Source organism: Crinia signifera, chromosome 2 (assembly GCF_055691185.1).
Source record: "Crinia signifera chromosome 2, ASM5569118v1, whole genome shotgun sequence".
NCBI classification, from domain to species: domain Eukaryota; kingdom Metazoa; phylum Chordata; class Amphibia; order Anura; family Myobatrachidae; genus Crinia; species Crinia signifera.
The window spans coordinates 134,656,110-134,925,793 of NC_139218.1; the positions used below are offsets into that span (position 1 = coordinate 134,656,110).

General features: G+C 44.1%; 1 protein-coding gene across 5 annotated transcripts; it reads left to right on the plus strand.

Moving 5' to 3' along the window:
* Positions 1-74,990: 74,990 nt before the first annotated feature.
* Positions 74,991-225,477, plus strand: ATP2B4 (ATPase plasma membrane Ca2+ transporting 4). Of its 5 annotated transcripts, none has more exons than XM_083172858.1 (22): positions 74,991-75,269; positions 133,309-133,785; positions 179,635-179,832; positions 182,388-182,645; positions 182,735-182,860; positions 182,949-183,077; positions 184,721-184,756; positions 186,956-187,117; positions 188,458-188,672; positions 189,455-189,697; positions 190,354-190,595; positions 190,793-191,027; positions 191,926-192,105; positions 200,907-200,994; positions 202,166-202,272; positions 202,416-202,607; positions 205,170-205,383; positions 207,414-207,625; positions 209,975-210,082; positions 210,244-210,426; positions 214,490-214,606; positions 220,400-225,477. In XM_083172858.1, the coding sequence occupies exons 2-22, from the start codon at positions 133,590-133,592 to the stop codon at positions 220,691-220,693; spliced, it is 3,735 nt and encodes a 1,244-aa protein (XP_083028984.1). In that variant the 5' UTR covers positions 74,991-75,269; positions 133,309-133,589; the 3' UTR covers positions 220,694-225,477. The 5 variants fall into 5 exon arrangements, with proteins under 5 accessions (XP_083028984.1, XP_083028982.1, XP_083028980.1 ...); XM_083172856.1 differs by having other exon boundaries at positions 74,994-75,269; positions 214,490-214,667; positions 220,400-220,538; XM_083172854.1 differs by lacking the exon at positions 214,490-214,606 and having other exon boundaries at positions 74,994-75,269.
* The last annotated feature ends 44,207 nt before the right edge of the window (positions 225,478-269,684 follow it).

A 269,684-nucleotide genomic window follows, 5' to 3' on the forward strand; every position in this document is an offset into this window, starting at 1 on the left:
CCGGGATCACCGTGGGAGTAAGGATGATCATGTCCTCATTATCTTCATCTGAATACACCCCCAGACCAACAGGTGCGGCCAGAACCTCAGGTGCTGGTGTTGGGGCAAGTGGTGGAGAACACGAGAAGGACCTGAAAAGAGTGAAATAACAAGTAATTTGCACCACCTAAAAATGCATGTGTTAAAGATATCCATGCTTTCGTAACAAACAAAATGTCGACATTTCTCTCCTCCAAGAGTCCTTGATCCCTACCAAAGTGTCTAAACTGGCAATGTTAGGTTGGTGTGAACTTGCTTCCAGTCCCATTACCTCCAAAGCACGTGGCATGGTGATCTTGATTAAACGCTCCATTCCCCACAAAGTACTCACTACACTTTCTGACCCTGAGGGTCGTTATGTTGCAACTTCGCTAAATATCAAAGGTGTACCACTCCTCTTAGGCAATATTTAGCCCCTAACATTTATTCTAAGCAGTTCTTTCAAAACTTGACAGTCTTATTTACTCCCTACCAGGACACCCTCCTCGTAATTAATGACTTTAATTATATAATCTGCAATACTAGACAGATCTTCTTCCTCCGCCTCCCTTTATAAACTAGGCATTCCCTTATTCTCAAAACAGTTACAACTTTTAGAAATATGAAGGACCCCCTGCACATAAACTGTGGAGATTCCCCTCATATCTAGTGAAATATTCTGATTTCCGAGCGCGCTTGGAATCCGCATTTATTTTGAGATAAGAGAGTCAGGTTAATGGCTCTGTATGTTAGTAGAAGTATTTTATATTGAATACGGATCAGCAGACATTGAATGTCTAGCCAGTAAGATCAGCCTTGCAGCTGCAAAATGTATTGTAGTGATGAGAGACTTTTCTTGGGAAGACCGGTAAGGCTACTATTGCCATAATCAATGCTAGAGATAATGAGAGCATGGATTAGAGATTTTGCAGTGTCTTGTGTGAGATACTATACACTGTATCCATTCCTTTTGCATACAATGTATCATATGAAATCCCTGCCAAAGGCTTGACAATGTAATTTCTACAGTGCAGCACGTGCAATTTTCTGGCTAGAATGCTGTTAAAAAACGTATTATATGTCTCTTACATTCATTTGTCCCCGAATAGGCTAATAAAGAAGAATTTTACACTGATTTAGGTTACTACGTTTAAAAGATGGAAATTTGTATGTTTATCCATCAGGATGCTGAGCTGGTGGACAGTCCCTGCTCGTAGCTGGTGATGTGAATGTTCAAATATTCTCTGTAAAGCGCTGCATAATATGTATGCGCTATATAAGAAACTGTTAATAAATAAATAATGCACAGGAACTCGTCTTCTTCCACCTGTCTCGCATCCTCACGCATCTCATTGGTCATTTACATTGTAACTGCTTTACATTGGTAAAAAAAAAAAATGATGTTCTTCACATCATGGCAGCATGTGCTGACTGCACTGGCAGCAACCGTGATGGTCTGCAACATGGCTTTCTTGAGGTATGCTAGCATCTGGTGTGTGAGTTCTTCCAGGAGCATTAGAAACACTTCCAAAATGGCATGCCCAACATGCAGTTCTCACCATAGGAGAAACAAACATTTCTCCCAGTGCGCATCTTCCCAGGTGCAGCTGCTTCCTCAGCCTCCTCTTCCTCCTCATCCTCCTCCTAGCTTTCCCCTGTCTGTCTCTCATCCTTCAGCATCTCCAATCTGCTCTCCTCTTCAGTGTAACCCTGGGTCACCCTCTCCACATTGTGATAGCAAGAGCAACCCGAAGATCTCTCTCTCTCTCTCTCTCTCTCTCTCTCTCTCTCTCTCTCTCTCTCTCTCTCTCTCTCTCCACTCCTTCACTGTATCCTTCACAAATCTATCAAATGTCAAAGCTGGGACTTACACAGGGTGTGTAAGGTACAAGTCAGGTGACTATTGTGTGCTAATAGTGACTTTCTTTAAAACTGTGCACCTCTCATAACGGTGGGTCAGAAACTTCCATGCTAGTTTGAATTCTATCAAGCGGTCACGTGTGATTTGCAGGACAGACTCACTGACACCTTCAAATTGTGTGAGAATTCAGTGGAGTCCCTACAGCCCAATCTAAACCTGTCACAGCAGCCATTGTCCCAACTGTCCAGTCTGAACATGTCCCTGTATCTTCTTCTGGCTCCTGACTCCAGTGACCATCTGAGATTGAAGGCTACACAGGCAGAACAGTCCCCTAGGCTAATGCATGTATGTACTTGAACACTATATGCAAAGTATAACCAACAGTTAAAATACCATCTTAGCCCTCCCCCATATACCCTATCAATGCGTGCCCCTGTTTCCCCTTATTTGCTATCCTGCGTGCATAAGAACAGCAGAAGCTCACGTCTTCTTACTGTTGATACTCAAAGTCAGCATCGGGGGGAGGGGGGGGGGTGATATCCAGGCGACTGGGATTGCCCTTAAGCCACTTACTATTTTCCAGATGTTTATGGTGGAACAGACAAAAACAGTCCAGCTAAGAAGGAATTTTCCAGAAGGAGTGAACCAGGCCCAGTGAGTGGCTTAAAACAATTTGTTGTTTGTTTTCAAATGCTATAAATTGATTTGCACTTAATCAATTATCACCAGTTAGACATGTCCCTCGTGATAACCAATTACTTTTCCTGAATATAATTGATCATATGTATGCTATCCCCTTCCTCATTTACTTCTCCGTGACTATAGTCTTCCAGCAATACAATGTACTCACGCATAAAAAGTTATTCTCCATTATGCAAATACATCTCATTAAATTTTTTTTCTTTTTTGTTCTCAGAAAAGCAACTGCAACATCAAATCTCCTAAAATACCTAATTATAAATATACTGTAGATAATCCTTAGCAAATGCCTCATGAATATTTCCAGAGGTAATATTATTTTGCTTGTGATGCTGCTATCATGTGATAAATAGCATGGATTACATGTGATGTGTGCTGTTGTTTCCTACTCAGGGCTACTGTACATTCTGGTACATCTCAAGTTCATTCTGACACTGGTATTTGACAAGATCTGAGGAGAATCAAGAACATTAACTGTAGGCACAAAATACAAAGGTAGAAATACATTTCTATAATAAACTGATTAGGCCAGCTCCTAGCACATCTACAGTCTAGAACAGTGGTGTCAAACTTATGGCTCTCCAGCTGTTGTGGAACTACACATCCCAGCATGCCCTGCCACAGATTTTATATAATGGATTGCTAAAACTGTGGCAGGGCATGCTGGGATGTGTAGTTCCATGACAGTTGGAGGGCCATGAGTTTGACACTACTGGTCTAGAATGTAGATTAAAAGTAGAGTAAAAAGTAGCGCAATTAGGGCCTTATTCAGTCCTGTTCACTAGGCTGTGTATGTTCGAAGCCTAGCGCCAGTGTAAACGCCATCCGCCTGCCACCCGACCAAATGCCTGCCCCCCCCCCCCCACCACACAAATCCCTGCATTTGCATGTGAGGGGATGTGTACACTTACACATCCCCTCACATGCGATCAGGGCCGGCAACAGAAATCTTGGGGCCCCATACACTGATATTTCTGGGGGCCCTCACCCCCTCAAGCACTAGTAGTTGTGTGGTGCAGGGAGGAATGGTGGGCATATTGGTGGCAAGGAGTCCCATATAATTGCTGCCCCCAGCGCAGATAGTCTCACTTCTGAATTGACAACTAATACACATTATGCCACAAATCGTGATGCCTACTACATATTATACCACACACCTTAATGCCCATTAGACAATTGATGTTACGCACCATGGCAACCGCCGCACGATGATGATGCTAACCAGGGTTGCATCACCTTTCAAGTGGCGTGAGTTAAGGTGCTTGGTGTTACACGCGTTTCCATAGTAACTGACAGGGTAGGATGACGTCATCAGCGGGCGCAACCACTCTGTACGGATGATGCGGGAGCGGTGTTCTCACTGGTGCTGGTATGATAAAGGTATGTGATTTTCACCCATGTATTATCCTGATGACGATGTGGTAAAATACATCGAAAACATTTGAACTTCAACTGCATGATTTCCTTCTTTCTTATCCATGTGCGGCCTTTGTGGAGTGTATGTATATATATATAAATATATATACATACACACACACACGTGTGTGACCAAATTCAGATATTTACTGCCAGATTGAAGCCATACGTCCTTAGAGACCAATTCAAATGCATTATGTTAAATCAAAGCATTGACAAGAGACTGCTATCCAGACCTGAGCTAACACTAGACACAGCCCCGAGAAGCAGCAGTAGAGACCCAAAGTGCACCCCACATATAAAGATTTCTCACCTTAGATGATGATGTTTATAATGAGCACCCACAATGGTCTGGGGACATTCGCCGGGACACGCAGCTCTTGGCTGCCACGAAAACAGCCTGTGGACGGTCCGCCGGGACACGCAGCTTCCGGCCGCTGCTTAGATACACTGACAGCACCGGTTCATGTCAGTGTGTGTAAGCGCCGGCGGCCGGAAGCTGCGTGTCCTGGCGGACCGTCCACAGGCTGTTTGCGCTGCAGCCAAGAGCTGCGTGTCCCTGCGAATGTCCCCAGGCAGCCCCCATGTACTGCAGGCTCAATTGTCTCAGCGGCACCACGGTAACGCTAACAGTCAGAGGATGAGTGGCCTGGCTGCCAAGCGGGGGCTGAACTTGGGGCCCCTCTGATACTCGGGGCCCCTAACAGCTGTACCCTTTGACCCTTCCTGTCGCCGGGCCTGCATGCGGTCGCACGGGCAAAAAATCATTAGATGATTTTCCCCCGTTCGCAAATAAAAGTCAGTCTTAGCCTTTATTTCTGGCGGAGATGGCCACCCACCTCGAGCAGGGATCGACCCGCCTGCATTCCCAGTCAAACAGCCAGCGTTTTCATGGGGACGCTGATCTAACTAATTTTCGCAAACCCTACTCAGCAATTCCAGGCTTATATGGGTGAGATTTTACTCCAAAAACTGGCAGCCCAGAGATCAGGGGCCAGATTCTGTAAGCTTCAAAAGTGATAAAATGGAGAGTGATGAACAGCCAGCCAATCAGCTCCTACCTGCCATGTCACAGACTGTGTTTGAAAAATGTCAGACAGGAGCTGATTGGTTGGCTGTTTATCACTCTCCATTTTATCACTTATGAAGCTGAGAGAATCTGGCCCCAGGTCTGAATAAGGCCCAGAAGGTGCTGATTCTGGGTGCCATAGAACTGCAGCATTTGTGGTCTAAAAAAAACTAAATACTGAAGATGGAAATAAAATGATACAACAAACTTTTATTTTCATCATTTTAGGTAATATTATATGTTCTGTGTATATTGAAGTGCAGCGTATATACCTAATGTTAGATTTGAAGTCCAGGACCAAATGGAAATTCAGCTGTTTCATGTAGGTTATAAACAGGATGCATCCTTGTCAACATATCTTTATGCACACAAATCCACTAGGCTGAGGCTGAAACATGAAACACTGTAATCAAGTGTGTGTGTGGGGGGGGGGGGTTGTTTAACAGTTACACCAGGGTTGCCGACTTTTTCTGTCTCCTCTCCGAGAGAAGCCCGGAGAGGAGACTTGCAGCTGCAGTTCGGGGGGCGGGGCTTGAGCTTTACATCATTAAGCCCCGCCCCCAGGATGGTAAAACCCCCCAATTCACGGATCTTCGTGGAGGGGCGGGGCTAAAATGACGCGATATTAGCTCCGCCCCCTCCTCTGAGACCCGCGGATTGACGGATGTCAATCCAAAAGTATGGGGAAGACGACGCAATCGGGGGGTGGCGTGGGGGTTCCCCCGGAATCCGGGAGGGTTGCCCACCTTTCCGGGGGGCCGGGAGGAGGACCCGATTTTCGGGATCCTCCCGGTAATTCCGGGAGGGTCGGCAACACTGAGTTACACACATATTCAATTACCCTCTGAGTTCTATCTGTCCTGAAAGATACTAGTTGCTAGCATCCACTGCAGAGCCGGCCCTAGCCTAAATGATGCCCTAGGCAAGATTTTGGTTGGTGCCCCCTACCACCGCCACTAGTTCCGCCTCTGACCCTGCTCCCCTTTCCCAGTACCATCAACAATCATCATAGCAGTCATCATTTTGGTGCTCCTACCCGCAATATTTTAAATAGAAACAGTGCACACATTTGGTGCACAGCCCAAACAGGGGTGTGTTTTTGCTGGGAAGGGGCATGGCCACACAATAGTACCCCCAATTCACATTATGTCACACAGTAGTGCAACTTTATTCACATTATATCATGCGATGGTGTCCCTTATTCACGTTACATCACACAGTAATACCACTTTACCTTATATACATTTTTCCTCACATTATTCACATTATACCCTTAGAAAAAAATCCTGAGAAAATATTGTATTTTAAGCACCTCCATGGCCACACTGCAACCCAGCACAAAGCAGTGTGTGCTGGGCAGAGGAGAAGAGCTTCAGCTGCTGCTGACTTAAGGGGAGGGGGCCCGGGGCCCCCACTGGGCCCTTCCATCAGACTTTGGCCTGGGTAATTTGTACCCCCTACCTCTTTCTCTCAGCATCCTTGATAATACCACACAGCAATGCCGCTTACACATAACACACATTATTAATGTCCTTATAACCATAATGCCCCTTACACATTATGCCAACCTTTATTAATGCCCTTCATACACATAATGACACACATAATGCCCCTTACACATATGTTGCACATTATTAATGCCCTTATACACATGACACACATAATGCCTGTTACACATTTGTCGCACATTAATAATGCGTTTATACTTGACACAAATAATGCCCCTTACACATATGCCGAACACTATTGAACAGCCAACCCACCCGCAGACAGCACTCGCACAGCCGCTAACACTGTGACCTCTGCCTCTGCTTGGATACAGATGTTTCCTCATACATCTTGACTCAATAGGCCATGCAGCTCCTGGCCAGTTCTGCTAACGTTGGGTGTCTTTTTTGCTGAAAATTCGTCTTATTTGCATTGTTATGACCAGCACACACAAGGAGTTTCCAATGATTAAAATAATATGCGGCATGCCTATATTCTGTGAGCGACTGTGGCTGTACCTGCATACGGAATGCTATGTTACAGTGATTTCCATGAATACACTATTTCATATGCAGATACAGCCTCACTCACACACAGAATATAGGCATGCTGCATATAATTTTAATCAGCAGAAGCTGCTGATGCCCCTAGGCATTCCAAATGCCCTAGGCAATTGCCTAGTTGGCCTATGCCTAAGGCCGGCTCTGATCCACTGACAGGATGCCTGGATAGCACTGGCATTGCGCGGTGTGGTTGGATGCTGTCAGGAGAGACTGGAGACAGATGAACTCTGTAAATTAAATTAGCTAATCTGATTTAAAGCAACAATTTGATGCACTATTGCATCAGTATATTTCTTTTCTGGTGATGTTAAGGGAGTGCCTAAAAAAATCAGACTTTGCTAAATCTTATGAATTTATTTTTAAAAATATATAATTCCTCCACCTGCTTTCTTGTGCTAAATATTGATTTTGTTGTTATCATTTCATATAGAGATCTTTGGCAGTGATTTTGTATAACTTTGCCACATAGGCTTTTTATAGGCCAATAACATGACCTTTAGCCTCGATTTCTTCAATTTTTTGCATATCATGCGCCAGTTTCATTGCAGAGGAGAGTTCTTGTGAAGCTTTATCAGGCATGCAGGAAGTCCCTTGGAGATGAAACACAAATGATAAAGACTGTAGAACCCACTTGGTACTAGGTAATTATACCCCTAACTAAATGGGTGACCAATATAAAATTTAGGAGTGGAGTTTTCTTCAGAAAATCATTAATATGTGTATTGTATGATCTATGTTTTGCAGCTCTGAGAAATCTACTTCTAGGGACGGTTTAAGAATTATGGAGTTGAAACAAAAAAAAATCAGAATTTTTGTTGGTCTGTCTGTTTGTTCCGGCATTATGCAAAAATCACTAGATGATAGTATGTGATATAGCACCATGATAATACACAAGTACCGAAAAATGAGTTCCCCCACCTCAGAATGACCACTTTAAGCCCTGGCTATATGCAATGCGCACTGTATCTGATGCACACTGTATCTTACCCATAGTATATCCCACACTGTATCCAGCCCACTCTGTATTTAAACTGCACTGAATCTAACCCACACTGTGTCCAACCCACACTATATCCTGCACTGTATCCAGCACTGTATATAATCTGCACTGTATCAAACCCTCACTGTATCCAGACCGCGCTGTATCCAGGCGCACTGTTTCCTGAACTGTATCCTGGATTGAATCCATCAGCAAAGGCAGAACTACTATTGGTGCAGCAGGTGCATTGCACTAGAGCCCCTGAGGACTAAGGGGTCCACTGCTGCCACCTACTGCTGTGTGGCATATTGTGAACTTGTGGATGAGGGGGCCCAAATTATATTTATGCACCTTGGCCAACCAGGTACAAAATGCTGACATGGAAATGGTTGACGCAAAGCTTTATTGGAAGCCATTTATCATTTTAACCAACATGTGACCCCAATTGGATTACTGCTTCACTCGCCACACTTTGGGCATGATTACTACTCCCAACCGCATGGATGGTGAATGATGAAAAAGATTCATGAAAAAATAAATTGTGTCTACCATGATGCTGACCATTTGACCTGTCGACAGGTTGTACTTGGCAACCTTAAGCAATTTATATGTCAGCCTTCTAACCATATCATACTTGCCTACTTTTGAAAACTAGTTTCAGGGAGATTATACTTGGTAGTACAATTTTGCACAACGCCCCATTAAAGGGGCGTGTCATGCTCCACCCCAAGGGCGTGTCTAGTTCCATATATGGAGAGATTGTAAAAAGAGATTGTGAACGTGGCACCTAGAAGCGTGGGTGTGTACTGCTACATCTGAGAGGAATCTTGTAAAATGACTTATATCCAAATGTAGATGAGCCCCAAAGCAGTTAGTAATAGATACTATACTTGGTAAAGTGCTGGCAAATGGTGCTGATGATTCAATGTAAATGTATTTGTCTCTCATTCCTTTTTTCCAAAAAATATAGCCGTGTAATCAGTGGCGTAACGCAAATTTTTGCTCCCCCCCGCCGGGACAATTTCGCGCCCCCCCCCCCCCCAATTTTGCCGCTGCCCCCCGCAGGGGTCCGTTCGGCGCGGAGGTACCTGTATTAATTTCAGGGAGAGCCTGGAGGTCCCTGCGCCTGCGGCGCTGAGTAGGATGTTACCGGCCGGGGTCCCTGCAGTGAAGTGGAAATAACGCGCTATCTCCGCCGGAGATAGCGCGTTATTTCCACTTCACTGCAGGGACCCCGGCCGGCAACATCCTACTCAGCGCCGCAGGCAGCGCGTTATTTCCACTTCACTGCAGGGACCCCGGCCGGTAACATCCTACTCAGCGCCGCAGGCGCAGGGACCTCCAGGCTCTCCCTGCCTGAATACAGGTACCTCCGCGCCGCACGGACCCCCCTGCCAGCTCCCCGCTGCACCCACAAGCAGTGGGGAGCTGGCTGAGAAAAAATAGCGCCCGCAGACACCCGGCGCCTCCCCGCCACCGCGGGGGCTGCGTCCCTATAGTTACGCCAGTGCGTGTAATGTGGGCTAGGTGACATGAAGGAGATTGCTAGACTAATGAGGGAGAGAGGTAGATTGCTGCTATTTTCTGGAGTCTCCTGCAGAATGCAGGAGGGTAGGCAACTATGATGTAACAGTGTAATGTGGGCGAGGTGACATGAGGGAGATTGCTAGACTAATGAGGGAGAGAGGGAGATTTCTGCTATGCCAGGGAGTCTCCTACAGAATGCAGGAGGGGAGGCAACTATGGTGTAACAGTGTAATGTGGGCTAGGTGACATGAGGGAGATTGCTAGACTAATGAGGGAGAGAGGGAGATTTCTGCTATGCCAGGGAGTCTCCTGCAGAATGCAGGAGGGTAGGTAACTATGAACCATATTGACTTTTTGGACCTATCAACCTAATGCATGTCAACCATATAGGGTCAACTTTTATTATTATCTGGATCTTCTATCTATATACTGGGGCACCTCAAAATGCCTCACCTCATTATGGCTAAATAATAGAGGGCAACCTAGTGTAAAATAAATACAAACTGCAATCTATTGACTTTCATACAGTACAGTACAGAGAGCATCCTTGTGCCTGTCATCAATACAAACAGCATCCAAGTGACCATTGTACAATATACAGTAGATATCATTCTAGTAACCAAATTATAATATAGAGAGCAGATATCATACCCTTATCTACAAAGTGATATTAGTACTGTACAGAATACTAATCAAAGCAATGATCATTTTAAATCAATGCTTTGAGTCATTGGAATGTGATTTTGTAACACACCGGGGGAGACATGTATTGTACCTATAGTTCTGATGTTTCATCATTCATTTAATTCCCATCCCTATTTATAACAGTGCAGTATAAAAGGACTTAAGCAGCTGGGTTGGACTGAGAAAGTGCAGCAGGTGTCAGGGGCAGTGATATGGGAGTCAGCATAGCCAAATTAATGGGGGCACAAGGAATACTGTACCTCTAACCCCCCTCTGCCAGGCTGAAGCACATTGACATTACTTGCTCTCCCTCATGGGCAACAGCAGAATCAGGCACAGAATGCAAGCAGGGCAGCACGACTATTTCTAGACAATTTGTCTCCCAGTGCGCAGAAATAAAAATGTGCCCCCTCCCCCTACATAATTTGTTGCATGCCACAAAGAAGGGGTGTGGCTTAATATAGGTCTTAGTTATAAGGGCTGTGATCTAGCAGGCAGGGGTGTTGAGAGAGAGGGGAAGAGGCAGAGGCAGAACTCTGGGAGGCAATGGAGTCATCTGCCGCCGGGCTCCTGCTCTCAAGGGGGCACCTCTCCTCCCCTGCAATTTTAAATCCATTAATTGAAAGCCATTTATATCACTTCGGAGTTCTGAAATATGTGTTCTATCTCTCTCTCTATACATATACTGTATATATGCCTGTTATATTTCATAACAGACATACAGAATATACAGTATATACTGTACTTTATATAAGGTTTTGTGTGTATATGGGGGGGAGGGGGGGGGGGACAGACAATACACATCTTTCCTCCGGGCAACTGGGACGAACTGGGCACTGGGAAGAGGGTACTAATTACCTGGGCCCAGGTCTGATCGAGGCACCCAGTGGAGCCCCTATTGCCTGACAGCAGCAGTTGCTTCTGCAACTCTTCTTAACTGAGCACACGCTGCTGTGTTCTGCTGCAGTGTGGCCAGGGAGATGCTTAAAGTGCTATTTTTTCTGTATTTTATTCTAAGATTGTATGGGCATGTCTCCTGTCATTGGACCAAACACTCTGAAAAAAACCTGGGCCCGGCCAGGCTCTCTACTGCCCTGTTAGCCCTTCTAGCAGGAAAACAATTATGTTACACCATTGGTTACTGCAGGAACACATTATGCTGCACACCGTGAGGCCCTTAAACATTATGCCACACACCATGATGCCCATTAAATTTTATGCCCATTAAACATTATGCCCATTACACATTATGCACCACACTGTGATGCCCATTACACATTATGTCTCACAGCGTAATGCACATTACACATTATGCCCGACACTGTGTTGCCCATTAAACATTATGCTGCACACTGTGATACCCATTACACATGCCCCACACTGTAATGCCCATTACACATTAGGCCCCACACCGTGATGGCCCATTACACATTATGCCCCACTACACATAAGTGCTACCTACTGACATGGTAGTTGCCAGGAGTTACATGCTTGTTGCCATTCAGGATTTCCTGCTTGTTGCCTTGGGGTGATTACATGCTCGTTGCCTGAGGGGAATTTAATAACCCAGGGGGTTACTGACGCACTGCGGGACCACCTCTTAAATTTAAAAATAAGACTAGCCGAGGATCGTGGCTGTCAGGAGCTCCCCTCGGCAGGGAGCAGATGAAGGTGAGCACCTGGCAGCAGAGAATAGCTACCGTGTTTCCCCGATAATAAGACACTGTCTTATTTTTCACTGAGCAGCAGCCGCGTGATGTGCGCGGCGTGATGTGCGCGGCGTGACGTCACGCCGCGCCTACCGCAATGCATCCCTGGGAACGGGAGCCGCGGTATTGCAGGCGAGGTGAGCGGACGTGAGAGGAGGTGAGCGGAGGTGAGAGGCGGCGAGCGGAGGTGAGAGGAGGCGAGCGGAGGTGAGCGGACGTGAGAGGAGGTGAGCGGAGGTGAGCGGACATGAGCGGACGTGAGAGGAGGTGAGCGGAGGTCAGCGGAGGTCAGCGGGGCTGAGCGGGGGCTACACTTGCAAAATGGCAAAAAATACATGGGAAATTTCATAGGTCTTAATTTCGGGGGAGGGCTTATTTTGGACAAATGTTCCAAATCTGGGGTAGGGCTTATTATCGGGGTAGGTCTAATTATCGGGGAAACACGGTAGCAGAGGTGAGCGCCTCCCTCCTCCCGGCTGACCCAGCGCCCCGGCTTCTACGGAGGGTCATGGGGCAGCTGGCGTCCCGGCAGCTATTGCAGTGGTGGACAAACTGGGCAATCACATGGTGGCAGGTGCGCTTGTCCGCCTCTAGAAACTTTCCTCATTGGCAATATGTAGTATAGGCAGAGACAAAGAATTACCAGGTTTCACAAACTACCAAAAGAGCATCTCGGCCTGAGGAGAGATAGGAGGGGAAAGAGCCATTGTCATCTCTACTGTTCAGTGTCTACCCATTCTGCAGGCTTGGTTGGTGCCAGCGGTGCGCCTACAGTGCAGATGCGCTGTGAACAAGGCAACGCTGGGAGACACACAAATAGTTCTCCTTAAAGCTGTCCTTATGTGTAAGTAGTACAAAGCCTGTTGCTTTTCTTAAAGTGACAAGATAAATTATAAGTTTTACTGCTCTACTAGCTGGAATGACAGAATAGTAATGTCAGCACCAGCAGCCGTGTGCACCCTCTAGTGGCCGCTGACTCACACAGCAGTTACATTCCCCCCATAGAGGTGAGGAGCAGCATTAGCCTTTTCTTATACAGGATTTGTAATTTAAGGCTGTTTAAGTTGTCTTTGTTCACATACTAAAAAAACATAAAAATAATTATGCAAGTAAGCAAAATGTAATATACAACCCAATCCTTCCCTTGTCTTTAGTGCCCTGACACTCCACAAGGTTTAATCCGGACTTGGGGGTCAGTGATTAGTTGGAGCAGCACTCTGCACTCTAACCACTCATCATTGCACAGAGCACAGGCAGTGATCTTACTATTTATACCATCCAAGTCACAGAGCTTTGAGTGACAGATCTGCCAGCCCATCCCTTGACCTGCCCCTGCCTGGCACAGATTTATGTCTTCAAATTTAGCTAGCATGTGAACTCTGCACAACTCTTTGCAAAAACAGGCAAGTACCAACCTCACACCCATACTTGCTTATACTTTCTGTCTCCTTTTTGGTAGGTTCAGTGATAGTGGGCCAGGGGCACTAAGATTCAAAAGTGATAAAATGGAGAGTTATAAACAACCAACCAATCAGCTCCTGCCTGACATTTTTCATACACAGCCTGTAACATGACAGGTAGGAGCTGATTGGCTGGTTGTTTATTACTCTTTATTTTATCACTTTTGAAGCTTATGCCCCTTTCCCACTGCAGGCTTTACACGGTAAAATGCCGTTTTTTTAGCCTTTTTAAACGGCTAGAGCTGCAGTGGGAAAGCTCCAGGTTGCTTTACCCGGGTAACAAATACCGGTATTTGTTAACCGGGTAAAAAGCAGTGTTTTACCCGTGTAAGAGCCGTTTTTTTGGCAATGGGAAAGGGTTTTAAACGGTATTTAGAAATAATAATAAAGGTTAAGAACATGATTGGTGCATGTGATGTTTTTAATGACAGGCAAGGTTTACTAGAGAGTTTAAACGTGTTGCTTTGTGGTTTACACGGGCAAGTGTGAATGGGACATTTACTGCTTTTAAACGGTAATTTACTGTTTAAAAGCTGCAGTGGGAAAGGGTCTTTGTGGCTCTTACCCGGGTAAAGACCCGTTTAAAAAAAAGTGGGAAAGCAGCATATGTGCATCTGGCCCTTTGTCCTTATTCTGCCTTCTTCACTAGAAAGTGGGTGGTATGCAGGAGATACACCATACTTGCCTGCTTTTGAAAACTAGTTTCAGGGAGATTATAGTTGGCAGTGTAATTTTGCACAGCGCCCCATTAAGGGTATGTGTTATGCTCCATCCAAAGGGTGTGGCTAGTTCCATATACAGTATGTGCTTAAATTCTAGTTGCAAAATATTTCAAGATAACATTAGTAACTATATACTTTGGGAAATGTAGCAATTAATGATAATAACTTGCTAATAACTGCTGCCTGCAATATTGGGTTATTTGTTTGCAATTATTTGCTGTGATGTTTAGTTTCTTCTCTCTCAGTACAGCAATGTGATGCCTATGTAATAAGTTCCAAGTGCAAATTCCATCTGATTGTACATATATCTCTGATTTCTTTTTTCCTCCCAAAAGGTAACAGCTGCATAAGGTTAGGAGAAATGAGGTAGATTTATAAGGGGACATTTACTAAGAATACGAATACGATATGCAGCCGTATGCAAATACGTGTTCCGGAGAGAAATTTACAAAGCAGTCAAATATGACTGCTTTGTAATCACCGATGTCGTATTGCTTCGGATAAGCGGTCATATATACTGCCGCTAATACAAATTCGTTTAGGCAGTCTGCACGGATCAGTCAGATCCGTGCAGGCTGCAATGTGTAAAAAAAAAAATAGAAAAATAAATAATATTTAAAAAGACCCCCCCCCCCCGGGCTCCAGGGCCGGGTCTGAATAGGGGTCCCCCATATTTTAAGAACCAGTCCCAGGCCCAACCAGCCAGCAGGGTAATGTCACAGCCGGGGGACACTTATTATATAAGCTCCCATGGCCAAAGCATTTATCCCTACCGACAGTCACTCTGGGAAGGGGTTCTGGGGGAGTGGGGACCCCCCAACGAAGGGGTCCCCCCCTACAGGACTTACCTGCCAAGGCTGAAGTCTGGTGCTGTCCCCAGTACCCCTGGGCTGTGTGTACCGGGCTGATAAAGTGTAAAAAATAGATTAAACCATTGGGTTTTGTTGTGGAACTATGAGTCCCAGCAAGCCTGGAACGCATACTGGGACTTGGAGAACCACAAGTCCCAGCATGAGGCCCATTAATGGGCTTGCTGGGACTCTTAGTTCCACAACAAAACCAATAGTTAAATAAAAGCACACTGACACATAAGAAAAATAAAACTTTAATACACACGGAGCCCATACATACTGATACTTACCTATCTTGAGCCCGTAGGTAGCCCTCGGTCCTGGTCCCGTGTCCTGGGGTCCTGGTGCAGTGTCCTGGGGCTCCAGGTCCGGTGTCTGTGGTCCAGGTCCGGGGGTCCGGTGTCCGATGCAATCCATAGGGATACCTGTGGAAGGAAATTATACTTACAAATGTACGGCAAAGATCACGTCCTCTTCTTTCCATGTAGGCATCCAGGGGACTTGGCAAAAAAATAAACCAACACTACCCGAACCCAGACGGACTGAGCAGGAGCCACATGGTGTCTTTGTTTACACCGTGCAGCTCCGCCCCCGAATACCGCTATTGGACGGCTTGTGGCGCATAACGGACAATCAGGAGCCGCTAGGGTGCAAGCAGGCCAATAGCGGTATTTGCGGGGCGAAGCCGCACAATGGAAACAAACACACTGTGCGGTGCCTGCTCAGTCCGTCTGGGTTCGGGTAGTGTCGGTTTATTTTTTTGCCAAGTCCCCTGGATACCTACATGGAAAGAAGAGGACGTGATCTTCACCAGAGGACACTTGTAAGTATAATTTCCTTCCACAGGTATGCCTATGGATTGCGCCGGACACCAGACCCCCGGACCACGGACCCGGAGCCCCAGGACACCGGACCAGGACCCCAGGACACCGGACCAGGACCGAGGGCTACCTACGGGCTCAAGATAGGTACGTATCAGTATGTATGGGCTCCGTGTGTATTAAAAGTTTTATTTTTCTTATGTGTCAGTGTGCTTTTATTTAACTATTGGTTTTGTTGTGGAACTAAGAGTCCCAGCAAGCCCATTAATGGGCCGCATGCTGGGACTTGTGGTTCTCCAAGTCCCAGTATGCGTTCCAGGCTTGCTGGGACTCATAGTTCCACAAAAAAAACCAATAGTTTAATCTATTTTTTTTACACTTTATCAGCCCGGTACCCACAGCCCAGGAGTACCGGGGACAGCACCAGGCTTCAGCCTGGGCACGTAAGTCCTGGAGGGGGGGACCCCTTCGTTGGGGGGTCCCCACTCCCCCAGGACCCCTGCCCAGGCTGACTGGTCAGTAGGGATAAATGCTTTGGCTGTGGGACATTATATAATAAGTGTCCCCTGGCTGTGGCATTACCCTGCTGGCTGGTTGGGCCTTGGGCTGGTTCTTAAAATACGGGGGAGCCAAGCCAGTTTTTAATTTATTTATTTTTCTATTTTTTTTACACTGAAGCCAAATACGCCAGGAAAATGAAGTGTATTTTCCTGGCGTATTTGGCCGGCAATTAGTGGGCGTATCCCACTAATTACCGGCCGTATTGAAAAGTAAATTAGGAATCACCATTCTTTTGAATGGTGATTCCTAGTCGTATTCTATCGATGGTGTGTTCATTCGTATTTGTAAATACAAATAGGAATGTCCCATCAATACGAATACGAATATTCGTATTTTTGGCATAGTAATTTCAAAAAATACGAATACACCCCAAAAAATTGCATTTTAATATGAAAATACGAATTTTTTTTATGAATTTAGCTTAGTAAATCTCCCCCATAGACTTTTCAGGGAGGGAGGGAGAGAGATTGATCCTATTTCAGGGGGCCTCTTGCAGAATGCATCTTTTCCTTACCAAAAAAAAATATATTTTCTGTTTACACATTTGAAAAGTGAGAAAGAAAAGTTTTACTGTCTCGCCAATGTTATTTCAAAATGTATTTATTGTTTTTTTAACAATCAAAAGAACAATGATGCAAGAGGACAAAGTTCCTGATCATTTGGTAACAAATAAAGAACATTTATATGCATTACAATACAAATAAAAGAAACTGAGCACAGACATACAAGGAGGTCAAATGTAACAAATAGACTGAGTGTCAATAAAGAAATTACTATAAGAACCGAAGCTCAGTATCAGCCAATCATTTAACTAGTCACTGCATATGACCAAAGAATATATCATACAATAATTATCCAAATAACCAAGACGTACATAAAAGAATGTAGAAACCTTTGTCAGAAAAGAAAACAGAAGGTGAAACAAAAGAAGGGTAAAAGGGGTGGGGTAGAAGGAAATGGTTAAGGAGGGAAGGGGTGTATTGGTGACTGTTCAGTAAGGCATCAACCAGTAAATATAAAGACACATTAAAAACATAAATATCAAATCAATGATTAAGCAAAATCTGTCTATAGAGGAATCAGTTCGTTGACTCGAATAAGGACAGCACGTGTTGTAGTTGTGAGTTTTCCAGCGTGTCAACAAAATGTCCCCATTTTCTATAGAAGTGAAGAAAATTGAGTTTGTCTTTCCAATGTTACAACATTCTTCCACTCATTGCATTGTTTATTGTATGAATATACTTGCAGACTCTGTCTGAGAAGAATATTTACATATTTATCACAATTCATATATTTAATGTGGATGTGATAAATGTTTTTCATGTACATTAGGATTATGAAAATGAATATTTCTGTGTGAATTTACCATTATGCAATTGGCAGTAGATGAGCTCCAGTAAAAGCTTTTGAACTGAAGGGTGTTCCATTTGTAACATTCCATTTCGTATACAGATACAGGTGCAGCCAAAAACAGAATAAATCCATGCCGCATATCATTCTACTCAGCATAAGCTGCTTGTGTGTCCTATTTATTTGCATCATTTTGAGAATTTTGCATTTTAATGGAAAAAGTTGCACAAAAAGATGCTCATTGCTGACGAGTCATGCTACAGTATAGTGTTACTAGAAGGACTGTGGAAGGTGCAAGGAGGTTAATGTATGTGGACAAATTTGTTCTGGCAAATGATTCACCAGCTAATTCTTCGATCTTAAATCATATGCACTAGGGAGAACAAGATCTACTCCTTGGGACAACAGAGTTGCCAAGTTAATACAGCCATCACAGACAACATAACACAGAAATCTCACCAATTGAAGGACACGGGCCAACCACTTTTGGTCCTTCCAGGGGAAACTACAGATGAGCTCGTTCCATGACCCAATGAAGACATGGATCGATCACTGGTGATGAGCCTTTTTCCATTATAGTACTTAGCAAGTTAAGGATACTGACCTGGATCAAGCCTTTAAAGTGGTGACAAAGGTAAATTGGGTGCCCCATGTATGCCCACCATCAGCAGTAGGACCCTACTTTATGATTAAATATAATTGCCTGATATTCTGTGAGAGGATTGTGGAACAATTAGTGGTTCCCCAACTACATGTCCCGCTGATACAACAGCACATACATGTTAGAGGGGAGTATCTGGATGAGGACAAAAAGGTTTTATTGGCCTTGAAAAAGTTATGTCAGGCTTGCCTAGATTACAAAAAATCCTACCCTAAAACCTTATTCTGGGACCTTCTTGTCCAATTACCATTGATGCAGGTGCTTATTGATCAAATTGGTATGGATTTGGTTGGGCCTCTAGAGAAGTCGGCTCAAAGCCATCAGTATGTATTGGGGGTGCTAGACCACTTAGCATGCTATTTATATCATGTAAATTTATTGGCATGATGAGAATATGGTGCCGGAGTTCTTTACTACAGTTTGTGGAAAAGTCATTCATTACCATAGTTAGTCAGCCTACCCACTTACCCTGACCTTTCCTTTACTCTCCTGACCACATCTAAATCCACTGTTCTCCCTGTTAGTCTTACCCTTTATTTGTGTCTATCTGCTATCTCCTTCCCCCATGCATTTGTCTCTTAGCCACTATTCGTATGTATCTCTACCTACAGTAACTCTGTCTCCACTGTATGTGTGCCTTTCCCTTGTTTTCCTTTGCTACATTTCTATTGTTTTCCATGTTTCCAAGTGCCTATTTTTCCGATGTGGCACATCTTCTCATCTAATTTAAAAAAGTAATACAGAAATATACAAATAGGATTTTCCAAACTGTATGAGGCGCAGAAAACTGTCCAGATGTTATCCTAACAGTCAAATTTTCATCCGATCTTCCTGACCGTTACACAATAGGTCTCGGAGCGAATCAGGAAAAAGAAGAGAAAGGACCACCAATTAGATATAAACTGGATCAGAAGACTTTTACTAATAAAGTCAAAAAGATTGAAGAGCACAAGCGGGCGTACCCAACTCACAGTATGGATAGCACTGTATGTGCACGTAGCGGGTACTTGTTCCGTTATTTACGAATCTTCTATATTCTCCCTTAGCTCTCAGTGTTGTATGCACCATAAAAGAAATTTGAACAACAATGTGTGACTCTGGATAAATCAATACTATATATATTATTGTGGCAGGAGAAGAGCTTTGTAGGCGCACCTCACTCACTTATATCAGGAGGGAGGCACACATATAAAGGTTTCTTTTCCAGTATTACTGCATCAGATATATGCACAGATGAAGTGAGGAATAGTAGGCGTACCCTACTCACGGTAAAGGTAAGATGATATAGGCCCGTAGCAGGTTCTTTGCCTTTCTTTTCAAAAAATTCGTGACTTATTCCACTAGTTGTGAATCTTCTGTATCACCCCTCTTTGCTCCCGGTTTTTTGTGTACCATAGAAACAAAATTAAACAACAATGTGTGACTCTAAATAAATCAATACTGTGTGTGTTTTTTGTAACGGGAAATAAGCTTTGTAGGCGCACCTCACTCACTTATAACAAGAGGGAGGCACACATATAAAGGTTTCTTTCTCGATATTAGTGCATCAGATGTGTGCACAAGTGAAATTAAGAATGGTAGGCGTACCCTACTCACGGTCAAGGTAAGATGGTATAGGCCCGTAGCAGGTTCTTTGCCTTCCTCTTTCAGAAATTCGTGACAATTATAGTTATCTCCGTCCCATACGTGTGGGTCAATGATTATGGTGAAGTACTGTGTGTATCCGTACCAGAACTCACACAAAAAGGTGTTCTCAGATTGTGCGTAAAGGTATCTTTTGGTGCTCTTAAACTGTGAGTAGATATCCTCCACCAGATCAAAAGAAGTTTCTATACCCCATGTGAATGGAACATTTTGAATGTAGATCGTATCGGCGTACCCCGACTTACGATTGAATAGATGTTTGTACTCCTGTAACGTTTTCTTTATGCCCTGAGTTGTTGGTATTGTGCTGGAGTTTTCTCATCCAGGCATATACCCAAAACGTAGAGGGCAAAAAAGAAAAAATAATCCAATGTCGGATAGGATAGATGTGATGGCTGCTCACTTTCCACACAGGCTGCCGACGCGTTTCGGTGTAAAACACCTTTATCAAGACATGTCCTTTATCAAGGATGTCTTGATAAAGGTGTTTTACACCGAAACACGTCGGCAGCCTGTGTGGAGAGTGAGCAGTCATCACATCTATCCTATCCGACATTGGATTATTTTTTTCTTTTTTGCCCTCTACGTTTTGGGTATATGCCTGGATGAGAAAACTCCAGCACAATACCAACAACTCAGGGCATAAAGAAAACGCTACAGGAGTACAAACATCTATTCAATCGTAAGTCGGGGTACGCCGATACGATCTACATTCAAAATGTTCCATTCACATGGGGTATAGAAACTTCTTTTGATCTGGTGGAGGATATCTACTCACAGTTTAAGAGCACCAAAAGATACCTTTACGCACAATCTGAGAACACCTTTTTGTGTGAGTTCTGGTACGGATACACACAGTACTTCACCATAATCATTGACCCACACGTATGGGACGGAGATAACTATGGCCCTTATTCTGATCTGTGCGGAAATTCCCGCATTCTTACGGAGCGGTCCGCACGCCACGGTGTTTTGCCGCGTGCGGCCATCGTCCGTAGAAACGCCCACGTGTCCTCCGCATTCGGACGGACTCACTCTTTAAGAACAGGGCGTGTTTACGGACGACATACAAACCATGCGTGTGCGGGAGAAACACTCCGATTCGGCACGGTATTACAGAGTATTACAGAGTATGCTCGGGAATACCGCATCCGACCGGGAGCCAAGCGGTGCTACCGCACGTAAGCGGAGTATTTACGCCAAACAACCCACTATGAAGTATCTTCTGCAAGACATCACATGACCCACTTATTCAATTACCTATCCTCATAAAAAACTGCTTATTTGGAAATGGAATCAATTAGATTCCAATATATCCTTACAAGCATGCCTAACACATGCATTGCACACATTAACCCTTACAGCAATGTAAGTGCAATGCTTTGTATTACACCCTGTGTAAAAGATTAATATTCTGTCATGTCAATTGTTAGCAGTTTTTAAGTGTGGGACAAGTACAGCATATGTGGGGGATTACTAAGGTTTCCTTGAAGCAGCAATGGTTTCAATTAAAGCACTGACAAGCGTCCTATTAGTGAGTAATGAGTAAAGGAGTAGATTGTATTGGGTTCAGGTGTTAATGGTTGTAGTCATTAGGCGTACGTTCGCCTACCGCATGAACGAGTGGTGTCCGCAAAGCAATAGTACACTTGTGGACACCGCACATTTCAGCCCTTTTTGCTCGCGTGCATTCGGAGTGGTTTCCGAATGTACGCCCCCCAACATAAGTGTACTCCCCCGTGTCCGCCCATGTTTCCGCCCCGTTTTGCCCACTTTGAAACTACGCCCATGTGTCATTCCGCATGACGCCCATAATACGCCCCTATTTCCCGACTGATTGCGGGGACCAGTTTTGGACGGGCTTTGTCCGAACTGGTACCGAGTCAAGGCGTGGCACATGCGCGTAGCGTTCTCCACGCATGCGCAGACGCCGTAAAGACGCTATCCGTAAGAACGCGGTAAAGTCCGCATCAATCAGAATAAGGGCCTATAATTGTCACGAATTTCTGAAAGAGGAAGGCAAAGAACCTGCTACGGGCCTATACCATCTTACCTTGACCGTGAGTAGGGTACGCCTACCATTCTTAATTTCACTTGTGCACACATCTGATGCACTAATATCGAGAAAGAAACCTTTATATGTGTGCCTCCCTCTTGTTATAAGTGAGTGAGGTGCGCCTACAAAGCTTATTTCCCGTTACAAAAAACACACACAGTATTGATTTATTTAGAGTCACACATTGTTGTTTAATTTTGTTTCTATGGTACACAAAAAACCGGGAGCAAAGAGGGGTGATACAGAAGATTCACAACTAGTGGAATAAGTCACGAATTTTTTGAAAAGAAAGGCAAAGAACCTGCTACGGGCCTATATCATCTTACCTTTACCGTGAGTAGGGTACGCCTACTATTCCTCACTTCATCTGTGCATATATCTGATGCACTAATACTGGAAAAGAAACCTTTATATGTGTGCCTCCCTCCTGATATAAGTGAGTGAGGTGCGCCTACAAAGCTCTTCTCCTGCCACAATAATATATATAGTATTGATTTATCCAGAGTCACACATTGTTGTTCAAATTTCTTTTATGGTGCATACAACACTGAGAGCTAAGAGGGAGAATATAGAAGATTCGTAAATAACGGAACAAGTACCCGCTACGTGCACATACAGTGCTATCCATACTGTGAGTTGGGTACGCCCGCTTGTGCTCTTCAATCTTTTTGACTTTATTAGTAAAAGTCTTCTGATCCAGTTTATATCTAATTGGTGGTCCTTTCTCTTGTTTTTCCTGATTCGCTCCGAGACCTATTGTGTAACGGTCAGGAAGATCGGATGAAAATTTGACTGTTAGGATAACATCTGGACAGTTTTCTGCGCCTCATACAGTTTGGAAAATCTTATTTGTATATTTCTGTATTATTGTTTTGGTTATTTGGTGATAACTAGGGACGAGTACGCACTAGAGGCAGCATTGCGCCATAGAGAGGCCATATCCCACAACCTGTTTTTGTATAATTTAAAAAAGTGTATCCTGATTGAAAGGTTGCTTCATGCAAATAAACAAAATCCTTCCTAAAGAGCTGAGGCTATCTGTATCCATGACCCCATCCCCTCAGCCCACGTGACAGAGGGCCACAACAAAGAGATAGACACTAATTGGCAGGTGGGAAAGAAAGGAGAAGAAGGAGAGGCTGCTTGACTGAGAAGGAGAACAGTGAGGGTATATAGAGAAATTGTAATAGGAGACAAAGAAAGCAGAAAAAAAGAAAATGGAGAGAAATTACAAGTAGAGCCCCTTAGTAGTCTCCCACAGTAGTGCCCCCATCGTAGTGTCCCCATAGCAACCAAAGTAGTGCCCCCATAGTGCCATAGTAGTGACCCCATAGTGCCATAGTAGTACCCTCATAATATCAGACAGCACGGACATGTCCATGCTGTCTGAATTCAACTGCAGGGATGAAAATAGCGCTGATCCCCAGGATTTATATAGAGTTGGGGTCTCGAAAGAATCTGACAGTGGAATGATGACGTTCGCCCTCGATTTGGATCCAGAAAATTGGTGCCAAGGATCGAGCAGCTCACGAGCCACCTCAGATCAGGTAAGTTCGGGGAGTGGTGGGTTTCGCTTCTCCAGGATATTATATTGTTATATTTGTTTATATTTTATTCTTATTTTACTAGTGATAGTTCCATTTGTCTTTCCCCCGGCCAACAGGGTGAAGTTATGTCATTGCAGTCCTGTACAGTAAATGGAAAAGTGATGGCTGATTAAGCACAGAGGTTACATAAATCTCTAAAGGGTTCTGTGATGCTGTCACTTTAAGTAGCTAGTGTTAAGGCCCCCATACATTAGTCCGACTTGTCCTAAGGACAAGTCGGACCTGATTTCCCCCTGCAGCTCCCCGGGAGGGGGACACACGATTAGGCACTGATGTGCCAAGTTTTGCAAATGATACATCGCATGTGATGTATTATTTGCAACTCCCGGGGAGCTACAAGGTGGAGGGAGCAGGGGGGCAAGGGACATCCAGGTGGCAGGTGGAGGACACTGCAAGGTGGCTGGGGGGCACTGCTACTAGCCCAGAGGCAGCGGACGCTGTGGGGGACACAGGCGGCAGTAACGTAGAGGCAGGCAGGGGGAGCCTGGAGCTGTCAGCGCTGGAGACAAAAAAAGCCCATACAGTGAATGGGCGGCCTGTGATTGGCTGAGCGCTCTCTCAGCCAATTGCTGACTGGCTGAGAGAGCGCTCAGCCAATCACAGTCTGCCCATTCATTGTATGGGCTTTTTTTTTTCTCCAGCGCTGACAGCTCCCGGCTCCCCCTGCCTGCCTCTACGTTACTGCCGCCTGTGTCCCCCGCAGCGTCCGCTGCCTCTGCGCTACTAGAAGCGTCCCCCGCCCCCCCCCCCTGCTCCCTCCACCGGACGGAGCATTGACAGCTCCCTGCTCCGGCTCCCTCTGCCCACCTCCCTCGCCAGCATCCGCCGCCTGTGTCCCCTGCCCGGCTGCACATAAGATTTAGCAAATCTTATGTGCAGCCGTTCCGACCTCCCGACTCTGACCCGATGTGCACGGGACCGCGCATTGGGTCCGACCGGGTGTCTATACCTGCGATTTGGCCCAATTTCACTGCCCGATCCATCTGAATCGGGTGAAATCGGGACCAAATCGCATAGTGTATGGGGGCCTTTAGTTTACTGTGAGATCTGATGATGGAGCATTGGCCAATGGGGTGCAAGAGGGGAGGAGTGGGAAGTTAGACAGTGAAAGGAAGTGATCTAACAGCCCTCTTTGTGTGTTTTCCCTCCCTCCCATCCCTATGTTTTATGTTGGGCGGCGGTAAGGAACGGTCGCTTGTTATATGTATTCGTTTAAGTCAGCGGTTCTCAAACTGTGGGTCCCCACCACCTCAGCATGGGGTCATGACTCTATGTTGCTGATCATCAGGCTAATGTGTCTGTGGAGGGGGAACAGGGTATAACTCATTAAGCAAACACCCACTGCTTCCTTCTTCCATCCCCCTGTCACAATTTTCCATCCCCATTACCCTTTGCCTCCCAGTCACAGAAGCGGTCACTTCAATGACCACACATGTGGCGCCAATTCATTAGTAACTTGGTGGGGTCCTGTAATAATTTTTATTGTCTGACGGGGTCCCAGAGTTTGAGCACCCCTGGTTTAAGTAGCTAGTGGGTGCGCTCTCCCGACATTGCTATATGTCATTAAACCCATCGTCCTGGACGGGAGATGGGTTACACCACCTGCACGGGTGGGTTGCCAGTTGGAGAGTTGCTTTTCAGTGGCTGTTGGGTATGTGTGTGTGTGTGCAGATATGTTACCATTGACATTCTTTGATACCGCCACCACGTATAGTCAGATCTAATCGTCAACTTGTCAATCAATAAATTTGACATTAATTTGAAACGCCAGCACTTTTGTACGTGTCTTCTTTTAGGGGTCAAGGGTTTAAAGTGTTAAGTAATTTTGAAGTGTCATGCATGAAAGTTACCCAATGGTGATTTTTAAATAAAACAAAGATGTACAAGCAATAAGGTGATGTGTACAAAGGTGATAGAGCTCTGCAGCTGCATTTTCTGTGTAGCAAATGTACAGCTTAGACAGGATGTTTGTTGCTGAACTCGACAGAGTTCTTATTTATTGACAGCAGATAACTGTACCTCAGGGTTGTCTTTAAAATTAAAATCCGATCAATTACAAATAGCTATTGATAACCTATAGCTCACAATCTGTCAGCTTCAGAATAAAGTGTGTATGGCTACATTTGTAATTTTTTCCTGTGTGTGTGTGTGTCTGATTTTTTTCCCCAAGTAATAGCCTCTGAGTTCGGCGGCGATGAGGAATGCTGCACAAACTCGAATATTTTTTTTAAAGGGGCAGTCATTTACAAGGCATTGTTTTGCCTTAGAAATGATTGCCCCTTTAAAAAAAAGTCCATGTTCGTCCAGCATTCTTCACCACTGCCAAACTCATAGGCTATCAGTTTTGGCCCTATATGTTGTTTTGTCTCTGCCTATGTTGTTTTGTTTTTTGTCTCTCTGCCTATGCGTGTTTTTTACTTATTTGTGCCTATGGGCCTTATTCTTGTTCAATCTTAGAGGCAAATTCCTTCTCAGATGGATAAAACCATGTGCACTGCAGGGGGGCAGATGTAACAGGTGAAGATAGACTAGTGGTGCAGATAGACTAGTGGTGCAGATAGTGGTGCACCGTGGCACCTAGCTACACCACTGCCTATAGGCACAACATGTTAAAAAACCCAGAGTGGTTTAAAAACAACAACAACAAAAAACATTTGGTTTAAACCAGACAACCTTAGCACGGATATGGAATAGATAAACACATAGGGGGTTATTTTGGTTCACTCTTTCTCACAAATTCCTTCTTAGATGGACAAAACCATGTGCACTGCAGGGGAGCAGATGTAAAATGTGAAGAGAGAATTAGATTTGGGTGAGTTATCTTGTTTCTGTGCAGGGAAAATACTGACTGCTTTATTTCTACACTGCAATATAGATCTCACTTTGAAGAAAAACCCCACCCAACTCTCTGCACATGTTATATCTGCCCCACCTGCGGTGCACATGGTTTTGTACATTTGAGAAGGCCCTTATGGGGGTTACTTTGGTTCACTCTTTCTGACAAATTCCTTCTTAGATGGACAAAACCATGTGCACTGCAGGTGGGGCAGATGTTAATTTAACAGAGAGAGTTAGATTTGGTGGGGTTTTACTTCAAAAGTGAGATCTATATTGCAGTGTAGAAATAAAGCAGTCTGTATTTCCCCTGCACAGAAACAAAATAACTCACCCAAATCTAATTATCTCTTCACATTTTACATCTGCTCCCCTGCAGTGCACATGGTTTTGTCAATCTAAGAAGGAATTTGTGAGAAAGAGTGAACCAAAATAACCCCCTATGTGTTTATCTATTCCATATCCATGCTAAGGTTGGCTGGTTTAAACCAAATGGTTTTTTTTTTGTTGTTTTTAAACCACTCTGGGTTTTTTAACATGTTGTGCCTATAGGCAGTGGTGTAGCTAGGTGCCACAGTGCCCGGAGCAAGGGTATGTTTCGGCCAAACATTATACCCACAATGCCCAGTGCACATTTTAGTGAACTTTGGAATACCCTACACATAAAGCCACATGCCATAATGCCAATTGCACATAAGGCCACACATGGTGCCCATTACATACTATATAACAAACCGTAATGCCCATTACACATTTGACACATAAGTGCCACTTACCTACAAGCTCATTGCTAGGAACCTCATGCACGATGCAAAGAGGCTTCATGCTCAATGCCAAGGGGGACTGAAATTGCTCATTGCCAAGGGGGACTAAAATTACTCATTGCCAAGGGGGACTAAATAGCTTGTTGCCAAGGGGGACTGCAGACCACCCAACCCCCCCACTGTGCCCAGCTGAGCTGCCCTGTCTGCCGCTATTTTCAATTCAGACTCCCGCTGGACTGCTAGCCAATAGGCGCTTGCAGTCCAGCAGCCATCAATGCTGGTTCTGATTGGCTGCTGGACCACAAGCGCCTATTGGCTAGCGGTCCAGCGGGAGACTTTAACATAGAAGATTTTTAGAGTGCTAGTTTTTTTGGGTGTGAAATGGGAAAGAGGGAAGAGACTATGCAAAACAGAATAATAGAATAATAAATTAAAAAATTAAACTAAATAAAATAAACAAATTAAAATAAATGAAATTGAATAAACAAACAAATATAAAAACAAGGACAAGGCAATAATGTTTAAGCTCTTTTTAAGTGTAATTGCAGGTGCTGCAAAGTTTTTCTATTCTTCACTATCTAACGCCGGTAATTGCCACTCCTGTCAATAGAGGAGACAGAGTTGCCGCTTGTTGTAATTGCGGCTGAGGGACAACGATGACGCTGGATGAACCCTGGGGCGCTGATGTAGGAAGCTGCTGGGAGACTCAAGCAGTGGCTGGGAGACTCGGCAGTGTTCTCTCTTCTCCCAGTACTGTTAATGGACGGTCGGCCGTCAGATATGTGGTAGCGGGAGACTTAATTGAAAATAGGGGTGGGGAGCGGGTGAGCAGGGCTGGGGAGCCAGCAGTGCATCGGTGCCCTTTGATCTCTCGGCGCCCAGAGCTTGTGCTCCGCCAACTCCGCCCTCCCTATGCCCCTGCCTATAGGCAAAACACTGTGACAACTTATACTGCTTTCACCCTGCAAAACCTGCTTTGACCCAGTTTTTGCAACGTTTCTTTAACCGGGTCAGAGCAAGTTTTACCCCTTTCACATTGCATGTTTGCCTGCTCCCCCCCCCCTTTCCCTGGTACTTGGTAGCTGGCAGGGGCGTAACTAGAACTTAATGGGCCCCATAGCAAAATACTGAAAGGGGCCCCCCCAGGGACAGTGGCAGGTATTCAATGCGGCCGGCGAGGGGGTTAAACAGCGAGGATTGCAGAAAACCAGCGATCCTCGCTGTTTAACCCCCGCACCGGCCACTCGCTCTATTCAACGTTCTGGGGAAATCCCCAAAACAGCGAGACCCGCGGCTAATGCAGAAAACTCGCTGTATTTAGCCGCGAGTCTTGCTGCTTCTGGAGCTGCATATGCCAATTCCCCCTCAAAAAATGGAGCAACGGGTAATTGGCGTATGGGGGGGCTGCATTGAATACTGACAGGGTGAGTGGAGACAGCGAGCAGGAAGTTCTGCTCGCTGTCGCCGCTCGCCCACAGCATTGAATACCTGCCAATGTCGTGAGAGATAGGGAGCGTTAGCGATAGGAGAGAGGGAAGGAGCAACAGTGATGGCGAGTGAGGGAAGGAGCGAAAGTGATGGGAGAGGGAGGAGGAGCGATAGCGATGGGGAGAGAGGAAAGGAGCGACAGCGATGGGGAGAGAGAGAAAGAGAGAAGGAAGTATAGTGACAGGGAGAGAAAGAAAGGAGAATGATGGGAAGAGAGATACATTGAGTTGTAGAGATCTAAAATATAATTGTGCAATAATGCAATAAAATAAATAAGATGTCACATTTATTGCCTAAGAAAACCCCACCGCCCCCCATGCCACTTTGGGCATAAAAAAGGATTTGCCGCAATATCAGGGCAGCAGCACGGACGGGACACCAACGCTCAGCAAGTCCACTCCTGCAGTCAGTAGACGCCGGGGGCCTCAAACTCTTGTCGTGAGTGCTGGAGTCCCGTCCGTGCTGCTGCACTGCCCTGATTTCAAATCACTTACTCTCCTCCTTTCCTGTTGTAGTCTCACTCTCCTCCCGCGCTCCGCTCTGCTCAGTCCAGCACCCCTGGTCCTCCTTCACTGCAGACGCCATATCCTTCTCCTCCCCCCAGTGCTTACCTCACCTTCCTGCTGGTGCCGATCACTCACTGCGCGCTGCACGGGGAAAGCAGCGTCAGGTGCCTCTTGATGGTCACTGACACATTGTTGCTCTGGTGTAACTACTGAGTACAGGGGGAGCTGAGGGCCCCTGAGACAGCCCGGGCCCCATAGCAGCTGCACCCCTGCATCCTCGGTAGTTACGCCACTGGTAGCTGGTATGCCCGCCCCCCCCCCCTCCCCTGGTACTTGGTAGCTGGTATGGCCGCTCCCACCCTTCCCCTGGTACTTGGTAGCTGGTATGCCCAGTCCCCCCTCCCCTGGTACTTGGTAGCTCGCAGTGGTCCGGCCAGCGGTGTTCATGAAGTGGGCGGTGGGGTCCGTTCGGCAATTGGGAAGTCATCGGCGAGGTCCCTGCAGCAACTGACCCTATCCCTTTCCCAACTACCTTGCATCTAATGGTGGTTGGGAAGGGAGCAGGCATCTGGCCCTATCCCTTCCCAACCACCTTGCATCTCACTATCCCCTCTATACCGCCTTGCATCTCACTATTCCCTCCTTATAGATTCTGATTGGTTGCCTCTCTTAGTAAATAAACCCCAACATTTTGTATACTGACACTAAACTTTCCATACACCCACTTCAAAATTCCCACTTCGACCACTTATTTACCTCTTTTGTCACATAATAAAGGCCCATACACACTGGGCAACTTTGAGCTGAAAGCTGCTCAAAACAGCAAATTTTCAGCTCAAAGCCTCCCAGTGTGCATGTCCCAGCGATGAGCAGTGATCGGTGGGAAAGCCGCTCATCTGCTGGTATTACGCTATTCATTGGTTGGTTGTTTATCACTCTCCTTTTTATCACTTTCGAAGCTTAGCGCATCTGGCCCTATCCCTTCCCAAACACCTTGCGTCTCACTATCCCCTCTATACCGCCTTGCATCTCACTATCCCCTCCTTACCTTTCTGCTTCACACTATCCCCTCCCTACCTCCCTGCATCTTACTATCACCTTCCTACCGCCCCTTGTCTCACTACATCCTCCCTAGTACCCTGCATCACACTAAATTCCTTTCTAGCACCCTGCATCTTTCAATATATCCTCCCTCTTAAAACACCCTGCATCTCACTACATCCTCCCTAGTGCCCTGCATCTCACTACTCCCTCCCTACGAACCCTACATATCAATACATCCTCCCTAGCACTCCGCGTTTCCCTACTCCCTACCTACTGTCCTGCACCTTACTACATCCTCCCTAGTGCCCTGCATCTCACTACTCCCTCCCTACCAACCCTACATATCAATACATCCTCCCTAGCACTTCGCGTTTCCCTACTCCCTACCTACTGTCCTGCATCTCACTACATCATCCCTAGCGCCCTGCATCTCACTACAACCCGCTAGCACCCTGCATCTCTCACCTTCCTAGCATCCTGCGTCTCACTACTTCCTCTCTAGTGCCCCGTGTCTAACTACATCCTCCCTAGTGCCCAAGCCATTATCTAACCATCGGTGCACCATCGGTTCCAGATGCTCTCCATAAGGTTCCTAGTTATTACCTGTGGTTCCCAACTCCAATTCCCATCCTGTTCTAGTCCGGTTCTAGTTCTCTCTCATACGTACATTATAGACTTGTTACTGTATACCCAAGCACCTACTTACCTTCCAGAACTCCAGTAACCATAACCATGTCTTCGGGCCCAGGACTCCAATTCAGACTGTGAGGTCTACCCATTACTGTGGGCAAAGCCAAAAAGTAATCCCAACTTCATTTTTTAACCAAATTAATCCTCCAACTAACCAAGTTCAACACTGCGGTCTGACAACTGCATCCTCCCTGGTGCACTGCATCTCACTACATCCTCCCTTAAGCCCTGTGTCTCACTATCTCCCCTCTAGTGCCATGTGTCTCACTATCTCCCCTCTAGTGCAATGTGTCTCACTATCTCCCCTCTAGTGCCCTGTGTCTCACTATCACCTCCTTACCACCCTGCATCTCACTATAACCTCCTTACCACCCTGCATCTCACTATAACCTCCCTACCACCCTGCATCTCAATTTCACCTCCCTAGTTCCCAGCATTTCACTATCCCCTCCCCTCTCTATTCCCTCCTTTCACCTCTGTACGACCCCTGCACCCCTCTTTCTCCTCCCTACCATCTTGCCTCTATCTATTCCCTCCCTATTGCCCTGCATCTCTATCCTCTCCCTATGTCTCTCTATCCCCTACTTACCGGTCTGCATATCTCTACTCCCTCTGTACCGCTCTGCATCTCTCTAGCAGGTAATAACTTGTGCTGCACTGTAGTGTGGTGCATAGGGAGTAAGTCTGCAGTGCTGTGTATTATTTATTTTTTTGATTGGGGGGCCTTTTAAGATTTTTCTATGGGGCCAACAAAGCCCCTGCAGTTATGCCCCTGCAGTCATCTTCTACCACTGTCTTCTCCAGAGAGGTAAGACTTCATGGACTTGATGGGTGATGTGCTGGGTCCGATGTAGTCATGTTCATCCATCCTCATGGCTGGTGCAATAGTGTGCCCCTGTCTTTGATGAGCCCATGTGAACACATGCATATGCTATTGACTTCTATTGAGCAAAAGCCATCTATGTCTAGTGACAGCACAGTGTTCACTTCAGCTTGCCACTATGCGTGTGCCCATGTGTATGCATCATGGTATTGATAAGGCTGGCTATATCTCTAGCAGCGGTGCTAGTGGTTATCAGCCAAAATCTTGCCTAGGGCATAAAATTGGTTAGGGCCAGCTCTGTCTGACCCACACTATATCCCACACTGTGTCTGACCCACACTGCATCCTGCACTCTATCTGAGGCACTCTGTGTATCGTACAATATCTGAACAACACTGTGTCCTCCACTGCATCCGATGCACACTGTGCTCTGCACTGTATGTGATGCATGCTGTATCTTGATTTGTATCCAACCTTCACTGTAACTGGAACTGTATCCAGGGTGCACTGTAAAGGTGCCCATACACTTGTCCGTTTTTGCCCGATCCAGATGGATTGGGCAGAGAAATTGGCCCAAATTGGATGTGTCTCATACCTATGTGCACACACCTATGTGCAGCAGCAGGGTCCAGGCAGCGGCGACTGGGAAGTGGCATCCATGCGGCACGGGGTGGGCAGCTGGGTCCCTGCGGCACTGGGCATTAAGTCAGAGGGGCCCGTGTGGCGGCTGGGAACTTACTGCCCAGCGCTGCAGGGACCCCGCTGCCGGCCCCGCGCCGCAGGGACCCTGCTGCCCGCCCCCCACCACTGACAGCTCCCTAGGGAAATACATGCAATAAATCACATGCAAATTTTAATACATCGCCGCCCTTTGCCACCCTCCCACCACGATGCCAGTGCATATGTACTAACATATGCGGCTGGCATCGCGGTGCGGTGACGGAGGCCCCCTGTGATACCTGTACTGTGGTGTGCAGGGGTCTCCGTCATCTCCCTGTCGCCTGCTTCTTCCCTCACGACGGGGACAGCTAAGCAGGCTGTCCCCAATGCCTCCTCTTCCCCCCTGCAGCCGGAAGGTCATCCGGCTGCCTTGCTAGGGGGAGGAAGGGCTTACTTTCCGGGGTCCAGGAGGAACTTTCAGGAAAGTAAGCCCAATGGAGGGGGAGAGGGGGGGTTGGCGAGCGGCGGGGTTGCGTCGAAGGTGGTGGGCGGTGAAAAGAAGCCCATAGGCTTCTATAGGGTATCGCCACCCAAAGGTGGCGATACCCTACAATGCAGTATCGGTGAGGCTGGGTTTTAATACATAGGAAAATGCGGTAAAACCGGGGTTTTACCGCATTTTCAGTTTAATACATCTCGCCCCAAGTGAGCAAATCCCTATAAGTTAATTTTTTAGTTTGTCTCCTCATTGTTCTGCAATAAAAAATTAATTAACGTACTCACAGTCTACTCTCAAGATTTATCGTGTAACGTTGACATAATTTACTTAACTGGCTTAACTACTGCATTAATCTCTCATGAGGCACATTATCAAAAAGGCATAAAAAAGTAAAATAGGTCATTACTATTACTGCATCACCCTGGTGTAAGTTTCAACTTGTTTCCATCTACAAACAGATATGTTACCTCAGGAGGATGATAATATATGAAGGTTTTTGCATAGCAAAGTATGCTGTGGCAGAACTGGAAGATGAAAACGTTGGTTGCATAGTTTGTTTTAAAAAAAAAAGTAGCTTGTCCTCACTGCACGGGCACGTACTTTCATTGCAAATGTGTTGAGTGTGCGGGGGAACAAAGAAGCCAATGCCGAGTCCCGGTGGGCCAGCAAATACAGGAAGACCCGAGAACCATTGCCTTAGCATAATAAAAATAAACTATGTTTTGGGTGAATGGGTGGTCCAGTGCACCCCCAGTTTTGCCTGTGACCATAGTCTACCATGCACTGGCACAATTGTGTGCACCAGTACACAATTCCCCTTGTACGTAAACTGGATATTCCACCTCATTTTCATCTTCCCATGGGCAGAAACAGCAGGCCCCTCCTACTCCTCAGGCTGGGTGCCTATCACCTCCTCCTCCTGACTCTGCTCACCCCCAACTCCGAGTCTAAAACCTGTATAACACAAAAAAAAAAAACTCTCACAAAGCTCCTCCACATCTATAATATCCCCTACACAAGCTCTTAAAGAAATAAATGGCAGAAGTGGGACTCACAAAAAAAAATGCAGTAAACAACTCACATATGAATCTTTCCTTCCAGTTTGTGATATTTTTATGGACTCTGGCAACAGAAATATTGATTGATGTCACATGCGAGTTACATCTGCAACTTGAAAATCAGGGGTAGATTTATTAAGCTTGGTGAAGTGATAAAGTGTCTGGTTTTATCACCGACCAATCAGCTCCTACCTGTCATTTTTCAAACCAAGCCTGTAACTTCACAGTTAGGAGCTGATTGGCCGGTGATAAAAAACAGACATTTTATCACTTCACCTAGCTTAATAAATCTGCCCCACTATCTGTTACATATATTCAAATTTCAGATCATTCCCACACCAAACTTGCAGTGGGAGTCTGTACTCACACAATAACTCACACCCTGTTGCCTGCAGTTTCTAGTCTAGTGGTTACTTTTCAACCCTAAAATGAACCACCTCACAATTCAGTTAATGACCTCTTGTTAGTCACTCGTCCTATACTTTAAGAGAGCTAGGATATGTGACATACTATATGGTATTATGCATTGGCGGATTTTACCTATGGGCTGCAGGACTGCATTGCCACATGCATTGCCCAGCCTGAAGGAATAGACGCTGTGCACATGCGCACAGCATCTATTTAGCGACTGTGTGGATGTACAAGAGGGCATGGGCAGGTGTGGACATCATTTGCATATGGTACACCCATCATTTGTATATGCCACACCCCTTTTCAGGGGTCCCGCTTCACAGATACAAGAAGTTGGGAGGTATGCATGAACTATCTTTACATATACTACACACCCCTAGTAAAATCCACCACCCTGCTCAGCATTAATGAAGCAAGATGCAGTCCTTGAGACTGCACTGACTTCACTGTGACTTTCAGTGACTTCCTATTGGAAGTCCTAGCAAAAAGAAATTGCAGGCTATTGCAGCGCTCATATTTTTTAATGATTCAACCACATATATTACTTAAAAACAAAATTAATTAATAAATGTATAAATACAAATAAATACAATGAAACAAATGTGGACCTGTCAATATACAGTATATAATAAAACCTGCTCTGGTCAATCAGAATCCCAGCATGATTGGAGGAGTGAGACCGACGGGTTGTTGGAGTCCAATAATTGTAATCCCAAAAATTGCTGCTGGAGGTGTCCCAGTCCTGGGAAGGACTTGTTGGCTTGTGGGGTTCCTCTCTAAGGTGTGTTTTTGCTTATGGGAAGGATACTCCAAATTAAAATCCCAAAGATCTCATTTGAGGTGTTCCAGTCCTGGGAAAGATTTAGATACAAGTGAGGGATCCTCAGTAAAGGGCACTTGTGCTTGAATGGTAAAGTGCAACAGTTGTTGGGAAAAGTGTAGCAATGTCCAGATCAATTAGCAGGTGCAGGGCAAAGTAACCAAGGCAGGTCCCAATGGAACACCAACGCGTTTCGCTGACACTTCAAGGACAGCTTTTTTAAGGTCAATACCTTCTCAGAGTCAGACAGGAAGTTGATTCAGACAGTGATCTGATCACTGCAGTGTGGAGCCTCAACATGTGGCCAAGCAATTTAAGGCAGTGGTTCCCAAACTGTGCGCCTAGGCTACCTAAGGGTGCCTCGGAGCACTTGCAGGGGTGCCTCAGGTTGGTGGTCCAGAACCAATTCAAATTGTTTATGGTCAATGTAATGGGCAAAATCAGTGCTTGTGGCTTTCAGTTATAAAATATGTGGATAAACAGAAGTGAATCATGTTCCTCACCACATAACTGGACCTAAGGATAACATTTAAGCACAACTTATTTAATTTCATTATTATTATTTTTTATTATTGGTAAAAAACATTTGGCCTAGGGGTGCCCTGAAAAATACTTTGATACTCTAGGGCGCCGTGATTCAAAAAAGTTTGGGAACCACTGATCTAAGGTATTATTTAAGTTATTATAAGGGGAGGGGGGGTGACATTTTAATTTCAGAGGACAGGGGGCCTGTTAAATTAAATATTAATGATACTACATGGAGGGGACGTTAATAATTATACTACAGGGAGGGGGCTGGGGTGACATTTTAATTTCAGAGGACCTGTTAAATTAAATAATAATGATACTACATGGAGGGGACCGTTAATAATTATACTACAGGGAGGGGGCTGTTAATAATTATAGTACAGGGAGGGGGCCGTTAATTAATAATTTTAGTACAGGGAGGGGGCAGTTATTAATAATTATAGTACAGGGAGGGGGCCGTTAATTAATAATCATAGTACAGGGAGGGGGCTGTTAATTAATAATTATAGTACAGGGAGGGGGCCGTTAATTAATATTTATACTACAGGGAAGGGACCATTAAATAATAATTATACTATTGCCAATCACCGCCGCCATGGCCCTGTGTGGTGTGCGCTCAGCTCCTTACCTGCAGCGGGGCTCACAACAGTGCTGACGAGCATTTGAAATATGGCACTTGGCCACCAGCCTATCAAAGCTCATGGATTGGCAGTTAGCGATTGGCTGCCGGGCTGTGAGCTCCGATTGGCTCACGAGCCTGTGCCATATTTCAAATGTCTCTCGGCCCTAGTATGAGCTGCTCTGCAGCATAGGAGCTGAATGCACACCACACAGGGCTGTGGCAGTGAGTGCTCTCCACCCCTCTTTTCTTCTCTCCTGCAATAATATGGAAATTCTGTAAGGGCACTAAGGTGTGCATTGTGTAAGGGCCACTACTGGGGGAATTATGTATTAGCCTAGAGTGGCAGGAACCTTTAATCATGCCCTGGAGGGGGTTGCTAAATAATAATAAAAATACAGGAAGGCTCTTAAAATAACTACAGTGATGGGGCATGGAGGGTGGGCACTTGGAAAGAGACGCAGGGAGAAATGATAGAGAAACGCAGGGTAAAGGTTGCCATACACTACTGTGATGTATCGCAGCAGTGTATGGCCAGCTGATCCCCTGCGAGCCGCTCGGGTCCTTTCACATGTGATGTATCTCATGTGACCACTCTTCCACACCGCTGTGAGGGTGGTCAGAGATCAGCGGGCTCAGGTACGATGTGCACAGGATCAATGGATACGATTTAGGCCGATTTCTCGCCCCGATCCGTCAGGAACGTGTGACATATGACCAAACCCTGTGTATGGGGGCCTTAAGAATAACACTTTCTCTTTTTTTGAATTATGACAAAAGGTTTTCTGTGAAAATTGTACTTGTGACACACGAGACGATGACTGGTTGTCCCCTGGACTTATATTCTTTTTTTAAGAGGAGTGTTTGGCAGCACACTATATTTATTTATCATCTTCTATAGCAGAGGCAGTTAAAACCCTGCATGTCGGCAGGCTATCGGGCCATAATATAGCCCGATGGCCTGCCAACGTGCTGAATTGGATCTTTGAATATACACTAATGCGCCAGGCCAAACTGCGATAAAATGTTTTTCTGGAAGTGTGAGGAAAAGCGTGCCCTTGAAATTTGCAGTAACCAAAACAAAAAAAACACTATGCTTGGGGTGGGGGGCCCAAAGCATATTTTGGCACCTGGGCCCACAACTCATATGTTCTGCCACTGATGCTGTCATCTGTGTTGTATAATTCCATGTGTGCCGTCATGTGTGCTGTATCAGTACAGGGGTGCCACCATCTGTGCCGTATAATTCTTGGGTTGAGTGAAGTCTGCCGTATAATTCATGGGGTGCTACCAAGTGTGCCATATCAGTCCAGGGCTGCTACTAAGTGTGCCATATCAGTCCAGTGTTTGTGCCGCCCATTTGTGTCACTGTGCATAGTCATCCATCTACCTTGGTGCAACCTTTTGGCCTAAAACATCATTGTGAGGTGTGAGGATAGACTGGAAATGAGCAAAAAAAAAATATTCTGCGATTATAGCGTTTTTATGTTTATTCAAACAAAATACAGATCCAAAACACGAAATACAGAAGGGCAGCATTTTGGAACAGATCCAGACCAAAAACACGGACAGAGATACAGACTCAAAACCCGAAACACAAAAAGTGCCCGACGCACACCTCTAACTTGGACATATACTGAGCTGATTTGGGCCGATTTGGGCCGATTCCGACGAATCGGCTCAATTTGATGTCCCCTTAGGTCCAATGCGCGGTCTCGTGCGAATCGGACCTGAGTAGGTGGTTGGACCTGCTGGCCGTCTGACCACCTGACCTGGGACCTCCCTCCTGTCGGCTGGGTGGGCGGGGAGAAGGGAAGCATGCAATCCAACATAAAAAATTATGATGGATCGCATGCATCCCTCCCGTCTGGGAAGGTCCCGGGCGGCTTGCAGGGAATCGGGTGGCCGTCTACTGCTGCAAGACATCGCAGCAGTATATGGCCACCGTAACTCCTATCCCAGCTCATGCTTTGCATAAACACAGATGTGCTTGAGGTTCCCATCTCTAACACAAAAGCCACCAGTAGTGACGCTGACTGATATTATCTGCCACAAGGACTGAGAACAGAGAGACCAAAAAAAAAAAAAAGAATTGCATTTATTATCATTTAACAAAAATAAAATAAAAAGCGGATAGACAGGGAGTTACATCCACTTAAAAATTAAATAGAGATATGTCAGTTTCTCACCTGATTGCAGGGAGTATGCAATCCTAGGGGGTTCTACTTTCAGGAGAATACTTTTGAATTAATCAACTTGAGATAACTCTATACTGAACAGATGAACAGAAATACCAATGACTATTTAATGCGGCTGCTTTACAGTTGCCACGGGCACTTTTTCCACCAACAGTTATACAGTAATTGTAATTCTACTAATGTATCAGATGTTCCCCACACCTCACAGATTTTAAGCTCATTTGTCTAGGACCATCTTTACCTTCTGTTTCATGTCTTTGTATAAAATCTGTTTGTGGGATGATTCTCTAAATGTACTGTGCTGTGTCTATATAAATAAAAGAGAATAAAAATAAAAGGCACAAAACAGGAAGATGATAGCATTCAGTTGAATGTGTATTCAGCATTTTACTTAAGGACATATGACCTTGCTGTACTAATTATAAATAGGTGCTGTATATTGATGGCAGAAGTTGCCTATTGCCATACACTTTGTCATACAGGAAGTGCCTCTTTTCAGCCTGACTTGCAGCTAGTAAAGTCACACTTCTGCAATTCTCCAGGATCTTGTGGTGATTTGAACATAGAGCACTTTACATGGTGTCCGAGGTCTGGCTGTTAAGTTCTTCAATACATTGATCTGGATGGAGGTATCATAGATGACTGGCCCAAGTTCAAGAAGTAATGATGCATATACTTCTGTGCCAGACTCTCTAACAAGCCAACAAAGATACATCTACAGTCATATACATTGCTCAAGCTAGATGTAGCCGAGGCTGTTTATAAGGCAGACATGTTTGGATATTCAAATAAGGAAAATCTTGAGAAAGCAAACATACTACTTAATACATATGATGAGGTATGCTTATCAGTGAAAATTTTAAAGATAGACAGAAATGCTTTTGACACCTCTATGCAGACCCCCTCTGAGAATATCCATCCATACTCTGCCAGATTCACGCTACTAGCAAAGAAATGTGTTTATGGTGCATTAGAAAATGAGCTCATCAGGGGCAGGATTGTGTGTGGAACTTATGATTCTGTAACTCGTGTCCATTTATTATGTGAGAAGGAATTAACACTGGGCACTGCTAATACATATATAGCTAATATGCCATATGCAAAGATATTCCCACTGTGGGTGCAAAATGTGCATACTGATCGATCACATTCGCTAAGGAATTATCAATGCTCCCCACAATCATGACACCTGTGGGCAGTAACATTTTCCACTGAATGGCCTACAGCATATGTACTATCAGTGAATCATTATTTATTTACAGTTTCTTATATCGCGCAGCATATTCCGTTGTGATAAAACAAACTGGGTAACAACAGACAGACTTGGAGGTAGGAGGACCTTGCTGCAAGCTTACAATGTATGGAGCATCTTTTTGAAGGGTACCCTTGAGCATGTGATCGAGTATACAGGTCAGGGTTACCGGCTAGCACATTGGAGCACAACTGTCAGCTGACCAAGGTGTCATGGCGGCACCCATGCAACGGGGAATCATTGTGGAAACGGCCTGGGATGCTGACTATGGCCATGGGGACCGCAGAAGACATCCCGCCATTGACTACAACCCGAGGACAGCGCCACCCACAGACCTGCATCGCAAGGTGCACCTGCGTGCAGACAAGCAGATGCGGACACACACTGCGATTCCTGACACATGGAGGGAAAAGAAAGAGATAATCTGCCATTAAAACAAGGTTCAATGCATTTAGAGCAGCCACAATATAATCAAGAATACAATAGAGGCTGCAGATTAAGCTTTCGGGGGCCCGGTCACTTTAGACAGGGGGGCCCCCTCCAACTTGTAATTACTGGCTGCAAATTGCATGGGAGAATATTACACTGACAAAATGCAAAGTAAAGGCAGTATAAACTTGGTCGATGGGTAACTGCAGGGTGGGAGATTAATATATATATAATATTATATATATACATATATATATATATATATATAGAAGTTTGTGAAGGAAGCGGCACTCGACAGACTTGGTATGGTGAAGTAAAAAAGCCTTTAATCCGACGGCGTTTCGGGCAATGAACCCGTTCTCAAGGACATACAAGTGCATAGTAGTACAAACACAGTATAAATAGCAGATAAATCCCACCCCCAAAGTAATCAGGTAACACCTGAGCTTACCGGTCTCGCTGCAAGCAGCTGCGGTTGATAGCGTCCGGGAGCAGGCGCCCGTCCATCATGTCGCAGCAGAATGACGCACCACGCTGTAACAACGCGCGTACGTCACCCCGCCGTCCATGATGCACAGTATAACCCACCTCCAATCAGCCCATACAACCTGCACGTCACCATGCTGCGTCCCGGCATCTCCCGCGTTACTAAGCAACCTACAAACAATAACAGAAAAAAGAAAACATGATTGCAATGATCACATTATACTCACTGTTAAAAACACTGTTAAAACATTATTGAACTTAATAACACACTGTCATCGCATCTTTGGGCTTGTAGTTAAATGATTATAAAGCAGTGTGGAAATACCGCATGAAAATTTATATATATTAGTAAGACGTACATGGATAAAGATAAATAATTTGGGTCCCCAATTCACCAAATTGAGGATATTATATAACCGCTGAGATGATTAAATAACATCGATGTCACATAAGCAGTAATTACCCATACATATATAATAAAACTCAAAGAAAACATTGCAAACCCCACTGTTCATTTAAGCCTTTTGGGGCCAGTGTCTGTAGATAGTAAATCCATCTACATTCCAACTGTAAAAGTTTTTTATTTCTATTGCCCCCTCGGAGAGAGGCTGGTACTTGATCGATGATCATCGACCGCATACTAGCCACACTATGCCCAAATTTTATACAGTGGCGTGCCACTGGTTGGTCACTGTGACCACTTGACAACCCCTGATGTATACCTGACCTATGTAGGGCCATACGTTCCTTGAACGTCCGTTGGGTTTTCCCCACATAGGTCAGGCCGCACGGGCAGATCAAAATATATACAACATGGGTTGAGTGGCATGATAGAGGAAATTTGATAGGGATCCGTTTCCCAGAGTGGGGATGATTAAAAGTGGCTCCTACTGCCATGGATCTACACGTAGTGCAGCCCAGGCAGCGGTAACAACCATTTTTTCTACCAAGGAAATTTGGCCCTGGAGCTTTATCCCACCCAGAAATGTCTAATTTAACAACCTGGTCTTTTATGTTCTTACCTCTAGTTAAACTAGGTAGAAGTTATCAGTTGAAATGGCGGGCCAGAATTGTTTAGCTTTCCTAATGTTGGTTTTACTTCTTGTAGAAAATTGGTTGACCCAAGGGATTTTATTATCAACCACTACATCACCCTGTCTTTTGTTTTTAAGTAAATCACTACGCGGGATATTCATGACTTTCTTCTTAAGGGTCAATAATTCTTTATATTGGTACCCCCTATCCATAAATCTTGCCACCATAGCATCCAAGGCAGGTCCAACCTTAGTGTCATCCGAAGTGATCCGCCTTACCCTCAGAAATTGAGAGTAAGGCAGACCCTTACGGGTCGACACGGGGTGAAAACTTTCATTCCGCAATACTGTATTGCGGTCTGTGGGTTTGATGAATAAATTGGTATGGATAAAAGTATCAATGACCTCAATGTTCACGTCAAGAAAATGTACTGTGGTAGGATGTACTTCAAAAGTAAACTTGACCACACTACTGGTCAAATTGTGTGTCGACAAAAGTTTCACCAACTGCTCAGGCTCATCCCCCCAAAAAATCAACAAATCATCGATAAATCGACGGTAGAAAATGACTTCTGATTTTAAGGTACTTTGCTGAAAAAATAAACCTTGCTCAATATGACACATAAATATGTTAGCATACGCCGGGGCCACTGGGGACCCCATAGCGCAGCCAAACACCTGTAAATAATATTTACTGTCAAAAATAAAATAATTATGTGTAAGGATGAGACTGAGCAGTCGTAGGACAAACATTACAGGTGGACCATTGTAATCAATGTTGGTTTCAATGAAAGTACGTACTGCCTCCACACCTGCACCATGTGGGATACAGGTGTAGAGGCTAGTAACATCGGCTGTACACACACACAGTGGAAAGATTTCAAACAATCATTATTTTGCAATGACTCAAAGTTGGCCAATAGAGTGGTAGTATCTTTTAGATATCCCGGCATCTTTTGCACCAAAGGATTCAAGATACTGTCCAGGTACACAGAAATAGGATGAAACAAGGACCCGCGGGCCGAAATGATGGGCCGGCCCGGTGGACACTGCGGGTCCTTGTGTACCTTGGGTAAGGTGTAAAATAGTGGCACGACAGGGTACTCCACTATCAATGCATTGCTTAATTCATTAGAAATTACTCCCTCACTGACAGCCTTTGCTAAAATAGCATCAACTTCATTTTTATATACCACAGTAGGGTCCTTCAAAAGACGCTGATACACATCGAGGTCAGAAAGCTGCTTGTAACACTCACTTTTATAATCGTCCAGGTCCTGTATAACCACAGCCCCCCCCTTGTCCGCACTCCTAATAATAATATCCTTTCTTGCAGAAAGATCTTTAAGGGCCGTTTGCTGTTGTGCAGATAAATTAAATCGACATGGTTCTGGTGTCGACATCGGCTCCCCCATCTGTTGTAGCAGACGGGTATAGGTTTTTATCGAGGGGCTAGTGGACACGGGATCAAATCTGGACGCTGGTGTAATTTTTCTCAACTGGTGTGGTAAAATGTCCTTCTCGAGCTTTTTCTTTGGGTTAAAAGGCTGTTTCCCAAAATGTTCTTTTAATTTTAGAGTGCGATTAAATTTAAACGTATCAACTTGCCATCTAAAAGGATCCATCTTGGTGATAGGAATATAAGATAGTCCTAATGACAGCACCTGCTCTTCACATGTAGTGAGTGGAACTTTAGATAAATTAAATATCAGTTCTTTACTTTGCGGGGAGGACAGTACCTTGTTTTGTCGGCGGTTCTGTCCCGCCCTCCTCGTCCTCTTCCTCTTGGGGGGATCGCTTGCGTGCGGGGATCGACCCCTAAAGGGCCGCTTGCTTCACCCACACTTGACGGGAGGGATTTGTTCTCACTCTGAGAGGTGCTGGTGTCCTGGGGTCGACTTGGTCCCCTACGTTTATGGCGAAAGAATTTACCTCTCTCTTTGCCCTGCTGTTGCAGGGGGTTGATCCAATTGTAGACTTGTTTTTGATCATAGTCCGCCTGGACCTTCCTCATTTTTTCCCTTTTAAAGGCCACGAGGTCTTTTCTGTATTTCTCCATTTGGACTTGTATGCGGTCCAACCAATCAGATCCCACATCTTTTGCCAAAGTATCTTTATGTAGGGTTTCAAACTCCAGGATTTGTTGCTCAAAAACTTTCTGTTCGCGTGTTGCCTCCTCCACTACCAGTAAGATCAAGTCCATTGAACATTTATTAAGGACTCCCATCCACCGACGGCAGAAACCGATGTTATACTTACCGATAGTGGGGCAATTTTTAACGCGGAAGCCGCGTGGAATTTGCTTCAGTCTGTAATAATCAGAAAGCGTGATAGCATGATAAAGAAAATCACATTCACGTTGCTTGAGCTTAATCAATTGTTTGAACAGCAAATCAGCCGACATATTAGGACCATCATCTTCCAATCGACGGCTGGATAAGATTTTATCAGCTTCAGCTTCACTAAAGGACACCAGCTCACGTACATCCAACTGCATGAATTCTGCAGCCTCATCCAAAGTAAGACGTATCCATGTACGTCTTACTAATATATATAAATTTTCATGCGGTATTTCCACACTGCTTTATAATCATTTAACTACAGGCCCAAAGATGCGATGACAGTGTGTTATTAAGTTCAATAATGTTTTAACAGTGTTTTTAACAGTGAGTATAATGTGATCATTGCAATCATGTTTTCTTTTTTCTGTTATTGTTTGTAGGTTGCTTAGTAACGCGGGAGATGCCGGGACGCAGCATGGTGACGTGCAGGTTGTATGGGCTGATTGGAGGTGGGTTATACTGTGCATCATGGACGGCGGGGTGACGTACGCGCGTTGTTACAGCGTGGTGCGTCATTCTGCTGCGACATGATGGACGGGCGCCTGCTCCCGGACGCTATCAACCGCAGCTGCTTGCAGCGAGACCGGTAAGCTCAGGTGTTACCTGATTACTTTGGGGGTGGGATTTATCTGCTATTTATACTGTGTTTGTACTACTATGCACTTGTATGTCCTTGAGAACGGGTTCATTGCCCGAAACGCCGTCGGATTAAAGGCTTTTTTACTTCACCATACCAAGTCTGTCGAGTGCCGCTTCCTTCACAAACTTCTATATTGGAGCCATTGCTGCTACCTAAGAAGGCACCCCAGCAATACTTAAAGGGAAATATATCGAGTGCCGGGCCTCCAACCCACGTATATATATATATATATATATATACACACCACGGTCCGGCACTCCACTACTCAGCAACTGCTCCTGTGCCCGCATCGAAAGGGGGTAAATATAGACAAAGTAATGCGTCACTAGGAGACTGATTTGAAAAATATATTTGCAAAAACGTGTCACACCTAATCACAACTTTTTTCAAGGTGTGATAACGGTTATCACACCTTGGAAAAGGGGTACCATATATATAAGCCTACTTTTTCAGAACATTTTTTCTGCTGAAATATATATATATATATATATATATATATATATATATATATATGAAACAAGACAGTAAAAAGGTGCGCTCAAACTGATCAGTAACTTCCGGTCCTAAAAGACAGCCTGAGTAGCACACAGGTGTAACCAGCACCAGAGTTCCAAACGAAGAACCCGCAGCAAAATCTTCAAAATGCCTCTGGAATCCACAGAGGAAGGACAATCTATAGGGGAATAGAAGAAATGCGCTTCATGGTGCAGTATGTAAGAATAAACACACTTTAATATTCGGAGGTCCACAGATACAAAAGCAGGGACTCGTACCAAAAGGTAAAACACTGTGGGCTGGATACCACACGGAATATACAATAAAACCAAAGGCAGGACTGCTCACGGTACGCCGGGGATCATCAGCCGATTCTCTGAACGCCGTACATCTGGTATGCTGCACGGCAGCAGGATCAGTTAGATGGATGTTAACACCGGTCCTCGTGTCAGCCAATCGAGCGTAGTAGGCCACGCCCTGACGCGTTTCGTCATAAGACTTTGTCAGAGGGCGTGGCTACTACATACGCTCTCAGGCTCTATATACCACCTGACGTGTCACTCAAAGGAATGACACAAAAACGCCCACCCCTTTACGGGGAGGGAGAATGAGTAGAGCATATAGCCCTCCACTAATGGGTCAATTTAGCCCCATACAGACTATGCAATCTATAACGTGGCCATTTGTTAAAAAACGAACCGGAGTAATCGTGGGCAATTCTGCCTGTACAAAGACACAATTAAACACAATATAATAAAACCAATGCAATTAATACATACAAATAAAAGTATGGTAGAGCCCTGCGGGAAAAAAACTGAGCCCGCTAAGACACGTTATGAACCATATCGTCAGTGCAAAAAATGATACTTGCGTTACTAGGCAATTAAAGGAAACCTATACATACACCTGGCTCGCAATATGAGGAAAAAGGAAAGTCCTTTCTCACACTGACAGCAACCCACAGCTGTGGAGTACGTCCTTAATTCCATGCACCCTGTAACCATTAACGCGTCTCAACATTAGAGCTATAACGCAACACACAAACTGACGGGGGGATATCAATTTCATACCAAACATAGGACATATAAAAATTGTATCCAGCCCTTACATTTGTGCCATATAAGGTAAACATATGCCCTAGGGCAATACCACAATTAGGTTAGAGATAACAAGAAAAAAAATATATAAAAATATATATAAATAAAACACATGCAAGGATATGCAAATGAGTCCGACACACGATCAATCATAACTCGAAGGAAAAGAGCTACAAATCTTGCACATATTGTAATATACATGGAACCACTAGTGACATATATAAAACAGAATACCAGACTAATGGACAAGGGGAGCATTAAAATACATGTATAAATACCAGCATTTTAATCGATTAATCAATTTATGAATGGGGTGATCTCGTACCCCTCATTTAGTCCATTCGGTACAAGTGCATTTAGTCTCAAAATCCACATAGTTTCCCTTTTCAAAAGAAGTTTTTCGTGATCTCCACCTCTATTTCCCTTCTGAACAAGTTCAATCCCTTTAAAAGAAAGGCTGGTGGGGTCACATCCATGGACCTCCTTAAAGTGTCGGGAGACACTATGATTAAGGATCCCATGCCTTATATTCCTAATATGTTTGAGAATTCTAACCTTCAGGCACCTTTTAGTTTTTCCGACATAATTTAGCCCGCAGCCACAAGATAAGAGGTACACTACGAAGGTCGAATTACAGTTAATAAAACTTGACACTTTTAGATCCGAACCCGGGATGGTATTACCCTTCTTCATTTGTGGGCAAACTTTACATCTGTTGCAAGGAAAACTTCCTTTTAGGTTTAGAAACGTGTCACTTACAGGTTTTTCAGAAATGGAGCTAAGCTGGCTTTTGGAAACAAGAGATTTTTGCCCTTCTGTAGACAATCCTAGGCAATTCAGGTAAATGGCCCGATAGTACTGGGTCCATGTTTTTTCATAATTCTCCTAAGGTCCCTTTCATGGGTGTTATACTGTGTTATAAACATAACATCACCTTTAAGAATCTGCTGTGTAGAGGTGTCTTTTTCTGCTAGGAGAAGTCTCCTGTCAGTGTTTCTTGCACGTATAAGGGCCCCCTCCACAATCTTATCAGGGTACCCCCTTTCTTCGAACCTGTTCTTATAAACCAAAGCCTGCTCCTCAAAGGATGTAGAACTAGAACAATTACGTTTCAAGTGGAGGAGTTGAGAAAAAGGAATGTTATTCTTCCAGGCATCATAATGGCAGCTGGAAAAATCCAGATAGCTATTTGCGTCCACTTTCTTAAAGAAAGTAGATGTTTCAATCTGCGATGTTACAGGGAAGTTTTCAGTACTCAACACCAGATCCAGAAATTCAAGTCTGGATCTATGAAACACAGATGTAAACTTCAAATTAAATGCATTATGATTGAGACCTGAGACAAACTCATCAAAAGAAGATTGGTCGCCTCTCCACACCAAAATAATATCGTCTATGTAGCGTTTTAGTAGAACGATATTATTTCGATGTTCCCCATTCAGGGCATGGGTTTCCCAACTCTCCATATAAATATTTGCGAGGCATGGGGCACAAATCGTCCCCATCGCCGTCCCGCATATCTGGAGGAACCAATCCCCGAAAAATTCAAAATAATTAAACTTAAGGACAAAATTTAAACATTCACATATGAAATCTCTCTTGAGGCTGCTAATCGAGGAATCATTGCTCAAACGCTGATTTACAGCTAGCATCCCCTTATCGTGCGGGATGCTAGTGTAGAGTGCCTGCACATCTATAGAGGCAAAGGAGAGATCCTCACTCCATGTGACACCATCTAGTATCTGTAAAAGATGGGCAGAATACTTAATATATGTCTCTATTTCAGGCACATACTTCTTAATGGTTAAATCAACATATTCTGATATTCGAGAAGTAAGGGTCCCCACCCCGGCGACGATGGGACGGCCAGGTGGGGGGAACACCCCCTTATGTATTTTTGGCAGGTGATAGAACGTAGCCAGATTTGGGGTATTATTAAAAAGATATTTGAACTCGTCTTTATCAATGATCTTATCACTCAGCCCCTTTTTCAGTATTAATTCTAGTTTAGCCAAAAAGTCAGACGTTGGATTGCTTTTAAGTTTTACATATGATTTCTCATCTAATAAGAGTTTGTAGGCTTCAGCCACATACACGCTTCTATCAAGAATCACAACGCCTCCCCCTTTATCCGCACTTTTGATGACTATCGACTCATCAGAGTCCTTTCAGTGCTTTTTTTCTTTTAAACTAAGATTAAGTTTAGTAGTTTTTTTATGATTATCAATTTTTGCAAAGTCTTTTTTGACCAACTCAGAAAAAAGATCAATATATATATATATAGCTTGAGGGTGGTGGTCCGGCACTCCGCTCAGTAGAAGCAATGTGCTCCGGTGCCCACAGCCAGTGTTAGGTAATGGCTGTATTTGGTTTGGATTGCTGCGGCACAAACGGAGACTGACAGCTGTGCAAAAAAACTAGTTTAATGTGGAACAACACATATCTCGGTGTCCAACGTTTCCTTGAAAACGGGGCACACGGGACCCCTAAACGTTGGACACCGAGATATGTGTTGTTCCACATTAAACTATTTTTTTTGCACAGCTGTCAGTCTCCGTTTATGCCGCAGCAATCCAAATACAGCCATTTATGAAAAATACAGCCTTAATGAAAAATTGGGCCTTGGGCGTTTTTTTATGATTGGATGTTTATATTGTACCCTTGATGAATTGGTTATAACCTGTATATTACATTGATTATGTGATGAATATTACATTGATTATGTGATGCATATTGTTCCGCCATTCTTGCTGTTTTTAATATGTTTTTTAACTTTGTTTGTTTCGCGGCTCTATGGCAACGGCTACTGCTCCTCCCCATATACTAGACGCCGTCGGCGCGGTTGTCATGGCGCCGGACGCGGGTAATTGACGTCATCTTGATGCGTCTGACCATCAGTTACGGGACCGGACGCCGGGCGCACGTGACATTGGTGGGGGATATAAGGTGAGAATTGTACACTTATATTTTATGTTTGCTTGAAAAAGATGTAATAAACATCGAAACGTCGCAATATCCTTGCCTTCGTTCTCCGCTGCTTATCCTCTGTGTGCCGCCGTACTTGGAATATATATATATATATAAAGATGAGTGTCTGGCGACACAGAGGGGGCGGCACTCAAACGGATTTCAAGAATCAATGAAACACAGAACCATAATGTAGTGATCTAACGTTTCGGCAACCAAATGCCTTTATCAAAGACACAGACTGACAAACAAAGACACTTACTTATAGGAGGTGACATCCATACTGATTCCGGTGCTCCCACGCTCGCAGCCCTGCTGGCGCATAAGACTGACGTCATCGGGTTTCTCCTCTGTGCAGTCAGCCGCTCTGCTTGGCGCGTTGCTATGGGAACCCTCCGGAGCCTGCAAAAAGTGACAAGTGTACAATAGTGAATACAACAAAATGGCATGATCTGAGCAGTCTCTGAAATGAAAACAATGTGTGGTCGAAACGACCAGGCTGATGACATAAGACCAAGTCAGCAATAAGCAAAAATAAAGCATTGAGAGAGATCCAGGATGGCAAAAACAATATTTACATAAGCACAGTAAACGGAATTATGCTGAAAAATAAAAAATAAACAATAAAGAATAAAGTATAAAAAAAACAATACTATAACGGTCAGTAGGGAAAACAATGGAGCAAATAGAGAAGGGACAAAGAGAAAGTGCATGTAATTACAGGAAGCAATTGAGAGAGGAATACTCATTGAGACCTGCTGGTGCAATAACGTTCAATTTGAAAATCCATTTTGCCTCTAATTGAAGCGATTTCCTATCACGATCACCACTTCGCACACTGGCGGCTACCTGATCGATCATTTTGCATTTTAATGTGGGCAGCGTATGACATTTGTCCCTGAAATGCCGCGCCACAGGTTGTTCAGCTGGTTGACCCTCGAGCGCTTGCTTGGTGGAAGAGCGGTGCATCCCCATACGCTCTTTGAAAGTTCTGCTGGTTTTACCCACATAAACCAGTCCGCATGGGCATCTTATAATATACACAACGAACCGGCTCATGCAGGTGAAGGTCTGCTTGATCTTATATCTATGTCCCGTATGTGGGTGCGTAAATGAGTCACCCCGTTCCAAGTAACCGCATGTGACACAGCCTGTGCAGCGGTAGTTCCCAGGCTTGCGTGAGAGAAAGTGGGCTGTTTTGATGGTGGTGCCCAGACCCGTCACGTCAGCTTTGACCAACTTGTCACGTAAGCTGGTGCCTCTTTTATAACAGGGCATTACAGATACATTTTTGAGTGCCGGCAGTTCAGGATCCTGGCTGACCAATGGCCATATCTGTTTGACCGATTTAACCAATACAGAGCTAGCCGTCGTATATGTATTGATAAACGGTACTTTTTCTGTTAATTTAGATTTAGTCTTGCTGCATAAAGTGTCCTCTCTGGGAATGGCTAGAGCTTTAGCTTTTGCCTGTAACAACATCTCACGGTTGTAGCCTCGATTTTCAAACTTGTTCACCATCTCATCCATTTGATCTGCCGCCACTGCCGGTACGCTACATATTCTTCTTACACGTAGCATCTGGGAGAACGGCAGGCCACGCTTGGCAGATGGAGGGTGATAGCTCGTTGCCTCCAGGAGGGTATTCCTGTCTGTTGCTTTATGGAACACAGATGTTGACAGGTTGCAATTGTCCATAGTTATTTGAACATCCAGGTAACTGATGGTTGATGCGCTGTGCTTTAATACACGCTGTTGAAAACCCTTGGAGTGCCGCTGTCTGTTCCTTCCTACGAGACTATATATATATATATATATATATATATATATATATATATATATATAAAAGGGCATTGGAGTACACTATGTTTTAGTACCTCCAAGAACAACAATGTATAGTAATTAAAATAAAAAATTAAAAAATTCTCCTGTCCAATCTTTGGATGTATATCCAATAAAACTGCAAACGTCCGTTGTTAAGATGTGGTAGTTTATTAATGAAGGTATCCAACGCGTTATGTCACCACGACTTCATCAGGGGTATTAACAACAACACAGATCTTTAGCACAAGATCCTGGATGGACTTTTTATGGTATACATAATAAAAAAAATCGGGTTTGTACTAAAATGGATATACCAAAGATTTTTGTGTGGTCGCAGTCAGACTCACTTCTAGATCATAAGGGGACAATTAACCACAACAAATCAGGATGCAACTTATCATATCAAAAGACAGAGAATCTTTGTCGTTCTGGGAGGTACTAAAGCAGTGGTTGCCAACCCGTCGCTCGCGAGCTACCGGTAGCTCGTCTGAGCAAAACGGGTGGCTCGACCACTGTTGCCAACCTGCATCTGCCGTCTGGCCGCCCATGTGTCTGGCACCCGCTTGTCCGTGGCTTGAGGCGGGCTGGAGGGCAGGGTGATCATTTCACAAGCTAGGACTCATCAGCAGCCGGCGGGCAGGGGGTCCCTGCAGCGTATGTGAGATCAGCAGCGGGGTCCCTGCGGTGGATGGGATCTCTGCAAATATATCTAATATACATACCATAGCTGCATCTTTGCACATGTAAATAGAATAGCTGCATCTGTGCACAGGGGGCACAAATGGGTAACTACCTGGACCAAATGGGGTGGATAGTTACGGGAGCATGGTGGGTGAGAAGGGTAATGTAAGAGGGGGTAGAAGGGGCAAACGCAGGATTTTCAGAAGGGAGTTTCCAATGGGGCGGAGCAAAGCTGGGTCAGTTAAAGTATTATAGATAGACCTAATGTATATAAATAATAATAAATATATATATAGTGGAGTGGGCTTATTATTCATAATTTTCTGGTGTAGGACAGCTTGCTTGACTGCAGATATCTCCAGTTCCCGAAAATAGATTTCTTAGATTTTAATGGAATTGAAAACTAGAGAATCCCACCTACCAAATAATATTGGGGACTAGGGGATCAGAGTTCAGGAGGCAGAGCAATCTGCCAACGAGTATATAAAACTACATACCAGGTGTGTGGAGCTGGAGCAGTAACCAGCTGCTGGAAGGCTGATATCTCTGGTTCTGGGAACAGTAGAGACACACTACTAGTGTCCATCAAAGGGGGAGAGTCCCAGCTTTTGGAATATACCCTCATAAAAACTCTACATCAGACAGAACCTGAAATATCTGACTGGAAAAAGCAATTAACAGGCTTGGATGGGACCACTGATTTGAAGTCAGATATCTCCGGTTCCCAAGGGCCGATTTTTAAAATTCTTGTACCCATGGAAAGAGGGGACCCTCAGCTTTCAGGATAGGGTCCTTAGACTCATGGGGGGGTTCGGGGTACTCAGAAACCCCCCCTGCGTGCGCTACTGGGTAGGGGCTTGGACCATTGGGGTGATGGAGGTAACAGTGCTAAAAATATGGGCTGTTTCTGTCATGGCAGGTGCTGAGGTTGTGGGGGAGGAAGCGTTAATAATGGAAGTCTGGGGGGGAAATAATACAGCTTGCATGCTACTTATGAGGATATGTACTGGGCATTATGGTGTGTGGCATGTTGTTTAATGGGCAATATGGTGTGTGGCATAGTATCAGGGGCATTGGCCAAATTTTAGTAGCTCTACGGGAAGTTTTTTTGTCTTTTTTTATAAAGAGTAGCTCTCGCTCAATTAAGGTTGGAGACCACTGTACTAAAGCATAGCGCACTCCAATACCCTTTTTTGTTTGAAACCATTGTCTGTCTCTCACTAACAGAAGGGACCATTTGGAGTTGCTGCTAAATGATTTATTAGCACAATACAGGGACCACACCAATATATATACCGTGTTTCCCCGATAATAAGACACTGTCTTATTTTTTTTTTACAAACAAAAAGCACCATAGGGCTTATTTTTGGGGTAGGGCTTATTTCTCATCCCCAGTGCTCATTAATAAACATGCCCCAGTGCTCCTTAATAAACATGCCCCAGTGTTCCTGCCCCAGTACTCCTTAATAACGATAAGCATGCCCCAGTGCTCCTTAATAAACATGCCCCAGTGCTCCTGCCCCAGTACTCCTTAATAACGCTAAGCATGCCCCAGTGCTCCTTAATAGACATGCCCCAGTGCTCCTTAATAATGGTAAGCATTCCCCAGTACTCCTTAATAAACATACCCAAGTACTCTGTTAAATAAGGGTAACCCGTCACAGACACCAGAAGTTTCCAGCTCTTCCAGCTCTTCTTTGCTGCGCCACAGCTCCGTGCCGTCCTGCAGCCGCGTGATGTGCGTAGTGACGTCACGCGCTGCCCGCAGTGCATCACTGGGTCCGGGAGTAGAAGAGGCTTCAGTAGAAGCCAGTGCTCTATCTACACCGTGGAGGTGAGGGGGGTTAGGGATGGTGACTGGGGGATCAGGGGGGGTTAGCGGGGGTAGAATTTATTGCCTGAACAGCAGATATGGAAATTTAACTAGGGCTTATTTTTGGGGTAGGGCTTATTTTGGACCAGTGTCCAAAGTCAAGGGTAGGGATTAATTTCAGGGTAGGTCTTATTATCGGGGAAACACGGTATGTATGTGTGTGTGCAGGGCTATTTTTCTGCAGGCTCCAGCAGGAACTGTGGCCCTTATTCTAGTTCACTCTTTCTGACAAAATATTTCTTAGATGGACAAAACCATGTGCACTGCAGGTGAGGCAGTTGTTACTTGTCTAGAGATAATTAGATGTGGGTGGGGTTTTACACCTGCAGTGCACATGGTTTTGTCCATCTAATGGTGTGTACACACGGGAGCAATATTAGGTAAAATCGCTGGGAATATGGTCGCTGAGCGACCATATTGCCAGTGATTTGGAGCTGCGCGCTCCCGTGTGCACTCCCTACTGGAGCATGCTCCTGCGACCAGCGGCTTTCCCCGGCAATCACTGTGCCGGGAGGTCAGCGCAGCCCAGTGCCGCTGCTCCCTCCCTCCTCCCTTCACGGAGGTCAGCGCCGGGGAGATCAGCATTGATCTCCCCAGCCCCGTGCCGCTGCTCCCTCCTTCCTCCCTTCAAAGTGACAGCAGCAGCGTCTGCTGCTGCTGCACTCCCCCTCCGTCCCGTAGCAGTGTCTCCTTTTCATCGCTGATGAAAAGGAGACAATGAGCAATATGATTGCTGGCAATATATTGCTAGCAATATATCGCTAGCAATCATATTGCACCGTGTGTACACAGCATAAGAAATATTTTTTTAGAAAGAGTAAACTAGAATAAGGACCACAGTTCCTGGTGGAGCCTGCAGAAAAATAGCCCTGTGTGTGTGTGTGAAAAGCCTGTGTTTTCCCTTTGTACAAGGGACAAGACCTCACAGGCTCAGTGCTGCCTCTGATTAAAAACCCTCCCATGACGAGGCCGTTGCTGCTGCTATCTTCCATGGGCCTGAGAAGCATTTGATGAGCTCCATCAATCAGAGCTCAGCACAAGCTTCTCAGCCTCTGACCTCTTGTGCAAAGTTTAATGGGTCAACTCCCAGTAATGCATTACACACTTGTGCAGTCAGTGTGCCTTGGTTTCCGATGCTCTGCACCATTAATCATTGTCACATTGGCAGATAGGTGAAGCTGCAGCACTACCCCACTCCCATGCACAAGACCTTTAGCTAAAAAAAAATAAAAAATAGTAAAAATGCTTGCTGACCGCAGGGGCCCTAGATAGTGGTGTGGTATATTTTCCAGACAGTTGGGATTCTGACAGTCATTACTCAGACGTCAGAATCCCGACTGCACAGCGTGGGGAGCACAATGAAGCCCCTTGCAGGCTCGCTGCGCTCATCACGCTGCGCTCACCACCTATTTTATTCTCCCTCTATGGGGGTCATGGACCCCCACGAGGGAGCAGTCGGGATTCCGACACCCCTAGATAGAGGGGCGGGGGGTAGCAGTGGTACTGACCCCCTGAGCAGCCCCCTCCCCCCCCCCACCCCTTTATCAGGCCCTGGTCCGATCTAGAGACAACAGTTTTAATTTGACTTAAATAATAATACGATCTTTTACTTTTACATTAAGTCCAGGTCCAACCTGCATCATTGTACACAGATTTCAAACTTGAAACCCTGTCTACACCATTAGCCAAACCCAGGTTATTGCTGGGACTTTGCTCTGCTGGCACCTGCAGATGACATCATATCCATACCTCTCAAAATGACCCTCTCCAGGAGGGACACAATGCTCTGTTCGGAATCGGTACATCTGTCAGAATGAACTTAGGTCTACAGTCATTAGGTCGACCCCACTAGGTCGACTGGCAGGAAGGTCGACCTGACTTAAGGTCGACATGGGCGAAGGTCGACATGACTTAAGGTCGAATTTGCATAAAGGTCGACATGAGGAAGGTCGACTGGTCATAAGGTCGACCTGGGTTTTTCACTGTTTTTTTATCCGAATGTCGACACAGTCGACATGGACACAGTTGGCAATGAGAATCGGACCCTCGCATCACTCGCTTCGCTCGCAATGCTTCGGGCACGGTGGCTCTCTTCGCTCGCCACAGCTTTAATAACCTCCTCCACGCCCTAGTGGATGGTAGGGCATGAAATACCGCCTGTCGGCACATGTCGGCTCAAAAAACAGTGAAAAACCCCATGTCTACCTTATGACCAGTCGACCTTCCTCATGTCGACCTTTATGCAAATTCCACCTTAAGTCATGTCGACCTTGGCCCATGTCGACCTTAAGTCAGGTCGACCTTCCAGCCAGTCGACCTAGTGGGGTCGACCTAATGACTGTAGACCTAAAGGTGCCCATACACGTACCAATTACCCGGTACTTTTTGTGCTAAAATAGCATCGTTGTACATGCAATGCTATTTTAGCACAAAAAGTACCGGGTAATTGGTACGTGTATGGGCACCTTTAGTTCATTCTAATAGATGACCGCATCCCCTCTGTTCCTGGTCTTCCCTCTTAATTTCTGATTGCCATTACCTGTGTTGAAGCACCTTTTTAGTAATTACCTAGCTCACCACAGGTGATGGCAATCATACATTACCAGGAAAGTCCAGGAACAGAGCATTTTCTCCCTGAAGGAGAGAAAGTAGGCAACCCTGACCTATGCATGAACCATTTAAAATTATTGTTGCCTCTTTTTTTATCCCATTTTGCTTAACACTAAAAAAAAAAAAAAAACAGCAAAACATAAATTGCTGTGGACCAATTTGGGGCCAGATGGGTGCTGTTTGTTTAGCATTACCTTGGCAGATGCAATTACAAACCCAATGAATGGAAACAAATGTGGGATACAGCGAAAACAACTTATCTATGGCAATTAAACATTCCTATGGCTAGACACATTAGGAACCAACATGTTTACTTAAATGGGGCTAAAGCAGGAATGTCAGGTCAATAGGAAATCCCCTGTGTGTGCACATACAAGGAATAATACAAACACTACTGAAGCATAAAGTAGGTGAACAATGTTTATTCACAAACATGGTATTGTGCAGGAAATAAACTGATACTTAAGCTTAGATTTGCCATACTATTCCTTTAAATCATGACACTCCGGAATGACACAGGTTTTGTGGCTACTTGACCTCATACTGTACCTGCATTTTACCTGGTTTTAATCAGCAGCAATCTACTGAAGCAGGAATGAGGCAGGCTAATAAAATGAGATATAAATATGGGTACTTGTGTAGTTTCACGGCTCCATGTACACAGTCAGTTTAGCTTCCCTGTCAGCATCAGCATCGTGTTCCTACAGCCAGTGTAGTCAGCGGCCCTGTCAGCATCAGCGTCGTGTTCCCGCAGCCAGCGTAGTCAGCGTCCCTGTCAGCATCAGCACGCGTCGTGTTCCCGCAGCCAGCATAGTCAGTGTCCATCAGCAATAGCGTCATGTTCCCGCAGCCAGTGTAGTCAGCTTGTGTCTGTGACTGTGTGTACGTTCGCGGCTAATCAGAGCTTACGCAGTTAGCGTAGTCAGTCAGCGTTTTGTCAGAGCTTATTACATTGTGTGGGAACCATTGACCATTTTTAACCTGCCTGACATGACAGGTGTGAATGTGTCCCTGAAACACCCCCACTATCCACGTCAGCCTGAATCATGGTAAGCGGACGCGGTATGCGTCCTCCTGACCTGTTCATACCCCCATTATCCACGTCGGTGTGGAGTTGACTTTATAAAGTGTGGCGAGTGCAGCAAGCCACCGAGCCCCACAAGGGGATGTGGAAAACGAGCCCGAAGCGTGGTGAGCGGACGCAGATTGTACACACAGTGCAATTTTGGATAACCTTCTAGGTCAGACATGTCCAAAGTATGGCCCTCCAGCTATTGTCCCATCATGCCTTGCCACAGTTTTGCTATTAGGAATGCTAAAACTATTGCAAGGCATGCTGGGATGCATAGATTCACAATAGATGGAGGTCCATAGTTTGGACATACCTGTCCTAGGTGACTTTGAATCGCTTGGCCAAATAGTGTGTACATGGCTTAAGGAAGTGGCTCCCAAACTGTGGGGTAGATTTATTAAGCTTGGTGAAGTGATAAAGTGTCTGGTTTTTATCTCCGGCCAATCAGCTCCTAGCTGTGAAGTTACAGGCTTGGTTTGAAAAAATGACAGGTAGGAGCTGATTGGCCGGTGATAAAAACCAGACACTTTATCACTTCACCGAGCTTAATAAATCTACCCCGTGTGTCTAAGCACCCTGGGGTGCCACAAGGTTGTTGTAGGGTTGCCATGGGTTGCCAAATTATTTATGGTCAACATAATAGGAAAAATTATGGCTGCCAACGATAAAACATGTGGACAATTAGAAGCAAAACTGTATACCACCACAAAAGTGAACCTAAGGATGACAAGTAGCAACAAATGACTTTGACATTTTTTTTTTTCTTCAGATTTATCAATAAAGATCTTCCTAGGGATACCGTGAAAAAAAGTGCTGATACTCTAGAGAGCCATGATTCAAGAAAGTTTGGGAACCACTGGACTAAGGCAATAATATCAATGGTACCAGGCAATGGATGATGGCAAAAAATAAATAAATATATATATATATATATATAGATTGGGGATTTGAGCCGGCACTCCGCTGCTGCGAGTGGTAATTGCCCCGGGTGCCTTCTGATGAAGATGAGGTACGTAGAAAAAGACAGCGTCACTCCAGGGGTCTTGGTAAGAAACTTTTATAAAGGTAGTAATAAATCACATAACCAACACTACCAGTCCACCGACGTTTCAATGTCCGCAGACATTTTCCTCAAGGTGTGGTGTGTGGTAACAAACTACAACAAACAGATACATGTCTTATATAGGTACTCACCATTCCAGATGATTCTGACCGGCGGCCGGGTGCGCCGGTAACACACCCCCGGAAGTGAGGCGTGAGAAGCGCTGACAGCTTCCTCTGTAGGTCCGTTGCTAGGTGACGCGTCAGACCAGAGGCGCTGTCCCCAGCCGCCAATCAAAACAACCATACGGAATACGGCGTGGACACAGTGACCTGCAAAAATGACAGGGGGTAAAGACACATGAAAGACAGTACTTTAAATAGCAAAGCGGCCCTGGCTGATAAGCCTATAATAGACGGCCGAAAGTAGGCATTGGCTGAAAACTGTAACAGTAATACTATGCCTTATGCTATATAAATAATTAAAGAATACGATGGATGTCACACTCGGGGTACACTGGTGGTAATGCAGATAATAGATGCAGATAATTAGTACAAAATACTCCAATTAAAACGTTCGTTCAGACCATTTGGTCTCACGGTTTGTAGTCTATGGATCCATCTAGATTCCAGTTTTAACAGAGATCCATCTCTGTCTCCTCCACGGAGGAAGGGGGGAATGTGGTCTATGAGAATAAATTTGATATCTGACACTGTATGTCCCTTATCAAGGTAGTGCCTGGCTACTGGTTGATCAGCTTTTCCTGAGCGAATTGCTAGGTTGATTGCTGATCTATGGAGGGCCATTCTATCCCTTATCGTGCGGATTGTCTTGCCGACATAGAATAATTGACAGGGACAGAATAGGAGATAGATGACGTGTGTCAGTTGGCACGTAAGGACCTGTTTGATGGGAATGATGGCTTCAGTATGAGGATGTTTAAAAGATTTGCACACGACCAGGTTCTTGCATGTCGTGCAGTTGAGGCAGCGATAGCATCCGGGAGGTTTTGTCAGAAACGATGTATTGGCCATAACCTCTCTATCAAACCCAGTTATGTCCGTGTGGACCACTTGATCTTTAATGTTCCGCCCACGAGTGTAACACGACATTGGGCGAGCTGTCTTGAAACATGGTAATGTATGGTCGGATTTAACTATCGGCCACAGTGCTGTAGTGGCTCTCTGGACTATGGGGCTAGAGATTGTAAATTGCTGTTTCCACGGTATGATGTTTTTATTGGACCGTTTTTTGGTAGCCAGCAATGTTTGTCGGGGGGGTGGCCAAGACTTCTTGTTGCTGGATGCGAAGGGTTCTTAAATTATAGCCTCTCTCGGCGAAACGCTGAACAACCTGATTGGTGCCATCAACTGCTCCTTCCTGGGTGCTTGCTATTCTAGCTACCCGCATCAATTGAGATTTGGGGAGTCCTTTCTTTAAGGGTTTTGGATGGTGGCTAGACGCCAATAACAGGTTGTTGCGATCAGTCTCTTTTGAGTATACTTGTGTCCAAATTTGCCCATCTTGCAGGTTTACCTGTACGTCCAAATAGTTAATCCTATGCTGTTGTATATTATAGGTATATTTTATAGGGCTATCACTGCCATTGATCGCCGCTATATGGTCTTCTAACACCTTAGTAGGACCTGACCACAGACAAAATAAATCGTCGATAAATCGAACGAAGAAGACGATATGATGTTTAATATGCTGGTTACATAAGAACTTCTCCTTTTCTTCTGAGAACATAAAAATGTTCGCCAGGCTAGGCGCCACTGGGCTCCCCATGGCACACCCGTTGTTCTGTTGGTAATATGTGCCGTTATATAGAAAGTAATTCCTTACCAATGTAAGCCGGAGTAGATGTAAAAATAAGTCATGGTCCACATCTTGGATGTCGCATTCTCTCATAAAGTGTGCTACTGCTGCTACTCCTGCTGCCTGAGGAATTGAAGTATACAGGCTATTGACGTCCAATGTTACTAACACTGTATCAGCTGGAATTGATGTCAGGGCTTGTAACCGTAGCAGGAAGGCCGTAGTGTCCTTAATGAACGTTTGTTGTTTTTGGACCCAAGGTTGCAAGACAATATCCAAAAATTTCGAAACTGGCTGATATAGGGATTTATTAGCACTAATAATGGGGCGGCCTGGGGGTTTGGCGATATTCTTGTGAATCTTGGGCACAGTGTAAATTATCGGAGTCACTGGATGGTCTTGGCTTAACGCTTTTGCTAGTGCTGGATCCAAAAGTTTGGAAGACACTGCGGTTTGTAATATGAGATCCAGTTCTCTTTTGTACGCCCTTGTTGGGTCAGTGGTCAGTTGGGTATAAGTGGATATATCTCCTAGTTGGCCCTCCAATTCTTCCTTGTAGGCCACTAAATCTTGGACCACAATGGCCCCTCCTTTGTCCGCCGGCCTTATGATAATATGGCGGTAATTCGCCAGAGTATTTAACGCCTGCCGTTCTTCTTTGGATAGATTGTAATGTGCTGGAGGTGCTGCTGCGTTGTATTTCTTGACAGCTTCATCTGTTAACCTCGAGAAGGTGGGCAGGGAGGTGTTTGTTGATGGGGGGTCGAAGTTGGACTTTGTTCTAGATCTGATAAAATCCTGAAATTGAGATTGGCTCGACTCAGTGAGCTTATGCTGGAAATGTTCACGGAGGCGTAGGTTCCGGTCAAACCGGTGGCGGTCGACTTGCCATTGCAATTCATTGTGTGGGTTCGTAGGAATAAAGGATAAACCCTTGTTAAGCACAGATGTTTCTGCTGGGGTTAGTTGGTGGGTAGAGAGGTTATAAATTATGTTCGCATTAGCGCCCTTAGTTCGCGCTGTCCTCTCATTCTGGCGCCCCCTACGGGCGGGCGTCCTCTTCCTCTTTTTTCCATCTATTATAGGCTTATCAGCCAGGGCCGCTTTGCTATTTAAAGTACTGTCTTTCATGTGTCTTTACCCCCTGTCATTTTTGCAGGTCACTGTGTCCACGCCGTATTCCGTATGGTTGTTTTGATTGGCGGCTGGGGACAGCGCCTCTGGTCTGACGCGTCACCTAGCAACGGACCTACAGAGGAAGCTGTCAGCGCTTCTCACGCCTCACTTCCGGGGGTGTGTTACCGGCGCACCCGGCCGCCGGTCAGAATCATCTGGAATGGTGAGTACCTATATAAGACATGTATCTGTTTGTTGTAGTTTGTTACCACACACCACACCTTGAGGAAAATGTCTGCGGACATTGAAACGTCGGTGGACTGGTAGTGTTGGTTATGTGATTTATTACTACCTTTATAAAAGTTTCTTACCAAGACCCCTGGAGTGACGCTGTCTTTTTCTACGTACCTCATCTTCATCAGAAGGCACCCGGGGCAATTACCACTCGCAGCAGCGGAGTGCCGGCTCAAATCCCCAATCTACCTACAAGGGTCTATCAGACTCGCCCGGAGCAAGGCACCGCAGAGCAGAGATTCTCTGCTTGCTTTTATTTATCCCACCTCCTAGATCTACCACGGAGCACAACATGGACACACAGGCTAATACTGGATGCCGCACCATGCCGTCCACAAAAGGTGTCTTGCATAGCTATAATGATGCCGAAGCTCAACGCATACTTTTTCAATACACCGATGATGAACTAGCGATGGAAACATCTATTGAAGATTTGGCACATCAAATGTTACAATTAAGGAAGCGCGAGGTCGACTACCTTCTTCATGGGACATCATTATCAAAATATTACCGTGAACAGATGATTCCTCGCGGATTCCGGATCCGTAATATGATGACAATCGGCCGATTCAACCCAGAATTCTGCACCAAATGGGTGGGAATTTTGAATAAGTGCAGCAGCGACCTAATGCTGCTGGTAATTGAAGAGTCATCAAGGGAGTTACAAGTCACCAAAGAAAAAATCACAGCATTAGAAGGCACCTTTGATATTCCCCAGATACAGATTGACAACCCTGAGTGGCTAAGTAATTTAACAACTAAAGTGGAGACGTACAAAAAAGAGCTCCAGAAATTTAAAGCCAACAAGTATTCCATCGTCACTCGTGATTACGAGGAAAACAAGGTATACAGGTGGCTGATGGGCGGGGAACCCGCTGCGCAATTCCCCAACCGCAGAGGGGGTAACTATCGGCGCAGAAGGGAGAACCAGACCAGAGAAACTGCCACATCTAACTCTGATAGTGATTTTAGAACCCGTGACTCCGATGATATCCCGCACAGTGGGGCAATCCCTTTAGAGGAGGCATCGCTCATCAGCAAAAAAAGAGGAAGAGGACGCCCGCCCGTAGGGGGCGCCAGAATGAGAGGACAGCGCGAACTAAGGGCGCTAATGCGAACATAATTTATAACCTCTCTACCCACCAACTAACCCCAGCAGAAACATCTGTGCTTAACAAGGGTTTATCCTTTATTCCTACGAACCCACACAATGAATTGCAATGGCAAGTCGACCGCCACCGGTTTGACCGGAACCTACGCCTCCGTGAACATTTCCAGCATAAGCTCACTGAGTCGAGCCAATCTCAATTTCAGGATTTTATCAGATCTAGAACAAAGTCCAACTTCGACCCCCCATCAACAAACACCTCCCTGCCCACCTTCTCGAGGTTAACAGATGAAGCTGTCAAGAAATACAACGCAGCAGCACCTCCAGCACATTACAATCTATCCAAAGAAGAACGGCAGGCGTTAAATACTCTGGCGAATTACCGCCATATTATCATAAGGCCGGCGGACAAAGGAGGGGCCATTGTGGTCCAAGATTTAGTGGCCTACAAGGAAGAATTGGAGGGCCAACTAGGAGATATATCCTCTTATACCCAACTGACCACTGACCCAACAAGGGCGTACAAAAGAGAACTGGATCTCATATTACAAACCGCAGTGTCTTCCAAACTTTTGGATCCAGCACTAGCAAAAGCGTTAAGCCAAGACCATCCAGTGACTCCGATAATTTACACTGTGCCCAAGATTCACAAGAATATCGCCAAACCCCCAGGCCGCCCCATTATTAGTGCTAATAAATCCCTATATCAGCCAGTTTCGAAATTTTTGGATATTGTCTTGCAACCTTGGGTCCAAAAACAACAAACGTTCATTAAGGACACTACGGCCTTCCTGCTACGGTTACAAGCCCTGACATCAATTCCAGCTGATACAGTGTTAGTAACATTGGACGTCAATAGCCTGTATACTTCAATTCCTCAGGCAGCAGGAGTAGCAGCAGTAGCACACTTTATGAGAGAATGCGACATCCAAGATGTGGACCATGACTTATTTTTACATCTACTCCGGCTTACATTGGAAAGGAATTACTTTCTATATAACGGCACATATTACCAACAGAACAACGGGTGTGCCATGGGGAGCCCAGTGGCGCCTAGCCTGGCGAACATTTTTATGTTCTCAGAAGAAAAGGAGAAGTTCTTATGTAACCAGCATATTAAACATCATATCGTCTTCTTCGTTCGATTTATCGACGATTTATTTTGTCTGTGGTCAGGTCCTACTAAGGTGTTAGAAGACCATATAGCGGCGATCAATGGCAGTGATAGCCCTATAAAATATACCTATAATATACAACAGCATAGGATTAACTATTTGGACGTACAGGTAAACCTGCAAGATGGGCAAATTTGGACACAAGTATACTCAAAAGAGACTGATCGCAACAACCTGTTATTGGCGTCTAGCCACCATCCAAAACCCTTAAAGAAAGGACTCCCCAAATCTCAATTGATGCGGGTAGCTAGAATAGCAAGCACCCAGGAAGGAGCAGTTGATGGCACCAATCAGCTTGTTCAGCGTTTCGCCGAGAGAGGCTATAATTTAAGAACCCTTCGCATCCAGCAACAAGAAGTCTTGGCCACCCCCCGACAAACATTGCTGGCTACCAAAAAACGGTCCAATAAAAACATCATACCGTGGAAACAGCAATTTACAATCTCTAGCCCCATAGTCCAGAGAGCCACTACAGCACTGTGGCCGATAGTTAAATCCGACCATACATTACCATGTTTCAAGACAGCTCGCCCAATGTCGTGTTACACTCGTGGGCGGAACATTAAAGATCAAGTGGTCCACACGGACATAACTGGGTTTGATAGAGAGGTTATGGCCAATACATCGTTTCTGACAAAACCTCCCGGATGCTATCGCTGCCTCAACTGCACGACATGCAAGAACCTGGTCGTGTGCAAATCTTTTAAACATCCTCATACTGAAGCCATCATTCCCATCAAACAGGTCCTTACGTGCCAACTGACACACGTCATCTATCTCCTATTCTGTCCCTGTCAATTATTCTATGTCGGCAAGACAATCCGCACGATAAGGGATAGAATGGCCCTCCATAGATCAGCAATCAACCTAGCAATTCGCTCAGGAAAAGCTGATCAACCAGTAGCCAGGCACTACCTTGATAAGGGACATACAGTGTCAGATATCAAATTTATTCTCATAGACCACATCCCCCCCTTCCGCCGTGGAGGAGACAGAGATGGATCTCTGTTAAAACTGGAATCTAGATGGATCCATAGACTACAAACCGTGAGACCAAATGGTCTGAACGAACGTTTTAATTGGAGTATTTTGTACTAATTATCTGCATCTATTATCTGCATTACCACCAGTGTACCCCGAGTGTGACATCCATCGTATTCTTTAATTATTTATATAGCATAAGGCATAGTATTACTGTTACAGTTTTCAGCCAATGCCTACTTTCGGCCGTCTATTATAGGCTTATCAGCCAGGGCCGCTTTGCTATTTAAAGTACTGTCTTTCATGTGTCTTTACCCCCTGTCATTTTTGCAGGTCACTGTGTCCACGCCGTATTCCGTATGGTTGTTTTGATTGGCGGCTGGGGACAGCGCCTCTGGTCTGACGCGTCACCTAGCAACGGACCTACAGAGGAAGCTGTCAGCGCTTCTCACGCCTCACTTCCGGGGGTGTGTTACCGGCGCACCCGGCCGCCGGTCAGAATCATCTGGAATGGTGAGTACCTATATAAGACATGTATCTGTTTGTTGTAGTTTGTTACCACACACCACACCTTGAGGAACATTGAAACGTCGGTGGACTGGTAGTGTTGGTTATGTGATTTATTACTACCTTTATAAAAGTTTCTTACCAAGACCCCTGAGTGACGCTGTCTTTTTCTACGTATATATATATATATATATATATATATATATATATAGCAGCAGTGGGAGGTATAGCACTCCTGGCGACTTACTTGTATAAATAAAGCAGACCACACATTTATACAAGTAAGTCACCAGGAGTGCTATACCTCCCACTGCTGCTATTTACAATTTATTGTATGGGCACCAGGCGCAGAAGTATTTGTATACAGAGAGCCGGATCCCCGCTGCCTACTATATATATATACCGTATATACTCGAGTATAAGTTGACCTAATTTTACAACAAAAAAACCGGGAAAACTTATTGACTCAAGTGGGACCCTCACTCGAGTATAAGCCGAGGGGGGCTTTTTCAGCATAAAAAATGTTCTGGAAAAGTAGGCTTATACTCGAGTATATATATATATATATATATATATATATATATATATATATATATATATATATATATATAAATAAATAATCAATGTAACCTACAACTGCTGCTTTCAGACCCCAAAACTGGCTATGACCAGGTATTTTAACACATTTCTAAAAACGGGTCTGCCAACTAAAACCCCTTTCACACCGCATGTCTTTAAACTGTTTTTCAGTGCAGTTTTTGTCCTTAAACGGTACTTCAATGCAGTTTTTGTCCTTTCACAACACTGAACCCGTTTTAACCCATAGAAAACAGTGGATGAAAAAAAAACAGGTCTGAAACGGGTAGGACCCTGCTTTATTACCGTTCAGAAATACCAGTTCAATAGAACCGGTAAATTCACTCTGCACCTTTCAGACTGCACAAATTACCATTTTAAAACGGTAAAAAAAACGGCAAAATAACAGGTAAAAAGTGAAAGGGGCATAAGAGTGCACAAATACGTGATTCTTGTCTATTGTTTAAGATGGCTTTAAGGTGTCTGTCATACCTTTTTAATTAATAGTAATTTTATTCGTAAATATAACAATTAGGTATATTATGTGCCCGTGATGTTAGTACCTTGAGACTGCATCACTCATTATTCATCACATGACAATGGAAGTAATGTAATGTCAAGAGTTGCCAACAGTAATTTATGGGGAAATCCCAATCAGTGTGTATCTACAATGATCACACTTAACTTGGCATCCCAGAAATTCTGTGTCTATGACAGGTTATTACAAAATCAAGTGATGTTGTTAAATGATTGTTCTTTATGTATATAGCTGTTTCTGTACACAGTTATGTATGAGAGTGCTCTCCCTGGTTACCATGCAGGAGTGCCAAGTATTCACCACTTCTGGCTGCGCCGCATTTAGAAAGTGGGTTCCATTAGTAAGATCCCGCTACAGGCATACATGTATGTACTGTTAAAGTCTAATTACATATACGCCATTTTAGAATGGTATGGCTGCCATTTTGGTTCGCAGAGTTGCGCAAATAAAGTATAATACCCAAGTTCTGTGTAGCGAAGCGAGCCTTGAGCGCAGCCATACTAATACACATAAATTCATATCCCACACTTACACGAAATAAAATATAGTTAAATGTAGGTTTAGTTCACAGCACATAGTTTAACCAATAATACACGACTGTTTCTATTCATGTTTAGTATCTTTATGTTCTGTGTCCTATGCGCAGCACTCCGGTCGTAGCGAAAAGTTTGCAAATCCTAATGTCTGATAATTATGGACAAAATCCATAATCTATGTACTTTTGCCATGTGAACAAAGGATCAAGTCGTAACCAGTTCTTGTGGTTGATTTACGACCCCCCATGATGATGCCAGCTAACAAAGGACACAGAAGTACATTCACTCTGCACCAATCCACTTAAAGTGCATCCCCTTTGCTCCAATCCAGGAGGACCTGACTTTTGAACTCTTGGGCCAATGAAAACTACCTTTGACCTCTTTGTGTGGACACTATAAAAGTAGCGATCCCTGGCTGGCTCGGTCACTTCTTCACCGCTCCCCCCCCCCCCCCCCCCCCTCCATCCTGACCGGGCTAAGTTCTATTTAAAACCTTGTGAGCTCGACCGGACCGCACTGCGCTATTGATATGACGGTAACATTTGTATTCCTGTATGTAGTTATGGCTGATTATATTACGTATCTGTTCTTTTTACCTAGTAGTGTAAGCATATTTAGTATTGTTAAGTCAACTGTTATCTTGTGTTATACTGTGTTCTTCTTTATGTAACCCCCTGCTGTCCGTTAGGGACTAAATACATTATTTGGAGACTCAATCTCCTTACTTTTGAGTTAAACCCTTGCCTTGACTTTTATTCGCATTTAGCGACTAAGGTGTAATATGGACATTGTCCTTAAAAGGTGTACTCAGTTTGGGTACTAAGTACTGCAAAAGGATATTGATTTATAAGTGTCGGTATAGCTCGTATTAATACACGGACAAGGTTCGCTACGCTGCGTTACACTTGGTATGCTTGTAGCTAGGAGTAAAAGGTATTAGTTTACGGACATAGTACGTAAACTGCGCACTTCACTTATTGTCCATCTGGTTATATTTATATCGGTATTGATAGTACATAAGACCCAGTGGTGTACATAAGACCCGGGGGCAAACGCAGAATTTGAAAGGGTGGAAGGGATGTCCAGATATGCAGATAGGTGACTTTGACAGTTTCTTTTTTTCTAGGTTTGAACCTCCTCATTGATCAGACCTAAACCTGTATACTATACATATAGTTGACAATAGTCAACCTTTCAGCACACTTTATCACAGCTCCTTCATCATCAGGAAAACTTATCCTGATGCAGGTACCGTAATAAGGTGCGCTGACATGTTGACAAAGATGCTGTGGTATATATGCGCACACATACAAAATATACATATACACACACACACATAAAAATAAACATATGTACACATAATTCCTTTATGATACTACAGAATACACATGTTATTACCAAGTTAGGATATTGTTATATATAGAACCTGTGTAGAAATATATGTGAGATTGACGTGATATGATGTAATACCCTGTGAAGGTACCATTCTGGCCACTGTACACTGTATATTGACTGTGTGATTGACACACACAGACGTACACATTAATATAAATGCAGATACATAAACTCCTACTTAAGTACAGTATCTGCACCTGGAAGCTCATGTGACAGACATGAAGGCTAAAAGAGCAAACCTGTGTAACTAGGGATGCCAATCCCAGGGCTCGGGATTGAAAAACTATCAATCCCTAATTAAAAAGATGCCCCCCCACCCCCAAGCGGCTGTGTTGCACATTTACTTACATGTGGCCAGGAACGGGGTTGGAGGCCCGGGGCTGCTGCCAAAAGTTGGCAGCCAGGTGCAGGGGTTACGCCAGAACGGGGTCTGGTGATGTGACATGGGCAGCGTGACCTCTGACCATCACACTATGAAGAGCCGCATGCTGGGGATCGGGAACAGGCAGGCAGTGTCTAAGCGGGTGCTCAGACGCTGCCCAGCATTAGACTGCGCATATGTAGCCTAATCCTACAATCCTGGTATTACAAACTCCAATTCCTGGGATTGAAATGCAGGCTATTTTGGGTCCAAATCCCACAATCCCGCCAATCCAGATCCCAGGATTGGCCACCCTACGTGTAGCCGACAACCCGTCTCCCCCCTTGCTACCACAGTGCTACTGTGTCACAAGCTGCTGTGGCGGGACACCGCGGCTAGGGTACTCACCCGTCCGTGTCCGCCAGCAGCTAGCTTGTGTGCAGCTGATCCCAAATGCTGGCGGCACACGACAGGGGTGGCGGGAGGTGTCCGGCAGCATGGGGAGCAGGGCACGTGGTCTGGAGGCGGAGTAGTGCCTGGTGATGCTGAGAGGCCGGCACCGTCATCTTTGATTTGGACAAAAGAATGTTTAGGCCAGGTTAGGAGTTCCTGTTCCCTGACTTTTCAGCCAATGGCAGCCTTCCCCTAGGTATATAGGGGAGCTGCCTATGTCAGTGCAAAAAGTCTTCTGTGTATGTTGTGCCTCTGGGAGTACTCCTGACTATTCTAGTGCCTGCTGCTATTCTTAGCCTAGCTATCCGTGCTCCACAGCTATCCAGCCTTCCTTGCTGCTGACTCTGTCCAACCCGGTCCGCTGCTGCTGGTCCTGTCCGACCGATCCTTCTCAGTCCCATTTCCAGTGTCTTCATCTTCAATTCAACTTCAGTCTTCTCCGTGGATCCAATTGTCTCCTCTGCCAGCCACAGTCTTATATGGTACTCTGTCATCTTCTTCTTCCATCACCCCCGCAAGAACTTATTGCTTCATATTTAATTTGACCCTTCATTAACCCTCAAAGAAGTATTTGAGAACCTTTCGGTTTGTTTCCATTTATGAAAAAATCATTAATTAAACCTGCTCGTTTTAATCCTACCTCCTCCGACTCATCTGCTGTTCCTGTGACCCACACAACTCCATCTAATCCTTTACCTGTGACATACCGATTGCAGTCCAGCTGAGGGCCTGCTGTTTACACTGCTGCAGACAGTCTGAAAGCAAAATACTCTCACGCGCAGAGCTTTGTCCGAGAAACTGTCGTCTGCCATGAATGTACGGCAGCAGCTCAATGTAGAGGCGGCGATAGCCCTGTCTCCAGCTCAAAAAAATTAAAAAAATCAGCCCTCCAGTGGGGTTTCTGGGGACTCACAAACCCCCATGCATGCACCACTGAGCCATTGGGTCCATATATCCATATATTAAATCTCTGACATCTGCAGAATGCCGACCTTAAGGTTAGGATTTGGGGTGAGTATTAAGATTAGGAGTGAGTGGACCAGAATCCTACATCACCTGACACAGAAGAAATCACTTTGAAAGTGGCCATGTTCTCAGAGACCTGTGTATGCTCTATAGACGCTTGCACACGGCTAGAGTCTACACTGTGGACCTTATTCAGGTCCAATTGCTCCCCTCTGTGCTTGTGCAGGGGAGCGATGGTGAGTGACTGCGCATATACATTTATGCACATCTGCAGCCGCTTGGTGTGAGAGGGCGTGGCGAACTACTGCTTCACATTCCGTTCACACCTAGCAGTGTGGGGTGGTGGCGACACTTGCGAGAACTTGCAAAATCATTCGATGATTGGTGACCATCAAATGATTTTATCCCAGCACACAAGGCTGCGAGTGGATGTATATGCAAAACATCCATTTGCATGCGTGTGGGGGAACTCGGTGTGAGGGGGGGGGGGGGGGTAGAGCAGCCGGCATTTCAATGAATTGCACAGTTGTGAAATTTGCAGCTTTGCAAGTCAACCAGAATAAGGCCCTGTAACTGTGCAGTCAGGAGGAGGCAGCTGCGAAGGGACTTCATGGAGACTGCACATGGACTCACTCACAAATAAATAAATAGTATCATTTTACCGTTTTAAAAGTGCGATGTGAAAGGGGTATAAAAGAGCTGGCACAAAAATTCACTAGGGTTTGTACTTTGGTCTTGTTTGTGCTAGGTTAATGTCGAAGCACATTATTATCAATAGGATCTGTGTCTCCAGTTGTGTAGAATGGCACAGCTGATATACACAATTACCAGCAGCATGCAACAGAGGATGAACAAAACATTCCTTAAATAATGCTAAGGAAGTGACTGAGGAATAATTGTCCGTGTGACATTGTAAAATTAATCTTGGACACAGATATAATTGTCACTCAATACCAAGAAATAATAAAAGATCTGCTGTTCCCTCAAAATAAAGAAGTCTCTTATAATGGATAATATGACTGAAGATAGGGACTGATTGAGAGATGGGCGCCGTTCGTATAGCAGCTGTGCCTCTCTAAAAATATGCAAAAGCATCAAGAGGCATCTTGTGTACATTGATGCCTCCCGTGTGCTTATGCAATCCGTAGGTGCAATATTGAATCACTTGTGTGAACATCGGCGCACTAAAGACCTAATTCTGGTAAACACGCAAAGCTGCGAATTTCGCAGCTTTGCGTGTGGATGAAACGCCGCCGACATGGCCGGCCCCCTCGCACGCCAAGTTCCCCTGCACGGCTGCGAATGGATGTTTATTATAAACATCCACTCACAGCCTTGGGTGCGGGGGAGAAATCATTCGATGGTCGGCGACCATCAAATGATTTCTACAGCGCTCGCAGATATAGGACACCTCTCCGGTGTCTTACATTTGCAAGCGCACTGTGCGGGAAGTGGGTGGGCAGCTGATATCCCCTGATGTCAGCTTCCCACCCTCGGCACCCGTATCACGGGTGCATTTACCTGGAAACGCCCAACGGCAGCCCATTGCTGCCACTCCACTGCTAGGTGGGAACAGGACATTGAAGTGCCCGCTTGCACCCAGTGTCTGCACATGCACATAAATGCGCATACACCAAACATCACTACCCCGTGCAAACCTGCGGGGGAGCGATGCAATCAGAATAAGGCCCAAAGTCCCTCAGGTTACGCAAGATGGCCGTCCTGTTCATGCTGCTCAGGCCAGCAAATGTGTGTTAGATGATGACCCTAGCTACGTCACTCCTAGAAAATGGGGGGAGACATGCCCCTATTGTCAGGAACACTTTTCAGCTCTGCCTATCCCCTGCCCCCAAAGAAAAGCCATCGCTGTCTTTTGTGTACTATGATCTGTGCACCTGCGCATTCGTTAGATAATCGCTTAGGCTGCCATGCAGCCCAACGATGGGTTATGGATTGGCCCCTATAAGCAGAATGCGTACAAGGCAAAAACGCAGTCAAACCTTTGAAAATGCTGGAGGTTGAAAGTATTCCTCGTATGCACCAACCGTCAGAATGCAAAACTTCCCAGAGCTTGAACCCGATAGAAACTTTCTCTGCATTTGTCCGACAGTGTTCCCTTCCGATCAAGCATACACAGAACAGTTAGAAGTCCAGAAATCCTTAGATAGCAACGGACAACTCCTATAGGGATAGCTGTCCTACGATTATAATTGCAATTGAATAAGCGTATGGTGTTACTTTTACACTGATATGCTTGCAATCATTTGTGGGATGCATTACATGCAAAATGAGATGCTTAATGGATCCGGCGCCATACATGAAGACTGATAGCATAAATCGCTTCAAATTTTTGTTACAGATATTAAGCCGAGTATACAATAGATGATGGGTGAAATGTAATAGGATGAGAGAATCAGAAACTGAGAAATTTGGTAAGAAATCTCCAGTTTTATTTAAAGCAGCAATCATTCACACGGCAAAATCAAACTGGTTTTGCAGTGTAAATGATTGCCGCTTTAAATAACACTGGAGATATCTTACCAAATCTCTCAGTTTCTGATTCTCTCATTCAATGATATTTAAGCTGATATGTCTACATCTTGCCCAGCAGGGTATACTCACTTGCCGATGCCGGCTGTGATGAGTGACAGTGGGGCCCATGCTGGGGAAAGTGCTATCCTCCCTGCAGGAGGATTGTTGCTGATGATGCGTAGGACTACTCATGTTCAGTGACATCAAGCGTACACACTACATGATATTCTGATATTGTAAACAGAATCGGCAAAATCATTAGGAATATCGTCCAATCTGTACCCAGCTTAAATTCAAATACACACTAGGTGATATTGTAACAATATCGCTCAGAAAATTGCTTCTGAATGATACATTAACCATATCAGACACCCGCGGCCGATATGGCTAACTATATCGGCTGCGGCCCCTCTCATGTAGTGTGTGTGTATATGGAGGCTTTAGACAGGGATAAACCACCAATCAATCAGCTCCTACTTGTCATTTTTTTAATCCCAACTTTACAGAGACAGAAAGAGGGACAGCTGCGCACGCTTGAAATTAGGGTGTGGCTTAGCAGCAAGGGGGCATGGTGTGCAAATAACATCACGCCCGCAAGGCCATGCTCCGTTTTCACCACTGTGGGGGCCTGACCAGCGGCTCTGTAAGCTGATGGCCAGCCCCCAGCCTCTCTGCTGCGGAAATAGATGTTGTGCGCATCTGCACAGCGTCTATTCACCGGAGGACTCCCAACTGCCACCGCCCCCGCTACCCCACCTCCCCCGACGCGGGACACTGCTGGCCCCAGGCAGGATGCGGAACGTCCCAGTGGAAAGCTGAACAGTTGTGAGGTATGCAGCCGGTGGCATGGCAGTTAGAAGCTGATTGGCTGGTGGTTTATCACTCTCCATATTATCGCTTTTCAAAGCGCTGCACATCTTCCCAATCTAAGGGGCGGGAATCTCTAATAACCGTGGCCGCACATCGCCGGCATTCACATTGTTAATAATCGCATTTGCACTAACATATGCAATTATTAACGCAAAGGACAGCTCTTGCGTTAAGAGCTGTCTTTTGTGTTGTGGCCGGCCACAGGGCTGCCGAGAAGGGGTGGGTAGTAATTACCCGGGCCCAGGCCAGCTGGAGGGGCCCAGCGGAAGCCCTGGACCGTCTTCCCCCTCCATCCCTCCCAGGTGGCAGGAGCAGCACACACCTACAGCATGTGCTGTGCTGACAGCAGGCTCAGCATGAGCATCTCAGCAGGCTCAGCATGAGCAACAGTGTGAGAGTTTGTGCTGAGCCTGCTGTCAGCACAGCACATGATGTAGGTGTGTGCTGCTGAGGGGGGGAATAACACTCTCCACTCGACTTTAGAATGTTTTTTCACCCCCTTATCATTTTGGGTTGGTGGCCTTATCGCAGGAGGTGGCCATACCTTCCATGATTAGGCCACGCGCCCAAAATTTTACCAGGGCCCAGCATGCCTCTCGGCTGCCCTGGCCAGCCATATGCAGCGGGTACCCCCTCCATCCCTGGACCCTTACCCGGCTTCCTGAAGCGGTGCAGGGAGGAGGTCACTGTTCTGGGTAGCACAGCCGGAGGCTGCCCAGTCACAGGTGAGGGGGGGGGCAGCGTGGATCATCGGGGTGCACACGGGGTGACACAACGGGAAGCCCACTGGCGTAACCCCCCTGCAGCGAAACCCCAACGGTGGGGCTTTGCTGCCTATGAAAATGCGGTAAAACCCCCGAAAACTGTGTTTTTACAGCATTTTTTGTTTGTTGCATCTCGCCCAAGGTATTATAACTTGTGAAGCAGAACCTAAATGGAGATAAAAATACCATGGCATAGACTATGAATGTTCTGCACAAATAGTGCCAGCACCTGGCTGGGAGATGGGAAAGTGGAAGAGTAACCTGTAGGGCTCCTCATGATGTGCAGCTACACTGATATTAACCAGCTGCACAGAAACGCTGGGCCTGGGACTTGTAGTTCCACAGCAGCTGGAGATCGCCCTTTGGCACTGCGGATGACGCAGAGTAACGCTGACAGCCAGACACCGGCGGCCGTGCTCTGCAGCTCTACCTTAAATGCACGGCGGGCAGGCCAGTACCCAGTAGCAGCCAGCAGCGAGGCCACCTTAAATCACTGAGGACTCGGAGAGAGACGGCCTGTTCGACGCAGCGCTCTGCCCATTCCCCGTATCGGGAGCCGCCCCCGGGCGGGGCTGTGTCTGCCCGAGACTGATTTGGTACCGACACGAGCTCTGCTGCTGCTGCTACCGGTGGGTGAGGAGCTGACACCTAGTCCCCTGTCATCCTTCCCCCATACGCCTCACCGCTGCGGTATACCGGTGCCGTGACAGCCGCAGCCCGGAGTGCCCGCTCCCGGGGCAGCCACGGTAAGTGCCACATACGTGCCCGCCCTGCCATGTCCCCGACCACGGCTCTCGTTATCTGTAAGCCTGCGGATGTGCTCCTGTACCACGCTACAGGTACTGAGGTGCAGCATGCCAGGCTGCGGCATGTGTGCGGTGCCCGAGATGGCATGTGCGTGCCCACACCGGGCACATTATAAGCTGGCTACACATATTGCGGTGCATGCAGGACCCTGTCCTGAAGAACTTACATTCCAACCACCACCCAGTGTAGCTGTGCTGCATTGGGTAACGTGTACAAGTATGGGCGTGCTCCTTGGTGTGCTCAAAATATGTGGGTTTGTGTCTGGTGTATGTTTACCAAGTATTTACTAAAGTGTGTAACAAACATAATGCAGCATGATGCAGCTGTGTGTGTGTGTACTGCATAGCATACTAAGCACCAATGTACGGAGAATCTATGGAAATGCTGTGCAATTATTTATAGTCAGTATATACTCCATATATAATTGTGTAATCATGCTGTAACAGCTCTTTTATATAGATTGCATGGACGTGCTTTTTCTTATTTAATACACTGATTAGATCTGATCAAGTGTGCGGGTGTATGTGAGCTCACCATATAGCCCTCACATATACAGTATGCTATTTTCACAAAATTTAATTTTGAATTCTAGCATTTGCATAATGATGCATTGAGAGCTGAGCTTCAGTGGACCTTAGAGCAACATGTGTTCGCCTTTTATGTCACTGTAGCATTATAAGCAAATCTTATCCAATTCTGTTTTCTTTATTTGTGACAGGTTTTTTTTTTCCTCCTATGCAGCGATATATTTAGGTAAGCGTTGCCATGGTTTGCATTAAGTGTTTGGTTGTAACATAATAACTGCAGTATCAGGGCCCCGGTTTGGGCTGACTTTTTTTTTTTTTTTTAGTTCCAAGTAATTATGTGCTATACTGTACATTGACCTCCCCCCTTTTTTTTTTTTTTTTGTCTGCCTCCGGAAGGCTTGGGGTTTCCCTGTCACCAGATCTTGTTCCCAGTGGGAAAAGTTGCTCAGACTTTCCAAGTACAGTAGCTGTGTCTGTGCTGGAATCTGTTGCCTTTTGTATTATGTATTAAAGTACTGCTGGAAGATAATAATTTTAAATTGTTTTAGTTTTTATTTCCTGGAATGTGTTTGGAATATTGAATGTGGCTGTCTGCCTAAATAGTATGTTATGTAGTAAGAATTATCTGTTGTTTATAGATCATTTATGCTACCTTCTTCATACTGAGTATAGACAACAACAAACAAACAAACAAACCCCATTTGTTTATTTTCATAGCACCAGCATATTCCATGGCGCTGCACAATCCCCAGATTTTTTTTTCTAATTCATATCAGTTCTTGCCGAAATGAGCTTCGATTACAAATTCCCTATCACATGTGCACACACTCGCATGACTGTCATTTTGACATAGTCCTGTGATCCTGTTTTGGTTTGACTTTGATTTGCATTTACTGTGTCTCAAAATAAGGCAGATGCAGTCGGACTTGTAACTAATACAAATAGCCAATATAGCTTTATACATCCTGTAGTTCAGTTTTGAGGAATCCATCCTTAACCAAGGAGAGAATGATGGAATACATTTCTCAAAGATGAGTTGTCTACTGTACAAGTAGAATTGGCCTACTTCAGAGGAAAGTGAGCCGTAGCGAACAAGATATCTTTGGATAAAGCATTTTGCTGGGATTCCCCATGTCTGTCTAATGAGGACGAGGACGTCATATTTTGGAGTGCATTGGGCTGTAATTAATATTGTTAGCGCTAAATCCTTTTGAGTGTGCTGTCTGTATTTTGATCCCCTTGAAATCCATGCGTGTATGTATAAGCAGATGAATCTCACTGAGCTGTTCTGCTGATCGGATAAATTGGTTCACTCAAAGCTAGGCTAATACTAGTGATCCTAATTATATTTGTATTGGTAGGTGATATAAAACCAGTGATCCTACTCCATGTTTGCAGGGGAACGAGCTGTGTTTATGTACGCTGGGCAAGGGGAATTCAAATTGTGATACTAGTAAATCCATGTGTATAAGAAGATAGTATTGCTGAATCCTATATAATATTGTAAAGCTATACTACGCCTGCCTATCCTCTTTTCTCCATCTGTGGGTACCCACAGCTGAATATTTATAGTGAATGACTGAAGAGGGTAGTCCAGCATTGGGTATTCTCTTCCTGTGATTGATTCACGTCCAGTCTTATGCTAGGTACACACCAGAACGATCATGATCGTGAGACGACCATACGATGTTTGCACGATCTGCTGGAGCTCATCGGATCGGAATCGGATCCAAAATATGCCCAAATATGCCCAATTTACATACAATCGGTCGATATTGTATCGGAATTGAGGCCAAGTCATTCTGGTGTGTAGCCAGCATTAAGGGTTTATTTACTAAGATGGGCGTTCTATTGAAGATATGATGTTGCCCATAGCAACCAATCACTCTTTTTATATATTTAGCACTTAATAGATAGAATCTGATTGGATGCCAATAGCAACATCCCATCTTCAATAGAACTCCCATCTTAGTAAATAAATAACTAAGAACACATTTTTCAACCAGGTATTCCCTGTTGTGAATAATTTCCCTTTTACACCAAAAATCATTTGGAACACGGATCCAAGCCAGGTCGGATCCGGGATTTGCACCGTTTACACTGCCCGCAGTGTAGACGGAGGCAGCACTTGGAGATGACCACGATCACCCCCGCTGATCGCCACGCTGGGGGCTAGCCCAGCACCAAGATCAATCATCGTTCTCTGATGCTAGCAAAATGTTTCATATTTGTTAGTTTTTTTTTTCTTTGTTACCCAACCTTATCTTCCTCTGATCTCTCTCTTCCTCATTTTCCTTCTATCTCTTTTCCACTCTTCCCTCCATCTCACTCTTATGGGGCCTAAACACGGTGACTAGGGGTGGGATGTATTAAAATACATCGCCGCCTGCCCGCTGCGATGCCAGCGCATATGTACTAACATATGCGGCTGGAATCGCGGTGCGGTGACGGAGACACACACACCCCCGCGCGATACCTGTACTGCGGTGTTCGGGGGGTCTCCATCATCTCCCTGCTGCCTGCCTCTCCCCTCACACTGGGGACAGCTAAGCCGACCCCCCCCCCCCCTGCCGCCAGAAGGATGTCCGGCTGCGTTACAAGGGGGAGGAAGGGCTTACCTTCTGGGTCCAGGAGGACCTGGACTTAGGTAAGCTAGAGGGGGTTAGCGGCGGAGGTGTCGGGCAGCGAAAAGAAGCCCATAGGCTTCTATAGGGTATCGCCACCCAGTGTTCTCACTGGAGAACTGTGGCCCTGTCTGATTGCTCAGCAAACAACACTGACAGATCGCTGCACAGCGCAATATGCTGTGCGATCTACATTGTTCATGTCCGCCCCATGTGTAAGCCGCTTTTACTTTGATGTCATTGACTCTTCTCCCATCCTTTCTTTTTTCCCCCCACCTCTCTCACTCTGTTCATTCATGCTCTCTTCCTCTTCTTGCCATTTCCTGTGCAAAGCAGCTAAACCTGACTAAACTAATGGGCACAACGTGAGAAGTTGCTTTTGAAACATTTCAGCTTGTCGTCCCCATGGAGGAATGCTGGTGTAGATAGCTGGTCGTGCCTGACAGGAACAGCAACTGAATAGCACTATCAGTCATACATGAGATTTGGCTGCTGGCGCTACAATTGAATTCCCCTCCATTATGTTCAGAACAAAGTATTGGAATAATTTTGTACTCATGACCTAGTATCTTAATTTCGATTTTTCTTTTAAAGCTGACTGATCTCACTCAGTGGCGTAACTATAGCACCGCAACCCCCCCGGGGGGGGGGGGGGGCGGGCTGTGATGCTACAGTTAGCCCCCTCCCGTCTGCCCATCCGCCGCTTGCTTGCCCGCCCATCCGCCGCCCGCAGCCTTACCTGTCTTCAGTGGTGGTCATTCTTCTGCTAGTGAGACGGACCACAATAAAATGTCCGCCCCATATAGCAGACAGTTCTCTGAAACTGTCTGCTGTATGGGGGCGGACATCTTGTGTTGGTCCGTCTCCATAACAGAAGAATGAAGCCAGCAAGGGAGCCGGGACCAGCAAGACAGGTAAGGCTGCGGGCGGGGGATGGGGTGCTGCGGGGGGAGGGGGCACCCAATTCATTAACGGCAGGGGGGCGCCCAATTCATAGTTACGCCACTGATCTCACTATCCTGAAAGAAGGGGTCTTTATTAGTAGTAGTGCAGTGCTAGAAATCAGTGTTACTAGTTTTGTTTACACGTTTTATTCAATAAATGCAGTCTAGAGTATGGAATCCAGGTATCTGTAAAGGCCCATACACACTGGGCGACTTTGAGCTGAAATACGCTCAAAACAGCATCACATCAAAACAGCTGCTGCGCGCTTCCGCATCATCCCTGGGAAAGCTGCTCATCTGCTGGTAATACCAGCAGATGAGCGGCTTTGACGATGGCTTTGCATAGCGCTGCGCTATGCAAAGCCGTCCCCTCCATCGGCGCTGGGCAGGGGGAAAGCCGCTCAGTGTGTATGCACTGTTAGCCTTTTCCCAAAATTTGTTAATTTTTATGTAGCAAGTTGACTATAAAGATTATTGTGTGAAACAAAAATGCTTGTGTTATGTAATTGCTAAGTACATTTCTGTATAGGGCATTTCTGTGTCTTTTCCAGATCTGTTCCCTCATAAATCACACTTCTGTTGCACCTCCTTTTCTTGGTCACAATTTTTGTCATTCCAATGTTTTTCTGCTGCCCTTGAGGTCACGGTTGGATAGCTGGTGTTGCCTGTTAATGACAGATGTCCATTCACCTGCTCTGCTTTCCATTATCCCAATCTCTGCTAAAGCAGGCAAGCTAATGGCCGTGCATAGTTGTTTAGACCTTTGGACGTGAATTAGATTACATTTTTAAAATGATGCCTGGTATACGGTTTTTCCCATCATATGGTTTTGTGTTGAAATTCAGTCAATGCTTTCTATTTTATTACTGCAATGAATGAATAACTTAATATTATGTGCTTTGTATTGTGCATATGCATATTTATGGCATGGTTTTTGTATGTGCCAAGTCTATATGCCTTCTCTGTTTTGTATTTAATTATTATTATTTATTTCTTTGCATGGGCAATTTGAGTATAAATATTGTTGAGTTCTTTGTTTATTTGTTCTTTGATTGTGTCATTCTTGGCTCATGCTGTTGGTGATACCTGCATAACAGATGTTTGAGAGCCTTTACAATTTTAATACAATACATTGTCAGTCGTAATACAGTTGTAGACATGCTCGATATATTACCCCTCTCTGGTGTGAGTGTTCCCCACCAAATCACAACATGATGTAGGGCAGGGCTGCCTGACCTTGGGGCCATTTTGTTGTTTTCATCCATCTTCCTGATGACATTAATAGAGTTGAATTCTTCATATTTGTTATTAGGTTTTTTTTGTAAGCGACGTGCTGCCCATACATGCTCTTCCTGTATTTCTCTATGGGTCCAATTACATACTTGGAAGTAGGTTGGATCTTTGTATGTGCATGTGTTAAAGTTGTGTTTTGTGTATGGACATGTATGTTTAATTTCACCCCCATTAGAAAGCGTACGTAGCTGCTGTATGAAATTATGATTAGTGACCAAATACAAAGAAGCTCTATAGTGAGACGTTCCCCAAAGATATACATATGTAACTTCTTGTTGCTCTTATATTACCCTGTCCAAACCAACCTTGTTTGTAAACCTAGGGTCCCGGGCAAAAATCGCTCAGTGTGTTTGGACCTTAACTGAGGTACTAATTAAGTCACCTGTGCTCAAGTATGGCTTTTCTAAAAAAAAAAAAAACTGGACTGTGAAGCCTTGAACACACTATACGACATGCGGCACTGCCAACATCATTAACGATCACTGGGACCCCCGCCGAACATGCAGTCATTTGTCAGATTTCACTGCATGTTCAGACAATAAGGGTCATCGTTAACAATCCGCGGGAGTGCACATCATTATTGATATAGTGGGTACACTCTGAACAATATGCACAATAATACTGTTAATAATATCCTTATCGTGGATATTGTTCATGCAAATCGAATAGTGTGTTCTAGCTTTAGTGTGCCTTGAGGACCGTGGTTGGGAAACCCTGGTCTATAGTGTAAACAGAGGGAATGGGGTGAGGGCCTAATGTATTTATTTGTTTGAGAGCCTATCTAATACCCCATTCACACCAGCCTAATTTCCCGGGTTGATTCCGGGAACAACCCGGTACTAGCGCTGGTGTGAAAGGTTCCCGGGACAAAATCCCGGGCTAATTTGCCGGCAATCCAACCCGGCTTGGTAGCAGGGTTACTCCCGGGTCCTTCCCGGACTACTGGCTGGTGTGAAAGGTGCAGGGACATGTCCCTGCTTCCCGTGTTGCCTCTGCTCATGTCAGCTTCCCGTGTTGCCTCTGCTGATGTAGCAGCAGCGCCACAAAGTGTCCGCAGCGCCGTGCATAGCAAACAAATTACAAGGTAATGTACAGGGTGTGTTGATAAAATACAGCATAAATAGGGGTATAGCAGGTAGAACTAAAATCTGCATCAGTTCTGAAGTAGGTGTCGAAATTGTCGAGGAGACTGAAGTTGAAGTAGAGGAAGGGAAGAACAGGACAGGAGCACTGGTGAGGTAAAGAGGTAGGGTGAGTACATGAGGAAGGAGGGCTCTACTCATAAGAGTTAACATACTAAAAGGAGGTGGGTGGACGAACGAAAAACAATAGGATAAGTAGGAACGGATGGAGGGGTAGGGTAGACAGGATAGAGGTTCGGAGGAGAAGGGATAGGCTAGTTGGAAGAAGTGGGTTTTGAGGGAGCACTTGAAGGAGGTAAGGGAATCAGAAAGCCTGATGGGTGGCGGGTGGTTGTTCCAGTGCAGGGGGGCAGCGCAAGAGAAGGCTTGGACACGGAAGTGGGAGGAGGTGATTTGGTGAGAGGTCAGCGGCAGAGCGAAGAGGATGGAAGGTAGTGTGGATAGAGATCAGTGAAGAGAGGTAAGGAGCAGTGGAGGAGGAGAGAGCCTTGTAGGTGGTTGTGAGGAGTTTAAAGAGAAACCAGAAAGGAATGGGGAGCCAGTGAAGAGATAGACAGAGGGGGGAGGCGGAGGTAGAGCGGCGGGAGAGGAAGATGAACCTAGCAGCAGCATTAAGAATGGATTGGAGAGGGGCGAGGCGGGTGAAAGGTAGCCCAGAGAGAAGGATGTTGCAGTAGTCAAGGCGGGAGATGACAAGAGAGTGAATGAGAATTTTGGTCGCGTCAGTGGAGAGGAATGGTCTGATGCGCGAGATGTTGCGGAGGTGAAAGCGGCAAGACTGTGAGAGAGCACGAATGTGGGGGGGGGGGGGGGGGGTGAAAGAGGGAAGAGTCAATGATGACACCAAGGCAGCGCGTTTGGTCGGTGGAGGTGATCTCGGTTTCAACAGTGCTGATGGAGATAGTTGGCGAAGAGGGGATGTTCGGGGGATGGAAGATTAGAAGTTCAGTTTTATCCATGTTTAGTTTCAGGAAGCGTTGGGTCATCCAGGCTGAGATGGCCGTGAGGCATTCGGAGACCTTGGACAAGAGCTGGGGTAGCTAACCCTAGTCCTCGAGAGCTACCAACAGTGCATGTTTTGCAGGTCTCCTCACAGAATCACAAGTGAGCTAATTAGCTCCATCTGTGTATCTTTAAAATGTGTCAGTGATTAATGAGTGCAGCTGTGCAGCAGCTAGGTTGTCTGAAAAAAGGGAACTGTTGGTAGCGCTCGAGGGCTAGGGTTGGCTACCAATGGACAAGAGTGGTGGGGATAGGTCAGGGGAGGAGAGATAGATTAGGGTATCATCAGCATAAAGGTGGTAATGGAAGCCATAGGAGCTGATGAAGGTTCCCAGAGAGGTGGTGTAGAGGGAGAAGAGGAGAGGGCCAAGGACTGACCCTTGGGGAACACCGACTGGCTGTGGGGTTGTAGGAGAGGAGGAGTTTGGAGTGGAGACTGAGAAGGAGCGATCGGAGATGTATGAGGTGAACCAGGAGAAGACCGTGCCAGTGATGCCAAAGGATAGAATGGACTTCAGCGGCAGTGGTGGGGTAAAATGAGGACAGGGGTGGGATGGAGGGGAGTGGAGATGTAGGAGGGGAGAGGGTGAGGTCATGGCAGCAGTGATGGCAGTCCTGAGAGAGGAGATTTTGGTTGAAAAGTAGGTAGCAAAATCAGCGGCTACGATGGAGGACGGAAGAGTTGGAGGAGGGGGGGAGAGCAAGGAGTTGACGGTGGGGGTTGGATGATTGGGAAAGGATGAGGGACTTAAAGTAGGATTCCTTGGCCAGAGCAAGGGCAGATCTGAAGGAGGAAAGAATGGATTTGAAATGGAGATAATCCGCGAGGGAGCGTGATTTCTTCCAGAAGCGCTCAGCAGTGCGAGAACACTTTTTAAGGAATCGGTGATAGGCGAGTGCCACGGTTGGGGGTTGGAGCATCGAAGGGGGATAGAGGAGGGAGGGCAGGCAGAGTCCAATGCTGAAGATAGGGAGTAGTTATAGAGGGAGGCGGCGAGGTTCGGGCATGACATGGCGGCGATTGGGACGAGAAGAGGACACAGTGTGTCTGAGAAGGCAGCAATATCAAGTGTGTTGACGTTATGCCGTGAGACAATGCGCTTTGGAGAGGGGGAAGCAGTGAGTGAGAAAGATATGAAGTGATGGTCAGAAAGAGGAAAAGCTGAGATAGTGTAGTCAGTAAGGGAACAAGAGCGGGAGAAGACGAGATCAAGGGAGTGTCCTTGGATGTGGGTGGGAGAAATAGTCCACCGAGATTGGACAAGAGAGAAGTTTAGAGGTGCCAGGATCACCGGGGTTATCCAAGGGGATTTTAAAGTCACCAAGAATGACAGAAGGAAGGTCAAAGGAGAGGAAGTGTGGAAGCCAGGCGGTGAAGTTGTCAAGAAATTGGGAGATAGGGCCAGGGGGACGGTAGATTGCAGCGACACGGAGGTGGTAGGGGTAGTACAGATGGATGGAGTGAGACTCAAAGGAGGAGAAGAGGAGAGAGGGTTCAGGGTGAATGACCCTGTAGGTGCAGGAGGCTGAGAGAAGAAAACCCACACCGCTATGTACAGCTTTAGCCATATGCAATCTCTTGTCAGAGTGCACTTTTCCAGTGGAATTCTTATATACAGTCCTATGGATAGCAAAATGTAGGTTCTCTTGCCTCTTTGTTATTACCCAGGCAGACTTGTTTTAATGCTGTGATGTTCTCAGATCAAAGTACAAAGGAATAAGCTGGAACCATATAAGTAAATGATGTCAAAAATAATAATAATTGCTTGCAGATCCCATGTTGCATGGCCTAAAACAAACAGCAGTCACAAACGACATCATAATTTTGTCATGACAGGTGAAAGATGCTAGCGGACAGTGACTTTGGTCTAATTGCATTAAATGAAGCAACTGATATACATGAGCTTTTAACTAGTACATAATAGGGTTAGTCTATAAAGAAATCTGATGTAAATAAAATCATCCTTTTGTAGCATCAAACTCGACTGACTCTTTCTAAGCACTATTTTGGATGTGCAGTAAGTGCCTGTGACATTTGTCTGCATTATGTGAAAGTCATGTGTAATATTTACCTGTGTTGTGGGGTCTGGTATAAAGATTGAGAAAAAGGGTGGTGTTGACCATGATATCTGGATGGCTGGCAGATAATGTCTAGGTCCACTTGCATCAAGGTCAACATTGACAAAAGGTCGACATACGTAAAAGATCAAAATTAGTTTTTCATGATTTTTATTTACCTCCTTCATTTTATTGATTTTTATACTTTATCATCCATGTGGACTCTAAAGTGGCCCGAAGCTCATGTCGACTTTTTCCATGACGCATTTTTGTTTTTTGTTTCCCTTTTGTGAAAATTGACCTTGTACATGTAAAGTTTTTCATGTTGACCTATTGACTGTCGATCTAGACATGGTGGTGGGGCGTGGGGAGTATTCAATCTGGGACCCGACTGTCAGAAAGCCCGACAGTCGGAATCCTGGATGGTTTTGGGCAGCTCCGATTATAACTAGACAGTTGGAATTCAATGCTACGAGTGTCGGAAAGTCCATGGATCAGCGAAAAGGTGTCCATTTAGTAAACCAATGACAGCAGATTCGCTAATTAACATCAGTTTCCGATAATACCGATTTTTCTTCATAGGGAAGCGGGTCCGTAGCAGGCGCATTCCAGACGTGATTGAATATTGAACTGCCGATATTTTCACTGTCGAAAATATTGGCAGAGATTGAATATCCCCCATGGTCTGTGAGCTGATCCACACCCATTGGCTATAATGACCATCGGATGTGTGGGTATAGTTTTCTAAGCAGCAGGAGAAATTCACCAGTTAGAACCCGGTGTGGATGGTCGTCTTTCCTCTTTATTTGTGCTCCCTGTTGACTTCCACAGTGATGCTTGTTTTTGGTTGAGGAGCAGTTTAGCTGCTTACGCTAGATGGAATGTCGCATAATTAGTGTGGATTTGCTTGGTGTAAGTGAGAGATCAAAACCTGTTTTGTTGGAGAATGCTTTTGTTTTCTGTGTGAGCAATGACTAAAAATAATTAAAAACAACCCCCCCCCCCCCCTCCTCTCCACCATTGGACAGAGTAGGTGTGTGAATGATTGAGAAATTGCAGAAGGTTAGTGAATGAGTGTGTGTATAGAACAGCTGATTACTGAGCATGAACTGCCAACTGTATCTCCAAAGCTTGGAGCACAATGTCCATCTAAAGCCAGACATGTTTTGACAGGTCCCCAGGACTCCTCCCTCTAAAACTGAGCATTGATCTGTCTCTCCCTCCCTCACTCACTGCTTTATACGTGTACTTAGATCTGGCCGCTTTACATCTTTAAACACATTGCATTTAAGTTTAGTCTGGACACACACTAACCTATGCAATGTCAAACGTGTGTTTTGTTTTCTTTGCTTTTATTATCACCATTGTGTCTTTGACTTCCCTTCTGTCCAGCTAAACTGGTCTCTGACCCCTTTCCAGAAACACATATTCCACTACACTTCCTTCCTCTATCCCTTTTCTCTCTGTCTTTTGAGCATAACCCCGTTTATGTTTCCTAATTCAGCCTTTCTCTCTGGCTTTTTTTCTGTTTGTCCGTTTCACATACTACTAAGTGTCTGGGCCAGAAGCCAGCTCCCTTTTGTAATTCATTATATCATTTGGTTGTCGCCTAGCACCAGAGATCAAAATTGTGTTATAAAAAGAGAAAGGAGATGGGGAGAGGCTCAGGCAAGGATGTGTTGTATGCTTTATGTACCTTTTTATTGTTACTACTAATATTCTTATTATTTATTGTATTTTTAATATTAGCAATCTACAGTACTTGCCTCTTGATAAAATGGACTAACAACTTTAGTTCTGCTAAAAGTGTGATTCCCATATAGATCCTCATCACAATTACATAGTTTTCCTATGCTGCTCTCTTTAACCCTTTCTGTAGGCTTATCTTCATGGGTATTTTATGTTCCATTAGTGCATCATATGAAACTGACAAAATATAACTTTTTTTTTTTGCTAATCCCATTTCAACTTTTTTTTACTCTGTTACTTTGTGTATTATATTCTCTCTCTCTCTCTCTCTCTCTCTCTCTCTCTCTCTCTCTCTCTCTCTCTCTCTCTCTCTCTCTCTCTCTCTCTCTCTCTCTCTCTCTCTCTCTCTCTCTCTCTCTCTCTCTCTCTCTCTCTGTCACTGGACCTGCTTACAGCATGGAACAGTTTATAAATGGAACACGGCCCCCTCGTTCTCAGGAGCAAGGCATGCTGGGAGCTCTGCTTTATGTTTTCCAGACTGTGGTTTGATTTTTAACTCTTGCAGTGCAGCAATGGAGGGTGTGATACAGACGCAGGAGACTAAAGAGAACAGGGTGTGTCTAGAACATATGTATGATCAGAACACCTTCCTGTTGTTACAATTCCTTTTTCAATCTCTTTTTCTGTCTGTATTCATGTTTTATTTAATAGAATAAATGCTTATTTTATGCATCACTGTCTTAACAGTCTTTCCTTGCTGGTTTACTGATTGTATCTTTACATTACTCCTCGTCTTTCTCTTCCCATTCAAATACACATAGCATTTTCTCCTTCCCTGATCATACAGAAAGTTGGTACAGTAAAAATTAGCAGATTCATATCTAGGTACAGAGTGCTGGTTTATGCATATGTTTGTGCAGGTATTAAAATGTGTTGGGTGGGTGCATCAATTCCATGGATACACAGCCATCCAACAATCCCCTCCTCATTCATTCTCATGTGTGGGCGGCCCTGCAGTCTTACCAGGAGACTGGGGGGTGTTGGAGCATGTGAAATTTAGAGATGTGATGAAGACCTAGGCAATATTTTTGTGTTTCTTTTGGTTACTTTTTAGCTACGTGATTCTGCATGATGTGTTCTATCTTGAATCCTTAGAGGGCTTTAAGGATCGGGAGTCTGATTTTATTATTATTATTTTTTTCCTAAGGGTTTCCCATTAGAAAAGCCCTTCACGGCATGTCTGGAGTATACTCTTCGTTTTCTGGCATCCTTCCACCTCTTCTGGGGCAGCAGGGCAGGATTCCCCCATCTCTTGCAGTCATACTGCTAAAAATAGCACAAAGACACACTTCTGACTGTGGTGTACCCAGACTAAAGAAGGGGGAGTTAAATTTTAAAGGCGCAGTCCTACAAAACTTCCTGAAACCAGCATGTGATTGCAAAAGTGACTGAATGGACACTTTTGTGCATAGCGTGACAACAAAATCCTATTTCGGGTACAGATCATTTAAATAGCTTAACATTTCTGAGATTTACAATAAAATATTGTATATATTTTTTATTCTCCTGTGCATGGGGTGGGAGCTAGAATTTGGGAAACATGAATAACTATTTAAAAACAGAGTAGTCCGATCAGTGATTTCTAAAACCTAGATAATAATATTACATATTTACAACAGTAGTGTATTCAGAGTTAGAGACAATGCAAAATTATACCCCTTTTACACCAAAACGCCGGGTCGCACCCGGCTTTTTTAGACCCAGGTTCAAGCCGGGTGCGACCCGGCGTTTAGTGCCCGACCCGCGCGGATTTTTCGGCGGTGTAAAAGGGGTATTAAATAACCTAGAGATCAGAGCTTTATATTATTAGTGTTCTGTGAAGACCATCTGAATGCAAAGACAAAATGAAGTTTTGCTTATAGCATTTATGCTCGTACTAGTCACCAGCTCGTCAGAGCGGAGGCACAAATAACCGTAATGTCAGCATACAAAACACTTAGCGTTAGCATTTTATAATATAGAATGTAGCAATGATACAGCAGTATTTACCTTTCTTATCTAAATATTGTTCTGTGTGGGCGATGCTTTTGGAGGTGGAGTTTTACACAACAACCTGACCACTTATTAACTTCTGGGACCTTATTGCTCATATGCATCACACACCCTATCGAATGACACCTGAACCATCCAAATCGGTGTTGTCATTGCAGTAGCTGCTCTAAAAAAAATTGCTTAGCCTTAGCCAATTGCATCTATAGATTCCTCCTGGGATCCTGCCATTTATCTGCTGTAGCTGTCCTCAGTACACCCTTGTACTGGGTCATCTGCTAACAGCTGAAATAAAGAAATCCTATGCAATGGATCAAATAATACCTAGTTCTTAAATTAATGGTCAGTGTACTAAAAAGCTGAAATCATTTTGACTATTGCATTTATTTGTCACTAGTTTGAGGTAAAGGGAAGGAGGTTGTGGAAATCGGGTGTGGTATGATTCATCGACAGTCGGGATCCCGACAGTCATTAGCCGTGGAAATCATTTTAATGTTACAGATATGTAGCAAATTGATTGTATTTTCATGTATACTAACTTGTATTTCAGGTTCTGAAGTGCATTTATTTTCTCTTGAAAAGTAAGATTTGATAAGACATGTAGAAGATAGGCCAATAAACTCAAGTCTGAACTTTATGCTTGAATGGAGGTTTTTAGTATGTTTATCAATGATTTATGTAAATTCCACTTACGTAATCTTTGAATGTATCACACAGTTTTATCAGGTACTTGCGTAGAGCTGGGCCTAATCTAATTTTTAGAAATTTTATCTACCGGTAATTTTTAGAAATGAATGTGAGTTTTATGATTGGCAACATCAGCCAGAGACTGATTTTTTTTTTTATTTATTGTTTTTGTCACAAATTGAAAGCACATGTTTAATAAGTATGTCTGGGGACTTTGTAATATTTCATTATAATTCCAAATGACCCATGAAAAGTTGGACAAACTATTTGTCAACTACAGTTTTATATTTCAGGACTTATTCCTAACTAAAACAAAGCAAAAACAACAATGAAGGCTACAAGGGGGATTCAATGTGAGCCGATATCTCCGACAGTTGAAAATATCGGCACACATCTATTCAATGCGGCCATTTGCGACTGCCTTGAAGGCATGCATTTTTGACTTTTTGATAAATCAAATCTGCATTGTTGAAACCGGCTGCTGAATTGTAGAGTCCATGTCGATTTTCAATTAAATAACTGTGTATTCAACAATCCGCTTGTATTCCGAAATTTTCTGGCTGTCTATTTGACTTCGGAATGGCCAATATTCCGAAAAGTTGAATATCCCCCTTGATTTTTAATCTGTGTCAAAATTAACACTGGTATGGTTTTTACGTTTGAAAATAATAATTGTGTTCTAGACACTGGCAGTAAATAAATATGGCCTGCTGTGAAGGAAAAACAAAATTTGAAGGCATTAACTTGTATATGGTATTTGGGATCACTATAGTAAGTCAGTACCACATTCTCCACATACTAAGCCCAGAATACTAAACATATATAGTTAAAGTTCATCAAAATTCCTCAATAAAATTTTAGAGAAATGTTCTTTAGTAAAACTTATTATGGTTTCATTAAAGCATTATCATTAAAGCGTTTTCAAAATGTCGGCTAAAATTAGACTGCATGTAGCCAAGATCTAGTCAGATCGCTTAGAACCAGAAAGACAAACGGTCTGGCGCTATATATCAGACAAAACAATACAATAAAAATAAGATTCCTACAACCAATTACTGCGGTTTATATGGGAAGTTGCTCAGACTCCTCAAGGACATATACAAGAAAGACAACAAAGAGAAAAAAACTGCGCAAAAGGTTGGGATAAAAATTTGAACAGAAAATCGCTTAAAATCCCCCATGTGTGTATGGACCGTCGATTAAAAACCTGAGATCCACTGACACAATTGTAGTTGATTTAAAGTCCAATTTTATCTTTTTATTTTATTTTATTGCTTTGTCGAGATTTAAAGTAAGCAACTAAAACTAGAAAATCATTGTCAGAATTAACATGGCAAATGACTAGCCCTCAATGTACAATATGTTGCAGCAGCTAGAATGGTGGCCAACGCTTGACAGTTTCTGTCAAAATTACAGACACTGCTGGTACACAACATTTTGGGGGTCTGAACTTTTATCAAAAATAAAGAAAACTATGCAGTTTTGCACACAAACCCTGATTAACAGCCTTGACATTAGAGCCACGAGCAGTTGACCTGAATAACATTGATTATCTCATTACAGTGGCACTTATGAAAGAGTCGGATATATAAGGCAGCAAGTATACACTTTGAGCCTGATTCTGGTTCACATGCAGTGCTGCGAATTTCGCAGTCCTGCGTGTGATTTTAATGCCGCTTGTCCAGTCGCCTGTCTCTCTCTCCCCCCCCCCTCACTAGCCAACCATTGCATGATTTGGAACGTACATGCAAAACAAAGGCAATCTCAGGTGCCTTTGTTTTTCGTGTACGGGAACAGGGTGGGCAGCTGACATCCCAGGGTGGGCAGGTGTCACTGCCAAATTTACATGGGAACGCCCAGCGTTTTCATGGAAATACCCCTGAAACTCTGGGCGTTCCCATGGGTGCGTCCACCCACCGCGCCCCTTCCCCCCCCCCCCGCTCACACTGGTGGGTGCGAACGGAATGGCGAACTTGCCGATTGCCGTGCCCGTTCACACCCGGCGTCTGCACATGAGCATAAATGCGCAGATGCTAAACATTGCTCGGGGGAGCGATGCGATTTAGAATTTGGCCCTTTATTCTTGAAATTGATGTGTTGCGGTAGGAGGGGGGGGGGGGATGGAAGGGGTGTGACAGTTCTTCTTGGTGCCTCCTGAAGGTCAAGAAGAAATGTGTGCAAATCTCATAGTTTGGGCTCCCTGACCAGGACATTAGACTGGATTAGCTGTTTATTGACCCTAATCTCTGTCTATTTAGACAATGGATGCCCGAAAAGAGCATCAATTGAATTGCTCTTATGGCCGATCATTAAAAAATAATTTGAATCATCCTCCAGTGCATTGTAGCTTGCTGCATATGAGACTGGTCAGAGTGCCCATGCTGACCCCTCTCCAATGCCAATTGCACAACATTGGGTACAAAAGGGTCTGAACTGGACCCTGGAGCAATGGAATAAGGTGTCCTGGTCCAATGAATCCCGTTTTATTTTACATCATGTAGACTGCCGGGTGCATGTGCATCATTTATCTGGGGAAGAGATGGAACCGGTATGCATTATGGGAAGAAGGCAATCTGGTGAGGTGGTTTGATGTTCTGTTCAGTATTTTGCTGGAAAACCTTGAGTCCTGGCATTCATGTGGATGTTACCTTGACACTTACTGCCTACCTAAACATTGCTACAGACCAAGTGCAACTCTGACAGCAGTATTCCCTGTAGTGGCCTCTTTCAGCTCATTGCCGCATTGCAATACTTCTACAGGAATGGTTTGAGGAACAAGGCAAAGAGTTAAGGGTGTGAACTTGGCCCTCAGTTTCCCCAGAACTCTGTCTAATTGAGCATCTGTGCGATGTGCTGGAAAAACAAGTCTGAACCACCTTGCAAATTGATAAACTTAAATGACCTGCTGCTAATTCTTGATGCCTTCAGAGATCTTGTCCTTGCCTTTATGATGTCCAAGCTGTGATTTCACAGATATATTTTGGTGGCATGAGGGGTCATTTTTTAGTGTTATGGCTGAGCAGAGTTTGTGTGTGGTGTTTTAAAAAAAAAAAAAATCCCGGTGACCGTCTCCCTGTATGCATGATTTCGGCTGTAATACTCAAAAATATCAATGTTTCTGGCATAGCTGTGCTCTTTTATTCAAATATTGCAATGCTGCAATATATATGAAAGATTTAGAGAGATACAGCACTGTGCAAAAGTCTTGTTTCTTCTTTTGAGACTTTTGTTGATCTGCGTTATTAAACTCGCGTAAGCTTCTGTCTTGATAATGACCTCCTAGTTTTGAGCTGAATTTTTTCCCCACAAGCCACGCTTTCAGGTTAGGGAACAGAAAGAAGTCACAAAGAGCCAAGGAGGGCGAGTACGGTGGATCCAGCAACAATTCATAGCGCAATTCATGCAATGTGGCCACAGCAATTCCGAATGAGGGACCTGGTGCATTGTTGCGGTGGAAAAAGAAACTAACCTATAAATCAGTCTGAAAATTGATATGGCGTTGATTGAAAGATGATAGTACACGATAGTAATACCAACTTTCCTCAGCAACGCCACAAAGGTACTTGTTGGTCCACCCTTGAAAACCCTGTGTTTTTGACCAATTGTGAAGGGCAATGGAATTTGCTTCGCTACATACTGTAAGTAGCTGTGAATCAATAAAATAATCACACTTATTTTCCACAGTTCTAAATTGGTACCAATTGGTGGTGGGCTTATTGATACTCTGCTGCTGTCCTCAGAGTCTCATGGACACCAGCAGCCTCACACTGCTGTCTACCTACTATGGTGACCAGAGTGCCCATTTGAATCCAGACACCTGATTGGCTGTACTGCTTTCATGTCACTTGCATGCTGCGTGCCTATGTCATAGAACCTGCAGACATGCAAAATGCATCTGAACTAACTGCAGTGCAGTGAAACAGCATGTGTAATATATGTGTGTTGTCATGTACCTGATACATGGTCCCCCCACACACACACACACACACACACACACTTCTATCATTGTTGTCCTGACAACGAGTTTATTTTTAACAATGTAATATGTTACTACATCCTGCTACTTGGGACATGTCTTTTTAAATTATACTAATGTTTATAATCCTAACAAAGGTAATGCTAGTGGTGACACTCAATATTAGTTAATATAAGTGGTAATTACTGATTATATGCAGTTAAACCAGAGGTATCTAATTACTTATTATATCAAGTGTTTTGCAATACGCCTTGTACCATGACTACGGCTGGGGAAGGAATCACTTTCTTTAGTGATCAGTCACAGAATAGGACTGTGTGTCACAACCAAAAATTCAAACCAATTTTTTTTATTTTTGTTTAAATGTATGTAATCCCTCTTATATCCCTTTTCCACCAGCTTAAAAATCCTGGATTTTTGCACGGGAACGCGCACCGACCCAGGGTTTTTGTCAGTGGAAATAGTCACTAGATCTAAGATTCTTACCTTGGAACCAAGACCCCTATCCCATGCTGTCCCGGGTTTCCCTCTTCAGTGGAACTGGGCAGTTGTATCGGGGACCGTGGAGAGGATCCACTAAAATCTCGGGTGTGTGATCCGGGATTTTGGTGGAAAATGGTATAAGACAGTGGGATACGGTCACTAGGTTGACATCACAAGGTCGACATGCAGGAAGGTCGACAGGGTCATTAGGTCGACGGTCGATTATGGGGTTTTTCACCTTTTTTTGGGGATCCGCCATGTGCCCACTAGGCGTGGTGGGAGAATAAAATAGTGTGCCCGAAGCATGGCGAGGGGACGCAGTGCTATGTTTTAGTGTCCATGTCGACATTTTAGGTAAAAAAAAAAAAAGAATAACCCCATGTCGACCTAATGCTTGTGTCAACCTATTTATTTATATATTTATTTATTAACTGTTTCTTATATAGCGCAGCACATTCCATTGTGCTTTACAAAAGGAGACCGTGATACAACAAACTGGGTGTTTACAGACAGTCAAAGGTACGAGTGTCCTGCCTGCAAGCTTACAATCTATAGGGAAATAGGCAATGACCTGATGACCCATATCGACCTAATGCTTGTCGGCCTAGTTGGTGTCTATCCAATGATCCATACCCTCTAGAATGCTGTGTAATCTCTTTACTCCCTTTTAAAGAAACCCTGTTAAATGCTGTGTATAACAGGAACCATTCCTTCCCTGGAAGTTCTGTTTCTCTGGCACCTCCTTCTGTCAGACAGATGGCCACATGCTCTGACCTTTTTCAATGTACTTGCATCATGAAAATTAGGTGTTCTCTTCTACTGTAATGTTGATAAATGGTGGTTAACTATCTCGGCCCATGACAGATTGTACATTTTAATATCTGTGCTGTTTTGCGGAACTCCTCGATTTTACTGTCCTTGTAATTTCTTAATAACGGATCCACATAAACAAAGTTTCTAAGGCATATTTTTATTTTCATTATAAATACTCATTTTGAATGGAATAATATTGTAGTGAATGCACTATACTGTAATATAAATTGACTTTGTACAACCATATACTAGTGGATGCTTGTATTACCGTCTTCTCCCACTTGGTAAACCACTTGCATAAATAAATTTAGTGTTTGAGCAATATAGACTTTCAGTCAGCGTGTATAAGATTTGATGCTCTGTCTAGAGTGTGTAAGTTAGTGATTTAGGGAATATTACACTGTGCTGTAAAGTATTGCTCTTCCAGCACGATGATGTTTGTCTTTCGGAGGGTCATTAACGTAGTCCTCTCTAGCTTTCTATAGTCTTTTAACACCTTTTAACACATTTCTTTCATATGATATTTACTACATTTATCAGAAGTGCTCTGTCCCCCCTTCGCAGTGGCAGCGCTGCGGAGGGAATTGCCAGCAAGAGCTGGCGATCCCTGCAGAAGCCTATGGGCTTCTTACCGCAGCGCTGTGTGAGGGATCCATCACGGATCCCTCCCAGCATGCCCTGCGGCCGGCGCCGTGCGCAGAAGTCCAGCATCGGCGCTGCATCGCAAGGGACAGCTCTTATCGCAAGAGCTGTCCCTTGCGTTAATGATCGCTTATGTTAGAGCAGGCATGTCCAAAGTCCGGCCCGGGGGCCAATTGCGGCCCGTGCCATCATTTCAAGTGGCCCGCAGCCTCCAGCCAGAAGCGGGCGGAGCATCAGATGCAGGATGCGCAGCACAGGACACTAAAGGTGGGGTCCCGGCGAGCGTGCCTTTACCTTGCTGTCTGCAGCAGTGAGGAGGTGTCAGCTGCCTCATGAGATGTGTTTGGGTGAGTGTGCGTCCAACCCCTGGACATTCAGAGAAGGGGAGGCAAGCTACGGGACAAAGTGGATGGGTGCAAAGTGGGGAGCATACAGTGAAGGAGGGGCAAGCTGGGGACATACAGAGAAGGATGGTCAGGCAGGGGAATATAATGTGAAGGGGGCAGAGTGGAGAACATACAGTGAATGGGGGCAGGCTGGGGGACATACAGTGAATGGAGGCAGAGTTGGGGACCATTCTGATGTGATTAATGATTCAAAGAATGTCAGGCTGAATGGTCGGCCCCCACACATTTTCACCTCACCAAATCTGGCCCTCGTCGCAAAAAGTTTGGACACCTCTGTTTTAGAGCATATGCGATCATTAAGAATGCGGTGGTCGGTGAAGGGGGGCGAAACAGAGCTGCAGATGTTAGAACATCCTGCCCCTAGTTAGATCATTTAGAATATAGGAAAAATCACTCTGTGTATAGGCCCCAATAGACTGCAGTCGCGACGCACACTGGTGCCTGCGTGCATGTGTAGATTGCAACAAAAAAACAACTAGACCATGCATTCCCAACCATGGTCCTCAAGGCACACCAACAGTGCAGCTTTTAGTGATATCCAGGCTTCAGCACAGATGGTTTAATCAGAATCCCTCAGATACTAATTAAGTCACCTGTGCTTAAGCCTGGATATCTAGAAAACCTGCACTGTTGGTGTGCCTTGAGGACCGTGGTTGGGAATGCCTGAACTAGACACTAGGACCGTGGTTGGGAATGCCTGAACTAGACACTAGTATAGGCTAAAGATCTAAAGGTTTTTTTTTTTTTTTTTTTTTTTAACAACAGTGGCAGTTACCAAGTTACCTAATTAGTATGAAGACATTAAGAAACAGAACATCTGACTGGTCCAATCCTTCTGACCCCCACCTATTATGTCTTTTACTTATAGCTCCCAGTGGGCTCTTCTTGCTGCCTCCAAGGTGTAGGAGTGGGGGAATAATTAGATGTGGGAGCTATCTGTCTTCATAGGATTGAATGAAAAAGGAAGCAGCTGCTTTGTACAGGATATTGATGTGCATGTTATTCAGTATGATTGGGAAGAGAACTGTTGCAAAGGGGAAACAAGTATAGGCACGCCTTTAAATTGTAGGTGTCAGCAGAAAGCCTGGTTATCTGCACACATGTTTGATTGTTATTGCGTGCATCAGGGTACAGTACTGTCAGTCTGAATGTGATGCTGTTTAGACTCCGATGAAAGAAGGTTAACGTGGAATGTTATTCCTCTACTGAAGGCAGTAGAGGAGTACTCATTATGCAGTACTGGAAAGATACAGGGAACAGAAGGGAGTGAAAACAAAGTATTGAGGATTAGGAAAGGAAGGAAATGATGGCAGAGGAAGGATAAATAATGTGCTGCAGAGTGCAAAATTATTTACTAAATATTGGGGATGTGTGCTTCAGATCTGCTTGGTATTGTGTAATGGTTGTCTTAATAAGGAAAGCAGACATAGTTAGGATAACCTTAAACTGTATGCCTTGTTGCTGCAGAGAGTTACCGTATCCATTTAGTCCTGAATGACTGTATGCAAATCATGTTTACAGAAACTACTTAACAGGTGGAATTAAATCTCTTGTGTCTAGATGTTATTTGAGGATGGATGTACTGTACAAGCGAAATGATTCATCCCCTGTTGTGTGGATGCTGGGGGTGTCATGAGCAGGAGATCCCTGTGCAGGGTTTAATATTCCGGGCAGGTTTATCTGCAGTGCTAGCTGAGGCCTCTCCCTCCCCATTAATCACCCCACACCCTCCCTCCTGCTCGCTCTCTCTCTCTCTCTCCACCCACACCCATTGTCTCAGTCTCTCTCTCCCTCCTGCTCTGCCTCTGACTCATTCACTCACTTCTCACTTTCTAGTAGTTGGGAGGGGGTAGTGGCTACAGTGCATGATGGACGTTCAGTCTCCGTTCTTGACATTTAATAAACATTGTCAATGTTACTGTATGATAGAGGTACAGGTTTGCATGTTTGTGTTTATCTATAGAAGTATAATTGAATGATGTTTGTGGGTATGGATGTTCCACGGTAACTCTCCAATGCTTTAAACGTCTTTAAACTTTGCACACTGCCTTTATCATCTTAAGGGATGATCTAAGTTCGAAGATGGGTTTAATCGGACGACCCCTTAAGGGTGCTGTCATAAGGGTCCATGCTATTCTGTTGCTTTCATGCATTGTGATAAGTCGTTGAAAAGCTTATAACTTTCTGTATACAACACAATAAACAGACTCCCTTAAGTGGACCCTTAAAGGCCTATAAGGGTCCATTACATGAAAAACATTTTCACTTTACAAAGCTTTTGACAAATTGAAATTAATTATCGACTTATGGTCTGTGACTCGAACACTGTAGGTATCGGGATCTTCTGTACCTGCTGCAGCAGCTTCTGTCCTGAAGTGGTTGGGAAGGGCATGTGGAACAAGAACTGCATAAGCATCGTATGGGCCTTAAGACCAGTAGTATTATAAAGATGCAGCACGGATGGTGTAGTGGTTAGCATTACTGCCTCACAGCACTGAGGTCATGGGTTCGATTCCCACCATGACCCTAACTGTGTGGAGTTTGTATATTCTCCCCCTGTTTGCGTGGTTTACTCCGGGTACTACAGTCTCCTTCCACAATCCAAAAATATACAGGTAGGTCAATTGGCTGCCAACAAAATTAACCCTAGAATGTCTGTGCGTGCGTGTATATGTGTGGTAGGGAATATAGATTGTAAGCTTCACTGGGGCCGGGACTGATGTGAATGTTTAACTATACTCTGTAAAGCGCTGTGGAATATGTGTGCACTATATAAGAAACTGCGGTACTTGTGTATTATCACGGCGCCCCCAATTTCCATCGCAGGGCATTGTACGGTGAAAAATCGCATTGCATCGCATGTGATATGATCGCATGCGATGCGATTCTATGTGATTTTACCAGATTTCTAATTGTACAGGCACCCATATGCCTTATTACCATGTTAAATGCCCCCCTGACCGATTTTTAATTGTATACCCACCCTCATGGGTCATGAGTATGTGAAATGATCCCCCATTGTTAACGCCAACCCGAAGCGTGGCGAGCCCACGAGGGGCGGAGGTACGCGTCCTCTGACCTTTTCATACCCCCACTATCCACGTCGGCGTGAGTTGATATTATAAAGTGTGGCGAGCGCAGCAAGCCACCGAGCCCGAAGCGTGGTGAGCGGACGCGTATACCTGTGAAGTAATGCGGGGCTCGCTGCGCTCGCCACGCTTCAGGCTCGGTGACTCGCTACGCTCGCCAGACTTTATAAAATCAACTCCACGCCGACGTGGATAGTGGGGGTATGAAAAGGTCGGAGGACGCGTACCGCCGCCCCTGACGTGCTCGCTGCTCTCGCCACGCTTCAGGTTGGCGTTGACAGTGGGGGGCTGTTAACAATGTGGGGGCATTTTACATATTTATTACCCATCAGGATGGGTGTACAATTAAAAATCGGGTCTGGGGGTGCCATTTAACATGGGACTCAATGGGAAATTGCGTCGCATCGCATGCCATTGTAATGACATGCGATGTGACCAGATTTTAAAAATGTATACTCAGCCCGGAAAAAGGTTGAAATCTGGTCCATCGCATACCTTAATCAGTGGTATGCGATGCGATGTGCGCCGTGATAATACACAAGTACCGAAACTGTTAATAAATAAAGGTGCTTTTAGTGAATTTGAGAATAGTAGTCTACTGAGACAAGTTCTTAAATTTTTTTTTTTTTTTACTTATTTATCATTATTGTTTTTACTCTATATGAAACAACAATTGGTCCACATTACCTTATAAAGACATGAACCAAATCAATATGACCAAATTACAGAAAAGTGACTTTCAGGACATGACCAAGATTTACAAACAAAGGAGCAGCAGTATGGCAGAAACCAAGGGTAAGCTGGGTACACATTAGGCAACACTGCGAATGATACGATGTTGCTTATGATTTCCCTGGGCAAATGATATATGGCAAAATTCAGACCAGTTAGCAAGGCTGCAATTTTTGCAGATGTACAAACCATGCTGCACTGCAGGTGGGTCCGATGTAATGTGTAGGGAGAGCGTTAAGGGGCCTACACACATAGAGATTTGCTGAGCGATGCTAGAGCATTCAGTATGCTCAGTAAGATCGCTCAGCACATGTGTCAGCACTGTGTGCTGAGCAATTTATCAGGGCCTATGTTCTCTGATGAGAACACTGGCCCTGACTGATTAATATCCAGCATGTGGATAGCTGTGGCCCCTACACACGGAGCAACGCAATCTAGTGAGATCCCATAAAAAATGCTCCTAAATCACCACGTGTGTGGAATTCCGGTGGGGGCCGGGGATGGTCACTACGCATGCGAGCTCCCATGCACCGGAGCTTCCATCCTCAGCCCCCCGGAGAAAGGACGCTCCGTGGAGGGGAGGAGGATGGAGGGGGAGAAGGCAGAGGAGAGGACCTGGCACAGGACATGGTGACAATACCCCCCAGTCGCTGTCCTCCAGGATGAGCAGATTGTGGGAGCCCGTCTATCACCCACCCAATGCTCAGGGTGAAACACAGTGGCGATGCCCCCCCCCCAAAGAAGGGGGTATAATTACACTATCATAAGCGGCAGCGGTGTGGAACTCAGCCCAGGGAGGGCCCAACTCCAGCCCCAGGCCTCACTGACTCTCCCCAGGCCTCTGACCTGTGTCGCACCTGTAGTGTGCTATATCTGTACTGTTTTACTTGATACCTATGTGGCTAGTGCAACCACCAAGTGGCGCCGATGAGTGGCTGCCTGGGTGCTGCTCAGCTCTGTAAATATATGTTCCCCATGTCCGTGTCCCTCATTAGAGTATGTCTAATGCATATCTGTACGTGTATTTGTACTGTCACTGATTTACTTGTTTCTATCCTGGCTGTTGCACAGCCATCCAAAACGAATTCCTAGTATACGCAAGTATACCTGGCCAATAAATCAATTTTGATTCTGATTTGGGCGGGGTATATTCAAACTTCAATCTAAATTGCAGAGTAAGAATAAAGCAGCCAGTATTTACTCTGCACAGAAACAAAATAACTTGCCCAAATCTATAGCCCCGTACAGGGCGATCTGGCTCTCTTGCTTAGAGACGTGCTTAAGCACGATCACTCGGCACACATCGCCGGACTCCCATGATGCTGTGTGCTGAGTGATCTGTGCTGAGTGAGGATTTGCCTATTTTTATAGGCAAAGCCCCACAATCCAACAGGTAAGCCAGTGCTTGTGACTGTGCGTCGCCATTGCTGCAGGGCATAAATACAGAGCTAATCACATTGCTTAGAAATGGATCTGAATCGCCTCTGCTAATGTTACATTTGCCTCACCTGCAACATAGATTAGTCATCTGAAAAAATTGCAGCCTTTCTAACGGGTGTCGGACGGGGTCCCGACAGGCATTTACCCGACGTCAGGATCCCGACTGTCAAAACACTAACAGGCGGGTTCCCGACGGCCACAGGCTATTTTTCCTCGTGGGGGTCCACGACCCCCATAGAGGGAGAATAGAATAAGTGGCGAGCGTAGCGAGCCACCGTACCCACAGCGTGGCGATCGCAGCAAGCCCGCAAGGGGCTTAGTTGCGCTCACCATGCTGTCTGGGTCTGGCCAGTCGGGATCCCAATGTCAGGCTAATGACTGTCGAGATCCCGACTGTCGGACCCCTGTACCACACCCCTTTCGGTACTTATGTAGTATCTGGGCGTCCGAATTTTGTGATTGTATGCCTTACCTTAAGGCATACAATCAGATGCGATTCGATGCGATTTTGCATAGGATTCAATGTTAAGAAGGTCCTGTTCATTTCCCCACTATCCAAGTGGGCATAGAGTGGATTTTATATAGCGTGGCGAGCGCAGCGAGCCACCGAGCCCGAAGCGTGGCGAGCGAACGCATATTTCTTAAAAAGTATTCTGTGTCCCCTCGCGGGGCTCGCTACGCTCGCCACGCTTCGGGCTCGGTGGCTCGCTACGCTCGCCACAGGTTTATATCCAACTCCATGCCCACTTGGATAGTGGGGAAAGGAAAAGGACCCCTTTTTCCCATTGAATTCTATGTTAAAATGGACTCAGACCATTTTAACATTGAATCCTATGGAAAAATCTTGACCATCGCATCGCATACAATTTGGTCGCATGCGATGCGATCCGATCCGATTTCTAAATCGGACGCCCAGATACTACATAAGTACCCCCCCCCCCCCTTTCTAACCAGGCTGAATCAGGCATATATTCTATCTATCTATCTATCTATCTATCTATCTATCTATCTATCTATCTATCTTATACACTCACTTTCACTATTGTCACTATTTCAATATTGTCCGTGGCCACTTCCAGTAGTATGCTGCCATTGACTGTATCCTCAGCTTGAGCTATGCATGTACAGATGACACAAGACATCACTAACAACCCATGGGAGCATGCATAGTTAATAGTGCATACACCCTAGATATGCATGAAAATGTCATTATGAGTGGTTGTTTTCTTGCATAGTGTTTTAAAATGCTGTGTAATATGTATGCAGCTTTAGATGCCATTGAAAAATAAAAACCTTGTCTTCTTAAAAAAAGAAAATCAAGTACATGGGGCATAAAAGTGAAATGATAACATTGTAGCAAGAAAGAATGTGGTTCATTCAGCAAGAGGCGGGTTTCACAACACTCAGTTTGTTATAAATAACTATGTATCTATGTACAAGCAGTTTATGGAGCAAAGCCTCCACCCAGTCCATGCTAAATACAAAGTAAAAGCTAGTCAGAAAGAGTCCTAGCAAAAGAGTACTTTGGAAGCCAAGATTGTAAAATACACTTCCTGGTCACTGCTGTAAATATATTTGACCGTTAGAAACACAGAGGGGTGGGGTCTCTATGGCACCCAGGATTACTCATGCAGGAGACAGACAAAGGGGTAAAGTTAAGTAATACCCCTTTCACACCAGAAAATGGTCCCTGGATCAAGCAGGGACATTCCTGGGTTGGCCCCTTTCCCGCCACCTTTGTCCCTGCATTTTCTGGTGTTAGGGGGGACAGCGGGGTCCGGCGGCGGGGTCCAGACTGCAGGGATCCGGGCAGTGGCGGCTTGGCGCTTCTAGCGCTATTTGCCAGGCAGCAGGGCGGGAAGTGCTGGATTTGAAAACATATTGAAAAGACTGGCCGAACGCTGATTGGCTGAGAGAGTCCAGCCAGTCTTTTCAAAATGTTTTCAAATTCAGCAGGCGCTTCCCACCCCGCTGCCCAGCAAATATCTCTACAAGCTATTTGCCAGGCAGCAGGGCGGGAAGCGCTGCTGAATTTGAAATGACTAACCGGACGCTGATTGGCTGAAAGCTTCTGGACAGTCTTTTCAATATTTTTCAAATCCAGTGCTTTCTGCCCCGCTGTCCGTCAAATATTTCTAGAAGTTCACTGCATTAGGGCTAATTATGTCCATTTTCCAGTATAAATAAATGTGTACCCTCAGCGCTATGCAATGGGTGGGGCTTACTCAGAGCGGGACCTGACCTCTGAGGGCGCCAAACTAACAGCTACCTGCTTTTCCCTGGGCTCTGTAATCGCCATTACTCACCTCCTGGTACACTCCTCAGCAGTGGGGAAGGAGAAGGAGTTCTGCAGCAGTGACAGCACAGGTTTTGGGTGTTTTTAACCTTGTGAAGGGTTAATAACTGCAAGTATATATATAATCCTCTGTGATTTATGTATGTTACCAGCTCTCTTCAATCTGAGAGCTAGGTTGTTGGTGTACAGGTCCCCCTCAGTGCCTCGGAGTCTTACCCACAGGCTTGTTAACAGGGCCGGTGCAAGGCACCGGAGCGCCCCAGGCGAGTCGGGGTGGGGGTGCCGGGGGAGGGGGGGGGGGTACCTGTCCTGCGGCGCTGTGTATTTAAAGCTGGCGGCGGTGGCAGAGAGGGGTCCCTGCAGTCAATAAATAACGAGCGCTATCCGCCGGGCTATGCGGAAGCGCTTCTGTTATGAAAACACTGGCCGCACGGCACACGCTGATTGGCTGAATCTCAGCCAATCAGTGTGCGGACAGTGTTTTCATAACAGAAGCGCTTCCGCATAGCCCGGCGGATAGCGCTCGTTATTTATTGACTGCAGGGACCCCTCGCTGCCTCAGCCGCCAGCTTTAAATACACAGCGCCGCAGGACAGGTACCCCCGCGGCACGGGGGGCACAATGACACCCTCCAGTGGCCGGCGCCCTAGGCAAATGCCTGGATTTGCCTAGTGGTGGCGCCGGCCCAGCTTGTTAAGCTGCCACACATAAACTGTAATTCACATAGTGCATTACCTGTTCACATAGTGTGCTCATTGTACATTACAAATCAGTGTGTGTGTGTGTTTGTGGGTTCAGGTTGTTGTTCCCCCATCATGGTCAGGAAAATAACCTGTATGTTATACAGTTTGAAGATTTCACATACTTCTGCTCACAAGTGACTTGTGAAGCTTGTATTTCCCCTGTGCTCAGTGGTGTCTCACCCCAGCTTAGTGGGAATATGCAGTCTGCCTCCCAAGAACCAGACTGGGCTAGTTCTATAAAAAGCATGGTGCAGGATGTGTCCTCTCAGCTAGCTGCAAACACTGCTCAGACTCAGAGAGTCAGACAGGACCTATCTATTCTGTCAGCCACAGTGGATAATTTAACCCCCCACTCCTATGCATTCCCGTAAACGGGGCGCAGAGGCTATCTGTCCTGATACAGATAGCCTCTGCGCCCCGCTCCTGAAGTGGGGGAGGATTTAGATGAGCCCTTACAGGACTCGCACCCTGCACATACAGGCACTGAACCACTCACTATGGCCATTAGGGATTTGTTAGATCTCCCTTTAACTGAGTCTGTAGTGGGGGATCTATTTTTTGGAGCCCAGAAAAAGCAACATATTGTTTATCCAGAACAGGCTGATTTGGAGGACGCTTGGAAGTCCCCAGAACAACGTTTTAAACTCAGAAAAGCGGTTTGTGTCTGCATTCCCTTTTGAGACGACTGGCTAAAAGGTGTGGGAGGAGCCTCCTGTTGTGGCCACGTCCTTATCACGCTTGTCAAAAAATTTAGGGTCCTCATCTCTGAAGGACAGCTCTGATAAAAAGGTAGAAGCGACCCTTAAGGCTGTTTCTACCGCTAGTGGCGCATGTCAGCGCTCGGTTCTGGCGAATTGCTGAATGGCTAAGGCCGTCCACACCTGGGCCTCCCAGATAGTGGAAGGTTTGCAAGGGGACATGACTGTGGCGCAGATTTCAGAGAAACTGGGCCACATCCAGGATACGGCCAAAATGCTGTGCGATGCACAAAATGAATTAGGTGCGATAAATGCACGCAATTCTGCCATGGCAGTCTCCGGACACAGAACCCTCTGGCTACACCAGTGGGCGGCTGACGCTGATTCGAAGCGTAGCGTGGAAAATCTCCCTTATAAGGGGGACAGATTATTCGGGAGCGAGTTGGATGACCTTATTTCTAAGGCTACTGCTGGGAAATCAATATTCCTCCCGTCTACTCCCACAGTGCAACGCCGGCCCTTTGCAGGTCCGGCACCGCAGTCCTTTCGGGCCTCCAGATTCCGCCAGAAGGTGAGAGGTGGCTCCAATTCGCAGAGGGGTTCTCGGACAAAGTTCCGTAAGGCCTTAGCCTTGGCAGGCCTGGATCATAGCTCCGGAGCTACCGCATCCAAGCCCTCTGCATGAATACCCAGCACCACCACTTGTCATACTCAAGATGGGAGCTTGTCTGCTACACTACGCCCAGGTGTGGGAGGCATCCTGTACCAATCCTTGGGTGCGGACTCTCATTTGGCAAGACTACAAGCTAGAGTTTGCAAAGCCACCCCCCGCACAGGTTCTTCAAATCAGGGCTACCTGCTTTGAAAGCGACTCAGGCCACCATGTTACAGGCGATTACTGTCTCGGGTGGTTATCCCTGTCCCTCCTCAGGAGGGGCAGGGGTTACTACTCCAACCTTTTTGTAGTACCGAAATCGGACGGTTCAGTACAGCCAGTTTTAAACTTAAAGTCTCTTAATCCATTCTTAAAGGTAACTACTTTCAGGATGGAGTCCCTGCGGGCGGTCATTGCAGGGTTGGAGCAGGGAGAGTTCCTAGCATCCCTCGATGTGAAGGACACTTACCTGCACATCCCAATATGAGTCCCACAACAGGCATTCCTGCGGTTTGCCATTTTGGAGGACCATTATCAATTTCAGGCCCTTCCCTTTAGCCTGTCCACTGCACCCAGCGTATTCACGAAGGTGATGGCAGAGATGATGGTCTTACTCAGAAAGAGGGGGATAAACATCATACCCTATCTGGACGACCTCCTTATAAAGGCCAGGTCGCAGGAAACTTTGAATCTGGCAATTCAGGTAACTACACAGGTCCTCATTGCACACGGGTGGCTACTGAACCTTCCCAAGTCCTCGCTGATCCCATCGCTTTGACTGCTGTTTCTGGGTATGGTACTTGATACCAGGGAGCAGAATGTCTTTCTGCCAGGGGACAAGGTTCAAGCGCTCCAGATCCTTGTGAGCGATCTATTGGCTGTGGTACAAGTCTCTGTCCATCAATGCATCCGGGTCCTGGGCAAGATGGTTGCTGGCAGGCAGGAGGTTTGGGATACAGAATTGGATTCTGCTAACGACTGACGCCAGTCTCCTAGGATGAGGTGCCGTGATGCTGGGAAGGACTTTCCAAGGCAGGTGGTCCCTTTGGGAATCAAAACTCCACATAAAACAACCTGGAGTTGAGAGCGGTGGTTTACACTCTTCTGCAAGCTGCACCTTGGCTGCAGGATCAGGCGGTAAAAGTCCAGTCGGACAATGCGACGACAGTGGCATTTATCAACCGCCAGGGAGGTATGAGGGAGGTCACAAAGATCCTCAGTTTGGCAGAGGCTCATCTGACTGCGCTGTCGGACATTTTCATCCCTGGGGTGGACAATTGGGAGGCGGACTTCCTGAGTCATCACGACCTTCACCCGGGGAATGGAGCTTGAAAGAGCAAGTCTTTGCACGCATTGTGGATCGGTGGGGAAACCCTCAGATAGATCTGATGGCGTCCAGACTCAACAACAAGTTGGCTCAGTACTGCTCCAGGACCAGAGATCCTCAATCGGAGGTGGTGAACGCAGTGACAACACCTTGGTGCTACAACCTGGTGTATGTATTCCCGCCAATTCCATTACTGGCGAAGGTTCTAAAAAAGATAAGAACAGACAGAGTGGAAGCAATTCTGATAGCTCCCGACTGGCCTCGCAGAGCGTGGTTCGCAGAGCTTCAAGCCATGTTGGCAGACGACCCGATATGCCTTCCTCAAGAAAGAGACCTGCTCACTCAGGGTCTCTGCGTCTGCCAGGCCTTAGAGCAACTACGTTTAATGACCTGAAGGTTGAGCGGCAGATTCTAGCTCTCAAAGTTTTGCATGCGTCAGTCATCTCTACGATGACTTCTGCACATTACCACCACATTTGGAGGAAGTATGTAGGCTGGTGTGAACAGTTCACATTTCCACTCGCAGAATTTAAATTGGACCGCTTCCTTTATTTTTATGTTTAGGTTCCTTAAAGGTACAGATTTCGACCCTCTCCGTTTTTTTTTTTTTTTTTCAGAAGAAATCTGCTTCCTTGCCGGAGGTCCAGACTTTCCTGCAAGGGGTGCTGCGTATACTACCCCCCTTTATGCCGCCTACACCTTCATGGGAATTGGAGGTGGTCTTTAGACTTCTTGCAGTCATCTTGGTTTGAACCCTTGAACTCAGTGTAGTTGAAATTCCTGACTTAGATGACAGCAGTTATAATAGCTTTGGCTTCAGCACAGATGGGGTCAGAGCTGGGCGCTCTGTCTTGCAAGAGCCCATACTTTATATTCCATGAAGATAGGGCGGAGCTTAGAATTAATCCACGGTTTCTTCCAAAAGTTGTTTTGACCTTTCATTTGAACCAACCTATTGTGGTTCCAGCAGGTGGGCCTAACTCTGAGATCCCTGCTACGTTGGATGTGGTTCGGGCTCTTAGGTTGTACGTCCAAAGGACGGCTAGGCTGCGCAAAACGGATTCCTATTTTGCTCTGTACGATGCCCAGAAGAAAGGTCATCTGGCCTCAAAACAATCAACTGCTCGCTGGCTTTCTACGGCTTTCAAGCAGGCTAATGTTAGGGCTCATTCTACCAGGGCAGTGGGTGCATCCTGGGTGGCTGCTCGGGGTGTTTCGGCTCTGCAGCTATGTAGGGCAGCTACATGGTCGAGCCAGCATACATTCGTCAAATTTTATAAATTTGACACCATTGCAAAAGAGGACATTCAGTTTGGGAATGCGGTGATGCAGCAATCTCCGCACGTTCCCGCCAGTCCTTGAATCTTGGGTATAATTCCCATACATTTATGGTGAAGTCCCCAATATCCCATATGGATGATCGAGAAAATAGGATTTTAATACCTACCGGTAAATCCTTTTTTCGGAGTCCATATGGGATATTGGGCGCCCGCCTTAGTGCGGGCTCTTGCTGCCTTGTTAATCCAGAATAATGGATCCTTTTACTGGTATCTTGAGTTAGTTATACTGTTTCTTGACTTCAGTTATATTGCCAATCTTGTTCTTGGCCATTGTTGTATTATGGGTGTGCTGGTTGCATGTCACCACTTTAATACATTTTATATGTTAACACATAGTTATATCCTTTACTCATATACTTTCCATTCCATCGGGCACAGTTTTCATATTAACTGGTCCCAGTGAAAGAGCTTCTATGTGCCTGTCTCCTGCGGATACCTCTCTTCTCCCATACGTTATGATGAAATCCCCAATATCCCATATGGACTCAGAGGAAAAGGATTTACCGGTAGGTATTAAAATCCTATTTTATCGGTGTTTATTTTTAGTTCGAGAGGTGACTAAGTATTGATTTCTTCCAATAGATTTGGAAGGGAGACAGAGGGATTAGTAAGGGTTAGTATAACGTCATCCGCGTACAGTGCAAATTTATGATGTTGATTTCCTACATTGATGCCAGATATGTTTTGCTTAGTCTGATTCTTGCTGCCAATGTCTCCTTAATTAGGGCAAAAAGTAGGGGGGAAAGGGGGTAGCCTTGGCGAGTGCCATTTCTAATAGGAAGGGGATCAGAAATTAAGCCATTAACGAGAATAGAGGTGGAGGGATTTCGGTATAGGGAAGTAATACCCTTGTAGAAAGCACCATTCAGACCAGTAGCATTGAGGGTTTGTTGTATGATGGGCCATGCTAACCTGCCAAAGGCCTTCTCGGCATTGAGTGCCACCACTAGAGTTGGGAGGGATCTATCATGTGTGAGGTGTATACGGTTAATAATCCGTCTAGTGTTGTCCAATGCCTGTCTGTTTGGGACGAAGTCGACTTGTTCGGGTTGGATGAGGGAGGACAAGAAAGGGGCGAGTCTATTTGCCAGTATTTTTGCAAAGAGCTTTAGATCCACGTTTAGAAGGGAGATAGGTCTATAGTTTTTGATCTCGAGGGGATCTCTATCTGGTTTGGGAATGACAATTATTTTAGCTCTAGTGGTGGCTTCATTTAGTGATTTTCCTTGAAGTAGTGAATTAAATAGGGAATGGAGCATGGGGAGTAAGGGGGAGGATTTTTTTTTTTATAATATAGAGCAGTAAGGCCGTCTGGGCCAGGAGCTCCCGATCGTCTCAACTGTTTGATCACTGTTATAATCTCTTCCGTTGTAATGGGGGCATTAATTGTACCTATGTCTGTGTTAGAGAGCTTTGGTAGGTGGCAAGAAGTGAGGTATCGCTGTATTTTGAGTATATAATGGGGATCAGATTCTTCAGCAGATGGGAGGTGTATAGGGATTCATAATAATTCTTAATTTGTGAGGCCATAGTTGATGGATTATATGTAATGGAACCGTCTACACATCACATTGATACTATGCGATTATGTGTGCGTTTTGCTCGCAACCTTCGAACTAGGAGGGTGTCCGCTTTATCTGATTTCTCACAAAACCTGTGACGCGCCCACAAAAGTGCTTTGACTGCTTTTTTAGAGAGGATTTGAGTCAACTGGCCCTTGATCGCCAACATTTTGAGTAAACTTTCTTTTTAGGTCTGTGCCAATGTAGGCGGGTCAGAGTCGCCAGTTCTGCTTCTAGGTCCCTGATGCGCTGGATCTCAAAATTTTTTTGAGTTGAGGTGAAGCTGATTTGAAGACCACGAATAGTGGCCTGATGTGCTTCCCACAGTAAGGGGGGAGCAATGTCTGGAGATACGTTTTCATTGTAGTAAATTGTCAGCACATTAGTGATGTCGGTGATATTTGATTTTTTGAGGAAGATGGATTCGTTTAGGCGCCATGTACGGTTAACAGGGGTCCGACCATGAGATAGGAAGTATCTAAGCATTAAGTAGTTTATTAGTCGTATTACGGTCGACAAAAATATAATCAATACGGGTATTGAGGTCGAAGGGTGGAGAATAGTGGGTAAATCCATTGGCTTAGGGGTAAAAGGTTCTCCAGCCTTCATATAACTCATGGAGTGTTAACCGTGGCTGTAGAAGCTTGAATTACTTGGTTTGAGCAGAAGGGGTTGTGCTAGGATGAGATCAGTCTAATAGAGGATTCATAGTAATGTTACAATCACCCCCTAGGATGGTCATACCAGTGGGGAGTTGAAATAGAAGGTCAAAGAAAGCTGCCAAAAGGGAACCCTGCTGCATATTAGGTGCATATATGAAGGCTAATGTGAGGGGAGTCTGATTATATGAGCAAGAGAGGATTATAAAGCGGCTCTGTTCATCTGCAGTAGAGTCGTGGACAATTATAGGGAGGTTATGGTGGATCATTATTGCTGTGCCTCTCCGTTTGGTGGGCATGGTGGAATAATAGACATGTAGAAATTGAATACAGGAGAAGGAGGGATGAGAGGATTTAAAGTGAGTTTCCTGAAGTAGGATAATGTCGGCTTTTTGCCGTGTAAAAAATTGAATGGCCATGGCTCGTTTAGTAGGAGAGTTAAGGCCGTTAGCATTAATCGCTAGGATATTGAGTGTCATGGTGGGTGGGTGTATGGATAGAGCGAAGTAGAAGATTGCAGAGAACCAGTATGGCAGGGGAGGGACTGAAGGTTGATGTGAGGGGAGAGGGAAAGGAGGGGAAGGCTGTATAGATATACAGCGGGGAGTGACCTTTTCCTAAATAAGGATTAGGTCTTATGTGAGAAGTGAATGCGTTGTTCTGATGATTCCTTCGAGAGGGGACGTGTCTTAGATGTAATAAGGTGGAGTTGTGAGGGTTATACATTTAGCGGAGTAGTAGAAGAGTACGACCAAGCAACAAGGGGAGAAGAACAGTAAATAATCTCAAAGTTATATTTAGTCTGTGTGGTCTGAGTTGGTCTATTCATGGTGATGACATGGGATGGTTAGTGATGAAGTAAGAGAATAATCTATCTCATATAATGATATTTAAACATTGCATATAGGCATTTACTGAAGTTTGGCCTGGCTCCTACAAAACGCAGGATTATATCCCTTGTTGGTTGGTTTGGGTCATAGGGCTCGATGGGCACGGTGCAGTTGTAGTAGATTTTTAGATGTGTTGGGGATTAGTTGTAAGAAGAGATTTTCCAGATAATTGGGAAGTGTTTCAGGAGTCACACTTTCAGGAATGTTGCGGATACGGATGTTGTTACGACGGCTGCGATTGACGATATCTTCCAGATGATCTTTGTATGTGTCCAGTTCGGTTTGGATGTCTGTAAATTCCTACAGTTTGAAAGTGGCATATCTCGTCAACCTTATGTTCCAGTGAGTTAGTATGCGAGTCCAGATCAGCTAGCTCAGATCTGAATTCAGTTAGCACTGCCCTCATTTCTGACTGAATCGTTTTGTCACAATGGCAACTATGTCTCGGGTGTTGACTGCAGTTTCTGGTAAAGATGAGCGGGTGCGGATCTCCAGGATCCGACAGATCCGAACATCGCGATCCGAGCCGGCTCGGGAGTTCCCGCCTGAATTCCGTACTGAAAACGAGGCAAAACATCATCATCGCGCTGTCGGATTCTCGCGAGATCGGGATGTTATATAAGACACACGCGCGCCCCGCCATCTTCACTCCATTATAGGAGAGGGAAGAGGGTGGGTGGGAGATCTGTGCTCCGTCCTCTCTGCTCTTTGCTCTGTGCCCTGTGCTGTGATTTATTTTGTGTGATTGTACACTCAGTGTACAGGGGCTGCAGTGTCCATAATACAAGGGTTTGTGTCCAGTGTGTCATGGGCTGTGTCCAGTGTGTCATGGGCTGTGTCCAGTGTGTCATGGGCTGTGTCCAGTGTGTCATGGGCTGTGTCCAGTGTGTCATGGGCTGTGTCCAGTGTGTCAGGGGCTGTGTCCAGTGTGTCAGGGGCTGTGTCCAGTGTGTCAGGGGCTGTGTCCAGTATGTCAGGGGCTGTGTCCAGTGTGACGGCCTATATCTAGTGTCCAGTGTGACGGCCTATATCTAGTGTCCAATGTGACGGCCTATATCTAGTGTCCAGTGTGACGGCCTATATCTAGTGTCCAGTGTGACGGCCTATATCTAGTGTCCAGTGTGACGGCCTATATCTAGTGTCCAGTGTGACGGCCTATATCTAGTGTCCAGTGTGACGGCCTATATCTAGTGTCCAGTGTGACGGCCTATATCTAGTGTCCAGTGTGACGGCCTATATCTAGTGTCCAGTGTGACGGCCTATATCTAGTGTCCAGTGTGACGGCCTATATCTAGTGTCCAGTGTGACGGCCTATATCTAGTGTCCAGTGTGACGGCCTATATCTAGTGTCCAGTGTGACGCCCTATATCTAGTGTCCAGTGTGACGGCCTATATCCAGTGTCCAGTGTGACGGCCTATATCCAGTGTCCAGTGTGACGGCCTATATCCAGTGTCCAGTGTGACGGCATATATCCAGTGTCCATTGTGAAGTGATTAAAATTGACTAGAAATGAGTGGAAATTAATGTTTTTGAGCTTAATACTTTAGGGGCAAAAACAGGCCCAAAATCTGTTATTTTAGCAATTTTTGGCATTTTTCCAAAAAAATCCAGATCCAAACAAAAACCCGCAAGGGTGGTTTTGCCAAAACCAATCCAGATCCAAAACACGAAGGGAGATCCAGATCCAAAACCCGAAAAAGTGCCCGCCGCTCATCTCTAGTTTCTGGGGTAGCAGGCTAGGTTTAGGTGTTTGAGGGTTCTTGCGATTCCTCTGGGACATTGTTGCGTCAGTAAATGTTGTGAGAGAAATCTAGATCATAAGTTAGTTAAGAGCTGTAGTAGGTCCCCCTGATACTGTATGGTCATTGTAGTTACAAAGCCATTAACGATATGCTTCAATATGAGTCCAGAATTTTAATCTGGTTGGTATAAGGAATGAAAATGTTCTGTTTATAATAGGAGGAAGTATAACCGCTGACTCAAGGTATAGAATTTGTGTGGGCTTCCTCTCTGTTGTAGGGTATGTCAGATAGGTAGATTCCCTTAGGTGTGTCTTGTGCTTATATTGATATAATCACCAAGAGGATTCTCCGTTCTATAAAATAGTTAATTTAGAAGGCTGGGTAGCTCTACCTCTGAGCAATGAGTTAAAGTAATAGAGAGAAAAATCGCATTGCATCGCATGTGATATGATCGCATGCGATGCGATTCTATGTGATTTTACCAGATTTCTAATTGTACAGGCACCCATATGCCTTATTACCATGTTAAATGCCCCCCTGACCGATTTTTAATTGTATACCCACCCTCATGGGTCATGAGTATGTGAAATGATCCCCCATTGTTAACGCCAACCCGAAGCGTGGCGAGCCCACGAGGGGCGGAGGTACGCGTCCTCTGACCTTTTCATACCCCCACTATCCACGTCGGCGTGAGTTGATATTATAAAGTGTGGCGAGCGCAGCAAGCCACCGAGCCCGAAGCGTGGTGAGCGGACGCGTATACCTGTGAAGTAATGCGGGGCTCGCTGCGCTCGCCACGCTTCAGGCTCGGTGACTCGCTACGCTCGCCAGACTTTATAAAATCAACTCCACGCCGACGTGGATAGTGGGGGTATGAAAAGGTCGGAGGACGCGTACCGCCGCCCCTGACGTGCTCGCTGCTCTCGCCACGCTTCAGGTTGGCGTTGACAGTGGGGGGCTGTTAACAATGTGGGGGCATTTTACATATTTATTACCCATCAGGATGGGTGTACAATTAAAAATCGGGTCTGGGGGTGCCATTTAACATGGGACTCAATGGGAAATTGCGTCGCATCGCATGCCATTGTAATGACATGCGATGTGACCAGATTTTAAAAATGTATACTCAGCCCGGAAAAAGGTTGAAATCTGGTCCATCGCATACCTTAATCAGTGGTATGCGATGCGATGTGCGCCGTGATAATACACAAGTACCGAAACTGTTAATAAATAAAGGTGCTTTTAGTGAATTTGAGAATAGTAGTCTACTGAAACAAGTTCTTAAATTTTTTTTTTTTTTTACTTATTTATCATTATTGTTTTTACTCTATATGAAACAACAATTGGTCCACATTACCTTATAAAGACATGAACCAAATCAATATGACCAAATTACAGAAAAGTGACTTGCAGGACATGACCAAGATTTACAAACAAAGGAGCAGCAGTATGGCAGAAACCAAGGGTAAGCTGGGTACACATTAGGCAACACTGCGAATGATACGATGTTGCTTATGATTTCCCTGGGCAAATGATATATGGCAAAATTCAGACCAGTTAGCAAGGCTGCAATTTTTGCAGATGTACAAACCATGCTGCACTGCAGGTGGGTCCGATGTAATGTGTAGGGAGAGCGTTAAGGGGCCTACACACATAGAGATTTGCTGAGCGATGCTAGAGCATTCAGTATGCTCAGTAAGATCGCTCAGCACACAGCGATGTGTCAGCACTGTGTGCTGAGCAATTTATCAGGGCCTATGTTCTCTGATGAGAACACTGGCCCTGACTGATTAATATCCAGCATGTGGATAGCTGTGGCCCCTACACACGGAGCAACGCAATCTAGTGAGATCCCATAAAAAATGCTCCTAAATCACCACGTGTGTGGAATTCCGGTGGGGGCCGGGGATGGTCACTACGCATGCGAGCTCCCATGCACCGGAGCTTCCATCCTCAGCCCCCCGGAGAAAGGACGCTCCGTGGAGGGGAGGAGGATGGAGGGGGAGAAGGCAGAGGAGAGGACCTGGCACAGGACATGGTGACAATACCCCCCAGTCGCTGTCCTCCAGGATGAGCAGATTGTGGGAGCCCGTCTATCACCCACCCAATGCTCAGGGTGAAACACAGTGGCGATGCCCCCCCCCCCCAAAGAAGGGGGTATAATTACACTATCATAAGCGGCAGCGGTGTGGAACTCAGCCCAGGGAGGGCCCAACTCCAGCCCCAGGCCTCACTGACTCTCCCCAGGCCTCTGACCTGTGTCGCACCTGTAGTGTGCTATATCTGTACTGTTTTACTTGATACCTATGTGGCTAGTGCAACCACCAAGTGGCGCCGATGAGTGGCTGCCTGGGTGCTGCTCAGCTCTGTAAATATATGTTCCCCATGTCCGTGTCCCTCATTAGAGTATGTCTAATGCATATCTGTACGTGTATTTGTACTGTCACTGATTTACTTGTTTCTATCCTGGCTGTTGCACAGCCATCCAAAACGAATTCCTAGTATACGCAAGTATACCTGGCCAATAAATCAATTTTGATTCTGATTTGGGCGGGGTATATTCAAACTTCAATCTAAATTGCAGAGTAAGAATAAAGCAGCCAGTATTTACTCTGCACAGAAACAAAATAACTTGCCCAAATCTATAGCCCCGTACGGGGCGATCTGGCTCTCTTGCTTAGAGACGTGCTTAAGCACGATCACTCGGCACACATCGCCGGACTCCCATGATGCTGTGTGCTGAGTGATCTGTGCTGAGTGAGGATTTGCCTATTTTTATAGGCAAAGCCCCACAATCCAACAGGTAAGCCAGTGCTTGTGACTGTGCGTCGCCATTGCTGCAGGGCATAAATACAGAGCTAATCACATTGCTTAGAAATGGATCTGAATCGCCTCTGCTAATGTTACATTTGCCCCACCTGCAACATAGATTAGTCATCTGAAAAAATTGCAGCCTTTCTAACGGGTGTCGGACGGGGTCCCGACAGGCATTTACCCGACGTCAGGATCCCGACTGTCAAAACACTAACAGGCGGGTTCCCGACGGCCACAGGCTATTTTTCCTCGTGGGGGTCCACGACCCCCATAGAGGGAGAATAGAATAAGTGGCGAGCGTAGCGAGCCACCGTACCCACAGCGTGGCGATCGCAGCAAGCCCGCAAGGGGCTTAGTTGCGCTCACCATGCTGTCTGGGTCTGGCCAGTCGGGATCCCAATGTCAGGCTAATGACTGTCGAGATCCCGACTGTCGGACCCCTGTACCACACCCCTTTCGGTACTTATGTAGTATCTGGGCGTCCGAATTTTGTGATTGTATGCCTTACCTTAAGGCATACAATCAGATGCGATTCGATGCGATTTTGCATAGGATTTATTTATTTATTTATTTATTTATTTACAGTTTCTTATATAGCGCAGCAGATTCCGTTGCGCTTTACAATAGTAGACAGTGATAAGACAAACTGGGTAACAACAGACAGACTTGAAGGTAGGAGGGCCCTGCTGCAAGCTTACAATCTATAGGGATATAGGGGGGAAACATAAGGACAGGCACCAGTAATAGCATAGCAGTTACAAGTCCAGAAGGGAAGCTATATAATACATAAGTGCCTCGGAGGGTTATGCATGTAGAACTTAAATATGATAGGCTTGCCTGAAGAGGTGAGTTTTCAGGGAACGCTTGAAAGTTTTCAATGTTGTTGATAGGATTCAATGTTAAGAAGGTCCTGTTCATTTCCCCACTATCCAAGTGGGCATAGAGTGGATTTTATATAGCGTGGCGAGCGCAGCGAGCCACCGAGCCCGAAGCGTGGCGAGCGAACGCATATTTCTTAAAAAGTATTCTGTGTCCCCTCGCGGGGCTCGCTACGCTCGCTACGCTTCGGGCTCGGTGGCTCGCTACGCTCGCCACAGGTTTATATCCAACTCCATGCCCACTTGGATAGTGGGGAAAGGAAAAGGACCCCTTTTTCCCATTGAATTCTATGTTAAAATGGACTCAGACCATTTTAACATTGAATCCTATGGAAAAATCTTGACCATCGCATCGCATACAATTTGGTCGCATGCGATGCGATCCGATCCGATTTCTAAATCGGACGCCCAGATACTACATAAGTACCCCCCCCCCCTTTCTAACCAGGCTGAATCAGGCATATATTCTATCTATCTATCTATCTATCTATCTATCTATCTATCTTATACACTCACTTTCACTATTGTCACTATTTCAATATTGTCCGTGGCCACTTCCAGTAGTATGCTGCCATTGACTGTATCCTCAGCTTGAGCTATGCATGTACAGATGACACAAGACATCACTAACAACCCATGGGAGCATGCATAGTTAATAGTGCATACACCCTAGATATGCATGAAAATGTCATTATGAGTGGTTGTTTTCTTGCATAGTGTTTTAAAATGCTGTGTAATATGTATGCAGCTTTAGATGCCATTGAAAAATAAAAACCTTGTCTTCTTAAAAAAAGAAAATCAAGTACATGGGGCATAAAAGTGAAATGATAACATTGTAGCAAGAAAGAATGTGGTTCATTCAGCAAGAGGCGGGTTTCACAACACTCAGTTTGTTATAAATAACTATGTATCTATGTACAAGCAGTTTATGGAGCAAAGCCTCCACCCAGTCCATGCTAAATACAAAGTAAAAGCTAGTCAGAAAGGGGTTGGGATCATTCGTCAGAATGATTTTAGGTCTACAGTCATTAGGTCGACCCCACTAGGTCGACTGGCAGGAAGGTCGACCTGACTTAAGGTCGACATGGGCCAAGGTCGACATGACTTAAGGTCGAATTTGCATAAAGGTCGACATGAGGAAGGTCGACTGGTCATAAGGTCGACATGGGTTTTTCACTGTTTTTTTATCCGAATGTCGACACAGTCGACATGGACACAGTTGGCAATGAGAATCGGACCCTCGCATCGCTCGCTTCGCTCGCTATGCTTCGGGCACGGTGCCTCGCTGCGCTCGGCACACTATTTTATTCTCCCACCACGCCCTAGTGGATGGTAGGGCATGAAATACCGCCTGTCGGCACATGTCGGCTCAAAAAACAGTGAAAAACCCATGTCGACCTTATGACCAGTCGACCTTCCTCATGTCGACCTTTATGCAAATTCGACCTTAAGTCATGTCGACCTTGGCCCATGTCGACCTTAAGTCAGGTCGACCTTCCTGCCAGTCGACCTAGTGGGGTCGACCTAATGACTGTAGACCTAAATGCATTCTGACGAATGACCGCATCCCGTCAGAAAGAGTCCTAGCAAAAGAGTACTTTGGAAGCCAAGATTGTAAAATACACTTCCTGGTCACTGCTGTAAATATATTTGACCGTTAGAAACACAGAGGGGTGGGGTCTCTATGGCACCCAGGATTACTCATGCAGGAGACAGACAAAGGGGTAAAGTTAAGTAATACCCCTTTCACACCAGAAAATGGTCCCTGGATCAAGCAGGGACATTCCTGGGTTGGCCCCTTTCCCGCCACCTTTGTCCCTGCATTTTCTGGTGTTAGGGGGGACAGCGGGGTCCGGCGGCGGGGTCCAGACTGCAGGGATCCGGGCAGTGGCGGCTTGGCGCTTCTAGCGCTATTTGCCAGGCAGCAGGGCGGGAAGTGCTGGATTTGAAAACATATTGAAAAGACTGGCCGAACGCTGATTGGCTGAGAGAGTACAGCCAGTCTTTTCAAAATGTTTTCAAATTCAGCAGGCGCTTCCCACCCCGCTGCCCAGCAAATATCTCTACAAGCTATTTGCCAGGCAGCAGGGCGGGAAGCGCTGCTGAATTTGAAATGACTAACCAGACGCTGATTGGCTGAAAGCTTCTGGACAGTCTTTTCAATATTTTTCAAATCCAGTGCTTTCTGCCCCGCTGTCCGTCAAATATTTCTAGAAGTTCACTGCATTAGGGCTAATTATGCCCATTTTCCAGTATAAATAAATGTGTACCCTCAGCGCTATGCAATGGGTGGGGCTTACTCAGAGCGGGACCTGACCTCTGAGGGCGCCAAACTAACAGCTACCTGCTTTTCCCTGGGCTCTGTAATCGCCATTACTCACCTCCTGGTACACTCCTCAGCAGTGGGGAAGGAGAAGGAGTTCTGCAGCAGTGACAGCACAGGTTTTGGGTGTTTTTAACCTTGTGAAGGGTTAATAACTGCAAGTATATATATAATCCTCTGTGATTTATGTATGTTACCAGCTCTCTTCAATCTGAGAGCTAGGTTGTTGGTGTACAGGTCCCCCTCAGTGCCTCGGAGTCTTACCCACAGGCTTGTTAACAGGGCCGGTGCAAGGCACCGGAGCGCCCCAGGCGAGTCGGGGTGGGGGTGCCGGGGGAGGGGGGGGGTACCTGTCCTGCGGCGCTGTGTATTTAAAGCTGGCGGCGGTGGCAGAGAGGGGTCCCTGCAGTCAATAAATAACGAGCGCTATCCGCCGGGCTATGCGGAAGCGCTTATGTTATGAAAACACTGGCCGCACGGCACACGCTGATTGGCTGAATCTCAGCCAATCAGTGTGCGGACAGTGTTTTCATAACAGAAGCGCTTCCGCATAGCCCGGCGGATAGCGCTCGTTATTTATTGACTGCAGGGACCCCTCGCTGCCTCAGCTGCCAGCTTTAAATACACAGCGCCGCAGGACAGGTACCCCCGCGGCACGGGGGGCACAATGACACCCTCCAGTGGCCGGCGCCCTAGGCAAATGCCTGGATTTGCCTAGTGGTGGCGCCGGCCCAGCTTGTTAAGCTGCCACACATAAACTGTAATTCACATAGTGCATTACCTGTTCACATAGTGTGCTCATTGTACATTACAAATCAGTGTGTGTGTGTGTTTGTGGGTTCAGGTTGTTGTTCCCCCATCATGGTCAGGAAAATAACCTGTATGTTATACAGTTTGAAGATTTCACATACTTCTGCTCACAAGTGACTTGTGAAGCTTGTATTTCCCCTGTGCTCAGTGGTGTCTCACCCCAGCTTAGTGGGAATATGCAGTCTGCCTCCCAAGAACCAGACTGGGCTAGTTCTATAAAAAGCATGGTGCAGGATGTGTCCTCTCAGCTAGCTGCAAACACTGCTCAGACTCAGAGAGTCAGACAGGACCTATCTATTCTGTCAGCCACAGTGGATAATTTAACCCCCCACTCCTATGCATTCCCGTAAACGGGGCGCAGAGGCTATCTCTCCTGATACAGATAGCCTCTGCGCCCCGCTCCTGAAGTGGGGGAGGATTTAGATGAGCCCTTACAGGACTCGCACCCTGCACATACAGGCACTGAACCACTCACTATGGCCATTAGGGATTTGTTAGATCTCCCTTTAACTGAGTCTGTAGTGGGGGATCTATTTTTTGGAGCCCAGAAAAAGCAACATATTGTTTATCCAGAACAGGCTGATTTGGAGGACGCTTGGAAGTCCCCAGAACAACGTTTTAAACTCAGAAAAGCGGTTTGTGTCTGCATTCCCTTTTGAGACGACAGGCTAAAAGGTGTGGGAGGAGCCTCCTGTTGTGGCCACGTCCTTATCACGCTTGTCAAAAAATTTAGGGTCCTCATCTCTGAAGGACAGCTCTGATAAAAAGGTAGAAGCGACCCTTAAGGCTGTTTCTACCGCTAGTGGCGCATGTCAGCGCTCGGTTCTGGCGAATTGCTGAATGGCTAAGGCCGTCCACACCTGGGCCTCCCAGATAGTGGAAGGTTTGCAAGGGGACATGACTGTGGCGCAGATTTCAGAGAAACTGGGCCACATCCAGGATACGGCCAAAATGCTGTGCGATGCACAAAATGAATTAGGTGCGATAAATGCACGCAATTCTGCCATGGCAGTCTCCGGACACAGAACCCTCTGGCTACACCAGTGGGCGGCTGACGCTGATTCGAAGCGTAGCGTGGAAAATCTCCCTTATAAGGGGGACAGATTATTCGGGAGCGAGTTGGATGACCTTATTTCTAAGGCTACTGCTGGGAAATCAATATTCCTCCCGTCTACTCCCACAGTGCAACGCCGGCCCTTTGCAGGTCCGGCACCGCAGTCCTTTCGGGCCTCCAGATTCCGCCAGAAGGTGAGAGGTGGCTCCAATTCGCAGAGGGGTTCTCGGACAAAGTTCCGTAAGGCCTTAGCCTTGGCAGGCCTGGATCATAGCTCCGGAGCTACCGCATCCAAGCCCTCTGCATGAATACCCAGCACCACCACTTGTCATACTCAAGATGGGAGCTCGTCTGCTACACTACGCCCAGGTGTGGGAGGCATCCTGTACCAATCCTTGGGTGCGGACTCTCATTTGGCAAGACTACAAGCTAGAGTTTGCAAAGCCACCCCCCGCACAGGTTCTTCAAATCAGGGCTACCTGCTTTGAAAGCGACTCAGGCCACCATGTTACAGGCGATTACTGTCTCGGGTGGTTATCCCTGTCCCTCCTCAGGAGGGGCAGGGGTTACTACTCCAACCTTTTTGTAGTACCGAAATCGGACGGTTCAGTACAGCCAGTTTTAAACTTAAAGTCTCTTAATCCATTCTTAAAGGTAACTACTTTCAGGATGGAGTCCCTGCGGGCGGTCATTGCAGGGTTGGAGCAGGGAGAGTTCCTAGCATCCCTCGATGTGAAGGACACTTACCTGCACATCCCAATATGAGTCCCACAACAGGCATTCCTGCGGTTTGCCATTTTGGAGGACCATTATCAATTTCAGGCCCTTCCCTTTAGCCTGTCCACTGCACCCAGCGTATTCACGAAGGTGATGGCAGAGATGATGGTCTTACTCAGAAAGAGGGGGATAAACATCATACCCTATCTGGATGACCTCCTTATAAAGGCCAGGTCGCAGGAAACTTTGAATCTGGCAATTCAGGTAACTACACAGGTCCTCATTGCACACGGGTGGCTACTGAACCTTCCCAAGTCCTCGCTGATCCCATCGCTTTGACTGCTGTTTCTGGGTATGGTACTTGATACCAGGGAGCAGAATGTCTTTCTGCCAGGGGACAAGGTTCAAGCGCTCCAGATCCTTGTGAGCGATCTATTGGCTGTGGTACAAGTCTCTGTCCATCAATGCATCCGGGTCCTGGGCAAGATGGTTGCTGGCAGGCAGGAGGTTTGGGATACAGAATTGGATTCTGCTAACGACTGACGCCAGTCTCCTAGGATGAGGTGCCGTGATGCTGGGAAGGACTTTCCAAGGCAGGTGGTCCCTTTGGGAATCAAAACTCCACATAAAACAACCTGGAGTTGAGAGCGGTGGTTTACACTCTTCTGCAAGCTGCACCTTGGCTGCAGGATCAGGCGGTAAAAGTCCAGTCGGACAATGCGACGACAGTGGCATTTATCAACCGCCAGGGAGGTATGAGGGAGGTCACAAAGATCCTCAGTTTGGCAGAGGCTCATCTGACTGCGCTGTCGGACATTTTCATCCCTGGGGTGGACAATTGGGAGGCGGACTTCCTGAGTCATCACGACCTTCACCCGGGGAATGGAGCTTGAAAGAGCAAGTCTTTGCACGCATTGTGGATCGGTGGGGAAACCCTCAGATAGATCTGATGGCGTCCAGACTCAACAACAAGTTGGCTCAGTACTGCTCCAGGACCAGAGATCCTCAATCGGAGGTGGTGAACGCAGTGACAACACCTTGGTGCTACAACCTGGTGTATGTATTCCCGCCAATTCCATTACTGGCGAAGGTTCTAAAAAAGATAAGAACAGACAGAGTGGAAGCAATTCTGATAGCTCCCGACTGGCCTCGCAGAGCGTGGTTCGCAGAGCTTCAAGCCATGTTGGCAGACGACCCGATATGCCTTCCTCAAGAAAGAGACCTGCTCACTCAGGGTCTCTGCGTCTGCCAGGCCTTAGAGCAACTACGTTTAATGACCTGAAGGTTGAGCGGCAGATTCTAGCTCTCAAAGTTTTGCATGCGTCAGTCATCTCTACGATGACTTCTGCACATTACCACCACATTTGGAGGAAGTATGTAGGCTGGTGTGAACAGTTCACATTTCCACTCGCAGAATTTAAATTGGACCGCTTCCTTTATTTTTATGTTTAGGTTCCTTAAAGGTACAGATTTCGACCCTCTCCGTTTTTTTTTTTTTTTTTCAGAAGAAATCTGCTTCCTTGCCGGAGGTCCAGACTTTCCTGCAAGGGGTGCTGCGTATACTACCCCCCTTTATGCCGCCTACACCTTCATGGGAATTGGAGGTGGTCTTTAGACTTCTTGCAGTCATCTTGGTTTGAACCCTTGAACTCAGTGTAGTTGAAATTCCTGACTTAGATGACAGCAGTTATAATAGCTTTGGCTTCAGCACAGATGGGGTCAGAGCTGGGCGCTCTGTCTTGCAAGAGCCCATACTTTATATTCCATGAAGATAGGGCGGAGCTTAGAATTAATCCACGGTTTCTTCCAAAAGTTGTTTTGACCTTTCATTTGAACCAACCTATTGTGGTTCCAGCAGGTGGGCCTAACTCTGAGATCCCTGCTACGTTGGATGTGGTTCGGGCTCTTAGGTTGTACGTCCAAAGGACGGCTAGGCTGCGCAAAACGGATTCCTATTTTGCTCTGTACGATGCCCAGAAGAAAGGTCATCTGGCCTCAAAACAATCAACTGCTCGCTGGCTTTCTACGGCTTTCAAGCAGGCTAATGTTAGGGCTCATTCTACCAGGGCAGTGGGTGCATCCTGGGTGGCTGCTCGGGGTGTTTCGGCTCTGCAGCTATGTAGGGCAGCTACATGGTCGAGCCAGCATACATTCGTCAAATTTTATAAATTTGACACCATTGCAAAAGAGGACATTCAGTTTGGGAATGCGGTGATGCAGCAATCTCCGCACGTTCCCGCCAGTCCTTGAATCTTGGGTATAATTCCCATACATTTATGGTGAAGTCCCCAATATCCCATATGGATGATCGAGAAAATAGGATTTTAATACCTACCGGTAAATCCTTTTTTCGGAGTCCATATGGGATATTGGGCGCCCGCCTTAGTGCGGGCTCTTGCTGCCTTGTTAATCCAGAATAATGGATCCTTTTACTGGTATCTTGAGTTAGTTATACTGTTTCTTGACTTCAGTTATATTGCCAATCTTGTTCTTGGCCATTGTTGTATTATGGGTGTGCTGGTTGCATGTCACCACTTTAATACATTTTATATGTTAACACATAGTTATATCCTTTACTCATATACTTTCCATTCCATCGGGCACAGTTTTCATATTAACTGGTCCCAGTGAAAGAGCTTCTATGTGCCTGTCTCCTGCGGATACCTCTCTTCTCCCATACGTTATGATGAAATCCCCAATATCCCATATGGACTCAGAGGAAAAGGATTTACCGGTAGGTATTAAAATCCTATTTTATCGGTGTTTATTTTTAGTTCGAGAGGTGACTAAGTATTGATTTCTTCCAATAGATTTGGAAGGGAGACAGAGGGATTAGTAAGGGTTAGTATAACGTCATCCGCGTACAGTGCAAATTTATGATGTTGATTTCCTACATTGATGCCAGATATGTTTTGCTTAGTCTGATTCTTGCTGCCAATGTCTCCTTAATTAGGGCAAAAAGTAGGGGGGAAAGGGGGTAGCCTTGGCGAGTGCCATTTCTAATAGGAAGGGGATCAGAAATTAAGCCATTAACGAGAATAGAGGTGGAGGGATTTCGGTATAGGGAAGTAATACCCTTGTAGAAAGCACCATTCAGACCAGTAGCATTGAGGGTTTGTTGTATGATGGGCCATGCTAACCTGCCAAAGGCCTTCTCGGCATTGAGTGCCACCACTAGAGTTGGGAGGGATCTATCATGTGTGAGGTGTATACGGTTAATAATCCGTCTAGTGTTGTCCAATGCCTGTCTGTTTGGGACGAAGTCGACTTGTTCGGGTTGGATGAGGGAGGACAAGAAAGGGGCGAGTCTATTTGCCAGTATTTTTGCAAAGAGCTTTAGATCCACGTTTAGAAGGGAGATAGGTCTATAGTTTTTGATCTCGAGGGGATCTCTATCTGGTTTGGGAATGACAATTATTTTAGCTCTAGTGGTGGCTTCATTTAGTGATTTTCCTTGAAGTAGTGAATTAAATAGGGAATGGAGCATGGGGAGTAAGGGGGAGGATTTTTTTTTTATAATATAGAGCAGTAAGGCCGTCTGGGCCAGGAGCTCCCGATCGTCTCAACTGTTTGATCACTGTTATAATCTCTTCCGTTGTAATGGGGGCATTAATTGTACCTATGTCTGTGTTAGAGAGCTTTGGTAGGTGGCAAGAAGTGAGGTATCGCTGTATTTTGAGTATATAATGGGGATCAGATTCTTCAGCAGATGGGAGGTGTATAGGGATTCATAATAATTCTTAATTTGTGAGGCCATAGTTGATGGATTATATGTAATGGAACCGTCTACACATCACATTGATACTATGCGATTATGTGTGCGTTTTGCTCGCAACCTTCGAACTAGGAGGGTGTCCGCTTTATCTGATTTCTCACAAAACCTGTGACGCGCCCACAAAAGTGCTTTGACTGCTTTTTTAGAGAGGATTTGAGTCAACTGGCCCTTGATCGCCAACATTTTGAGTAAACTTTCTTTTTAGGTCTGTGCCAATGTAGGCGGGTCAGAGTCGCCAGTTCTGCTTCTAGGTCCCTGATGCGCTGGATCTCAAAATTTTTTTGAGTTGAGGTGAAGCTGATTTGAAGACCACGAATAGTGGCCTGATGTGCTTCCCACAGTAAGGGGGGAGCAATGTCTGGAGATACGTTTTCATTGTAGTAAATTGTCAGCACATTAGTGATGTCGGTGATATTTGATTTTTTGAGGAAGATGGATTCGTTTAGGCGCCATGTACGGTTAACAGGGGTCCGACCATGAGATAGGAAGTATCTAAGCATTAAGTAGTTTATTAGTCGTATTACGGTCGACAAAAATATAATCAATACGGGTATTGAGGTCGAAGGGTGGAGAATAGTGGGTAAATCCATTGGCTTAGGGGTAAAAGGTTCTCCAGCCTTCATATAACTCATGGAGTGTTAACCGTGGCTGTAGAAGCTTGAATTACTTGGTTTGAGCAGAAGGGGTTGTGCTAGGATGAGATCAGTCTAATAGAGGATTCATAGTAATGTTACAATCACCCCCTAGGATGGTCATACCAGTGGGGAGTTGAAATAGAAGGTCAAAGAAAGCTGCCAAAAGGGAACCCTGCTGCATATTAGGTGCATATATGAAGGCTAATGTGAGGGGAGTCTGATTATATGAGCAAGAGAGGATTATAAAGCGGCTCTGTTCATCTGCAGTAGAGTCGTGGACAATTATAGGGAGGTTATGGTGGATCATTATTGCTGTGCCTCTCCGTTTGGTGGGCATGGTGGAATAATAGACATGTAGAAATTGAATACAGGAGAAGGAGGGATGAGAGGATTTAAAGTGAGTTTCCTGAAGTAGGATAATGTCGGCTTTTTGCCGTGTAAAAAATTGAATGGCCATGGCTCGTTTAGTAGGAGAGTTAAGGCCGTTAGCATTAATCGCTAGGATATTGAGTGTCATGGTGGGTGGGTGTATGGATAGAGCGAAGTAGAAGATTGCAGAGAACCAGTATGGCAGGGGAGGGACTGAAGGTTGATGTGAGGGGAGAGGGAAAGGAGGGGAAGGCTGTATAGATATACAGCGGGGAGTGACCTTTTCCTAAATAAGGATTAGGTCTTATGTGAGAAGTGAATGCGTTGTTCTGATGATTCCTTCGAGAGGGGACGTGTCTTAGATGTAATAAGGTGGAGTTGTGAGGGTTATACATTTAGCGGAGTAGTAGAAGAGTACGACCAAGCAACAAGGGGAGAAGAACAGTAAATAATCTCAAAGTTATATTTAGTCTGTGTGGTCTGAGTTGGTCTATTCATGGTGATGACATGGGATGGTTAGTGATGAAGTAAGAGAATAATCTATCTCATATAATGATATTTAAACATTGCATATAGGCATTTACTGAAGTTTGGCCTGGCTCCTACAAAACGCAGGATTATATCCCTTGTTGGTTGGTTTGGGTCATAGGGCTCGATGGGCACGGTGCAGTTGTAGTAGATTTTTAGATGTGTTGGGGATTAGTTGTAAGAAGAGATTTTCCAGATAATTGGGAAGTGTTTCAGGAGTCACACTTTCAGGAATGTTGCGGATACGGATGTTGTTACGACGGCTGCGATTGACGATATCTTCCAGATGATCTTTGTATGTGTCCAGTTCGGTTTGGATGTCTGTAAATTCCTACAGTTTGAAAGTGGCATATCTCGTCAACCTTATGTTCCAGTGAGTTAGTATGCGAGTCCAGATCAGCTAGCTCAGATCTGAATTCAGTTAGCACTGCCCTCATTTCTGACTGAATCGTTTTGTCACAATGGCAACTATGTCTCGGGTGTTGACTGCAGTTTCTGGTAGAGATGAGCGGGTGCGGATCTCCAGGATCCGACAGATCCGAACATCGCGATCCGAGCCGGCTCGGGAGTTCCCGCCTGAATTCCGTACTGAAAACGAGGCAAAACATCATCATCGCGCTGTCGGATTCTCGCGAGATCGGGATGTTATATAAGACACACGCGCGCCCCGCCATCTTCACTCCATTATAGGAGAGGGAAGAGGGTGGGTGGGAGATCTGTGCTCCGTCCTCTCTGCTCTTTGCTCTGTGCCCTGTGCTGTGATTTATTTTGTGTGATTGTACACTCAGTGTACAGGGGCTGCAGTGTCCATAATACAAGGGTTTGTGTCCAGTGTGTCATGGGCTGTGTCCAGTGTGTCATGGGCTGTGTCCAGTGTGTCATGGGCTGTGTCCAGTGTGTCATGGGCTGTGTCCAGTGTGTCATGGGCTGTGTCCAGTGTGTCAGGGGCTGTGTCCAGTGTGTCAGGGGCTGTGTCCAGTGTGTCAGGGGCTGTGTCCAGTGTGTCAGGGGCTGTGTCCAGTGTGTCAGGGGCTGTGTCCAGTGTGTCAGGGGCTGTGTCCAGTATGTCAGGGGCTGTGTCCAGTGTGACGGCCTATATCTAGTGTCCAATGTGACGGCCTATATCTAGTGTCCAGTGTGACGGCCTATATCTAGTGTCCAGTGTGACGGCCTATATCTAGTGTCCAGTGTGACGGCCTATATCTAGTGTCCAGTGTGACGGCCTATATCTAGTGTCCAGTGTGACGGCCTATATCTAGTGTCCAGTGTGACGGCCTATATCTAGTGTCCAGTGTGACGGCCTATATCTAGTGTCCAGTGTGACGGCCTATATCTAGTGTCCAGTGTGACGCCCTATATCTAGTGTCCAGTGTGACGCCCTATATCTAGTGTCCAGTGTGACGGCCTATATCCAGTGTCCAGTGTGACGGCCTATATCCAGTGTCCAGTGTGACGGCCTATATCCAGTGTCCAGTGTGACGGCATATATCCAGTGTCCATTGTGAAGTGATTAAAATTGACTAGAAATGAGTGGAAATTAATGTTTTTGAGCTTAATACTTTAGGGGCAAAAACAGGCCCAAAATCTGTTATTTTAGAAATTTTTGGCATTTTTCCAAAAAAATCCAGATCCAAACAAAAACCCGCAAGGGTGGTTTTGCCAAAACCAATCCAGATCCAAAACACGAAGGGAGATCCAGATCCAAAACCCGAAAAAGTGCCCGCCGCTCATCTCTAGTTTCTGGGGTAGCAGGCTAGGTTTAGGTGTTTGAGGGTTCTTGCGATTCCTCTGGGACATTGTTGCGTCAGTAAATGTTGTGAGAGAAATCTAGATCATAAGTTAGTTAAGAGCTGTAGTAGGTCCCCCTGATACTGTATGGTCATTGTAGTTACAAAGCCATTAACGATATGCTTCAATATGAGTCCAGAATTTTAATCTGGTTGGTATAAGGAATGAAAATGTTCTGTTTATAATAGGAGGAAGTATAACCGCTGACTCAAGGTATAGAATTTGCGTGGGCTTCCTCTCTGTTGTAGGGTATGTCAGATAGGTAGATTCCCTTAGGTGTGTCTTGTGCTTATATTGATATAATCACCAAGAGGATTCTCCGTTCTATAAAATAGTTAATTTAGAAGGCTGGGTAGCTCTACCTCTGAGCAATGAGTTAAAGTAATAGAGAGAGGGTGGATTCAGCTGGGGGTGGTGGGCTCTGGAAGGACTGCCAGGACGCTGCCCGCCAGAATGCTGCCTGTAATCTCAGAGAGCCCTATGTCTGGGGTTGCAGTGAGTAATACTCCCAGGGTGGGGAGCAGCAGAGGGAATCCCGTCTGCAGAGCGCCAGTCAGTGGGGACGCTGGAGTCCAGGTCGCCCGGCCAGGCCTCCCTATTCGAATTGCGGTGTCAGCTGTGGGGGGATGGGAGCAGCAGGGAAAATGGTGCTTACCGAGCTGTCCTGGGCCGTGGCTGTATAATCGGAGCCTCCGAGGTCGGTGGGCGCAGATGCTGCCAGCGGGTAGCCGGAGGCACTGGATTCTGACCGGTGACGCCTGAGGAGAGCGTCGCAGAGGTCAGGTCACCACTGAGGTCTTTGGTGGGTGCTGGCGAGCTCCGGAACTTAGAAGTCGTCGGGCAGGAAGCGAGCAGCAGGTCTCGGTCGAACACGTGTGGGAGGCTACAACCCGCAGCGCCCAAGTTAATGGTCGACCGGCTCCGCAACCTGGTCCACCGTGATCGGGCTGAGGTGAGCTGGTTAATTCCACTACCGTAGAGGTGGTTGGGCTCCTCAAAAATGGCTTAGGGGCCAATGAATGCCGTGTAGCAAGGGGAGCTCTTCAAGCACACGTCTATGCTTCCCGTCCACCAAGTGCCAATTTCTTAGTGCAGTCCCCTAAGGCAGTGGTTCCCAACCCTGGTCCTCAAGTACCCCCAACAGTGCATGTTTTGCAGGTCTCCACACAGAATCACAAGTGCTATAATTAGCTCCACCTGTGGATCTTTTCAAATGTGCTTGAATAATGAGTAAACCTGCCGGGTGACCTTGAAAACGTGCACTGTTGGGGGTTACTTGAGCACCAGGGTTGGGAACCACTGCCCTAAGGGAAGAGAAGATTGCAGCTGCCCCAACCAATATGGCCGCCGCCACACAACTTACTGGCCTGGTTCTGCCAGGCCAGGGGAGTTTCAAACAGCCTCCCAGGTCCTTTAAGTTCCCAACTGCCGACCCGGGGAGTGTCAGGGGACACCTGGGGAGGTCCGGGCAGTCCGTCCACCCCCTCACCTCTATTCCGGCGGCGTCTCCCGGTCACGGAGCCCGATTCCCGGGTACTTCCACAAATTGAGGCTCTGGCTCCGGAGCTGCGGGTAGGCCGCGAATCATGTGAGCTCAGACGAGTCCCCCAGCTGCACATACGTCCGCCTTTGGAGTCGAACATTATTGCAGGATGGCCTTGTGCATTCTTACTGCGAGTCGCATGCATGTTCAGCCGAGCGATAATTACCCGGTCTGCGAATTAGCAGCCGTGCCATCAGATCTGAATTACCCCCAAAGAACAGCTTATCTGTGTGACAAAGCAGTACTGTATATGCATGTGGCTCTACCAGAACATAGTATGGTGATGCAATCACAAATTGCATTGTAGAATTGGCAATGGATGGTAATGCAGGACTGTACTTCTTTTTTTTTTCTTGTGTGGGTTTTTCTCCTAAGGATTGCTATGTGGCAGATATTTATGTTGCTTATACTCCAACCTAAAGCTTCCCCTGCACCTCAGACTGCATGTTTTCTCTTCCTCATCATCATGTCACTTTAATTACTGATTTTGCAATTCAAATATTAGTTAATGATCTACGGCGGCTTCCCATTCTGTTGTAGGGAAGTGTTCACAAGATATTATTTGCCATTTAGTTAGAATCTAGAAGGCAGCTCTCATCTCACACACCATTAATCATACATCAGCACCCCTAATTATGACTCCCGATCCCTCTCTTCTGCACAGAAGCACTGGTAGTAGGATTGTGATATTATATAAACAGATGGGTACCTTATGGCAAGTGACAAAAAATGAAGTTCCTGTTATTATTGGACATTGATAGCACCACAGTAGTCAGTCTCAGAATTAGTGTTTGGATTGGTTGGGATTTCAACATTAGGATTTATTCCGTATTGTTTTTTTGTTTGCAAACTAATCCACTCGAATGCACCCTTTCTGCCTGCATGTGACACTTTACAGCTAATCTCAGATTAGGTTATTATAGAGTTATTGGTGATTACAGCCCCGTGCTGACTTTCTGGCTTCAGGCGCTTATAAACGGCTGGAAGTCATGGACTGTTTTCCTGGCTGCCATGCATCCTCCTGTGTTGATTGCAGCAGGAATGATAATGCTTTAAGAACATATCAGTATATTGTGGTGTGTTCTTCATTTTCTTGTTTCTGTTCTGTTCAGCAGGAAGTAGATGTTTTGTATGTTACACCTGGTCCTGGTCACATGTAATAAGATCATTTCCAAACCTCTTTTGAAAGGACAAACAGAAAATAAATCAAATGTGTATGCTTGAAACCAGTTTGATGTAACATGCCTGGACTATATGCTTATTGCAGGTGTATGTATCTTTAGTTCCTGACAATGCTCATTGTAATTTGTGTGTCTCGCACAGACATAAACTGGTTGCTAAGCATCCTGCTACTAAACTTAATTAGGCTACTACAGAATTTATGTATACTTTTTTTTTTTTCTTCCTGAACTGCTGTTGAACTTCTGGTCTCTTTAGTAGAATGATTATAGTACTGTAGGTGAGTGGGATACATATGGATCAATGGCAGTCAGGATGCCTGCGATCAGAATACCAGCGCTGGCATCCCTAAGGAGGGAATCCAGACAGGGATTCTCTCTGCAGCCTATCCCTAACCCCTCTCTCCTTTGTGCCTAAACCTAACTTCAAGTCCCCCCAATAGTGCCTAAACCTAACCCCTATTCCCCGATCCAACCGTAACCCAGCCCGCATACTAACTGATCAGGATGCTGACTGTGTGCTGGGCCGGCATTGGCATCCTGACTCTTTCAAAGATCCAGTGCCGGTTTTCTGAAGTCGGGATGCCAGTCTGTGTACAGAACGCCAGCAACCTGACCTTCAAGATGCTGACTGCATTCTAGCTGAGTCGGGTTGCTCCCTGGCAACAAATGTGAGTAGGTTACAGACTTGTGGTTTACCTTTAGCAAATGCGAGGACAAAACATTGCACAGACTAGCCATTAAAACACTTAATTTATTAGTGTGGGATATTATTTTCCAACAAAGAATGCGAACATGTACTGTATGTGAGCAGCCAATTAAAATGCCTGTTGATTATTTCCGCAATTATGTATTGTTTTCCTTTTTGAAAAATGATATTTCTGGAATTACAATTTGCTCACAGGTGGTGGCATTATGCAAGGTGACACTGCATTTCAGACACAATGAAAGATGAATGCTTAAAGGATGCCTGAGCTTTAGAGATTTTTGGATCTTATTCTTTGTGCTGATGTTAAATGTAGTCCATATTGGTTTAGGACTATAGTATATACTGAATGTATTGAAGTTATTTGCTGCTGGTTCTTTGGCCTATGCTGAAACACAGCTAACTGTAGTAACCCCACAATGGTGGCTCCTTATAGTTCTGCAGTGCCAGAGAGAGACAAGGAATCAAACAAACCTAACAAGAAACATGGGGGCATACTCCAATTGATTCTGTTTGGTAGATCTATAGTGTCTAGATAAACAGTCAATAGGTCTACCCCAAAAGGTCGACATGCAGTAGGTCAACAGGGTCAAAAAGTTGACATTAAAAAAGGTAGACGCATACCAAGGTCGACATGTTTTTCATACTTAGGGAACCATGCGACGCTATGCGTCCCACTAATTGGGGTCTATGTTGACAGTTGTTGACATTGACAACAAAAAAACTGAAAAAAATGTGGCAACATTTTGACCGTCAACATTTTGAACCGTTGATCTTTCCGATGTTGACCTATTGCATGTCGTCCTTTTGGGGTAGACCTATTTTCTGTCTATCTAGACACTGTCTTATCTATTAATCCACCCCCAACTTGATGAGCCGCTGGACTTACAGCGGGCTTTTAGCTCCTGGGTGAAGTGCCTGGAGCTACTCCGTTATATCCAGCTGGAAGCCACATCTCACGGTAGGCTTTGCGGCTAACATGTGGTAAGGCATAGATTCTGTATTGAGTGCCTGGAGTTATGCAGTTGCCTCGCAGTTGCAGGAGCCTCAAGAGTACACTTAACATGGATTTCTCTTTGCACCCTCCTGACATGAGAGCAGAATCCTCATGGTGTGTACATTCATGTATGGTCTCATACCCCCGAACATCCAAAATGCTAAAAATTTTCAACATAATTAAGATATTGGCACCTTTACTCTCTGGTTCAGTAAGCAAACTTTGCTTCATGTACAGTTAATAAAAATATTGTATAAAATGCATTTGGTTATAGGAAACTCAACTTAACTTGTCTATTCCGCTGATCCACTCCTTCCTTTCTTTGACTTTATATTTCTGTTCTCTATTTTCAGCTCCTGCTGTTAATATCCAGGTTCTGTGGCAACACCGGTATAAGCTGTTGGCTGGGTCATGCCGGTAACATGTTCATCTTGTGTTCTCTGTTAACCCTAAAGCAATCACTGAAGATGTCTGAAACAACTGCAGCGTAGAAATCAACTCACTGTAAAGAGGGAACAAAAGAGAAAAATTGACAATTGTGATCCTAAACGAAGAATCAAGTCAGTCCTTACCAAGAAGAGTAGATTAAAGGTGGTATACAAACTTCTGGGAACGGGGAATTGTATATCCCAAAATGGCAAATAATTCTACAGACCACCATCCTGCAAATTCTGTTAATGATGGCAGCTTTGAAGGGGACTTTGGCTGCAGTGTGGAGGAATTGCGAGATCTCATGGAGCTGCGAAGCGGAGAGGCAGTTACTCTCATCCGGGAGACCTATGGTGGGGTCCCCAATATCTGCCGCAGACTGAAGACCTCTCCAGTTGAAGGTACAGTAAACAGTAACAAAGTACAATTACGCACCTAAATTTGAATTTGTTGTCTTGACCCTTCCCTTGTTTAGAGAATAACGAAAGTGATGGTGTATAACCACTTTTAGAAGCAGATCTTAAATGGGGGGGGGGGGGGGGGGGGGGGAGGGAGGGAATGTGCATTTTCAAAAATGTCATTACCTGAGGACCAGTTTGATAAAGTTAGATATCTATAGTGATGTTGAATGCTGGTCAATTGCCAAAATAAATACGTGCTAGACTTCAGGTCACACTATGGAGGTTATTCTGGTTGACTCCAGGCACCGCACACACGGCCGCCTGCCCCCTCCTCACAAGCTGCAATCAATCTGCACAGCTGTGAATGGATGTTTAACGGTGGGGGAATCCCCCGGCCCGCTGCCCCCCGCCCGCATTGTTGTGTGCAAGCGCCATGCGCATAATCTGTTCGACGTGACCACTCGCACACAGCAGCTGCACATGCGCATACCTCGAAAACTCGGTCCCCTGTGTGAACGCGCAAGGGATCGATTAAACCAGAATAACCCCCTAGATTCCTATTTCAGTGCTTTTCATATTGATCATTTTTGGGGGGCTTTGCATGCTCAAGTGTTTTTTGTTTGTTTGTTTGTCCCTAAAAAAAAAAACAATAATTCTACACCCGCTAAAATAACAGTGAACCTACAGTGAACCTATTGCAAAAATCACCAAATTTTGGCAAGGTACTGTTCTGAATGCTGTTTTCTTGTATATTGAGCATGATCAGTCTGTGTGCTGTGTGTGTGTTCGCACATCAGGCTTATTAACATATTAACATTGTTCGAAGAGAACACCTCTTACCTGTGTGGTAACCAGCCAATCCTCCTGCTAGCTTTTTCACTGCATACTACAAATTCAAAATGAAGTGGCTCCACTTATAGATACTGTGCCAAGCCATGGTCTCAAAAGCTAAAAGTTAAAATAAAAATAAAAACCATGTCAACCTTTTCCATGTAAACCTAATGCTCGTGTCTACCTATTGCTTTTAGACCTAATGACCACATCCCGATAAGACCTCTGCAAAATTGACATGAGAAAAGATAAACCTTCACACAATGGTTCAAAATGACTTCTCTTCTAAAATGTTAAATAAGAGGTTATTATCTTTGAGAACGGTGGCAACCTTCTTGGCAGATAACCATTCACATTTCTTCCGAAACTCTAGCAAACCTTTATTATTTGTGTCCAGTTGGCTATGGCTCCATACACACGGAGCCATATGTTGCTGAGCAATATAATGCTCAGCGTCCCGTTTTCATCAGCGACCAGAGATGGTCGCTGATGAAAATGAGACACTGCCGGGGGAAGAGGCAAGGAAACCGCTGACTGCAAGGGGAAGCCACTGATCGCAGGAGCATGAGACAGCCAATCACAACATCTGCCACTACGCAAGTTCTGTTTGGCATACAATCCAATGCCACATTTGACCTTGCCGCTGCCTGATGGAGAAGTAGAAGCCTGCGCTCCTTTGCATAGTAGCGAGGGGTGTGTGGGCATAGTGTTGCCCCATTAAAGGGGGACATCTGGGTGCAGGCCAGTACTACCGGCTGTCAGGTGGGGAAGAGGTATGGATGGGTGGGCCAAGCAGTGGGTGGAGCTACCCGATTTGCTGCGGCAAGCTACCATTAGCTCTCGAGCGATGGGTTGGCGACCACTGGTCTAGTATGTACATGATGCATGCTCCTGCAGGTAGATAATGACCCCTTCGCCTATGTCGTTTGAATATCCAGTCAAATTTTGCCGATTATCGCCAATGACTGCATATTCAGCCAGGACTAGGCAATGCCACTGAACCATAAAGTTACCAACATTGTTCAGTTTGTATGCACAGAATCGTTTGCTCGGAAGCTCTGGCGAGTATCATTGATGAATTCACTCATGGAGTGTATTGTATAAGGCAGTGATGGCTAACCTTGACACTCCAGATGTTGTTGAACTACACATCCCAGCATGCTCTGCTATAGTTTTGCTATTTGACCATGCTAAAACTGTTGCAGGGCATGCTGGGATGTGTAGTTCAACAACAGCTGGAGTGTCAAGGTTAGCCATCACTGGTATAAGGTGTATACCCAGCTTAAGTAAATACACCCCATGGTGTTAGCGCAGCAACTGTTCAATGATTAATAAATCCTTACCTAGTAGGATAGAATAAAAGTACACTGTATTCTAATATAGCATAACTATATTTATTTTAAGTTTTCTGTGGAGTTGGCCTTTAAAACAAACCGACTTAAAGGAAGTTGCAGGAACAATGGAATAGCTGACATGACTACCACCTTTTATGATAACATTGTCTGCAACCATTTGTATAAACTAGAGTGTAGAGTTTTTTGCTATATGGCTCCTCCACATGGGTGTTTTCTCAAGCTGTGTTTAAAAACTATTGTCCACATAGACAGCAGTGATTATACGCAATTCTGTGGTTATTGCAAGAAAACTGTAGGCAGCAATTATGTCACGGTTGCATTATAAAATATACAGTATAATCACATAGGTAATTCTACGCGTGTCAGTTACTTGTGGTTACATGCCTCTGATACTTCTGCTTAGCAACATGTACACTTCAACCTTGGGTGACTGATGTGACAAGCTTGTTATAAAGTCTATGCAATATGAACAAATATCCATATTGCATACAAAAGTATACATATAAAATGTAACCTATTTCAAGATGTTTGAAATTGTTTGTAAGCTGATCTTATACCCTGCAAGTTCTAGCTCTGGCTTATTTAGCATGCACACAATTCAGCATTAATCACTACATTATGAAAATGTAATCCGGCCGATTATCGAATGACTGGACGTGCCCTGCATTCTGTGACGTTATATAATGGTTGAAAGATGGTGTGCAGTCCTGAGAAAGGACTGCTTAGTGAGAGGGTAACTAAATATTGATTTAATGCAAAGCAAATTCTATCCATTAATGTGTTGATTGGAAATTAATCAAGAAAATGGATAGGTAACTCAGTATGACGATGGTGTCTGAGTGTCAGTTTGAGAGGCATTTTACCTGTGTATGCCCAGCATTTATTGAGTTATAGACCACCACCCCACTTTATAGAGGAACAATGACATACACACTTTAAAGGGGCATACCGATACAGCGGATATCTTTTTACTGATATCATTCAATTGTTACTACTATCAGTAAAATAGGAGTTAACGCCCATACACATTTTGCCGAATTTTGCGGAAAATCGCCTAGTGTGTATGCCCCCCAGATTGCCGACTAGCGATGATGCGCGCTCCCGCATCATCGCTGTGTGTATGTGTACGCTGTCTGGTTGAAAGATTAACCACAGACCATCCCGCTGCCCCCCCGCCTGTCATAATACTCACCCTGGTGCCGGGTGCTGCTGTGCCGGCTCCACACATCCTGCTCCAAGTCCCCGGAGGACACCCGTCAACACTCTCTGCTGCCCCCCCCCTGCTCTGCTTAGCACAGAGACGGGAGCCTTACTATTTTACTGGCATCACTGCCCACTAAGGTTACTTACAAGCCAGCAATATATACATAGTTGGAACATGTCAGCAATGTATATATTACTGGTACCACTGGCCACCAATGTTACATTTAAGCCAGTAATATATACATTGCTGGTACATGCCAGCATTGTATGTATTACTGGCACCACTGGACACCAATTATTATAATTTAGCTTGTAATCTATACATTGCTGGCACAGGCCAGCAATGTTGGGCACCACTGCCCACCAGGGTTAAAGTGAGCCAGAATGGGGCGGAACTGCGTTCTGTTTTGGAGGCGGAATGGTTCCGCCTCCGTCCGCATCGCTAAACAGCTGACAGCCGGGCAGAGCAGTGGGAAATCCGGATGTCTCAGAGCAGGTCCATCCATCCGTGGCGCAGCTATTTTTAAATGATGTGCCAAATCATGGTTCATGAGCCAATTAGAGCTTGCGGGACGGCAACAAATCAGGTGCTGCTGGGCTCTGAGACATCCGGGTTTCCCACCGCTTTGCCCTGCTGTCTCCTTTCCCACAGTGCAGAGCACACTAAACTTCCCCTGGCACTGAGCATGTAATACCTGGCAATGAGCATGTATGCAAGCGGCACTTATGTGGCATAATAAAAAAATGAGTATTACCGTGTTTGGCATATTGTGTAATGGGCATTACTGTGTTTGGCATATTTGTATAATGGGCATTACGGTGTGTGGCATAATGTGTAATTGGCATTACTGTGTGCATTACTGTGTCCCTGTCCCATAAAGCCATGCCCTAAATTTTTTGGCATGAACTGTTCTGTTTTTCATTAGGTGTTGGGTTGTTTTGCACTGTGGGGCATCATTTGAATTAGGGGTGGTATTATGTGGCCCACATTATTCTTTTCATGGGTGTGTGGGATATGCCAGAAATATAAAGCATGCAGGGGGGCGCCAAACACCATAGCACCCACCCTGGCTGTGTGGCTGTGTCATAATGGGGGGGTCGCGGGGGCAGGAATAACACCCCCCCTCCCGCGATTCGTGGCACACACCCCCCCCCCGCGCGCGATTCGCGGCACACACCCCCACCCCCCCCCCGTGCGACCTCCCGCGATTCGCGGCAAAACAACCCCCCCCCACCGCGATTCGCGGCACCGCACGACCCCCCACAGACTGGAGCCATACACAACGGAACGTGTATGGGCTCCTTTAGATTTTTCAGCCTGGGCTAGTTTCCTCTGAGGTGTATTCAACGACGCACTTAAACTATATGGGGCAACTAGAGCTTTCTCCAATGGCAAGTTTCTATATATTGAAAGAGTCCTCAACCAGTCCGATCTATACTGAAAAAAAACCCAGCATGAGTAAATGATTTGATGTCTGGATTGCCAGGTAGAGTGTTTACCTCATATAAAACCTTATTTTTTATATCCTTATGCTTTAAACATATTTACTTAAGAGAAATGCAGGCTTTTTTTAACAAACCATAAAAATTTTGAAAATAAGGAGGAGTAGAGGGTCAGATCATTACTAGACAATTGTAAAGGCATCTTGGTACTCTTTACCTAGAACGGCGCCCATCACGACCATCGCGACCATCGCATGCACTAAAAAACGGGTGCGATGCGATGCCCGCGATTTCCCATAGGGATCAATGTTAAAAGTGTGATTGGACGCGATTTTAGTGTTCAATGGCTCAATGGCCGCGATTTTTCCATAGGAAACAATGTTAAATGGGCCACAGAGCCCAAATAGTCACCCTAAAGTCAGAAATGGCCCCCACAATTGTGAACGCCACCCCACGATCAACGTCAACCCGAAGCGTGGCGAGCGAAGCGAGCCCGCGAGGGGCGGCGGTACGCGTCCTCCGACCTTTTCATACCCCCACTATCCACGTCGGCGTGGAGTTGAGAATAGAATAGTGTGGCGAGGGGACACGGATACCTTCACAGGTAAACGCGTCCCTTCGCGGGCTTCACAGGTATCCGCGTCCCCTCGCGGGGCTCGCTGCGCTCGCCACACTATTCTATTCTCAACTCCACGCCGACGTGGATAGTGGGGGTATGAAAAGGTCGGAGGACGCGTACCACCGCCCCTCGCGGGCTCGCCACGCTTCAGGTTCACGTTGATCGTGGGGTGGCGTTAAAAATTGTGGGGGCCATTTAAGACTTCAGGGGGACTATTAGGGCTCTGTGGCCCATTTAACATTGTTTCCTATGGAAAAATTGCGGGCATTGAGGCATTTAACACTAAAATCGCGTCCAATCACACTTTTAACATTGATCCCTATGGGAAAATTGCGGGCATCGCGTCGCACCCGTTTTTTTAGTGCATGCGATGCCCTCGATTTTTTACCCCCGATGACCGCGATGGACATCGTGGGCGCCGTTCTAGGTAAAGAGTACCGGCATCTTTTGTATCATATATGACCGTTTGTGGATTATTATGCTTTTTACTATTGCTGCTCGGCCCAACAAAGACAGAAGTAAATTATTTTTATCCATTAGCTCACATATTGAAACTCAGTAATTTTGAGTAAGTTGCATAGGTATAGGGTCAGAATTTTGATTTGTCCACGTTCATTTTAATCCTATAGTATACTAGGTATAGCGTTTGTTGGGTTGGAGAAAAACAAAAACATGTCCACAAACAATGCTCATTTAAATTCTGATCCAATTTGGCTTCCAAGAAAGTTTAGGTCTCAATGCATTGGCTAGCAGCTCTATAGTGATGGAGAAGAGTAAGGTAGATGGGCATCCCTACTTAGTGCCTCTGTAAATGTTAATGGGTGCTGATCTATATCCATTACTCAAAATGTGAGAGCAAGGCAATGTGTAGAGTGGCTCTAGAATTTTTGCTGCATTTTAAAATGGGAGAAAGATTCTAATATATGGTACCTGGAGACCATTGAAGGCCTTATCAGCTCAGTGGTTGGAATCCACTTTCCGAATATTCTATAATTATATTAAACCATGTGTTTTATAGAACCATGTTTTAATCATTATGAATGTATTAAAGAAAAGTACTATAAGGGGTTCTGACAGAATTTTTTTTTTAAAAAACTTGTAATCGACATTCAGTAACAAAATTGTCCTGTATTTCATTACTGGCAACTCTAAATCTCTCTCCCAGGCTTCGGCAATACCCATATCAAGGCACTATCAAAATATTGAGGTGTGATGAGCCATACTATTATAGAATTGAAAACTTTGGTGATCGATTCACAAACTATTATAGATAAGATTTTGTTAAATTCTTCAGTGAATCCATTGGGTCCTGGGGACTTAGAAGATTTAACCTTTAGAATAGCTGCCTGTAGTTTGGTAAACGTTATAGGAGCATGGAGAGTAGCTGCAGACTCAGAAAATAGAGAGGGTAACTGCAATTTACTCCATAAAGAGGCTTTAGAAACCTAATTTAAAGTTGGAGAATAAATGGTTTCATAGCAAACTCAGAAGACTTCCCCAGTTTGGGGAAGATCTAGAACCATCTTGTTTCAGGCTAGGAATTAAAAGGCAAAAACATCAGCCACGGAGAAGATTCGGTAGTAATCTACCCATACTATTTCCATACATATGCAATCTACCAGTATATTCTTTTTGAAAGGTATAGCGATCACCACTTGACTGTAGATTCTTTGCAAAATGTTTTGCTAAGAATTACAGGTTGAGTATCCCTTATCCAAAATGCCCGGGACCAGAAGAATTTTCGGTACTTGTTTCCTAGCACGGCCACACCGATTTACATCGGGGTGGTCGTGTCGGAAAAATCGGGTCGATCGCATCGCATGCGATTTGGTCGCATGCGATGCGATCGACGCGACCGACCGATTTTGGACCCGATTTTTTTTTTTTGAATGAAATGTAAATCGGGTCCCTGGGACCCGATTTTACATTGGATTCAATGTAAAATATTCCCAACCCCCCCAAATGTCACGGCGTACACCCCACCCCACGATAGACGCCAACCCGAAGCGTGGCGAGCGCAGCGAGCCCGCGAGGGGCGGCGGTGCGCGTCCTCCGACCTTTTCATTCCCCTACTATCCACGTCGGCGTGGAGTTGAGAATAGAATAGTGTGGCGAGCCCCGCGAGGGGACGCGGATACCTTCACAGGTAAACGCGTCCCTTCGCGGACTTCACAGGTGTCCGCGTCGCCACGGACACCTGTGAAGCCCGCGAGGGGACGCGTATAACTGTGAAGGTATCCGCGTCCCCTTGCGGGGCTCGCTGCGCTCGCCACGCTTCGGGCTCTGTGGCTCGCTGCGCTCGCCACACTATTCTATTCTCAACTCCACGCCGACGTGGATAGTAGGGGAATGAAAAGGTCGGAGGACGCGCACCGCCGCCCCTCGCGGGCTCGCTGCGCTCGCCACGCTTCGGGTTGGCGTCTATCGTGGGGTGACGGCGGGGACATCTAAAATGTGAAATGGGTCATATTGGCCCATTTCACATTTTTCACATTTTTTCAGGATTTCAATGTTAAAAAATCTTTTAACATTGAAGCCTATGTAAAAATCGGGGGCATCGCGTCGGGACCTATGTTAATGGTCCCGACCGACGCGATGCCCCCGATATTTTACCTTTCCCGACACGATTTCAATGTTAAAATATTTTTTAACATTGAAGCCTATGGGGAAATCGCGGGCATCGCGTCGGTCGCGTCGGGACCATTGTTAACGGTCCCGACCGACGCGATGCCCCCGATATTTTGTCCTAGCCGGCCAAATGGACCTGATTTCAAAGGAAATCGGGTCCATCGTATGGATCGTGTACCTTAACTAAAGGTACACGATCCATAAGATTTGTGGCCGTGCTAGGAAACAAGTACCGAATTTTCGATATCTGATTGTTCCATATTTCAGAATATTTTTAAATTTCAATGATGTGTCTTGAGATATTCTGCATTTATGTTGTACAAACACATGAAATACACACAAATATTATTTATTTGTGCATAAAACAAGGTTCCAAAACATGAATCAAAATTTGTGTACTATCTCGAGAACTGAATGTGAATCCAAGCAATCATTTTCTTGCACATATTTAGTGCCAGTTACATATGTCCCCAGGTGTACTTTTAGCAAGAAAATTTTTCTTTGTTCACTTTCTGGAATGCATGGTTTTCCGAATATTTTGGATAAGGGATACTCAATCTGTATGTTTGAGATGTTTAAGAAGCCTTTTCGGCCTGATAAGCTTCTGAAAGTTGTTGTTGTTGGGCAGAGCGGTAAGTGTCAATATGTTTTCCAATTATGTGTTTTGTATGAAATCACGACCCACTGATTTAAAAGCTTGCCAAAAAGTCAGGGGATAGTCCATAGCATGTTGGACATTATTATTTTTGTATTCTAGGGAAATGCCATTGCTTATTTATCCCCCTATCCTGCAGGGTTACCAAAGAGGACCACACCAAGGCATGGTCTAACAGACCTATTGGTAGTCAAGTATATTTCCTATAGGTGCGCCATGCCCTCCAGGCATCAATGGTTTGCAGCTGAGCAATGAATCAAGATATCCCACTTTTCAGGGGGGAAACATAAGAGGGGGTAGGAATATTCCTAGCCATGCATTTAGAAGAGATTGAGTTAAAATCTCTACCAATTAAAAGGTTATAAGATGAAAAGGATCCAAAAGTACCCCCCCCCCCCCCCCCCAAAAAAAAAAAATGTGCTAGATCATTTTCGAAGCATATATTGTGCATAAGATATATCTAACTTTAACAATTAACATGTGTGCCATGACGAAAGTCTGCCCTCTGGATCTCTAATAGTAGAACAAATAGATAACTGTAGATGTTTAGCTGCCAATGTGACAACTTATATGGCTGTAGAGGTTAAGGAGTAAATAACAACTATGTTAAAAGAATTTGGTGTATCTACTTCAACAGGAAATAAATGTGTCTCCTGGAGAAAAGCTATATCTAGACGAAGCTTATTTAAGTACAGTAGGATTTTTTTGTTTTTATGTGAGCATTAATTCCTCCCACACTCCACAATCCAACTTTAAATTAAATCATCTACATCTGAAAAGAACAATGGGCCCAAAGAAGTCAGTATAACTATGTGCAAGTATATTTGGACATACTTGCCTACTTTTGAAAACTAGTTTCGGGGGAGATAATAGTTGGTAGTAGAATTTTGTCCCCCATTGAGGGGACTTGTCATGTTCCATATATGGAGAGATTGGGAAAATAGCTTTTGAACATGGCAACTAGAAGTGTGAGTGTGTACTGCTACAACTGAGAGGAATCTTTTAAAACTATTTATATACAAATGTAGGTGAGCCCAGTGCCAGATTAAGGTCTAAATGGGCCTGGAGCTGAAAATTATCAAGGTCCTATTATGCACAATAATAGGGGTTGCGGCCAGCACCTAATAATGTGGGTGGCGTGACCAGTGTTCTGGTTGGGTGGTCTGCTCATATGTGTATATATATATATATATATATATATATATATATATATATATATATATATATATATATATATATATATATATATATATATAACCAATGGTCCTACTGTGGCTGGCGAATCAGCTCCAATAAGCAGGCGGCACTCTAACGGAAAAGGTTACAAAAGATGCAATATTTATTTCAAGTAGCCATTGCCTACGTTTCAAGACCTCAGTCTTTTCATCAGGGCGTGTAGCTGGAAAAAATAAAGTGCAGTGCAGAAGACCCAAATATCGTAGATCCTTACCTTAAGTAGCATGTGTGTAAACTGTGTACCGTGGGATCCCCGGCGTCTGTGAGCGCAGCATCCGGCCGCTGTCACTCCGCCCCCCTTCCGGCGTGGCCGTTGCTTAGCAACTGTGGAAGTTTGCGCTCCACTACTACTCCGCGATTCCTGTGTGTGGACAAAAACATAATGTAAGACCAGTACTCAAAACATATGTACTGGATAAAGTGACAAGTGCATAAACTAACATCTATATAGCTACTGTTACTATAAAAGTCTAGCGCACAATATAGTAACAGTAACTATATAGATGTTTATTTTTATTTTATTTTTTTTACACATCCACACACAATATCTACCCCCGCACTGTGGTGTCCCAAATCTGGGTTACCCCCTTAGGGTTGAGTCCATTCTATACGGTCACAGGAAAGTAGGTAGCACACATAAAGCTCCCCAAACTTATTAAGAAAAGTGCTGGTGCAGTTTAATGCGTATATATCACTCCCCAATAGCGGTACAGCGCCTATAGTACTAAATAGTCCACAAGTTCCGTAGATCCAAATAATGAATAAAGTGATGATATTGCAACAGTAGTATGAAAAAGTGTCCCAACGTGTTTCGTCTTACAAAGACTTCATCAGGGGAACATTTTGCAATCTACAAGCATAAACGGATTCAGTATTAAATCCCGGCGTTCGGGATCCCTGCGTTCAGAATCCCGACGCTGGAATCCCGACCGCCGAAATTCCGACAAGGGGGGGACGTGGATCGCCCCCCCTTGCGGGCCCGGTGCCTCACTACGTTTGGCACACTAATTTAATTTATTCTCCCTCCGGGGGTGTCGTGGACACCCCCGGAGGGAGAAAGTGTCGGGATTTCAGCGGTTGGGATTCCAGCGTCGGGATTCTGAACGCTGGGATCCCGACCGCCGGGATTTACACTGCATCCCGCATAAACATTGTTTCAATATACATAAAACGGAACAAGGGATTTATTCACATATGACCAATTGATTGAGGCTCCAAACTTATTAAGAAAAGTGCTGGTGCAGTTTAATGTATGTGTGTATATTCCATGGAATCCCTCCACTCAAAGGCATAAAACCTCACAGTAAGAATATTTAGGGCGGGATTCTCTAAAATCCGCAGCCCTCTTCGCCGGCCACCGCATTTCTAATGACCGCATATTCTCTAAAATATGCAGTCATTAACGCAAGGGACAGCTCTTGCGGTAAGAGCTGTCCCTTGCGATGCGGCGCCGTTGCTGGACTTCCGGGTCTACGATAACGGGGTTTTTACCGCATTTCTGTAATAGAGAATCTCGCCCTTAGGCTTTCTGAATACTTTATATTTCTTTTAAAGTCAATCTGTGCATATCATGACTGAATGTCTTGTTTTATTTATCTGTTGTACTTTGTAACTCAACCCTGGAGTTATTTTCTCAATAAATTCCAAAAATGTATCAGTGTTATCTCTGTGCTCTAAGGATTCACTTGCTTATGAGAGGCCCATGCTTCACGTATGTAATCACTGTGATTTTGCAAGTGTAACTTAAGTGTCTGGCAAATGCAAGAGCGCCATGCTAATCTTTGTGGTGTCAGTTTATGAAAATCCATGTCACAAACACCCATCTGCATCAGATTGGCATATCTGAGTTCAGACTGGGGCAGGGAGCTCTTACAGAAACCATTTAAGATTGCATTGCATTTACAATGCATTTACGCTTGCTGATGCACTTCAAACACATTGAAAAAGGGAGCCTTTATAAAAAAAAATACTGAAGAATGCAGTAGTTTTGGTACTTGTGAGTTATCTGGACGCCCGATTTTTTGATTGTATGCCTTAAGTTAAGGCATACAATCAGATGCGATGCGATGCGATATCGCATCGCATCGCATCGCATCGCATGCGACCATCGGATGCGATGACCCGATTTTTCCATAGGAATCAATGTTAAAATGATTCCTATGGAAAAAGGGGTCCTTTTCATACCCCTACTATCCAAGTGGGCATGGAGTTGGATATAAACCTGTGGCGAGCGTAGCGAGCCACCGAGCCCGAAGCGTGGCGAGCGAAGCGAGCCCCGCGAGGGGACGGTATTCCGTGTCCCCTCGCGGGGCTCGCTACGCTCGCCACGCTTCGGGCTCGGTGGCTCGCTACGCTCGCCACAGGTTTATATCCAACTCCATGCCCACTTGGATAGTAGGGGTATGAAAAGGACCCCTTTTTCCCATTGAATTCCATGTTAAAATGGACTCAGTCCATTTTAACATTGATTCCTATGGAAAAATCGGGTCATCGCATCGCATCGCATCGCATCCGATGGTCGCATGCGATGCGATGCGATGTGCCCGATCCGACCCGATTTTGAAATCGGGCGTCCGGATAACTCACAAGTACCGTAGTTTTTGATCCGTTTATGCAGAAGTACATCCTAAAGGTATCATTTTAAACTCCCATTTGTAACTTTTGACAGTAGTGGATATACAACTACATTTACTAAAGGCCTCCATACAATTACTCAATGTGGGCCGATTTTACCAGATTCAGACGCAATGGGATGTGAAATTGGCCTAAATCACATGTTTTTGATATCCCATCCGATGCGCGGCCCCGTGCGCATGGGAGTTGGAGGTCGGACCTAGCTCCAAGTCCTACCTCCGACTCGGTGGCGGGAAATGAGGTCGCATGCAATACATCACATGCAGAAGGACTCGCATGCAATCCTGCCACCCAGAAAGATCCCGGGCAGCTCAAGGGGGTTCAGATGACCATACACTGCAGCGACTTCTCCATACAGTAGTGTATGACCACCTTTTAGATGAGAGCTAACTGCAATGCACACACACCATTCTGGTTGCCCTAATATTGATGAGAGGTTAAGTTCACAACAAATGTTCCTCCCCTGCTTGTAAGACTGAAGATAAATCAGCGCTGGCAGTTCGCAGGGTTTCAAAAAGTGATATAGGCCGGAAATCTTCCTGGAGTTGCCGGCGACAGCTGCGCAACTCAGCCTGGAAGATTTCCATGCACACCACTTAAGAGGTGGTTCCCAACCTGTGTGCCATGACATTTGCAAGGGTGCTTCGGAATGATGGTCCAGGAACATTTCAAATCATTTGTGGATAATGTAATTCACAAAACCAGCGCTTGTTGCTTCCCATCATACAACATGTAGACAGACAGAAGCAAACTCTGTTCTTCACAGAACAGAGGTCTATGGCAGACCTATAAACACAATGTACTTATATTTTCCACATTTCTTAATAAGAAACTTTTTTCCTTAGGGGTACCATGAAAGAAATTCTAATACCCTAGGGCGCCCTAATTTAAAAAATTTGGGAACCACGGGGTTAAAGCAATTATATCTCAGGGGTGTTTGTTCAGATGATGTTCTAACACCTTTAATCTAGATTCCAAGACCCTTCTGCATAAATTCTACAGTAGGTAAAGTAAAACTTCAGAGACCCGTGGAAGGAATAGGGCGTAATAAAAATGATGGTGGGTCAAGAGATACAAACAAATATTAGAAAAATGATTGGTGCAGTTTAAAGATATTAAACCTGAACGATTTGACAACAGGTATGATTGGCGAAGAGATGCAGATTTGGATAGGGTAAATGTGGTGTCATTCCCATATGCAGGTTATGGTAGCTGACGTTCTCTGAAGCATTTATTGTGCGAGGAATCTGGGTGTCATTATAGGAGCTTTCAAAGCAGACAAGAAAAATATGACATTATATTATGCCTGTCTGATAACAGCCACAAGAGAAAGAAGGGGGTGATGACAGGAACACTTGTGAGAACATAGAGGTCATTATGTATTAGTGTTTTTTTATTGTATGGACCTATTCAGAGCAAAGGGAATGTGTTATGTCCTAATGCCACATTAGAAAGACTTTTATTGGGCTGACGAATAATAAAAAAAAAAAAAAACATTTTGAAACAGTTTTCAGGTAATGTAACCCCCTCCCAGGTTTATAACCGGTTTGGGGGTACAGGTTGAGTATCCCTTATCCAAAATGCTCGGGACCAGGAGAATTTTGGATAACGGATTATTCCGTATTTCGGAATATTTTAATATTTCAATGATGTATTTTGAAGTATCTTGCATTTATGCTGTATAAACACATAATATACACACAAATATATTTTATTACCACATAAAATACACACAAATATATTTTATTTGTTTAAAAAACAAGGTTTCAAAACTTGAAACAAAATGTGTGTATACTATCTCAGCACTGAATTTGAATGCCAAGCAATCATTGTCTTGCACATATATAGTGCCAGTTACAGATCATGTCCTCAGTATTGCTGTTACAAATGTCCCCAGTGAGTTTTTAGCAAAAAAAAAAAAAAATTTTCACTTTCTGGAATGTATGGTTTTCGGAATAATTCGGATAACGGATATTCGGATACGGGATACTCGACCTGTATTGCTTTTTAGCAATTGACAATATGGGTGTTACAGGACTTCTTTTACTTATTTAAAGGTCTGGTTTTATATACTGAACAAATTTCTAATCTGTGTACTTTTTCACTTGGATACCCAGTATCCAGAGAGCAGAAAAGTAAATGCTGCTTTTTGATGCTAATGTAATTTGCACTGAGGTAGTAACTACCAGGTCCTAATGAAAACCGTAAAATATTCATTCGAATATTTTTTTTATAAAGTTGATAGATTATTTATTATGAAGTTGAAATTGTCACTGATTGATTAGTGAAAAGAACACACAATTTTATTATTGGAGTCTACAGACTAATAACCCATACCGAGAGAGATGTGGGGAATGTGCAGAACATGTCATTGATGAGATGAATGCTTGAGATGAAATTTTGCGTGGGAGGCTGTATAAAAAAAAAATAGCGAGAGACAAGAACGAGAAATCTGAGGGGGAGGCGGAAGATTTAGGTACTGCACCAAATCTATGAAGGGAACTGAGTCTCAGGTTACAGTAACATAGAGAAAGGCAGCATACACAGAGTGTTGAGACCTTGCCGAAAGCTTTTTTTGACAGCTAAGAATGATGCGATGTCCGTGCTTCTTCTCAGCTCTACATCCAGTTATGCTGCTGCACAGATTTATCTACAGAGTGTGATGCTCTGAGCTGATTATGCAGAAGGGAAAAGATGATTTGGATTGTGCTGTTGATATGTATATGGAAATAAGGGGAGGGGGTGTCCCTTGTAAGACAGCAGCTGCCATTTCTTCTTTCATAGTGGAGGTACGGGTGTCTGAGCCCCTTAGGAGAGCCGTGAGGAAGACGACTGCATGTAGGCGGCACTTTGCAGTGAGATGTGTTAGAAATCCCAATGACATCATCGGTGCATGAATACAGAGGTGCACATGGCCTCATATCTAATTCATTCCGCATCCCTTCTGTGTGCTAGGATAGAAAAGGCATTTCTAGACCATGAATAGAGACGCAGGGTTTGCAGTGATACAATTTTACCATGACATATTATTATTGTTGTGCGATTTACCGTTTGATTGGACTGTTGATCTAAAGAACCGTTAATGGAATTTTTTTTTTGTTACTATGTCGTTTGATTTTAAATGCACGCCTCACTTTTCATAAAGAAATACAATGGGCAGTATTCAATGAGGCTGATTCGCCAGGTTTTTATGGCGATTTTGTGCTGTAAGGCGAATTTCTGACTAAAACGGTGTATCACCCTATTCAATGACCAGATGGCGAATACATTTCAAGGTTTTTTTCGCCATGATTCACCGAGTAGCAAACGCTATCTTTTTATGGTGAAGTGGAAGGTGAACTAAAGTGTTTTGTTTTTTACAATTGGTGTAAAAAAATCTGGAATTTTATTCTGAGGGGCATGCTATTTTTATTCATGTGCTGTAAGCACATGAATATATATTTAATAAAAAAAATAATTTTTTTTTTTTTTTTTTTTTTTTTTTTACACAGACCAGCCAGCAGGGGGCCGGAGCTGATTACATATTCATATATTGGTACTTGTTTCCTAGCACGGCCACACCGATTAAGATCGGGGTGATCGTGCTGAAAAAAATTGGGTCCATCGCATGCGATTTGGTCGCATGCGATGCGATCGACGCGACCGACCGATTTTTCACCCGATTTTTTTCATTAAATCCAATGTAAATTGGGTCCCTGGGACCCAATTTTACATTGGATTGAATGAAAAAAATTCCCAACCCCCCCAAATTCAAGCGCGTAAACCCCACCCCACGATAGACGGCAACCCGAAGCGTGGCGAGCGCAGCGAGCCCGCGAGGGGCGGCGGTACGCGTCCTCCGACCTTTTCATGCCCTACTATCCACTAGGGCGTGGAGTGAGAATAGAATAGTGTGGCGAGCGCAGCGAGCCCCGCGAGGGGACGCGGATACCTTCACAGGTAAACGCGTCCCTTCGCGGGCTTCACAGCTGTCCGCGTCGCCACGGACACCTGTGAAGCCCGCGAAGGGACGCGTATAACTGTGAAGATATCCGCGTCCCCTCGCGGGGCTCGCTGCGCTCGCCACGCTTCGGGCTCGGTGGCTCGCTGCGCTCGCCACACTATTCTATTCTCACTCCACGCCCTAGTGGATAGTAGGGCATGAAAAGGTCGGAGGACGCGTACCCATTTCACATTTTTTGACATTTTTACACCATTTCAATGTTAAAATTTTTTTTAACATTGAATCCTATGCAAAAATCGGGTGCATCGCGTCGCATCGCGTCGGGACCAATGTTAATGGTCCCGACCGACGCAATGCCCCCGATATTTTAACTTCCCGACAAGATTTCAATGTTAAAAAAATTTTTAACATTGAAGTCAATGGAAATATCGGGGGCATCGCGTCGGTCGCGTCGGGACCAATGTTAATGGTCCCGACCGACGCGATGCACCCGATTTTTGTTTCCTAGCCGGCAAAATGGACCTGATTTCAAAAGAAATCGGGTCCATCGGGGTAATCGTGTCCCTTAATTAAGGGACACGATTACTTAAGATTGTGGCCGTGCTAGGAAACAAGTACCCATATATTCACTTCACCGGATCATTACATATGCATGATCGGGTGTAGTGAATATACCCGGTCCCCTGCTGGCACCCCCGGGGGGGCAGCCTGTGCTGCCTGGCACCCGGGGAGTCCACCTCCCACCCACAAACGTTCTGGGGCAGGCAGGGAGACTTCCATCTCCCTGCCTGCCACCGTCCTCAGGCTCCCTGCGGCGTTCGCCGCAGGAGCTCATATTCGCCGGTCAGGGGCAGCGAGCCCCTGACTCGTTGAATACCGGAGCCGACGAGGCTCTGGAACGCGGTGACCAGTGGCGAATGTGCAGCGAATCCTAAACAGGATTCGCTGCACGTCGCCGGTATTCACATTGAATACCGCCCAATGTATTTAGCTAAAGGTTAGGTTTTAACAAAACTTGTGAAGCCACTAGTTCACCAAATCTGCTGTAGTATTGCCAACCTAACTTCATTTTACAGTATAATAATAATACAACATCCACTTGTTCTTTCCACCTAGAATAATTGATTTAGAATGAAGGATGCATCCAAAGATGCAGCCATTGGACATTTGAGTAACCCTTAGGTTACTCAGAATGTCCAGTGATATCTTACTGCCGGAACCAATGAAGCAAAGTCCAAAGAATCAGCCACTGGCTTTGGAGATGTCTTAGTTTCTGAATCACTTTGTCTCTCTGCCCCAAATGACAGCATGTCAATCTTTGAGGCTCCGGTGCTCCGGGACTGACATCTGAACATACGCAGTGCGGCTTCTGCGAAGATTTGCAAACATTGGACATGCACTCAAATATCACATTTATGTACACTTCTGAATTATGCCTCAGAATTATACTATCAGCCTGTTTAACAGGTAACTTTTAAAACACATAGGGCTAATTCATGTTTGCAAGCAAAGCAAAACCTCAGGCAATGGGGCAGAACCGTGCAGGTGGGGTGTAACGTGCAGAAATATTTAGATTTGGGTGGGGTGTAGTTTAAACACAGGTGTATCGCACGTGTGCTGAACGATCTGTGCCGAGGCAGCTTGCTCAGCACGGGGCGTCCGTACCCCCTGTGTATGGGGCTGTACTTTTTTTTGCTTTACTTTCAAATCTAAATCCGGCCCATAGAGTGACAATTATAAGTGTGCCTTTGTTATGCCAGAATTGGAAGCGAATGATTGCCGTAAAGCTCTGCAGAATATGTGCGCACTATATAAATGTTAATTAATAAATATATAAATATGACTGGTGTCCAAAGCTGAAAACAATGTTTTGGGGCTGTACCTGTATAGTAAGACTGATGGTTCAGTACTTTGCTGTTTTAAAATTACTATTAAAACTTGTATTTTATTTTAATGGAAATGTCCAATCTGGAAGCTGCTGTTAGTCATGTAGGCTATAATATTATTTATCTTGATGCCTCTGCTGTTTAGACAAGTCATAAGAAAAGCGCCCCAGAATGCTAGAGGCTGAAGCTCACTGATATTCGGAAGCAGGCTGTGGTTACCACTGCTGCTTGTCAGAATAGTAGATGTGTACAGACACTGGGATTAATGATTCCATTGCCAGCATGGTATTCAATGCACTTTTCTCTCATTGCATCCCTTACATCCCTTTAAAGACTCAGCATGTGAAAACCTCTGTTTGAAGTGAACCAGCCTTTTTGTGTTATATACTAATGCTGCTTCTCTTTTGTACTGTATGTTCTTTTTCTGCAGAGAGCCTTTAGCCGCAAACTAAACCTCATTTTGTTGTCTGCAGTAATGAGTTACAATAGCAGGACCACAAGTGTTGGGCATATTTTCTATTGGAATGGATTGCCATTGCCTGTACTCTGCGAGGTTTGCACATAAATTGAACATTTAAAGAAAAAGAAAGGCTAATCAGTCTTAAATATAAATTTAACCTTCAATGTTGTATATTATCTTCTAAACACTGACATGTAAATGATTGTAAGATATTTTGAGATTAAACACAGCATTCACTATTACCCTACCTTCCCATTTGCAACAGTTATAGGCAAACTTCAGTAGTAAAGAGTGAATTTAAGAATCAATTATTTTTATCTGGATTGTCACAGATCACTTCTGAGACCTGCATCCATTGTGGCAGACTCTGCTTTTAAGAAAAGATGGTGTTCTTAGAGGAGCTATTTTCTGTTGATAATGAAGAAATGACTTTGTAGTGCAAACAGAAGCATATAAACTGTTCTCTTTCAGGGAGGCCTGGTTTCATTGTCTGTGGCATAATGTAAAGTAGATAGATAGGGATATTTTATATGGATAGATGGATGGAAGTAAAGATAGCTTTGCACCCTGAAACCAATTTGTGAGGTATTGTAAAGCGCAACGGTATCTGTTGCGCTATATAAGAAACTATAAATTAATAAATAGGTACACCTGCTGACCAGCCAATCATGTTGCATACAAAAAATCATGTGACGTTGTGCAATAGTTGTTGGTAAGGGACAGGGTGGATTGAGTATCTCTGAAAGAATTTACAGAGTTGTACAAAAAACATAAAACATCCAGTACATGTCAGTTCTGTGGGCAAAACTACTTGTGAATGTGAGAGATCGGTCAGGCTGTTTGGAGGTAAAATTTGGTACACAATTGGGAATTTACGCACACTGCTGAGCTCCAATGCATAAACTGGATCAAGACCCCTGGGTGCTTAGGAGTTACTGTCACTATGGACAATAAATTTAGAGCCTCCTCTGGCTATTCTTCAAGGCAAATGAGTAATGATTGCAGTCCTGTGCTATATAAATGTTTTTTTTTCTGGTGCCGGAAGTGCGTTTTCTCTACTTTTGGGTTTGCGGGACTGGCCATATGAAGGATCTCTATAGTGAAAGTTTCACCAAACTGGTCTTAGACTTCGTATGTCTTGTCTTCAGACCTTAAAATGGACTCTGCCACATGTGGGGATAGATTGATATCCATAGGTAGGCTGAATTTTTTTTTTTTTTTTACTAAAGCTTCTATAAATTAAGGTGATGTTGCCCATCATTTTATTGGGTGCAATAAGCACACACGCAAACTTTTATTTTTGCACAAGTTAAGTTAAATACACTAAACTCCCATGCTGTTTCACCATCCATTGCTACTACGTCTCACACCTCACTATTCAAAACATTTCACTAGTTGATAGGAGTTGGGCAAGGGTATTCCTTGTGGAGTGTGTATTGTGCACAGGTTGCTGTGGCCTAGCGGTTAAAGACACAGTTACTGTATACTGTTAGCCTGAATCTTCAGACGTCAAGTCCCCACGGATTTTCGGGCAGTGGAGTCGGCTATGGAAGCGAGCATGGATAGTGATGCTGATGTTGGTACATGGGTGGCGCGGCCTGGATTTTCAGGTGAGGGGGCTGAGCCTGTGTCGGGCGGCTTTTCTGGCATTTCTCACTCGTTCCCCCCCCCCCCCCTATGGGGTTGACATTGGTTGGGCTCTGCGAATGCACAGCAGTCCTTCAGTTATCGAGGCATTAAGTGAGAGCCGTAGGGGGTAAATTTAGAAGGATGACTTTATGTACTTGTTCAGCCTAACCGAGCAGTCCATGTAAGCCTCCCAGGCTCAGTGTTCCTATGTCTCAATTAGATCAGCCTCAACCCCTAGATCAGTGGTTCCCAAACTATGGGCCTGGGTGCCTCAGGACACTGGCAGGGGTGCCTCGGGTTGGTGGTCCGGGACCAATTCAAACTATTTACGTTCAATTATTTCTGGACAAAACCAGTGCTGGTGGCTGCCAATCATAAAATGTGTACAATCGGAAGCAAATCCTGCCCTTTACCACATAACTGACCCTAAGAGAAATATATCAACAGAATCTACTTGATTTGATATATTTTTGGGGCCTGGGGGTGCCTTGGAAAAATTCTGATACTCTAGGGTGTCGCAATTAGAAAAAGATTGGGAACCCCTGCCCCAGATACAGCGTTCCTAATAAAGTAGTTCAGCTCAGGGACCATCCTTCTCCAGGGTTTTCTCCAGAAGGGTGTGATTATTACTGCAGAATAAATAGATTACATAACATGGCGGTGGAAACGCAGTACCAGCGAATGAGTTATTTAGGAGCATCAGCCTCTAAAGCTTGGATTAGCTGTATTCTAAGGTACAAGACCTGTCATTTGCTTTGCAATGCTAAAATTACGATGAGTGAGGGAAAGGTGACATGATTGGCGGTAGAACAAATCAGGTAAGCGCATGGGCAACGATGTGTTCTCGCACAGTAATATTCCCTTCTAAAAATTTCCAGCGCTCCAGGCTATGCTACGGATGCATATCTGGATTAGGGGTCGTTCAAATCAAAATATTTGCTTCTCGAATGTGTCACAAGCAGCAAAATAAAGAAAGGCAAAATCTCTAGCATGGCAGTAATAATCATTATTTTCGATAATAATATTCCACAATAATACTTCTAAAATTTATTGGATGCCAAGAACGAAATGAGTTTTGGTGGGCATACGTGTCCAGGTGAATTAAAATATAGACTTTAAGTTCAAGGCAGCAATCTATGGGTGCATACGTCCCCTGTAACGCACTACATAGTATGGGAACAATGTACATCACCGCTACCAATTAAATAGCAGCAATGCCATGAATAAATAAATCAGGATTATAACACCTTTAGCCTGTTATTCACTAGCCTTAGCGAACGGATCTGCTGTGGAGAGGCGAGGAATACTTCATCGTCAAGTGTTGCCGATGGGGTGTTCCATTTCTCGTGCATAATTTAAGGGGTTACACACCTTTACACTGGGGCGTTGAAGTGTCCCCGTGTCAGGGCTGTATCTCTCACTATCTTTAGGAATTGCTTTTTGTTGGCCCTGCTTATTCTGAACGCTGTGCTAGTCTCCTGGGTGGTTTCCGTTCGCTATTTGGACATTTTGGTGTGCTAATTGCTGAGGTTGGAATGGAGGAGGGTTACTTACCTGTCCTTTCTGGGAATCCAGATTGCCGCTGTGTATGACCTCTGTTACCTGAAGTCATTTGTACCCATGGGTCACTTGTCTGCCACTCACTAATAAGGGCCGCTGCGGGCGTGGCCAGATCCCATCATCTGGTTCGCTTGTCTACCATAATTGGGCAGGATGGGATCCAGCTGGCTCTAGTAGTTGTCAATGCAGGGCTGCAGCCATCTACCCAGTAGGCCGGGTCTTCTTGGTTGCGTGGGCTAGGGGCAGCTCGCCCTGCAATGTTTTCACTTCGCAATTCTATTAAGGGAACGTATGTTCCGGGCGTTGGGTTGGCTGATCTGCGCAGTCAGGTTGGCGGGGGTTGGGGTTAATGTTGTCTATTCTAGGAGATGTTTAGTGCCGGGAACTTCAGGGTGGTACTGGCGCATTACCTAATGGGTATTTTCTTTTTGATTTTTCCAAAAAATGCCCTGCCCTCCCCACCACCCCATCACCTTTTGCTTGCTGCTGGTTTAGGTTTAGGGTTGCGCAGACTCTGCTTACGATACGCTATTGTCTGGGAGGAGTCTATCCTTGCTGTTTTGCTACAGCTGCATGGTGCCCCTCGGGTGTCTTATCTGGTAGTGCTTTCTAGGACCCGCGCTGCGTTTTTTGCTGGCATCAGATATCCGACTAGTCCCCGGGGTTCGGGGGTTTAAGATTAGGCGGCCGAGATGGATCTGACGGCTGGGGGCGGAAGTGTGTCCTTGGATCCTGTGGTGCCCCAAGTCATCCTCCCAGTGGCCTTGGCAAACATTTATACACTGGTCAGGCTTTCCTTTGCAGGCTCTGGCTCCTGCAGTTTGGTGGCTCTCTGATGACCTGATGTCAGTTTGCTGGGTCGAGGTGGCGTTGTCCAGCGAGTTTCCATTGGGAATTTGGAATCCATTACCACTGCCTTGGGGCTGCCACATCGGCTATAGCCGCTCAATTGGCCTTGTCGAGCTTTAAATCGCTAGGAAGATGGCGCTCCGCAATTTAAATAGTACATTAGGCCTCACCTACTGCGCTGTAGGTCCTTGCGCTTTGTATGTATGTGTTTGATTGAGGTCATTTGTTTATTCCCCCATCCTTGTCCATCCTACTCGGGGATTAGCTACGCTCTGCTGTTGGGCCAGCGTCCGGAGTTTTCTCGCTTTTTGCCTGAACTGACGGACTGAATTTGATCACTCTGATTCGGCTATAGTCTCAATTAAGAGTCCCTCAGCAGGTCCAGTCGTTTTTTCTCCGGCCGAGTACACCCGTTTTTTCCTTATACCCTTCCATTACCTTGCCCTCCCCCTGTTTGTCTCTTTCCATCTTTGTTTCCTGGTATGGCTTCAATTGGTATTGGAGCATGTCTTAAGCACCTAAAATTGTGCTTCAACAGAACAAATTTATTTTCTTTTTGGCAGATCCTCCTATTATACTTAGGTCAACCCTTTAATATAAATACTACTAGTCTCCTCTTATAGCTTCTCCTTTAGAGGTATGGGAAAGGATAGGCTCAGAGTGTGCATAGTTGAACATTCATTTGTGTATTGGGCAGCCGGCTGGGCCTCATCTGGGGGTAGGCCGGTTGCGAATTCTCTGTTAGTCTGGTGGCTTGGAGTTCGAGGGCTGTACTGGCTTGAGTTTAGAGGCGTTCCTTGAGGTGAACGTCCGCCAGTGTCTGAGGTCTTTGGTACTTCAGCTGGAGGCAACAATTTGGGAAAATGTCCCGATTGAAGCTGTCGGCCTTGATCTTGAGTGATCTTGCAGCCATTAATACAGCTTGGTTTTTCTGCACCTTGGTTGGTCTCCAATTGTTTCCCCGACTCCGTTTTGAGAGATGTTAGAAATGGTAAGGCTTCAAATGAGGCTCGGAAGCAGCTATATCGGCGGTGGCACAGTGGGTTCTAGCTGCCAGAGGTGCTGTTGACCCACAGGAGAGGATTAGGTTTTGGTGCCATCAGGTCTTCCTGCCTAACGGGGTGCATTTGGTTAGGGATGGTTCATTAATTTTGGAGGATCTATCTCTGGTTGTAGCTCAGTGCGTTAGGTTGGTGGCCGGGCGGGGATTCTGGGCTCAGAGTCCCCGCTTTGGCGGGAAAGAATGGCAGGTGAATAGAATTAGTTCTTATTCAAATGATGATGCTACGTATATGTTTGCTTTTCGGTGCGCTCGCCTCTCATTGGCTTAGGCCTTCGCTCGATCTCCCGCTCGGGGGGCAGCGAACCCATCAGATGGGTGGGTAGTCAATGCAGTAGGTCGAGCGGATACCGCTTGTTAGGGTAGGCTTGATTACGTATGCAGATTGTGTGGGTGGAGCTTAGTTAATTAGCCGTTCTTTCTGGGCCACCATTAATTAATTAATTATTAATAAATTAATCTAGCTTAAAAGTGCTAAAATAAATCAGCTAACAATTTCTGCCAAACCTAAGTCTCCGAGTCTTTATTTCAGGTTTAGTTTGTAAGTTTTGGAATGTGATGTATATACATGCTAGAGGTCACACACATCAGATGCTAGGATGTTTAGAATAACGTAATGTCTGCAATAGGCATGGAGTGGGTTAAACATCCAAGACTGTTGTGTGACCTAGGGAAGCATGTGACTCGGTGGTCCAATAAGGACTTAGGGAAGGGCAGTGTTAGCTGGGATATCAGGGCAGGAAAGGGAGGAGTATTTCTCTCTTTCCTGAAAGTTTTCCCGCCCTCCCTCCCTTGTGTTATTATGGTTGGGTGGGTGTTAATCGTGTTGGCTGATAGGCGGGAAAGAACGGCAGGTTAATAGAATTAGTTCTTATTCAAATGTTGATGCTACGTATATGTTTGCTTTTCGGTGCGCTTGCCTCTCATTGGCTTAGGCCTTCGCTCGATCTCCCGCTCGGGGGGCAGCGAACCCATCAGATGGGTGGGTAGTCAATGCAGTAGGTCGAGCGGATACCGCTTGTTAGGGTAGGCTTGATTACGTATGCAGATTGTGTGGGTGGAGCTTAGTTAATTAGCCGTTCTTTCTGGGCCACAATTAATTAATTATTAATAAATTAATCTAGCTTAAAAGTGCTAAAATAAATCAGCTAACAATTTCTGCCAAACCTAAGTCTCCGAGTCTTTATTTCAGGTTTAGTTTGTAAGTTTTGGAATGTGATGTATATACATGCTAGAGGTCACACACATCAGATGCTAGGATGTTTAATAAAGCAATGAGATTTGATTGTGCATATAGGGATTAATTATTGTAGCGTTTCCCTATTTATGTGTGGTAAATTGAAGAGGGCAATGCGTTTTAATAGAAAAATGTGTGCATTGCGCTTTTCAATTTTGGTCTTAAGGGGCATACACACACAGTGATTTCATCCCCATTTATAAGTGATCTGATTAGATCACTTAGAAATGGAGCACGGATCGCTTCATGTGTATAGGAAGGACAGGGCTTGCCCTGTCTTTCCTGCTAGATCACAGGGTTTTGCCTATAAATAGGCAAAACGCTGCTCAGCACTATTGCTCATCACACAGCATTGCGGGCTGCATCGCTAGTGCCCCATGATGTGCTGAGCGATTGAGCTTAAGCCCGTCGTTCAGCACTCAGGCAGCAGTCCCCTGGCACAAACTGGCATAAACCCCACATGATAAGTTTGGCTGCATTTACAGAGCTTTTTGAATTCTTTATAACCTACATCATTTCTTAAATTACATCTAAAAACAATACATCTAATTGTACTTATTTTGCACTTACTTTTCTCTGCATGACAGTAAATTTGTAGAGCAACTTGTAATGCAATAAAAATCTCAAGTGACATGTAGTAGTCAAACTTGATGTCCCCTGGCACTAAAGATATAAATGAAGCTAAATCATGTCTTATTTTAGAAGGAACAATGGAAGAGATGAAACGACGAAGACATGTACATTGCTGTGTTCTTGGTCCATAATGACTCGTACAGGCGTAACTTGGTATTTTAAATCTATAAATAATTAGCCAATTTCACTTCCTAAACTTTAAACGTCAAATTCTGGGCTGTATTGGGATCCCTGCATTTGATAGATAAATAAATAGATTCAGGGGGTATTTAGTTGATATCGATTTTCCTCCTAGGTGGAAAATATGCAAAAAAAAATTTGCCGTTCTTTTAGAGTGAATTTGGTTCCCTCTATTCAATAAAATTCAGTTTTCTGTGGAAATTGTGGGAGTTTTTGCCCGTTTTTATGTCGGGATGCGTTTTTTTTTTGGGGGGGGGGGGGGGAGATTTCCCAAATTGCACTAAATTATATGTTTGCAAATTGCTAATTTTTAGACCAAATCGCAAATTTGATAGAATTCACTTCCAATTTATGATTTTTAGTCAGGGAAATGATCATAATATATTTTTTTTACACATTCTAATGTACGATTTTAGGTCAGAATTTAAAAAAAAAAAACCCCGGTGTGGGGTTCCCCCTACTGAGCCAAACCAGTCCCGGGCTTATTAAGCCGGTCCTAGTTCCAGTAATATTGGGGACAAAAAAAACTGCCTTAGCAATGCTTCAGGCACACTAGTGTATTCTCTTTCCACGCCCTAGAGGATGTAGGTGATGAAATACTGCCTGTATCCAAAAAAAACACATGAAAAACTCATGTCAACCTTTATACTGTTGACCTTCCCGTTGTCTACCTAATGCTTGCGTCGACCTTAGCCATGTTGACCTATTTCATGTGTGGACCTAAGCCCTGTTGACCTTTAGCGGTGGCTTTAATGAGGATGCCAACACACTGATGGGAGGACACTGTTACCATCTTGGTCTCCATCTAAGCCTGTGCGGTGGTGCGCACGTTTATGCTATCCCGGGACCTTACTATCTCATAGCAACACAGCCAACCGCACCACCTTCTAACAGTGAGAGAGAGACTTTGACTGCCCCCGTCTATTCATATGGTTTGTATGCATATATTCTTGCAACTGCACTTGAACTTTTTATGTGTAAAACGTATTTGTCTTGTTTTTATGCTCAATAAAATTGCTTTTTTTGTGGTAAAACTTCCCTACTGAGTCCATATTAATTAACATATCCACTGCACTGTGTTAAGCGCCATCTCTGATGACCATTTCTTCCTCTTAGACCTTTAGTGGTCGACCTAATGTATGTCTCAACATTCATAGTATTGACCTAGCGACCGTATCCCGTAAACAAGAGTGCACTGATGACTTATTTCGGCAGGGTTTCATCGGTCACTACTGTACACATGTACCCATATGCACTAGATTGTACAATTTCTACAATTGACCTACATGTATTGTATGTTGTATTTTACTTCTGTACCGCCCGTGGAGATTGTATATCTTCAGTCCATGCCATTCGTAGATCACCAAGGTAGAATAAATTAATAAAATATATATATATATATATATATATATATTTTGTCCTACCAGAAAAACATGTTTTTCCTTTTTATTCCTTTGTTTCTCTGGATTGCTTGTTTCCCATTTGGCCTCTACTCCCGATGAATGTCACCACTTCTGCCTATTGTAGTCCTTTTTTTTTTGTCATTATCAAGCACAGTAATATTCCAATCATTAAAAGTAAAGTCTCTCTGTTAAATAAAACACATTATCTAAAGTATATTCTGTCACTGCATCACAGCCTTCCATCTGCTGCTACTACTGGACACAACAATGTGAAATCTCAATTTTACAGTTAGATGTGTTTCAGGGGTCCTGGCAGCTGTGAGTAAAATTGCTGTTTTTTCAGATATGGAGAAGTGTGCTGGCATGCTGCAGTATGTGACTGGCTTATCGATGTTGACTAAGGCGAACGAAGGGCACTAAATAGTGGTCAGTGTCTGTGCCCAGGGGCTGAGAAATGAACTTCTAGAGACACACAGGGCTAAAGCGCAGCTCATCTTCATTTGGCTGTCAGAAGAGAGGCCTGGAGACCAACATAAAAAATACAAAGGATGATCTATTTAAATATTTATCGGCTTGTTTACTGATGTGGAAACTAAGGTTTATTTGGAATAGAAATTTTTGGAAACCTTTTATATTGCAAGGGTCACTGTGATACCCTCTAACCTTAAAAATGAAAACAATCCCCTTGCTCTCATTCATTTAAAGAAATAAATCCTCAGAACAATGCCAACACCCAAACACTTATTCAATAAAAAATTCCTCTCACACTTCCTCTTGCCACAAAATATGCTTTCCAACCTGCCCTTTGAACTACCACTTTCAAGAAAGTTTAACCCCGGTTGACATGAAGCAAATAAGTGGAAGCATAATGCTGGAAGGAGTCAGAAATGGATGTGTATTATGTCAACAGTGTGTTGAAGAGCTGGATCCTTAAGCCCTTTTGACTCCTATATATATTAAGTGCGAGCCCAGAAGCAGCAGGGAGTGTAGTCAATGCTGTCTGTGGCCCCATTTTGTGTATCCTGTGCCCCTGATGTCCATATATGAAGAGATACTCTGTGCAAAAGTGTGAACATCTCATTACAAAGTGCACCTTACAACCACTTGTTAATCTCGACAATCTCAGTAATTTGCTAGGGGAATAATGTCTCTGTCCATTTTTACAAAGCAAAGTACTCCCTTAAAACAAGCATTTATATTGATTTCAGTAATGTCAATTCACAAAATCAAATACTACTTTTGACTTATTACTGCACACATACTTAAATTTACTTATCACCCATACCCAAACTTTTCTATTTTGCTGTCCTTTTTCTCCATAAAGGTGCACAAACATGACAAACTTGCTAAATGTGTAAATTTTGAAAATGAAGGCAGCCATTTTGCAGACCAAATAATCATGAGAAGTCAGCCTTAGTTGACTGGACTGACTTAAAATGTCTGCCTCCTCATTTAGCTAATGTGGAGTGGTCTGTTAATTGAACACCTTGTACAAGTTTAGATCTTTACCGTAGGAAAAATAATATTTTCTGTTGACCAGTTTAAAAATAAATTGTGATGTCTGCTGATATTTTGCTTGTTTGCAGAAATAGGTTGTATTTACTATGAATGGTGATTTTATAACATAAAGTATGTCTACACAGAGTGGAGTCAGATATTTTGTACGCATAATCAATAGTCTTAGGAATGTAACATTTTTCCATTTCAGTGAGAATTGGAGCTTCATGAATATTTCACAATGCTCAGTGATATCACTGGTTCAAAATAATAAATTAATAAGCAGCGTTTTATGAATATTTGTTCAGCCCTGAAAAAATGTCTGTCTCCATTGTATGTGTGAGAAGTGTACTTTTTACCCTGTCGACCTTTTGGCTGTCACTCATTAGTGGTTGACCATATGACTGCAGACCTTGACATTCTAAAATACCATAACCAATATATTATCCATCACAGATTTATAACCATTTCTAGTTAAGAGAGTATGCTGTGGTGCCGCAGCTTGGAATTTTTTTATGATTCATAAAACTTCATTCAGATGAGATCTGTAGGAGAAATTTTAAGCCCGGTGATTTTGTGGGCAGTCTGCAGTGATGAGTCAACACAGGTAACATACTGTATTTAAATATTTTCTTCATATTGGGGCATAGGATTTGATTTGGAGGCATAGTGGGGATGTTATGGGTTTTGAGGTAAAGTGGTGATTTGGAGGACACTGTTATATAGGGTGTTATTCCATACCCTCCAACTGTACCGATTTAGTCGGTACAGTACCGTTTTTAAACGGCCTGTACCGGCTAAATCATAGTGTACCGAATGTACCAGTTTTAGGCAACCCTGCGCTGGTGTCACTGAAGGCGCGGGCAGCACAGGAGTGTCTAGGCTGGCTGCAGTCGCAGAGTAAGGATCTTTTCCACGAAGAGAAACTAACCTACACGTGTAGTTGCTCAGAAAGCCCTATTATACTGACTCAGCGGCGCTTCCCTTCCTGCACTGGCCTGGGTGTCATGCAGAGCAAGCTGCCTAACTCATGCACGGCGGCAAGCTCGCACCGGTCTCGGGCGTGCGGGGGGGGGGGGGGGGAGGAGGAGAAGGCAGCAACACTGGAGCAGCAGGAGTTAGTGTTCTGTGGCCCAGCTTGTTGTGCCACTGCCCATCCGACCCGCAATGGATGATGCAGACCAACTGGTAAGACAAGTGGAGTGTCTTCGGGGGTGGACGACTGTTCCCGCTACTTCCGCTCTTCGTCTCCTTTTCCTGAACTTAAGTTATACCAGTAGTCGCATCTGCTGGCCACGTTTTGCAAACGTGAATCTCCTGTTGCGAACTAAAAGTCCCAGCATGCACTGCTGACCACTTGGAGCCTGATAGCAGCTGGGGATCCACTATAGCGGTGCTGTTATGGGGAACTGCAGAATATGACAGCCGATGCTGGTTTGGCTGACAGGGGAGCTGCCCATCTGTATAAATAAGTTTGCATAACACTGACAGTGCTGCAGCCAATGGTAGCCGCCTACACACTCTGCGGCCAATCACAGTGCAGGCACTGTAGCCAATCATAACACAGCGGTCTGGAAATTAATTTGAATCTTACCCGCCTCATGCGACAGCGGAGCAACGGGATAGGGGACACTATCAGCAATCATACGTAACCTGGGTACATATAGCCATGGGGTGTAGTAGTTGGTGCACAGTACACATTCAGAAAGGGGACGTGGCTGCACCCTTTTTGCACCTGACCACGCCCCTTTGTTAATGGCCGCGCCCTCTTTCTGAATGTGTACCGATTTCTTATATTCAAATGTTGGAGGGTATGTTATTGTGGTTGATTCACAAGGCTTCAAATTCGCAGCCTTGCAAATCCATCAGACGCCGCCTGCCAAATACTGGTACGCCTGCACCCTCGCACACTGCATGCGCTCGCATGGGCTGCAAATGGATGTTTAACATAAACATCCATTCACAGGCTGTGGGGGAACACCCGCATCATTCGATGGTCCCGAATTATGTGGAAGGCCCACGTACATCTAAGGTTACTCTCAGGTAACCTTAGATATACGTGGACATTTTGCAGGAAATGGGCGGGCAGTTGACATTCCGGTGATGTCAACTGCCCGGCACCCACGTCATGGGCTGATTTTCATGGGAGCACCCAGCTTTTTTATGGAAACGCTGGGCGATCCCATGGACATGACTATCCGCAGCCGCCCGGCGTATGGACATGCGCAGAAATGCAGTTGCACATACGCCCAACATCGGTGAAAATCTATTAGCATAAGGGCCATAATATGTGGGTTAAGTTCAGGGAGACTCACATGGGTGGCTATACACTGCTTTTCTGTGCAGTGTATGGCCATCCGATTGCCTGTGATGCGATACTTTGCATGCAGTCTTTTCATATGCAATGTATCAAATGTGGCCCGATTTCATTGGATCGGATGAAAGCAGGCCACATTAGACATGTGCATTAAAAGCAGGGGTAGGGGTGTTGGGGTGATGTGCTGTGCCTGGGGGACAGAGGTGATGGACTGTGACTGTGAGGTCGTGTTGTGATGGGCTTGGACTATCAGGGCAAAGGGTGTGAGATGACGGGCTGCAATTGAGGAAAATGGCTGTGAGTGAACAGGGGATTTACGATTTAGTAAATGCTGACTAGGAGCCAGGAACATATGGGTGGGGAGACTCAAGCCCCATGAGATAATGGCTAATGGCAAGTTTGACTAAGCAATTTTGATTAGATGCACAAGAGATTACTGATAGTCTTAAGAGGGAAGGAGAAAAAAATAAAAAGTCAATCTAACACCAGCCCCATACACATGGTGAGATATTGGCTAATGACCAATTTCGATTAGGCAATTTTGACTAGATGTACAAGAGATTTTAACTAGCCAATTTTGTCTAAATAATGATAGTCTATATGATCTAGTCAAATTTGCCTTGCCTGCCCAGTCAATCTATGCTAAGCAATCTATGCTAGACCATATTGACTAAGCAGGAGAAAAACTGGGAGATTTGGGCTAACATTCTAGGAGATTTTGACTAGTCAAAATCTCCTGCCAAAATCTCACTCTGTGTACACCCCTTTAGATCAAAGATCTACTCTACTTTGGGGAAAGTTGGAGGAGCTTGGGGTGTCATACACACACACACAAAGGTAAGAGGTGTACAGTGCATCAAACATTGGGGGTAGGGGGGGTAAAGCATGTCATAAACACATGGGGTCCACACACTAGTGTGAGGGGGAGTAGAGGAGGGGCAAACAAAGAGTAGGGGTTACATGGGGGTTCCATCATGTGGTGGGGTGTACACAGCTCCCCGGGTGTTCCCCCAGACTGTCCAGTCAACCTTTTTGCGAGCTGCAAGAGATCAATAAGAGTGGCCTGCAGACACGGGTACAGGTAGAAGAGGAGGTTGTGGTAGCGAGTATCCAGGCCGGATGCATAGCTCACAGTGCGCCAGCGTAAATGCTGTCCCATCGCCATGCCTGGCCAAGTCATAAGAGGAGTTGAGAACACTCAGTGAACAAGAGGCCAACCTCTGCTTTCCCTAAATAGAGCCGCTCTTGGAGGAGGGAAGGTGCTGGTTCTTCTGAGGAGGAGGCAGCAGCTCAGCTCTCTGGCATCAGAGGGTGCTGGGCTCTTGTGACCCACTGACAGGGTGCAGCAGGGGACCTTGTTTAGATGCAGGTGGAGAGACGGACACTGGAGGCAATCCAGGGCCCAATGCAGCTGCACCCCCTGTACCCATAGTAGTCACTCCACTGCTTGCTATGTAATAACTGGACAAATGTGACAAATGCTGCTTTTGGTCCTCATATGAGAAGAAGCTGATATTGACAGCTAGAGATGATGAAGCCAGTGCTGACAGTATGTGACTCAATAATCGGTGGGTCAATTAGCGCTGCCATAGATGCCTAAGGCAGCATTATATTGTAGCCTGGTAGTATCATTAGCAGGCAGAGGGTCGAGAAATGGTTTTTAGTACATTTGGAAACACAGTAACGATTTTCACTGCCATTTTCATTTTGCCACTTTATCTCCGCATAATCCATAGTCCCCCTATGTTGAAATGCAAAACATATGCAATGCCAATGTAAAACTCTTCTCTTATTATTTCATTACATACTGTAGTTTTAAGATCTTTAAAATGGTATTTTTGCTATAACAGTATGCCATGAATCTGATATCTTTTGTTGATCAGTCTAATGAAATTGAATGATAATGCATGCTTGCTATGGTCTTACATCACTTACAGGATACTGCTAACTGCATTAGATGCTAGTGACTGCAGGACACTTACTTTTCTGTAGTTTATGGCTTCAGGAGTTATTCTTCCGAGAACAAATATCATTTTTGTTTAACTCCATTTGTAAAAGATCCAGACAATTTTTTTTTTAAGGTTGACCTTTTGAAAACCTTCATGTTCATTAACTAAGTTACATCTGAATGTCTGCAAATGTTCTTCATGATTTACCACCTTCATTGCCTCTAGAATATGTAGATGGCTAACACAATGAGAGGCAGATGTATTATGCCTTGTAATGTTATAAAGTGGAAGGTGAGAACGCAACAGCCAATCAGCGGTGTTTGGAGTTGATTGGCTGGTGTGTTATTATCACTTTCCACTTTATCACTTTACCAGGCTCAATACATTACATTTGTTTCTGTGCAGGGTAAATACTGGCTGCTTTTTTTTTTACACTGCAATATAGATATCACTTTGGAGTAAAACCCCACCCAAATCTAATTCTCTCTGCACATTTTACATCTGACCCCCAGCAGTGCACATGGTTTTGTCCATCTAAGAAGGATTTTGGCAGAAAGAGTGAACTAGAATAAGGCCCTGTGTGTTCACTACTCTGTTAAGTTAATGATGTACAGGGGTGTACACACTGGGAGATTTTGACTTATGGACAATTTTGACTAAGCAATTTTGGGAGAGATTTTGGCTAGATGCACTGGAGATTTTGACTAAGTGATTTTGTGTAAGCAATGATGGTCTATGATCTAGTCAATATGGCCTAGTCAATCTATGCTAAGCAATTTATGCTAGACAATATTGACTAAAGGCCCATACACACTTGACGATTTTCAACTGAAAATTGCCTAGTGTGTATGCCCCCGAGATTGCCGACTAGCGATGATGCGCGCTCCCAGCAATCTGCTGGTTTTACCAGCATACCTAGCGATGATGGCTGGTTTTTCAGCCATCATCGCCAAGTGTGTACAGCAGCCGGGCTGAAAGATGAAAGTCTTTTTCAGCCCGGCTGACAGCCCGTTCCCTCCCCCTGTTCATACTCACCCCGCCCCGCTCCAGCGCCGCCTGGCTCTCCAAATCTGCAGCTGCACGGCTTCCACTTCACTGCTCCCCTGGCTGGACACAGAGCCTGGCAGGATGTCCCACCCCCCGGCATCAGCTGAGCTCAGTCCCTGTGCTCCACTGTGTGGAGAATATACAATCCACTGACCACCAATGAATTAACTTTTAAGGCAGTAATATATACATTGCTGGCACATGCCAGCAATGTATATATTACTGACACCACTGGGCACCAATGTAATTAATAAGCCATAATATATACATTGCTGGCACACACCAGCAATGTGTATACTGTAATACCAGCACCACCAGTCACCAATACATATTTTTTTATGGGGGTAACGTATACATAGCTGGCACAGGCCAACCATGTGTACGTTACCGCCGCTACTGGCCACCAATGTATATTTTATTTAGTTACCACCCATCCTGGATGACTCCGTGCAGTCTAGTAATTAAGCCCGGTGTCCGGACGGGTGGTGTTCCCGGACTAGAGAATGTCTGGGAACAGGCAGAGTCCATCACCGGGGCCAAAATTAGTTACTCTATGCTGGTGCTGATGTATAGTATATTCATGGTGAGAGTCTGCAAAACGCTGTGTGTGTGCGCGCTGCTGGGAGAAATAGCCAGCCCGACAAGTAGGTATGCAGCTTTTTTGCTTCCGGCTGCGCAACACTTTCTGAAGGCTGTCTGGCTGCCACTCTTGCCACACTCACCGCTCTTAAACTACCCTGTGGCAACAAGCATGGCATCGAGTATGAAGGCCCTGGCATCTAGCATAAAGGCCCTGGCATGTAGCCTCTGGCATTGAGCAAGAAACCCCTAGCAATTAATATGTAGGTAAGCGGCAATAATGTGGCATAATATGTAATAGTGTGTGTGGTAAAATAGGTAATGGGCATCACAGTGTGTGGCATAATGTGTAATGGCCATTACGATGTATGGCATAATGTGTAATGGGCATTACGGTGTACAAAACAGTATAGCAGTAGCCTATCCATTGCTGACACAGGTGAATGGATTTTTCCCTACATGCACGGCTGCAAATAAAATCGTAGCCCTGCACAACAGGGTTTACCTGATCCCTGGGCTCCAATTATACCCAGCCCAGCGATCAGTTCTGAATCAGGCCCCAAGAACAGAAATGCACAGAATAAAATGGCCCCCTGCTCCCACCCTTGGGATTGAAACCCCACCCATTATGTAAATAGCCTTATATCGAAAGATTTTCAGGAAAGTCTTTTGCCTCTTGAAAATCTCTCGCTCTTTAGAGAAAATAGCTCAGTGTGTACGCACTACTTTGGTGACAGATAGATCTTTCAGAGATGTTGGCAAAGTCTTTTGAAATTAAAATCTTCAAGTGTGTATGGGCCTTAAGTAGGAGAAAAATTGGAGATTTTGGCTAACCTTCTAGGAGATTTTGACTCTCTAGTCAAAATCTCCTGTTTAAAAGTTCTCAGTGTGTACACCTAAGTGGTCGTGGTGACAGATCTAAGAGTGTGTACACAGCTGCCAATATGGATACGATATCGGTGGCCACAGGAACCCGGCGGGTGCTGGCATTGGCTGGCAGGGAGGGTGCTGGGGCCATGCTACGTTGAGCAGCTTGGCCCTAGTTATGATATAGTAGAAATAGGCTGTGCTCCACAGTCTGGAATAGTATTAGATGACAATTCTGTACATGCTAAAAGTCACCTAAAATTATCATTACATACAAATAATATATACATATTTATAATTTTAGGCTATAGTTACAGTCCTTAAATTACCAGTTTTATACTAGATATGTATATTAATTTGACCTGTTCGGGCATGGTGTTATTTCTAGTATCTTTTTGTTAAAAGTGCACATCCCTTTTTCATTTTACAATTTTCATCTAAAGGCCCCCATACATTAGGCCGACTTGTCCTTAGGACAAGTCGGGCCCAATTCTCCTGCAAGCCGCCCAGCAGCTCCCCGGGAGGATCACATACAATTTGTCAATTGATGAGCCAATTTTTACATGTGATAAATCGCTGTGATTTATCACATGTAAAACAAATGGGGAGCTGCAGGGCGGTGAGGAGCAGTGGGGCGGGCAGCGGCGATGCCAATGAGGAGCAAGGCAGCGGCAGTAGTGGGGGCGGGCGGCGGCTCTCAAATGTGTTCCCGGCGGGTGCCGGGTGCGTGCGGCGAGTGCTGCTGACCTGCCCGGGCATGTGATCACAATAGCAGCAGCAGGGACGGGCAGTGCAGTGGCGGCTATTAGATTTTCAAAATACATGTCAAATGACCGTCCGTTCTCTAATTGGCTGAGAGAGCTCTCAGCCAATCAGAGAACAGCCTGTCATTTGACAGGTATTTTAAAAATGTAATAGCCGCCACTGCACTGCCCGTCCTGCAGCGCTATTTGTGATCACATGCCCAGCCAGGCCAGTGTGCTCAGGGACCTGCTCCCGGTCAGTCTGCATGCATATGCCTGTCAGGTGGGCAGGCATATGCATAGCATACAGGGAGGTCGGACGTGATCGTATGTACTGACCGTCCGACCTCCCTGATCCGGTCCGATTCGCACGGAACCGCGCATCGGATCGGATCAGATGTCACACAACTGCGATTTTGGGCCGATATTACCCGGTTATCGGCCCAAAGTGCCGAAATCGGATGAAATCGTCCCAAAATTGCATAGTGTATGGGGGCCTTAAGTTTTTCATTTGAATTCACTTTTATTCATTATTTATTACCACCTATGTTCTTTTATTTAACTTTTTGTCACCATATACACAGTGTCACTTTGATGTAGTTGTATGTTGCAGCTTGATGCAGTGGCAAACTACTATTGTTTACTTACTATATTTACACATTGATTAGCATTCGTCTCCATGGAAATGTCTTGTACTGGTTACCATCCTCCCTTGTGTCTAGCTGACCCAGCATTATGTGTTGTAGCGCAGGTAGTGAGTTGCAGGGCACCATCGCATGGGACAGCTCGCTGTGTGAGCGTCTATGAAGGTGCGCGCATTGACGTTGTGCCTGTGCCTATTTTTATATTTCAATGAGATATCTTGAGGTATCTTGCATTTATGATGTATAAACACATTAAATACTCACATATGTTTAATTTGTGCATGAAACAAGGTTTTAAAACATGAAACCGTTTATGTACAATTTCAGACACAGAATGTGAATGCTAAGCAATCATTTTCTTGCACATATTTAGTGCCAGTTACATATTATATCCCCAGTAGTGCCAGTTATGGATGTACCCAGTAGGTTTTCCGCAAGAAGTACATTCTGGAGTTTTCTGAATAATTTGGATAAGGTATATTTGAATAAAGGAAACTCAACCTGTATAGCCTTTTGGCCGTATAGTCACAAAACTCTAAATGAGTCCTGGCTGGGGTGCACACCAAGTAAAGGTTATGCAGAAAGACTGAGATTGGTATTTACTTGGTCTCCCCCAAACAAACGGCACCAGGCACAGAGGGTGAGGGGTAAGCATTTCAGCTTTTTCTCTGTTTTCAAGACATGAATAACCCATACAAAAAAACAACTACCACAAATACTAAATGACATGACCTACAGTATCTTCTCCGTCTCCACAGGTGGTTTCCAGCTCTCTCCCACTTCTAGGCACTACGTTTGATAGTTGGTACGCACTGTCATACCGCTGCCCAGGAAGTGTAACATCTCGCAAAGTGTAATTTTGAGGGAAAATATAATTTTTTTTTTCAATAAAAAAATAATAATGCTAACACAAATTAGTGTATTGTGACTGGTATTGATGGGTAGCTATACCCATGGAGGCTTTCTATTCCAATAGAGGTTATTGATTTTAAGGATTGGGGTATCCTTGATTTAATTAACAAAAAACTTCATTTTAGCAGGAAGTGGCATTGAGAAAATAATGGTGAGGGGGTCTTACAGATCACTGAGGAGGTATAGCTCATAACCAGTCACTTGTATGATATTGTGTTTCCTCCTCATATTTTGCTGTGTATTTAAAGCCATTTGGAGTCCTGAATAAGCTGTAGAAGTGACATTGTCCCATTTGTGCCCAAATTCAGTACCTATGCATATGTTAGGTGGAACCTGGATCAGTCTGTTTGCAGTGTGCTGGTTCTGGCAACAAACTGGCACCTGTAAATACTGAATGACTTTTCTTGTAGCAACACAGTGTCCATGCTTTTTTGATGCTTCTAATGAGAACAAGTTTGCAGACCTATTTGTTTTATCTAAAGACTGGAGAAGAAAGTGGTTGAAATATGTAAGGGGTCACCAAAGTTGTTGCATGGTACAGTATATCATAACTACAATGTGCAATATAGTAACTATACAAAGCAAACACATTACTTTTAATGCAAGCCACTCCCATTTTGCAATAAGCCTCACTTAGTTTGTAGCAGTTAGCGACCGTGTGAGAGGCTTCGGAATTCCAGCTGATTCCCTTCCTTCTTTTTGCAAGTACTATTTTTAAAGATAGATATAATTATATTAATTTGTTTTATCGTTAGAAGTGACTTCAATTCCTTCTTCCACAGAACCTTGCTGTCTCTATTACAAACCAGTGCTATTAATTTACTAGTGTACTTTCTGCAACAAGCATGTGTCAACACCCTAATTTGATATATTTGAAAAGGAAATGCTTGTTCCAAATTTAACTGCTTTCTATGCCCACCTGCAAGATGTCCCCTATATTTGATCTACTACAGATCAAATATACAGTTGATACTGTCACATTTTACGCATCTGCAATAATCCCCTTCTATCAAAGCTACATCTTCGGTGACCGTTTCTTTGTCCTATAGAATATGATATTCTCAGTTAATGAACATGGGGAAATATCCATTCTTTTCCGAAGACCTAATATTTGGATCTTGTCTACTCACTACTTTTCTAGTATCTAAGCTTTACTCATCCTTTTAATCTCCCCAACCTATTTCTCAAGTTTCCGATAAACTATTAGAACGACAAATCTCTAAGTAACTTACTCTTTACATGAACCTTCCCAGTCTTCTCCGTCTAATTCAAAGAAGTAATTTCTCCTATAACAGTCTCACGATTTACAGTGTGCTAGTGGTGTAACGGTTGCAGTGGCCTTTTAGGGAACATTTTAGGGCTGCTGCACGTGCAAAGATAAATTTGTGGTTTTAAGAATCATCTGTTGTGATGCTAACCTAAAGGCCCCTATACACTAGGGCGACTTCTCCGAGGGGAGAGGTCGCTACTGATCCCCCTCCCTCTCTCCTGAACCACCTGGAAACCTCCTAGATAGCAGAAATGAATATAATACACCGCGAGCAGTAACTTTTGTATGCAATCCCAGCCAAGCCTGCTGAGACGCGATACATTTATCGTGCAGCAGTTGCACTCTTCAGGTTGCGATGCGCAACAATATGCGATTTGGAAGCTTTTCATGCAATTCATCACAGCGATGACATAAAAAAGTGACCAAATTGCAAGTGACTCACCCTAGTGTATGGGCACCTAATTTACACTTTTCTCTATGTATCATGACTACAATCTCCACCTTTCTGTAATTGGATCTCTGATACCTGTATCTCACCAAGAATCTAAGGCATTAAGGTTTACTGTATGCTTAGAGATGGAAATTTGCCAAAAAACCATAGAAACCAAATCAAGTTTGTACAGTGCAGAGGTGCACATTTTTTTATGCTGTCATTCTTCCTCTTTCCACTTATTTCTAACTCTGTATCCCACTAACTCTTTTACTTTTAAAAATGTAACTTTTTCGGCACTAAAAGACTCCTGCTGCTTTCATGTCTTTTTTTTTTTTATCTGCTTTTTTCTATCATTCTGCAGTTAAAACCTCTAGCAAACTCCTGCTGTTAAGGGGTCTACACCCAGTGAGGTTTTGCTGAGCGATGCTCAGATCGCTCAGCACTCATCGTTCATCACATAGTCGCATTGCACAGCATTGTGCCAGCGACTATGTGCTGGGCGATCTGTCAGGGCCAGTGTTCTTCAGTGAAAACACTGGCCCTGACCGGCAATTAAGTAATCCGCATTTAATCCACATGCTGGATATTGATTGCCGGGCGATAGTGGCGTGCGGGGCCTCACATCGCTATTGGCCCCCACACACTGAGTTAACTAGTCAGATCCATAGGTGCCGATTTAGGTTTTTGCTGGTGGGTGCTCAATCCAAAAATATAGGGGAGTGGCTTCATGGGGAAGGGGTGTGGCCACAAAATTATACCAATTTATATTACGGAGCACAGTTGTCTCCAAAATTCTAATTACAGTAACAGAGTCCCACATACATAAATGCCCCCACAGTGCAGGTACATAAATGCCCCCACAGTGCAGGTACATAAATGCCCCCACAGTGCAGGTACATAAATGCCCCCACAGTGCAGGTACATAAATGCCCCCACAGTGCAGGTACATAAATGCCCCCACAGTGCAGGTACTCCGGGACAGAATACACTCTTCCCGGCATACGGTTTCCCAGGTGGCGGGTCTGGCAATGTGGGTACTGCAGCTGCACATTAGCAAGTTAATATGGCGACCCAGCAGCAGGACTCTGGCCAGTGGGTGCTCATCAATTTCCATGGGTGCTCGGGCCCTTGAGCACCCACAGAATAGGCACCTATGGTCAGATCGCTTAGAAAGTGCCCTGAAATTTCCCCATGTCTAGGCCCTAGTACATCTTTATATTTATATATACTTACCGCTTTCGAACAAAAGAATCCATCAAAACTCAAATTTGTCGACCTCTCCCCCTCCTCCCCAAGTCTCCCACTTGAATATCATAGCCTATTGTTGTTCACTTATTACATAAATTGCCTCACTGTCCCAATTTGCTGTTGCTAGACAGATGATACTGACACCATATAATAGTGAATTGGTAGCAGTTTGCATGCTGAGAAAACATTGACGGTTGCCCTAACAAAGGATGACATGTTTTGTAGGTGAGAATTCTGTCTCCGCCCTGGAACATGTCATTGATAATAAGGGTGCATAACATTGATTCAATGTGCTGCTACACAAATGTAATTTTTTAGATGCTCACTCTACTAAATTAAAGTGGCTTGATGCTCTGTCCTTTCATTGCTTCAATAACTAATCTTCCTAGTTCACTTATGGCAAATTGTTTTACCTCAGACACAGATCTTCAATACAGTTCACGCTTTTATGGCTAACCCACAAAGCGCTTTCTAGGATCACCCACGTTACATTTTCCATACCCACCTCCCTTATATTTTGAATACTGCTTATATTATCCCTTCTCTTGTCCAGTGTTCTCAGACTGTCATCTGATCTGGGTCTTTCATGCCTCCAAGATTGAGCAGCACATCAACTATGGATTTCACTGCCTAAAGCATCATAGACCATTCCAAATCTTCCAACGTTCACTCAAATCTCATGTCTGTTCTAATTCTTTTTACTACTGATGCAAGATTTCACCCTGTGAACGAAGACCACACTACTGTATATACAAAGCTCAAAACGTATGTTTTCTGAATGATTACTGAAGACCATCTTGATTTGGCACCACGCCATATCCATTTACTACTTTCCATTGCTCTTAAGATTTGAATGATTTGCAAATGGGGTCCTTTAAAACCTGATATCTGTGAATATTCATGCAATTTACTTATGTAGTACTGTTATAGGTAAAGGAATAGACAGCTACTGTATGTTTTTAAAGCCTCATCTCAAATTATTTCTCATTAAAACTGTGCACTTTGCAGCAGACTATGCATCTTATTATGATATCCCTGTATGCTGGCTATAATTAAACTCTGTGAGGTGTCTCATGCCTTTTTTCCTTGCCCTCTGTCATACATGCATTCCTATCTGTGCCTCGCTATGCCCCACATGACATCACTTATGCCTTGTAACTACTTCAACCTCCAAGCTATTGTAGTCTTGATAAGACTGACAGAAGAGTTCTGGGAAGAGAGGAAGTAAAACTGGCATACAGTATGTATTACTCAGTGGTACGCTTCACTGGAAGAATTAGTAGCACCATCGTGGAAATTAGGTAAAAAGTTGAAACAAGAATAGTTTTAGCTAGTCATCCCTTGTTTAGTTTATATAAAAGGAAAATGTCTTTTTTTTTTTTAGATTCAAGGAAAAAAGACAGACGGGCAGTGTAGAGAACTGTCAGTTGGATAAAGGTCTTTAATAAAAATGTATATTTTGGATAAACCAACTTATAATAATAAAATATATATTTATTAACTTTAAATAAATATATATTTTATTATTCTAAGTTGGTTTATCCAAAATATACATTTTTATTAAAGAAGACCTTTATCCAACGGACCGTTCTCTGCCCTGCCTGTCTGTCTTTTTTCCTTAAAATTTTGTTTTTCAATTAGCAGTGATTGAATGGAGGCAGCAGCAGTTTTTTGCCTGTTGGATTAATTGATGGGTTTGCATTTTAACGGAGCAGAAATTAGTGCTGCTCTTAGCAGTGCTAAGAGCAATCTTTTTCTTTTTTTTTAGATTCCTTACCGTTTCACTTTTTTTTATTTTTATTTTTTTTGTAAATGTTTTGTGATATTTTTTTATTTGAAAGCCCACACAATCAAAATAAGGTAACCATTTAAAATGAAACAATAAAAATACACTTTCTGCCACAAAGACATTCTAAAAAGTTGCTGTTTACGTAAGTATTAGATCATACAACCATATCCAAGTGCTCTATGGTTCTGCTTTCAGTAAGCACACTGACTTATCAGAGAAGGTGCAGAGGCCAACAATAATTTTTAAGGAGCCTCAGTCAGCACCATGAAGTAAAGGTACACCAACAAAAATATCCATATTTCTGTAGAAATCTGAACAGTATCCATGTGGAGGATGGATAGTACATAGATTGACAGTCCATAGGTCAACAGGGTCAAATACTAGACTAGATCAATAGGTCAAATGTTAAATAGTCAATATGGTTGCTGTGTGTTTTTTTGTGTTATTTAGGGTTAGGCTGTTGGAGTAAGAATTTGGGGATCAGCACTTGGTGAAGGGTTTAGGATTATCCTGAGGAAGGGGACAGCTAGGGTTAGTCAAGGAGGGTTCATGAGAGAAACGAACGGGAGGGTTTGAGTTTATTAACTGAAAACCCTGTTTAACATTTAATTAGCGACCTTATGACCCTGTACTTTTCACTGTCAACCATCTTGTGTAGACTATCTGTGTACTGTCTATCTTTCAATCCACACTCAACTTCACTTATGGGGCCTACACACGGTGCAATTTCAAGGCATTTTGTAAGCGATCTCACTAGATTGCTTTAAAAATGCCCCCACGTCTCTCCATGAGTAAGGTCCATAGCGATATGCGTCCCCACACGTTGCTATAGCATGGAAATTAATATCCAGCATGCAGGATAAATCTACTTAATTGCCGGGCAGGGCCGGTGTTCTCGCCGGAGAACACTGGCCCTGACAAATCGCTCAGCACACAGCGCTGACACATCGATGTGTGCTGAGTGGTCTTGCTGAGCGTTCTAGCATCACTCAGAACACTCAGCACATCTCCCTGTGTGTAGGCCCCTATACATTACATTCGCATAAGAACAAAATAGGTGATTGTTCTATTGTGGAAACCATTAACTATTACACTAAGCCCATGGTGTAATTATTATTTAAACAGTATATTTCGGGTGTCAAATAAACTGTTTCTATAGTAAATCACTTGTTGATTGTGTTCTAATAGTGTTTGTGTTTTTTGTAGAGAAACATATTGTAATGTTGAGCAGAAGCAAATGAGGTAGTAGGAATAGGTTAGATAAAGAGATGAGCATGGTTCAGCCAATAGAGGGACAGGACAGTAATTTGATGCTAGTTGAGGCTTCCATATCCAAAATTCCAAAAAATGAAATATACCTTTTAGCTTTCTGGTGGTTTATTGTATTGAAAATTTGTTAATTATTCACAATATTGTATAAATGTTTAGAATGTGTATATGAAACGTAACAGCATTATATATTTAGACCTTGGTATGCAAATATTCCAAACTATGGCACAATATTGTTCAATCTTATAAAACTTGTGCAGTTCCTCTTAGCTGCCTGGGGGTGTCCCTCTCTGCTGTGGTGCTTCTAGCACAATGTGGTCTTTATTGCAGCATACCAGACCTGCGCTGAAAGCACCACAGTAGAGAGCTACACCCCAGAAGCGCATGGATTTTGCAAGATTCTGCAGTGTCCTAGAATGAACACTACACAATCTGGTACTTGTTTAGTTTCACGGCGGCAGCTCTACGCTACATTTTCAATGTAGCCTAAGCTATGTTGTCAGCGTAGCCACTGCCGTAAAACAACACTGGGAGCAGGGTGGTGGGTGGCAGAGGGAGCAGGGTGGTGGGTGCTTTGTATTATACTTACCATCCATCGGTCGGCGATCCCCGCGGGCGACGGTCACTCCCCGGTGGCAGCTTTCAGTCCCCCTCCTCCGGCAGTCACTCCCTGGCACCAGCAATGTACGTAATTCAGCGTATTGCTGCTGGGTGAGCATCACATGGTTTCCCTGCTCCCCCAGCAGCACTACGCTAATTGCATACATTGCCAGTGCCGGAGGAGGGGGACTGAACACTGGCGCCGGGGAGTGACTACTGGAGGAGGGGGACTGAACGCTGCCTATCGGTGGACTTGATTGACGCGGTGGCCGGGTCGGAGGAGGGTAAGTGTAAAACACAACACACACATTTCACCCACTGTCCACGTAATATCCCCACTATCCACGTCATACCCCCAGTATCCACTTCGGCGTGGAGTTGATTTTATAAAGTGTGGCGAGCACAGCGAGCCCCCGAGCCCGAAGCATGGCGAGCCCCGCGAGGAGACTCCAGAAGCACTTAGTTTAGTAGGTTACATAGGCAGCATAGTGCTGTATTGGTATTCTCAATACAGCACTATGTAAACTACGTAACTGCTGCTGTGAAATTAAACAAGTACCCACAATCTTATATCCAAAATACAGTAATTCTGATGCCATGCATTTTGGATAAGGGATAGTCAACCTGTACCTGCATTTATATCATTGGAGACAAAACCGGTAATTACACAAAATATCCTCTCCCTCCCTCCCATAATAGACCCATATTTTGTGTTTTTAAGATCTATTGATATATTGGGAGTCTGTTCATGAACCAGTGAAAAGAATGGAGAAATGAGCCAGCGGAGAAGTTGCCCAAGAAAAACAGGAGCTGCTATGTATAACTTTTCTTTGAAGAAACACTTACATGCATTCTAAGTTGATTGGTTGCCATGGGCAACTCCTCCACATGCTCACTTCTCCACTCTTTAAACTGCTTCATGATGTGGTATCTGCTGCATAGAATGTAAGTACTACTTTGAATATTACATTGATATACACGAAAGAGCAAATGTTATTTACATTTCTAACTGAGTATTTAGAACTGGTATGTACCAGTTACTGGTTTTAGAAACTTATCCAGGGGTTTAGGTCTGCCTTCATTTTTAAGTTAATTTGTAACCTTGGAATTTAACCTTTCTCTCTCCCTCGCCATCCTGCCCCAGGACAAGTTCCAAAAATCATATACTTGTGCTATGATTGCTTTACTAAATAAAAATTGCCCATGTTACAGGTTTTTTTTTTTTATTCTGTACACTATAGGTCTGTCGGGGAATCTTGCAGATTTGGAAAAAAGACGACAAACATTTGGCAAAAACTTCATCCCCCCAAAGAAATCTAAAACCTTCTTGCAGCTTGTGTGGGAGGCATTGCAAGATGTAACCTTAATCATTTTGGAAATTGCAGCCATAATTTCACTTGGTCTATCCTTCTATCACCCGCCAGGTGGAGACAATGAAGGTAAGTTATCGATCTCTCATCTTTGAGTTATGTACACGCTATTTAGCTCTGTTAATCATTCTCCCAGGGTATTATCCACTCTGGACCTCTAATTCTTTATTAATGCTCAAACATGCATATATATATATGTTCATACCCTGGAAGAAACTTCTCCATCATCCGTGATTGCGGGTCCTACTCCACTCCTTCTAGGTCCCAACACATATTATGCTTTTAAGCTAACCCCTCCCCCCCTAGAGTGACCGAAGAAAAAGTGGTGTGAGAAACAGAGGGTGTTGGGGAATGAGAGCAAAAAAAAGAGAGAGCTGAGCGAGAAAGAGGGAGAGGGGGTTGGTCAGGGAAAGAGATTCATGGAATAAGAGGGAATAAGAGAAAGAGGTGATAGAGAAAGAGACTGTCTGATAGAGTATGAGAAAGAAGGGGGGAGGCATGAGTAGGAAAATGTCAGGGAGAGAGAAAGACAGGAGCAAAAGAGTGAGCATGTAAGGGGAGGGAGAGAGCTAGATAGACAACGCCAGGTAGAGGGAGGCGGGTGAAAGAGAGCAAGGGAGAGACTGTGAGAGGGAAGGGAGAAAGTGACTAGGGGTACAAAGAGTGAGAGAGACATGGAGGGGGCGGGAGAAGAGAGCAGAACAAAGGGGGGCAAGGGGAGAGAAAAAGAAGAGAGGGTAACAGATGGAGTTGGGGAGAGCATGGGATAGAGAAAGAGTGGAGAGAGAAAAGGGGAAAGGGAGAGAGCGAAAAAGGAAAGAGATGGGGTAAGGCGATAGGGAGCGAGGTGATGTGATGTGATGAGGTGATGGAAAGTGGGGTGACGGGGGTGAGAAGACCGACGAGAAAGGGAAGGTGATGGGGTAGAGAGGGGGCGAGGTGACTGGGTGGTTCCACAGTGAGCGAGAGAGGCTGAGGCGATGGGGGGGTGGGCAAGAGGGGGTAAGAGGACAGGGAGCTGGTCTCCGGGCTGCTCGCTGCTCCTCTGCTGGTTTCCGCGGCTGCTGCTCTGCTTCTGTCCCTGGGCTGATCCTCTGCTGGTCTCCGGGCTGCTCCTCTGCTGGTTCGCCAGTTGCTGCTGCCTCTCTGCTGGTCCCACAGTAGCTGATGCCCCTCTGCTGATTCCACATTGGCTAATGCCCCTCTTATGGTCCTCCGGGCTGCTCATTGACCCTTTGATGGTCCCCTGGGCTGCTCGCTGACCCCTCTGCTGGTCCTCCGGGCTGCTTGCTGGCCCTCTGCTATTCCTCGGGTGGCCACTGCCCCACTCCTGTCCCCGAGCTGCCTCTCTGCTGGTACTCTCTGCTGCTTCTATGCTGGTTGCCGGGCTGCTCACTGCTCCTCTGCTGGTCCCTGGGTCGCTGCTGCACAGCTCCTGTCCCCTGGCTGCTCTCTGCTCCTCTGCTGGTCCCTGGGTGGCCGCTGCTCCTCTGCTGGTGCCCGGGGTGCCATTGCTCCTTGGGCGGCTGCTAGTACTTTGCAGCTGCGTGACAGCTTCTGAGGACTGGCTGCAGTAGAGCGCATCCCCAGGGACCCGCTCCGTTTATAAAACTATGTTTCCAGCGCATATTTTGCAATCACTGAACATTGATGTAAACCCAATTGATTTGGTTCTGTTTGTTCCATTTTGTGCCTATTTTGTTCGGGATGCGGTCATTTGGTCTACTGCATTATGGTAGAAAGTCATTAGGTCGAATCCATTAGGTCGACATGCTAAAAGGTCGACCATGACTCTAGGTCGACATGGGAAAAGGTCGACATGATTCTAGTTCGAAAGGTCATTAGTTCGACAAGGTCATTAGTTCGACATTGTCTATGTCGACATTCACAAGGTCGACATGGAGTTTTTCACTGTTTTTTGAGCCAACATGTGCCGACAGGCGGTATTTCATGCCCTACCATCCACTAGGGCGTGGTGGGAGAATAAAATAGTGTGCCGAGCGTAGCGAGGCACCGTGCCCGACGCATCGCGAGCGCAGCGAGCGATGCGAGGGGATGCAGTGCACTTTAAACTGTGTCCATGTCGACTGTGTTGACATTCAGGTAAAAAAACAGTGAAAAACCCCATGTCGACCTTGTGAATGTCGACATAGACAATGTCGAACTAATGACCTTGTCGAACTAATGACCTGTCGAACTAATGACCTTTCGACCTAGAATCATGTCGACCTTTTCCCATGTCGACCTAGAATCATGTCGACCTTTTAGCATGTCGACCTAATGGATTCGACCTAATGACTTTCTACCATAATGCAATAGACCAAATGATCCCAACCCTTTTGTTCATCTTGTACAAATACCCCTGTTAGTGGGGATATAATTTTTGTTATGCTTTATGTTGTGTAAAACATCACTATCAAAGAACTCTCTAGTTAATTATTGTATTTAGTACCTGGTTATAAGATACCTTGCTTATCCTATATCTGTTGTTCTGTTTAATGCCTGCTATAATATTTACATATTGGCACCCACATGTGTCAAAAAAAATCTCACTCTGTCCCTAAGCGCCCACACATTTTATCCTTCTTGAGCAATAATATGACTATTATGTCCACTACCTACAGCATGTGGGGAAGCAGGGGCAGGAGTGGAAGATGAGGGTGAGGCACAAGCTGGCTGGATCGAGGGAGCAGCAATCTTGTTCTCGGTCATTATTGTTGTATTGGTAACTGCATTCAATGACTGGAGTAAGGAGAAGCAATTCCGGGGCCTTCAAAACCGTATTGAGCAGGAACAGAAGTTTACGGTTATCCGAAAGGGACAAGTCATCCAGATTCCTGTTGCAGAACTGGTTGCAGGGGACATTGCGCAAATTAAATATGGTATGTATAGCGCACATAAAATGACATGTATTGTAGTACCATTTTACACTGTATACTATGATTTAACAATGTGTTCTTTATCTCATCAGGTGATCTCCTACCTGCAGATGGTGTCTTGATCCAGGGTAATGATCTAAAAATCGATGAAAGTTCATTAACAGGAGAAAGTGACCAGGTGAAAAAATCCCTTGAAAAGGACCCAATGTTACTCTCGGGTAAGGATATTTATTGTGGTCAGAGCATCACATGTCAATGTCATCTGTAGAAACCATTTACACTACCCTGCAACCTATCTCCCTATAGGAACCCACGTGATGGAGGGATCGGGACGCATGTTGGTCACCGCTGTGGGTGTCAACTCTCAAACAGGCATCATCTTTACCCTTTTGGGAGCAAATGAAGGGGGAGAGGAAGAGAAGAAATCTAAGAAAGGTAACTAGAGCTCATAATATTGGTAAAAGAGGGGTAATATCTTTTGGACAGTCCTGAGTAGAGGAAATACATTGATGGGCTTGTAACTTCGCAAGGAACACAGTATTGCGCATTAGGACTTTGGTGCAAGTCTGTGTTCTATAAGGGCTCTATTCAAACTGCAGTGGATGGAGAACTAACTGCCGCAAGAATAGGGATCTAGATCTCTATTCTAAATTTAATATTCAGCTGTTTTTAGGAAAGGTACGATTGATTATGATGGCTGTATATATTGATCTACCGTTGGAGTTTGTCTAGCATAGTGATCATTGACCTCTGTACAGTATTTCCGTTGGCACGGCAGATAAAGAGCCTGTGCACCAAGCTCCTAGTAATAGTCATGAAACAGGGGATTTCTGAACATGTTCTACCCAGACAACCTGAGATCATAAAGTTTTAAATAGAAAAATGCTTTAGAATTTTTTATACTGTCTTCATTTTCCCTATACTTTCTACTGATGATCATTTTCTTATCACACCCTTCTTTTTCAGTCATTCCTGTGTTCTATTAACCTACTCTCACTTCTGTTTTTACTTTGAGATGGGGTCTTGTTGTCTGTTTCTTCAATATCTTTTTTTTTGTTTGTTTGTATTTTTGCTTAGCTTTTGTTTGAACCCTCCATGTGTGTCTGATTTCTATTTAGACCCATTCAACTTTTTTCGAGAGCTTAGAGGTCAAACTAGTATTGAACTAATTGAGTGGAATCAAATCTACTTTGGATCTGTGTTTTGCTGCTTTTAAATTGAAATTGATCTCTCTTGATTTAGAAGCCCCATATGTCAACCTATTTTCCATAGATGCATGTCTGTCTATATGTCTATATCACTTAATTTTTTACGCATTGGCTTCCTGTTTTCTTTTTGTGCATCTTTGCTACCGCTGCCTTACACTGAACACCAGACCTAGCCCGTCTCTTGCTCTTACTCTCTCTCTCTCATGCTTTCGCTCAAGTCTCATTTTCTTACTCCTTTTCTTCTCTGCCTCTTTCTCCCTTCTCTCTCTTTTTGCTCTCCTCTCTCGCTTTCCTCTCACTCTTTCCTCTTGCTTTCTCTCTTGCTTTCCTCGCTCTCCTTCTCTTGCTTTCCTCGCTATCTCTCGATTTCTGTGCTCTCGCTCTCTCTCCTTGCTTTGTCTTGCTCTCTTCTCCTTCCTCGCTTTCTCTTGCGATCTCTTCTCCCCCCTCTCTCTTGCTCTCTCTCCCGCCCTCTTTCTCTTGCTCTCTCTTCTCCCCCCTCTCTTTTTCTTCTTTCTCTCTCTTCTCCCCACTTTATTTCTCTCTCGCTCTCCTCTCATGCCTATAAATGTAGATGAAAATACCTACATTTCAGCAGGCTCAGACTCTGATCCTGCTTGTAGTTTTGCAACTAATATGACTAATTTGGACCATACACTTTTACTCTATCTCTCTATCTCTTCTCACTTACGGAATAGTCTTCAAGAGTAGGGGTGTAGTCATTCCATCTCTTCCATCGCAGTGGGGGGGTATCCTCCTCTCCTTCATGCAGTCAAAGTGACCAGAATCCCTCCTCCTTGTTTTTTCTTTTTCCTTCTTCCTTTTTTTTTTTTTTTTGTTTTTTTTTTTTTTTGTTTTATATCTGAACAGGTAAAAAACAAGGACCTCCAGAAAATCGCAACAAAGGTAACCACTTCATCTCTTCACAACCTCCTTCCCTCTCGCAGGGACAACTGACCCAGTTTCTCACATTCTGTTCACCTCATGTGGGCTACTTCACCTGTACTTACCTTCACAGCTGAGTCTGATCTCTGCTGCATGACTGGATGTTTCTAATCTTTGAATGGGCTGCCTGGACAAACCATACTTTTAATGGGTTTATCTCAAGCCAGACTATTTTGTGTTGCTACATCAAAATGTGGAAAGATGGTTTTGTGAGCAAATAGTACTTTGCAATTAAAAATAAAATGGAAAGAAATAACAAAATACAGGTTTCTGAACAACATCTTTAAACTTGGATATAAATATAGTGACTGTCCGTCACATATAATGAATTAGAAGTTCATTCTTGCTTGTGAAGTGAGAAGAATCTAAATTTGTTTGATTTTTATATTTTATATCTTTTTTATTTGTTTTAGTTTTTTGATGGTATAGCTTTTATTACATGTCCCATTTACTTAACAGCTATGTATACTAAACCTGTATTTTGCCACTTTTGCATTTCCTTTAAATATACATTTTTCCTTTCCTTCATAATCTGAGCTCATTGATGTAACCAACTACAGTAGTCCCATTCCAGCAAGCAGAGCAGTAACACCTGTGACATTGCTGTTGATATAAGGCAATGATCTAATATCTCTATGATGGAGTAGGGAGGGGGTTTGGTAATAATTAAAACGAAGGTCAGCTGCTCGAAGGAACAAAACTTCTGGTCCTCACACTACACTACAGTCGTAGAACTGGCTTGCAGCACCTTTCTTGTTTCTTGTATGTAGCACATGGTTCATAGTAAAGTTTATAGCAGACATTTGTGTCCTGTCCTTGAATGTGTTACTACATTCTGTCTGTGTCCTGTCTGCTTTTTCACGTGTTCAATTCTGGCCTTTTCACTTCAGATCTATTCTGATACTATACCATTGCTCCTAATAGCAGTGAACCGCCATTCCTCTTTTATGCTTCTTTTTTTTTTTATTATTCTTCTTCTTTCACAAATCGTTGTCTTTTCTGTCCCAGTTATCTCAAGTCGCTTGTTGCCTCTGGAGTACTTTGCTCCTGAATTGGTATCTCCTCTGGGCGGTTGACTTAACACTCCAATTGCCATTTATATCCATTTGCTCAGAGAGCCACAGCACAGATCAGTGTGATGGTCTTTCTAATTTTGTCCCATTTGTGGAAGTGTTGGAAGATTAAAATAATTTTTATTTAATTTTTTTTAAATATATAAACACGTACTCCACAAAATACTATTATGACCTGAAAACTGTGCTGAGACAGAGATCATTCATTCTAGAGAAATTCACACTTGTTGCAAAATTACAGAGCAGTAATATGGACAGAGATGGATATATAATCGCTGCCGTTTTTATAGGGTTTTTTTGTGTTCATTTTGACATGTTCCCCAATGTGATTTGTAAATGATAGCCAAGAGCTTGCTATAGTATGTTCATTTATTCAGAGGACTCTCTGATATGAATAAATCCTCTAAGCCATTCCTTATCCATTTTATGCTTTAATACCCATCTGGGTAATTTTGTATTAGGTTTTATTCTTTATTTAATAACTACGAATGTTGCATAGTTATATTCAACAAATGGAAGTACTCCTAAGATTAAAAGGCCCTACCTTCCATGAATAGAAGTACTATAGGAATGTGACTATATTAGAGGTGCTATGAAAGTAATAGGGTAGCTTGTGTTCGCAATCAAGTGAATTATTCCAGGTTCAATAGAAAATTGAGGTGTTAACCTGTTTACAAAGCACACTATATTTTTTCTGTCTTGTTTCATACATTTTTGTGAAGATTGTCATCTGCCCTTAACAAGACATTTCAATACGCAGGAGGATACAAGCCGTGCCAAAAAATGGACTTTCTACTAACTTTACATTTTGTCCAGCTCCTTTATATATTTTTTTTACCCCATTTTTTAATTATTCCATTTTCTTCAGCTTTTTGCATACGTTTTCTTCTGTTCTCACATTAACTTACTTTGCCTGTATTTACCCTCTATTGTTCTTGTTCTTTTATTTGTTTCTTAATGCTCTTAGCTCACAGTTGGTTGTGGTATGTCGTCTAGTGGTATCATACTTCTGTGTACCATTGTCTTTGTCCCAGTTGTAGCTATCTCAATTTGGTTCTGTCATTGCCTTATTGTCTTCATTTTTTAGCCAAAGCTCAGGATGGTGTGGCCTTGGAGATACAACCCTTAAAGAGTGAGGAAGGTGTAGAAAGTGAAGAAAAAGAGAAGAAAGTGGTCAAAGTGCCAAAGAAGGAGAAGTCTGTCTTGCAGGGGAAGCTCACCCGGCTAGCCGTTCAGATTGGAAAAGCAGGTTTGAGATTTGAGCTAGATTATATTATATAATATATATATATTTTGCATGCCAAGTGTGATCTTGTTGTTGTCTTCTACCCTGAATGGCAAGATCGTAGTGGATAGTGCAGCCTTGAGATAGTATGAATGCATACATACATTTTCCTATTCATGGATAAATATTTATATTACAGTTTGAGTATCTCTTATCCAAAATGTTTGGACCAAAAAACTGATTTTTCCATATACTGGAAAATTTTTAGATTAAAATGAGGTATCCCCATCCTTGCCTCAGGAATTTTTATATTAAAATGAGGTACCCCCATCCTTGCCTCAGGACAAAGCCGTGAGATCAACTCCATTGTGGACTTCCATTCATTTATGCTCATCTGGACACCTAATTGAAGGCGGACACCGTGCTCCCAGACACCGCCGGTAACAACATCCATACCGGTGAGGCTACACTCTTGGACACGGAAGCCACATCTCATCCATTGCTGGAAACTCTCCTGGTCATATCGCCACAGTAACATCCCTCCGGTGTTTGAGACAATTTCCATCTGTCTCACACCACACTACAGAGGACTGATTCCACCCAGCGATCCCTGACCCCTCCAGCGGCATAAAAAGTAGCCGCACATATCGTGAGGATTTTCCAACTACAAATTCCTTTTCTTCAGACAGATCCAGAACTTCCTATTGGTAAAGTGCACTTACCTGTTTTCCACAATTGAGTGATCACAAAAGTATGTTCACAATATAATGTCCTTTGAGGCGGGATATCCCTTTTTCACTTGATTTTCATTAATTCCAGTTTACTTTTATTCCCCACCTTCTCAATTTTATTAAGTTGTAATTATTGTTTTATTTTATTATTGTACAATTGTATACATATGCATTTTTAAACAGTAAAATTTATACCTTTATAAACATTGGTTTATTCATTGATACAAGCGCTGCCTCAACACGCCTTGTGCGAGTACCTTTTTCTTTTCTACCAGTGAGGAGTGACTACCCTCACACCCAGGCAGCTGCTTACATTGCAGGATCAGCTCATTGTCAAAGCGCCTTATTATTCCCAGTGAATATTTCCTTCAGATAATAGATAGTATCTGATAGGTTGCCCATAGCAACATCCCATGTGAAATAGAACTCACATCTTAGTAAATGTCCCCTCTCTTGGCAGAAAAAAAAAAAAAAGTACATTCCGGAAACTGGTTTTCCGAATTATTTGTATAATCCATATTCGGATAAGGGATACTCAACCTGTATAGAGAACCATATTCTCTCTGAATGGTATATTTTTGTGTGTGTTTTTTTTTTTTTTAATAGAAATAATGCTTTGCCTCTCATCCGCAGGTCTTATTATGTCTGCCATTACGGTGATCATCCTAGTGCTGTACTTTGTCATTTACACTTTTGGAGTGTTGGGGCGCCCATGGCTTGCAGAATGTACCCCCATCTACATCCAGTACTTTGTTAAGTTTTTCATTATTGGTGTGACCGTGCTGGTGGTAGCTGTTCCTGAGGGCCTGCCTCTTGCAGTTACTATATCCCTGGCGTATTCTGTGAAGGTGAGGGAATTGGGTCTTCTTAAAATGTGTGTATAGTTGGTTTGTTAAGCAATTATTTTAAACAGAACTGCTTGGTTTTGGTGCGTAGTACAGACTATGGCATTTCCATCTCAGTAAATCTGTTTCACCGCAAAAGTACAGGTAAAAAGTGTATTTCACTTTTGTAGTATTCTGTATGAAAATAATTATTCGGTACTTGTTTCCTAGCACGGCCACAATCGCGGGCATCGTGTGCCTTAACTTTAAGGCACACAATGCCTGCGATTTCCCCATAGGCTTCAATGTTAAAATATTTTAACACTCGCCACACTATATATTCTCAACTCCACGCCGACGTGGATAGTAGGGGAATGAAAAGGTCGGAGGACGCGCACCGCCGCCCCTCGCGGGCTCGCTGCGCTCGCCACGCTTCGGGGTCGCGTCAATCGTGGGGGTGGTGGCCACAATGGGGGGCCATTATTTTTTACACACATGCCGGGGCCATAGCCAATGAGAAATGGCCTATATTGGGCCATTTACCTTTTTTTTCTATGTTAAATGTACTCAGTTTCAATGTTAAAATAATTTAACATTGAAGCCTATGGAGAAATCGGGTCCATCGCGTCGTGTGCGTTTTGGTATGCGACCAACGCGATTTTTTCCGACACGACCACCACGATAGAAATCGTGGTGGCCGTGCTAGGAAACAAGTACCAATTATTCTTTTTATATTAACCTCCATCTGAAATAGTGTTTTGTTTTTTTTTATCCACCATGATTTTATTTTAATTTATTTTTTTCAGAAAATGATGAAGGACAATAACCTTGTACGGCACTTGGATGCATGTGAAACTATGGGCAATGCTACAGCTATCTGTTCTGACAAGACAGGCACTTTAACTATGAATCGCATGACTGTGGTTCAAGCGTATGTTGGTGGCACCCACTATCGACAAATTCCTGATCCTGAGGCACTGAACCCAAAAATGCTGGAACTGTTAGTTAATGGAATCTCCGTTAACTCGGCATACACATCAAAGATCTTGGTGAGAATACAAATGACTAGCTGCAGGCAGAAGGGGGAGCCAAATATAGAGATCGCAGTACTACAAAGTGAAATAAGTTAGTGAATATCGAACAGGAAATAGAGGAAACAGAACCAGTATTTAATGTATTCTTTTTTTATATAGAACTCAAAATAAATAATAAAACCGGAACTCTACTCCGCTTTCAATTTATTATCTGAAATAAAAAGGGCACTGGGGGTCTGAGTGGGGATAGAGGGGGGAGGAGTCTGCCACATCAAAGATCTTAAAGTTTTGACTCCTCCAGTACACCAACTGTATCCCCATTCGTGTTGACTGCAGTGTCCTCTGCTGCACAAAGGAGAAATAAAAATACAGCATAGGTTTCATATTTCTATTACTCCATTAACAACTTCTATAACTGCTACTTCTGAATGAGCCAAAAAACACCAGTTTGTCATTTTATATAAAATCTGGATACGTCCCAATGATGTCATGCATATGAATAAACACGGCCCACGACCAAATTAATTGTAAATAGGATAATCTCAACTCAATAGATGGAAAGTGTGCGAGGAGATAAATGGTCCGCGGGAATGAGAATGTAAACGGGTATATAATGGTAGGCACAGCAGCTACTAGCATCATCCTAGTTCTGTGTTTCTCTTCATTTGTAGCCTCCAGAGAAAGAAGGTGGTCTCCCCAGGCAGGTGGGTAACAAGACAGAATGTTCTTTGCTTGGATTTGTACTGGACCTGAAGCAGGATTATCAAGCTGTTCGTAACGAGGTTCCCGAGGAGAAACTGTACAAGGTTTATACATTCAATTCCGTGCGTAAATCTATGAGCACTGTGCTCAGTGAACCTGGAGGAGGATTCCGCATGTACAGCAAAGGCGCCTCTGAAATCATTTTGCGCAAGTAAGAAATGGAGGGCAGGGTAGGGAGGGGGAAGGGGGGGTGTAAGATCATTCCTACTGTCTTCCTAAGTATAATCTAATGCAGAGTGTCAGTAGATGAGAATGTCTGAGCGTGATACAAAAAAAAAATCTTTTAGTGAGGCTGTCTCAGAATTTGACATCAGAAGTTGTCTAGCTAAACTATCTTCATCTACACAGGTGTACTAAGATATTGGATCAAGGAGGGGAAGTATGTCCCTTTAAATCTAGGGACCGAGATGAGATGATAAAGAAGGTGATAGAACCAATGGCATGTGATGGTCTGCGTACAATCTGCTTGGCATATCGTGACTTCCCAGCAGGCACAGAACCTAATTGGGATAACGAAGGCGATATCTTATCTGACCTCACATGTATCACTGTGGTGGGCATTGAAGACCCTGTTCGTCCAGAGGTAACCTATTCCTAGAACTATTCTAGATTGATTGATTTCTTTATTCATATATTTTTGCTTATTGTTGTGCCTTAAGGCCCATACACACTGGGCGACTTTGAGCTGAAAGCAGCTCATTTTACTTGTTGAGCTGATTTCAGCTTGAACCCCGCAGAGTCTGTACTGGGCAGTGATGATCAGTGATGATGAGCGCTGATGCTTGTTCACGCATCATCGCTGACCCAGCCGCACATCTGCTGGTATTTCCAGGGTGGAGGGCTTTCCGTAGCGTCTTGCTATGGAAAGTCATCCACCCCTGGGAAAATTGCTAAAATGGGCGGGCGGGATTCTCTAAACAAAAAATGCTGTAAAAACCCCGTTATCGGGTTTTTACTGCATTGTAGGATGCACCGAAGGCCGGATTACTGCGACGGGGGGCATCGCTAGCAAAAAGCTAGCGATACCCCACAGAAGCCTTATGGGCTTCTACCGTGACCCACCGCCGGCCTGCACGGACCCCTGCCGACCCCCCCTCACCTGTGTCCGGGCAGCACAGTGCTGTGCTGCCCGGACCAGTGACCTCCTCCTCCCTGTTAGTGCATATGCGATAATTATGTCTGCTGTAGCCGGTAATGTGCGGCTGTGGATATTAGAGCATCCCAACCCGTGTCTAATCACTGATCGTTTTTCAGCCCAGCGATTTTCCCTATCATTGGACAGCATACACTCGGCAGAATCGCCTAGTGTGTATGGACCTTTTAGTGTTCCACGTTTGTCTTGGTTCCACTAATCTATAGCCTCCACACTAACCCATTTGCTTTCTTCTTCAAGTGACAATTTGACTCTTTTCCTAGACACTGCTTCATGAACTCGTTGTTTTTTTTTTAGATTCATTCTCCTGTCTCTTCATTCCTCGTAGGTGCCTGAGGCTATCGTGAAGTGCCAGCGAGCAGGGATCACTGTACGCATGGTTACTGGTGACAATATAAACACAGCTCGTGCCATTGCTACAAAGTGTGGAATCCTGCAACCTGGGGAAGACTTCCTATGCCTTGAAGGGAAAGAGTTCAACACACTGATTCGAAATGAAAAGGGGGAGGTAAGCAGGAAAGTGAGCATGTAATGATCCGAGTGAAGAAGATTATCTCTACTAATCTGTGCTTTACAGCACGGATTTAAGCTGAACCCTTAAATAAAAGCCAGATTCAACCACAACTTTTTGCCAAACTGCAACAATTCTTTATTTTTGCTTTTTATTAATCAAATTAAAATTCACTTTTTTTGTACTTATGTCAATGGCATATTTTTCTGTGCTTGTGTTCTATTATCAGTTCTGTCTTTGAAGGGAAAGTAACATTAAATATTGCTATCCTGCTGCACCAATACATTTTCAATTAGTAAGAAATAGTAACAGAGCGCAAATCCACAGGTCAAGTCCAACCTGTTGCTAAGAGGTAAAGAATCAAAGTGCTGGGGAGAGGGAATAGGATAGATAAAAAGAGTAAATAAGAAAAACAAATATGCAATACCAAATAAAAAAATAATAAAAACGGCTTCAATGTTTAAGCTTTTTTTTAACCTTTTGGCAAAGTCTTTTAGCAAGTGTTGGAGACCAAAAAGGTGTCGGATGAGTGCTAACTAGTCCTTACTAAAGTACCATGTCAGGATGTGGCATCTTCTCCACGCCTGGGATCCCGTGCGGCTACTTCCGTTTCGGCACTCGTACTTCCAGTGACGGTCCTGCACTTGGTCTGGCTTGCGGCCTGTGGCTTTGCTGTGGGTCTTGCTCCAACGCGTTTCGTGCTTGAAGCACTTAATCATGGATACCTGCGCTAGTTCTTCAAGTTCAACCTTACGAAGGAAGAAAAGAACGCTGCAAAAGAATGTAAGTTTCTACAAAATCATCGGAGAATTGTTGGTCTTCACTGATCTGTGCTTCCTTGCTCCTGCTGTCTTGCTGCTGCCTGCACAGATCCTTTACAGGAGAATGTAACGGATCTGTGCAGGCAGCAGCCAGACCGGAGCAAGGAAGCACAGATCAGTGAAGACCAACAATTCTCTGATGATTTTGTAGAAACTTACATTCTTTTGCAGCGTTCTTTTCTTCCTTCGTAAGGTTGAACTTGAAGAACCAGCGCAGGTATCCATGATTAAGTGCTTCAAGCACGAAACGCGATGGAGCAAGGCCCGCAGCAAAGCCATAGGCCGCAAGCCAGACCAAGTGTAGGACCGTCACCGGAAGTACGAGTGCCGAAAACGGAAGTAGCCGTACGGGAACCCAGGCGTGGAGAAGACGCTGCATCATGACACGGTACTTTAGTAAGGGCTAGTTAGCACTCATCCGACACCTTTTTGGTCTGCAACACTTGCTAAAAGACTTTGCCAAAGGTAAAAACATTGAAGCCGTTTTTATTATTTTTTTATTTGGTATTGCATATTTGTTTTTCTTATTTACTCTTTTTATCTATCCTATTCCCTCTCCCCAGCGCTTTGATTCTTTTCCTCTCAACATGCCATTTACCCTCTCAACATGCCATTTACCCTATCAGAGCTGCTACCTCTTCAAAAATAAATTTCCCTGTTAACCTCCAACCTGTTGCTGTTTAAAAGGGGTACTCAACCCTTTAGAACCACAAAGTAAAAAACAAAATGCACAGCACTTTTAGATAACACCGTAAAAACTTTTTAAAATTTTTATACAAATTAAACACAAAATCAATAACTGGCTGGTAAAGCAATGAAAACACAATTAATAAAAGTAATCTAATATACAATCCATGGAATGCCACAAGGAAATAATATAGCTCAAAAGTAAAAAAAAACTGCTGCTCCTTTCTCACATAGCTCCTTATTATCTTAACAGGTGGAGGATTAGTAATTGTTCGTTCCATATGCTTATTTCAACAATTATTAGAAAACCTGGTTATACTTAAATGCATTTAGTTCAAAGTAATCAGGTAGTAAGCTTTTTGCTCCATTTGGTTAGTCAATCTCATGCAGAATATGTTAGCAGTCAGTGAAGAAATTTGTAAAGATGGCAACGACTGATAAATATACTAAGGGGGGTATTTAATCCCTGGTCACGATTGTTGGGATGTCCCGACAGTCGTGACCCTGGCCTGTTCTCGGCCTGCTCCTGTGGATGCACTTACTAGTACCCAGCGTGTGAATCATGTCTTCCAGATGGGTCAAGGATAGAGCCTAAGTATATTTATCAGTCTTTGTTATCTTTACAAATTTCTTCACTGACGGCTAACATATTCTGCATGAGATTGACTAACCAAATGGAGCAAAAAGCTTACTACCTGATTACTTTGAACTAAGTGCATTTAACTATAACCAGCTTTTCTAATAAGTGTGCTGATTTTGGAAAGTTTGAAGCATAAGGAACTATCCAGAGGCGTAGCTAGGGTGGAGCCGGTGGAGCACAAGCTCCAGGCGCAGGATCATCACCTGGCGCCGGAGCCGTGCACCCTGCCACCGGCTCCCCCCTGCCTTGCTCGCCCGCTCCCTGCTGTGCCCGGCGAGTGCATTGCGGTGGCGATAGTAGCAGGAGAATGACGCTGCTGACTGAAGCGCTGAGGTCACAGCGCTTCAGCTGTGCGCTGGAGCTGTGCACCGCCAGCCTGCCTGCCTCTATTTTTCATTCAAGTCTCTCTCCTGACCTGCTGGACCGTGGCGCTCACCAATAAGCGCTTGCAGTCCAGCAGCCAATCAGAAGCATTGGTGGCAGCTGGACTGCGAGCGCCTATTGGTTAGTGCCGCAGTCCAGCGGGAGACTTGAATTCAAAATAGCAGTGGACAGCCGGAGGCGGATCTGACTTGACTTGTAATTTATTGTGCGGGTCCCGGCGCTCAGCTCAGCAGGCGCCATGCAGGAGACGCGCTCTGCATCCTCTGCTCCTGACCTCTTGTTGCCGGCTACCGCAGCCGCTCTGTCTGTCAGGCAGCACCGGCTTATCTTCAGCACCACTCTCTTATTCACCCTCCTTCCTGTGCTGCTGGGGCTCCTCCTCTCTTTTCATCTTCCTGCAGCACTGGCAGCAACTATGACGCCTATTAGAGCAGAGAGGAGGGAGGTCCTTCTTGTCACTCAGCCTCCATCTGTCCCCTACTCCTGCAAAGTAAGTGTCTAGACTCGTCTCCAGCATTCTATGAGCACTGAACCTACAGTGGGCACTGTGTGTATAAATGGTGCTACTATTGGGGGCTTTATGTGTATAAGTTTTGCTAATACAGTGGGCATTATATGCAAGGGGCATTATGTGTATTATGGCACTATTGTAAGCATGTGTATCAACAGGACTACTACTACAGTGAGCATTATGTGTAAAATGGGGGGGGGGGGCGCGAAACATGCCCGTGCTCCGGGCACCGTGGCACCTAGCTACATCACTGGAACTATCCATTACTAATCATCCACCTGTTGAGCTAATAGGGAGCTACTGTGTGTGAGAAAGGAGCAGCAGTTTTTCACTTTAGAGCTATATTTTGCTGTGGCGTTTTCTGGATTGTATATTTCAATATTATTAATTGTGTTTTATTTGCTTTACCGGACAGTTATTGATTTGGGGTTTATTTTGTATAAAAATAAAAAATGAGTCTTTATGGTCTTATCCAAAAACGCTGTTTTGTTTTGTTTTTACATTTTAAATTAACTGCTCTGTCTGAGGCTTTCTGCATATATTATGTAACCAGTTTTAAGAGTACAGTATATCGCTGCAGATTCCACCTTCTGTTATAGATCTGAAACAGTCCCTTAGCTGACGGTGAAAGATCATGTGTCCTAAAGCTTGGCCCAAGTAGCTAATGCCATCTTTAGGAGGCTACAATTTCCCAATTTTTGGCTGCATATGCACAGTCTGGTATGACACCAGAAGATAGTATTGATTCTTAGCAAATTAATATGATTTCTTATTGCCACAAAATGTGGTCATAAGTAAAGATATTTAATGGGCAGTATTGATACATAGGCCCTTCAATATGTCTGCAGTGAGAGCAGGTGCAGGTACAGGAAGTCCTTTTCTACTTGGCTACCTTCTCTCATTTCACTAAATATAGCTGTCCTGTTAACTTCCAGCTCATGCTCTAATTTGCCTTGGCTAGCTACACACGGCATTTGGCCCTTAATCTTATCTGTGGCCTGAAAACAAACCTCAATAATAATCCAATCAGAAATGAGAAATCATTGATGGTTATTGTGCATATTGGTATATCTGGACAGACGAAGCTGGCAGATGGCTGCTGTGCATGAGCACTATATGGCTATAGTTAGGCTGGAAAGGGTCTTGTCACCCAGCACTTACACTCAGTCAGGATTAGCCTTGTGCAGGCTTATTCTGTCAGGTTTACGTGTTTAATCTGTTTTTACTTTTGTAGCAACAAATCCAATAGCATTATTGCTGGACTGGTTTGTGAACTGAGCCGATTTATCTTTCTAGATTAGGATCCACTGTCACCGTCCACCTCCGGATGTATGTAGAACTGTATATACTGTAGTATAGCCTTGCCTGTATACGGTAAAATACAAGAACAGGCTGTCTGTAGAGGTACCCAAACTTCTTCCTAGTTTTAACAGAGTGATGTCATATAATAGTTATCTGTTTTTCTGTTTAATGGACCCCTTAGTACCATAGATTAGGTTACAGGGTTATTTTTCTCTTTCATCCATTTTGGGATGAAATTTTTCTCTCTCATCCATTCAGGACTTTAGTATTCAAAATAATTAAAATGTGTGTATGCATTCTAAGGGGCCACCCCTGCCAGCTTAGGTGGGGCCAGCACTACTAACACACCATTGGTGGGTGTAGATCATGCAGACCGGGTCTATAGTGTATCCCAGTCCTGGGGAGCGAGGTGGCTAATAACTAGACTGCAGTTAGTGACTGATAATTTAAAACAAGTATGGATTGAGTTGGGTTAGAGGGGGACAGCCCTGACCCCACTCTTGATGTAGGCTTTAAGTGGGGTGAACTCTCTGGGCGGTGTCCGTCTACATGCCAGGTCCTGGGTAGAAGTGCAAATATCAGCCTAGTATAATGTCAACTCCGTGGTGTATTTCAGTGCATAGATTGCCAGCAGATCCTTTTCCCTTCCTCCTCTGAGTATCCCTAGCTAGAGGAACGTATGCATTTAGGGGAAGTTTGATTGCATATTGGGACTGTGTGACCTTGTGAGGTATTTATCTGCCTGAATTATCCATATTCTAGAAAAGAAGTGTAAATTGACATTTAGACAGTCAGGCACATATCCCTTATGTGCAGCCAGTGGTAGTCGCTATTCATCTGGCAAAACCAGACTGGGCAAAATAATTTTTTGGTAAATAAAAGGGAATCTCTTTGCAAATGCTGACAATTTAGATAGCCTCCTTGTCTCTGAGTGTGCTTTTTTAGGGTCATCTATTTCCAAGGCTGGAAATAAAGTAGTGTAGTAGTAGTGTACCCCAATTGGCCTGCTGTGTAAGCAGTGTCAGTGACTGATGCAGTGATGTTTGTATATTCCAGCAGACAGCGCTGGCCTTTTAGTTGGAGTGTGTAGCCCACATGGTCCACCCACCTTGATGTGTTCTACAGTATGGGACATGTACATCCGGGTCCTGGAGCAGGACGTAGACTACTGTGAGGAACACATTTGCTGTAGGGAAAGGGAAAGTGATGCACACGGGGCATTATTCTAGTTCACTCTTTCTGACAAAATCCTTCTTAGATGGACAAAACCATGTGATTTGGGTGGGGTTTTACTTCAAAGTGAGATCTTTATTGCAGTGTAAAATTAAAGCAGCCAGTATTTACCCTGCACAGAAACAAAATAACTCCCCCAAATCTAATTCTCTCTGCACATTTTACATCTGCCCCCCTGCAGTGCACATGGTTTTGTCCATCTAAGAAGGATTTTGTCAGAAAGAGTGAACTAGAATAAGGCACACAGACACAGACAAATGCACACACACAATTACCTTTCTTTTTTTTGCTGACACTACACCTGTAGGGGGGAGAATGTGGTGGATGGACTACTTGGCATATTGTGTGTAAGGGGCTGTACTTGGTCAAAAGTGTATAAGGGACTCTCTAAGATCAGTAAAGGTTGGATCAGTTTGCATAAATGAAACAAAAATGTATTAATAACATGATTAAAATGCTAAAACATATATGGTGCACCTTGGACACCCTAGAGAAAACTATAAAACCATATCCAGCTTTGGACTAGCTCAGATACCCTAATATTGAATTTAGAAAAGTGATCAAGCCCTCCATCCCTTGCCATTGGGACTTTTTTCTTTTTACACTCCAACTGCACCTTACCTGGATCCACACATCTGCATTTTTGTGAGGCTGCACCTTGCTTTTCCTAAGCTTTCGTGCAGGGCCCTCCTACCTCTCTGTCGATTTGTTACTACCCAGTTTGTTTTATTACTGTTTACAAGTGTAAAGCGCAGTGGAATATGCTGCGCTATATAAGAACCTGTAAATAAATGAATACATATCCTCCAGCGGTGATTGTCAAACCAAGCAAGGTTATGAATTCCAAAGTTGAGATTCTTTGATTTTCCTTTTGTGGGGAACTCCCATTTATCTTTCCAAATAAGGACTGAGCAATGCAGGAACAAACAGGGCTGCAACAGAAAATAATCCCCTGTGTGTCCATGTAACATTCATATATATATTGTGCTTTAGGTATAATACCAAGCTTACACCTTAAATGAGAGGTGCAGTTTGTGTAAAGAGAAAAAAGCAAGTCAGTTATAAGTTTAAGAATAATAGTGTGGTTTATTAATGCTGAAAGTTTAAGCATAAAGCAGAATCAATAAAAATAATGAAGGAATAAACGTGAATAAAATTAAATAAAATAAAGGTCCTGGTTAACTCACAGGAATAGGCCAGCGAGGTATCACTCTGTGTGGCCTTAGTGTGGGGCTTAAGGATTTCCTTTATGGGGACCCCTTTAGACCATAGGTCCCTCACCTGGGACCTATGTCCAATCACAGGTGACCGCAGCGGTCTCTGTTTAGGCAGGGATTGGGGTGGGGAACAGGTCTCTGCACTTGATACAGGAGTGGTTGTGTTGGTTGCTGGGGCAACTGTGGGTGTGGTTGCTTGCCAACATTGACTTCTTCTGGCAGCAACCACACCCACGGGTTTCAATTTGTGCTGTCATAATAGAGCGCATATCGGGATCGCAAGGTAAAAAACCTGTGATATCTGCATACGATCTGCATGCTATTTTGACTATAGTCAAAATCTAATGTCAAATATCACCGTGTGTACACTGCATTAGAGACATTGGGCCTGATTCAGACCTGTTTACAAGGCTGCAATATTTGCAGATGGGCAAAACAATGTTGTACTGCAGATGGGGCAGATGTAAACTGTGCACAGAGAGTTAGATTTGGGAATAAAGGAAATGTGAAAGGAAAAAGTGTAAAATTTATATGGAAACCCAAAATGTAGAATGGATTACCATGGTCCGTGATTTTGTCATGCACTTAATTATTATTATTATTATTTTTTTTTTAAATGATGTGCATTTAAAAAATGGATTTTAGCATTATAACATTTTTCTTTTTTAAATCTCCGGCATCTCTGTTTATTTAATTACGATATGAAACTTATTGTTATGTTATGTGAATCTTAATCACTGGCCTCTCGGCCCTGTAGTTACTAACAATCATTTATGAACTGCAAAACTTCGGAGCAAATGATCTTTTGTGATCTAAATCCATTACATTTTCTCTGTTCAGCGTAGCTCTTATTTAAAAGTGCATGAATTTGTGGGCCAAGATGGAAGCCTTGAGCAGTAGGAAGAGTGGTTTATATCAAGGGCATTCTTTACTAAGTGTAGTTTAGTCACATGAAAGCTCCTAGTTTTTGCCTTGAGGAGCAGATTGCATTTGAGACCAGATTTAATTTTGCAGAACAAGATTATTTAAATGAGTTAAAGTAGCAGAGAGGGCAAATTTACCAGAATGTGTTCTGCTTTGTATTAGGACACACACGTCCTTTTTTCTTCCTGCAAAATAGGGGCCATGCATTCTCTGCTATTCAGAGATGTTATATAATAGGACCCCACTTTGCAGTCATCAGTTGTTCTTTTGCTGCTTACGAAGTGACTGATATAATAAAAAGCTTCTGCAATACAAAATGTAAATATGTCTTAAAGACTGCAGAAGAAAAACACAAGTTTTACTGAATAGTGTGGCGGGTCCTTAAGTGGTTGTAGGTTGGACTTTGGTGGGACGTTTTATTTTTTATTAATTTAGTACCAGTTATTTATAGAACGCACACCTGTTCTGCAGCGTTTCAAAAATATTTGGCCAGTCACATTATTCACTGCAGCAGCAGAGCTTACAATCTATATTGCCTACCATGTGTACACACAAAAACTAGTTAGCATTACTGACTCACAGCACTGAGGTCATGGGTTTGATTCCCACCATTGCCCTAACTGCAGAGTTTGTATATTCTCCCCGTGCTTGCATGAGTTACCTCTGGGTACTCCAGTTTCCTCCCACAATCCAAAAATATACTGGTAGGTTAATTGGCTCCCAACAAAATTTAGCCCTAGAATGGTTGTGTGCGCATGTACATGTGGTAGGGAATATAGATTGTAAGCTCCACTGGGGCAGGGACCGATGTGAATGTTCAAATGTTCTCTGTAAAGTGCTGCGGAATATGTGTCCGCTATATAAATAAATGTTAATAAAAAAGTTCAAACACCACCCAAATCTAACTCTCTCTGCACATGTTACATGCACCTGCAGTGCACATGGGTTTTGTCCATTAGAGAGTGATTGTGCCTTTTCCAGTGAATCAGAATAACCCCCATAGTGTGGACTTTTTACTGTTTAGTAACAGTTATAATGGCTTGATGTTAGCTGTGCCTCTTTATTTCTTTCTCTTTTAGGTGGAACAAGATAAGCTAGACAAAGTGTGGCCAAGGCTACGTGTCCTGGCCCGATCATCCCCCACAGACAAGCACACACTTGTGAAAGGTAATTCTTTCCTATGCATAGTTATGTGGCCAATTGTGTCTTTGCTTTTAATGCAAGAGAGGAAAAGATTAACAGCAGAAAGGACGAAAAACGCTGTGAAGGGTTTTTGTAGAAGGGTCACAGCATAATAAATCACCTAGATTCCATTAAGCTCACAGGAAAATATTGTATGGTGAATTGGGGAGGGGGGTAGCAGTGGAATATGGCAGCGGCAGGAAAGACCAGTACAAATAAAGGTGAGAGAGGCGAAGTTTATAGCGTCATTTTAACAGATGGTAATGCCCCACACAGCAACATTTACCTGAGAGACGTGGATTATGCATATGATGTGCATATTTACAGTCCTACCATATTCTGCATATGAGAGTGGAAAAGTTCAGGGTTTTTCTAATAGGAAGCAATACTGCATTAGGAGAGTGTGACAGGCTTAGTATCAGTTACTCTTTATGCAATAGCAAATGTAACCATTTCAAGTATTTTCGCCATATGTGGGCCAGAGTGCTCTCTGTCTACAGTTCTTACAACACAGATGGAAGACACTAGGATGCATTTTGTCATCATAGTGTTGTATAATTGTTATAGTATTTTAAGGTAATTTTCATTTTTGTGAACATTTATTGTGATATTGTTAAGTTAGCTGTAATGGGTATCTAAACTTCAGAGTATGGGGCCTCTGCAATGTTCAGCTCTACTTGACCTCATGTGGGGCCTTTAGTTTAAAACATGAGGCAGATGCCAACAGATAATAGAAAGATCTTATCATCCGGAAATCTGTGCATGCAAAACGACCATGGTTTGGGTTCTGTATGAAAGGTTGTGTCATGGATAAAAGCAGCAATTGGAGTTGCTGGTCCATGTTCTGAATATTGAGACTTCTCTGAGTAATCACTAATGAAAGGAAGCTGTGCAATGGTGTGATACCAGTTAGAAATGTTCTGTTTGGGCTTGTGCAGAAAATGATTGGGGTTTCAGGCCTGGAGGGAGGGATTATACTAAAAAGGGAACATCAGAAGACTTTCTGTTGGTATCTACGCTGGTTTGTTGTTTTATTGCCATCTGTCTGGGACTTTGATTTCTCTTCATGAATGAATACATTTAAATAGTTTTCAAAATATTTTTCCTGTTTTTAGTCAAAAGTTTTGCTTGCTAAATGTTTTTCATCGAATTCCAGGCATCATTGACAGCACAGTGACAGAGCGGAGACAGGTGGTAGCTGTGACAGGAGACGGAACCAATGATGGACCAGCATTAAAGAAAGCTGACGTGGGATTTGCCATGGTATATTGGAATAATGACTTTCCTAGAGCTGTTACAAATGGTTGCTCATTAGAACTCTCCTCCGTGCATGCTAGCTGTAATGTAATGCCTCAAGCTGACTTCACAATAATACTTTTGCAAGAGCTGACGTTTTTGTCTTATAGGGCATAGCTGGTACAGATGTGGCCAAGGAAGCTTCAGACATTATCTTAACCGATGATAATTTCACCAGCATTGTGAAGGCAGTCATGTGGGGCCGTAATGTATATGACAGTATTTCCAAATTCCTGCAATTCCAACTCACTGTTAATGTGGTTGCAGTGATTGTAGCTTTCACTGGAGCCTGTATTACCCAGGTAAGAGTGTATACATATATGCATATGTATGTATGTGTGTGTGTATGAATAAATAATGTGTGACTTTTATATGCCCATAGTTTGTGACTTTCATTTTCATGTATATAATATTAGATGTATCATTACACGTATTAAAGTATGCCTATCTCTTTTCAAGACCTTAACATTGCATGTAAACAAGGACAGAGCAGACAATACCCAAAAATCAATGTTGGTCTTGCTGTGCTCTGCCGCTACAGTACAGTCCTGATAAATGGCGCCATCTTGAGGAAATTGGCGTAACTGAGCTATGTACATTTGTTGTCACTCCGGCCTTTCTGAGATTCTACATGTAAAAAATAGATTGTCAACTCTGAGGGAGAGTAAAATATTGTGCATCATATTGTAAATCAACCAAAATCTTCCAGCACATCCACATCTGTTTGTTCCATATCAAATAAATTATAAGTGAGGATACATATGAATCAAAATAAAAACATCCACTTTTCAGGTTTGGGTACAGTATGACATTTTACATTTGGTCCCTCTTAACCTCACAAACCAATTTTCAGGCACTAATCTGTGAATAAGTCTAACATCTACTTTGAGAAAAATCTATTAACCCAGAATATTTAATATGCCTTTGGTGGCATATCTAGATGACTTGAACAAAGTAAAAAAAAACTAATAAATAATTTAATCTCTGCACTAATCAGTATAAAACTAGTCTGACATGCACACATCCAATTACACAGTTATATAAATAGTAAAATATTTATCAGTTGTTGAGACCGGCCTAATCTATATCTGATTAAATCAATACATACTCCGCTCTGCACAAGATCTGCATCTCTGTTCTGCATGGATCACCAGCTCCCATTCACTATTACAGGACTTTCATTGGGCTGCTCCCACCCTATGGAATGCCCTTTCATGCACAATATGGGGGTATGCAATGTGCCGCCGCTATTTCCGACGTGGGAAATAGTGGTGGCTCCCTATTCAATGGGGCCTGACTTCAAAAGCTGTCGGGCCCGTTCTGCCAATAACGGCCGTGGATTGTCATGATCCAGGCCGCAGATCGACAATCCACGGGCGTTTTCGCGGCCACGCCCCCTTTTCCCCTATCGGCAGGCGGGACATTGAATTCCGTCTCGTTATTCAGTCAATCTGACCGCAAATGGGCCAGGATCACGGCTGTCGGTGTGGAATCGACAGGCGTGATCCCAGATTGCATACCCCCTAAGACTCTCCACTAGCCTCCATATTTCAAGCGTTCCCTGAAAACTCACCTCTTCAGGCAAGCCTATCATATTGAATTTCCATACGCGTAACCCTCTGAGGCACTTACAGTATGTATTATATAGCTTCCCTTCTGGACCTACAAGCTATGCTATTACTGGTGCCTGTCCTTGTGTTTCCCTCCTATGTCCCTATAGATTGTAAGCTTGCAGCAGGGCCCTCTTATCTCCAAGTCTGTCTGTTGTTACCCAGTTTGTTTTATCTGTTTACAATTGTAAAGCGCAACGGAATCTGCTGCGTTATATAAGAAACTGTAAGTAAATAAATAAAATACATATACAAATAACATTCAATTAGTAAAAATATGTATATGACATTCAAGTAGTGAATCCGCTTTTCTACTCACCGTTTCGCACCGGTGACTTTTTGATAAAGCACACATACTGGTGTGAAAATCATCAGGGGCTACTGTGAACTCCCATTGCAACTATTTGTCACCTTGGAGGATCAAAATCGGTGTGAAGGAGCACGGTGTGAGCACGGCTTCCCAAAGATTGGAGTTTCATTAAGGCTTGGCAGCAGCACTGCATGTTCCAGACGGCACCAGCCCTCCACAATTTCTCCAGCACATGTGAGGTAACACCCAAAACCGGCCTGGCCTGGCCCGACACTGTATCTCCCAAAGCAGAGACAGGGCACAAAACATCCACCGCTCCTTCGATTGCGTCCGGTCCTTTAACAATACGGACACATTCCAATCAGGGGGATACCTGTGCACCTATACAGACTGCAGTCTGGGAAACAAGGGTATCCTAATCCTAGTTTTATATTGCAAGAACATTGAATAGAAAAGGTGATCCCCCTCTTTCATGTCATATAGGTATTTTTACTAATTGATCGTTATTTGTGTGTGTGTGTGTGTGTGTGTGTGTGTGTGTGTGTGTGTATATATATATATATATATATATATATATATATATATACATGACGTGTGTCATGAAGATGAGATGTTGGTCTCGATACGGCGTAGACCTCAATAAATGGTTTTGTGAGAGATTAAGCCCTGGAGTGACGCCCCTTATTCTTGTTCTCTATACATGGACAGTGCCCTCCCCCTGGTTCCTGGGGGAGGGCACTCAGGCAAGATTAAAGTACCCCATGAATAGGAGTGAGTGCTGGCTATACTTTATAAGACTATATATATAGATATGTCATTTTGGGCCAGTCTCAACAATTAATAAATATTTTAATCATGTCAGCCTGGTTTCATGCTGATTAGCACAAAGATTCCCAATTATTTATTATCCTCTTAATTCATATTGAACCCTTTTTATATTACAGGACTCTCCATTAAAAGCTGTACAGATGTTGTGGGTCAATTTGATTATGGACACCTTTGCATCTCTTGCACTGGCCACAGAGCCACCCACTGACTCCCTGCTCCTGCGCAGACCATATGGACGTAACAAGCCACTCATCTCCCGCACAATGATGAAGAACATACTGGGACATGCTGTGTATCAACTGACCATCATCTTCACTCTGCTCTTTGCAGGTCCGAAATGCAGTTTGTTTGCAGACACTAATCCATTACAACTGTATCCTAGTATTAGTCTTTGCCTTGTTCTTTACAAACGTCATGTGTTTGTATGAATAGTAAAGCCTTTCAGTATGAGAAATGATAGGAGTTGTTTTCTAGCTCACAGGTCCCAGCCATGTGATGCTCCCGGCCATGGGAGTACTTTACAATTCGCATATGCCGTTATGTTGTCAGAATAATAGAAACACACAAATTAATCCACAGACCTACCTGCAATCAAAATTAATTATCTGACTTTTTTCATTTAGGTCCAAAATTATGATACCTGTATATTTACTAAAGTGCAGGTAGAGATGGTGCCCCTAGCAATCATATTTTACCTATTATTTTGCAGATTTTTAGCTAGTATCTGGTTCCTATGGGGCAACTTCTATATCAGTGGTTCCCAAACTGTGCGTCGTGTCTCCCTGGGGTGCCTCGGGACACATGCAGGGGTGCCCTGGGTTGGTAGTCCAGGACCAACTAAAATTATTAATGGTAAATTATTTATAAGCAAAACCAGTGCTGGTGGCTGCCAATCATAAAATGTGTACAAACAGAAGCAATTCCTGCCCTTTTCCACATAACTAACCCTAAGAATCGCATATAAATCCAATCTAATTAAAATAAATTTGGCCTAGGGGTGCCGCGAAAAAAAATCTTATACTCTAGGGTGCCGTGATTAAAAAAAGATTGGGAACCCCTGTTCTATATACTTCTCCCAGTGTTCTAATTATTTTTAAATGACATTTCAGCTGAATTTCACTCCACTCGCTTATGTAGAGTGGAATGCCTCACAGCGCTGAGATCATGGTTTCAATTCCAACCATGGCCCTAACTGTACGGAGTTTGTATATTCTCCCTGTGCTTGTGTGAGGTTCCTCCGGGTACTCCGGTTTCCTCCCACATTCCAAAAATATATTGTTAGGTTAATATAGATTGTAAGCTCCACTGGGGCAGGGACTGATGTGTATGTTCAAATATTCTCTGTAAAGCGCTGTGGAATATGTATGCGCTATATAAGAAACTGTTAATAAATGAATTAATTAAAGAGAGAATTTGGTATTGTGACTGAACCAGAATCAGTGCCAAAATCTGTTTAATCAATATCCTCTGACACTCAGATTATTAAAGATGCCCGAGATGCACGAAAAAGGAGGTGTTATCTGCACTTGCTTATTCCTTTTTGTGAATTGTGTTGACTATACCCTCGTAGGGTGGTTCTGGCTGGTAATTAATGTACCAAACAAGCCACTGTTATTCCAGATTAAGATTAAGAAATAACTGTAACTTAATTTTTTCAGCTAAGGTTCCAAGTAGTGTTATTCTTACCCAGACTTACTAAGAGAAAGTCTGCTATTGGTAAAACACATAGAAACATGCATGTGTCCATCACAAAATGTAACGTACATCAGACATCCATTCTTTTAGTATGCCATACGTACAGTGATTGTTTATAGCAGGGCTGGGCAACACCGGCCCTCCAGATGTTGATGAACTACACATCCCAGCATGACTTGCATCAGTTTCAGCATGGCCACATAGCAAAACTAATGCTAAGCATCCTGGGATGTGTAGTTCATTAACATCTGGAGGGCCGGTGTTGCCCAGCCCTGGTTTATAGTGTCTCTTTCATGCAAATTTCTCTGCTGACCCGTCACACGGAGCAACGGCTAAACCAGTGCTCAGCTGTATTGATTCGCCAGCTTTCTAGCCTCACTGAAGCACAAAATAAACCCTAGTCATGAAAGCGTTCACCATAGCCTTATAATGGCTGTGTGTATGAGTTACTGTTACTGATCATTTACTGTGTGAAACCAAATTGTTCTGCAGCTGCTCACTAATGCACATGTTGGCATCCCTTTTTTTGCTATTATTGTTTTATCAGGTTTTTTTTTTCATTCTATAACAGTTTGAATGGTTATAACGGATAAAACCATTTTTCTTCCAAATATTCTTCACCTTTATTCTACCATAAAAACACGTTCCTTTTTTTCCATTCACAGGAGAGCACTTTTTCGACATTGACAGTGGGAGAAACGCCCCACTGCACTCCCCTCCTTCAGAACATTATACTATTGTTTTCAACACCTTTGTGATGATGCAGCTGTTTAATGAGATCAATGCCCGAAAGATCCATGGAGAACGCAACGTCTTTGATAGCATCTTCCGAAACCCCATCTTTTGTGCAGTGGTTTTGGGGACCTTTGCAGCACAGGTATCAAAGTCTCAGAATTATGTGCATACGTATTCACTTAAGCAAGTATTCATCCGCTCTTCTGATAAGGAGAGCAGAGGTGTTCTTCATAGCAACCCATTTGATTCTAGACATCATTTATTATGTATTCTTACCATCTAGAAATTAAGCTGGAATCTGATGGGTTGCTATAGGTTACAGTTCAAATGTTCCTTTTTATTCTCTGTCTTTCAACATCCAACTGACTTGTCCTCAGAAGAATCCATGGTTAGTACAAACTGATTACAGCTAACCAATAATGCAGTCAGAAGAACAAGCCAGACTCCCTGTCTTGCTAATTTGGTGCAGCAACCACTAGAACTTTTCTCCTATGCATCTGAGTATCTGCGTGTTCGGAGGTATATAACAGGAGAAGATTCATTGGTGCAAATTATTTCTTGATACCCAATCACTAATTGGCCACAGTGGAAAAGCAATGTTGCAGCGATTACTACCCTCATGCATTTAAGTCAGGACTACCAGTTTTTCCTACACAATTGGGCTGATTAAAAGGTGCTTTTAGCGGCCTCCATCCACATGAGTGTTTTCCTGGTGTAGACTAGAATGTTTGAAATACACTTTGAGCATCTGTTGATCACAGGAACACACATCTTTTGTGTGTCCATGAGTTTCGGTCTCAGCAGCGCCTGTGTGCATACACACTTTCTAGGGCATGCTCCATAGGAGTTTAAATTTACACCTAAGGGCCTGATTCAGAACCTCACACATTGCACATGTTCATGAGGTTGAGCCATTTTTTTGTTGCTGTAAAAGTGAGAACAGAAATAAATGATTGTGTTGGGGTTTCTTTTGCGGTTTCTTTTTTCCCAAAAAATGGCATAAAACGCATAAAAATATGCGTTTACTTGAATTTACACAATATATACCCATCTTCCAATAAATTGTGTTCAGTTCTGGGCACCACACCTTAAAAACAACATAAATTAATTGGAACAGGTACAGAGAAGGGCGACTAAATAGTAAAAGGTCCTGAATCACTAGAATACAAACATAGGTTAACCAGGCTGAATATGTTTTCACTGGAGAAACAGAGGTTGAGAGGTGATATGATTAGTATGTTCAAATACAGGACTGGGAATCACATGGAACTGGGAGATAAGTTGTTCACTAACAGGCCTATGCTTAGGACACGCGTGTATGTACTGAGGCTCGAGGAAAATAAATTCCATACTGAATTAAGAAGAGGATTCTTCACCATTAGAGCAGTAAAAAACTGGATACATTTTTGGCCACTAAGGGAATCCTATAGATATGACTTACTCAAGTCAGTAGTTCCAAGACAAATAGGTTGAACTCAATGGACTAATGTCTTTTTCAACCTGAATTACTATGTTACTATTACCCCTTTCAGACAGAAAAGTCTGAAAATCCCGGCAAATACACGGCATTTCAAATGCCGTGTCAATTTGCCGGGAGCAGCCTGACCCCCCTTCACACAGAAGAACAAATTACCGGGTTAAAAATTTCTACCCGGTAATTTGCTGAATAACACGGGTATTTCTTCTGTGTGAAAGGGTCAACACGGGTCATAAATCCCGTGTCCTCGACCCTGGTCAATTTCCAGGTCGGAGACACGGGATTTACGACACGGGTGTGCCCTTTCACACAGAAAAAGGACCCGTGTATTTAATGAAATTCCCGGGTGGAACTGCTTCACCCGGGTATTTCATTTTCTGTGTGAAAGGGGTATATGTTACTATGTTACTATGTTAAATTACAATTACATGGTGTCAAGGCCAGAAGTTGCTAAATAAATGAAGGTGTACATTTTGTGAATTAATTTTCTGAAAGTGGGTAAGCAGGAGAGTTGAAATTTTACAAAATGTATTGTGTTTTTTTTTTTCCTTTCAACACCCATAAATGAATCCATATCTATGAATGGTAAAAAAAATATATTCGCCGCAATCAACAGCAAAATGGTGCAGACTTCTGGCACATGTATCTGAACAACGGAAGGTTTTATGGAACAATAAATCCCTATTTTCCCATTGGATCTGTGTAAATAATAGTGATTTTACTGTTTCAGGATGGGTGATGACCTGTTTACAAGAAAGGCACATTTCCCATGGATAGAAGTAATTTCATGGAATTGAACCCATGACTGCATTGATGGTCACATTTGTAGCCTAGCTCTTATGGATTATATGATTCCATCACCTTTGCTCATTCCATGCTCTCAAGGGAAACCGTTTAAAGAGAGTCCCTGTGAAAGTCAAAATAATTCCCCTTTGAAAACAAATGATTGCATAACCTCTACTGCTTTTTGGTACATTGTCTTATTCTAATATATATCTCCTTCCGTACTTGCAGATTGTGATTGTTGAATTTGGAGGGAAACCATTCAGTTGTTCTGGCCTAACCCTGTCCCAATGGTTCTGGTGCATATTTATCGGAGTTGGTGAGCTGTTGTGGGGCCAGGTTAGTTTACAACACATATTTTATATATAGCTTCCATATTATTTGCAATCAACAATATGCAACTTTTTCTTATGTTGTTATCCCTGTGTGCTCACTGATGGCTGCCTCACACTGATATTCTCCTGTAATACTCCCCCTGTATTCTTTCCCTGTCTATACAGTTAATCTGCACAGTTCCCACAAGCCGACTCAAATTCTTGAAGGAGGCAGGCCATGGGCCAATGAAAGAAGATATTACACACGAGGAACAACAAGAGGGTACAGATGAAATTGACCATGCAGAAATGGAGCTCAGGAGAGGCCAGATCCTGTGGTTCAGAGGCTTGAACCGGATACAAACTCAGGTACTTTATAGACACCCAGGGGACACCGTTAAAGATTTGTCTATGTTGAAATCCTCTGTAGACAAAGCAATGATAACAGGCACAAAAGTAATCACTTGCCAAGCACCTGCTGACTTTAAAACAAATATAGGATGTAAACTAGGTTACAGTCTGAAGGTTTTGGAACTTTTTAGCCTTTATTACTGTAATTGTTTCAGCCATGTTAAAAATAAACAAGCTTTAACTGATAGATCTGGCATACACATTGTATGTCTAGGCAGCAATCTATATTCTAAAATTCTAGCTGATAAACCCAAACAGGTTATTTTAAGACACATATAACAGTTTGCCTTATGCAATGTAAATGGAGTCTGTTTTGTTGCTTGAGGTTTTTTTTTTATTAACTGGAAATATTTTCTCTTGCAGTTTTTCTATATGTAAGCTGCAGATTATAAGGGGGGTATTCAATCCTGGGTCTCGACTGATATTCGGCAGGCGGGATTCAATGTCCCGCCTGCCGAACAACGAAAAGGGGGCGTGTCAGCGAGAAACAGGCCCGATTGCTTTTAAAGTCTGGCCCATTCCACCGAGATGCCTTGTCAATGCTGTCTGGAAAGACTGCATTGAATAGGCGTCTGCCGCTATTTACCCCTTCGAAAATAGCCCTAAGTCTCTCCCAGACGGTGGTACAGATTACAATTAGAATATCAGGATGTCATGGTTACAGGGTTACACTAAAAATAAATCCATATTCAGTCAGTGTATTACCCATGCCCCTTTTTAAATGATTCTTTTATAAAATGCAATGGCTAATGTATTGCTGAACGGTAATTTTTTGTAACTGATCTCTATGAAAAAGTTATAATTAAGCTTTCAAAAGATCACTATATTTTTCCCACACTGTATCGATCATACTTTCATTTACTGTCAGAGGAGACCGTACTGAACATTTGCAGTATCTCCAATATCCCTATCCTTCAATAACCACCAATTGCACTGTATACTTTAAAAAAATGTATGAATGATATTTTTGTGGTTTTTTTTTCTCATTTGCTAACTTACTTTCTTACCCAGAGGGCTTTATATAGTTATTTACACATTGCAAAGGATTGTTGAAATGTTTCTTAATTGCATTATTCCTTAGTTCGTCCATGGCATGACTGATTTCCCGATGTGCCACAAAAAATCTTCCAAATGATCAATGCAGAAATTTAGGCAAATAATCTCTAAATACAAGGATCTTCAAAATATTGACATTGTCTAATAAAGACCAAGTAGACAAAAATATGTTTACTAATGCTAATAACCATATGAATGTATACAGGGCTATTTTTGTGCAGGCTCCAGCAGGAACTGTGGCCCTTATTCTAGTTCACTCTTTCTGACAAAATATTTCTTAGATGGACAAAACCATGTGCACTGCAGGTGAGGCAGGTGTTACTTGTGCAGAGATAATTAGATTTGGGTGGGGTTTTACACCTGCCTCACCTGCAGTGCACATGGTTTTGTCCATCTAAGAAATATTTTATCAGAAAGAGTGAACTAGAATAAGGGCCACAGTTCCTGCTGGAGCCTCCACAAAAATAGCCCTGAATGTATATGAGGTAAAATAATTTATAGGTGTAAATTCCAGCCAAAAAAGGTAATTTGTGAAAAGGTAAAACTCGGCAAATGTTTTTTTTTTTTTTTTTTATGTGCTACCAGTATGCATATAGAATTCAAACTACTATTAACACTGCAGTATAGTTAACTTATCTCATGTAAATTCTGTCAAGCTGGAGTAGTTACATCATACACAAAGCAGCCCAGTAGAACATACCGAAAATAACCTTCCAAAATAAGTGCCACCATTTTATACACTATTAAGTTGAATACATGGTACTTGTGAGTTATCTGGGCGCCCGATTTCTAAATCGGGTCGGATCGGGCACATCGCATCGCATGCGACCATCGGATGCGATGCGATGCGATGACCCGATTTTTCCATAGGAATCAATGTTAAAATGGACTGAGTCCATTTTAACATGGAATTCAATGGGAAAAAGGGGTCCTTTTCATACCCCTACTATCCAAGTGGGCATGGAGTTGGATATAAACCTGTGGCGAGCGTAGCGAGCCACCGAGCCCGAAGCGTGGCGAGCGTAGCGAGCCCCGCGAGGGGACACAGAATACCGTTCGCTCGCCACGCTTCGGGCTCGGTGGCTCGCTACGCTCGCCACAGGTTTATATCCAACTCCATGCCCACTTGGATAGTAGGGGTATGAAAAGGACCCCTTTTTCCCATTGAATTCCATGTTAAAATGGACTCAGTCCATTTTAACATTGATTCCTATGGAAAAATCGGGTCATTGCATCCGATGGTCGCATGCGATGCGATGCGATATCGTATCGCATCGCATCTGATTGTATGCCTTAACTTAAGGCATACAATCAAAAAATCGGGCGCCCAGATAACTCATAAGTACCGAATACATAATTCCAGAGATAAAGGATATTAGAAAGATACATTTAAATATCTGGAATAATAAACAGTCATGCATGCAGTAATCTTTTATGTACATTACAGGGCTGATCAAATTCACTGCAATGCCATGTAGTAGCCTCATGCAATGTTTCTGCACAGGAAAAACAACAATTATTGTAAAAAAACAAAAACATTGTCCATATTTGTGGAGGGGCAAGCACAAATGACGAAAGATTAATGCCATAAAAATCTTTTTGAAACCCATTGTGCGTGGCTTCTGCTGTAACTTAATGGTTAATTGAATCAGCCTCGTAATGTATGATTAAACTCTGGATTTTGTTCCGGAGCTTTCCAGCTGTATGCTTTGGAATCAAATTGTAGACTGAGCAACAAATTAGAATCAAGTTTCTGGAAAACAATGTCATTTAAAGTCGTGGATTTTTTTAATCATCTTGGCAGACTGGGTCTGCTGTTGAGTAGAGATAAGGTCACTAAGGAGCTTAGTGTCGGTCAACTTGGAACCCTTTCTGGCTCTTGAATCTGCTTTTGTCTTGGGAATCACATTTCACATGTCAAATAACAAATTTTCCCTTTTCTATTTCTACTGTTTGTTAATGAAAAATAATTATTCTCTAAAATTACTTTCTTCTCTCCTGCTATTCCTTCTCTTCCTCTCCCCCCCCCCCCCCCCCTCTCTCTCATTTTTTCTTAATCCTCTATGACCCATTTTATTTCTTTTGTCTCCCTTTCTTCTCATAGCTGAGGGTTAATGATTTAACAACTAGATGCAAAATCTATGACCAGTAACTAGTTGATTGTAACCCATAGCAACAGATCATATTTTACGCTATCAATGCAGTGTAACAAAGAAAAGCAAACATTTGCTGTTGCCAATTACTTGCAACAATGAAAATCTGTAGCTCCTTGGCTATCCAGTTGATATGTCGACAGGCAATAGGTAGACACATGCAACATGTCGACATTGGCAAAAGGTCGACATGCTTATAGGTGACACCTGAAAAGATCGACACGTGTTTTTCATGACTTTTATTTTTCAAACAGACTTGTTCTTCTCCATCCATGTCAGCATAGAGGGAGAATATAATAGTGTGCTGGGCATAGCGAGGCAGCGAGCCTGAAGCATGGCAAGCAAAGCATTGCACAAATTGGGGATCCATGTCGGCATATGCCAACATAGACACCAAATGCTGTGAAGAATTTGTCAACCTTTTGCTTGTGTCTACCCTTTGCCTGTCAACCAATAGCGGTCAACCTATTATTCCACACCCTCTTCTTCTTATTTATACTTGATTAACATTTGCAGCAATTTGGCATATCACGCTGTGGTTTTATTTTCTGCAGCCCCTCCCTAGTTCAGTCCTCCATCACTCTCATTCTCTCATCTTTCCCTGTTTCTCTACCCCCTTCCTTTTGATCTCTTACTTTTCTTTTCTTTTCTAACTTATTTCTCTATTCATCTCATTCATTTTTGTTTGTCTCCCTTTCTATTTCTTTCTCTTTCTCTCTCTCTCTCTCTCTCTCTCTCTCTCTCTTGCGCTCTCTCTCTCTCTCTCTGCTTCCTCCTCTGACTTTTGTGTGTCTCCCTCTGATTCCTTACAGATGGACGTAGTTTATACATTCCAGACGGGCGGTACCTCTTTACAAGGGGCCCTGAGGCGCCAGCCTTCCACCATTAGCCAGCACATCGATGCTAAACATGTCTCTAGCCCAACACATGTAGCTCTGTCCTCTGCTACCTCTCCCCCAGCCACTTCTGCTGCTGCTGCTTCTGTGGGCAGTGAGTTCAACACTATTACAATGCATGCTGTGCACTTCGGCTGCTGGTCACTGCTCGATTTGTCTAACACTGTCACTATTCAAATAACCTAATAATCTAATACTTGGATTGATGTGATGGGGATTGTTCTTTCCTTTTCTTTTTTTTTTTGCTTTTTCTTTCTTTATGTTTTTGTTCTCTTGCTCTGCTGTGATGCCTTTCTCCCCGCAGGTGGTGGACTGCTTTTTTTCATGCACAGCTGGACTAGAGGAAGGGAGGGTCTCTAGCTGTATACTTTTTCTTTTGCGAATAGTGCTGATGTCATTACTTTGCAGATTGAGTCACAATCTTATTAGAACAGAGTAAAGGGACCTAGCGAGATTTGCTGAGCGTTCTGGGCGATGCTAGATTGCTGATGCAAGCGATTGCTGATCACATCGATGTGTCCGCGCTGTGTGATGAGCCATCTGTCAGGGCCACCAGTGGCCCTGCCCGGCGATATTACTAGATTTATCCAGCATGCTGGATATTAATCGCCAGGCCATAGACGCACAGATCAGCGCGTCACTATTGCCATGGCCCCTACACACGGAGCGATGTAGGGGCTTAGAAAATGGCCTGAAATCACCCCGTGTGTAGGCCCCATTATACTAGCAGGATTCTAAGCAGTTTTTTTTTATATATATATATATACACACACACACACACACACACACACACACACACGTCGGTGGCAATCTATGGTCCGGTGGGCGACAAGATGATGGCCAGAGTGGGCGGCAGGTCGATGACCAGGTGGGATGCCAGACCCATGGCCGGGATAGGCGACTGGGTTCTGTCTCCTTCTCTGCAACCTGCGTGCCAGGCACTACAGACTGCAGGTTAATGTATGGCAGAAGCCAGCCGTCACTGCCTAGCTGTGACGGCCGGCTGACAGTGGTGCGGAGCAGCGCTGCGGATCGGATTGCTGACAGAGATTTGATCCGTAGCTGAAGGGGGGCTTAGGGGTACTGACCCCAGAGCCCCGCCTTAATCTGGCACTGCACCACTCCCCCCCCCCCCCCCCCCAGCCCTATAACTCCTAACTACACAGCATCGTCTGAGACCCCCCCCCCTTGCCAGCTTCACCCTTTCTATGCAAAACTCACATATAGGACCACCTGTTCATTCCTCCCTGGGAGGACTCCTCCCTCACACATGCCCTGCCCCCTCCCGTCGCTCACTCCTCACACCAGCCCTGCACTCACTCCCCGTCCTGCTCCTGTTGCTCACCCCACGTCTGATGCTAATTACAAAGGGAGCTGCCTCTAGGGACACTGGCACCGCGGCACCCCAGGGAGCCAAGGCACACAGGTTGGGAACCAGTGTAATAGAGCCTTGTTCAATGTACAGTCAGCAAATGCCAGTTTAATCAGGCTACCCCCAAAGTTCAAAGAAGGTGCATCCCCTCAACCCACTCATAGGCTTGGAAAGCATGCCCCTAGGCAGGGCCGGCGTTAGCCAGTGCAGGGAGGCGCCGAGCTAAAGATGTGCCGAGCTGCAGTGACTGCCACTCTGTGCAGGGAGGTGGTGTACGTGGGACTGAGAACACCCTGCGTTTTCGGGAACTCTGACTCAGGAAGGAGAAGCTGGGCAGGCAGGGGGGGGAGGAAGCTGTAGGGGGCCGAGGGTGAGACTTAGGAAGGATCAGCGGGTGCTGGAGGTCAGACCTAAGAGGTAGGAGGAGAAGGAGACCCCGGACTGCAGTGACTGCCAGCTGGCCGCCAGCGTCTCAGGTAGAGACTGCTCCAGCCATGGATGGGGTTGCCTGGGGATATATAATAGAGTACAGTATGTCACACTGCCATAGACTTCCTGGGGTCTAGCTCCAACACTGCACTGTAGAACCCAGTTAGACTGATCTAAGCGTGAAATAATTAATAATTACAAAACATATTTAGCAGGCAGCCCACATAGATCAGCAGGGGACCCAGCACTCACTACAACAAACTAACTCACCTTAACATTCAAATCAATTAAATAAATACACTACACTAACAATTGGTCTCTCAAGAACCTGGCAACTGCTGACACATCATAGCTAAAATTAACATGTGTTTTTTATTGGTTTAAAGCTCAACTGCCTGCTACCTTATGGTTTTTAAAGATGAGGCAGTCACCTAATTGATTATTTGAATATTAAGGTGAGTTAGTTTGTTGTAGTGAGTGCTGGGCCCCCTGTAAATTTAATGCATCAGCATGATCGGAACAGGGACAGCAGTGTTACCCGACAGCTGTTTCAATTGCTAACAAGCAGTTGTCATCAGGGGTGAGGCACATACAAAAGGAGCCTATATATATGCACCAAAAAAGATGTTAAGGAGTCCAATCTGACCTCTGATGGCTGCTGTATGACATTAGCTGGGGTTGGATGCGCAGCTCAGTAGCATGTCAGCAAGGATACTCTGACCCTGTCACACCAGGGGCATGACTGGCCAGGAACTCCGTGAGTGGCTGGATGTGCACGGCGGCATCTGTCACTGTAGGTGCAGTGATGATGCTTGCCTGCAGCACAGCGCTACGGGGGAATAACAAATTGGCAAACCGTGTGAAGCAATACTTAAAAACAATAACAACGGAGGTACACTGGCAATGCTATCAATCACGGAGACAGCCCCAGGCTCAGCGCGAGTGTTATGTTTGCAAGGCACTGACGACACGTGATGGTGTCGACAAGTTGTAACAGTGTGTCTGCGTATGTGGATGAATGGAATGAAACTCCACAAAGGGCAGGCGACCTACACGGCAGTGTCGCAACATGAGGCATGTCATCAGAAGATAGTGTACCATGATACTGGTGAGGTACGAAAAATGAAAAAAATAAAAAAAATGAAGTGTCAACAAAAAAGTGATAAAATAGGACTAATGTCAAAGAAACTAATGTCGTTAAGACTTAATGGGGCCTGGCTGTTGCGTCTGAAGATCCAGGCAAGTTCTCTCTGGAACAGCATTTTTTCTCTGTCTCCTGGTCTTTTCTCTGTGGTGGTATATGGTCCAGAATAGTACATTTGATCCTTAACATTGTGGGATTTTTCTAGGAAGTGTCTGTCTACCGAAAGTTTCTTCATTCCTCCATTGTTATTGTTTATAAGTATTGATTCGCACTGTTTCCCAATTTATTATCCCCCCCGTAGCTCTGTGCTGCAGGCAGGCATCATCACTGCACCTACAGTGACAGATGTCGCCGTGCATAGCCATCCGCTCATTGAGATCCCGGCTAGTCACGCTTTTGGTGTGACGGGGTCAGGGTATCCCCGCTGACGCACTACTGAGCCACATCTCCAAGTTTTTTTTTAGAGGCCAACCACTCAGTTGCTGATTTAAAGTTCATCCTCATTGATCACGTACCAGCGATGTGCCGTGGTGGAGATAGGGACGGTAAACTCCTCAGATTAGAAACATCCTGGATCTATCGCCTCAAAACAGTTAAACCAAATGGACTCAATGAGCGGTTCAGTTGGAACGTATTTCTTTGAGTCCAGGAACACCTGCGTGTTACCTGAGTGTACTGTGTGAGATTTCCAACAGTATTGGAATTAGTATTACTTAGCCTATTCTGCATTATTTATTTTTCTCCTTTTCCCCATTTTCTGGGCCTGGATGGCTTTTGATGCTGTTCTTTCCATATAAATATTGATTTGTAATTATACAAAGGTCATTAGATTCTCAGAATGAATTATTGCTTGTAGTGTAGCCCTAGCAATCCTAATGCTTCAATTACATTGTGCCTGATACAAGGGCAGAGATGAGGCAGTAGATTGTATTTAAACACTGGTCCTCATTTGGAGTTAGGAGTGAATTCAGATTGAAGATATAATGTTGCACCTTGGAAAAATCAGATTGCACTGCAAGATGAGACCTTAAAAGATTAATCATTTGGAGACATCCAGGGGCACTTTAAGAGAGGAGGAGACCCGTGTGCAGCCTCCTCCTTTCGGACCCCTTCCTCTCTGTCAGCCACGTTGCCCAGAACAGTAGAGTACTAGAGCACTCCGACTCTTTTGTGCATGCGCAGAACTCTGTAAAAATGGCGCAGTAGCAATTCCAATAGCGCTGCTGCCTTCATTACGGGACTCCAGAGGGTAAGTATTAAGAAAATGGGTGCGGTGGTGGTCCCCTGGGACTCAGGCCCGCGTGCATTGCGCACATTGCACCTATTATAAATATGCCATGTATAGTGCCGCTACTAATAAATGTAATACCTCTTTCAGCATTAATTTGATATCCACATTCACAGGAGTCCTGGACTTGTGTATTTTATTATCTCATAGAAGGGGCTAAAATGACTTGCTAAATATGTTCATTCCTTTGTACTTTTTGAGCTGCTTTTGATCTTCTAGCTGAATGTCTGCATGGGGTTCCTGATGCCTGCAGCGTATGCATGGGTGTGCATGCTATCTCTTTTTCTGGATTTTGTTGATGTGCTGTGAAGGGCTCAAATCAGTGTATAGTATGGGTATTAAAGATGCAGACCCTCTTAGAACAAACGCTGACCACTAACAAAGACTTACCTTTTTCTCATGGCTTACAAAAGACCTAATTAGAAGAGGTGTACAGATCTGTGGCCATTTTCCTTAGTGTTGCTCTGTTTATATATAATATATTTCAGTAACTGTTAAAACTTTATCACAACTCAATTGTTTGCGGTAAAAACAATACTTTTTTTTGCTGGCAATCCAGTTAGAGTCCTGGTTTATAGGCAAGAACACATATAAGTTCACAGTCCTATTTGTTTTTGAGGCAGCGACCGCAAAAACAGGGCACTTATCTGGAATTTTTTTGCCTGGACCTCAGCATATCCTGTAAAAAAAAAATCCTGAGAAGTGCCGCCGCCGGGCTGCCTTTGGATTTATTGGGTCAATTGAATTTCCCTCATAGTATACTTATGTGGTAATGGTGATTTAGAGAGACCCTGTAGATTCACCACCACGCTTTTTGTGAAAAAGTTACTTTTTTATTTCATTTAAGTCCTTTTTAATAAGCCTTTTGTGAAACTTTTCACTTTTTTAAATAAAGGTTGATTAAATATGTTCAGTTTCCAATTGTTGAATTATGCCACTAATGGATCCAGTGACCACTATAACTACATTTTGTTTTTATTTATTTGATTCCTGAGCGGGACTGCAACTTTATAGATGCTTGACTGTGATATAGATATACATAGATATGCTAAGATCATGACAAGCTGTTTGCACCAAAGATCACTGTGGTATGCCTTGTTTTTTTGTGTTTTTTTTTTTTTAGTTCACTGAAGCCATTCTAGACATTATGCTTAAGGGATGGGAAAAGGGAGTATACTGTATATTTTATGATTTTATAGTTTTTCAGATGTTTCTTTATTTCCATTTAATTTAATAGTTTTTAACATATTTTGTTGATTTTGTGTTATAAAATTGCTTTTGTATGATACAGTATCACTTACAATTCTCCAATGAGATATTATCATATTAGAAATTGGAGGCATAGCGATTTCATGAAACTTTTTGATATCATGAGTTTTCTTTGCTCTTTATTTCTTTTTCCTTTTTTGCATTTTCTTTACAGTTTACACTTAATCATTCTATGCACATTGTCATATTTAGTAAGCTAATTCCCTTCTTTATCTCATTTAATCTTTATTTCCCCTTTCAATACCTTGTTTCTTCTCTCTGAAACCTCTTTATATTTTTCTACTTGATGTTTCCTTACACTTTTTTTTTTTTCCTCACGAACAGATTAAAGTGGTCAATGCGTTCCGCAGCTCCCTTTATGAGGGGCTTTTGAAGCCACAGACCCACAGTTCCATCCATAGCTTCATGACCAATCCGGAGTTCACTCCACGGGAGGCGAAGCCTGACCCCCAGCTAACAGACAGCGACAGCGAGGGCGAGGAATCTCGGGGTCTTTTGAAGGGACACATTGTACAGACGCACAACCACAATAACAACTCCTCTGCTGACCCTCGCCCATTGGACATCATAGTGTCACCATGTGAGAGCCCTGTTCACAGCATGGAGACCTCCATTTAACACCAAAAGCAAAGCCCAACTCAGCTGGGCATCTGGATGAGGTCACTGCTCCTTCCCTTGCTGTCCTGTCCTTTCACTGTCCGTTACCCAACATGCCCCCTCTCTCCATTTTCACCTCATTCATACACACCAAGCTTTCATCCTATAGTAATTATCCATAAACAGGTAAACGTACAGTGTCCATGAAACCACAGAATATTTACCCATGGAGCCACAGTCTTTGTATAGCCATAGATTCATAGGCTCAACGGCTGCACTAATATTGCTATAAACGTACTATACAATAATAACAAAACCTTTTTCCATTAAAAGCTTTATCCATCTCCCCATTAACATGGTCTGAGCAATTATAATTGTGCACTAGGTCTGTCCTTCCTGTGTGCAGCATTCATTTGTGATCATTGTGCAATTATACACTACATCTATTATAGAGCCATAAACTTACTGAATTTATGTGTAAACTACATATAGTGTCTTAAACACATAATCCAGGTATTCACACATTGGCGAGCTAAATGTACGCCATGTAAACTTTCGTTTTCTTACCTTTTTACATTAATACAAAATTTGGTCATATAATAAATTTCACAACTACACAAGCGCTTGATAATATGATCATATACACAACGCATGTGTGTTTACGCTTTTACCGTTTAATTCCCTCTGTTTGTTTCCCTTTGTCTTGTGTGTTTGCATGTTTAACGACACTGCTTCCCTGTCCTGTTGCATCCTTACACCCTATATACCCTGCTTGTTCTTATCCCAGCCTATATCCTTTTGCCTTTACCCAAAGGTGCCAATAAAAAGGGAGCTGGGCAAAGGTTCCTATTTCCAACCAAAGTGTGCCATCCCTTACTGCTTCAACCAGGCACAGCACCCATTGCACCTGTCTTCCACCTCTGTAGGACTGCTCCAGCCCACAGCTTCCCTCCCCAAGACTGTGAAGCTGGGAACATGTGCAGCACCCCAACTGCCGGATATCTCCCAGTACCAAGGAGTAAAAACTGTGCCATTCTGCCAGCTTAGCTGGTATTTGTACCCCTAAAACACTGATCCTTTTAACCTGGAAGAGACCAACACCAGGTGGAGGGGGTCCATGGTGTGTTTAATGGAAGGAGGGCTACACTGCCATATAAAATTTTTGTGTGTGTGTGTAATACTAGTATATACATATGTATGCGATTACACACGCTGTATACATTGGTACGTTTACAATCACTGTTCCAGAATGAGGGCTAATGAATTTGTGGGGAAGTTCAGCACTGCTGCTGACCCCACTCTACTGCCTGTAAATGAAACCTCTGATGGGGCACACAATGTGTAGGGTGGACGTTGACAATGCATGCTTTGCCTAATCTTTACACTGACACTACATCGAGCAGGGCAATGTTTGACGAGGCTCTATATGACTTTTCCTAAAACTCACTTTGAAAATTAGTCTTGGCTGCAATGTACATGCACTGAGTGAAAATGGATAGTATGCTTTGTGGCATTTGTGGTTATTTTAGGACATTGCTGCTGCTTCCTGAACTTGTAGCAATGGTTGTAATTCAGCATTATACAGGTACCAGACGCTGCAGCAGAGCATACTGTCCATCTTCTGAAAACATGACGTGTCTGTCCATCTTCTATACAATTTTAGTTAGACACTGATTTCAGTAATTAAGTAGGAGAGAAACACAGCACATAACCTAATAAATCAGTGTAAAGTATATTGAAACATACTCATAGAAGGCTTCAGTTTTGAACGTGATATTCATATAGCTCAAACGAGATTTGTGACCATTTGCCTACTTAAGACTATAAAGGCATAGTAACGATTGTACACTATGACATAAGAAGTCACCTTGCATACTGAACTAGTTACTGACCGAGTTCTGCAATGGATTGCAAGAAAACAGAACTCGATCTTTGGACAGTGTACATTGGTTAGAAGCAGTAGTACTGTTCATCCCACAGAACTGTTAGTGTTAATGCATTTGCCCTTCATTCTCTGTTAATTGCAATTAACAATCCTTAAATTTGCTACTGGGACAGTGATCTGGGATAACTTTAAATATAGGCATTGAAATGCATTGCAAGCCATCTTGGAGTTGCCGGGATTAGATATAAAATAATTATAGACACTATAATGTTCATTGCATTTTGTTCTTTTGTTTTTATTTTTATGCTTTTAGAAAATAATCATAAAGCCTTTCTAAATAGTAATGCAAATGTTCTTTTGTTTGGTTAGAGAACTAGACAGCTTCAGGGCCGTGTGCACAGCGGATTGGGAACCGACCAATCACAGATGGTTGCAGTGCTAGTCTCATGACCAGCAGTTAGTGCAAGTTGTACAAAGCCAATATTGTATTTTTGATTTCTCATACCACTGCCAGCTTCATGCTTAATATGCATAGAGCTGTCAACAGAATTGTGTTTTTATACATATAAATATATATATATAGATATATAAATTATGTTCATATATGGCAGGTCATCCTGCAGTGTACGCTTTTTATGTGCTACATTTTTTTTATGTAAAATAGGTTTTTCTATTTTGTTCCAATGCTGCGTACACAACAGAAGTCCTGAATGTTTCGTTTTTTTATTTGATATGGGAGAGACTGTAAGAAATACAGTTTGGGGAGATTTTTTCTTTATATCTTTTTTTTTTTTCTTTTATAGATAATTAAAATCCTTCATTGCCTGGGACAATTTGACACATGCTGTTATGTCATGTGCAGTAAATGTCTTTTGGCACGGAAATGCTTAGCCATATGAACGGTAGTCTTACAAACAAGTGCAGTGTTGGACAACAAAGAGCAGATGAATGTGTTGTACACTTATATTGTGCACTAGGAGTGTTTTACAGCAGCTGTCTATTGGTTGCAGAATTGCCAACAAAACCCCACAATCCTTCAACATTCCAAGCCCACTGACTGGAAGCCTATTGCGGCCACACAAGAGCAAGACATACAAAGGGGCAGAGCAATGTCTTTTTCTTAACTAGCCTCACACTTAAATAATAGTCACAGTACCAGGAAGGCATTTAATTACATTTAGGTTTGATGTTTGCTATCCAGCATCTATCTGCCAGCAACAGTAGCTGCAATTTTACCTTTTGTACAATACAGTCATACTGTAATGTGCATCATTGGTTTATATTCTGCATCTCTGTTCAGCTACGCTTCCACGGATCTCTGCTTCCTACTGACAGGATGAGAATCATGGCACTTTTATTTGGAAATTCCCATTGCTCTCTGGCTTCACTGATCATGCAGATGAAGAGAAATAAAGGTCCTGGTTTCCAGAATGCATGTCACTTGAGCTATTCTTTATTTGCAATTAATGACATCAATCCCTAGATAGTTACAGTGTAACACATATGGGGCCATGGATATTACATGGCACCATGTAAATACACACCTAAGCCTTAAAGAATTGACATCCTTTTTAGTAACATACAGTAGAAGTAGAACCAATTTGCTGTGACATTTAGCACCAATCAGAAACTTGCTTCTCTTCATTTAACTTCTGGAAGATTTTTTTTTTATGCTTTTATTTTCAAAGTGATCTAGAACATTTGTGTAGCTCTTACATAATGTTATTGAATTGAAATAGAATCGCAGGCTGAGATGTTTTTGTTAATAAATGCTCCTATTGCTGACATTCTCATGAGCGAAATTAGAAATGTTGATGGTAAAAAAAATCCGCAGCTCTTTTTTTCTTTCACTCTTGTTTACTGCATCAAATGAACCTCTTTCACTCTTGTTTACTGCATCAAATGAACCTGTCTGATGCCAGTCAGGCCTGGGCCAGACTTCACAAATATGGAGTTACAATATTTACACCTGAATGCAATTGTCGGAGCACAAACTTTCTTAAAAGCCTACAGAAAGTTGGAACAATTTGTTGGATTTATTCACAGACTAACAAGAAAAAAAGGAACACGATCTTTGGAAATGCTTATCAAATGCACAGTTATTGGTGTGGCTGCATATGCTGAATTCCATATATTCTTCATTTTCCTTACTATAGACTACTGTCCTCGAAATCATTCACTCATGTAACCATTTATCTGCCCCCTCTACAACCCCCCCCCCCCCCCCCCTCCCCCTTCCAGAGAGAGCATGCCTTATTAAATGTGGGTTTCCAGACTTGGATTATTCTTTTTCTTTCACAAATTCGTAAAACAAGCACTGTTATTTTGTATAAAATAACTGATGGACTCAATGAGTTTTCTGTGTGCATGATTTTAAAGAAACAGTGACACTACTATATATATATATATATATATATATATATATATATATATATACACACACACACACACACACACACTCCCTTTTAAGTCCATTTGTATCACACTGTAGATGGTCTAAGTGTGGGCTGTTGCTGCATTCTACTGTGTATCTGCATTACGCAATGTAAAACATTTCCCCTGCAAAATAAAGCCTGTGCATGTAACTATTGGATCCCTGGAAGAAAAAAAATGATGTAAGACACTCCGAGGAATCTGGAATGGATTGTGCGATGCTGCCATCTAGGGACTTGAAAAGAAGCTGCTGGAATGAAGTCTTCATGAAGCAGTGTAGATGGATACGAAAAACTATTGGTGATGATGCTTATGGGACAGAGAATAAAATTAGTAACCACAGATATAATGTAAATGTCTTCGCTTTTGCAGTATGAAATGATTGCTTGTGCTGTCAATCCTTAGAATTGTCAGGGTTAGTTGAATGTGTTAGAGGATGCAGAATGAATGGCGTACTGTATTTTGTATGTAGCATGAAGTGTATATACATTGTTGTTCTATCTTTTATTTATGCCATCAAGTGTCCATAGTGTTGATCATACAATTATTACAGTGAAACAAAATAAAAATATATAAAAAGTTAAATTAGACAATATGAAGAAAAATGCAGCCAGTGAAATATAGGCAACAAAGTGAGAAACCAGTGCCCTGGGAATGGTGTCCAGAAAGGATAATTGATATTGACTGTGAGTGCTGGTAGCACTTTATAGACCGGGAAAGTGCTTGGAGAGAGCAAGGGAGTGAAGGGCCCTGCTTGTGAGAACGTACAAACTAGTGATCTTATTGTATAACTGGCTGTTAGTTCTCAATGTGTTAAACTATTTATTTGGAAGACCGTAATGTGAGGGTTGCGTGTGAATTCCAGGAGTACATTCAAGGGGTGGGAAGCACCACAGAAGAAGTCTTTGATTATGGGAGGAGATAAATAATGAGGTGGCAATGTAACAGCAGCCACAGGGAGTGTGGATTTACCTGTAGGAAGGAAAGAAGCAAGAGTAAGAGTGATAAGATAGTTGTAGCATTGATGACAGATGTAAGGGGAGAGAGGAAGACTACATAGTAGAAGGTTGCAAAAGTCAAAGCAGGAAATGACCGTTGCATGAAGATGAGGTTTGGCAGAATCACTGATCAACTGTCCTAATATTTATCAATACCAAAACAAGATATGGAAGTGTTCCTCTGGCGCTTATGATTCAAATAAAAATGTATTTTCCTTGCCAAACCGGTATTCCCCAAAAGGAAAATAGAAAGAATACAAAATAGTGTAATACTGTATATCATTTGTATGAAATCACACATGCAAATATTCAGGGGGTCCGTACCAAGAATAATGGTCTACTTAGAGGGTAGACATTCACGTTTAATGGAGGGACAAACTCCTGTCACCACTGGATTTAAAGATCCTTCGTATCCAAGGGCAGTCACTCAGATAGGGAATAGAAAGTAAAACACCATCATAGTGTAATACAATTTAATATGGCTGGCAATCATAAAATGTATACAATCAGAACCAAATCCTGCCCTTCACCACATAACTGAACCTAAGAAGCACATATAAACACAATCTACTTAATTTGATATATATTTTTGGGGGCCTAGGGGTGCCTTGGAAAAATTCTGATACTCTAGGGTGCCGTGATTAGAGAAAGAGTGGGAAACCCTGCTCTAACCATTATTCTTGGTACGGACCCCCTGAATATTTGCATGTGTGATTTCATACAAATGATATACAGTATTACACTATTTTGTATTCTTTCTATTTTCCTTTTGGGTAATACCTGTTTGGGAAGGAAAATACATTTTTATTTGAATCATAAGTGCCAGAGGAACACTTCCATATCTTGTTTTGGTATTGTATGTCTTTCTATTGAGGTGGTGTTTCAATTAATTGGTAGTAGGACCTTAGGCTGCTTAATTAGCGCATTATATATTGGTTCAAAATCCATTTAAACGCCTAATATTTATCAAGTTTACATCACTTTCTTTTATTCTGTGTTGGGTGGCTGTCCTTTTGAGTTAATTCAAGATGTACTTCGAAATTAAACTAGAGTTGCACCCATGTAGGTGTTTACTCCTCATCGGTCGGCAATAATTACTGGAGGAGAAAGCTAAAGTGCAAGAGGTATATTTACTAAAGGTCCATTATCATCAATTTAGATGTTGGTCTTTCAAGGTTAAAATATAAATATACTAACATTTAAAAATATAAAAAAATAATCATCTCCTAGACCCTATTTACTAATCTACAAAAGCAAACCGAAATATTCAAAGGTGTCCTTCTGAATCTCACAATTTCAATCCTAGATTACAAATTCTATTAATATTTCAGGATAGCTTTATTTTGTGCATTAAGCTAAAAAGCCCCATTCTTGCATCTGATAATATGGTGATCCTACTTTATAAACTCCTCTCACCAACTTTCACTTATTGCCTAACAATTTTATCAAAACAAAAACTGCACTCTAATGTATTAAGTGTCTTGAGTCCTATTTGAGAGAGAATACTATATAAATAAAATTATTATTCATTACAGTATATAAAAAAGTAATGATAATATATACAGGCTAGAAGTTCTACACAAGTAACAATGGGCCTTATTTTGTTTCATTCTTTCTGACAAAATCCTTCTTAGATGGGCAAAACCATGTGCACTGCAGGTGGGGCAGATGTAACATGTGCAGAGAGAATTAGATTTGGGTGGGGTTTTACTTCAAAGTGAGATCTATATTGCAGTGTAAAAATAAACCAGTCAGTATTTTCCCTGCACAGAAACAAAATTACACACCCAAATCTAATTCTCTCTGCACATGTTACATCTGCCCCCCCTACAGTGCACATGGTTTTGTCCATCTAAGAAGGATTTTGTCAGAAAGAATGAACCAAAATAAGGCCCAATATTATGTAGAAGAGCTAATGCACTCCCTACTTGAAGGTCAGTCATTAGAATTCACCTGGGATATCTAATTTGTATAAAACTCAGGCTTTTATTTTGATATAGCTGCAAGACACGAACTAAAAATTTTGTAGTATGTGTATTTGTTTTTTTGCAGGTGTTACGGGTTCTATTTAATTCTATTGGCCCTGTAGTGGGGTCCAAGGACTTCAGGAAGTCAACACAATTTACAAAGAAGAAGAAGAAACAATAGTTACAGAGTGATCATTATTGCAATGGAGAATAGAAGGAAAAGAGCATTCTTTTTTTCTCCCACAGTGCTTTGCGCTGTTACATCAGAACCTTTTCTGCGCCAGAGGCGCATGTGTAGTTGCCTAGTTTAATCTGATGTGGTCTTTGCAAAAGTGAAATACTTCACTGCAAGCTTCTTTTCTCCCTGCTTCATAAAATCTAGAAATATTGAGATTTTGTAAAACAGTCAAAATTTTTCAGCAGCATTTCAGAATTTTTTTCCATAGAGGCCTAAATATATATACGATATGGTTTGTATAATTTAGTCAAAAAGCGCCCTTCCCAGCAGCCTGTTTCCTCCTCCTGCTAGTACAATCCTCTAGCTGTGTAATATTGAAGAACAAACAAGGGGTATGGATGGGGGATCACAGGCGCTTGGTCTGATGTGCAGAAATATTTTTGTGAAAAAATATTTTTGTATTCCAAGTGAAGGTTAAAAACATATCTTTTATTTGTAACAAATCTAAAAAGTCCTGAACACACAAACAAGATTTAAAAATGTCCAAAATCCTATATCCTATGCAAAAAAAAGAAACTGTTTCTTTAAGGATACGTTTAAAAATTGTAACACAATCCTGGTACAAAGTGCCGTTTTATACCCGTGGTATACTGTAAGTATAGGGTTTTTTTGTTGCACTGCAAAAATATGAAAGTCCTTATTTTCTGATCGAGGTTAGTGACTTGCCGCAATAAGAAGAAATGTCTCACCGCCGCAGCCGTGGTCCCGGCTTCCAGTGGTAGTGGGAGATGTACACTTAGCCGGCTTGTGATTTGTAGTCTGCCCGTTAATTCACAGGCGCTGGAGAATGAGGGTGTTCTGCTCGATAAGGCTTGCAGTCTAAACTTGTTCAAGATAAATTCAGAAGTCCGGCATCAATGGAAGAGGTTGTTATTTAAAAAGGCATCTGTGAGTGTTTAAACATTAAGAAAAAAGGGTGACCACTGCCGCCAACGCGTTTCAATCCTGCTAAGGGATCTTTTTCAAGGCAACTCTCACAGATGCCTTTTTAAATAACAACCAAGATTGAATACTTGGCAATCTTATGCCCTGGAGGTGTTTTTAGGAAAGTTCTATCTTTTACCCCACTGGCATAAGCTTGTAATTGTGTTACAATAGTTTTTAACATATAGTATTTTAGATTCATGGAAACTTTGTAGAAGAAGTGTGGTGTAGTGCTTTGAGGTTCTACGTAAAGTAAGGAGACTGGTTGATTATTCTTTTTTTTTTTTTTTATGCCATGCACACCAAGCGCATGGCAGTGCTGTAGAGTGGGATCGTTGGAGGGGGGTCTCCGCTACATACTCCCGCCCTTGGCAGTTGCCTGTGACCCTTTATAGTGTATGGATCGAGCTGAAAATGAAGTGACCTTTTTTACTCCGGTCAAGGTTCAAGATGGAGAATACCAACAAGCAATACTCTGCGATCAAGTTTTGTGTTAAACTCAGGAAATTGTGTACCTTGCTAGCCATGCGAAAAAGCGTCTTGCTAGCCATGTTTCAAAAGGCCTTTAGGGAGGAAACCGTTTACTGCTGGTTTAAATTCTTCTACGAGGGCAGAGACGTTAAGGACGAATCACGATCTGGACGTTCCTTCAACAAGCCGAAATGAACTATGAACAAAGTGCATGATATTTTGAACATTTTTAACTATCATTTGAGTGTTAGAATGGTAGCAGAAAGGTTGGGACTTCCAAAACTACTGTGCAAGAGATCGTGACAAAGATGTGAAAGGTGTATGCCCGATTAGTTCCCAATGGTCTGTGAATAACTTCTTGTAAGTAAGTGCAGCATTAGCAGATCACCCATGGACACCCATGGGGGGAATAAAGTTACAGTAAAAAGAAAATGGTTTGGAGTTGGATTGGAATGCTCCAAAAGAGGAGCTGCCTCTTGATAATACAGAGGAGTCTCACCCTTTAGACTCAAGAACAGCGGTATTGAATGGAGGTTGTTTACCGAGTGGGCCCTTCTTTCAGCGACACTACTATAAACACTGCCTTGGGAGGTGATGAGATATGACTTTGTCACCTGTCGGGTGACCTGGAAAATGTGAACTGTGTGGGGACTGAGTTTGAGAACCACTGCTCTAGGTGGGTGCCAACTAGGCTCTCCTAACCATGTGAACTATTCAAGTGCATGCTATTAGAACTCATTTACATATCTTTACCTAACATACTGTAAAAAAAATTGTTGTAAGAATATACCTTTTTAATACATCATTCATGAAGACATGACACATCAAACATAGTAAGTAATCCTCTCAATGTTTCTATCCCTTTTGGTATCTTGGTCATGAAAATCCAAAAGCAGTTAGTTGTGGCCCCACTACATTGTGATATATGTTGTATATTAAATGTCCACATACATCTATCCTACATGCGATACAGAGTGCTTTATACATACTGTAACACAAAAACTCTGGGGACTTTTTCCATTAAATATCATCTTATTTGCAAAACAGCTTGCAAATGGCGCACAGACAGCTGCTGATTCTAAAATGATGTAAGACATGTCTATATAATATAATATTATATCTGTCTACATGTATAGACCGATAAAAGCATGTAGCAAAACCTCGGGGCGAAGCAAATCACATGTTCTGATGGCTGGCTGACCAACTCCAGATCTGGTGAAAGCCGTCCAAAAGTGACAGATTAGTCTGGAGCCCCAATGGGGGTTAAACAATCCAATTACAGTGGCAAGGCACGTCAAATGCGTTTCGCATCGACAGATCCTTTGTCAGTAGCGTGCTGTCACCTTGCCAGAGTCCTCCACAAATAGCATTAATTGTACTCGATGAACACTCAAGCTTTCGGCGGAAGTAGAATGGCTGAGCGTTTCATACACACCAAGCCGCCAGTGGTACAATAATTGCTGTGCATTACACCCGTGGCTGATATTGCATAAACGTCAGTGCCATCTCGTGGAAGTAAAATGGCCACCGGATGAAAACGGAATACCTGTTTATGCAGTGGCGTAAGTTCGTCCCAGTTGCCCGGAGGCAAGATGAATATTGGTGCCCCCCCCCCACCCCGTTATTCAAAATATATATAGTCTGTTATGAAATATATATTATATACTGTATGTATATACAGAGAGGGAGAACACATATATATTTCAGAACTCAGCCACAGAAGCGATTTTGATGGCTTTCAATTAATGGATTTAAACTGGCAATGGTGGAGAAGTGCCCCCTTGAGAGCAGGAGCCCGGCGGCAGATGACTCCATTGCCTCCCAGAGTTCTGCCTCTGTGTTTATGTAATATCAGTCGATATCTGTGTACACATTGTAAATGTATATCTTAATTAAACATATATGTTTTAAAAGTTCTGCTAATAATACTAATAATATTAGTAATAATAATACTCCTATTTACTATGTGCTATACAAGACTAAATTCTCAGTTCAACAAATAATCCTGGCGATCCATGGCTCTACTACCAGGTTTTTAAGCAAGATTGATGATGTATGCTATGGTGCTCTGCCTTTTCCGCAGACACTTTTATTTTCTAATGTGTGATCCTGTACTACATATTCTATATGACGTGTGTAAAATCATTGGTTATGATGGTGGAAGAGTTGGATTTTGATCTGCCTACACTTGCGGTCCATTGCCCATGACATAATCTTGTTACAATATCCTGACATTGGGGGTGGGAGTATAGGGGTAGTAAATGGGATCCAAGTATGCCTTAGTTGGGGGTGGGTTGTACAGGGTGGGGGGTTATCTGGGAGGTTTGCTTTGGTTTTTTTGGGTGGTTTACTTTACTAGAGGTGGTATACAGGGAGGGGAAGGGGCAAGGGGAAGTTGTTGTATGTTGTCTGTATAGATGTTATGGCAGTGGCATTTAGTGGTTCCAGTTGGGGAGGGTTGTTTGCAGCCGAGATGGTCGCCATGACGGCACCGAGGGGGTAAGGAAAAGGGAAACCCTAGATGTGATATGATTAAACTATTGACTTGGAATATCAGGGGCATACAGTAAACAATTAAATTAAATGTTCCCTTGTTATGAAACAATTGAAACAGTATAATGTTGATATAGTATGCCTACTAGAAACTCTCCTAGTGGGGGAAATTATTATGCTTTAAGAAACCATTGGTGGGAAGTGCCTACCATGCACCCTTTACATCTTCGTCAAGAGAGGTAACAATTCTTTTAAGAAAAAATCTTTTGTCTGTAATAAAATTAAAAGTACTTGTGTAGTTTCACAGTGGCAGCTTACGCAACGTTTGAAGCTACGTTATTAGCATAGCCCAACGGCTGCCTTACTTGTGTAGTTTCACAGCGGCAGCCTAAGCTACGTTGTCTGCGTAGCCTAATGGCTGCCTAGTGTAGTAAGCAAAGTGTCTCCACTGCAGCCCTGCGTAGTTAGTATAGTCACCATACTGTCCATGGGAGCTGCAGCTCTGTCCCCAGCGTCCCTGGCAAGCCTACTGCGCCTCACACAGCGCCAGTGCCCGCATGATCCCTTCTCCACTGGTGGAGAGGCGCTCCATCTGTCTGAGATGCAGAAGCGTCTCAGACGCTTGAGCATCTCAGAAAGTATTGCGGCAGAGTACTGAACCCTGCCGACCGGGTTAGGGATTCTGTAGCGCGTGCGTCTCTTGCACAAAATGGGGGTGCGCCCGCAAGTGCATCTCATGCACAATAAAGGAGGCATTTGCCAGTACTCCATGTTACATACTGGCAAATGCCTCAATTTCAAACCCCCACTATCCATGCCAGCCCGAAGCGTTCATACCCCCACTATCCACATTGTCGTGGAGTTGATTTTATGAAGTGTGGCAAGCGTAGCGGATTACTTCACATGTATTCCGAGTCCGCTCACTGCGCTTCAGGCTCGCTGCGCTCGCCAAACTTTTTAAAAACAACTCCCCGCCGATGTGGATAGTGGGGGTATGAACAGGTCTGGAGGACGCGTAACGCGTCTGTTCGCCACGCTTCAGGCTGGCGTGGCTAGTGGGGGTGTTTGAGGAACACATTCACACCTGTCATGTCAGGCAGGTTGAAATGGTCAATGTAATAAGCACTGACTGACTACCCTAACTGCGTAACGCTGACTGACTACGCTAACTACGTAAGTTCTGACTGGCCACGAACGGGCAGGAGCACGATGTTGATACTAATAGGGATGCCTGACTTACTACTTGTGTAGTTTCATGGCGGCAGCTTAAGCTATGCTGTCAGTGTAGCCCAATGGCTGTGGCCGCGGGAACACTACGCTGATTCTGACAGGTACGCTGACTACACTGCCCATGGGAACACTACTCTGATTCTGACAGGGACGCTACGCTAAATACTTAACTGCCACCGTGAAACTACACAAGTACCAAATCAAGATAGACCCAGTGGGGCATTTTATATTTATGGATTGTACAATAATCCCCGTCCCCATTTCTCATTTGACGTTCTGATTAAAGCTTCAAACTTTGTGGCCTCCTGCCCTGGTTTTATGATATCTGCATGGGAGACTTTAATAATGTTCTGGATCTCTGCATGCGATCTAGGTTGGGTGGACCCTTGGAGGGAGGTAAATCCTAAGGCAGAACAGTTTTTTGCTTCTCCACATCGTACTAGGCCTTTTTAAGAATATGGAAACAGATGAGTAAGGAGATGATTGCGCTCAGAAACTGCCACACTGCACCCACCAAGGGTTACCAATCCTACGTGAAACAATATATAGCCAGAACAGTGTGCACAATTGCGCTGTTTCAGACATGCAGTTAGTGGTCAACTCCCATGGATATGGAAAATTCACGAATATGGGATCTATTAATGGCCCTTATTCTGGTTGGTGCGGTAATATCCGCGTGCGTTCGTGCCGCCGATGTTTTGTGTCTGCGCATGTGCAGAGGCGTCTCTGCGCATGTGCGAGCGGGGCGTACGGCCAAATCCCGCATGAAATGTGAACACTCCGAACAGGGGGTGGAGAGGGGCGTGAAGGGTTATTTGGCCTCATTACCATATGCATACGCCCCGCGTTTCATGGGCGTTCCCATGCAAACGCTGGGCGTACGTATGGTAATGCGGCCGTGACGCACGTGTAGGGGGCGGACATATGACATCGCTGGATGTCAGCTGCCCGCCCAGATCCCTGCTTTTGCACGGAAAAATGTCTGTGTGGTCTGAGGTTGCGGGAGCTGGTGGACCACTCGGTCCTGCATTCGATGGTCTGCGACCATCGAATGATGGGGGAGGTTCCCTGAGATGGAGGAGGCGTATTCCATGAAAAATACACGTGCGGTCCGTTCGGCCAGCTTCTTACCGCGTACGGACGGAGTTGGCGATCCGTATGGAAGGCGGGGTTTCGCACGCACGGTCCTGGCCGCATATTCGGATCCGGCTGCACCGATCAGAATAAGGGCCAATGTTTTGTACGCTGTAATGTCATCCTCATTTTTTCTTAATCCCTTGTTTTTATGTTCAATGATAAATTTCATAAAAAATTTTGAGCAAGAATCTATGACCTGAAGCCATTCTGCCTTAAATTCCTCAGATTCTGTCTCAAAAGAGGTAGTCTTATCAATCCGTAAGCCCCTGGGGATAATGTTATCCGTACAATATTTCTCTAGGGATGTAATTTCCCACCAAAGTCTTCCCTCTTTTAATAAGGCTTTTTCCATTTTGTACATGATACCATCTAAGTCATCATCCATAGTATCATTGACATCATTAGAACCAAAAATATCTTTTACTAGAGTGTTTCTCTGTACTCTGTGGGAAAACATATTGAAAAAGGCAGCAAATCTACTCCAAACCAGTGGTAATGCAACAAACAATATGGAAACAGATTAGTAAGGAGATTGAAACTGCCACACTGTGCCCACCAAGGGTTACCAATCCTACGTGAAACAATATATAGCCAGAACAGTGTGCACAATTGCGCTGTTTCAGACATGCATAATTCCAAACTTCCTCTCAGTCAGTGGACAACTCCCATGGATATGGAGAATTCATGAATATGGGAAGGAAAATAAGACAAGGAAAGAATGGTCAGTGGACAATTTCTGGATAGTATAATCACAGGAACTTCCAATCATTGATAACTGACCCTTCAGCCTTGCCCTATTTGCACGTTAAGGTTTTTCATTCCATTCCGGTCACACGCTCATAGGTACCAAACGCTCACCTTTTTCAAGTGCCCTATGTTCACAAAGCAGTATCATTGTTGTGGACCATGGATCTCCTCCAGTAGATACGGAATAAATGTGGAATCCAATGTAAAAACACAGCAGGATTTTATTTTGTCCTGCCAACTAGGTCTCACCCGGGTTAGAGACCAAGGAGGGTGCCACACAGATGGAAGGTAGCTGGGGACTTCAGGACATATGGACAGTAGTACTCCTCCTCACCAACGTATAGTAAATACTGTATATATCTACTGGAATGTGACTGTACCAAAAAATATGTCGGCAAAACCAAACGTGTATTAAAAATCAGGCTGGCTGAACATGTTAGAAACATTAACGGTCTGGAGTCACATAATGTCTCGGACCATTTTGGTAAATTCCACAACTCTTCGGTGACTACTGGATTTTTATCTGTTTTTGGAACTTTTATTGTGAACGTGTATGTGGAAAATAAAATCCTGCTGTGTTTTTACATTGGATTCCACATTTATTCCGTATCTACTGGAGGATATCCATGGTCCACAAAAAAGATACTGCTTTGTGAACATAGGGCACTTGAAAAAGGTGAGCTTTTGGTACCTATGAGCGTGTGACCAGAATGGAATGAAAGAAACCTTAACGTGCAAATAGGGCAAGGCTGAAAGGTCAGTTATCAATGATTGGAAGTTCCTGTGATTATACTATCCAGAAATCGTCCCCTGACCATTCTTTCCTTGGCTTATTTTCCTTCCCATATTCGTGAATTCTCCATATCCATGGGAGTTGTCCACTGATTGAGAGGAAGTTTGGAATTATGCATGTCTGAAACAGCGCAATTGTGCACACCGATCTGGCTATATATTGTTTCACGTAGGATTGGTAACCCTTGGTGGGCGCATTGTGGCAGTTTCAGAGCAATCATCTTACTAATCTGTTTCCATATTGTTTGTTGCATTACAACTGGTTTGGAGTAGATTTGCTGCCTTTTTCAATATGTTTTCCCACAGAGTACAGAGAAACACTCTAGTAAAAGATATTTTTGGTTCTAATAATGTCAATGATACTATGGATGATGACTTAGATGGTATATGTTCCATGTACAAAATGGAAAAAGCCTTATTAAAAGAGGGAAGAATTTGGTGGTAAATGACATCCCTAGAGAAATATTGTACAGATAACATTATCCCCAGGGGCTTACGGATTGATAAGACTCCCTCTTTTGAGACAGAATCTGAGGAATTTAAGGCGGAATGGCTTTAGGTCTTCTTGCTCAAAAAAATTGATGGAATTTATCATTAAACATAAAAAACAGGAATTAAGAAAAAATGAGGATAAAATTACAGCGTACAAAACATTAATAGATCCCTACTATAAATCTAAAGAGTATAAAGAACATGAGGATAGAATTAAAACTAGAGTGGAAAAAAATGAAAGGGAGTTGAGGAATAAAAACAAAAATAAATATTGGAGAGATGTAGATGACTACAAAATAGGGGTCCAATATAGCTTACATAAAAAAAATGATAACTCAAAGCCAAGGGGAGGAGGAACACAAAAAGAAAGTGTATACCCCAAAAATAAATAAAACTCCCCATAACTTCTAAAAACATCATCAAATGAGAAAAAATAAGACTGATCCTACAATTCAAATAGTAATTATGAGTATGAGGACAGAAATAGAGAACGATAGAGGTTTGAGGATAGGGGCCAATATAGCTGAACGAGGAGGGGGCTGCGGTGCTGGGGGGGGGGAAGGATGGTTAGAGGGTTGGAGGAGATTTTAAACTAGGCAATGGAGGGGTGGGGATAGCTAGATACTATGGGACCCATAGTGAGAATAGTAGGATTGGGGTCAAGAATCAATTTGGGGGAGGAGGAGGGGGGAGGACATAGTTACAGGCAATATCCGGGGTACTAATAAGGGTAATATTGTGGGTAATTCATGGGGTGCTCAAGGAATATTATGTAATAACAGTAATCTTACCTCATTACAGCTCTTAGGTACAGATGACCTTAGGGTATGGGAAGGAGTTAACGACATAGGAAGAAGTTTCAAAGCTGTAAATAGGTCGGACAGTGGGAAAGGTGGGGAGGGCTATAGAGAGTCTACTAAGTGGGAGGTGGGTACAAGGAAGTTAGTAAGGAATACAAATAAGTCCAGAGGAGAAATTCAACACAATGTTAGGGACGCAAATAAAAATAAACATAAATTAAAATGCCTACTGGCTAATGTATGAAGCTTAGCAGGTAAAATCGGGGAACTTGAAACTGTGGTCACTAGGGACGATTATGACATTATTGGTATTACAGAAACATGGTGTAAGAAGTCGCACAATTGGGCATTATGCATGGAGGGATATACACTCTACAGAAAAGACAGGGATAATAGAAAGGGAGGGGTGGTGTGCCTATATGTAAAAAATAACTTAACATTGTGTGAGAAAGAAATGAGCACTGGTACAGAGGAAGACTACACGGAGGCCATGTGGGCAGAGATAAATGACAATAACAAAAAACCTAGTAACAGAATTTTAATAGGGGTATGCTATAGACCACCGAACATAAACGAAGGGGACGAGTCTCTTCTTTTAAACCAAATCAAACAATCATCAGATCAGGGCCAGGTATTAATTATGGGGGATTTTAATTGACCTGATATTGATTGGAAAAACGAAACATGTAAAACAGCAAGAAGCAGTGGGTTCCTAAGCTTACTTAAAGACCAGTTTATCACACACACGGTAGAAGCTCCAACTCGTAATAAGGCATTATTGGATTTGGTATTAACAAATAACATAGATTTAGTTTCAAACACAAAAGTAATTGAACACCTAGGGAACAGTGACCACAATATGGTTTCACTGGAAATCAACTTTAGTAAATTACATCATAAAGGATCAACAAAAATACTAAACTTCAGAAAAGCTACCTTCTAATTATTCAGAGAAGCCCTAAAAAGAATTGTGTGGGGAAACAGTTTTTGAGGGGATAAATGCTGAGGAAATGTGGGATACTCTCAAAAATGTACTCGAATCATTAACTATTAAATACAGTCCTAAAGTAACTAAGGGTAAATTCAATAAAAAAAGCCACCATGGTTGGACAAAAAAGTTATTACAGCAATCAACAATAAAACAAGAGCATTTAAATTCTATAAAAATAACTTAAATAAGGAGGCGTTCACGAAATACAAAGAATCAAACAAAATTTGCAAAGGGGCAATCAAAGTAGCTAAAAGGGATTATGGAGAGTGCATAACCACTGAAAGTAAAACTAACCCCAAGAAGTTTTTCAAATACATAAATAGTAATCTACTTGGTTTCTATGAAGAGGTTAGCAAAAACCTTGATAAGGGAAATGCTGTAGATGTGATTTTCCTAGATTTTGCTAAAGCCTTTTTTTTTAAAGCACAGTCACTTTAATTGAAATTTTGGATCATACATATTAAAAAAAAAAAAAAAAAAAAAAAATTTTTTTTAAAAAAAAAAACACTTTGTTACTTCTCTTTTTTGTAAAAGCACAGTCAATTTAACTGAAATTTTGGATAACACAAAAAAAAAAAAAAAAGGGATCAAGTAATAATGAATTAAATCCACATGTAAAAAGTAAAGTCTATATAAATCCACGAACACGCAAGTAGAGCCTATATATGCTGTCTAGAAGTGCACCCATATATGATGTCGAATGTACTATAACTGAGTCTCTCTGAAACAATGAACAGTATACGGCAAAATCAGAAAAATGAAATATAAATGATGACCTGTATATGTATGTCAGTATTGTACGCTTGTTTGTAAAGTATATATGTATGATAAATGTGAATTAGTAATTTAAAGTATATGTATGTAGGGGGGGCGTGGGTCATGACGGCGTGTACGTAGGGGAGGAGCTCCGACCTCTCCGAGGGCTGCACGAGATGAGGTGTCGCTGATCACCTCCGGACCTGCTTCCCCGGCTTCTCGCCACCCCGCCCGTTACCTGCGTGACATGCCCAGGGTCATCAGGTGCCTGTTTGCCGGGTAGTTGCTCTGAACTGTCGCCCTCAATGCTTGGCTGCCGCATCGTGTGGTGAGGTTACGGGGGCCCTTTTCCCTTGGCTGTTCTGTGCTGAATCCCTGCCGGACCCCGTTGCACGCCGGGAACCGTGACGCGCTGTGACGCGTGGTGAGACGCTGCCGCTCTTTGGGAAATAGGAGGGTGCTGTGAATGGGCGGCGTGCTGGAGTTACTGCACGCGGTAAGCTGCAGACCGGTGCTTCCATCTTTTTGCTTCCACGGCAGAGGACCCACAAGAAGCTAAGGATCCTGAACACGATACACAGCCAGGAGGAGGGATGCCATACTGGGGTGAACAGTGAGTCCTAGCCGTCTGTATAACAGCCACACTGGGATCTACAATGGAGTAGACTGGTTCAACAGTCAAGTTGATGGTAAGCCCACACACACTTTACATCATAAAGGATCAACAAAAATACTAAACTTCAGAAAAGCTACCTTCTAATTATTCAGAGAAGCCCTAAAAAGAATTGTGTGGGGAAACAGTTTTTGAGGGGATAAATGCTGAGGAAATGTGGGATACTCTCAAAAATGTACTCGAATCATTAACTATTAAATACAGTCCTAAAGTAACTAAGGGTAAATTCAATAAAAAAAGCCACCATGGTTGGACAAAAAAGTTATTACAGCAATCAACAATAAAACAAGAGCATTTAAATTCTATAAAAATAACTTAAATAAGGAGGCGTTCACGAAATACAAAGAATCAAACAAAATTTGCAAAGGGGCAATCAAAGTAGCTAAAAGGGATTATGGAGAGTGCATAACCACTGAAAGTAAAACTAACCCCAAGAAGTTTTTCAAATACATAAATAGTAATCTACTTGGTTTCTATGAAGAGGTTAGCAAAAACCTTGATAAGGGAAATGCTGTAGATGTGATTTTCCTAGATTTTGCTAAAGCCTTTTTTTTTAAAGCACAGTCACTTTAATTGAAATTTTGGATCATACATATTAAAAAAAAAAAAAAAAAAAAAAATTTTTTTTAAAAAAAAAAACACTTTGTTACTTCTCTTTTTTGTAAAAGCACAGTCAATTTAACTGAAATTTTGGATAACACAAAAAAAAAAAAAAAAGGGATCAAGTAATAATGAATTAAATCCACATGTAAAAAGTAAAGTCTATATAAATCCACGAACACGCAAGTAGAGCCTATATATGCTGTCTAGAAGTGCACCCATATATGATGTCGAATGTACTATAACTGAGTCTCTCTGAAACAATGAACAGTATACGGCAAAATCAGAAAAATGAAATATAAATGATGACCTGTATATGTATGTCAGTATTGTACGCTTGTTTGTAAAGTATATATGTATGATAAATGTGAATTAGTAATTTAAAGTATATGTATGTAGGGGGGGCGTGGGTCATGACGGCGTGTACGTAGGGGAGGAGCTCCGACCTCTCCGAGGGCTGCACGAGATGAGGTGTCGCTGATCACCTCCGGACCTGCTTCCCCGGCTTCTCGCCACCCCGCCCGTTACCTGCGTGACATGCCCAGGGTCATCAGGTGCCTGTTTGCCGGGTAGTTGCTCTGAACTGTCGCCCTCAATGCTTGGCTGCCGCATCGTGTGGTGAGGTTACGGGGGCCCTTTTCCCTTGGCTGTTCTGTGCTGAATCCCTGCCGGACCCCGTTGCACGCCGGGAACCGTGACGCGCTGTGACGCGTGGTGAGACGCTGCCGCTCTTTGGGAAATAGGAGGGTGCTGTGAATGGGCGGCGTGCTGGAGTTACTGCACGCGGTAAGCTGCAGACCGGTGCTTCCATCTTTTTGCTTCCACGGCAGAGGACCCACAAGAAGCTAAGGATCCTGAACACGATACACAGCCAGGAGGAGGGATGCCATACTGGGGTGAACAGTGAGTCCTAGCCGTCTGTATAACAGCCACACTGGGATCTACAATGGAGTAGACTGGTTCAACAGTCAAGTTGATGGTAAGCCCACACACACTGTATAAGAACAGTAGAATTGGGCTTGTGGTTTTTTATGCAACTGGGCTGCTGCTGAGAATTCTCTCTACCTCCGGTACATATTAATTACACCAGTGATGTCAGCAATATTAACTGGTCTAGGTAAATGGTGGAGTGACTCTGTTTAAACCGTTGAGGCTGAAGGGGATTGCCCAAACGCGTGATAAAATTGCCCCGTGTGTGTGGTGAAGGACAGTCTCGGTATATCAACTACTCTAAGTAGTAACCTTTGGTGACCAGCAGCATTCTATTCCTATACCCTGGTTTGGTAATCCTGATACAGTGGCGGCCAATATTGTGGCCAATATAAAGGTATATATCCCTGCTGATAGCTAAATACCTCTGAGCCTCTTTGGACACTGTAAACAGTTAGCATCAACAGTGCGCTACTGCTTCCATAATGGGGAAAACTACGCAGAGCTCGGCCGCTGCTAAACTAGAGAAGTTTGCAAGATCTCAGGCAAAAAATCCCACCGATTCAAGAGAGGCCACTCCGCAATCTACACCCACAAAAGGGGGTAGCCCCCCCCAACAACTAGGGGAGGTGACCCTCCAACAGGTTCTAGATGCAGTTAATTCATGTGAGTCTCGTCTATCAGAACAGCTTAATAAACTGCAATCTGATATTGTACTGCTGAGAGACGATGCACAAAAACTCAGAAATCGGATGACGGAGGTGGAATCGCGTGTCTCCTGTATTGAGGACTCAATGTCGCCTCTTCAGACCCAGGTTAAAAGCTTAGCTGGTAAAATGTCAGATATTCAAAACAAGATATCGGATATGGAGGGGCGTTTACGCCGGAATAACATCCGATTTGTGGGTTTTGAGGAGAAAGTAGAATCCGATCGGCCTGAAAAATTTATAGAAGATTGGTTGAAATCGAGTCTGGGAAGCGAGGCCCTAACGCCCTTTTTCACTGTTGAACGAGCACATAGGGTTCCATCGAGACCCCCGATACCCGGAGGTGTCCAGCGCACCTTAATTGCAAAAATCCTGCACTATAAGGACCGAGATAATATTCTGAGGATTGCAAGAGCAAAGGGTGGCCTTGAATATAATGGGAAAAAGATCTCCCTATTCCCTGATCTTCCATACTTGATACAAAAAGAAAGGGCCGGGTTTAAAAATGTCAAGACTAGACTTCGAGAACTGAATTTGAACTATTCAATGTTGTACCCTACTAAATTGAGAATTATAAACGGTGGGGAGACTAAGTTTTTCTTCACTCCAGGAGAAGTGGCTGCCTGGTTAGACAGGAACTTCCCATCCAATCGACAAATGACACCTGGTTAAGGAAGACATGTCATTGCTGATAGTATTATTTCTGCTGGTTTCAGTCCTTGTTTATTCTTTTTTTTTTTTTTTTTTTTTTTCATCCCTTTTTTCTCCCTTTGTTATAATACAAAGCTGTGTGCTGTAAGTAGTCTTTAAGTGGGTACAATATGGCTGACGTCGATGGTGTTGAAATATACATGAGTTGAAAGGGGAAAAGGAAGAATTTTTTTTTTTTTTTTTTTTTTTCTTCTCTCCCTTTGTTATAATACAAAGCTGTGTGCTGTAAGTAGTCTTTAAGTGGGTACAATATGGCTGATGTCGATGGTGTTGAAATATACATGAGTTGAAAGGGGAAAGGGAAAATTATTTTTTTTTTTTTTTTTTTTTTTCTCTCTCTCCCTTCTCTCCCTCCTTTTTCCTTTTGTATTCTTCCTGTATAAAACTAATATGATAATACAGAGGTGTAAGTTGACTATAATTGCTGAGAATACTGTTGATGGATACATAAGGGCCTCCCTTTTTTTTTTTTTTTTTTTTTTTTTTTTGATTGAGACTGGATCATTGGGCGGGGGGGGGGGGTACTGGGTTTGGGGAGGGGAGGCGGCCATAAGAGATTAGTACCAGTAAGAGGCCCTCGGAGGGCTCGGACCGCCATTGGATTGTGACCAATAGTAAAGTGCTCTCAGCGGTAGTGTTAATGGGTGGCTGTCTTAGGGGGTAGCTTGAATGTAGGGCGGGCCGAAGGTATGCCTAGTGGGGTAGGTTATACAGGGTGGGGGGTGGGCGAGGGACAGGGGTATATGTTGTCAATTTATGTATTTTTTATTGTGTGTTACTGTATGATACCAGAGATATTATGTACATGCGTGTTGTACTCCCAGTCATATGACACAATAGTCCTCAGATGGGACCATGATATAACCAGATGGAGACCTCGACGAGAGGTGCAGATCAAACCGCAAGGTTGTACCATTAAAAACTATGGTTGTGTTTCTAACTTGGAACGTCCGTGGACTAAGTGAGAAGGTCAAACGCTCCCTGATACTTAGACAATGTAGGGATTTTAAGGCGGATATAATATGTCTCCAGGAGACTCACCTGCATGGGGGGAGAACTGGTGCAGTGAAACGCCCTTGGATAGGTGCTGTATTCCACTCCACCTTTACTTCCTCTTCTAGAGGAGTATCGATCTTGGTTACAAAAAATGTTATGTTTGAACCTATTGACTCTAAACTAGACCCACTTGGTCGTTTCGTTTTTCTGGACGGGGTTGTTAACACTAAACGATATTGCATCTTGGCTGTTTACATTCCCCCCCCTTTTTCGTTTGATGTACTCAGGGCAGCGGTTGAATTTGCCTCTCAGCGTCCGAATATTCCTGTAGTCTGTCTTGGGGATTTTAATGCAGTAATGAACCCTATAATGGATAAATGGAATAAACAAGGGGGCCAAGACACTAGCAGAAGTGGACTGGCGGATTTTGTTAAAATGGTGGGATGGTGGGATGCTTGGCGAGAAAGAAATCCCAAGCTTAATCAATTCTCATGCTACTCGGCCTCGTATAAGTCATTCTCAAGAATTGACCTTATTTTTACGACTGGGGATATACTTGGTGAGATAGTAGGGATAGAATATAAGCCCCGCGGGGTTTCAGATCACTCCCCAGTGATAATGCGGGTTGATCTTGAATTGCAGCGTGGTTATAGATACTGGCGATTCCACCCTGCCTGGCTGTCCCACCTTAATTGTCTTGAGGAATTAAATATAGAGATTGAACACTTCTTTAATGCCAATGTGGACTCAGCTAGCCCCACTATAGTCTGGGACTCATTTAAAGCAACATTAAGGGGGTACCTGCTTAAAAGAATTGCTGAAGTAAAAAGGAAAGCCCGAGAAACTGCGCAAGAGTTGGAAGTTAGATTAACGGAGAAGGAACATAAATATATTATGGGTAAAACTGAAGTTGACAGGATGGATTGGCTCACTGCACAGAAAGAGTGGGTGGAACATCTTCAAAAGATGACTAGATATCGAATGTTGAAGCAATCCCATAGATTTTACCAAAATATCGATCGATCAGGGAGATTTATGGCCTATTTATCAAGGGTTGAAAAAACTGGGAATGTAGTACCTAAAATTCAAACAGAAACTGGGGAGATCTATACAAAGCCGGCCGATATAGCGGAGGCCTTTGCAACTCACTTCAGGGAAATATACAAATCTAGAGTAGATTCGCAAAAGGAGGAATCTGCAACCTATTTGGATACAATTAGTCTCCCTAGGCTGTCTGGCGATGACCGTACCTTCCTAGATTCCCCTTTAGAATTGCATGAGGTTGAGGCGGCTATAAATTCTTTGCCGACCAATAAGGCACCAGGGGCTGATGGTCTGCCGGGGGAAATATATAAACAATCAGTGCAGATACTAGCCCCGAGGTTACTAAAAATATTCCAGGAAATGGATGCTAAGAAAGATCTGGCTGAATCAATGAGGGAGGCCATCATTGTAGTTATACCAAAGAGTGGTAAAGATCCGGTCTTATTGGATTCATATCGTCCCATATCCTTAATTACAGTAGACGCAAAGATATATGCCAAGATCCTGGCGAATCGCCTGGATAGTGTAATAAATAAGATTGTCCATCCCGATCAAAATGGCTTTATGCGTGGAAGATCCACGGTATTGAATATACGAAGAGTATATACCTACCTTCAAATGGCCGATGTACTTGGAAGAGATGTTGCACTCGCGTCGTTTGACGCGAGTAAAGCATTCGATTCCATTGAGTGGCCATTTCTTAGGCAGGCAATGATGGCCTTTGGATTTGGGCGCCAATTTATTGACCGGGTCTTTCTACTGTATAGAGCTCCCTCGGCTAGGGTATCAGCGAATGGGTATGTCTCCAGTTCCTTCCCTTTGCTACGGGGTACCCGACAAGGTTGCCCGCTGTCGCCACTGTTGTTTGCATTGGCCATTGAGCCACTGGCGTGCAAGCTGCGGGTAGAACTAGGCGAGGTGGGCATACGAAATAATATTGTATCCTTGTATGCGGACGACTTGTTGGTAGGGATGGCGAACTATGCTAACCAACTACCGATAGTTACTGAGGTGCTCAAGGAGTTTGGTAGACATTCAGGACTGACTGTTAACTACAGTAAATCAAACCTTCTTGTAACTCAGAGGGCTGGGACCGGGCCGAGTGGTGAAAGCCTCGGCCTCCGGGTGGTAGATAGGTTCAGGTATTTGGGAGTGGTTGTTTCGGGGAGAGACGCTAGCTTTCCCCTAGACAACTTGGACCCCCTGATAGTTGAAATTAAAAATAAATGTAAGGGCTGGTTACATCTTCCATTGACAACTATTGGGCGAGTTAATTTGATTAAGATGTCAATCCTACCGAAACTTTTATATATATTCGTGCAATCTCCAGCCCTCATTAAAGAATCCTATTTCAAGAAAATCAATGCAATATTATCTTCATTTATTTGGCGGAATAGAACCCCGAGAATCAAAATGACCTCACTGTATAGGGATAGACAACGAGGCGGGGTGGCCATGCCCGACCTTAAACTTTATTACTACGCTGCCCAGATGACTCACTTGGTTGGCTGGGTGAGGGAGGGGGAATGGACTGAAGATCTCACTGGATTTACACAGGAGGCCCTGGGCCTCTCTCCACTCCAGGTATTGCTAGATGATAATGTGAAATTCAGGACATCCCTCCCTCCCCTGCTTAGACAAGCAAGGAATATTTGGAAGTGGATTAGCAAACGTATGTACTATGAAGAGGTAGATCCAGACCGGGCCATTTTTGCACTACCACAACTGGCGAGATTGGGGGGTGATCAGGGGGGTGGTTTGTGGAGGCAGTATGGGATTCAATTTATGGGCCAGCTTTTTATGGAAAACTCACTCAAAACCTTTACTCAGCTACAAAGGGAATATGACCTCCCAAAAACTATGTTCTTCAAATACTTACAAATTAGAAGTGCTATAAATCAGGTGAATAAAGATAACCCAATTGTTATAAAGGATTCTCCACTCAAGGTCTTCTTGAAAAAGATGTCTCAATATAAAAAGCTATCAAAATGCTATAAGTTTTTGAGTGAGTATATGCAAAGAGAGGAACTGGAGGGACTACTTCAAAAATGGAGTAATGATATTCCCGAGTTGAACTCAACATCCTGGGGGTTGGCTCTTGCTGCTCCTGCGCTGGCCTCTAGGTCAACCAGGATACAGCAGATCCAGTTGAACATATTATATCGGACTTATCTAACTCCAGATAGGATGTCTAGATTTTCGAATACGGTTAGTAAATGCCCAAAGTGTAAGAAGAATGGGTGCGACTTTTGGCATCTCCTATGGGATTGCAAAACATTGCAAAAGTTTTGGCAGAAAGTTGGGGAGATATTGGTCGAGTTGGGCTTTCCGAGATCCATTATCAAACCCGCCGCACTTATTATGGGAATATGGCCCTCTAACATTATCCCCAAGGAAATGAGTAATATTGGCATCATTCTATGCGCCATTGCAAAAACCGCAATCGCACGCTCTTGGATGGCCCAGACCGGTCCCAGGATCCAAGAATGGGTTGTATTAGTTAACACCACTATGGACCATGAAAAGAGTAGTTACCTGACGAGTAGCTCAGTTACTAAGTTCTATGGGGTATGGGGACGATGGTACTATTCTAGATTTAATGGGGTAGAAGGATAACCGGGGGAGGGAGGGAGGGATTGGGATTAGGGTTGCGCTTGTATGAACCACACGTTATTCTTTTGAATATATAAGATTACTATTAGTATAAAGAGATGTGTTTGGAATTGTAGGATTTCACTATCCTGTTCTTTGGATGATTGTTAGTATTAAGGTAACTTAAAAATATAATGCACTACTTATATGAATCACGTTTTGGGTTGATTATAATGCACTGTAATACATTGAAGTCTATGGACAATATTAAATATATGAATGAGCACTGAGTCTATATTAAGCACATTGAGCTGTTCCCCCTTTAGGGTAATATATAGCGATAAAATAAGATTGTAAAGTACTGGGTGTTCTGTGATATGCACGAATTATGTAATTATTATGCAACCCTCCATCCAGGTTAGAATATTAGGTTAACTGGGCTACGGATCAATGTATTAGGGCTTTGAAGACCATTTAGATGAAGCGGTAATGAAAGGTTGATAGTAAATAATATACTTCATGTCAATTTTTTTTCTTTTTTTTGAACAATGTTTTAGATTTTGATTAACCTAGTGTCTTACTAATATGCCGCTATGAAATTGTACATTTGTCATATTCTGTAACTGGTATCTGGCTGTCTCTGTATTTGTTGGTATTGTGTATTTTCTTTTTCTGTGTTTGTATACGTCTTTTTTATGTCTTTTTGTACGTAACTATAATAAACTCAATAAAGAATACTATTAAAAAAAAAAGTATATGTATGTAAATGTCTATAAAATGAAATAAGAGTATTCAATTAAAAAAAAGATTTTGCTAAAGCCTTCGACACAGTAGCACACAAGAGGTTGATAAATAAAATGGAGGACATGGGATTAGGGGCAAATATCTGTAGATGGGTAGGGAACTGGCTGTGTAATAGAGAACAAAGACTGGTCATGAACAGTGCTGTTTCAAATATGATACCAGTACTAAGTGGAGTGCCACAGGGTTCGGTTTTTGGGCCCATTTTGTTTAACATTTTAAATTAACGATATTGGGATGGGGTTACTCAGCAATGTATCCATCTTTGCGGACGATACAAAACATCAGAAGATATACCCAAGCTTTAAAATGATCTTGACAATCTAGATGAGTGGACAAAAAAGTGCAAGATGAGGTTCAATGTGGACAAATGCAAGGTCATGCACCTTGGGAGACATACCCAGTGTGCTAGTTATAAACTAAGCGGGAATGAATTGGGTCATTCAGTACTCGAAATGGATCTAGGAGTCCTAATAGACAACAAACTGGGGTGTAGTGCTCAATGTAATATAGCAACAAAAAAGGCTAAAAAATTCTCACATGTATTAAAAGGGGCATGGAAACTAGGGACTCAAATGTAAATATGCCTCTATACAAATCATTCTTTAGACCGCACTTCGAATACACAGTGCAGTTCTGGGCCCCGCACTATAAAAAGGACATCATAGAATTAGAAAAAATCCAAAGAAGAGTAACAAAGCTTATTAGGAGAATGGAGAATTTAAGCTACGAGGAAAGATTAAACAATTTGGGACTATTTACACTAGAGAAAAGATGTTTAAGGGGGATATGCTCAACATGTATAAATATATTAGGGGCCAGTATAAGGAACTGTCAAACACCCTTTTTTCTACTAGAAAGGAATCTAGGACGCGAGGGCACGAGTTTAGATTAGAAGAAAAAAGATTTTGTTCATCTAGAAGAAAAAATTTCTTTACAGTCAGAGCAGTCAAACTTTGGAACTCTCTTCCTGGAGAAGTGGTGTCGGCAGACACTATAAATATGTTTAAAATAAGGTTGGATAACCATTTATTGGTTAAAAATATCCATGGGTACGAATAAGTAACATAATCTGTCTTAAAAATATCAGAACATACTATACAACAAGGGATAAGCTACTATAAACATAGGTTGAACTAGATGACGCAAGTCTTTATTCAGCCTCAACTACTATGTATCACGACCACCATCTCAGCTACCCTGGCTCCCTGTGCTGTCCCGGTTCTACAGACCTCTGATATGCTACCCTCTGTCTTGGTGCTCACCTCCGCTGCTGATACCCATGCTGGCTGTCTGCGTTCCGACACTCTGTCACCACCAGGTGACAGCTGTGGTGTGCGGTCTCCTGCTGTGCGGGCTCTGGGTGGCGTGGGGCGGTGTCCGTGTCATGTTAGGCCTCTGGCTGGGAAACGCTGGCTGCAGCACCTCCGCGTATATTCTCCGCCGGCTGGTTTCTGTCGCCGCATCTGGCGGCGGCCATCTTCTTGGTTGCTACAGCCTATGCCACACGGTTTCAAAGTGTGAGGTCACACGCGCAGCCAATCACCGCTCAGCTCTACCCTTAAAGTCTGTCTAGCCGGGCCAGACCGGCAGTCCGTACAATGATGTCTACCCGCTAACATCATTGGTCACTCCTGGCTATCCCTGTAGTATCCACTACAGCTCTCCTTCGCATCCTGGTGAAAGTCTTTGCTGATCTCCCTGCTGATCATCCACTGCACCACCATATCATGACGGAACCCTCTGCCACCTATTAGGCTAGGACCAGGTTAACCCCCCAAAGGGTGTCATCTTCTTCCTTCATTCCTGACGGGTATTATCCATGGTTGAATCCCTGGTCCTGCAGCTACGATCTCACTCAGCACAGATTCAACTGGACTTCATCTTCTTCTCTTTCATCCAATCCTTCATCCAATCATTCAACCATCCAATTATTCATCCAATCTTTCTTCAATCATCCAATCCTGCAATCATCCAATCATTCAACTTCCCAATCATCTTCAAGCTCTCCAATAAGTACTGTTTATTATTGCCTTCTTTCATTTTATCAATATCTACAGTTATTCTTTATGCCATCATTCATATCTTGTACCGCAGTATCTTAATTAAAAGAGGTTTAATTTTATCCAATTGCTTCACTCCAATCTGTCGTTCATGCAACAGCCCTACAGTAAAGCACCCAGCCTCCATTACACTCCAGCTGGTGCTTCACGAAACGTGACAGTTTGTACTGACTCCATGGATCCAGCATCAGGACAGGAGCGAGGAGCTGCTCCAGTTCAACAACTGGCGGCCCGCCTGGATCAACAGGAGGCCGCTCAGGAGCAAGTCATTCATGCCCTCCAAGGTCTATCCAAAAGACTGGATACAATTCAAGCAACACTGCAAAAGGGCCAAGGGTCAACAACCACACCAGCGCAACCACCTAAACCCATGTCTCCAACGACAGGAATCACAGCTCATCTTCAACTTCCTACTCCAGCTAAATTCGATGGCAATCCAAAAAATTGTAGAGTGTTTTAATCAATGTGAAATTCACTTTGAACTTCAATCCTCATATTTTCCTACTGACCGTACCAAAGTGGCTTACGTAATATCTCTCCTCTCTGGTTCTGCTCTCAATTGGGCATCTCCCCAGTGGGAAAAAGCAGATCCACTCCTAGTTGACTACTCTCGCTTCATTTCCACCTTCAAAATCATCTTCGATGAACCAGGCCGACTCAGCTCAGCTGCAACTGAGATCCTTCGCTTACGTCAAGGTTCTAGAACAGTAGGACAGTATCTAATACAATTCAAGATATTGGAAGCTGAATTGGCCTGGAATGAGGAAGCCTGTCTTGCGGCCTTTATGAATGGGCTCTCTGACAAAATCAAGGATGAGCTTGCGGCAAGAGATTTGCCTTCCAGATTAGAGGACCTGATCTCTCTTTGCACAAAAATTGATCTAAGACTCAGAGAGAGAACTCGAGAGGAATCGAACCACTCCCAGTTCATCTTTTCATGTTTCTAAACCTCCACCACCATCAGCGGAGGAACCTATGCAGGTTAACCGCTTCAAATTGACTCCAGATGAACGCAAGCGTCGTCACAATGAACGTCTCTGTCTCTACTGTGTCGATCCCCAGCACTCTGTTGATTCTTGTCCAAAGAAACCAGGAAACACCAGAACCTAACCTGTAAGAGAGAGGGCAGGTTAGGGGTTGTTAACGCCTCTCCAAAAAATCGTTGCAAGTCAAACATCAGTTCAGACAATTGCCGGCTCTCCTAGATTCTGGAGCAGCAGAAAGTTTCATCACCACTGATGTTGTCAAGCGTTGGCATCTACCTACCACCCCTCTCCAACGTCCGGTTTATCTTACCGCTGTAGACGGAAGCCGTATATTAGGTGAGACTGTCACTCTGCAAACACAACCACTAACTTTACAAGTCGGACTGCTACATTTTGAAAAAATTCAGTTCTTTGTCATTCCCAAGTCCTCCTACCCAATCGTGTTGGGTCTCCCCTGGTTACGTGCCCATAGACCCAGTATCAATTGGGTAACGTCCCAGGTCCAAGCCTAGGGTGCCACTTGTACCAAGTCATGTCTCAAATCCGTGGCACCTACACGTCAAGTCTCCCTTCAAATTCCTGAAGGGTTACCTACTCCCTATCAAGACTTCTCTGATGTTTTCTGCAAAAAAGCTACTGATAAATTACCTTCTCATCATCCATGGGTCTGCTCAATCGATCTAATACCAGGAAAGAACCCTCCTCGGGGTCGCACTTACCCTTTGTCTTTGCCTGAGACACATGCTATGTCTGAGTATATACAGGAAAACCTAGCCAAAGGGTTTATCCTCCCCTCTTCCTCTCCTGCTGGAGCCGGCTTCTTTTTTGTCATGAAAAAGGATGGAGGGTTACAACCGTGCATCGATTATCGAGGGTTAAACAAAATTACCATCAAAAACCGTTACCCATTGCCACTCATCACAGAACTTTTTGACAGGATCAAAGGGGCTACCAACTTCTCAAAATTAGATCTCCGAGGAGCTTACAACCTTATTCGCATTCGTGAAGGAGATAAATGGAAGACCGCTTTTAATACCAGAGATGGACATTATGAAAATCTTGTTATGCCTTTCGGCCTGAGTAATGCACCAGCGGTTTTTCAATCTTACATGAATGAACTTTTTCGTGATCTTCTGTACAAGCATGTTGTGGTTTACCTCGACGATATCCTGATATTTGCCAATAGTCTTCAGAAACATCGAGAAATTGTCAAGGAAGTGCTTTCTCGCCTCAGGAAGAACCTCCTTTTCTGCAAATTAGAAAAATGTATCTTTGAGGTCTCATCCATACCCTTCTTGGGGTATCTCGTATCAGGTTCCGGTCTGGAGATGGATCCAGCTAAAGTTGAAGCAATCCAGACGTGGCCTCGTCCTCACACCCTCCGAGGGGTTCAGAGATTCCTCGGATTCGCCAACTATTATAGAAAGTTCATCAAAGGCTTTTCTACTATTGTAGCTCCAATAACTGCCCTTACTCGAAAGGGTGCCAAGCCCTCCAACTGGGATTCAGAGGCTTCTAAAGCTTTTACCCTGCTTAAAGAAAATTTCATCTCGGCACCAGTTCTGGCCCAACCAGACGTCAGTTTACCCTTCACCCTGGAAGTCGATGCCTCTGCTATTGGCGTGGGGGCTGTGCTTTCCCAGACTAATACTGACGGACAGTTACATCCATGCGGTTTCTTTTCTAAGAAGTTTTCCCCAGCTGAACAGAACTATGCTATTGGGGATCAAGAACTGCTAGCTATCAATATGGCCTTGAAGGATTGGCGGTATCTACTCAAGGGGGCAGCCCATATCATTAACATTATCACTGATCATAAGAACTTGCTATACTTGAAAAATGCTCAGTGTCTCAATCCTCAACAAGCCAGGTGGGCGTTATTCTTTTCCAGATTTAATTTTAAATTGTCTTTTTCTCCTGGAGCAAAAAATCGCAAGGCAGATGCTCTGTCTAGGTCATGGGAGACTGAAGAGGAGTCCAAGTCATATGAGAGAAGTCCAATTATTGATCCTCTCGCTTTTGCTGCTACAACTGTACAAGCGTCAATTCCCCCAGGTAAAACCTTTGTTAAACCAAGCTCAAGGAAGGAAATTCTGCATTGGGCTCATGATTCCAAATTCTCCGGTCATCCGGGGATTCAGAAGACCTACGAATTCCTTTCTCGATGGTACTGGTGGCCTGCCCTGAAAAAAATGTTAAGGAATATATTACTTCCTGCCCTCATTGTGCCCAACATAAGTCCTCCCATTTAGCTCCAGTTGGTCCATTGATGCCACTCTCCATTCCTCAGGGTCTGTGGACTCATTTGTCAATGGACTTCATTACCGACCTTCCATCAGCTGATGGTTATACCACCATATGGGTGGTCATAGATCGTTTTTCTAAAATGGCTCATTTCATACCGCTTCGTGGGTTACCATCAGCTCCAAAATTAGCAAATCTTTTTATCAAGGAGATCTCCAGAACCCACGGGCTACCGAAATAAATAGTTTCAGATCGAGGGGTACAGTTCGTCGCAAACTTCTGGCGAGCTCTATGTAAAGTCCTCAAGATTCAATTACCTTCAGCACAGCCTACCATCCACAATCTAACGGCCAAACGGAAAGAGTCAATCAAGATGTAGAGACTTTTTTACGTTTACATGTTTCGTCCTCCCCGGATGACTGGGTCGAGGTGTTACCATGGACCGAGTTTGGTCATAACAATCCGTACCACTCATCTTCTTCTTCTACACCTTTCTTTGTTAATTATGGCTTCCATCCTAGGGTTCCTGACTTCCAGCGGCTACCATCAACATTTGTTCCAGCGGTAGCGTTAACTCTCCATCAGCTTTGTCAGCATTGAAAGAAAATCAGGAAATCATTGTTGAAAGCTTCACAGAAATATAAGAAATTTGCTGATAGAAGAAGAAAAGCTATTCCCACATTGAGAGTGGGTGACAAGGTATGGCTGTCCACTCGTAACATTCGTCTTTGTGTACCATCGATGAAATTTGCACCCCGTTTTATCGATCCTTTCCCGATAATACAGATCAACAATCCAGTTACCTATAAGTTCAAATTACCACATTACTTAAGGATTCTGAATTTATTTCATATTTCTTTGCTTAAACCTTTAGTATTAAACAAATTTCATGCTGCTCTTCCCAGGTCTGCCAAAGTTTTTACACACAGGGGCATTCAATATGAGGTGGCCCGAATTCTGGACTCTTGTATTAGGTACAAGCGCTTACAGTACTTGATCGATTGGAATGGCTATGGTCCTGAAGAGAGATCCTGAACCAATGCGTCTGAATTACACGCCCCCAGAATGATACGGGACAGAATGATACCACAAGAAATTTCCAACTAAACCCAAAGAGTGTCCTGGGGCCACTCGTAAAGGAGTGGGTGCTGTCACGACCACCATCTCAGCTACCCTGGCTCCCTGTGCTGTCCCGGTCCTACAGACCTCTGATATGCTACCCTCTGTCTTGGTGCTCACCTCTGCTGCTGATGCCCATGCTGGCTGTCTGCGTTCTGACACTCTGTCACCACCAGGTGACAGCTGTGGTGTGCAGTCTCCTGCTGTGCAGGCTCTGGGTGGCGTGAGGCATGAGCAGCCATGATGGTGTCCGTGTCATGTTAGGCCTCTGGCTGGGAAGCGCCGGCTGCAGCGCCTCCGCGTATATTCACCGCTGGTTGGTTTCTGTCGCCGCATCTGGCGGCGGCCATCTTCTTGGTTGCTACAGCCTATGCTACGCGGCTCCAAAGTGTGAGGTCACACGCGCAGCCAATCACCGCTCAGCTCTACCCTTAAAGTCTGTCTAGCCGGGCCAGACCAGCAGTCAGTACAATGATGTCTACCCGCTAACATCATTGGTCACTCCTGGCTATCCCTGTAGTATCCACTACAGCTCTCCTTCGCATACTGATGAAAGTCTTCGCTGATCTCCCTGCTGATCATCCACTGCTCCACCATATCATCACGGAACCCTCTGCCGCCTATTAGGCTAGGACAAGGTTAACCCCCCAAAGGGTGTCATCTTCTTCCTTCATTCCTGATGGGTATTATCCGTGGTCGCATCCCTGGTCCTGCAGCTACGATCTCACTCAGCACAGATTCAACTGGACTTCATCTTCTTCTCTTTCATCCAATCCTTCATCCAATCATCCAATCTTTCTTCAATCATCCAATCCTGCAATCATCCAATCATTCAACTTCCCAATCATCTTCAAGCTCTCCAATAAGTACTGTTTATTATTGCCTTCTTTCAGTTTATCAATATCTACAGTTATTCTTTATGCCATCATTCATATCTTAACTAAAAAAGGTTTAATTTTATCCAATTGCTTCACTCCAATCTGTCGTTCATGCAACAGCTCCGTTACACTCTAGCTGGTGCTTCACGAAACGTGACAGTTTGTACTGACTCCATGGATCCAGCATCAGGACAGGAGCGAGGAGCTGCTCCAGTTCAACAACTGGCGGCCCACCTGGATCAACAGGAGGCTGCTCAGGAGCAAGTCATTCATGCCCTCCAAGGTCTATCCAAAAGACTGGATACAATTCAAGCAACACTGCAAAAGGGCCAAGGGTCAACAACCACACCGGCGCAACCGTCTAAACCCATATCTCCAATGACAGGAATCACAGCTCATCTTCAACTTCCTTCTCCAGCTAAAATCGATGGCAATACAAAAAAATTGTAGAGTGTTTTAATCAATGTGAAATTCACTTCGAACTTCAATCCTCATATTTTCCTACTGACCGTACCAAAGTGGCTTACGTAATATTTCTCCTCTCCGGTTCTGCTCTCAATTGGGCATCTTCCCTGTGTGAAAAAGCAGATCCACTCCTAGCTGACTACTCTCGCTTCATTTCCACCTTCAAAATCATCTTCGATGAACCAGGCCGACTCAGCTCAGCTGCAACTGAGATCCTTTGCTTACGTCAAGGTTCTAGAACAGTAGGACAGTATCTAATACAAATCAAGATATTTGCAGCTGAATTGGCCTGGAATAAGGAAGCCTTTCTTACGGCCTTTATGAATGGGCTCTCTGACAAAATCAAGGATGAGCTTGCAGCAAGAGATTTGCCTTCCAGATTAGAGGACCTGATCTCTCTTTGCACAAAAATTGATCTAAGACTCAGAGAGAGAACTCGAGAGGAATCGAACCACTCCCAGTTCATCTTTTCATGTTTCTAAACCTCCACCACCATCAGCGGAGGAACCTATGCAGGTTAACCGCTTCAAATTGACTCCAGATGAACGCAAGCGTCGTCACAATGAACGTTTCTGTCTCTACTGTGATGATCCCCAGCACTCCGTTTATTCTTGTCCAAAGAAACCAGGAAAGCCAGAACCTAACCTGTAAGAGAGAGGGCAGGTTAGGGGTTGTTATAGCCTCTCCAAAAAATAAAGACTGTATTCTTCAAGTATCGTTGCAAGTCAAACATCAGTTCAGACAATTGCCGGCTGTCCTAGATTCTGGAGCAGCAGAAAGTTTCATCACCACTGATGTTGTCAAGCATTGGCATCTACCTACCACCCCTCTCCAACGTCCGGTTTATCTTACCGCTGTAGACGGAAGCCATATATTAGGTGAGACTGTCACTCTGCAAAAACAAACAATAACTTTACATGTTGGACTGCTACATTTTGAAAAAATTCAGTTCTTTGTCATTCCCAAGTCCTCCTACCCAATCGTGTTAGGTCTCCCCTGGTTACGTGCCCATAATCCCAGTATCAATTGGGTAACGTCCCAGGTCCAAGCCTAGGGTGCCACTTGTACCAAGTCATGTCTCAAATTCGTGGCACCTACACGTCAAGTCTCCCTTCAAATTCCTGAAGGGTTACCTACTCACTATCAAGACTTCTCTGATGTTTTCTGCAAAAAAGCTACTGATAAATTACCTCCTCATCGTCCATGGGTCTGCTCAATCGATCTAATACCAGGAAAGAACCCTCCTCGGGGTCGCACTTACCCTTTGTCTTTGCCTGAGACACAGGCTATGTCTAAGTATATACAGGAAAACCTAGCCAAAGGGTTTATCCTCCCCTCTTCCTCTCCTGCTGGAGCCGGCTTCTTTTTTGTCAAGAAAAAGGATGGAGGGTTACGACCGTGCATCGATATCGAGGGTTAAACTAAATTACCATCAAAAACCGTTACCCATTGCCACTCATCACAGAACTTTTTGACAGGATCAAAGGGGCTACCATCTTCTCAAAATTAGATCTCCGAGGAGCTTACAACCTTATTCGCATTCGTGAAGGAGACGAATGGAAGACCGCTTTTAATACCAGAGATGGACATTATGAATACCTTGTTATGCTTTTCGGCCAGAGTAATGCACCAGCGGTTTTTCAATCTTACATGAATGAACTTTTTCGTGATCTTCTGTACAAGCATGTTGTGGTTTACCTTGACGATATCCTGATATTTGCCCATAGTCTTCAGAAACATCGAGAAATTGTCAAGGAAGTGCTTTCTCGCCTCAGGAAGAACCTCCTTTTCTGCAAATTAGAAAAATGTATCTTTGAGGTCTCATCCATACCCTTCTTGGGGTATATCGTATCAGGTTCCGGTCTGGTGATGGATCCAGCTAAAGTTGAAGCAATCCAGACGTGGCCTCGTCCTCACACCCTCCGAGGGGTTCAGAGATTCCTCGGATTCGCCAACTATTATAGAAAGTTCATCAAAGGCTTTTCTACTATTGTAGCTCCAATAACTGCTCTTACTCGAAAGGGTGCCAAGCCCTCCAACTGGGATTCAGAGGCTTCTAAAGCTTTTACCCTGCTCAAACAAAAGTTCATCTCGGCACCAGTTCTGGCCCAACCAGACGTCAGTTTACCCTTCACCCTGGAAGTCGACGCCTCTGCTATTGGCATGGGGGCTGTGCTTTCCCAGACTAATACTGACGGACAGTTACATCCATGCGGTTTCTTTTCTAAGGAGTTTTCCCCAGCTGAACAGAACTATGCTATTGGGGATTAAGAACTGCTAGCTATCAATATGGCCTTAGAGGAGTGGCGGCATCTACTCAAGGGGGCAGCCCATATCATTAACATTATCACTGATCATAAGAACTTGCTATACTTGAAAAATGCTCAGTGTCTCAATCCTTAACAAGCCAGGTGGGCGTTATTCTTTTCCAGATTTAATTTTAAACTGTCTTTTTCTCCTGGAGCAAAAAATCGCAAGGCAGGTGCTCTGTCTAGGTCGTGGGAGACTGAAGAGGAGTCCAAGTCATGTGAGGGAAGTCCAATTATTGATCCTCTCGCTTTTGCTGCTACAACTGTACAAGCGTCAATTCCCCCAGGTAAAACCTTTGTTAAACCAAGCTCAAGGAAGGAAATTCTGCATTGGGCTCATGATTCCAAATTCTCCGGTCATCCGGGGATTCAGAAGACCTACGAATTCCTTTCTCAATGGTACTGGTGGCCTGCCCTGAAAAAAGATGTTAAGGAATATATTGCTTCCTGCCCTCATTGTGCCCAACATAAGTCCTCCCATTTAGCTCCAGTTGGTCCATTGATGCCACTCTCCATTCCTCAGGGTCTGTGGACTCATTTGTCAATGGACTTCATTACCGACCTTCCATCAGCTGATGGTTATACCACCATATGGGTGGTCATAGATCGTTTTTCTAAAATGGCTCATTTCATACCGCTTCGTGGGTTACCATCAGCTCCAAAATTAGCAAATCCTTTTATCAAGGAGATCTTCAGAACCCACGGGCTACCAAAATAAATAGTTTCAGATCGCGGGGTACAGTTCGTCGCAAAATTCTGGCGAGCTCTATGTAAAGTCCTCAAGATTCAACTTAACTTCAGCACAGCCTACCATCCACAATCTAACGGCCAAACGGAGAGAGTCAATCAAGATGTAGAGACTTTTTTACGTTTACATGTTTCGTCCTCCCCGGATGACTGGGTCGAGGTGTTACAATGGGCCGAGTTTGGTCATAACAATCCGTACCACTCATCTTCTTCTTCTACACCTTTCTTTGTTAATTATGGCTTCCTTCCTAGGGTTCCTGACTTCCAGCGGCTACCATCAACATTTGTTCCAGCGGTAGCGTTAACTCTCCATCAGCTTCGTCAGCATTGGAAGAAAATCAGGAAATCATTGTTGAAAGCTTCACAGAAATATAAGAGATTTGCTGATAGAAGAAGAAGAGCTATTCCCACATTGAGAGTGGGTGACAAGGTATGGCTGTCCACTCGTAACATTCGTCTTTGTGTACCATCGATGAAATTTGCACCCCGTTTTATCGGTCCTTTCCCGATAATACAGATCAACAATCCAGTTGCCTATAAGTTAAAATTACCACATTACTTAAGGATTCTGAATTCATTTCATATTTCATTGCTTAAACCTTTAGTATTAAACAAATTTCATGCTGCTCTTTCCAGGTCTGCCAAAGTTTTTACACACAGGGGCATTCAATATGAGGTGGCCCGAATTCTGGACTCTCGTATTAGGTACAAGCGCTTACAGTACTTGATCGATTGGAATGGCTATGGTCCTGAAGAGAGATCCTGGACCAATGCGTCTGAATTACACGCCCCCAGAATAATACGGGACAGAATGATACCACAAGAAATTTCCAACTAAACCCAAAGAGTGTCCTGGGGCCACTCGTAAAGGAGGGGGTGCTGTCACGACCACCATCTCAGCTACCCTGGCTCCCTGTGCTGTCCCGGTCCTACAGACCTCTGATATGCTACCCTCTGTCTTGGTGCTCACCTCCGCTGCTGATGCCCATGCTGGCTGTCTGCGTTCCAACACTCTGTCACCACCAGGTGACAGCTGTGGTGTGCAGTCTCCTGCTGTGCAGGCTCTGGGTGGCGTGAGGCATGAGCAGCCATGATGGTGTCCGTGTCATGTTAGCCCTCTGGCTGGGAAGCGCCGGCTGCAGCGCCTCCGCGTATATTCTCCGCCGGCTGGTTTCTGTCGCCGCATCTGGCGGCGGCCATCTTCTTGGTTGCTACAGCCTATGCTACGCGGCTCTAAAGTGTGAGGTCACACGCGCAGCTAATCACCGCTCAGCTCTACCCTTAAATTCTGACTAGCCGGGCCAGACCGGCAGTCAGTACAATGATGTCTACCCGCTAACATCATTGGTCACTCCTGGCTATCCCTGTAGTATCCACTACAGCTCTCCTTCGCATCCTGGTGAAAGTCTTCGCTGATCTCCCTGCTGATCGTCCACTGCTCCACCATATCATCACGGAACCCTCTGCCGCCTATTAGGATAGGACAAGGTTAACCCCACAAAGGGTGTCATCTTCTTCCTTCATTCCTGACGGGTATTATCCGTGGTCGCATCCCTGGTCCTGCAGCTACGATCTCACTCAGCACAGATTCTACTGGACTTCATCTTCTTCTCTTTCATCCAATTATCCAATCCTTCATCCAATCCTTCATCCAACCATCCAATTATTCATCCAATCATCCAATCTTTCTTCAATCATCCAATCCTGCAATCATCCAATCATTCAACTTCCCAATCCTCTCCAAGCTCTCCAATAAGTACTGTTTATTATTGCCTTCTTTCAGTTTATCAATATCTACAGTAATTCTTTATGCCATCATTCATATCTTGTACTGCAGTATCTTTATTAAAAAAGGTTTAATTTTATCCAATTGCTTCACTCCAATCTGTCGTTCACTACAGCCCTACATTAAAGCACCCTGCCTCCGTTACACTCCAGCTGGTGCTTCACGAAACGTGACATGTCCTTCTTGTACTACATATGGAAGCTGGCTATTCTTTCAAACATCCCCAAACAGGTCATATATATTTATATAAATTCGACACGTACTCAATTGTAAGTCACAATGGGGGAAATTTACTAAGCTGTGTATTGTACTTCACATGTGATGTTGCTATGGGCAACCAATCAGATCATGTCTACTATCTTCTAGAGGGTGCTAAATAAATAAGAAGTAGCTTCTGATTGGTTGCCCACAGCAACATCACATGTGAAGTAGAATACACATCTTAGTAAATTTCCCCCACTATGTAATTTATATCATCACATGTCCCTGCAATAAAATCTACGTTGGCCAAACTATTCGAACATTCAGAGAACGTTTAGCCCTACATAGGTCTGCTATTACAGCTACCTTAAAGGGCAAGGACATCGACCAACCGGTTGCGCGTCATTTTAAGCCATGTGGACACACACTATCCAATCTGCGATGCATGATAATAGATCATGTTTCCCCTTCAGTGCGTGGAGGAGACAGACAGAAATGACTCAATCAATGTGAATCAGAATAGATATACAGACTAAATACGCTTGCACCGACTGGACTCAATGAAAAAATCGCATGCATTGCCTTTATATAATGGAACATTTTTTTGTATAGCTTTTGCCCCTAGCACAGCTGAACCCAGCCGCTCATATTGCCCCAGGCCCACAACACTGTCTGGGGAGACATCAGTAGCAGGCACACTCCCCTACATGGAGACATACCCCCCAGGCTGCTGAACAGCATGTATGCTGCTCCCATAAGTAGCGCAGTGCATGAGGATGTGCCCCCCGCGGTGCGACTCCAAAAACAATCCCATCACAGCCACCAGGGTGTCAACGTGGGTTTCTACCCCACGGGCAGCAGGGTGGCGACACAGCATGGTGAAGCGCAGGAGGAAGCGCATGAGAGGCTGTCATGCTGGAGCCCTTGTCAAATGGAGACACAGGGGCCACAGATCTGCCCTCCCAGCCATCCTGCTCTCCAAAACAAGGTCCCTTGTCAACAAGATGGACGAGCTATCCATATTAATACATGACTCTAGGTCGGTCAGTGCAAGGTCCCCCATCCTTTGCCTCACTGAAACCTGGCTAGACAAACACATTACTGACTCCTGTGACTCTGCCGGGCTTCGGCCTCTTCAGGGCTGACCGTGACAAAGAACTCTCCGGCAAATTCAAGGAAGGTGGAATCTGCCTCTATATAAACGACAGGTGGTGTACTGATGGTGTTCCTGGCAAGTCAGGCAGCCCTCAACTGGAGACACTGACCATCAAATGCAGACCATTCTACCCCCCCCCCCCCCCCCAGGAAATTGCCTCAATTATCCTGGTAGGAGTATACATCCCCCCTCATCCAAGCCCATCCAATTCACAACTTCAGTTGGCCGCGCTGATCACGGACATCGAGCTCAGAAACCCGGACTCAATGCTCATAGTGCTGGGAGACTTCCTAAATACTTGCAGCAGGTTAGGTGTCACACGAGGGAAGAGCGAAAGTTACACCACTATGAAGCCTGCCTACCGATCAATACCACATGCAGCCCTGGGACTCTCTGACCACTGCGTAGTCCATCTCCTCCCAACGTACATACAGAAGCTAAAGTCTGCAAAGCCTGTCAGGTCTGTCAGGAAATGGACCGCTGAGACAAAGACAAAACGTCAAGCTTGCTTCGAGTGCACCAACTGGAACATATTCAAATCCTCGGTGTCCGACCTGGACGAACTAGCCGACGTAGTCACATCCTACATCAGCTTCTGTGAAGACTTGTGTGTGCCCCCCAAAAGGGTCCGTTCTTTTAACAATAGCAAGCCATGGTTCGGCAATCAGCTCAGGAAGCTTCGTCGGGAGAAGGGGGAGGCCTACAGAAGTGGTGATAGGGCTCTGTTCAAAAAGCCTGGAACACGCAATCAAGCTAGCCAAAAAGGAGTACACGAACAAGCTGACGCATAACCTCTTGGCAAATGACCCTGCAGCTGTCTGGAAGGGCATAAAATGCATTACAAACTACAAGAAAGCGCCCAGGCAGCCCAAAACTCATCAGGAACTGGCAGGAGACCTTAACAAATTCTACTGCAGATTCAAGCAGGACGCCCAGTGCATCACCACTCCACCTGACCATCTTGGCAAGGCCGCCCCCCTTGACACACCACAACCCCCCCCCCCCCAACCCCCCCACCCCCACCCCCAGGCCTTACACGTGGACCTGGAGGAAGCAGAAGCACTATTCAAAAGGGTTAAACCAAGGAAGGCTGTGGGACCTGATGAAGTGTCTCCATCTACCCTACTGACTTATGCAACAGAACTGGCCCCAATCTTCACAGCGATCTTCAACTCCTCTCTAGCTTCCTGCAAGGTCCCTGCCTGCTTTAAATGCTCAGTCATTGTCCCGGTCCCAAAGAAAACACCAGCGAAGGACCTAAACGACTTCAGGCCAATCGCACTAACCTCAGTGGCCATGAAAGTATTTGAAAGACTGGTACTGGCGCACATAAAAAAAATGTGCAACCACCATCTTGACCCCATGCAGTTTACCTACCGTGCCAATAGAAGTGTAGAGGATGCAGTCAACCTAGGGCTGCACTATATTGTACAACACCTCGACCTCCCAGGCACCTATGTGAGAATTCTATTCGTGGACTTCAGCTCGGCCTTCAACACCATCGCCCCACACATCCTGCAGCCAAAACTCCATTCCTTAGGAATACCAGTATCCACATGCTCTTGGATTGCGGACATCCTAACAGAAAGGACACAGGTGGTGAAAGCCGGTGCCCACACGTCCAGTGCTCGCGCGATCAGCACCGGTGCCCCTCAGGGATGCATCCTCTCCCCACTGCTCTTCTCCCTCTACACTAACGACTGCACCTCAGCATCGAAATCAGTGAAAATCATAAAATTTGCAGACGACACCACTGTCATCTGCCTAATTGAAAAGGGCGACGAATCCACATACAGACTAGAAGTGGACAGACTGACCCAATGGTGCAGCGAAAACAACCTTGTCCTAAACCCTTCCAAAACAGTAGAGATGGTGATTAACTTCAGGAAGAAACCAAATGTCCTGGTCCCGCTAAAAATATCCAACACAGTGGTGGCGAGGGTTGAATCCTTCAAATTCCTAGGGTCAACCATTACCAGTGACCTGAAATGGGGACCAAATATAACCACTAATGTTAAAAAAGCCCAACAGCGACTCAAGGCAACTGAAGAAATTCAACATCCTGCAGGATCTGCTGTGTGTTTTTTACACCGCAATCGTGGAGTCCGTCCTATGCTACTCCATCACAATCTGGTATAGGAGTGATCGTGAAAACGACAAACAACGACTACAGAGAGTAGTGAGGGCAGCAGAGAAGATCATTGGAACTGGCCTCCCCCCTGTTAAAGACATATACCCAACCAGGGCTAGGAAGCGTGCCGGAAGGATCGCGACGGACAAGCTGCACCCTGGTTACAACCTGTTTGACCTCCTTCCATTGGGAAGACGCTTCAGGTTCATCCCTGTGAGAACTACCAGGTCTGCAAGAAGCTTCTTCTCACTAACCATCCATCAACTGAACATGCCCCCCCCCCCTCGTTCTCTACTGCTGTGTTGTCCACAAAAAAAATCCTAGTGTACACATGTATACATGGCCAATAAAGTTGATTCTGATTCTGAAATACATTTTATTATATCATTAATTTACTATATTTATTTGTTTAAAGTGATCCAAGCGCTCAACATACACCCTAGCGCTACTATCGCTAGGGCTGTTGAGCCTGCCTAGACGTTGGACTTGAAAGGGTTAATATATTTCAACATATTGTTCTCAGAAAAAAAATGTTTTGTCACAAATACTTAATTGAATCCTTCACGTTGTAATGCACCTAACTGGAAGATGCTTAGCATTTCTGTTCTTGCTAGTACAGTATTTCCTCCATGTTGTTCTTCCTCCAGTTCTTGTTAATTTAATTTCACAGAACAACTCTGGTGGGAGTTAATCTCACTAGAAAGATATATTGCTGAGGAGAATATCCCGAGGGGATTGACAAATTACCATCCTTTTTACAATAGATCCCCGCAGCATTTGAGATGGAATTGAAAATATTAGATTCCTGCTCCATATCCATAATGAGCCTAATAGTATGGGAAAGGAGTAAAGAACTCATAAAACTAAAAATTTTAATTTAAGGTTTTAAGAATCCAGTGGAGCCCATTAAAGACCTGTCAGACTTTATGGATATGGAACAGGTACTCCTAGAAAATATTAATCAAAATGAAAGGGAATTTCTGAAATAAAAAATTCAAATGTATCAGAGACATTACAGATTTGAAAGAAGGTAGCTACAGTAGCATTAATTACTAGGAAAGAAAGAACATTTAAGTCTAAACACTATTTTACAACTAGAAAAGAAATAGGGTAACATTTGAACATGATACGCCAATTCCAAAAGATGAACAAAGTTACCAAAAAAATGGAAGGCATCAAGAAATTGACCTATAGAAAATTCTATGGGAGTTTTGAACCCAGAGAGCCAGGTAAGAGGGACAGTTATAGGCCTATAAAGCAGACTTGGATAAAACCCGGGGCCAGGTCACCATGGCGACCAGATTCTACTTCCTGGTGACCAGATTCTACTTCCTTGTGAGTGGTGGCTTGAGTTAATGCAACATCCGGCAGAGAGGTGGACATCCCACCTGGTTCCGGCTGTATCAGATCAGGTCCACAACGTGGCTATTTCAAAACTCGAGGCTGCTCACAAGCCAATTGGAGCTTGTATTTCGGAAAACAATCAGGAGCAGCAGTGGTAGCTCCTGATTGGCTGTCAGACAGCTAGCTTTGATTTGCTCACAAGCTGCCTTGAATTTTGAAATAGCCTCGTCGCAGACCTGATCTGATACAGCCAGGTGAGTTGTCCACCCCTCTACCCGGCTGTTGCCATTACTGCGCATGGTAACAGTGGAGAGGGAGAGAAGAGGAGGAGGGTTAATCCCCATGGCAATGAGCATGTACCCCTGGCAAAGAACATGATATCCCTGGAATTGAGCATGAAACCCCTGGCAACAAGCATGAAACCCCTGACATCAAGCAAGAAACCCATAGCAATGAGTGTGTAGCTAATTGGCACTTATGTGGTATAATAGGTAATAGGCATTATGGCATGTGGTTTTATATGTAATGGGTATTACAGTGTGTGGCATAATGTGTAATGGGCATTATGGTGTGTGGTATAAAATTTAAAAGGTATTATGATGTGTGGCATAATGTTTGATGGGCATTACGGTGTATGGCATAATGTGTAATGGGCATTATAGTATGTGGTATAATATGTAATGGGTGTGTGACATGTATTGGGCATTACAGTTTAAATTTATGGCCCGCACACTGTCCCTATTTTTAGTTTGTCTGGCTCCTATACCTTCAACCTGGCATATAAGCATTTGTGGAGCTCTGCTATAATGAATATTACCTTCATACAAACAGATATGGGGAACCATGTTACACAAAAGAACATTGAGTGAGACCAAAGAGAATACAATATTCAGGATCGTCCCAATTCAGCCTAAGATCCCAGAGACACCGATATTGGCGGCAGCGGAGACCTGGCGGGGGCCAGGCATCAGCAAGTGCATACTGTGGCTGCAGCATGACCATCCTCCCGCGTCCAAAGATGTTTGGACAAGGGAGCGGGTCATAAATGACACGCGGGAGTGCGCATCATTAATGATGTACAGCGTACACACTAGGTTTCGACTATTCAGTCTCTACGCCAGTTCAGTTCATCGTTATTATTATTTATCCCTCAAGTCTCATTGTCTCGACCGACCTCCAGTCCTTCTTTCAGTTATTCTCTTGCCATCAGTGAGTTCTCCTAGCGAGGGGGCGCGACCTTCTGTCCAGATGCAGCGAAATCCAAAACCTCTTGCGGGGGTCCCTGTGAAAAACCGCTGAGCAGTTAAACTCCATGTCCATGCCAAGGAGTTCAGCCAATACTCACAGCCTGAGATTTTATGCGTACGTCCTACATTCTTCCCGCTAAGCTTCAGGCACCACCAGAGCAGCCCATTCTGGGACTGCCGCCTGATGCAGATCCTCAACCTCCTCCTGCCATGACATAATCTTACTGAAATGCTGCTAATGTAAAATATTAATGTTTCAATATTTTTTTACTTTATAATTCATAGCTGAGTTCCTATTTTCAATTTAATACTTCTTGCATACATATTTCTATCTTCTAAAATCTTCGTTAATATCAGAGTGAAATGCACCGCCATTTCGATGCAATAGTGGTGGAAGGCATGATAAAATTACATGTGCTCCCTTCAGGGTTGGCGCCACCATTAGGCAGCTTTAGGCATTTGCCTTGGGCGCCGGCCACTGGAGGGCGGCACTTGGGAGCAGGTCAGCGGCATGGAGCAAGGTGAGTGGCACCCGCACCCCGTCCCCCTGTAAAGCCAGTTGAGCCCCACCGACACCGCTCACCTGCACCACCGCTGACTTGCTGTGGTGCCCGCACCCACCTCCCGACCGTGCGCCAGAGCAAGTCACCCGCACCACCAATGACATGCTGCGGCACCCGCACCCACTGCTGTCCGTGGACCGTGCGCCGGAGCAAGACACCTGCACCACCGCTGACTTGCTTCGGTGCCCTCACCCCCTCATCCCCGTGGAGCATCTCGCCGGTGGCCAGTGCCCCCCCCTGGAGTGAGTGGGTGGTGGGGTGCCTTGCACTGGCTCCCTTTAGGATACAATGGAATGCACCACCATTTAAAATACTGGTGGAATGCATAACGCAAATAAGTAAGAGCAGTGGAACTAATTTCCAAACAGGTGGAATTCATGCGCGCATGCATCCTAGTGACTATAGACAATAGAGGAACAAGAAGTAAATCTGTTTTGTGTTCCTGAAAGTGGAAAACATTACATTTTTTTTGTTTGTTCCCTTTTAAGTTGAGACCAAAAATAAATTTACTAAGATCGAATTGAATCGAATGAGGAAATCTCTGTCGGGAATCCCATATCCAAAATTCAGAAAACAAAGATCAGCAGAGTTTGTACAAATACGAATGAAAATCATGGTAGAACACACATGTAGGAATCAATACATCATCTGCAAAACTCGGCAACCAGAAAACTCTGAAGCCAAACACAAATAATTTCACCAACAGAAAACCTGAATACTTACACAGCAGCTTAAATAAACAGATTTTTTTTCCAAAACAGTACAGATGGTGTAATGGTTAGCATTACTGCCTTACAACACTGAGGTCATGGGTTCAATTCCCACCATGGCCCTAACTGTACAGAGTTTGTATATTCTCCCCGTGCTTGCGTGGGTTTACTCCGGGTACCTCCCACAATCCAAAAATATACTTGTCGGTTAATTGGCTTCCAATAAATAAAATTAACCCTAGAATGTCTGTGTGTGCTTGTACATGTGGTGGTAGGGAATATAGATTGTAAGCTACAATGTGGCAGGGACTGATGTGAATGTTCAAATATTCTCTGTAAAGCGCTGCAGAATATGTGTGTACTATTTAAGAAGCTGTTAATTAATGAATAAATAAATGAAAAACAGATGAGGCAAACTCATGACACTATGCCCTCCCCCCCTTCCTCAATAGACACCACAGGGGCAAAAACACTGCCCCCAACAGGAAAAAGTCTATAGGCTAATTTCTAAGCATTATTAAACTGGCATGCCTGGGTGCAATCCTGTGGGCCCACACCACCGTGCTATTCTGCAGGGGCAGGTGTCTAGATACATAAGTGGGTAGAATCCAGAGTGGCTGGGCTAAGGATGCTGCAGAGCACAAGGGTCATCACTGCAGGGGGATGCCAGTGGTCAGAATACTGCCGCTGGCATCCCAATGGAGGCATCTCAACAGGGGTCAGGTGAGTATATTTTCGCCCTCCCCATAACCTTCTTTTCTAACAGCCTGCTCTCCCAGCTAGTGCCTGATCCAAACCCCCGACAACCTAAACCTACCCCCCTGCAGGCCCGCAGCCTAACTCTTACCCCCTTCTAATCGCATTGAGCTCTATGATAATGCTCAAAGTTTCTGCACAGCTTTTTCTTCCCCTAGGGAGCTGGGCCAGGATCTATCATAGTGTAAAAAAAAATCATACTCTCCTCCACAGGATCCAGGGATTAGTAGTCTGGTCAGGTGTGTCGGTCCCTGGGTCTACCTGCTGTGCTGTGACCCCAGGTCATTAAAGTCATACTGCAAAGCAGCATCTTACTTTACAGCACTGTGGGTCACAGGAGAAGGAATCTCAAAGACCAGCAACACTGCAGGAGCCGATCCCCAGGGGTTGGTGAGTTTAAATCAGTGGTGGGGAGGTCGTAGAACATTGGAAGGGAGTTGCCACGAGGGGAGGAGGAGTCCCGGCAGCGCCACATGCGCAGTAAAGCATCGGGTATTTTTCGCAAAAAATACTCCAATAATGCTGCGGAGATGCATCACAGGGACAGAGAGTTATCGTGAGCTCTGTCCCTGCATGCGATAATTGATACATCCATGTGATGTACACAATTACCGTACTGCAAATTTGGCCGATGTTATCACATCTGCATGCTCAGATGCAGATGGTGATAAATCGACCCCTGTCCCACCACTAGTGCCTACACCTAACTCCCCCTGTCCCTGCCACAGGCCGCTGCCTTAATGATGATAGCAGCAGCATTGGCATAAGGCACTTGCATGCCTGTGACCCGGGTGGCTCAGCCTCCAGCTGAAGCCCTGCCCCCAAAACTCCATAGCCCCACAGCCTCCTCACACGGACATCACTGCAATCTCTTCCAGCTAGGGCTGATATCAGTGGGT

Coding starts and splice junctions, on each gene's coding strand:
- ATP2B4 (XM_083172858.1), top strand. CDS start 133,590: ATGGCAAATAATTCTACAGACCACCATCCTGCAAATTCTGTTAATGAT. Junction 184,757..186,955: donor TCCAGAAAATCGCAACAAAG/GTAACCACTTCA, acceptor TTCATTTTTTAG/CCAAAGCTCAGGATGGTGTG. Junction 202,608..205,169: donor CTGGAGCCTGTATTACCCAG/GTAAGAGTGTAT, acceptor TTTATATTACAG/GACTCTCCATTAAAAGCTGT.